This window comes from Globicephala melas, chromosome 11 (assembly GCF_963455315.2).
Source record: "Globicephala melas chromosome 11, mGloMel1.2, whole genome shotgun sequence".
NCBI classification, from domain to species: domain Eukaryota; kingdom Metazoa; phylum Chordata; class Mammalia; order Artiodactyla; family Delphinidae; genus Globicephala; species Globicephala melas.
Window position 1 is genome coordinate 7899480 of NC_083324.2, and position 288358 is coordinate 8187837.

Genomic DNA, 288358 nt, shown 5'->3' on the forward strand with positions numbered 1-288358 from the left:
ACGATCACTCCAGAATCCTGAAATCAACTTTGAGTCATTAAAGCAACGATGCAAAGGACAGCATCTCTGACCCACGAAGGAACAAAGAAAGGACACATTTTAGCTGCCTGATGGCTTTGCCATCTGCCCCAAAGCAGTCCATTGCTGGACTGCCCACTTCTGGGCATATCTGTTTAGGACTCTGCGAGGGACGAGCTATCCAACCCACATAGCCTTAAGGAAAGAGAATTTACTTGCTCACATAGCTGGGAACTCCAGGCTAGGACGGGCTCCAAGCCGGATGGTCTGAGAGTGGCGTGGTCTCCCGGCCGCAGTCCCCTCTTCTCAGGCTGGCTCTACTCAGCTCTGCCTGTTAACTTTATGCTCACAGGGCTCTCCGATATCTTGCGATTGCCCGATGGCTGCGGCAGCTCCCCCTGCCTGCACCTCCTCAGCTTCAACACAAGGAAAGTCTTAAGTTTGATTCACCTCGGTCAGAATTACGCTGCAGGTCATCCCTGAAGCAGCCAGAGGGTCTAAACAACCCCTGGTGTCAAGGGTGGTGTCAACCCCACCCACACCTTCTCTCAGGAATGAATAGTTGCCCAAAGGAGATCCTGGGGGCTGTCCTTGTGCTGTAGACCATGATAAATACTAAATGGTCACTGAGTTGTAGAGTGGTTAGTTACGCAGCAATAGCTAACTGATAAGCTAGAAAAATGCTCATGCAGATATACTCCAGCTTTGCACTTATCCCTGGACTCCAGGTCAACTTAACAATAATAAAACTAATATTCATCAAGCACATGCTGGGTGTTCTTCCAAGAACACAGTGCTGAGTACTTCACATACTTCACCTCAATGAAACCTTAAGACCATCCACAGGGGTAAATTCTGTTAGCATCCCTATTTGCCACATGAGGAAGGTGATGTGCAGGGGTTTTAAGCCCAGGATTCCATACCTGCTCTGGTCCCCTCCTATGACCCCTGTCCCCATCTCTAGGTAAGTGCTTTGTCTTCCCACAGCACCCATTGCCTAAGAGGAGTACAGCCAAACTCGTGGGTGTGAATGACTGCAAGGCCAGACTGCCTGGGTTTGAACCCTGGCCTCCCCTCCTTACCAGCAGAGAAGGCTCAGGAAAATTCTCTACAGTTCTGCCCCTCAGTTCTGTCACCTCTAAAGCAGGGATAGTAATAGTACCTGCCTCAGACGCTTGTCATGAGAAGTAGATAAGCTAGTACATAGAACATGCTTGGGACAGTGCCTGGCGCAGAGAAAACCCTCAATAAATGTAGCTGCTATAATGATGATCTTGCCTTCTGGAGAGCCCTAATTCGAGTGCCCCAGTCCCAAAGCCAGATTTGTTGTTTTCCCCAATGGGCCTTGGGGCCTTTGTGTCAATCAGCTAGCTCACCGCCTGCCTCTGTCCCAGAACCCCAAATGGGAACATACAGGTATATAAATACATCTGTATTGAGCATCTACTGTGTGCCAGGCACTGTTCTAAGCAACTTACATGGACTGTCTCATTCTCTTCCAACAGACAGACTATAATGTATGAACCATTACTGAGCTCCATCAGGTTCAGAGAAGTAAAGTAACTTTCTGAAGATCACACAGTTGATAAGTGGTAAACTTGAATACCTGTGGAAGAGGTCAACTCAAAACATAGGTGGCTGGCTTCCCCCCTGCCCCCCATCCCTGCCCTCATATTAATTTCTTTGTTTTCAACGTGCCCGGCCTAGGTCTCCATTCCACTGATGGCAAACATACAGACACCCGTGACTGCTCAGACCCACCAAGACTCCTGGTGACAGCTCCTTCCTGGCCCCCAGATATACAGACGCTACTTAGACAAAGTGGATGCAGGAGGGCAGGGGTAGGGCTGAATTTGACTCTTTGTCCCCTATAGGCCCAACACAGGCACTTTAGTGAAAGGTCGATTAAATGCAAGGACGGGATTTAAAAAAAAATGCATAAGGAATGCGTGGGGTGATTGCTCTTCGGCATTTCTTCCTCAAAGCTTGGGCTCACGTCCAGCCCGATACTCTACTGCCATCATGTGGCTGTTTGTAAAATGGCAGGTGGGATCTGTGGTCTCCAATTTTTACTGTGAAAAATTTCAAACTTCGAGAATACAGAGGATAGTGTAACCTATTATGTCTATCATTTAGATTTAACAATTATTTAAATTTTTCCAAGTTTGTTTTATACTTTTAAAATTTCAAATAAATCACCATCATGATATTTTACCCTGAGATACATCAGCATCATCTCTAAACATGACATTTTTCTACCTAATGACAGTCGCATGTTTACAACTAATCAAATTAACAATAATTTCTCAGTATAATTTAATACCTAATTCATATTCAAATTTTAACGATTGTTCCCCAAAACGTCTTTTAAAGTTTGGTTTGCTCAAATCAGGAGCCCAACAAGGGCATAGTGGGGCTACATCTCAAGTCTTTTTTATTTTAAAACAAAACTAACCTCTGGGCATGACTTGGGAAGAACTCTGGCTTGCTTTCTGGTAGAATGCCCCGTGGTCTGGATTTCTTTGATTGCTTCCATGAGCTGTCAGTTTCCTGTGGCTGCCCTCCATGCATGTTTGTGAGGTAATAGAAAATATGTTCACTAGTCTCTGCCCCAGTTCCTGGCACAGCGCCCCTAAAGCCCTTGTAAATTCCTAAGTGATAAGATCACTAGCGGCACCTTTTTGTTCTAACGAGAGGACTCTGGTGGGCTCCTGGATGACTCCGGGATGGGGTCTGGTCACCAGAAAAGCCAAGCCATCATTAGAAGCTTGGAATTTTCAGCCCGCCCCAGCCTTCTCCAGAGAGGGGAGAGGGGCTGAAAATGAGGTTCATAATTGATCATGCCTACTTGAGGGAGCTTCCATAAACTCCCAAAGTAGGGGGTTCAGAGACCTTCCAGGGGGACAAACGCACCCACGCTGGGAGGGTGATGCACCCCAACTCCACCGGGACAGAAGGTCCTGTGCCCGGCATGCTCCCAGACCCCACCCTGTGTGTCTCTTCAGCTGACGGTTCATCTGAGTCCTTTGTCATAGCCTTTAATGAACTGGTAAGTGTGTTTCCCTGAGTTCTGTGAGCCACTTTAGCAAATTAATCGAACTCAAGGAGGGGTCATTAGAACCTCTGATCTACAGCTGTTGCTCAGAAGCCAGGCGATAACATGAGTTTCTGATTGGCATTTGAATGGGGTCGGGGAGGCAGGCCTGTGAGACTGAGCCCTTGACCTGCGGGGTCTGACACCATCTCTAGGTAGACAGTGTCAGAACTGAGTTCAGTTGTAGGACAGCCAGCTGGGTCGCAGAGAATTGCTTGTTGTGGGGAAACACCATGCATTTGGGGACCAGAAGTGTGCCAAGTGTCACATGTGGCTAGCGATGGAGACTCACGGGAAGAGAGACGCATTAGGGAGCGTTCCCTGCACAGAAGAACTGAGTTTATCTGATTCAGTCTCGTAACCTGGGAACTGGATCTAAATGTTTGATTAGGTTCAGTTTCACCATTTCAGGCAGGAATGCTTCCTGGAGGGTGAGTACTCCACATCATGTCACATCAGGGGCTGTGTGCTGTTTGGTGCCCCCTTTCAGGATTGATGAGATGGGTTAGTGGGTTCAGGTGGGTTCACCCTCAGCCTCCCACCATGGCCTGATCATTTGGAACCTAAGTATCCTGTCCCTCAAGAACCTCCCACCCAATGGTCTTACAATGACTTTCTAATTTCATTCTATATTTATCAGCTAAAATTCTCGTCAACAGGGGCTAGTATTTCCCTAAAATACAGTTCATTCTGGAGAAGAATAAATGCTTAATTCTTCCTCCTTATCTATCAACCTTCAGAGTAAGAAGCCAATACAATCTCAACCTCCAATGGTAGCAAATGAGGGCTTTCTTTTCTTCTGCTGAGACGCATTATAAATTCCTGGATTTTCAAATATTCATTGCATTCCAATCCGTTGCAATCCATATTCTTTCCGTGGCTTAAGTCTGCAGGGTTAGCTTCAGGATGGCTCCATTAGTTTTGGGCAACTCCCTCATTTGGGCACAGTATGATTTTCCAGGCTCCTCTTCCACCTACTCTGCCCCAGACCTAAAATCAGCCATGTCTCCAAGGAGCCCTGATTTCTCTTCATGGGGACAGTATTTAGGGACCCCAATCTGTGCACTAGTAAGTGGTGGGGCTGAGATTTGAACTCAGGCAGTCTGACTTCAGAGCTGGTGCTGTTAACCTCTCTGACGTCTGGTTAACAACAGGTATTAGTAATAATTATAACTATTACTGCTACTGCTATAACTGGCCACTCACTACGTGTCAGATACCTTGGTAGGTGCTTCCCAAGATTTAAAAAACAAAGTTATTCTAACAACCCTCTGAGATAGGCATTGTTACTCTTATCCTAGAAAAGAGGAAACTGAGGCTCTGAAAGGTCAGTGACTCATCCAAGGTCACCGGGTCAGCGGAAGAGCATAGATGCAAACTGAAGTCTGTGTGACTCTAAACCCTCCAAGAGCTCCCCGTGGGGGTTATAGAAACATAATAACCCTGGCATCTGACACACGACACTTGCTTGTTAGGTGCCAGGTGCTGCTCTAGGCACTTAAATTACAATAACTTATTTAATTCTCACAACATCCCTATAAAGCAAATACTACTATTGTCACCCCATTTTACAGATGAGAAAACTGAGGCACAGAGAGGTTAAATACTTGGTCCAAGTTAACATGGATTAAAACCCAAACTCTTTTCTCAAGTCCTGGAACTCTCCACAGCCCCGGTCTTTACATGGCTGCCTCTAGCTTATCAGTTGTATCCTAGCACAGATGTCATCTTCTCAGAGAGAGCTTCCCAGATCAGCCCGTTTATAGCGTCTCCCCACTCTCTACCACACCATCCTCTCTTGTTTTCACATCACTTCCCATTTTATTAAATGCGCTTATCTACTCCTTCTCTTACATTCTCCCTTGTTTCTGTCCTGGCCCCATCCTCTGCCGAGGTGTCAGCTCCTGAGAGCAGGGACCACGACTCTTGTTCACCTCTGAATTCCAGCACCTGGAAGAGGTGGGTACCGGCTCAATAAACATTTGTTAGAATTGAGGGAGGAAAAGAGGGAGGGAGAGAGGGAAGAAAGAAGGGATAAAGCCTCCTTCAATATTCCCCTCCCATGCCTAGAATAAGGCTGGGTCCTGGAGGAAGAATGGAGGACAAAGAGGAGTGTGATTACGAGAAACCCCGGCAAGGAACTTGGGGGCCTGGGACCCCTCAAGGTACAGCCAGACCAGGCCCCACACTCAGCTGGGAGAATGTTCTCCTGATTAGGGTTGTCAGATTTGGCAAATAAAATACAAGATGCTCAGTTAAATTTGAATTTCAGATACACAGTGAATAAATCTTTAGTTTAAGTATGACATGTGCAATATGTAGGATATACGTATATTAAAAAACTGTTTGCTCTTGATCTGAAATTCAAATTTGCTGGACATCCTGTATTTTATCTGGCCACCCTATCCCAGATCCTCTCTTTGCGCTAGTGCAACAAGAGATTCTCCTGAGCACTGGCTTTTTCTGTACGGAACGTTTTGTTTTTACTCCCGAATAAGGAAGTGCAATCTCTTTATTGATCTAACAGAAGGAGAATGTCTGTGGAACCAGCAGCTTGTTAGAGGAGATTGGCTCCTGCGGGTGGATAAATACTGTGGGGAGGGCAAGGCAGATGCTTTGTCCTGAGCTCAAAGTGGCTTTCAGAACCTGCTTGTGCCCTTGTGTGGACTTTCCTTCCCTGGCCCAGAGGTGGGCTTGAGTGGGTGCTATTGGAGAGGGCAGGAAGGGAACTGCTTGGCCAGGGAGGGGATTTATGGGTATGTGGGCTTATTCCAGAGATTCGCTCATTCATTCAGTCCCACCAAGCAGCTGGTGGCAGGAAGTCAGAGATGAATGGTCCTGGGTGCTGCCCTGGAGGCTCTCCAGAGACGGGGAGATGGGTTTGGACCCCAAGGCCAACGAGTGATGCCTGCTTCCAAACCTGTCTTCATAGTTGAATAGGAAGCGTGCATTTCTTTCCCTGTCTTGTCTCTCTCTCCCCTTCCTTCCCCATTCCTTTTCTCTTTTCTCATCTCCTCTCTATCCTTTTCTCACCTCCCCAGAGCTTTGCCACCTTAAACCTTGTAGCCAACTAGTACCATAAAAGAACAATTACTGGTGCACTCAGGCTTGGGATCTGGTCTTGGTCTCATTTCCTTTGTCTTCCCAAGCCTACCCCATCTCCTTGCATCCAGGACTAGGCAATGCATCCAGCACAGCCTGGATCCAATACATCCAGCGTAGCCTGGAGTTCATTTACATGCCCCTTTCTAATTGGCTGATAGAAACCCACTGCCTCCCCTAACCTGCCACTCCCCACCTTCCTGTTGGAGCCCCACTAGGTCTAGCATCCTGGGATCCTTAGACCTCTGCCCTGCGGCCTTGTCTACTCAGTTATTTCTCCATAAAATGTCAGTGGGTGATCCCTTCTGGTTTGGGGTTAAAAGATCTAGATTCAACGTCGGACTTTGCCACTGACAAGCTGTGTGATGTTGAATGAGTCCTTTTGCCTCTCTGAGACTCAGTTCCTACATCTATAAAATGGGAATAATTCTCATGATGGGGTCCTTATAAGAATATTCTGTAGTGCTTAATATGGACGAAAGCCAGACTGCCCAAGTCAAATCCTTCCTCTTCCACTTACTAGCAGAACGCACTATGCCAGTTATCTATTTATTTCTCTTTCCTCATTTGGTTGGAGTGAGTCTGAAATAAGTCAACATACGTAAAAACATCTAGAACAGTGCTTTGCATACAAAGTGCCTAATAAATGTCAGCTATTGTGATGGATATTAAAGTCCTTTGTCCAAATGCTGTTAATATCATTATTGCCCAATGAGTCTTTGGGCACAGGCTGGGAAAAATCAATTTAATATATCTCTGACTCAGGGGCCAGAGTTCCTTATGAAGATAGCCCAAAGGAGTGAAGCCTTAACCTCTCTGAGCCTCCTTGTCTTCATCTGTAAAATGGCAATAGCAGCCTCACTTCTGCCTACTTCACAGGGACGCTCTGACTGGCCAATGGTAAGCACTTAAAAAAAAAAATTATGAAGGAATGAATACATGGACCACAGCGGGAAGCAGTGGCAAGCTGCAGGGGTCTTCCCTGAGTAACTGACTTGCTGTATGCTGACTTGCTGCCCACGAGACATGATGTGAAGGAGGCCCACATCAGGCAGCCTATCGATGAGTGCTGAGTTGAGCAGACAGACTGAGTGGTGCGATGGTCAACGCTTCACATCTGGGTAACGGGCACTCGTACTCACGTGGTGAGAGTATAAATGTATCGGTACAGCCCTTTTGGAAAATCACATAGTGCTAGCTATCACAGTGTTTAAAGAACACACAAATTCACCTAGCAGTTCCATTTATAGGAAATCATCCCCCAAATATTCTGGCTCAAGTGTGCCAAGATTTATATAGATAGTGTGTTCATTGCAACTGTTTGCAATAATGAAAAACTGGAAACAACCAAAATGGTCCTCAGTATGGGTGTACATAAGTAAATTGTGGTATATCTGTATTATGGACTATGTAGCTATTAAAAGGAACGAAGTAAATCTATATGTATTAACATGGAGAGGTCTCAGGATGCATGTAAATAAACCCACAGGAAACCTCAAGGTGGCAGAGGTATGCATTTAATGTATCAACATTTGTGGGCAAAAAACCCTGTATCTATGTATCTGCACAGGAAATATCTGGAAGGCTACACGCCAAAGTTAAGATGATTAAATTAAATTAACCATCCTATTTGATAAAAGAGCTCCTATTTTAAGGCCAGAGGCCCTATGTGTAGTCTGGTCAGAGAAATTGCGTGACTCAGAGAAACTCTATTCACTTTTTTGAGCCAAAGCTTTCTCTTGTGTAAACGAATAATGATATTTACCGCTCAGTACTGTGATGGGGTGAGATGAAATAATGGATGTGAAAACCCCGGCTCTGAGCAGAGACAGCTCATTATAGCAATCAGGGAGGGCGACCGGAAGGAAGAGGCAGGAGCCCAGACCTTGAAAGGTTTGGCAAGGCCTGGATTTGGTTTGATTTTAGGCTGTCTCTTCCTAACATTCAACAGGTATTCACTTATTAATGGTACAGTAGAAAACCCGCAAGTGGGTTTTTTAACCACACATCTGCGCAAGGAGGCGTAGAGGAAGCCTGGCGCGTGCGCAAAGAGAGCACCTTCGGTTGCGCTTCGGCCACGTCCTACAACTCCCAGCATGCTCCGCACCCGCGTCGGGCGCGTCGCCGACTGCTGACGTAGCTCTGTAGCGCGGGGAATTTCGAGTGGCAGTGGAGCGCTGGAGACCAGTGGGTCGCGGACCCTCCACCTTCTTTAGGGGAGGCCATGGACTCCCTAGTAGAGCCCCGGTGGCCTCCGGGCCTGGCAGTCATGAAGGTGAGTGCTTCGGGGAGGTCGGGGGCGTACGACGTCCGCGGGAGGCCAGCCCCGCCTTGAGGAGGAGAAAGGACGAGGCGCCGGCGCCGAATTGGGCCAGGATACCCGGCTCTGCGTTGCCATTTGCCACCGCGTGGATCTGGGCCTCAGTTTCTTCCTCTCCTGGGAAGTACCGGGGACAGGCCTTGGTCCCTTATGGTGAGCCTAGGTTGGCTGTCGTATGGGACGGGATATTCTGCCGTTCAGTCACAACAATCACAATGATGTGGAAAGAAACACTTACTCTAAACGGTGGAAACGACAGTGATACCTAATCCTTTCTTAGAGCTTACTGCGTGCCAAGCATTATGTAAACTCTCCCAGTACTTCAGTGAAGAATCTCCCACAGTGACACCGGACACGGTTTGGAGTGGAGCTTGCATCAGAAAACATTTATTTAATCACCTAGCAAAGCGGGCAGTCTCCTTTACATTCTCATTCATTTCTTCTAATTACCCTCAAGAAGCCTAGTGCTACTTTGCCCTAATTCCTCCCTAACGTGTCCTAACTCTTGATAGTTGTGCATCCTCTCTTTTAAACAAAGAAATCAGGACTCACGTTTAGCACTAGCCTTTTTTTTTTGCGGCACGCGGGACTCTCACTGTTGTGGCCTCTCCCGTTGCGGAGCACAGGCTCCGGACGCGCAGGCTCAGCAGCCATGGCTCACGGGCCCAGCCGCTCCGCGGCACGTGGGATCATCCCGGACCGGGGCACGAACCCGCGTCCCCTGCATCGGCAGGCGGACTCTCAACCACTGCACCACCAGGGAAGCCCTAGCCTTTCATTTTATTGAAGTCTTTCACTCAAATAACATTGATTTTTGTGGCTACTTTGTTTTTGGCAATGCATTCCTGTTTCCATGGACGGTAGTGGTGAGTCCTGGATTCCTACTATGTTTGGTCAAGAGCAAACACACCATTCTGTACTAGCTAAAATCAGTTGCTTGGTTTTTCTCCTCGTTCTGTGATTATTTCCGTTTGTGACTGAGCAAAATCATGTTCTTCTGTTGCTCAGTTTTGTAAACTACGGATTATGGTATCTGCCCCACTGACTCATAAGGTGACTTTGAGAATTAAGTGAAGGGACTTGGGGGAGGTTAAAGTAAGTATAAGGCCTTGTTCTACCTGCCATCATCAGTGTCATCTACAGGGCTTGGTGACTGAAGATCTCCCCATGTTGAAGAGCTGACATTGTGGAAGGATCTGGGAAAGCCGTGGTTTTGCAGTTGTGGCTTTGGCTCCAGTGTGCAGTGGAGAAGAGCATAGCTTTGAGTTCCAATGGTTCTGGCTTAAATTTAGTCTCTGCCTTCTATTTAACTGTGTGACCTTGATTCAGTTACTTAACCTCTCTGAGCCTGGGTTGCCTCAACTATAAACTGGAGACAGAAATAGTTTATAAGGTTGGTTAAATGAGTTGATGTGTGTGGATAGGGATCCTGTCTGGCTTATTCACTGTGCCTAACACAATGCCTGGCACATGGTGGGTGCTCAAAAATTATTTGCTAATTGATTGAAGGTATCTAGAAGGTAGTAAGCATTAAATCAATATATCTTTATTATTATTATTAATGCTTAACATGTGTTAAGTATTTCTCCCCCTGCTTTTTAGTGGTTGTCATGAAGATTATGAATTGGATAAGGGAAGTGAAAGCTTCCCCTTTCCACTTTCTCTAAGTTGAGGAAATCCCAGGGCATCCACTGGACTGAACATCTGTGCAAGAATGTTATAGCTCATCGGATGCGGTATCACTTCCACAGATCCTGCTCAGCACATCTGTCAGAACCACTCCTCCAGGAGAGGACGGTGATAGAGAAGAAAGCAAATAGACCAGGTGTCAGGGCTTTGGCTTCTGGTCCTGCCTCTGCTCTTGATTGATTTTCAACACAATCCTCTAGCTGTTTGTGTCAGTGGTAGCTTACCATCCAAAGTAATGGAAGATTTGGGCATTTGAATGTTTATTTCCCTGGTTTTACTATAACAAACATTTGTTTTTGACAGATTATAAATGTAGAATGTGTATATAGTAGAAAAAAATTAAAATTTACAGTAAGATAAAGGAGGAAATGAAAGTTACCTAGCATCCTACCATCTAGAGAGAACCGCTGTTTAACATTTTCTCTTATTGTTCTTCAGTTTTTCTCATGTGTGATCATGCACACACATACCCACAATGTGTATATGCATTTAAACTTTGGGATCACCTTGGAGTCAACCTCTCGGATTTGATCCAACGCCTTATAAGCTCTATAGGCTTCATCTAAAAAATTGGCATATAGATGCTATAGACCTCCTAAGATTGTTAAGGAGATTAAACTACATAGTTCTGTTGTTATGTATTATTGTTGTAGGTTTGTTCTCTGATTTTTTTTTTGTTTGCATTAAAACATGAACATTTTTCCATGCATTAATTATTCTTTGAAAGCATGTTTCCTTTAATGGCAACAATATTTCATATGTGAACTATTAGAGACATTAGTCTTTTTGTTTGTTTGCATTTTAAAAATTTAGGTCATACACTCATGGTTCAAAAAGTACGCGAAATAAAAAGTAAAAGTCTTCCTCCAAACTTGTCCCTCATCTGTCCAGTTTCCTGACCCCTTTGACCATTATTTGTTACGTTCTTGTGTTCAGATTTGCATTCAGATTTATATTCTTATTCCCTCCTCCCTTTTTAACAGAAGGTCACAGACAGTGTGTACTGCCTGTACCTTACTTCCTTTTTTCACTTTTCTTGGCAGTCTTTCCGTACCAGTACATGAGAGCACGCTCTCTCTCTCTCTCTCTCTCTCTTTTTCCTCTTAAATATCTGCTCAGTATTCTTTTGAATGAAATAACATTTTAGGGCTTCCCTGGTGGCACAGTGGTTAAGAGTCTGCCTGCCAATGCAGGGGACATGGGTTCGAGCCCTGGTCGGGGAAGATCCCACATGCTGCGGAGCAACTAGGCCCGTGCGCCATAACTACTGAGCTTGCGCTCTAGAGCCCGCACGCCACAGCTACTGAAGACCGCGTGCCACAACTACTGAAGCCTGCGTGCCTAGAGCCTGTGCTCCGCAACAGGAGAGGCCACCGCAATGAGAAGCCCACGCACTGCAACGAAGAGTAGCCCCCGCTCACCACAACTAGAGAAAGCCTGCGTGCAGCAACGAAGACCCAACGCAGCCAAAAATAATAAATAAATAAATAAATTTATAAAAAGAAAAGAAATAACATTTTAAATGATTTAGAAGATTTTAGGTTGCGAGAGAGATCCTTTCCTGTTTGGGTTTCATTCCAGATGGACGCACATCTATCTGACTTTGCAGATTGCCTGCCTCTTCCCCTCCTTCTGCTGTCACTGGCTCCAGCTCTTTCCAGGGCTTCCTCATCTGGCTCCACCCTGTAGTACTGTACAGTACCGAGCAGAAAGCACTGGAGTGACGGCCGGTAGACAGGAAGTTTTGTCCTGGCTTGACTCATGTGCTGTGAGCCTGCTCTGGATACAAGTTTACTCATTTGTGAAGTAAGGGTTTTAACTAGATAATTTCTAGTGTTTCTCTTTAATAGTCTCTAATCTGGTTCTTACCCTGTGTGGTGAATGGCTGCTGGTACCTTTCACCCCCGCAGTGACAGTGGGCCAGGGAATGGGGTCTGAAGAGGAGGAGCCTTGGAGGAGGAACTTGAAATACATGGCAAGTAGAAGAGAACTAGAGTAGCCCTTTTGTGACGGGCTGGCAACATGGAGTGGGATTCTGTACAGTGTCAGCTTTATCTTTCTGAAGTGTTCTCTATAACCTAAGATTTGAATAAGTCATATGGGGGAGGTTTTCTCTCCCCTGCAGTTTATGTGGACTTAGCTTTTGAGTTTGAATATTTGACAAAGAAGTATTATTAAATTATTTTTTTAGGGGATGGAGAAGGAGTTCTGTGGCAGATGTTCCAGTCTTGGTGGCTTTCTGATAGGTGTGTATGTATTTATGCATTTCAGACAATAGATGATTTGCTGCGCTGTGGAATTTGCTTTGAATATTTCAACATTGCAATGATGATTCCTCAGTGTTCACATAACTGTAAGTATGTATTGTTTCTCTGAGTTACAAAAATGTGGTTTTTTATGTAATGTAGTATTATTTTAACACCAGACATAAGTACACATTTATTATTTATTTCTCACCTTTAGCTCCTCTATCTTGAGGTTTTAGCGTGGTCTTTTCCATGACCTCCCTCTTAAATATTGAATATTTTTTACAAGGCTCCTATATTTTCTACCACCTCCCTCTCGGATACTTTTATGCCTTTTGTAACATTCACAGGAATAAAGATTTTGATCGCTATATATTGTTATTTGCCCGGCACTTTTAGATGTTAAATTTCAGATTTTTCATTTTTAGCAGGATGGGAGATAGGTGGTTCAACCAAGTAGTCCTTGGCATAGAATTTTAAAGTTAAAAAATTCCACTGGGAGAATTCTACAACTGAAGAGTATTGCAGACAGTTTTATCACTTAACTTGCTGTGTGATGGTGGGAAGACTCACATATTGAAATGTGCTTGTACTTCTCTTCGTGAGTCTAGTATGTACATAGTTTTTATACTGTGGTTTGACGTATTTAGCGCATGGGGTGCACTTGTCATTGTTCTGGATTTAGCCATCAGTTTATGGATTATGTAGGCTTATGATCGTTCTTATTCTCTATTTTCGAGTTGATTTGCCTTGGAAAGTTAAAAAAAAAGTTAGGCTTAAAAAATGGTTTTAGTGGATAGTAGTAGCTTTGGTGAAAAAAGTTTCCATAGGGAAGACATAATGAGAGGATGGTGGTGGTAGCAACATGGGCATTAGAGATAAACTTAGGCTTGACTCTTAGCTCTCCACTTATTAGGTGGGTGAGATTGCAAACGCTCAACATTTCTTCAGATGTGAAACCCTGGTGAGTAGTTTCTGCCTTAGGAGATGGTTGTGAGAATTAAATGCACAGAGTCCAGTGTCTGGCACGTTTTAGGGCCTTAATAAATCTTAGTTTCCTTCTAGGCTAGATTCATATTAGGAACCAAGATAAGTTTTGGGGATTGTTTCTAAATATGTGTTAAAATCACCTTTATTTAGGTATGATTTATATGTAGTAAAAGGCATTCATTTTAAGTGCGCAGTAAAATGTGCAAGTGTCAACGAGTTTCAACAAATGTTTATACCAGGTAATGACTACAATTAAGACATTAAACATTTCTATCACTTGACAGAGTTCTCCCCATTATCAGTCAGTATGGCCCCAGGGAATTATATGTGGGTCTGTTTCTGGATCCTCTTCTATTTCATTGATTTTTATGTCTATCCTTGTGCCAGTACTACACTGTCTTAATTACGGTAGCCTGCTAGTAAGTCTTCAAGTCAAGTATTGTAACTACGCCAACGTTGTTTTTCTTTATCAAGATTGTTTTGGTTCTTTTAGGATCTTTGCATTTTATATGCATTTCAATATAAATTTTAGAATCAGGTTGTCAGTTTCTACCAAGAAAAGCCTGCTGGGATGTTCCTTGGGATTGCACTAAATCTAGAGATCCATCTGAGGATATATGACTTTTTTTTTTTTGAGATTTATTTATTTTTGATTTATTTTTGGCTGCGTCGGGTTTTAGTTGCAGCACGTGGGATCTTTGTTGAGGCATGCGGGATCTTTCGTTGCAGCATGTGGGCTTCTCTCTAGTTGTGGTGTGCGGGTTTTCTCTCTCTGGTTGTGGCGCACAGGCTTCAGGGCGCATGGGCTCTGTAGTTGTGGGGTGCAGGTTCCAGGACGCATGGGCCCTGTAGTGTGTGGCACTCAGGCTCTAGTTGAGGCGCGCAGACTCAGTAGTTGTGGCACTCGGGCTTAGTTACCCTGCGGCATGCGGGATCTTCATTCCCTGACCAGGGATTGAACTTGCTTCCCCTGCATTGTAAGGCAGATTCTTTACCACTGTACCACCAGCGAAGTCCCTATGACATCTTAACAGTGTTGTCTTCAATGTAAAAATGTTGTCCTAAATTAGAAATAAATCCCAGAAAATAGTCAGGATTATCTTAAAGCAAAAGGACAGCTTTATTGCTTGCAAGGTTTGCAAACAGGGGATATGCAGTCTTTGGCTGTAACCTAAAGTACCTTTGGGTGTAGGGGGTAAAGAGAGAGGGATTTTTAAAAACAAACTGTAGAAGTCACAGTTGGGAGACTTGCAGAGAGGATTGGCTGGCCTCTGCAGCCTGACCACAAGTCCTTGAAGCTTGACTATAGTTTTTGATGATTGGCTTGGTCATCAGAGCTTCTAGTTGGGGACATTTCCAGGTAGGACCTTTAGCAGAATCAGAAGTCATAGTTTTCTGTTCTTGGTTTTAATGAGAACATAGAGTACGTGACTGAATCCGGTCTGTCATGACTGCCTGGCTCCGTTTTATTTTGAGTCCCTGTTAGCCACACTGGGCCCATTTTCTAAGTTCCTTACACAGGGATTCTTCTTATTTTTACTTTTCCTTAGGGGATTTTATTTTTATATGAACGTGGTGTGTTCCTCCGTTCTTTAGCTCTTCTTTATTTCTCTCCACAGTGCTGTTAGTTTTCAGTGCACAGCCCTTGCACATAGAAATAACAGTTATTTTTATTGACTTTTTATCCTGTGATCTTGCTAAATTCACTTTTTAATTCTAGCATCTTTTTTGATGATTCCTTAGGAATTTTTATATACACAATCATGTCATCTGTGAATAAAAACAGTTTTACTTCTTCCTTCCTTAATCTGCGTGCCTCATATTTCTAGTTGTTAGACAGGCTAAGTACCTCTAATAGAATGTTAAAAAGAAGTGGTGTAGGTGAATATCCTTTCTTTATTCCCAGTTTTATGGGGAAAGCTTTCAGTCTTTCAGGCATAATGTTAGCTGTAAGTTTTATCGTATTCTTAATACATTTTCATAAATTTATCAGGTTGAGGCAATTCGTCTATGCTCTGAATTAGCTGAGGTTTTTTTTTTTAATCATGAATGGTTACTGAATTTTGTCAAGTTTGTTTTTTTTGCATGTATAGAGATGCTCATATGATTTAATTCCTTTATTTTAGAATATGATTAATTACACTGATTTGTTTTTAAATGTTACAACAACCTTGAATTCCTTTCAATAAATTTGTCCATTTAATCTAAGCTGTTGAGTTTATCAGCATAGAACTTGAAAAATGCTACTCCCTAGGGACTTCCCTGGCAGTCCAGTGGTTAAGACTCTTCCCTTACACTGCAGGGGGTGCGGGTTTGATCTCTGGTCAGGAAAAGAAGTTCCCACATGTCGTGCTGCAAGGGCCCAGAAAAAACCAAACCAAAACAAAACAACGTACTCCCTACTGTCCTTCTCTTGTCTGGAGGATATGTAGTGATATTCCCTTTTATCCATATGCTAGAAAGGTGTGTTTTCTTTTTTTTTCCTTGATTAATCTAGCTAAAGGTTTATCAATTTTATTGCTGTTTTCAAAGAACCAACTTTTGGTTCATTGTTTTCTGTATTTTATCTTTTCTATTTTATTGATTTACACTTTCAAAATCTTTATTATTTCCTTTCTTTTACTTATATGAGTTTAATTTGCTCTTATATTTCTAACTTTCTAAGGTAGAAGATGAGATCGATATTAGACCTTCTTTTCTAATATAAACGTTTAAAGCTATAAATTTTCCTTTAAGCCCTGCTTTAGCTACATCCCACAAATTTTGATATGTGAGTTTTCATTTTTGTTTAGTTTAAAGTGTATTCTAATGTCCTTTTTGATTTATTTTTTGACCCATGAGTTATTTAGAAGTCTTTAGTTTAATTTCTAAAAATTTGGGAGTTTTCCTGCTATCTTCCTGTTATTAATGTCTAATTTAATTATGTTCTTTTCAAAACTCAAACAATTATGTCCGATTTCAGTTTTTAAATCAAACTGAGACTTGTTTTATGGCCCACAATATGGTCATTCTTGGTTAATGTTTCACATATACTTTAAAAGAATGTCTATTCTAGTTGGGCGGAGTGTTCTATGAATGTCAATTAGATCAACGTGGTTGATACTGCTTTTTAAATCTTCTGTATCTCTGCTGGTTCTCTGTGTATTATTTTATCAGTACTGAGAGAGGAGTGTCGAAATCTCCAAATATAATTGTGGATTTGTCTGATTTTTCTTTTTACTTCTGTAAGTTTGTGCTTTATATATTTTTGAAGCATTTTTATTAGGCACATACACATTTATGATTATTTTGTCTTCCTGATGAATTGGCTGTTTTGTGATTGTGAAATGGCCCTCTTTATCCCTGGTAATGTTCTTTGTTCTAAAGTCTTCTTTTTCTGATATTAATATAGTCACTCCCACTTCTTTAAGATTAGTGTTTTCATGGTTTGTCTTTTTCCATCCTTTTACTTCTCATCTACCTGTGTCTTGATATTTATATTGGACTTTTTTAGACAGTATATATTTTGGGTCTTCCCATTCAATCTAGTCTGAATATACCTATTTTTACTTGGAATATTTAGACATACACTGTATAATATAGTAGCTGCTAGCCTCACGCGGCTACTTATATTGCAGTTAAAATTAATTAAACTTAAATAAAATTAAAACTTTAGATTCCCAGTTCCACTAGCCTCATTTCAAGTGTTGAATAGCACATGTGGCTAGTGGCTGCTATCTTGGATAGTGCAGATATAGAACATTTCCATCATTGCAGAAAGTTAATTATTGGTAAGGCTGGATCTAGATATACTACCTTGCTTTCTGTTTTTTATTTACTCATCTATTTTTTCTTCTCTTCCAGCCTTTTAAAAAAAATTGAACATTTAAAAAATATTAAATCTTTTCCACAGTTGACTTATTAGTGCTACTTCTTTGTTTTATTATTTTAGTGGCTGTTTAAAATAGGCATCTTTAAGTTATTACAGTCTCCCTTTGAACGATATTATACCACTTGACTAGTGTAAAACTGTTACAGCTGTGCACTTCTTCCTTTTTTAAATTGAAATATAGTTGATTTACAATATTATATTAGTTTCAGGTGTACAACATAGTGATTCAATACTTTTATAGATTGTACTACATTTAAAGTTATTAGCAAATATTGGCTATCTTCTCTGTGCTGTACAACAGCGGTCCCCAACCTTTTTGGCACCAGGGACTGGTTTTGTGGAAGACAATTTTTCCATGGACGCGGGGGGTGGGGGATGGTTCAGGTGGTAATGTGAGCGATAGGGAGTGATGGGGAGCAGCAGATGAAGCTTTGCTTGCTCGCCCGCCGCTCACCTCCTGCTCTGCAGTCTGGTTCCCCTGCTTTGGCACCCCTGCTGTACAATATATCCTTGTAGCTTACTTATTTTATAAATACATAGTAGTTTGTACTTCTCAATCCTTCACCCCTATCTTGCCCCTCCCCCATTTCCTTTCCTCTCCCCCATTTCCTTTCCCCACTAGTTCTCTCTATCTGTGAGTCTGTTTCTATTTTGTTATGTTCATTTGTTTCATTTTTTAGGTTCCACATGTGAGAGATAGCATATAGTATTTGTCTTTCTCTGACTTATTTCACTAAGCATAATAACCTCCAGGTACATCCATGTTGTTGCAAATGGCAAAATTTCATTCTTTATTGTGGCTGAGTAATATTCCATTGTATATGTACCACCTGTTCTTTATCCATTCATCGTCTTTAAGTGATAGACACTAAGTTGCTTCCATATCTTGACTGTTGTTAAATAATGCTCCTATGAACATTGGGGTGCATGTATCTTTTCAAATTAGTGTTTTTGGTTTTTTTGAGGTATATACCCAAGAGTGGAATTGCTGGATCATATGGTAGTTCTGTTTTTAGTTTTTTGAGGAGCCTCCACTGTCTTCCATAGAGGTTTCACCAACTTACATTCCCCAGCAGTGTACTAGGGTTCCCTTTTCTCAACATCTTCACCAGCATTTGAAATTTGTGGTCTTTGTGATTCCAGTCATACTGACAGGTGTGAGATGATCTCTCATTGTGGTTTTGATTTGCATTTCTCTGATGGTGAGTGATGTTGAGCATCTTTTCACGTGGCTGTTGGCCATCTATATGTCTTCTTTGGAAAAATGTCTATTCAGGTCCTCTGCCCATTTTTTAATTGGGTTTTTTTTTTTTTTGACACTGAGTTGTATGAGCTGTTTATATATTTTGAATATTAACTCCTATTTGGTCATATCATTTGCAAATATTTCTCCCATTCAGTAGGTTGTCATTTTGTTTTGTTGATGGTTTCTTTTGCTGTGCAAAAGCTTTTACTTTTAATTAGGTTTCATTTGTTTATTTTTGCCTTTATTTCCTTTTTCACAGGAGACAGATCCAAAAAACTATTGCTACGATTTATGTCAAAGAGTGTTCTGCCTGTGTTTTCTTTCAGGAGGTTTATGGTTTCAGTCTTACATTTAGATCTTTTGATTTTCTTTTTGTATATTGTGTGAAAATGTTTTAATTTCATTCTTCTTTTTTCACTAACTGCCTTTATTCTTTTTTTATTTTTTAATAGATCTTTATTGGAGTATAATTGCTTCACAATACTGTGTTAGTTTCTGTTGCACAACAAAGTGAATCACGCATATGCATACACACGTCCCCATATCCCCTCCCTCTTGAGCCTCCCTCCCATCATCCCTATCCCACCCTTCTAGGTCATCGCAAAGCGCCGAGCCGATCTCCCTGTGCTATGCTGCTGCTTCCCACCAGTCAACTGTTTTACATGTGGTAGTGTATATATGTTGATGCTACTCTCACTTCGCCCTAGCTTCGCCCTCCCACCCCATGTCCTCAAGTACGTTTTCTATGTCTACCTCTTTATTCCTGCCTTGCAACTAGGTTCATCAGTACCAATTTTTTTTCTTTTAGATTCCATATATTTATGTGTTAGCATACGGTATTTGTTTTTCTCTTTCTTTTTTTTTGTCTTTCCATGTCTTCATCCATTCTTTTTTTTTTTTTGAATTTTATTTAATTTATTTTTTTATACAGCAGGTTCTTATTGGTTGTTTTTCTCTTTCTGACTTACTTCACTCTGTATGACAGACTCTAGGTCCGTCCACCTCACTACAAATAACTCAATTTTGTTTCCTTTTATGGCTGAGTAATATTCCATTGTATATATGTGCCACGTCTTCTTTATCCATTCATCTGTCGATGGACATTTAGGTTGGTTCCATGTCCTGGCTATTGTAAATAGTGCTGCAGTGAACATTGTGGTGCACGTCTCTTCTTGAATTATGGTTTTCTCAGGGTATATGCCCACTGATGGGATTGCTGGGTCATATGGTACTTCTATTTTTAGTTTTTTAAGGAACCTCCATACTGTTCTCCATAGTGGTTGTATCAATTTACATTCCCACCAGCAGTGCAGCAGGGTTCTCTTTTCATCACACCCTCTCCAGCATTTATTGTTTGTAGATTTTTGATGATGGCCATTCTCACCGGCGTGAGATGATACCTCATTGTAGTTTTGATTTGCATTTCTCTAATAATTAGTGATGTTGGGCCTCTTTTCATGGGCCTCTTGGCCATCTGTATGTCTTCCTTGGTGAAATGTCTGTTTAGGTCTTCCACCCATTTTTTAACTGGATTGTTTGTTTTTTTGATATTGAGCTCCATGAGCTGTTTGTATATTTTGGAGATTAATCTTTTTGTCTGTTTCATTTGCAAATATTTTCTCCCATTCTGAGGGTTGTCTTTTCGTCTTGTTTATGGTTTCCTTTGCTGTGCAAAAAGCTTTTTAGTTTAATTAAGTCTCATTTGTTTATTTTTGTTTTTATTTCCGTTACTCTAGGAGGTGGGTCAAAAAAGATCTTGCTGTGGTTTATGTCAAAGAGTGTTTTTCCTATGTTGTCCTCTAAGAGTTATATAGTGTCTGGTCTTACATTTAAGTCTTTAATCCATTCGGAGTTTATTTTTGTGTATGGTGTTAGGGAGTGTTCTAATTTCGTTCTTTTACATGTAGCTGTCCGGTTTTCCCAGCACCACTTACTGAGGAGGCTGTCTTTTCTCCATTGTTTGTTCTTGCCTCCTTTGTCGTAAATTAGGTGTCTGTATGTGCATGGGTATATCTTTGGGCATTCTATCTTATACCATTGATCTGTATTTCTGTTTTTGTGCTAGTGCTATACTGTCTTGATTACTTGTAGCTTTGTGGTATAGTTTGAAGTGGGGGAGCCTGATTCCTCCAACTCTGTTTTTCTTTCTCAATATTGCTTTGGCTATTTGGGGTCTTTTGTGTTTCCATATGAATTGTAAAATTTTTTGTTCTAATTCTGTGAAGAAATGCCATTGGTGGTTTGATAGGGATTGCATTGAATCTGTAGATTGCTTTGGGTAGTATGGTCATTTTCACAATATTGATTCTTCCAATCCAAGAACATGGTATATTTCTCCATCTGTTTATGTCATCTTTGATTTCTTTCATCAGTGTTTTATAGTTTTCTGAGTACGTGTCTTTCACCTCCTTATTCAGGTTTATTCCTTGTATTTTATTCTTTTTGTTGTAATGGTAAATGGGAGTGTTTCCTTAATTTCTCTTTCTGATTTTTCATTGTTGGTGTGTAGAAGTGCCAGAGATTTCTGTGCATTAATTTTGTATCCTGCAGCCTTACCAAATTCATTGATTAGTTCTAATAGTTGTCTGGTGTCAGCTTTAGGATTTTCTATATATAGTATCATGTCATCTGCAAACAGTGACAGTTTTACTTCTTCTTTTCCTATTTTTATTCCTTTTATTTCTTCTTCTTCTCTGATTGCTGTGGCTAGGACTTCCAAAACTATGTTGAATAAGAGTGGTGGGAGTGGACATCCTTTTCTTGTTCCAGATCTTAGTGGAAATGCTTTCACTTTTTCACATTGAGTATGATGTTTGCTGTGGGTTTGTCATATATGGCCTTTATCATGTTGAGGTAGGTTCCCTCTATGCCCATTTTTTGGAGAGTTTTTATCATAAATGGGTGTTGAATTTTGTCAAAAGCTTTTTCTGCATCTATTGAGATGATCATGTGGTTTTTACCCCTTAATTTGTTAATGTGGTGTATCACATGGATTGATTTGCATATATTGAAGAATCCTTGCATCCCTGGGATAAATCCCACTTGATCATGGTGTATGATCCTTTTAATGTGCTGTTGTATTCTTTTTGCTAGTATTTTGTTGAGGATTTTTGCATCTATGTTCATCAGTGATACTGGTCTATAATTTTCTTTTGTTGTGATATCTTTTTCTGGTTTTGGTATCAGGGTGATGGTGGCTTTATAGAATGAATTAGGGAGTGTTTCTTCCTCTGCAATTTTTTGGAAGAGTTTTAGAAGGATCGATGTTAGCTCTTTTCTGAATGTTTGATAGAATTCGCCTGTGAAGCCATCTGGTCCTGGACTTGTGTTTGTTGGAAGATTTTTAATTATGGTTTCAATTTCATTACTTATGATAGGTCTGTTTATATTTTCTAATTCTTCCTGGTTCAGTCTTGGAAAATTGTGCCTTTCCAATAATTTGTCCATTTCTTCGTGGTTGTCTGTTTTATTGGCATAGAGTTGTTTGTAGTAGTTTCTTATAATCCTTTGTATTTCTGCAGTGTCAGTTATGATTCCTCCTTTTTCATTTCTAATTTTATTGAATTGTGTCCTCTCCCTTTTTTTCTTGATGAGTCTGGCTAAGGGTTTATCAATTTTGTTTATCTTCTCAAAGAACCAGCTTATAGTTTTATTGATCTTTGCTATTGTTTTCTTCATTTCTATTTCATTTATTTCTGCTCTGATCTTTATGATTTCTTTCCTTCTACTGAATTTGGGATATCTTTGTTCTTCTTTCTCTAGTTGTTTTAAGTGTAGGATTAGATTGTTTATTTGAGATTTTTCTTGTTTCTTGAAGTGAGATTGTATTGCTATAAACTTCCCTCTTAGAACTGCTTTCGCTGCGTCCTGTGGGTTTTGGGTTGTCGTGTTCTCATTGTCATTTGTTTCTGTGTATTTTTTAATTTCTTCTTTGATTTCTTCAGTGATCTCTTGGTTCTCTGGTAGCTCACTGTTTAGCCTCCATGTATTTGTGTTTTTACAGCTTTTTTCCTGTAATTGATATCCAGTCTCATCACATTGTGGTCAGAAAAGATACTTGATACAGTTTCAATTTTCTTACATTTTCCGAGGCTTGATTTGTGACCCAGGATGTGATCTATTCTGGAGAATGTTCCATGTGCACCTGAGAAGAAAGTGTATTCTGCCACTTTCAGGTGTAATGTTCTATAAATGTCAATTAGATCTATCTGGCCTGTTGTGTCATTTAAAGCTTGTATTTCCTTACTTATTTTCTGTTTGGATGATCTGTTGTAAGTGGGGTGTTAAAGTCCCCTACTATTATTGTGTTACTCTTGATTTCTCCTTTCATGGTTGTTAGCATTTGCCTTATGTATTTGCCTTATGTATTCAGGTGCTCCTATGTTGGGTGCATAAACATGTATAATTGTTATATTTTCTTTTTGGATTGATCCTTTGATCATTATGTAGTATCCCTCCTTATCTTTTATAACAGTCTTTATTTTAAAGTATATTATCTGATACGAGTATTGCTACTCCAGCTTTCATTTGATTTCCATTTGCATGGAATATCTTTTTCCATCCCTTCACTTTCAGTCTGTTTGTGTCATTAGGTCTGAAGTAGGTCTCTTGTAGACAGCATTTTTACGGGTCTTGTTTTTGTATCCATTCAGCCAGTCTGTCTTTTGGTTGGGACATTTAATCCATTTACATTCAAGGATATTATTGATATTTATGTTCCTATTACCATTTTCTTAATTGTTTTCGGTTTGTTTTTGTTGGTCCTTTTCTTGTGTTTCCCTCTTAGAGAAGTTTCTTTAGCATTTGTTGTAAAGCTGGTTTGGTGGTGCTGAATTCTCTTAGCTTTTGCTTGTCTGAAAAGCTTTTGACTTCTCCATTGAATCTGAATGAGATCCTTGCTGGGTAGAGTAATCTTGGTTGTAGGTTTTTCTCTTTCATCACTTTAAGTATATCCTGCCATTCCCTTCTGACCTGAAGAGTTTCCACTGAAAAATCAGTTGATAACCTAATGGGGATTCTTTTGTGTGTTATTTTTTGCTGTTCCCGTGCTGCTTTTAATATTTTTTTCTTTGAATTTAATTTTTGTTAGTTTGATTAATATTTGTCTTGGTGTGTTTTTCCTAGGGTTTATCCTGTATGGGACTCTCTGTGCTTCTTGGACTTTCCTATGTTAGGGAAGTTTTCAACTATAATCTTTTCAGATATTTTCTCAGACCCTTTCTTTTTCTCTTCTTCTGGGATCTCTATAATTTGAATGTTGGTGCGTTTAGTGTTGTTCCATAGGTCTCTGAGATTGTCTTCAGTTCTTTTCATTCTTTTCTTCTTTATTCTGCTTCTCGGCAGTTATTTCCACCATTGTGTCTTCCAGCTCACTTATTTGTTCTTCTGCCTCGGTTATTCTGTTATTGATTCCTTCTAGTGTATGTTTCATTTCAGTTATTGTGTTGTTCATCTCTGTTTGTTCTTTAGTTCTTCTAGATCTTTCTTAAACGTTTCTTGTATTTTCTCGATCTGTGACTCCATTCTGTTTCCGAGATTCTGCATCATCCTTACTATCATTACTCTAAATTCTTTTTCAGGCACAGTGCCTGTTTCCTCTTCATTTATTTGGTCTTGTAGAGTTTTACCTTGCTCCTTCATCTGTGACATATTTTTTTTGCCGTCTCATTTGTTTTTCTTTAATGAGTGGGATTGTGTTCCTGTTTTACTGGTTGTTTGGCCTGAGGCTTCTAACACTGGGGTTTGTAGGCTGTTGAGTAGAGCTGGGTCTTGGTGCTGAGAGGAGGAACTCTGTGAGACCTCACTCCGATGAATATTCCCTCGGTCTGAGGTTCTCTGTTAGTCCAGTGGTTCGGACTCGGAGCTCCCACTGCAGGAGCTTCGGCCCAACCCCGGACTTGTGAACCAAGATCCTGCAAGCCGCCTGGGGCGCAAAACAAAGCAAACAAACAAAAACAATGATAACAAAGTAAAAAATAAAATTAGACTAGGAAACTAACATATCTGTTAGGAAGAATATAAAAATAAAAATTTAGATGAATCAACAACCAGAATGCACAGTAGTACCATAACAGTGAAAAAGAGGAGGAGGGGGAAAAAAGGGTGCGGGGGAGGCCTTGGCTGTGGAGGGCGGGGTCTAAGCAAGGGTGAGCTTTGGGCAATGGACGGGGCCAATGCCCAGGTCCCACAGGGCTGGAAAAGGCCCTGGGGGCTTTGGGGGCTGGGGCTTAGGCTCAAGGAACAGAAGGGGCCCAGGTGTGCCCCCCACCCCTGGTCTCGGAGGGCAGGGGACCTCACCTGGGAGCCCAGCAGGCTTCCTGGGCTCAAGTGGGCAGGGCAAATGCCCTCCTCTCCTTTCCTCTCCTGTTCCTCTGGTCTGTGAGGGCCCCTCCCACCTGCCTCTCCTGATCTCCCCTGTCTCCCTCCTATGCCCCCAAGGACTCACATGGCCTGGAGGGGGGTTTGGAGGGCAGGGGGTTGGCCTGGGAGCTCAACAGGCTCCCTGGGCCTGAGTGGGTGGGGCAGTCGCCCTCTGCTCCTCTCCCGCTCCTCCTGGAGGGCCCCTTCTGCCTGCCTCTCCTGATCTTCCCTGCCTCAGGGGTGCTGATCCTGTCTGGCCTTCACTTCTCCTCCTCCCTCAGTCCCCCTATGTCCTACCGGTTCACTTTGGGGTTCCTCCCATCTCCTTGGGCATCAGAGTCCCCCACCAGCAGCTGGTGGGTGCCCTAGTTGTGGGGAGATGCTAACTCTGCGTCTTCCCACACCACCATCTTGACTCTGCCTTCTAATTTCATTCTCTTACATGTAACTATCCAGTTTTTCCAGCACCACTTTTTTTGAAGATAATGTATTTTCCCCATTATATATTTTTGCCTTCTTTATCATAGATTAATTGATGATAAGTGTATGGGTTTATTTCTGGTCTCTCTTTTCTGTTCCACTGATCTGTGTGTCTCTTTTTGTGCCAGTACCATGCTGTTTTGATTACTGTAGCATTGTAGTATACTCTGAGGCCAGGTAGTGTGATACATCCAGCTTTGGTCTTTTTTCTTAAGACTGCTTAGGCTACTTGGGGTCTTTTATGATTCCATATAAATTTTAGGATTGTTCATTCTATTTCTGTGAAAATGCCATGGGTATACAACTGTGTGCTTCTGTTCCCCCCCCTTCTGTCATCCTGTTGTTGTCTTTCCTTTTATGATGTGCACATATACTACAGACACAATACATTGTTATTATATTTGCTTTATTTACTTTCTATAAATTTACTTATTTATTTATTTACTTTTGGCTGCGTTGGATCTTCGTTGCTGAGCGCGGGCTTTCTCTAGTTGGAGCGAGTGGGGGCTACTCTTCGTTGCGGTGTGCGGGCTTCTCATTGCGGTGGCTTCTCCTTGTTGCAGAACACAGGCTCTAGATGCGCAGCCTTCAGTAGTTGTGGCACATGGGCCCCGTAGTTGTGGCTTGTGGGCTGTAGAGCTCAGGCTCAGTAGTTGTGGCACACGGGCTTAGTTGCTCTGTGGCATGTGGAATCTTCCCGGATCAGGGCTCAAACCTATGTCCCCTGCATTGGCAGGTGGATTCTTAACCACTGCACTAGCAGGGAAGTCCCTGTATTTGCCTTAGACAGCTCATTATCTTTTAAGACAAATTTAAAAATGAAAAAGTAGTCTTTTATATTTAGGCACATTAATCATTTCTTATACTCTCCTTTGTATACATCAACGTTTTCTTCTTATGTCGTTTATATTTTCTCTGTTGCATTTCTTGTAGCACCAGCATGCTGCTAAAGAATTCTCTCAGCTTTTGTTTCCCTGAAAAAATTATTTCATTGCTTTTTGAAAGGGGTTTTCAGTGGGTATGCAGTTCAAAGTTAAATTTTTCTCCTTTCTGAATGTCATTCTACAGTTTTCTGGCTTGACTAGTTTCAGATGAAACCAGGTGTGTTAGGTTTTTTTTTTTTATAGGTTTCTGTATATAATGTGTCATTTTTCTTCTGGCTGCTTTTCAGATTTTCTCTTTATTAACAGATTTTAGAAATTTGTAATGTGCTTTAGTGTGATTTACTTTGTGTTTGTACTGCTTGTGGTCCATTGAACTGCTTCAGTTTATGGGTTTATATTTGGAAAAAATTTAACACTTTTTCTTTGAGTATTTTTCTGTTTACACACCCACCTCCACACCCGAGCTCCAATTCAGATTACACTTTGTTAGACCTATATTAACTTTATTCCACTACTTTATGTTAATCTATAGACATTGAGGCTCTGTTTTTTTTTTCTTTTCCTTTTTGGTAATCTCTCCCCACCCCCATCCTTTTTGTGCTTAATTTTGGATAATTTATTTTGTTATGATTTCAAGTTTATTGATCTTTTATTCTGCACTGTCTCATCAACTGTTAGTCTCATCCAGTGAAATTTTCATTTTAGATATTGTTTTGTTCCTCTCTAGGAATTTTACTTTTCTAGTATCTTCCATTTCTTTCCTTATTAGGTTCGTGTGTGTGTCTATTTTAATCCTTGAATATATTGAACATATTCTAATAGCTAGTTTAACCTCACTGTCTGCTAATTCATTATCTCTATTGTTTCTAAAACTATCTATTGATTGATTCCATCCCTCCCCCCCACCACATACTTCTGGTTATAGAGCACATTTTCTTTTGCTTCTTTGCATTTCTGGTAATTTTTGATTGGATGCTTTCCATTGTAGTTTTCACATTTTTGAGTGTTTAGATTTTGTTGTATACTTTATTGGAGTGTTGGGTTTTGTTGTGGAAGGCTTCTTTTTTTGTTGTGGAAGGATCAGACTGGTTCTGTCAAGTTTTGTTTCTAAGCTTTGTCATGATGAATCTAGAGTAAACTTTTTTATAGGACTATAGTGGGGGAAGGATGAGAAACACATAACATAAAACCTTCTCCATTAACAAGTTGGTAAGTGTATAGTATAGTATTGTTAACTATATGTGCATTGTTGTACAGCATGTCTTTAGAACTTTTTCATCTTGTATGACTAAAATTCTGTACCCGTTGCACAGCAGCTACCCTTTTCTCCCTCCCCCTGGCCCTGGCAACAACCATTCTATTTTCTGCTTGTATGAGTTCATTTAGATACCGCATATAAATATAATCATGCAGTATTTGTCCTTCTGTGATAGGCTTATTTCACCTAGCTTAATATCCTCGAGGTTCATCCATGTTGTGGCATATGACAGAATTTCCTTCTTTTTTAAGGCTGAATGATATTCCATTTTATGTCTATAGAGAGCATATATTTTTTTAATCTGTTCATCCACTGGTGGACACTTGGGTTGCTCCCTCCTTTTAGCTCTTGTGAATAATGCTGCTATGAACACAGGAGTGCAGATATCTCTTTGAAATTCTGTTTTCAGTTCTTTTTGATCAATACCCAGAAATGGGTTGTTGGATCATATGGTAACTGTATTTTTAATTTTTTGAAATGCCTCCATACTTTTTTCCATAGTGACTGCACCATTTTACATTCCCATCAACAGTGCACAAGGGTTCTGATTTCTCCACGCCATCACCAACGCTTGTTATTTTCTTTTCTTCTTTTTTTTTTTTGATAGTGGCTATCCTAACAGATGATGTCATTATGGTTTTGATTTGCATTTCCTCCATGATTAGTGATGGCGACGATCTTTTCATATACCTGTTTGCCATTTGTATGTCTTTGGAGAAATGCCTTTTCAAGTTCTTTGCCCATTTTTAATCAGATTACATGTTTTTTTGTTATTGAGTTACAGGCGTTTGTTGTATGTTTTGATATTTTTGGATATTAACTCAGGTATATGGTTAGCAAATATTTTCTTATGTTTCATAAGTTGTTCTTTTCTTCTGTTGATTGCAGAAGCTTTTTAGTTTGATGAAGTCCCACTTGTCTATTTTTGCTTTTATTGCCTGTGCTTTTGGTATCATATCCAGGAAATCATTCCTAAGACTAATGTTATGAGGCTTTTTCCCTTTATTTTCTCCAGGCAACTTTATAGTTTCAAGTCTTTATTCTTTTACAGTGGAAATCCAGTTTTCCCAGCACTATTTGTTGAAGAGACTGTCCTTTCCCCATTGTGTACTCCTGGCACCCTTTTCAAGGACCATTTGACTGCATATGTGTGGGTTTATTTCTGCATTCTCTATTCCATTGGTGTACATTCCTGTCTTTATGCTAATACCATATTATTTTGATTACTGTAGATTTGTAATATGTTTTGAAGTCTGGAAATGTGAGACCTCTAGCTTTGCCTTTCACATTATTTTGGCTATTCAAGGTCCTTTGTGGTTCCATATGAATTTTAGAATTGACTTACCTGTTTCTGCAGAAAATACCATTGGTATTTTGATAAGGATTGCATTGAATCTGTGGATTGCTTTTGTTAGTATGAGCATTTTAACAATGTTAATTTATCCAGTCAGTGAACATGGAAGTGTCTTCTGCAGTTTCTTTCAGCAGTGTTTTATAGTTTTCAGTGTACTTGTCTTTTGCCGCCTTGGTTAAGTTTATTCCTAATTATGTTATTCTTTGTGATGCTATTGTAAATGCGATTGTTTTCTTAATATCTTTTCTGGATTGCTAGTTTTAGAAGTGAAACTGACTTGTGCATTTTGATTTCGTATCCATCAACTTCGCTGAATTCATTTATTAGTTCTAACAATTTTTCTTGTGGTATCTTTAGAATTTTCTACATATAAGATTATGTCCTCTGTGAACTGAGATAATTTTACTTCTTCCTTTCTGATTTGGATGTTCTTTATTTTTTTTTAACGTTTAATTGCTCTAGGTAGGACTTCAAGTACTATGTTGAATAGAAGTGGCAAGAGTGGGCATTGTTGCCATGCTTCTGATCTTAATGGAAATCATTGGGTATGATATTAGCTGTGTGCTTTTCATAATGGCTTTTATTATGTTGAGGTAATTTCCTTCTAATTTTGTTGCGTTTTTTTTTTTTATCATGTAAGGGGGTTGAATTTTGTCAGATGCTTTTTCTGCATCTATTGTGAGATGATCATATGATTTTTATCCTGGTTCTGTTAGTGGTGTAGCACATTGATTTTGTGTGTGTGTGTGTGTGTGTGTGTGTGTTTTTGCGGTACGTGGGCCTCTCACTGTTGTGGCCTCTCCCGCTGCGGAGCACAGGCTCCGGACACGCAGGCTCAGTGGCCATGGCTCACGGGCCCAGCCGCTCCGCGGCATGTGGGATCTTCCCGGACCGGAGCACGAACCCGTGTCCCCTGCATCAGCAGGCGGACTCTCAACCACTGCGCCACCAGGGAGGCCCACATTGATTTTTGTATGTCAACCTATCCTTGCATCCCAGGAATGAATCCCACTGGGTCATGGTGATGATGCTTTTAATGTGTGGTTGAATTCAGTTTGCTAATATTTGTTGATGATTTTTCATCAGGGATGTTGGTCTGTAGTTTTCTTGTAATGTCTTTGGTATCAGAATAATGCTTGCCTCATAAAATAAGTTTGGAAGTGTTTCCTTCTCAATTTTTATGAAATGTTTGAGAAAGATTGGTGTTAATTCTTTTAATGTTTGGTAGAATTCTGCGGTGAAGCCATCTGGTTGTAGGCTTTTCTTTGTTGGCAGATTTTTGATTACTGGTTCAGTCTATGCACTAGTTTCAAGTCAGTTCATATTTTCTATTTCTTCATGAATCAGTCTTGGTACGTTCAACTTGTTCGTATATATTGTTCACACTAGTCTCTTTTAACTCTTTCTATTTCTGTGGCGTCAGTTTTAATGTCTCCTCTATCATTTCTGATTTTATTTACTTGAGTCTTCGTTTTTTCTTAGTCTGGTTAAGGGTTTGTCAGTCTTTTCAGGAACCAACTCTTAATTCCATTGATTTTTTTTTTTCCTATTCTCTTTTGTTTATTTCTGCTCTAATCTTTACTATTTCCTTTCTTTCAGTAACTTTGGGCTTAGTTAGTTCTTTCTCTAGTTCCTTGGTATGTAAAGTTAGGTTTTTATTTGAGATTCTTTTTCTTGTTCTTAGTGTAGCCATTTACTTCTATAAACCTCCCTCTCAGTGGTGCTCTTGCTGCATCCCTTAAGTTTTGGTGTGTTGTGATTTCATTTTTTAAAACATTTTCTGATTTCCCTTTTCATTTCTTCTTTGACCTATTGCCTGTTCGGGAGTGTGTTAATTTCCACATATTCGTGAATTTTCCATTTTTTTCTTCTGCTATTGATTTCTAGTTTCATTCTGTTATGGTCAGAAAAGATACTTGATGTGATTATTTTCTGACTCAACATGTAATCTCTCCTGGACAGTGGTCTGTGTGCACTTGAAAAGAATGTGTGCTCTGCTGATGTTCTGTATATGTCTATTAGATGGCTTTGGTTTATTGTATTGTTTAAATCCTCTGTTTCCTTATTGATCTTCTGTCCTATCCATCATTGAAAGTTGAGGCATTGAAACCTTCTACTATTATTGTTTTGCTATGTGTTTCTCTAGTTCTGTTGGTGTTTGCTTTGTGTGTTTGGGTGCTCTTTTATGGTGTCCTATAAGTCTCTTAGGCTTCTTCTTTCTTTTTCCTTTTTGTGCCTATGAATGAATAATTTCAAATGACTTGTCTTTAAGTGCATTGATTCTTCTGCTTGATCAAGTCCACTGCTGAGCTCTTCTGTTAAATTTTTCATTTCGGTTTCAAGTATCCCCTGCTTTTCAAAAGTTTGCTTTATAACACTTCCCTTTTATGAAAGACCTACATTAGGACCAATTTCCATTAACCAAAAGAAATCTGAAGAGGATTTTCACTTTTACAAAAAAAAGGCAAAAGGTGAAAATAGCCTTCAGTATTTTTTTTGAATGAACTGTAATAGAAGTGGTGTGCACCCTGAACAGCGAGAGTGGCACCCCTGGCAACTATACTCAGCATCGCAGCATCAAGCTGCCATAGCTTTGAACTGTCTGTGAGTATCTGTGTTTCATGTTGCTTTATTTTGTGCATCTTCACTTTTTCACTTTATGCCATTTTGGCTTATGAAAGTTTTCACAGGACCAGTCAACTTTCAGATGGTGGGGGAAACCTGTATTATATTCTTCATCTCCAGAATTTCTGTTTGGTTCTCTTTTGTGTTTTATGTCTGTGCTGGTACTTTCGTTTTGTTCATGAATCATTTTCCTTAGTTCATTGAGCATCTTTATGATGGTTATTTAAAATTTTTTGTCAGGTAATTCATACACATCTGTTTTTTTAGGATTAGTTTCTGGAGATTGGCCATGTTTTCCTGTTTCTTTGTATGCCTTGTTACTCTGTTGGGATCCATGCATTTGAAAAAACAGTCACCTTGTACAGGATTTACAGACAAGCTTCCTATAGGGAAAGCCAGATGTTCCTGCACTAACTCACAGCCAGCCCAGCTAGAGATTCTGGGGACCTCTTAAACCTTTTCTGTGGATGGGTCTTCTCTAGACTTATGAGTATAGTTAGAGATGTTTTGCTGGTTTCTTTTTTCATTACTGTGTAATCTTTTGCTGCTTCTTGTATCTGTGGTACTTCAGAGTATTTGGAATTGCAGCAAACTGCCCAGCTTTTTTTGTTCCTAGCGGCCCCCATGCACTAGAGTATGCCAGGTCCCATCAGAAGTCCAAGTCAGGCAAGGTAGAAGCAGTCCCTGGGGCAGCCCCTTGGAAAGCTGAAATACTGGTTGCATCCTTCTCTCTTCTCTTTCTCTCCAAATGAGAAGCCACTGAGTTATATCGGCCTGCATCTGTATTGTGGGTCCTCTGGAGCAGTGTCCCAGCTCTTTTTTGTTCTCGTTAGTCTCCAGGCATTTAGAGTATGACAGGTCCCTTCAGTACTGTGAGTTGGGTGAGATAGACACAAGTCCCTTGGGCAGCCCCCTGGAAAGCTGGAACGTTGGATGCACGTTCTTCCCCAAGAGAAGCTGAGAGGTGGGAATTTCTCCTGCCTGCTCCCAGGGGAGGGGTAATGGTGAATGAGTGACTACTCGTGCAAACCGTCACCTTTGTTCTCAGCCACTCCAACCTGGTCCCCTTTCTTGTCAGTGATTAGATTCAGGCAAGATGGAAACCAGTCCCTGGGGCAGCCACATGAAAAGTCTGAACATTTCATATGTGTTTCAGTCTTCTCTTGCTCCCTCCCCCGGAGTATGGAGTGTCTTTCTGATTATGTGGTGCTGAGCCAGGGGTAGGAACTCTGGCAAGTGAGGGCCACAAGTTTTCTACTGGCTTTGATGTGGCTGGTTTTGTGCTTGCCTTGGGGTATAGGAGCATCTTAACTAGTATCTGGCTTTCTCACAAAGGGAATTGGTTTATGTATTGTTGTTGATTTGTGTTTCCATGGGAAAAGTAGGGTCTGGCTTCCTGTTCTGCCATCTTGCTGACATCACCCACTTTCTATGGCTAATTTATTCATATACTAAGGTATGACATTCTGGGGTGTGTACTCAATGCCCATGCATTTAGTGAGGTTCCTCCAACCTGCCTGCTAGAAATTTCATGAACTCTTGACGCTTTGTTACCTCTCCAGTTATTGTTCTTTCCCTGGAAGTTGATCTTTGTTTGGCCTTATGGATTTTCACGCCCATGTATGTGCAGATTTGCCTACAGTCATAGAATTGAATGGATTTGTATTCATATTTCTGGAGGTCTTTCTGTATGTAGCATCTTTCTTTCTGGTACTCTGCCCTACAAATTCTAGCTACCTGGATTGCCCTGAACTCTGATCTTTGTTTCTTCAACTAGCAAGACTGATGGGCTTTTGGCTTTCCTCCCTGCACGGTGGTCCAAAGTCTGAAAATTTAGAAAGAGTTGTTTTATATTTTCCCTTGGTATTTTAGTTGTTTACAGAAGGAGGGTAATTCTGGATATTGGTTACTTTCTCCTGGACAGAGATGGAAGTCTACTCTATATATTTTAATTATGTCATTTTAGGGAAGAAAGACTTGACTTTTTATGAAATCAGTGAACTCAGCTGAAAAATTAACCTTTACTTCCATTCTTTTTTTTTTTCATGTTTCTTTGTCACATACAGTTGTCACTGATGTCATTCTTTATCTAAGAGGAATTCAGTGGAGAATACTTCCAATAAAGATAATTTATTTTATGAGCACTTATTTTTCATACTCTACCTGTCATGATTCAATAGGCATTCTACTAATCATCAGTTGTCACAGGTTCCCTCAAGACTAAAAGTTGCTCTGGATCTGTAATTGTTTTAATGACACAAAAGCCCCCAGAGTTTAGTAGAAGCCAGACTTAGCTATCGTGTTCTGCTATCATCCTGGATTGACTAGAATTGGTGACCCAGAATCCTAGCCATTTTGCTGTTCCTTTCCTTAAACATTTCAGGATTTGTCATTTTAAATTTAAATTTATTCGGTTTTCCTATGTTAGCTTTTTGGGTGTAGGTAGTGAATACTGCATTTGCATATCTGCTGCTATTAAGGTTTGAGTGGGGTGCAGTGGCAGAATGCAGGACAGTTAAATTGATCGAAATTCATGCTATTAAAGAGGGAGAGGGCCTGGACTTAACTCCAATCCATAAAACACCATTAAGTGAGAATGTTCTCACTAATAGATTCATCTGCTTAAGTGCCAATTTACTTTGCACTTTTTCTGACTTGAAAATGGAAGATGCTCAAAATATTTACTGCTAGGTGAAATCATTGGCTTTTAGGCACTGTTAAATTACTACTATTTTAAAGATGGACCAGCAGTCATTTTTCTTTTTCTTTTGTGGATTTTTGACTCACAAAATTAATTGAGGCTTGTGTTGTAATAAAAAGCAATTTAGGGCTTCGCTGGTAGCACAGTGGTTAAGAATCCACCTGCCAATGCAGGGGACATGGGTTCGAGCCCTGGTCCGGGAAGATCCCACATGCTGTGGAGCAGCTAAGCCCGTGTGCCACAACTACTGAGCCTGCGTGCCTAGAGCCCGTGCTCCACAACTAGAGAAGCCACCTCAATGAGAAGCCCTGCACCGCAATGAAGAGTAGCCCCTGCTCCCCGCAACTAGAGAAAGCCCATGCACGGCAGCAAAGACCCAACACAGCCAAAAAAAAGCAATTTAATTTTACTAAAAAAAAAAAGTGAAATGTGAAATGTTCCGTTTACTGACTTTTTCTAAATTAAGAGGCAATGTAAGATTCTTTTAGGCAAATAGTCAGTGTTATTCTTCTTTATCATTCTTATGAGGCAGCACTGTGAAGCAAGACGGGAGAAAAGAGATAGTTACACATACAGAAGGGACATATAGTTATGCAGAACTGCCCTTATGGAGATGCTGGAGTGCTGGTTGTTAGTTGGAGGGATGTTATTCTCTTATCAGCTAACTGGTCACTTAACACTGGACTTGGAGGCAGAGGCCAGCTTTCTCAGCTTTGAAAGGATCCTTCGAAAGCATCTCCTATACCAGATGTTCCTGCACTAACTCACCAGCCAGCCCAGCTAGAGATTCTGGGGACCTCTTAAACCTTTTCTGTGGATGGAACTGGATTTTCTTTTTTTAATTGGACACTTTAGAATTATTTTTGACATGGTTCATTTTCTCATAAAATCCTTAAGATCACATGCAAAATGGATTGGCTTAAGTTTTAGAAACTTGCTTTTTACTGTCAGGATGCTATGCTCTTCTGATATATGAAAGCCAGCAGATGGCTGCATCCTGTTTGAGATTAGAAATACCTCCTTCCCCAGGCTTGCTTGCCTCTTTGAAACTACCCTTTATTTCACTGTTTTATTCTTCCCTCCCCGACCCTATACACATGGCTCATAGTTGGGCTTTTGGGTGGAAAAACAAACTTCACAGGTGATTTAAATAAAGCCAGCTAGAAATACACGGTTCAAAGTTGTTCAACTGCTCTACTTTGATTGAAATATCATGGTTGCTCACTAGAGAATAAATTATGCTGGTCTGCAGTTCACCAGTACATACTTAGTAGTAGACTGGTAGGTTGAAATTAAGCCAAGGGCTTGATCCACTTTGGACTAGTGTCTGGTTCTCCATGTTTGGAAAGAAAACACGTATAAGATTATGCAGAAGAGAAAGCAGTAGCCTCATTTTACATACTCTGATACAAGTGATCCTATTAATTAAGTACATATTGGTATTACATAGGTATATATAATAAGTGCTTCTTATAAGCAAATTATAAATATTTTAAATAATTAATTAGAAATATGTTAAAAGCTCGGACTCTGGTACGTGCCTTTGCCACCTATTAATTCCATAATCTTGGGCAAGTTGGTTAAGCTGTATACTGCGTTTTCCTTCTTGTAAAATGGGACTAATAGTACCGACCTCAGGGTTGCTGTACGGATTGAAAGTGTTAATACAGCTACCATGCTTAAAACAGTGCACAGTAAGTACACAATGTTATGTTAAATCGAATGAAATTGCCAATATTTGTCCTTTTTTGACTTACCAAAAGTTTCATATGGTTCAATCTAGTACAAAAACATATTAATTAAAAAAAATAATTGTTGTTCAATCAGAATCACATATTATGGACGTGATTTACTGATCAAAATCCATTGGATCGGTATGACTGGGGATAGAGCCTGGCAACTAAACTAAAGCCAACAATAATCTCTGCAGGTGACTCAGATGAGCAGCCAGGTTTGGGAATTCTTGACTTACAGTATCACTCAGGAGACTTTATATACTGTGGAGAGAGTAACATTGATAGTCAAGAGAATGAGTATAGAGAGGAAGTTTGCCTCAGGATGAATCATATTTCAGGTCTCATCTGCATCTGATTTAGGTGATATTTAGATGAGAGTTTGGCCTTCAGACTTTAGAGTTGATGTTGGGATGAATTACGACTTTTGGGATTGGTGGGATGGGGAGAATGTGTTTTGCATGTGAGAAGGACATGGATTTTGGGGGTAAGGGGTGAAATGCTATGGACTGAAGTGTGTTCCCCCCCACCCCAGAATTCATAAGCCCTCAGCCCCAGTTTGATGGTATTTGGAGGTGGTGCCTTTGGGAGATGCCCCTGATAGTGGGATTAGTGCCCTTATAAGAAGAGATGTAGAAAAATTAAAAAAAAAACAAGAGCTGTAGAAAGCTTGTTCTTTCTTCTCTGGCCATAACAGGACACAGTGAGTAGGCAGCTGTTTATAGGCCAGGAAGAGAGTCCTCACCACAAACCTATGATACTGGCACCTTGATCTTGAACTTCTAGCTTCCAGAACTGTGAGAAAAGAAATTCCTGTTGTTTAAGCAACCAGTCTGTGGTATTTTTTATGGCAGGCAGAGCTAAGACACCTAATTCCTCCCTCCAGTCCTTTGTATCACTGCTGTCATTCATTTTACTTACACATAAGCATATGTATATTTACATAAGCATAAATAATCTAATTTGCTGCTATTATTATTTTGAACAAACTATTGTCTGTTACATCAATTAAGAATAAGAAAAAAAGGTTTTAATTTTACCTGTACTTACTCCTTCTGGAATTGCTCTTCTTTTCTGTATGTGGATCCAAGTGTCTGGCTTATATTATTTTTCTTTTCTCTGAAGAACTTCTTTTTTTAACGTTTCTGGCGATGTCAGTCTACTGGGAGCACATTTCCTTAATTATTGTTTGTCTGAGAAAGTCTTTTATTTCTCTTTCACTTTTGAGGGATCATTTTGCAGAATATAAAATTCTAGGTTGGTGGGTTTTTTCTCTCTTGCTTGCATGGTTTCTGAGAAATCAGATTTAATTCTTAACCTTTGCTCATCTGTAAGTAAGGTGTTGTTTCCCCTCTGGCTTTTTCCAAGATTTTTTCTTTATTTTTGATTTTCCACAGTTTGAATGTGATATACCAAGTTGTGGGGTTTTTGGCATGTTTCCTGCTTGGTGTTCTTTTAGCTGCTTGGATCTGTGGTTTGGTGTCTGACAATCTGAGGGAAATTCTCAGTCATTAATGCTTCAAATATTTCTTGCTTTCTTTCTCTTTTTCTTCTGTTTCTGGTATTGTTATTACGTGTATGTTACACCTTTTATAGTTGTCCTGCTAAAAAATGTTCTTGAATATTGTTCTGTGGATTTTTTTTTCCAATCTTTTTTCTTTTTGCTTTATAGCTTTGGAAGATTTTATTGAGATATCCTCAAGTGCAGTGATTTTTTTTCCCTCAGCTGTGTCCTGTCTAGTAATGAGCACATGAAAGACATTTTTCATTTCTTCTACAGTTTCTCATCTCTAGCATTTCTTTTTTTGATTCTTCCTTAGAATTTTCACCTCTCTGTATACATTACCCATTTCTTCTTGCATGTTGTCTACTTTGTCCAGTAGAGCCCTTAGCATCTTAATCATAGTTGTTTTAAGTTTCTGGTCTGATAATTCCAACATTCCTGCCATATCTAACTATGCTAATGATGCCTGCGGTTTCTTCAAACTGTGTTTTTTGCCTTTTAGTATGCCTTATAATTTTTTCCTCATAGTGGGACATGATGTACTGGGTAAAAGCAAGTGTAGTAAATAGGCCTGTAGTAATGCGTCATGAGATTGGTGGGGGCTGGGTAGTGTTCTATATTCCTACAATTAGGTCTGTCTCTTAGTGAGCCTGTGCCCTGGACTGTGAACTTCACAAGTGGTTCTCAATTTTTTACCCCCTTAGGTGGGACAGGATGGCTAGAGGTAGCTGAAGTTGGTTATTTCCCATCCCCCAGGTTAGCTGGGCTCTGGTAATAGCCCAATAGAATAGGCTCCAGTAAAACTGTTTCTCTTGAAGTTAGGCCTTGTTAAGAAGAACAGAGTGCTCTTGTGTATTTCAAAATGATTTACTTTTCCTCCTCTTCCTGCAGAAGAACTCGGGAATTTTTCTCTTACAGTCACTGTGAGAACCTGGTAGAACCCTTGGAGCAAAAACTCACATAACTGTCAGGCCTCCCCTCCCCAGTGTCTGGGTCCCCATTGAGTTTTTAACTCTCAGACTTGTCCACACTGAGCCTCCGGCAATTGGTCAATTACAGTTCAGATTTTCCTACGCCAACAGTGGTTCCAGCAGAACCTCTTTCTCTGGTTCCCATGCAAGTTTCTGCTCTGGTACGTTGTATTTCTTTGTATCCATCCTGTCTGTCTCTTCAGTTTTGGAGGCAGCAGTTTACCTCATAAGGTCACTTCTCTGATGGATCTAGGAAGGATTATTGATTTTTTAGTTTGTTCAGCTTTTTACGGGTTATTAGATGGAGTGATGACTTCCACGCTCCTTACGTGCCAAACTGGAAGTCCTCGTTCATTTTGCTTTGCTTCCCCAAAGAACTTCACTTGTTGCCTGATCTTTCTTTTTCATAATGTGTTTCATTGTTCCTGGGTGCTCTTACTGAGGCTGGCATGACTTGTTCACTTCCAGGATGTCTGTACCGGAAATCCTACTGCCTCCTTCTCCTTAACTAAACTGAATCCTTTAATGAGGCCCCCTCACTAAGGTGAATTTGTGCCAATAGCAAATGGTACCAGTAAGGTACCATTGTATTAGTCACATTTGGGGAGATGATTTTATGCTGCTTTGGGTGTGAAGAATTAGTTCGTGCCAATTTCCACTTAAATTGTTAAGACTTAATACATTGTCCTTAATACACTGAATTGTACTGTAATTGCCTCACGCTTTTTTAATTCCTTGAGGTCAAGAATCTTCCCTCTTTCCTTAGTGTCTGCCACAAAAGTATTTGTAAAGTGTGGGATGAAGGGTATCATTTACAGAGTTAGGATGTAGAAATCCCTAATTTGATCATCCAGGTATATATTATTTCTTAACACATGTATAGATCTTATTTCAAAATTTATATTTTAGAATGTTAGGCAGTGGAGATATCTGACATCCTAGGTCTTACGTATATGTTTCCTTCATTTTACAGATGGAAGATACAGAGAGTGATACATGTTGCTTATAGAGTTGTGATATGCTAGGGACTCATAATTATTATCATTTGATATGTTTCCCTTTTCTAAAAATGCTATTTAATCATATTTGCAAATGTGTAGAGATAGAGTAGAGGTACTAGAATTTTGAGATTATAATGATATACCTTAGATGATGGAAATATTCTAGGGTTTAAGTCAGGTTTTGTTAGAAGTCAGAATCCAATAGTCTTATACAGCTTAAGTAATTTATTATGTTGCATTTGTGTTTTTGCAGACTGTTCTCTTTGTATAAGAAAATTTCTGTCCTATAAAACACAATGTCCAACTTGCTGTGTGGTGAGTTTTTCTTTTCTTTTTTTCCTTTAAACTAAGTGGTGCAGATATTTCTGCTTCATGTATACACAAAAGCCCAGGGAAGATGTATAATTATTGAATTAAGCTATATCAAAGACAATTTCAGAAAGGACTTATAAAATACATATATGGAGAACTGGGCTTTGTTCCACTTTTCATAAAGATTTCTGATAACCTAAATGTATTTTAGGAAGAAAAAACTAATTTTAAGATCAGGACACTTTAAATCTTATGAACTGTGTTTTTATGGCTCCTCACTTTTTATAATTTCTCAACTTGGGTAGAAAATCTGATGGTAGGATCATTTATCTGCAAAAGATTGATGTTTAAGTATTTGTGCAGAAGGCAGATTCAGCTTAACTGGCCCCTTACCTCTTTCCCAAACCAGACCTTCAGGGAAAACACCAAGAAACTTGTTAAAGTTTCTGAAGCATTTTATGTAGTGGAAATAGGTGAAAAGGTATGTAAAAAGGGAAGGTAAACATAAGTAGGAATAAAGAAAGAAGAAAAAGAGATAGTAAGGTCTGATAGAAAGGACACTGGGGCTAATTAAAGGGTTTGGGTTCTAGTTTGGTGCCTCTGGTAGGTGCATCGTGTCAGGATGTCACTGAACTTGTTTGGCTCCCAAGTCTAAGCTCTTTCCAACTAGGGATGCTGCTGTCATCAAGATGGTATCATCACAGAGATAAAGTGTATGCCATTTACGCTAGATAGCTACTGGGTTTATCGTTTTCCTCTTGCAGTCTTGAACACCAATCTTGTTTTAAAAGTCTCTTTGAGCACCTAAGGCTCTCGTGTTATTACTTTAAAAGAGCATCTCTGTTCTGCTTTTCAGGAGACATTTTTGGGAGAGCTGAGTGCTGGCATTTTGAAGAAGGATTCTTGCTCATGTTAGGTTTTATCTTAGTACAGAGTACATATGTTTTTACCAGATGCTTTGGAGAGCTTTTAAACAGACTTCCAGTCAGCAGATAGTGATTCACTGTTTTAAAATTCCGTATTAGTATGAGATGAATGAACTTTATTTTGAGGTTTCCCTGGAAGACTTAGTGGGATGGGGAATCTCAGGAGGATGAGACATACGTTTTCAAAACCAAGATTATGACAAGTTAATTATTGTTTCTGACCTTTTTCTATCTGTTGTTTTTCTTTTCCAGACAGTCACAGAGCCGGACCTGAAAAATAACCGCGTATTAGATGAACTGGTAAAAAGCTTGAATTTTGCACGGTATGATTTTCTTTTGTGACTAATCCCTAACTGCTTTTGCCTTTTATATGTGTCCATCCCTTTACTCTGTGCACTTTTCGGGATTAGGGAATGCAGGGCTGCATATTTGGGGGTAAAAGAAGGGATGCAACAACAGTCATTAATCACATATGGACAATCTAATCATAATAGGATTTTCTTCCTTTACCTAACAGAAAGTCTCCTGTTATGAAAAACAAGAGTTAAAATGTAGATTTGGGCACTTACTTTCGAGTATTTCAGAAATACTTCAGCTTTATCTTTTATTTTCCCTGCCCCAGCATTAGAATCAACCATTTTCCCAAGGAGCCCTGGGTCCTTTTATTGGAGAATGGCATTTAGAAATCAGGATCTGGAGCTGGGTATGCTCATTGTTACTGGGATGTCATTGCTTCTAAACCCTCTCAGTGGACAGAGCTGGGTAGCATATGCATGTGTATGTGTACACACATATATGTATAATAGTTTCTGTGTCATATATTAATCCATTAATTCTTAATCCGATTTGCTCAGCATGTGTAAAATGATGTGTAACATGAAATGTGTGATTGCTGGTGCTTTATAAAGTGTAGCTTTACTTCTTAACTGTCAAATGTATGATGGTGATAGTCAGTGCTCACCCAGAGGGATTTAAAAAGGCATGTTTTATCAGACAATATCTTGAATTATTTTTAGTTTTAATCATGCAAGCCAAGCAGGAATTTTTGGAGTTTTTATTAGGAACATATTGTGTTTAGTTAATGGTTAGGTGGCCACATACTTAAGTACATGAATTCCAAGCTTGTTGGGACATTCTTGGAGGTTCATCACATTACTTCTAAAAATGTAAAGAGATTTCTTCCAGTAGAATTGCACATTTTTTCATTGGTTTGCATACTAAAAATGATCAGATTTAGTACTCTGAACTCGCCTAGTAAGGCATTTTAGAAATCAGCTGGTTGGTTATTTCCCTAGGGAGAGTCATAAGAAGGTGGTATACTTTCCTAGATTAAGACACTCTGAGAATCTCTGGTGCTGATAATTAAAGTGATTGCTTTTCTTATTTTAAAGTCCTTCACCAGTTAGATATTGAAGTTGGTAAGAAAAGATGGAGACATGTATTTAAAAAGGAATTGATCAGCTGTCTGCTTTTCTCTGAGGCAGCAAAATTGTATCTCATGGCTTATTTTTTCCTCAGCTGGTATTGAAAGCATAACAGCCTCCCTGCTAGGAAAAAGGGACTGTTACGAAGAACTGCATCTGTTTGTTGAAGATAAATGATCAGCATCTTTGGGTTCATAGACCCTTTGGTAACTTAAAGGGAGGCCTTGGAATGATTGTGCTCTCTCCTTCTCGCCTCCCTCCCCAAAGAAATAGGCTATTTAAATATTCTTTGTAGTGGGTGTGGCGGGGTAGGAAGCATTCTTTGTAGATTTGGGACAGATTTTATCATTTGTTTCTCCCTCTGTTTGCCTTCTTGGAATTGCTTTATGGGGAACATTTCTTAGACATTTGTCATATCTAAAGTGCTGTGGTACTTCATTTGCAAAATTAGTAGGGTTGAAATTCAACGTAATCGGTTTAATTACTTGTTTGAAATGTGGTTTAGATCAGTGAGGGAGGAAGTTTAATTTTATGAGTAAAATGTAAGTCATTTATATTGTTTATTGATTTTATTTCTTCCTGTGCTTCCCATCTGTCATTACCATTTTATGATATTATGATTTTTAAAAATTTAATATTCTAAACTGAATAACAAAAGAGTATTGGAAATAATTCCAGAGGTCTTCAGGCACGAGGCTGACACGCAGATCTTACATTTTCTTCTAACTTTTGCCCTTTATTTTCAGGAAACAAGTGTTTTGTTTTCTTTTTTCCCTTGACTCTTTTTTTTTTTTTTGCGGTACGCGGGCCTCTCACTGCTGTGGCCTCTCCCGCCACAGAGCAACAGGCTCCGGACGCGCAGGCCCAGCGGCCACGGCCCACGGGTGCAGCCGCTCCGCGGCATGTGGGATCCTCCCGGACCGGGGCACGAACCCGTGTCCCCTGCATCGGCAGGCGGACTCTCAACCACTGTGCCACCAGGGAAGCCCCCCTTGACTCATTTTTATTTAAAATAATGTTCTTAAGAAACTGTTGTATTGGACAAAATTTATTTAGAATATTGTTGTCCAAGTGGAACATCATTCTTTTTTTATTTTAAATGAATTTATTTATTTATTTTTGGCTGCGTTGGGTCTTCGTTGCTGTGTGCGGGCTTTCTCTACTTGCAGTGAGCAGCGGCTACTCTTCGTACGGTGCGCGGGCTTCTTACCATGGTGGCTTCTCTTGTTGCAGAGCATGGGCTCTAGGCGTGCAGTGCGGGCTCTAGAGCACAGTCTCGGTAGTTGTGGCGCATGGGCTTAGTTGCTCTGTGGCATCTTCCCGGACCAGGGCTCAAACCCATGTCCCTGCTTTGGCAGGCGGATTCTTGACCACTGCGCCACCAAGGAAGTCCCTGGAATGTCATTCTTGACCTAAGCAAGAAAATGTTGTTTCTGTATTTTTGCATAGCAGCCAGTCTACATGTATATTATATGTTTTTACAAATTGAGAGTACAGAGCGTTATTTATTGCTTTGCATGTATATTATATTTTTTTAGAAATTGAGAGTATAGAGCATTATTTATTGCTTTGGTTTATCCACCATCAAGGTATGAATTTTTCTCCAGGTACTTTTTCCAAGTTTAAAAATTTAAACAGGGACATCCCTGGTGGCACAGTGGTTAAGAATCCGCCTGCCAGTGCAGGGGACATGGGTTCGAGCCCTGGTCCAGGAAGATCCCACATGCCGCAGGCAGCTAAGTCTGTGTGCCACAACTACTGAGCCTGTGCTCTAGAGCCCGCGAGCCACAACTGCTGAGCCCACGTGCCACAATTACTGAAGCCCGTGTGCCTGGAGTCCGTGTTCCACAACAGGAGGAGCCACTGAAATGAGAAGCCCGTGCACCACAACGAAGAGTAGCCCCCTCTCGCCGCAACTAGAGAAAGCTTGCGTGCAGCAATGAAGACCCAATGCAGCCAATAAATGAATGAATGAATGAATAAATAAATAAATAAATTTAAACAGATGATAATGGATAATTCCCTTAGCATCTCACAAGAGTATGTAGAGTATAATTTCACCTTTCCTTATGGTATAGTTTAAAGCATACTGGGTTTGGGTTCAGGCAGAATTAGGTTGCAGTCTTGACCCTACTAGTTTTGATATGAGTGTGATGAAGATATTAATCCTTTTTGGCTTCTATTCCACATCTGAACAATGGGAATAATATTGTTGACACTTTGAAGAATTGTAAGGATTAGAAATGAAGAGATATATTAAAAGATATATAGCATAGTACTGTATCTGGAACAAAGGAACCTAAGAAAAGATTCCTATCATTACTATCTATATATTTTATCTATTTATATTGTGGTGCCCTGTTATACATATGTGCGTGCCCTAAGGAGCTAATGAGACCTTGTGCTTTGGTGGGCCTCTGCCTGTTTGACCAAATGGTCCTAGACTGCCGTTTGCATGTTCCAGATTAGAAGAGATACTTTCAGGGACATTTACTAGTTGCCAAAGTCCATGGACTTGATTGCATGGATTTTATGACTGCCCATGTCTACCCAGAGGCCTGTTTTCTCTTTTGATTCTTAGCCACATTCTGAAGAGGTAAAGTTATTGTATAGTTAACAAATGGGGAAGATTTTCCTGTATTTTATTGTCACAGTTATTCTGAAAGTCCATAATTCATCCAATTTGAATGTCTGTGAGGAATGCTGTTAGGCGTTATAATGCCAGCTCACTTTAATATACAGGAGTGATGGAAAGTGAAGGAAAAATTAGCAATTCAGACTGAGTATCAATTTTGGAATTAATATTTTCACACAGCTCATTTTTAAGGTATGTGAATTGCCGTAAACAGTCTCATGGTTTTAAATACCAGTTGTACGTTCATGGCTTCCAGATTTATATATCAGCTAGATCTCTCTCCAGGACATCATCGTCACATATCCAACTGCTTATCTCACACCTCTGCTTGGACCCCTTAAAACCAGAACTAAACTGATTCCCTCTGCTGCTCCCCAGGCCCCACTCCCAATCTGCTGCTCCCACAGTCTCGCTCGTGTCAGTAAATGGCAGCTCCCACCTCTGTCCCTCAAGGCCAAAAAACCTTGGGGTCATCCTTGACCCCACTCTTTCACACTTAGTCTGTCATTCCATCAGTAAGTCCCATTGGTTCTATCTCTGCTCTCCTTCCAAAATCTGACAACTTTCCCTCACTATGCCAATCCTGTTCAAGCCAGCATCAGCCCAGATACGGTGATTACTTCTTAGTGGCCTTACCTCTGCTTTTGTCCCCTTACAGTCCTTCTGAGGGCAGCAAGCAAACCGATCCTTGAAAATAAAAAGTAGGTCATACTGCATGTCGCTCAGATGTGGTTTCCTATCTCATTTGGAGCAGAACCCCAAGTCGTCTCAATGGCAGTCCTCTGGGCCCTTCAGAGTAGGCTCCCTGACTTCCTTGCCTGCTTCTCTCCCCCAGGTCAATTAGCTCCAGTCACACTGGCCTTCTCCCTGTTTCTCAAGCATGTTAATCATACTCTGACCTTAGAGACTCTGCTTACTGTTATTTCTAAGTGAAAGTGTTTCCCTAGATGTCCACACAGTTTAATCCTCTACTTTCTTGAGCTGTGTTTTTCATAGGCATCTTCTCAGTGAAGTCTTCTGTGACCATCCTGTAAAGAGTATCAAGCTTATCCTCTCCGAATTCATGGCTTCATCGGCTTCCTTTTTTTCATAGTAATTTTCACATATGTTGTGGGTGTCTATTCTCTCTTCCCTTACTATAGTGTAAACTTCATGAGGACAGAAACTATTTTGTTCTCTATTATATTTCCACTGCTGAGATTAGCAGGCACCTGAAGAAGTTAATGAATTTTAATTTTAGCATGGGGCATAATTTTATTATTGCAGTGGTGCAACTGTCTGCCACATTCTTTATTGGCATGTGTTGAAGTAAGAGATCAAATTGGAAGACTAAAATTTGTCTCAATTGTGAATAAAAGCAAAAAGGAGTTATCTCTAGGGTAGACACTTAGCTGAAAAGGTATACTTGTGTAGCAGCATGGAAGTGATTTATCAGTGATAGTTTTATCCATTAGTTGGAGAGTGTGTCTTTTACTTTGTCATAACGAGATGAAAGCTTTTCTCAGAACCTTCTTTGTACCAAATCCATATCCTAGAAGAAAAAGAGACTTAATGATTGTGGTTCTCTACTTTTACTTTATTTCTCTTTCCTCGCAAAGATGAAGATCCTGAATTTTTTTTTTAACCTTTCTCCCACTGTAGCTTTTATTTATTCACTTTCAAACTTTTTATTGTGGAAAAGTTCAAATATATATAAAAATAGAGAACATGGTGTAATGACCCTCAGGTACACATCACCTTCCTTAAACATTTATCAGCTTATGGACGTTCTTGATCTTCTACACATCTACTCACCCTCTCTCAACCCTGATTATTCATTTAAAAATATTTAATAGTAATGTTGAAAATAGTAGATATGCCTATTAGTCTAAGGACATATTTAAAACAATCAAAGCATTCAGATTATGACTGGCAATTAAATATAATATAAAGCAGGATATCTTGTTGTAAATAGAGTTTTTGTGGATTTCTGTAAAACTGTAAAGCAGAATAAGATATTTACTGCTTTTTTCTTTTTGTATTATTTCCTGCCCAGTGAAGTAACTAACCCCGAGGTGTTATGAGTGTTAATAGAGTAGTTTTATTGACTTCAGGCCAACAGAGAAAGGGAAATTCAGTAAAAAAGTATGTCGTTGTGGTAAGCATTTGGTCTTTTTCTGAATCTTTTGAATTCAAGTGATAGTATATGGATTATATTTTCCCTGTTTCCATATTGATAGACACTTGGGCTGTTTCTGGTTTTTGTCTATTATGAATACTACTGCTGTGAACATTCTGGTACATATCTTTTGGCATGTATTTCTTCTGGCATATATCTAGAAGTGTAGTTGCTCGGGCAGAGACTAGGCATTCATTTATTTGCTGGTATCTTTAAAGCTAGTTTCCAAATGGTTAAAACAATTACATTTCTACCGTGAAGTATGAGAGTTCCAGTTGCTCCATAGCCTCACCAACAGTTGCTATTCCTGGTCTTTCTAGTTGTAGCCTTTCTCATTAGTGTATCAGTGAGATTTTGAAAAATTATTGTTACTATTTTTATTTTTACTATTTCTTGATTTTTTAAAACTGTGGTAAAATTTACATATAATGAAATACATACAGTAAGTTTGAATTTTGATCATTGAATTTTGAAAATCATACATCTGTGTCATTACCATCATAGTCAAGATACGGAACATTTCCATACCATGACTTCTTTATTCTGCTTCTAGTCAGTCCCACCCCCATAGACCATTTGGGTTTCTATCATCATAGATTGTTCTTAAAGTTCATGTAAGTGGAATCATATAGTATACGTTTATTCTTTTCTTTTGCTTCACATAATATTTCTGTTATTTGCCTATGTTATTGCTTGTGTCGGTATTTTCTTTTTTACTGCTGAATAGTATCCATTGTATGAATACGCACAGTGTGCTTATCTATACCTCTGTTGATGAATTTGAATTGTTTCCAGTTTATGGCTAGTATTGTAAAAGCTCCTGTGAACATTTGTGTGCAGTCTTTGTGTAGGCATCTATTTTCATTCTTTGGGTATATATCCAGGAATGGAATTGCAGGCTTATAGGGCAGATGTATATTGAACTTTATAAGGAGTTGGCAAACAGTTTTCCAGTTGGATTGGACCACAGTGAATTTCAGTTGCTCCACATCCTGGTTAATATTTGGTACTGTTAGTCCTTTTATTTGTAAGTATTCTATTGGGTGTGAAATGGTAACTCATGGTGGTTTAATTTACATTTCCTGATGACTAGTGTACCTTTTCATGTGCTTATTGACTCTTCTTTTTATCTTTGGTGAAGTGTCCTGGTTTCTTAGCCAATTTTTAAAAATTGCATTGTTTGTCTTTTTCTTATTGATTAGTGGTTCTTTATGTATTTTGGTCAAATATATTTTCCTTCCTGTCTGTAGCTTGCCTTTTCATTTTCTAAGGGTGTCGTTTGATGAACAGACATTTTAATTTTGAAGTCCAGTCTATTGTCTCTCTCTTTTTCTTTCTTTCTGTCTCTTTCTGTGTCTCTTTCTCTTTTTTATAAAATGATTATAACTTTTTTTTAATCCTGCCTAAGAAATCTTTGCCTACCTCAGGTCATAAAGATTTTTTCATATGTTTTCTTAGAATTGTGGTTTTAGCTTTTATAGGTAGGCCTATGAACCTATTCAAGTTAATTTTTAGGTATGATGGAGGCAAGCGTCAGGATTCATTTTTTTCTCAGCAGATATTCATTTGCTCCAGCCCCATTTATTAAAAAGACTCACTGTATTACCACATCAGTTTTCTTTTGGTTAGTGTTTGCATGGTACATCTTTTCCCACCGTTTTTTCCCCAATCTTCCTGGGTCTTTATATTTAAAGTGTTTTCTTTTAAACAGTATATAGTTGCATCTTATATTTTAATCCAGTCTGATAAGCTTTGTGTTTTAACTGGAGTCTGTATCCATTACATTTAATCGATTACTTGCTCTCTGTTTCTTCTTTGTCCATTTGTTCTTTTTAAAAAATTATTCCTTTCCTGTCCTTTTTTTGACTATTTTATCTCAAGTTTTGGCATTATACTTCTTAGTGTTGCTCTTTTTAGTTTTTACTGAACAAATTGCAAAATACATCCTTAACGTATTATAGTACTAACCATAAATTAGTACTTTTATCATGTCCTGAACAATGCAAGAATTTTATAATATTTTTACATTATCTTAATGTCTCTTTTTTGCTATGTTAGAGTTATTTTACTTCCATGTATGTTATGAATTCCACAAGCCATTGCTAGTGCTTTTTAAAAGTCAATACTCTTGAATTTAACCACATATTTACCTCTTCTCAAGCCTTGCTGACATTTTTTTGTGCTTACTTCTACGATTATTTTCCTTAAGCTGAAGAACAGTTCTTGTAGTAATTCTTGTCTCTTGGTGAGGAATTCTCTTAGCATTTGTTTGCTTAAGAATGTATTTTGCTTTCATTTTGGAAGAATATTTTCAATGGGAATAGAATTCATCTGTGTTTTTTTTCCTGTACTTTTTGAAAACTAAATTTTAAAATAAATTTATTTATTTATTTATTTTTGGCTGCATTGGGTCTTTGTTGCTGCACGCGGGCTTTCTCTAGTTATGGCGAGTGGGGGCTACTCTTTGTTGTGGTGCGCGGGCTTCTCATTGCGGTGGCTTCTCTTGTTGAGGAGCACAGGCTCTCGGCGCACAGGCTTCAGTAGTTGTGGCATGTGGGGTCAGTAGTTGTGGCTTGAGGGCTCTAGAGCGCAAGCTCAGTAGTTGTGGCGCACGGGCTTAGTTGCTCCGCGGCATGTAAGACCTTCCCCGACCAGAGTTCGAACCCGTGTCCCCTGCATTGGCAGGCAGATTCTTAACCACTGTGCTACCAGGGAAGCCCTCCTGTACTTTTAAGATGTCATTCTGTTATCTTCTTGCTTCCATAGGTTTTGTTGACAAGTCAATGATATTTCTTACTGTTATTTCCCTAGAGCCATGGTTCTTAACTGAGACTGATTTTGCTTTCTCTTTACCTCTTCCCCCAGGGAACATGTGGTGATATCTGTTTATGTTTTGGTTGTCCCAACCTGGGGCAGGGGTGTTAATGCTATTGATATTCCTACAAGGCACAGAACAGTCTCTTAGAGCAAAAAATTATTTGACTCACAGTGTCAATAGTGCCAAGGTTGGGGAACTGTGCCTTAGGGGTAGTTTACAAGGTTGTTTGGTTGTTTACAAGATTTCTCTGGTTGTTTGCAAGATTTTCTCCTTATTCTTTCATTTTTCAGCTGTTTGATTATCATGTGCCTAGGTTTCATTTTCTTTGTTTTATCCTTTTTTGGGATGGGTTTTAATTCCCTCTTACAGCACAGAATTTTAAAAATTCATTTGTCTATTATTTTCTTCTTTTTTCTTTATTCATCATGTCTCAATCATATTTCTTTTGAAGTTCTTCTAATGCCACTCGGATCACCTGGATCTGCTTCTAATGACTATTTTATCTCTTGATTAGTAGCTAATTTCTCTGCATGTCTAGTAATTTTTAAATGTTTGTTGAATGTGGATGTAATGTTATAGAGGCTGTGAATTACCTTCCTTTGAAAAATGTTGAATTTTGTTCTGACATGCAGTTAAATTACTAGCTCTTCACTTTCATTCTGTCAAGGTTTGGATTAGTTTTTTGTTAGATTTGGTCTATTTCACTTTTGTTTCTATTTCTAGAGTGTGGTCCTTCCCTGGCCTTTGTAGGGTTTCAGCTGAACGTCTAGGGTCTTTACCAAAATCTCTCAGCTTTGGCTGGGCTCAAACTCTAACAGCTTTCCAGCATTGGCCTTTAGAATCTCAGCTTCCCGGCATCTGCTTCCTGCCGGGCCTCCTATGGCTTCGTCTTATGCTTCTCCAGCCCTGGAGATGATCAGGAATTGATGAGCATTTCTCAGCAGACTTTTAGGGTATTCTGTGGCTCCTCCCTGCCCAGCACCCTGTCCCTCCAGTCCTAGTGATCTTTGCCCAGAGCTCTAATCTCTGTTCCTTCCACCGTGTTGACTATAGTCCATGCTTACAGACAGTTTTATATGTTCTGTTTAGATTTAAAATTATTTATGGCTGGAGAGTAAGTCTCATATGAGCTATTCTTTGTGACCAGAATCTGAAGTCCTCCCATTATCTTTTATAGACAGATGAACTGCTTTTAAAATCAGATTTATTGCTTTGTAGTTTAGTCTAGAAGAAACACTGGTTTTGTTGTCATTGTAGAGTAAGTTCTGTATTTCGTAGAAACAAGTGTTGAGAGCACAGCTTATGTCAGTTAGGTTATTATGTATACAGAAGTTGAGGTCTTAATTAACTGTTATGTTTTCTTTGCTTCAAGGAATCATCTGTTGCAGTTTGCCTTAGAGTCACCACGCATCTCTTCTGCTTCCTCCTCTTCAAAGAACCTTGCTGCCAAAGTGCACACTTCTGTAGCCTTCAGACGTTCATTAAAGCAAGAAAGCAGGCTAATGGAGAACTTCTTGATTAGAGAAGCTGGTGGTTCTGTGTCAGAGTTGCTGATAAAAGAGAATGAAAGCAAATTCAGCCCTCAAAAAGAGCTGAGCTCTTCTGCAAAGACCAGAGGGACACCTTCCGTAGAAAAGTCAGCTCCGGGTTTCTCAGAGGCTAGTGTTCCTGAGACACCCTCTACATCGGCCTTGAAAGAAGTTACTAAAGGTAGGAAATTATTTTCACATGTTTGTTTTCTTACTTAAGAGAAATCTTCTCATCCCACATGACATAATATATAAGCAGCATTTTTGAGGGGGAAGGAATGGGAAAGGGTAGACCCACTTTCATCTTGTAACAGCCTCAGAGATGGATGTAGGCAGTGCTTCCAGATGTGTTCTCTTTCTGCCTCATAGAATAGGAATTCAGGCTGATGGCTGGAAAAGTGAAGCTGTTTTAATTAGTTCGTACTTCACGTATGACATACCTTTCTGCTTTTCAGCTTTTCATTCCCCCCTCATCCTTTATATCAGTTCCAGTTTAACCTTAAAGAGCTCATTTTATCTTAAGATATCAGCACTTGAACACTTCCAAGCTGTTCTGAGTGGCATTTATAGCCTTAGACAGTTTGACCACTCCCTTAGCTGTCTGACCTTATTTCTCACCTCTCCCTCTCAAAATCCTTCTGCCATAGCCAAGCTGATCTCCCCACTATTCCTAGAAAACACTCGGGCATCGGAAGAGTGCAACGTGCAGGCCAGATTTGGCTTGTCACCCGTTTTTGTAAACAAGACTTCACTGGAACACAGCCACGTCCATTTGTTTACCTGTTGTCTATGGCTGCTTTCATGCTACCTGCCATGGTTCATTGGCTGTGACAGAGACCATCTGGCCCCCAAAGCCTAAAATCTTTACTACCTGCCCCTTTGCTAAAAATGTCTGCCAACCCTGTTCCACCTTTCCAGACTCTATCCAGGTCTAACCATTCTTTGGTTATGTTACATAGTAGTGATTTCTCACATTACTAAAGTACTACAGCACTTGTTTTCTGGACTGTTTTGTGTATAGTTGGCTTAACTTTTTGATGACTAGGTCAGCTTGTTTATTCTCTTGTTTCCATGTCTTCTTGCCAGTGGAGTTCAGAGCACCTTTTAGGTAGAAATTCTGTCTTAGATATTTTTGGTACGCCCATACCACACACAGTGCAGGGCTGTTAGTGGTTACTAAACTTAGGTTGAAATTAGTTTATTAGTACTCAAGTGTTTAAATTTCATATGGCTATGTGAATTTTTTACTTACATTTCCTAGGATATCTTATCTTTTTCAATTTTTTTTTTATTAATTGCCACCTCTTATTATATGTTTTTAAGTTGATAACATTTTCCCTGTAGCAGAACCTTTTTTCCAAGCGAAATCTTGCAGTGAACCATAGCATACAAAGTGGATAAAATCGGCCTTGCCCCATTAGAGTGGATTTGGAGGGTCTGGGGATTGTGCTCTCCACGTGAGCTCCCCCTGCATCCCTGCCTGTTAGCCATGGTGGCCTCTAGGCCCTGAGATACCTCCACAGGTCCCTTAACTCCATCAAACAGTTTCAGAATGATTGTGTTTCCACTTTTTAACGCTACACTTGTATAGGCATACCTCAAAGAAATTGCGGGTTTGGTTCCAAACCACTGCAGTAAAGCAAATATCACAATAAAGTGAGTCATGAATTTTTTTGTTTCCCAGTGCATATAAAAGTTATATTTACACTATACTGTAGTCTGTTAAGTGTGCCATAGCATTATGTCTACAAAAACAATATACACACCTTGATTAAAAAATGGTTTATTGGGGCTTCCCTGGTGGCGCAGTGGTTGGGAGTCCGCCTGCCGATGCAGGGGACGCGGGTTCGTGCCCCGGTCCGGGAAGATCCCACATGCCGCGGAGCGGCTGGGCCCGTGGGCCATGGCTGCTGGGCCTGCGCATCCGGAGCCTGTGCTCCGCAACGGGAGAGGCCACAACCGTGAGAGGCCCACATACCACAAAAAAAAAAAAAAAAAGTTTATTGCTTAAAAATGCTGACAGTCTCAATTAATCGTCAACAAAGGAAACAGGAATATAAAATGGAGAAAAGACAGTGTCTTCAGCAAGTGGTGTTGGGAAAGCTAGACAGCCGCATGTAAGTCAATGAAGTTAGAACACACCCTCACACCATACACAAAAATAAATTCAAAATGGCTTAAAGATTTAAATATAAGACATGACACCATGAAACTTTTAGAAGAGAACACAGGCAAAACATTCTCTGACATAAATCATACCAGTGTTTTCTTAGGTTAGTCTCCCAAGGCAATAGAAATAAAAGCAAAAATAGGGGAATTTCCTGGCAGTCCAATTGTTAGGACACAGAGCTTCCACTGCTGAGGGCCTGGGTTCAATCCCTGGTCGGGGAGCTAAGATCCCACAAGCTGCCTGGTGCGGCCCAAAATAAAATGAAAGCAAAAATAAACAAACGGGGCCTAATCAAACCTAAAAGCTTTTGTACAGCAAAGGAAACCATAAACAAAGCAAAAAGACAACCTATGGAATGGGAGAAAATTTTTGCAAATGATGTGACTGACAAGGGCTTAATTTCAAAGTATACGAACAGCTCATGCAGCTCAATAATGAAAAAACAAAACCCAATCAAAAAATGGACAGAAGACCTAAACAGACATTTCTCCAAAGAAGACATACAGATGGCCAACAGGCACATGAAAAGATGCTCAACATTGCCAATTAGTAGTGAAATGCAAATCAAAACTACAATGAGGTACCACCTCACACTGGTCAGATGGCCATCAAAAAGGCTACAAATAACAAATGCTGGAGAGGGTGTGGAGAAGAGGGAACACTGCTACATTGTTGGTAGAAATGTAAATTGGTGCAGCCACTGAGGAAAACAGTATGGAGGTTCCTTTAATAACTCAAAATAGGGTTACCATATGATCCAGCAATCCCACTCCTGGGCATATATCCAGACAAAACTATAATTCGAAAAGATACATGCACCCCTATGTTCATAGCAGCACTATTTACAATAGCCAAGACATTGAAACAGCCTAAATGTTCATTGACAGATGAATGGATAAAGAAGATGTGGTGCATATATACAATGGAATATTACTCCGCAATAAAAAAGAATGAAAGAATACCATTTGCAGCAACAGGTATAGACCTAGAGATTATCATACTAAGCAAAGCAAGTCAGAAAGAGAAAGACAAATACCATATGATATCACTTATATGTGAAATCTAAAATACGACGCGAACATATCTAGGAAACAGAAACCGACTCACAGACTTAGAAAATAAAATTATGTTTACCAAGGGGGAAGGGAGTGGGAGGGGGATAAATTAGGAGTGTGGGATTAGCAGATACAAGCTGCTGTATATAAAATAGGTAAACGACAAGGTCCTACTATATAGCACGGGGAACTATATTCAATATCCTGTAATAAACCATAATGAAAAATATGAAAAAGAATAGATATATGTATTTATATATGTATAAGTGAATCACTTTGTTGTACACAAGAAACTAACACAACATTGCGAATCAACTCTACTTCAGTTAAAAAAAAAATGCTGGGACTTCCCTGGTGGTCCAGTGGTTAGGACTCTGTGCTCTCACTGCCGAGGGTCCGGGTTCAATCCCTGGTCAGGGAACTAAGATCCCACATGCCCCCTAGCTGTACATACCCTCACCTCACCTTCCTCCTGTGGCAGGTATATCTTACTCAGGTGGTTAAGATTGCTTCGGTGCTAAAGATGAATGGGTCCTAAGACGGGAAAACTTAATATTAGTTTTATAGCTTCGTCACGCCTTGTTAGAAAAGAGTTAACTAAAGCATTTTCTAAAAAACAGATTTCCAAACTTCTTCGCAGTCTCTTCCTCTAGGCCCAGGATTCTAATTATGTGACTTTCCACAATGTAGCCCTTACCCAGTAAGCAGTCTATTCTACTCCTGCTGCCCTGAGGTGTCCTTTTTCTCTTCTGCTTTTCCAAGTGCATGTTAAGGTTGGATTCCTTTTTTTATCTTAGTTGCTGAAAGGTGCTGGGTTATATTATTTTTGCTCTTTCCACAAATAAAAAAATCTCTTTCTCTTTTTGAAAAATACAGTGGATTGTCCTGTTTGTGGGGTTCATATTCCAGAAAATCACATTAACAAGCACTTAGACAGCTGTTTATCACGTGAAGAGAAGAAAGAAAGCCTCAGAAGGTAAGAAAGTTAAGCATAACCGTTGAGCTACTTTAGCTTGTTGCCTCCTGTGGTTTATAAAATTTGAGCCAACTCCACTGGCTCTCCTTGTCCATTCTCTCTCCTTGTTCTTTCCTCAACTCCCACCTTGCCAGATATAATTAACTTTATTATATGCTAATAAAATTTGACTTAACAAGAAACCAGTGATTTAGAATTCAGTTGTTTTTAAACTTGTTTTCTTCTCTTAGAATTTTAGAACTACCATAAAGCCCTTGGCCCAAGAAAGCAAGGTTAGACTCTGAATATAGAACACATCAAATCTGTTTTTGGTTCTTAGGAAGCTCAGAAGTTTAAATTTGTAAAATCTAGCTTTTTCAAAAATTCTGAATAGTTAATTACTATATACATATGACATACTATATACACATGACAGTAAAAGGTACAAAAGGCACCTGAAAGTAACACAACATTGTAAATCAACTGTACTCCAGTAAAAATTAAAAAGAAAAAAGGTACAAAATGGTATGTTTTTTTGCCTTTTTAGAAAATATGGAATCACTTATTCATTCAACAAATACTTATTAAGCACATAACCATGTGCCAGGCATTCTGCAAAGCACTGGTGAATCAATGGTGAATGAAAGTCAAATTCTCTGCTCTTAACACCCTTTTGTTCTGGAAGGATGCAACCAGTAGGCTTGCATTTTGAAGGCAGTGGTTTTCTCTGTTACTGCATCTATAGAAGCTTGCAGTTGTATAGTTTGTCTGTGGGGCAGACTCAAAAGGGTGTGTTTGAAATAGAGAAAGAGAGAGAGAGAAAGAGAGAGAGAGAGAGAGAGTGTGTGTCCCAGCCAGCTACCCAGGTGAGATAACTAAGTTGTCAACCCAGTATCTGCACCTAAACTCACACTATTCTGCCTCGCCTTGTACATCAAAATCACAGTAGTTTATTAAACTAGGCCACTGTTATTACACATGTAAGTTGTAAGTTAGGAATCAAATTGTAGTCAAAGTTAATCTGTAGGGTGTTAAAGAATCAGTGATAATGAAGATAATAAGGAAGCAGAAGCTGCAAATTACATGAGTCTGGTGATAAAGGGAAGAGGACAGATGAGATGGTAGTTTGGGGAAGGATTAAGGAGCAAGATCAGGGAACATTTTATTTTTTAAAATAGCAAAATTATATAAGCCTTTAGCCTCCTGCTATCTCCAGGGAGAGAGCAGGTGATATAAAGAACAAGAGATCAAAAGTCCAGTAATGAAGTTATCCTTGACATGCAGAAGGAACCCTTCCTCTGAAACAGGATGGAAGAGGGAGAGAATAGGTGATAATTCCGAGATCTGGAAAGGAGAGGGTGGAAATTGAAGAAATTAATCGTATCCGGGAGGTGGGAATGAACAGAATGATTGGCTCTTACGTTTGGTCTGTTTGGAAGAACTTGGAAGAGTGCCAGAAACCGTGCTGCTAAGACAGGACTATTTTGTTGTTCTTTTGTGAGTAAAGCTAAAATGGTGTCACTAGATTTTATGAGTAAGTCTGGAGTGAATGCAGGTTCCGAGGGACGAACTCTGGCTGTTATAATTTACAAAAGTTAACATATAAAGCACAGTGATGCTTTATTAGTTTACAGCAGGGGGCACCAGTTGCCAGTTCTTACTGTCCTGTTCTTAGCTTGATAGTTAACTTCTTTCCCCGAGCAGGACCTTTTCTTCAAGCGAAAACGCACAGTGAACCATAACATATAAAACAGAGAAAATTGGCCCTGTTCCATTAAAGTGGAGGTGGAGGGCTTGGGGACTGTGCTCCTCTCTCTGACCTCCCTCTGCGTCCCTGCCTCGTATCCACAGTGGCCTTCAGGCCCCAAGATCCCTCCACAGGTCCCTGCGACAGATGCCTGTGCGGTCCTGCGTGCCCAGTACTCACTCCTAGTGGGTACGTTTGTTGACGAGAATAAAATTTAGATTTTTAGGTTGCCTAGTTAGTCGAGATTTGGAATAAAGCTGGATCATCACGAGGATTATTTCTCATAAGCCGTGAGAATCTAATGACCTGCCTTTCTCCTTAGAAATGTTTTTTCCTGAAGAGTGAGTTGGGAATATAGAAGCTGGGCATTTTCTCCTTGAAGAGTAAGGAATCAGCACTGATAATCTTGCTTGGACTGCTCTTTCTCTAGATGCATCCATTGTATTTCTTCTAACACACTTAGCTCTGTCAGTTTATCCAAAGACGTACTCCTCTGTGTGTAATTAAGTTCAAATTCCAGTAGTGGTTCCAAACAGGCTCTGTGGAATACTATAATCCTGCCGATTACTCTGTAGCGCAATTTAGAAGCACTGCATTCACTCCCTCTTTCTCTCTCTCTTAGGGAAAGAGTCACTGTGTAAGTTAGTGTATTGAAGGCTCTGAGAATTCCTTCGTCAAACATAATTGTTGGATTTTGTTTAATCCAGTAATTCCTAAATTTATTTGACCTTAAAACCTTTTTGTCCTTATAACTCATCTTGCAAAGCTAGTGTTTGTGAAGATAAACTTAGGGAGACATTGAACCACCTTTCTCTTTAGTTACATCCTCGTCCTGGGGTCTGGTCACATAAAAGAATTTCTGACATTTAAAAAATTTTCTCCACAACACCCCAACAGGCCACTTCTTTAATTTGGATACAGCCCTTCACCCATTCCGTGTAGATTCATATCAGAGTTGATTCAAAGGATACTCTTCCTTTTGAGGTCCTCAGATTCTTAGGACCCTTAAATGCATTACTGTTTCACCAAATCATGGAAGAAAGGTAAAGTAGCATTTTCATGTTTTGGGAAACGTTTATCAGGCTTCGTATTTTAAAATTCATGACAGAAATGGTTGATTTCTGCTGGTGCTTTTCATTGTAAATGCCAGTGAACAGTAGAGTTTTCCATTAGAAATTCACAGTCGTAAGTTTTATCATCTATCCTAATAAAATTTAAAAAATGTTTTAGGTACAGACTTACTGAATTCCCTCACAGTGTTCTTGTATAAACTCCTACAAAAGGTTTTTCAGCTCTTGCTACCTTCTGTGATTTTATTTAACCATAATCTTATCAGTGTTGTAGAGTCCAATAGGCTGTCTGTCATTATAAGAAGAGTAATTTTCAGAAAAATGTAATCTGTTGAGGGTTTACAGGTCTTTCTGCAGTTATATAGTTATTTCTGGCTTTTAGACCATATTGATATAGCATAAAAGAAATAACCTAGCCAGGGAATGGTACTGTTGGGTAATAGAGAAATGTTTGGTTGTTTTCACTCTGTATTCAACTGTATTCTCTCCCTCTCAGTGTGGCCTCTGGACCATTTGCATTAGATTTCCACGTGAAACCTTGTTAATAGAGATTTTAGGTTTCCACTTAAAGAGCTGAGTCAGAATTGGTGGGTGGTGTGGCCATGCGACTGAGAACTGCATTTCAAATAAGCTCTCCAGGTGGTTCTGAGATGCACTCAAGTTTGAGCAGCATGGCCTTGTGCCAGCTAGTTATATGCAAGTCTTTTGTAAAATCTTGTTTTTCTGGATAAACCTATTGCTTTCAAGTTCCTATTAATTCTTACCTGAAGTTTTGATATTTCATCTAAAAATGATTGCAGTTGTAGTGACTACCTTGAATACATGTTTATTAAGCACCTTATTGCTATAGTGTTGAGCCAGGTGATGTACTTAGAGAACCAGGTATAATCAGATTAAATAGATTAAAATTCACTCTGGGTTCCTGTTTAAATAATCGTCTCAAGTCATTGATACCCTTAGGTAGCTTGACTTCTGCATATTCTATTTAAAGAAATAATGTTTCTTAATTGGTGTTTAGAGGGAGTATAAGAAAGTCATTCGATAGAGCTTTGTCATATTTAAAATCGTAGCTTAGTGCTTATCATTGTATTCGTTATGTAAATACAGTGAAGAGCCAGGTGGGGATTTTGCCAGTACACTTCTTAATGCCTTATATATTTGTTAATATAATTAATTGAAGTTGGAGGAAAAAAAACAGTGCTGTGTTTCTTGCTGTTGTTTTCAGTTGTGTTCTTTTGAAGATGATCCCATAAATACTACCTACCCATCAACTGTCTGAATTCTTTTTCCATTGGTGGAATGAGTTGGGTAAAGCTAACCATCCCAACAAGTCTTCTTTTATTTCATCCAGTGCTTTTGCAAAATGATTGCCTTGGGCCTAAGCGGGCATGTTTGGCTATGCGTCAGAAATGTTTTTAAAGAAGCTATATATGATGATATTCTTAAATCCATAGCCTGACCCGCGGTAGCATTTGTACTCTAATCATCTGAGATAGCTGGTTTTATAGAGATTTGTGTGGAAACCATGGGCAGATTTTAGGAAAAGCATGCTTTAAAGAGGTAGTGAATAAGTTCACGTAAGTATGACCCTAATTTCTCATAGCATTTAGTCCACAAGCCTTCTGTATGAGTCCCAGGTCTGCATCTTTAGGCCAGGCCTCTCTCTGAGACCTAAACTAACTTTGTCTAAGTTTTGACTGCCACCTAGACCCCTCTATCGGAATGTCCCACTGCCACTTTAGGTGCATCACTGTCAGAAAAATACTGTCAACTTTATTTGTAAATTTAATCCTTTTTCTCTTTCCTTTTTTGTCTTAATGGTTCTGCTATTCTCCCAGTCGCCTTGGTATTGAGTCAGAAGGTAAATTACTGTTTTACGTGAAAAGCATTGGATAATTCACAGTAAACCTCAGTGATCTCTTTTCTCCCTTTTCAGCTCTGTTCACAAGAGGAAGCCACTGCCTAAAACTGTATATAACTTGCTCTCAGATAGAGATTTAAAGAAAAAGCTAAAACAGCATGGATTATCTGTTCAAGGAAACAAACAACAGCTCATTAAAAGGCACCAAGAATTTGTACACATGTACAATGCCCAGTGTGATGCTTTGCATCCTAAATCAGGTAAAGTGATTAAACAATGAGTTGTGTTTATCCTCTGGATAAAGCAGTTTTGTGTGGCTTAGTGGTTGTAAAGCACAGAAAAAATTTTTAATACATTTTTGATAATAGGTAAGGTATGCAAATGTACTCCTTCTGAAGGTACCTAGAGTGTCCTGTGATAAGCCAGCCTTTCTCTCAGCCCGTCTCTCCGTCCCCCTTCCCTTCTTAGAGGCAACCACTGCTGCCAGCTTCTCATGAATATGAAGGTTGATCTAGAGACCGTGGCCTATAATCCTAGTTTTGCAACTTTATGACTGGATGACTATGGGCAAATTACTTATTATATCTGACCTCGGTTTTCTCCCCCATAAAGTAAGAGTTATAATACTACCTACTTCATAGTGTTTTTGCGCAGAATAAATGATAAAATGCATGTAAAGTCCTAGCATAGTACCTTAGCAAGTAGTCAGCATTGAATAAATGTTACCATTAGATTATTAAGATTGTTATGCACAAAAATATATCCTTGATCATTATTGTTATAAAAATGTTAATTTTACATACATACTGCTTAATAGTTTGTTCTTTCCATTTAACCACACACAAATTTTGGAGTTCTTTCAGTTATTAGCATATGGATGGAATTACCTAATTAAAAAAAAACTAAAGTATAATATGCAAATAGGAACTTACACAAATTGTAAATATATTGTTCAGTGAATTATCACAAAGCAAAGGGAAAGTGCCTTTGTAACCACTACTCAGATCAGTACCAGCATCACAGAAGCCCCCTCCCAATCACTACTACCTTCATTCTCACAGATGACCACCTTCTTGACTTCTCAAACCATCTATTCATTTGCCTATTTTTGCCTATATTTTATCTTTATATAAATGAAATAATAAGTAGCTTATGCATTCTTCTCAGTCTGATTTCATTTTTTTTACATTATGTTTATAAGGTTTATCCATATTTTTGTGTACAGTTGTGATTTTTAAAAATTTTTTGTTGCTGTAGCGTATTCTATTATATAAATATATTACACTGTCCATTCGGTGGCTGATGGACTTCTGGATTTTTCCTCTCTTTGGCTTTTAAGAATAATGCTGCTGTGAGTAACCTTTTGCAGGTCTCTTGGTGCTTGTAGGCACACGTGTTTGGGGGATGCGTATGCCTATCCCCCAAATTATGTTTTGGCAGATGTTCAGCTTTCGTGGGTACAGGCAGAAACTCAGTGCCAATGTATGCTCTCATCAGGAGGGTACAAGATTCCAGTTTTTCCACATCCTTAACAACATCAATATTGTCAATTTTCCGTTTTGGCCATTCTGGTGGGTCCACAGTAGTGTCTCATTATGGTTTTAATTTTTGTTTCCCTAATGGCTTGTAGTGTTCAGCATATTTTTATATTTTTATTGGCCACCTGGATATTCTCTTTGGTGAAATACCCATTTAAGTCTTGTGCCCGATTTTTCTGTGCTGTGGATCTGTTGTTTCCTGATTTACTTGTGGGGGTACGTGAATTTTTCTGGATGCACATCTTGCTGGGTGTATGTATGTTTCGCCTTTAATTTCATCTTTTCCCTCTCTTAATGGCTTCATTTGAGAGGTAGAAGTTTTAAATTTTATATCCAGTTCATTGCATTTTCCCATTGGTTAGTACTTTTTTGTCTTTGCCTACCGCAAGATCATGTTTTCTTCTAAGAGCATTATTCTTTTTGCTTCTACCTTTCAATCTACAGTTTATCTGGAATTGGTTTTAGCATACGTTGCGAGGTAAGGGGCGAGATTCTTTTGTTGTTTCCATATGGATAGCTGATTGATGTCACACCATTTATTGAAAAGCCATCCTTTACGCATTGAATTGTTGGTGCAGCTTGGTTGAGAATCAGCTAACCGTATATGTGTGGGTCTGGACATTGTTTTGTTCCATTGGGTCATTTATTTATCCTTGTGCCAGTAGTGCACTGTCTTAATTAGTTTATGAGTAATTTGTAATAGATCTTGCTGTCTGGTAATGTAGTTCCTCCAGCTTTGTTGTTTATTGAGATTGTCTATTTATATGTGAATGGGTATACAAATTGTGGTACAGCCATACAGTGGAACACAGCTTAGCAATAAAAATGAACTACTGATAAGTGCAACAACATGGATAAATCTCAAAAGCATTGTGCTAAGTGAAAGAAGCCAGATACAAAAGACAACACACTGTATAATTTTAAAAGTCCATTTATTTAGCATTTTGGAAAAGGCAAAACTATAGGGACATAGAAGAGATCAGTATGTCCCAGGGCCTGAGGGTAAGGGGGAGGGAATTTACTGCAGTGGGGCAGAAGAATTTGTGGGGGTGAAGGAAATGTTCTAGATTTTGGCTGAAATGATGACTAAATGACTATTAATAGGCAACTGGGCTTGTCTCCAATTTTTGGCTATTCTGGATAAAGCTACTATAAACATGGGCTTATAGATTTTTATGTAGCCATGTGCTTTCATTTCTCTGGTATTTTCCTTTTCATTCAGTTAAAATATTTTCTAATTTTTGTTGTGATCTCTTTTACCCATGGGTTATTTGGAAGTGTTTTCAATTTCCAAATATTTGAATATTTCCCAGATATCTTTTTTTAAAATCATTTCTAATTTGATTCCATTGAAGTAGTTCTGTATGATTTCGGACCTTCTACCTTTATTGAGACTTGTTTTATAACTCAGCATTAGGTCTTCCTTGGTGAGTGTTCCTTAAGCACTTGAAAATTTGGGGGTTTTTTGTTCAGTGATCTGTAGTGTTAGTTATGTAAAGTTGCTAGGTAGTATGTTGCAGTATTCTACATCCTTACTTATGCTGTGTTTACTGATTCTATCAGTACTGAGAGGATTATTGACATCTCCAAGGGTATTTGTGGATTTTTAATTTTCCCTTTCAGTGTGCTCTGTTTTCTTTACATTTTGAATCTCGGTAATGAGGTGTATGTGCATTTAGTATTGTTATGTCTTCTTGATGAATTAACCTATTCACTATTATGACATATTTGTTTTAGTCTCTGGTAATATTCCATAAATAATAATCTTATTTCACTTTTTTCTTTAAACATACTGTGTCATTATATTTAAACTGTGTTTTTTGGTAAGCAGTATGTGGTTTGGATTTGCTTTTTAAACTTAATTTGGCAAGATATACCATTAAATTGTAGACTTTAAAACTTTTTCATTTAATCTATTTGGTTGGGTTTAAATCTACCATCTTGCTCTTTATTTTCTCTTTGTCCTGTCCATTCTTTGTTCTTTTCTTGCTTTCTTTTAGATTATTTTTTAGTTCTCTATTCTATCTCCACTGTTGGCTCATTAGCTGTACCTCTGTTTAATTTCTTTTAGCAGTTGTTCTAGAGTTTACCACGTGCATCTTAAACTTATCACAGTCTACCTTCAGATATTATTGTACTACGTGTTTAACATAAGGACCTTACCCTTTCCATCCTTGGTTTTATTGTCATAGATTTTTCTTCAATGTGTTATAAACCTCATAATACTTTGTTACCATTTTTGCTTTAAACTGTCAATTTTCCTTTAAAGAAATTTTAAAAATTGAAAAGGAAAGTCTCTATGTGCCTACACATTCACCATTTATAGTATTCCGTATTTCTTTGCTTAGATCCAGGTTTCCATCTGATGTCATTTTCTTTTGGTCTGAAAATCTTCATTTAATGTTTCTTGTAGTGCACATGTGTTGAGACAAGTTCTTTCTACTTTTATTTGTCTGAAAAAGTCTTAACTTTGCATTCTTTAAAAAAAAACCTTCATTTGGAAATAATCTTGAACTTATGGGAAGGTTGAAACATTATTATAAAGAACACATATGTACGCTTTACACAGATTCACCTGTTAACATTTTCCCCCATTTGGTTTATGAATTACTGTTTCTCTCTCTTTATTAATGTATATGTGTTTGTGTGTGTGTACATCTTTATATACACATATATTTTTCTTAAACTATCTGAGAATAAGGCGTATAATCTTGTCTCCTGAATACTTTATTGTGTATTTCCTAAGAAAAGAGATATTCTCTTTTATTGCTGCAGTACAGTTATCAACTTTAGTAAATTCATCTTTGTTAAATAATTCTTTAATCTATCATCTCTATTCCAGTTTCAGCAGTTGACCCCATAATGGCCTTTATGGATTTTTTTTCCCCCCTCCATTACATGATCCAGTTTTGGATCACATTATTAAATTTAGTTGTAATATCCTCTCAGTCTCTTTCAGTCTGGAACAATTCCTCAGCCTTTCTTTGTCTTCTATGACATTGACAGTGGCATTTTAAAAGAATACAGTCTTTGTTGTTGTTGGGTTTTTTCCCCAAATAGAATATTCCTCATTTTGGCTTTGTCCTATGTTTCCTTATAATTATGTTCAGGTTGTGCATTCGTGGCCAGAATACTATATAAGTGATGTTTTGTCCTTCTCAGAATATCACCTCTAGAGGTATTTGACATCTTTGTGCCCTTCATTTGTGATGGCAGGTTTGATCACCTTGTCGATTTCTTCACTGTGTAGTTTCCTCATTACTCCTAGTAAGCAATCTGTAGAGAGACACTTTCATACCATCTAAATATTCTATACCTCATTAAAATCTCACGCCTGTATTTAGCATTCTTTGGTAATTTTTACCTGAACTAGTTCTTTCTGTGTAGTTGCACATGTTGATTTTCTAATTTTAGCCTTCCTTCCACATTTGCCAGTTGACACCTGCCATGGTTCTGAAAACAGGAGCCTTCCTTTCTTGTATTTAATTTGTCTATTATCAATATGGATTCACAGATTTATAGCTTATTTCCATCCTTAATTATTTTGGTGTTTATGTTTCTAGATTTGGCCAGTGGGAGCTTCTCCATGCTGATCCTTGGTCCTCATGCCATAGTTTCATTATTATCATTATTATTTTTTACCATTTCCTTATTTCTAGCATAACAAGGTAGTGATTCCCTGTCCCAGCCCTGGAATCAGCCATTTCCCTGAGAAGCTTTGGTTCTTTTGGGGGGAAAACAAGATAAGGCTACCAGCTATGCTCGTTGCTACCTGGTACCTTTGCTTCTAGACTCTTCCAGCAGGTGGAGCTCAGGAATATATACACACATATACATATGCATACATGGATATGTGTATACATACACATGCATGTATGCCTGTATACTACATGTATATGTATGCATGTAAATCCACTTATACATATTAGAAATCATGAGAACATACCAATACCTTTACTTTCAATCCAGCCCCACAGAGGTCTTCTTTACCTTTCTCTATTTCATATTTGTATTTCCCTTTTTCGACAGGGAGAATCTTCCCTCTTAGTAGCATCAGCACGTTTACTAATTTGTTCAGTTCTGTAATATATCTAAAATCGTTTCAGAATTGCTTCATCTGTACTACTACACCTTTCTGCAACCAGAGAAAGAATTCCAGATTTTTTTTTAGTTCTCTCTACCCAGTCTTCCCTTTCCCCTCCCCCATCACCTGCACTAAGGGTACATAGTCATTTACTGTGTTCATAAATTTTTTTTTCCCTTTATTGTGGTTATGTTATTTGAAGTAATATAGTGACAGTTCATTTGTTTCACTTTGTTTCCAATTAAAAAAATAAATTTATTTATTTATGTGTTTTTATTTTTGGCTGTGTTGGGTTTTCGTTGCTGCGTGCGGGCTTTCTCTAGTTGTGGTGAGTGGGGGCTACTCTTCGTTACAGTGCACGGGCTTCTCATTGCAGTGGCTTCTCTTGTTGCAGAGCATGGGCTCTAGGCGCACGGGCTTCAGTAGTTGTGGCTCGCGGGCTCAGTTGCTCCGTAGCATGTGAGATCTTTCTGGACCAGGGCTCGAATCCATGTCCCCTGCATTGGCAGGCAGATTCTTAACCACTGTGCCACCAGGGAAGCCCTTTGTTTCCAATTTTTATTGTTGTTATTTAGTTTCCTCTTCTAAGTATGAGAAATTAATAACAGATATATCATGTAAACTGCTTTAAAGAGATATACAGTTGACCCTTGAACAACATGGGTTTGAACTGCAGATTATATGGAGAGTTTTTTCAGTAAATATAGTACCTGTGTTTTAATTTTACAGATCTTTAAATTAACTAAGTGTGGGGGGAAGTTTGTGCGGCAGGCTGGGAGCATCATCAGTGTTTAGCTGGAGTAGGTCTGATATTGTCAGAAAGGTTTCTGATCTCTCCCTTTCACTGACCTTTGCTTAAAATAGATTTTTCTTGAGACTTTTTTTTTCTTTCTTCTGTGAGTGTTGGTGGTTGTGGATCGCAGGCTTCACCAGAGACGAGTCTGGGATACTGTGAAGATAAAAAGAAAATCTGGGGAACGTACCACAGTGTTGTTCCTCAAATTCTGAGGCCCTTAGCCAGTCCATTTTCCTCCTTCCACTTTTCAGAATTCTCTTAACCTTGTCTGTTATATCCAGGGTTTGTAGTTATGCTTTGCAGGTAAGATTATGAGAAATGAGAAGAGACATGAGTCTAGGCCATCTTGTTTGGAAACAGAAGTCCTTGTTCAAGTATGTATTTTTGATTTCTGTTTTAGGTGCAAACACATTAAGATGTTAAGTCTTCTTGGTGACTTGACCGCTTTCTGTAATTTCCCTCTTTGTCCCTGATAACATTCATTGCTCTGGAGTCTCTTGCGCCTCATATTAATATAGCTATTTCAGATTTCTTTTCATTGGTATTTACAGGATACATTGCTTTCCGTTCTTTGTTTTGAACCTATTTTGAATCTATGTCTTTTATTTAAAATGGGTTCTTTGTTGACAGTATATTGTTTGGCTTTTCTTTTTTAATCCAGTCTGCATTCTCTGGCTCTTATTAGTGCCTTTAGACCATTTACATTTGATGTAGTTGGCTTTCGACTTAACATCTTGCTAGTTCTTTTGTTTGTTCTGTCTGCTTTTTGTTCCTTCTATCCTTTTTTTTTTTAAATATCTTGGGTTAATTGAGTATTTAAAAAATTATATTTCGTTTCTACTATTGACTTATAATTGTACCTCTTTTTCAAAATTTTAGTGTTTGCCTTAGGGTTTACAGTATACACCTTTAATTAGTCACAGTCTACCTTCAGATAATAAACTGCTTTGCTTGTAGTATAAGAACCTTATACAACAGTTTACTCCCAGTCCCTAATTCTTTGTGCTGTTGTTGTCATGCTGTTAACACAATGCATTGCTATTGTTTTTCCTTGAAACAGACAATTATCTTTTATAGCAGTTAAAAATAAGAAAAGTATATTTCATATTTTCCTTCATTTTTACCATTTCTAACACTTTGTTTCTTCTTACAGAGATGAATTTCTGGTTTTAAATTTCTTTTGCTTGAAGAAATTCCTTTAACCCTTTTTTTGGTACAGATCTGCTAATAATATATTCTGTCAGTTTTTGTTTGTCTCAGACAGTCTTCATTTCTCTTTCACTTTTGAAAAATATTGCCCTTGATATAGAATTCTGGGTTGGTAGGCTTTTTCCCCAACACTTTAAATTCTTCATTCTGTTGTCTTCTGGATTGAATAGTTTTTGATGAGCAGTATGATGTAATACATGACTTTTATTGGTGTGGTATACCCCTTTTTCTCACTGGCTTCAAGATTTTCTTTGTGTGTCTATGTGTAGGTATATTATTGCGTTTTTGTTTTGTTATTTGTTCTGCTTGATATTCTTCAAGCTGCTTGCATTTGTGGTTTGACATCTTTCATTATATTTAGTAAATTCTGGCCATTAGATCTTCAAATATTTTCTCTTCTTTTTTTCTTCTTCTGGGATTTCTATTACGTGTATGTTAGGGCTTTTGATATTGTCTCACAGCTCTTAGTTGCTCTATTCTGGGTTTTTTGTGGGTTTTTTCCCCCCTTTTTCTCTATTTCTGTTTGGGTAATACCATCGATCCCATTTTTAAGTTCACCTATTCTTTCCTTAGCTGGGTCAAGTTATCTCTGCTAATGTTTTTTTATTTCTAACATTTCTATTTTATTCTTCTTGATGATTTCATCTCTCTCGTGAAATGCCCCATCTGTTCCTGCATGTTGTTCATCTTTTCCACTAGATGTAGCATATTAATCGTAGTTATTTTAAATTCCATGTCTGGTAGTTGTAACATCTGGGCAACTGATACCTGAGTTTGGTTTTGTTATTGTTGTTTGTTTGCCTGCTTGTTCATATATCTTGTAAATTTTGGTTGAAAACCAGACTTAATACATGAGACTCTAAATGCTGAAGTAAATAGTATGAATGACTAAAAAATGGACTTGTCTCCTCTTCTGCTAGGACTTCACTGTGTGTGGTTGATTGGTTTGGATTTTGTTGTTGCTGTGGTTGTCCTCGGTTGACCACCACTTTCATATCGCTTGTGCTTTTTAGGTCGGTGCCTGAGCTACCAGAAGTTTGTTTGTTTGTTTTTAAAATGTACCTGTATCACTCGCACTTAGGTTTTCCCTGTGAACCTGTGCCTTAAGGAGTGTTTCCATGCTCACTTCTCTCCCAGTGGCTGATGACAGTTACCTGTCACTTGGAGTGTCCTGGCTCCGTGGTAGGGAACATGAGGTTGTTCTCTGTTATTCTAGCTTAGCCTCTGTCTTAGGCAGGCCCTTGATTCTGGGTCTCACAGGTGGGTCTCTCTCAGTGATCCTTTGCCTCCCGAGGTGGCAAGGGTCCTCTAGTGGTCTGGGCCCAGGGCAGTTTCTTGACCCCTCTGCCAGAGTAGAGGGTTTTGTTTGTTTACTTTTTCTCTGTTTACCTGTGCTCTGGGGACTTCAGTTTTGCTGACCTTCCCTCAGTGGCTTAATGCTTTTGTTTCCTAGGGTTAAAGATCTGATGGGGCTTCATGTCCTTCCTGCACTGGGGGCTATTCTTTCCCAAGCCTGTATCCGGAGGGATACTTTTTCTAATTTCTCATCCTTCCCCCAGTAGTTCTTGAGAGTATCCAGTAAGGTCTATAGAAAACCTTGGAATAGGTGTGAGTCCCCTTGTGTCTAAGATTCCCAGGATTTTTATATTTTCATGGTGGTTCACCCTTGGCCTTTTGCAATTCATCAAAAAGTTTATCTGAGGGACTTTCCTGGCGGTCCAGTGGTTAAGACTATGTGCTTCCACTGCAGGGAGCGCGGGTTCGATCCCTGGTCTGGGAACTAAGATCTCGCATGCCTTGCTGTGCGGCCAAAAAAAAAAAGTTTATCTGAAATCTTCTTACCCAGCGGTAAGATAATCCTTGTTTTCTTATGTCAACCAGTACTCATGACCCCTCTCTTCTCTAAGGCACATGACTTTCCTTAGATTTCAGGCTAGTTGGTTTCCCTGTGACGTTAGTTCTGTTGGATTCGAGTAAAGTTACAGTTTTATAGGTTATCCAGCCTTTTCTCATTGTTAGGGTGAGAATGACACTATATCCAGCTCTTTACATCACAAACAGAATCAGAAGTCTCTCCGAAAGATTTAAGCCCCTAAATTGCATCTAATCCTAGTACAGTTTCCTTAATACCTTAGAAGAGAGTATGCCAGATGTTCTCTAACTTGAGTGATACTTGGGTTAGTGGATTGGGTAGAATGCAAGTGGTCCCTTTGCTTTCCTGTTATACCATGATTCACAGAGGGAGAGATTGTTTACATTGTTTCTACTGGTCTTATGATATTAGGGAGGCAAGAGGTACCTCTCAGTGCTTGAAAAACAAACTTTGAAATGAGGTAATTGCATTCTTAAATGATCCTCTCGAGGACTGTCAGTTTTGTAAAAAACTTTTTAATAGAGATTATTTATAAGTTCTATAGAATTTCAATTCTTACGGTGAAGAATATGGTGATTTCCCCTGTTTACCTGTTACCTGACTCAAACAGTTGTCAACTCATGCCTAATCGCCTGTTGTCTGTCATTTACATCCCTTCGTGGATTATTTTGAAGCAAATTCTAGATATAGTATCTTTTTATGTATAAATGTGTGTAAGGGATTGTAGTTTTTTCTCCCTATACTATATGTGTATTTTAGTCTTAATATGTTGGCCTAGTAGGCAGAAGGATAGCATTGGCAAATTTCATGCTATTTGCATTCAAAGGTATTTATATATGAGATGGAGTATATTTCAGATCTCTTTGATGTATGTGATTGGTAAATACACCTACTGACAAAAATTCTGGAGTCAAGGCCATCTACCCCCTAGTATTCGTAGACCTTTGTCTTTCCTTGCAAAGTAGACTGTTGTAACATTTTGTACATTGGAGTTTCAGTGGATATCCCCTAAGAATAGAATTCACTCTAACATTAATTTTCATATTCCATTGGAACTCTTGTTTATACCTATATCCTCAAAGGAAAGAGCAAAATGACTTTGCTGTACTCTTCCAGTTATATTTTAAACTGTAATTGCATGTGTAAAAGTTAAGTGTTTTAACTCTGTTATTTTTTTTTAACCCTTTTATTTTGAAATGACTTTAGACTTAACAGAAAAATTACAAAGACAGGACAGGAAGTTCATGTATACCCATCGTCCAGCTTCAGTGTTAAGAGTTCATATAACCAGGGTACATTGAACAACACCATGTAATTAATATTGGCTATATGCCCTTATTTTAACAGCTGCTGAAATAGTTCAAGAAATTGAAAATATGGAGAAGACTAGGATGCGTCTTGAAGCTAGTAAACTCAACGAAAGCGTATGTTGATGGTCTTTTTCAGTATCTCGGTAGAAATGAAGGAAGGAAAAGTCGAATACCCTACAAATTAAAGCAAACCAGTGTTAAATCTGTTCAGTGGGAAATGTACTAGAACACATTTCCATTTAATGTATTATGATTTACTTGCAGCTAATTTTAGCATTTTTATCATATTTAGAAGTCTTCTGGCACAAGATCAATCCAAAGTAGAGTTTATTGATGAATTACAGTTTTATGGAAAAAAGCATGTGCCCATACATAAGGTAACCTTGGTATTGGTCCTTTTTCTGGTGGTTGCATTTAATAAGTTCTTCAACATTTAACCTCTGTGGCCCTTAAGATCTTCATCTGTAAAACTCAGGGGGTTAACTATTATAATCTCTAAGATCCCCTTTTAGCTCTGGCATTCTGCAATTCTATGGTTATACTGATGGTGAAATTAAGTAATTTTAAGAGTTGATGAGGATTGAGCATCTGTTGAGCTTACTGAGGGAATCAGAGACCTAAATTTCTTCACTATTGCCTTCCTCTAGCTTGATGGTCCAAAACTTGAGGAAAGGATACCAAAGAAGAAAATAGCCATTGTGTCCTTTGACACTAGAGGAAGTGTTTTGGGCTCTCCCAAGTAGACTTTTTTTCCTAGACCATCGGTAATGTGTTTGTAAGGAAAGCAACAACCTTAGGGAAGTAAGTTTATAATCAGATAGTAGAAAAAAATGTGATTTTCATTGACTTTACTATTACCTGTGTGCTAACTATAAGACTATAATGAATCGTGTAAGTACATTTCAGATCTTTTAAGTCTAAAATTTTAAAAAGTGAATTAGAAATTTCACACGTGAAGTCTTGTATTATTGCATTTTCTCTGTATACCTTTGTGTAGACTTGGAAAAGTTAGGCTGGAAAAGGTAGAAGACAAACAAGAAGATCTGCCTTGTTAATGATCTGCTAAATGTCTCTTCAGTCTTGTAGTTTTATGTTACCTATTGTAGTAATGAATGTGGAAAATTAAATATTGAAAGTAGGAAGCTTAATTGATTGTTGTCTTAATACTTCATAAATTCTAATGGAATCAGTGTTGCATTTTCTACTGATGAAAAAAAGTAATGAGTAAAATGTATGTTAATTACAATATTCAAGAGAAGTAAACAGGAGTTAATCTTCCTAAGTCTATATAAAACAGACATGAGAGATTATTTTCCTCTATTTTAAACATCTCCATTTGAGATCTTAAAGTTTATAGTACTAATTTCTAATTTTTGTCATTTTTGGTAATTTTTAATTAAGAATTTTTGGATTTTTTAGATAATGGTTTTTACAAAGGACCAAACAGAAAAGGAAATAGATGAAATTCACAGTAACTATCGTAAGTTATGTAATATTTTCTTTGTTTACAAAGAACTTGGGTTACAGTTTTTCATCTTAAGTATTTTTATATTAATGTTTAATACAAACTTTCTTGTTAATATTACTTAAGAGACTGAATTTTGGTTGAGTGTTTACTCAAGATGGTGACCTTTTTTTGTAACTATGTGTGTGGTCTTTGATTTGTGACTAACATTCTACTTTGAGCTTATCACTAAGCACTTTGCAACTATTAATTAGTTGCTCTCAAAGCATCTCTGTGAGAAGAAAATGGGATTAAAATGGAAACATTCCTGACTTGCCATCCTGTCCTCAGGCCAGTGACAGTATTTATGTAAAGAATTTCAGCACTCTGTAGCTTGCATATTTATGCTGAAGATAGTTTTCATTTTATTCATTATTACCAGCTTCCCAAATTTATCGCTTCATTTTCCTTAAATGACCTTTATATGTATCTTTCCCAGTGCTAGCACGTTACTGTTTTGTCAATTAGATAGCTGCTTATTCTTTGGCTGGTTGGTTGGTTTTTAGTTTAAATTTAAATTTAAGTGCCTGGCAAACAGTAGATAGTTAATATTTGCTGAATGAATATTCCACACATGATATGCCTTAGTTGTGCCAAAAGAATTATGTTTTCTTTTTTCACTTAAGCTTTGAAGGGGCAGATACAGCTGTGATCTGTGTGGGGTGGGAGGATGAAGTACACAGGCACTAGATGTAGTTGTGATGGCCCGAGCCTTCTCGGAGTAGGGAAAGGAGGCTGGAGGATTCACGGACCAGAGGCTGAACCACAAAAGTTACAGCGCTGGTGCTCTAAAGATAGACAGATGTGATTGATCCTCTTTGATCAACCTTTGGGAAGCCAAAGTAATTTTTCTTGATACAGGAGCTAGAGAATATCAGATGATCACTGAAGTGGCAAAACTAAGGCCTGTAACAACAAGGAAACCAGAAAATTTGCATGGAACAAAAATAATTTAAATCACTAAAGGATGGTATCTAACAATTACGCTACACTAAAGAAAACGTGGGTTAGATATAGGCAAGAAAATATACAAATATCTATTGCCCACCATTTAAATATCTTTAAAAACTTTAATTTTACTAAATAGGTCAACATGTTAAATTAATTCACTTAGCTCTAAAATAAACCTTGGTATATACTTTGTTTTTTTAAACCTTTTGGGCACTTGCTAAAGCTCAAGCACTTATTATTAACATTATAGTGTAGTTACAGTTTGATTTAGTATCAGGATCTAAATATACCATTGATGGTTCTTCTGTTTTTTAAACCTTTTTATTAATGTTTTAATGTACGTGGGTTTTTAATTTTTTTAATTTACTTTTTGGCTGTGTGGGGTCTTTGTTGCTGAACGCAGGCTTTCTCTGGTTGAGGAGAGCAGGGGCTACTCTTCGTTGCGGTGCACGGCCTTCTCATTTTGGTGGCTTCTCTTGTTGTGGAGCACAGGCTGTAGGCACGTGGGCTTCAGTAGTTGTGGCGCATGGGCTCAGTAGTTGTGGCTCGCGGGCTCTAGAGTGCAGGCTCAGTAGTTGTGGTGCACGGGCTTAGTTGCTCCGTGGCTTGTGGGATCTTCCCGGACCAGGGCTCGAACCCGTGTCTCCTGCATTGGCAGGCGGATTCTCAACCACTGCGCCACCAGGGAAGCCCATGTATGTGGTTTTTAAGCACATTTCTCTAAGGCTTATTAAAAACTCTGACTCCTCGCCACCTCCTTGTCTCCATCTTCATTTCCTAGAATTAACAACTGTCAAATCTTTTGGCTTTTGTTTTAGTAATTACCTTCATGTTTATAAAAGATTATTCTTTCTGCTATTTCTTGAAGTGTTTCAGTTTTCCATGTTAACAATTGATCGAAGTCCTAATTTGAAAAATGAAAATTTAGCTCTTTTGTACATCCTGACTCTTACCTTCTCCTCCCTCCCAATTTCTGAATATTGTCATAATTTTTTATAAGGTCAGTATTAGTTAGAGACATTGTATACAGTTTGAACCAGGCAACATACAATACTATGGTTATGAAGTGTGTCAGAGTATGCCACCACCCAAGAATATGCCACCATGACATGTTGCTTTGAGCAGAAGGCAATTGAGAAGCAGCAGAAAGGAAAGCTCTCTGCCTTCCGCCATTTGCCTAAGTGTAGGACACAATTACAAAGGTGTCTGTCCCTCCTCCCGTCTCTATCCCTAGAAGTAAGTTAGTCTTCCTGTTGACAGAGAAGGCTCTGACTTAAATCAGCATAGCAGACTTCACTCTTGTTTACTGTGTTTTTCCTGGCCATCTCCCCATAACTGGCCTCCCACACACCTTTCTTTTTTTTTTTTTTAATCTAGCTGAAGATGGTATTTAAGCCAGTGTTCTAAGTCACCTCCAAGTGGCTTAGAGTTACTTATTTTTCTCTGGGTATCTTCCATATATACATGAGGTATACATGTTAAAAAACATCTGTTTGTTTTTCTCATGTAAATTTGTCTTTTGTTATAAAGCCCCAGCTAAGAACTAAGAAGGTTAGAAGGGAGATTATTTTTCTTCCCTTACAGTTGTAATTCCTTTTAGGAAAACATTGTTTTCCCTATAATTAGTAATTTTATTTGCTTAGTTTTCTATTTATCTGATATTAATTTATCTGTAAACCTTCCATGAGAAATGTCAGTGACTTTCTGTTTACATTGAAACTCATAGATTGTTTATCAACTCACTATTTTCTCCAGAACCTCTTACCTGAAGCAGCCCCCAGCCCTTTTCCAGGCACTGTGACTGTGCTTTGGGCCTCCTTCATACCTACCCGGGAATTTCCTTTCACCAGCCTTCTGGGTATTCTCTCCTCCCTCCTGTGTCAGTTCACCTATTTCAGGATCCAAATCTGCCTCTTCTTTTTCCTTGTTTTGGTGGAATACATTTTTCCAGGCAAGTCTCTTGGGGAAAAAAAGGGTATATGGAGGAATACTTTTTGAGTCCATACATAGCTGGAAATATTACTTTTACTATTGATTTATTATTTGGCTTAGATAAATTGTCCACATAGCTAGTAAAAAGCAGGACTGGAAATTAAACCCACATTCATCCCATGCTCAATTTGAAGCCCTTTGCACTGTAGCGTGCTTTGAATCTGAGTGAATAGCTTGTATGTTGAGAACTTCTTTTGAGTGGGGGTGGGGGTGCGTTAAGCTTTACTTTCAGGTTATCTTGCTTAAAAAAAAGCTTAATTTTATGAATGAGTTACTTCGGTAGTTTTGTGATGATATATCTTTCTTATTTTCTTTAGCAGTCTTTTGGATAGATTTATCTTCACGAGTCCCTCTTTTAGAAGAGGAGAGAAACAGTGAAATCAATTTGAGGCTTAGTTGCAGATCTGTAAAGTGTATTTGATACAGAGTTGAATCAAATGAGTTTATTGAGTTACCTGCGGGTTTCAGGTTGCAAATGCTTTTGGTAGGTCTTCTTAATTAAGACTGAATTGCTCCAGTAAGAGGCAGAATCTTAGCCTGAAGGAAGTTACTCTACTTGCCTAACTGCCATGACAGACATATTTTGGGGATCTTCACGCTCTTCACCTTGGTAAAATATAGTTTTATACGCTGCCAAGAAAAAAAAGGCAAACCTCCAGTGAACACCCCGGGATTACCTCCTGTAACTTTTCCTGAGAGCACCAGCTTAGTCCTGTTAAGTAGGCAAGGCATTTTAGCTTAATATGTTCCTTTGTTTTTTTAATTTGGTTGTTCACTAATTCAGTAAATGTTTATTGAGCATCTACTATGTGCTAGCTGTTCTTCTAGGTAGTGAGTATAGAGCAGTGAGCAAGATACATAAATTTCTCATCATGGAGCTTATATTCTAATAGCAGACAGATAAATAACAGTAAATCAGCAGATGATTATAACAATTTTAGGTGGCAGATGCTATAAAGAAAATAAAGCAGGGTAATTTATAGAAATTATGGGGGCATTAGATAATGTAGTCAAGAAAAGGTTTTTCTTGAGGAGTTGACATTTGAGATGAGTCATAAGTAAAAGAAAAAATCGAAATGGGCTTCGCTGGTGGCACAGTGGTTGAGAATCTGCCTGCCAATGCAGGGGACACGGGTTTGAGCCCTGGTCTCGGAAGATCCCACATGCCACGGAGCAGCTAGGCCCGTGAGCCACAACTACTGAGCCTGCGCATCTGGAGCTTGTGCTCTGCAACAGGAGAGGCTGCGACAGTGAGAGGCCCACGCACCGCGATGAAGAGTGGCCCCTGCTTGCCGCAATCAGAGAAAGCCCTCATGCAGAAACGAAGACCCAACACAGCCAAAAAATAAAATTAAGTAAATAAAAAATGACGTAAAATTACAAAAAAACAAAACAAAACAATATTGCTAGCGGAACTTCCCTGGTGGTGCAGTGGTTAAGACTCCGTGCTCCTAATGCAGGGGGCTTCGGTTTGATCCCCGGTCAGGCGCAGACAAAAAAAAAAAAAAATTGAAATGAGAATAAAGGCAGCCATTCACAGAGCCGGAGGAAGAGTATTGCAGGCAGAGGGAACGTCAGGGGCAGAGGTGCTGAGGTAGACACAGCGTCGGCGGGTGTGAGTGGAGTGTAGTGAGCGAAGCGGAAGAGTGGTGTACAGGGAGGCAGGGCCAGGTCCCGGAAGGAAAGACCTTGTAAGAGTGTACTGGGCTTTATTCTTCCTGCAGTAGGAAGTCATTGGAGAGTTTAGAAAGACAAGTAATATGATTTTATTTATGTCTAAAAAGATGGCATCTGCTGAATACGGAATAAATTGTAAGGTGGCAAGAAATAGTAAGAAAACTAACCGAAAGGTTCTTCACTCAGGCAATATTTATGGATCACCCAGACAGTATTCTAGGTATTGGGAATATAACATTAAAGAAACAGACCAAGTCTCTGCCCACATGGAGCTTACACTGTATTGGGAATAGTCAGACAGTAAACAAACGAGTAAGATGTGTCAGATAGTGATACATGCTAGGAAGAGACTTAAGGTAGGGATAGAAAGTGATGGAGCTGCTTGACCAGAAGGGCTCCTTTAAGAAGGGTAATGTGATGTTTGAGAAGAGACCTGAATGAAGTGAGGCCATTTCAGTAAATTAGGTCAGGATGTGGCATTTCTAGAGTGGTAGCAGAAGTAAAATACACAATTCAAGGTAAACTTTCAAAGTAGAACCAATAGTACTTGCTGATGAATTTAATATAGGGGGTGAATAAAAGAGGAATCAAGAATGACCTCTGCATTTTTGGTTCAAGCACCTGGAGAAGTGATGATGCCATTTACTGAGATGGAGACCAGGGTGAGGATTGTGGATGGGGAAATGGAATCAAAATTCCTATTTTGTCTGTGTTAAGTTTTGGGTTTTAGTGGATATCCAAGTGGAAAAGAGAATTAGGCATGAATGGATGAATCTATCTAACTAAAAAGACATGTGCTTTAAAATTGTATACTTAGATACAATTAGCTGGGAGAAGAGGTCTGTGGGGAACAGAGCCTAAGGCTAAGCCCTGGGGCACCCCAACGTTTAGAGCAACAGTTCTCAGTTCTCTAAGCCTCTGTACACTCTTAAAACTTGTCTAGGGCACCAAAGAGCTTTCATTTGTGTGGGTTATAGTTGTTGATATGTATCATATTACAGATTAAAGCTTGGGGGACTTCTGCTTCTGGCCAAGACAGAATAACTGGGACCTGATAACAACCCCCCCGCCCCCCCCCCCAAAAACAACAAACAACCACTGTAAATGGACAAAACATATGAAATAGTTTTCAAGACGTTAGACATTAGGTAACAAAGGACAGGAATCTCTGAGAGATGGAAAAATTTATTATACGAGCCCTATGATAGAGTTTCTAGGCTCCGTGTCGGGCAGGGAGATCCTAGGCAGAGCTTGGGGGGCTCTGAGTTAAGGAGAAAGAAAGACCAGAGAAACTGAAGGAGCTGAAGTTTGCAAGACAGAGTGCGGAGAAGAGAAAGTTGCACTGAAGAGAGAACCCCGGGGGTCTGCAGAAGGTCACCTTGTGAGTTCATTCAGTGCACAAAGTCTGTTCACAAAGCCCTCTGGAAGATCACCAATATTTGGAAACTAAATAATACACTTCCAAATAACACATGGGTCTAAGAAAAATTAAAACCGAGAAATTTCAAAAATATTTATTAACTTATTTAAAAACAACAATAAGTTCATTATAGTAACATAAATCATAAATGGCATATTTTGGTAAAAAGATAACTTTCCCAGCACAGAAAAATCAAAGTAAATGGAGATTTCTACTCCTAGCCCAGATGGAATAACAGACTGTATTTACTTTTCTCCCTTAAAAGCTAGAAAACCAGATGAAATATATAAATCAGTAGATTTTCAGATATTGGAAAAAGGTAGCACAGGACTGTTTCCCCTGAGAGAAAGAAAACAAATAAGATGGTGAGCTCTACAGGTCCAGCAGCTTGCAGGCAGCTTTAAGGTCCCAGGTGGGGAAACCTCAAAATAATCACTAAATAGGTACAACAATATAAAATTAACAATATCCTATTGAAATTACCAGGAATCCAAAGAAGCAAAAAAATAACATCCTAGAAAAGAGAAAAATCAATTAATAGAACCAGACCCAGCAATGACAGAGACGATGAAACTAGTAGATAAAACTGTTTAAACAACATTTACAAATATGTTCTTTAGAAGAAGGAAGAATGAGGGAGGGTCATGCTGAGTTGAGAAATGGACAGTATTAAAAAAAGACCAAAAAGGGAGTTCCCTGGCAGTCCAGTGGTTAGGAGTCCTCGCTTTCACTGACCCGGGTTTGATCCCTGGTTGGGGAACTAGATCCCAGAAGGCGCACAGTGTGGCCAAAAAACGAAAACAAAAACAAAAAAAACAAATGGAATTCCTTAGATGACATACATACTTGAATTGAAAAATATTCTGGCTGAGGTAAATGCAGATTAGGGAATGAATTGAACTGAATGAAAGGACATCATAGCGATGTGTGTTGCAGCTAACGCAATGCTTAGAAGGGAATGTGTAGCATTAAAAGCTTATATTAGAAAAGAGAAGAGGTTTTAAATTTGTTATCTGTGCTTTCATCTTAAGAAACTAGGGAAAGAAGGGCAAATTCCATCCTAAGTAAGCAGATGGAGAGTAACAGTGAAGAGCAGAAATCAGTGAAATTGAAGACAGAAAAATAACAGAAAATCTATGAAACCACAAGCTGTTTGTAAAGGTCAACAAAATTGGGAACCCTCTAGCAAGCCTGATTAGGACAAAAAGAGAGAAAGCACAAATTGCCAATATCAGGAATAAAAGAGGGAGAATTACTAAGTATCCTATTGATATTAAAAGCACAATAAGGGAATATTATGAATAACTTCATGCCAGTCAGTGTGGAAACATACATGAAATGGACAAGTTTCTTGAAAGACACAAATTACCAAACCTTACTCAAGAAGAAATAGATAAGGTTGAATAGCCCTATATCTAGTAAATGAATTGAATTTGCATCCCCAGGAAGAAAACTCCAGATCCAGTTGGCATCGCTGGTGTGAATTCTATGAAACACATAAGGAAGGAAATAATACCAATTCTACAAAATTTTTTCTAAAAAATTGAAAAGGAAGGAATACTTCCTACCTCATTTTATGAAGCTAAAGTTTCCATGAAAGTTAAAACCAGACAAGGGTAGTATAATAAAAAGTTCTGACCAATATTCCTCATGAACATAGATGCAAAAATTCTTAACAATATTTTAGTAAATCAAATCCAGCACAACATAAAAAGGATAATGCATTATAACCAAGTGGAATTTATCCTAAGAATGCAAGATTGGTTTAATGTTAGAAAATTAATCAATATAATTCTGTGTATTAACAGAGTGGGAAAAAAACCACTATAATTTTATAGGTAGATGCAGAATAAGTATATGTCAAAGTTGAACACCCATTAGTAATAAAAACTCTCACTAAATGAGAATTTTTTAAATTCTTTAATTTAAAATTTTTTAAATTCTTTAATTTAAAAATTTAAATTTTTTAAATTAAATCTGGTATAGCAGGGATCCCCAACCCCTGGGCTGTGGACCGGTACCAGTCCACGGCCTGTTAGGAACCAGGCCACACATCAGGAGGTGAGCGGCGGGCGAGCGAGTGAAGCTTCATCTGCCGCTCCCCGTTGCTCCCGTTACCACCTGAACCATCCTCCAACCCCGGTCTGTGGAAAACTTGTCTTCCATGAAATCAGTCCCTGGTGCAAAAAGGTTGGGGACCGCTCTGGTATAGGATATCTGAAAAACCTACAACTAACATCATATTTAATGGTAAAATATTGAATGCTTCTCTTCTGACTAGGAACAGGGTAGAGAAGTCTATTCTTACCACTTTTGTTCAGCATTGTACCGTGGGTCCTTGCCAGTGTGATAAGGCAAGAAAGAGAAGTAATACTCAGATTTGAAAGGAAGAAATAAGACTTTTTGTTCACAGTTGACATGATCATCTTTCACAAGTAGTATGAATCGTAAAAGAAAAAGAAAAAAGTGATAAATTATATTTCATTAAAACAAAAGCTTTTACACTTCAGAAGACAAATATGAAGGGACTTCCCTGGCGGTCTGGTTGTTAAGACTCCATGTTTCCACTGCAGGGGGCGTGGGTTCGATTCCTGATAGGGAAACTAAGATCCCACATGCTGCATGGTGCGGCAAAAAAAAAAAAAAAAAAAAAGAGAAAAACGAAAATGAAAAAGCAAGTCACAGATTGTGAGAAAATATTGTAAAATTTATATTTGACAAAGTGCTAGTATCTGTATTATATAAAGAACTCTTAAAATTCAGTAAGTCCTAGGATGTATTTTTTAAAAGCGCAGATATTTAAACATCTTCAGAGAAGGAGATACTCAAATACCAAATAACCACATGAAAAGATATGGTTATTTTAATGGCAAAAAAGAAAAAAGAAAGAAAGAAAGGGTAATCCCAAGTGTTGGCCAGGATGTAGAGCTAATGGAACTCTTATACATTGCTGGTGAGAATGCAATATGATACAGCCACTTAGATAAACAGTTTAGTAGTCTGTTATAAATGGAAACATAAACCTACCTACCAGTAATTCTACTCCTAGCTATTTACCCAGCAGAAGTGAAAGCATATGTCCACATCTAGATTTTTATTTTTTTATTTTTTTATAAATTTATTTATTTTATTTTATTTATTTTTGGCTGCGTTGGGTCTTTGTTGCTGCGTGCGGGCTTTCTCTAGTTGCGGTGAGCGGGGGCTGCTCTTCATTGCAGTGTGTGGGCTTCTCACTGCGGTGGCTTCTCGTTGCGGAGCATGGGCTCCAGGCACATGGGCTTCGGTAGTTGTGGCATGCGGGCTCAGTAGTTGTGGTGCACGGGCTTAGTTGCTCCGCAGCATATGGAATCTTCCTGGACCAGGGCTCAAACCCATGACCCCTGCATTGGCAGGCGGATTCTTAACCACTGAGCTCCTAGGGAAGTCCCAATAGTTTACTTCTTTTTAGAGCTGAATGACACTCCACTCTCTGGATGTACCACAGTTTATTATCCATTAACCTAACAAAGGACTTCTTGGTTGTTTCCTCTTTCCATTTTTAATGCACTCTGGCACTTTTTATTCTATTCATTTTTTTTGCGGTACGCGGGCCTCTCACTGCCGTGGCCTCTCCCGTTGCGGAGCACAGGCTCCGGACGTGCAGGCTCAGCAGCCATGGCTCACGGGCCCAGCCGCTCCGTGGCATGTGGGATCTTCCCGGACCGGGGCACGAACCCGTGTCCCCTGCATCAGCAGGCGGACTCTCAACCACTGCACCACCAGGGAAGCCCCATCCTATTCTTATTATTGTTTTAAGAAAAAAATGCTGGTCTGGATCTACTAAGTTGTTTTCACAACCCACACTCTGTTTCAAAAGCACGGTCCCGTCCTAGGCTTATTTGTATGCAGTGGGAAAGATTCACAAGAGAGGGGGAATAGATGATAGAGTAAAGGATAATTGCACATACTGTATCACTGTATTACAGGATGTATCACATACTGTAAGAAGGCCTTAGTGATGGCATCCAGAGCATAAATTAGCAGTTGGCCCTTAATTGCAGCAAGGATCACCGTTTCATGCTAACTGCCAGGAAGATACATCATGTGTGCACAGATGAAGTAGTGGTAGTTGGAAGACGACAGAGTTCCTGTTAGAACTTTTCTGTAGTTTCAAAGTAGTGTGAGCCCAACTGAGAAGGGAGTGTTGGAGGTTTGGAGAAAGTATGAAGTCGACATTTTGGAGAATTGTAAAGGAAAGTTTACTTGAGAAATGTAGAAAAGTTGTACGATAGTGCCGAGTGCTTGTTTGAGACTTACGGTCATGAATTTAAAGTGAGGCTAGTCAGTTCAGGTTAAATGAATGAATCCTGAGTGAATGTTAGCCTTTAGTGTTAATCTGTTCTTCATCCGTGTTTGCTGCGTGGGTGTCATAGGTAGTTCCGGAAAAAAAGACGTGAGATTTTACTTTGGGAGACACTGACTTCAGACTCACTCTGTGACTTAAAGTAAATGAGTATGTATCTCAGTGACATCACTTTAGAGGCTAGAGTCTGTCCCACTCTCGGGATCCTGGTTTTGGTGCACCCCTGGGTTCACGGGCAGACCCAGAGATACTCTGGCTGTAAACGCTGCTCTAAAAAAAGAGCAGGTGAGGTGGTGAGGGCATGAAGGGCTTGACTTGGCACTAGAAAAGATGATGGTATTTCAACTTGGTGAGGCAGAAAGGGTGGTATGATTCAAGTATTAAAAATCTTGAAGAGTATGCCTTGGTTCAATGTGGGCTTATTCGTCAGCTCCTACCATTGTCTGAACCACTTAAAACTTTTAAGAGGTAAATTCAGGGCATTGAGCCAGCAGAACTGAGACTTTAAACTCTAAAGTTCTCCTTGCCAAATGGCAGAACTCCTAAAATGAGGTGGAGAAATGCGTGGGAACAATTTTATTAGTGATAATCTCTTGGCATTGTTCATTTTTTGAGGGGTTATTGGACTTCTTGGGCCAAAGCCAAAGCTGTGGTTGCCATTTACTTTTTGCTTTCCAGCCTAGCTGTAGGGGTAATTAGATTTAAAAAGAAAATCTCTTCTAAACCTGGGATTTTATTACTTTAGAAGATAAAGTCATTAAGCCTCCTTAGCTGTTATGAGATGACTTTAGCAAGTTTCCTGAGTCATTCTAAATCCACAATCCATAAGTACACAACGGAGGAGCCTTACTAGCAGGAGAAGCCTTACTAGCAGAATGGCCCAGGCTGATCTGCTTAAATTATGTCGACCCCATAGTGCTGTGTTACCCTTGCCTAACACAAACTACATAAGGATGGCAGTGGTGGTAGCCCATTGATTCTGGGGAGCTGAACAAGTACAAAGTAATTGTTCTCAAATGTATAGAGTTAAATAGGACTTAAAAGAAATCACCTAGCTTGTATTCTACATGAGATCTCACCTATTTCTGAAGAGCTAATTTTTTCTAGTAATCTTTACGGGAAGCTTATATTTTGCTGAAATTTTAACCAGTCTCTTATTTAAAATTTACCAGACACTTTGCAACCCAACACATTAGTTTCACTGGGAGTTTTCATACACATACCATGCACATAAATATGTTGGAATTAGGAGCATTCTGTCCCTAATGTCCAAAGAACAGTCACATGTATAGATCAGGAATATTGAAATGAATATGCAAATGGAGGGAAAACTGGCTTTTTCCAGAGGGGGACGGAAGTCAATCGAACCTTCACCAGACAGGATTCTGCTTGTCTATAGACAAGAATTGTTTTCCATTGTGCTCGGTTATCTACAATTTACAGAACTGTAACCTAGCTCAAGGGCAGTGGATGACTGGAATCCTGGAAGGGTGGCTCTAGAAAATGCATAGTTTTCAGCCGAAGCACAAATTTTCCCCTAAACCCAGTTATTCATGGGAATAACTACAGGGAATATGATGGTTACTGGAGGAAAACAGTCTCAAAACTTTGTGTTAACTACTTGCAGTATGAATCTTTCTAAAATGTATTTTTATAGGATCTACAACATCATTTTGGACCATGACTTAAGTGTTTAAGGTTGCTAGATAAGTAAGTACAGCCTCAGCTGTTTGAACCATGGTTCAGAGTCACAAATAGATGTGTTCAAGTCCATGGTCGAATGACGAACAGCCACTCTTTATTGAGTAAATTAATGTACACTAATAATGGTGACCTGGAGGTCAGGCTTAAATTATCTTCAGAGGTGTTAAAGTAGTAGTAAATTAAGATTGGTTAATTATAATATCCTAAGATAAGGTAGATTGGTGGTGGTGGGGATCTTAGATTATTAAAGGGATTCTGATAGGAAACAGGCAAGAAATGTGAAGGAAAAAGGGGAAATTAAAGTAGATATCCTATGTTTTTATCCAACTTTCCTAGAAGCTTCTGCTTTTATACTCAGTTAGTGTTCTTCCTCTTAGTACTCGGTTGTGTCTGGAAAGTTAGAATGGTGTCTTTTGGTTATATTTAAGAAAACAGCATCTTTCATGCTCTTATCAAAAAGCCTTTTTAGGGCTTCCCTGGTGGTGCAGTTGTTGAGAGTCTGCCTGCCGATGCAGGGGACACGGGTTCGTGCCCCGGTCCAGGAAGATCCCACATGCCGCGGAGCGGCTAGGCCCGTGAGCCATGACTGCTGAGTCTGCGTGTCTGGAGCCTGTTCTCCACAACGGGAGAGGCCACAACAGTGAGAGGCCCGCGTACGGCAAAAAGAAAAGCCTTTTTAAAAGAGTGGGATATGGGAAGAAACTACAGTTGCGAACTAGGAATATCATGTTTCAAGTTTGTATCTGAGGAAGGGGGAAGATATAAAAGAATGCTTCCTCAGCTCCCCAGGCCTTTTAAATTCGTTGTAAGTGTGTCCAAAGGGTGCTGTTCTTGAGCAAGCTTGTGTTATTCTTGGTGTTCAGTCCATTGGTTGTAGACATGTAACTTTTATAGTCCTTGATTTACTGAGAAGATCTTTTGAATTTCAGGTATAAAACATCAGAATGAATTTCAGCGTCTGGTGGATCAAGCCAAAAAAGGATATAAGAAAACTGTTGGAATGTCCAAAAAAAAAGTAAAAGAAGAAGATGAATCTACAGAAAAGCTATTATCTGTATGCGTGGGTAAGAGACTTTAACTAAAAACAGAAGTATATGGAATTTTTAAATTTTTAATATCAAATTAAAAAAACAAAGGAATTTACTTTGGACTTAATTGGTATTTGAAATGGGCAAAAAAGTATTTTTAGACATATAGCAGTTGTTGGATGTAAACTAGGTTTATTACTCTGGGAAGAATGATCGTGGAGATGTCCTGAAGACACAGTTTCTAAAATCTGTCTTCCTTTCTATTAATGAGAAATCAGAAGTTTTTTAGTTGTTTAAGCTTGAGGTATAGGATTTATTGCTGCAGATCCTTAGGTATTCTACAAAGAGAATAAATTATTTTTATTATAGGTCGCTGGTAATAACTTTGGATGGAATGTTCTGCTAAAATATCTAAGGCTAGTACACAGCACATTCCAATTTCAACCCATTTTAAAATTTGAGATTGATATTATATTTGTGTTGCCAGGACTTTGGGCCAGTGAACAAAAAAACAATCATAATGGAGGAAAGTGCACAAGAAAATTCTTTATTATTTTGTCTTTATTGTGATAAAAATAAGCAAAACATATTTATCATTTTAACCATTCATAAATGTACAATTCAGTGGCATTAAGTACATTCACGGTGTTGTGTCACCATCACCACTATTACACCCAAAACTTTTTCATCATTTCCAGTGAAAACTCTGTACCCATTAAATAATAACTCTTCCACTTTCCCCACCATTTCTTGGTAATCTCTGGTCTACTTTCTGTGTCTATGAATTTGCTTATTCTAGGTACCTCATATAAGTGGAATCATATATTATTTGTCCTTCTTTGTCAGCTTATTTCATTAAGCATAATGTTTTCAAGGTCCCCATGTTGTAGCATATATCAAAATTTCATTATTTTTTATGGATGAATTCCATTGTATCTATATACCACATTTTGTTTATCCATTCTTCTGTAATGGGTTATTTTCACCGTTTGGCAGTTGTGAATAATGCTGCTGTGTGCATTGGTGTTCATGTATCTGTTCAAGTCTCTGCTTTCCATTCTTTTGGATATGTACCTAGCAATGGAATTTCTGGTTCACATAGTAATTCTTTGTTTACCTTTTCAGAAACCACCAAACTATTTTCCATAGTGGCTGCACCATTTTACATTCCCACCAGCAATGCTTGAGGATTCCAATTTCTCTATATGTGTGTCAACACTCGTTATTTTCCTTTTTTTTTTTTTTTTTACTGTAGCCACCTTGGTAGATGTCAATTTGTATCTCATTGTGGTTTTTTGATTTGTATTTTTCTAATGACTAATGATGTTGAGCATCTTTTTATATGGTTAGTGGCCATTTGTTTTTCTTCTTTGGAGAAATGTCTGTTCAAGTCTTTTGCCCATTTTTTAATTGGCTTGTTTATTTTTTTGTTGTTGAGTTTTAAGAGTTCTTTAAAAATTTTGAATATTAATCCATTATATATATGGTTTGCAAATATTTTTCAGCTTTTTTCTGGGTTGTCTTTTTGTTTTCAGGATAGTATCTTTTGATGCATAGAGTGCTTTATTTTGATGAAGACCAGTTTATCAATTTTTTCTTTTGTTGCTTGTGCTTTTGCTGTTATAGCCATGAAGTTGTTGCAAAATCAGTGTCATGAAGATTTTCCTATGTGTTTTCTCCGAAGAGTTTTATAGTTTTAGCTCTTAAGTTTAGGTCTGTGGTCCACTTTGAGTTAATTTTTGTATATGGTGTAAGTAACGGTCCATCTTCATCTTTTTGCATGTAGATAATGCAGTTTTCTGAGCACCATTTGTTAAAAAGAGCACCATTTGTCCTTTCTCTGTTGAATGCTTTTGACATCCTTGTTGAAAATCAATTGACCATGTATGTGAGGGTTTATTTCTGTACTCTGTGTTCTATTTAATTGGTCTGTATGTCTATCCTTATGCCAGTGCTATACTGTTTTAATTACCATAGCTTTGTAACAAATTTAAGAGTTGGAGTCCTCCAACTCTTGGGGTATGAGTCCTCCAACTATATTCTTCCTTTTCAAGGTTGTTTAGGCCATTTGGTTCCCTTGAGAGTCCATGTGAATGTTACGATGGATTTTTCTATTTCTGCAAAAAGTGCCATTGGGATTGCATTGATTAGTTGCTTTGGTTAGTTGACATCTTAACAATATTAAGTCTTCTGTTCCATGAACACAGGATGTCTGTCATTCATTTTTGTCTTTTTAAAAATTACTTTCAACAATGTTTTGTAGTTTTCAGCATGCAAGTCTTTCACCTCCTTGGTTAGATTTATTTCTAAGTGTTTTATTCTTTTTTTTTTTTTTTTTTTTTTTGCGTTACGCGGACCTCTCACTGTTGTGGCCTCTCCCGTTGCAGAGCACAGGCTCCGGACGCACAGGCCCAGCGGCCATGGCTCACGGGCCCAGCCGCTCCGCGGCATGTGGGATCTTCCCAGACCGGGGCACGAACCCACGTCCCCTGCATCGGCAGGCAGACTCTTAACCACAGCGCCACCAGGGAAGCCCTAAGTGTTTTATTCTTTCAGTGCTATAACATTCTTTATTTTTGTCCTCAGTTCTTTTGGTGTCATGTAGTAGGTTACTGCCTGAGTATAAGTATATACTTTATGGTCTTTGTGAACAAGTTAAATTTGTTCATGCAGTTGTTAAAGGACGTTGTCAGAGAGTAGTTGAGGTCCTGAGAAAATCTGGCTTAATATCTCGGATTAAGAGAATATTTTCGTTTATTGGCTGAATCTCTTTTGAAAATGATTGATTGCTTGTAGTCAGGGGTGGTGTATTCTTTGTGTATGTGCACATGAGTATTGCTCTGTCTGGGGTTCAGCGATGAGTGCTGCTGGTAGATAGCTGCGCATGAACGCGTGTGTCTGGGAGGGGTGTGGAGTGTGAGAGAGAGGCAGACAGACTGGCACAGACTGAAAGGTTGAGCTTTTTATTTTTTTGCGGTACGCGGGCCTCTCACTGTTGTGGCCTCTCCCGTTGCGGGGCACAGGCTCCGGACGCGCAGGCTCAGCGGCCATGGCTCACAGGGCCAGCCGCTCCGTGGCATGTGGGATCTTCCCGGACTGGGGCACGAACCCGTGTCCCCTGCATCGGCAGGCAGACTCTCAACCATTGCGCCACCAGGGAAGCCCAGGTTGGGCTTTTTATAGCATCATACAACCAGTGTAACTTTTGCTCTTTAGAGTAAACTTGCTCATTAAAGTGCCAATATAAGTGAACAAGGTATGTGTCCTGTTAAGTAAAACCTTCATCTGTTTTTGTTACTTTACGTTTCTTTAGGGAGATTTAATGTCGGGGCCTCATGTTTTCGGCTTTATTTGGAGTTCCGTCCTGAGATCCATGGGCAGATATGAAGGATAACTGACTTCCATTGCCCCCAGTTGTTGAATGATATTTGTCTGCAAGAGGGAATTTATCCTGTAGAAGCTTATATAAGAGGGGAAGAAGTAAGAGAAGAATATAAATCAGGTGCAAAAATAAAAGGTAGTTTTATGTTGGATTCCTGCTCCGTGGTTTGCCGGCTTGATTGCATTCTCCCAGCCAGCTGAGTGATAGAGTTGCCTGGGTTCACCGGGTTTACTGGGTGATTGATTCCTCTCAACTGGTCCTAGGTGTCTGTTTACAAGAGAATATCCTAGAGATCCTGGATGGTCCTTTTAGTTGACTGCATGTTTCCCTTTCCCAGGTGAACATTAGAGGGTACAGTTTTGTTTTGGTAATGAGCAGGCTTAGCGAAAGCCAGACAACATCAGGAGCTTATTTTTAGAAATTGTACTCTTGTGTGATGTAGGCTGTTCACGAGGGTAACAAAAACTTATAATTGTTTCTGGAACAATCTTGACCATATGGAGTTGGAAAGGTTTTTGTTTGTTTGTTTGAAGAATCTTATTCTTTTTCCATAAACTTTATCTTTATAACAAAACCTTGACAGTTCTCATTGGTGTCCTTTGTTAAAGGTCACTTGTCTCCACAAGTGCATGAGTGATATGTGAAAGCTCTTCTTCTCTGTGAGCAAACCCATGAAAGGGGGCTCTATCCCAGTAGCACGTGTCAGGCATGTCAAGAACTCACTCGGTCCCTGAATCTTAAAGCCAGCACAAGTGAAGTCCCAGCAGAGCCCTGAAACACATCGTGAGGGAGGGGCCTGGACACTGAAGAATCCTGCACAGAGATGATTTTCTGCACTCATATTCACAGATATTTGGTCACATCTGCATGTCATCTTCCTGCATACACTGTGTCTGCATCCCCCCAGCTTTCCTGGGCCTTTATCTTTATCTGCAGTAAGAGACCTCGGAAAGTGAGAATATGATAAGGGATGTGTAAAAATGTGACATGTGTTGGATCAAACGGATATATTGGTTATGTCTTATTAGTTTTTCTCTTCCCCAGTGAATATTAGATTCTATGTAACAGATTTAGAAAAATGTCCAGATGGATTCACTACCATTCAGCAGTCAGTGACAAATATTGTGCTTCTCTTATTAATTGAATCTTTAATCCTTTTTTGTCATGTTTCTTATGTTTATCACTCTTCTCTGATCTGTGAAATATTCAGGAATTCTTTAGTAATACTGTAAATAAAAGCCTCATTAGAATTATAAGGTTCTCCCTGCTCCTGGTTTTAAAGAACATTTTATTTTTGAATTAATTAATCTGGAAATACATTGGGTGGACAGTATAACCAGATAGCACCAGTGTAGTGCTAATTCTTACTCTCTGGCTGTCACTAGAGTTTTGGAATCAGTGTTCCATAAACTCCTATTTTACCAAATAGGAATATTAAATGTTGTGGAAATAATAAATACACAGAGGTTGTAAATTTGAAGGTACTCTTAAATGTTTCTTTTTTTTCTTTCTTTCTTTCATTTCTTTTTTCCTTTTTAGGACAGGAAGATAATAAAATGAAATTCTCAGATATACCCTCGGTAACAAACCACTTCCCTCAGTCAAAGCTGGACTCCCCAGGGAAACTAGAGCCTGACAGACCAGATGATTCTTCCAGCTGTACTGATATTCAAGAGGAAGCTCTTTCTTCACCAGAGTCAGAGTCATGCAATAGGTAAGAAACTTGCAGTAGTTGATTATTTTAAATTTCTGTTTTCTGTGCATGCTAAGAGACCAGCACAAGTAGCCAGAAAATAGCTTTGAGGCCTGGTGCCATTCCTCATCTCCTTCCACTGTCTCCTGCGCTTTGTAGGGTTCACAGAGGGATCAGGGCAGGATGTGGGGCGTAAGTGCAGCAGTCACTGGGGACTTTGTCTTCTGCTCTGTAGGCTTTTTTTTTTAAAAAATTTTTTAAAATTTTTACTGGAGTATAGTTGATTTACAGTATTGTGTTAGTTTCTGCTGTACAGCAAAGTGAATCTGTTACACATATATACACTCTTTTTTTAGATTCTTTTCCCATATAGGCCATTATGAGTATTGGGTAGAGTTCTTTGTGCTATACAGTAGGTCCTTATTAGTTATCTATTTTATATATAGTAGTGTGTGTATGTCAATCCCAGTCTTCCAACTTTATCCCTTCCCCCTCCCCCTTATCCCGTGGTAACCATAAGTTTATATTCTGCATCTGTAACTCTTTTTCTCTTTTGTAGATAAGTTCGTTTGTACCCTTTTCTTAGATTCCACATATAAGCAATATCATACGGTATTTGTCTTTGTCTGTCTGACTTAGTTCACTCAGTATGACAATGCCTTGGTCCATCCATGTTGCTGCAAATGTAGCCTTTATATAGATATTTTTCCTAGAGTTAGAAAAGAGAGCCTGACTGGCAGTGAAATTTTTATCAAAAGAATGAGTGAAGGAGATAAACACAGCTATACTAGAAAGTAGAGGTGGCCAGAAAGACAAAAGAAAGAAAAATTTAATTGAGCAAATAGAATGGATGGGGAACCTTTTACAATGAGAGATTTGGAGGTGAGTCATTTTTCCAAAATTTTTAAAAGACAATTTAAGAAGATGATGTGTTTTTGAAAGATGACATAGTGTTGTGTTATAGTTACCATTTTGTGTTCTCACCATTCACTTTATATGATAAATGCTACCCATGTTTCTACCTCATCTTTATAACTTTTTTTAGTAGATGCAGCATTCTGTTGGGTTTCTGTACCATAATTGGCCAAACTTTTAAATTTCTATTGTATTTCTACATCTTCCCCAGTGTTTTTTATACTTACACACCTAAAGCTGTGGTAGAGCTCTCCCTATAGGAAGTCTTTTGTTTCTAATGAATTACTCCCTTAACTTTAGCATCATTTTGACCTTGGTAGGCGGTGTTGTTGCCTTCTGAATGAATTGTACCCATTTTAAATGCTAACAGCAACATGTTATTGAATCTTTGGTATTTGTTCATTTAAAAATTGTTCACAGTACTCTAGAATGATAGATTATGTCTAGTCTAAAATATCAAATTAAGAAGAAATTTTTTTATGAGAAGAATATACCCAAGGACCCTCTGCTTTCCTAGGGTTCCTGGAAAACAGCTTCAGGTTATTCAGAATCAAGTATTAGGAAGGGAAAATCTTCTCATTTTGCCCCGAACATTTTCAAGATCAGATCGGGATCAGTTTTTTCCCGAGTTGGGTAAAGGCAGAACATACGGTAGCCTGAGTTTCTGCAAGACTGTGGCTCTGCTGCACAGTTACTCTGGATCAGGCCATTCCTGTAAGTTCATTGGGTAGTGTTTGTTTTTAAACACAAAACTTATCAGAGTACAGGGTAGAAACGGAGGAGAAACAGAGTTCAGGGAAATAAGAGTGAGTTTTTAAGCATAGTCACGAGATGCCCGAATGTTCTGGAATGCCAGGATGAAATGGGACATTTTAATAAATTTGGAGTGGAGGGTGGAATGGAGGAAAATGAAAGGGGAGACACATGGCAGCCAGATGTATTTTTATCTTGTGGTGAGAGTGTGCAAAACAGGATGAGTTTGTTGGAGGTGTTGGCCTCAGACAGACTTACAGGCATCACTGAACTGTGAGAGGGTTATTAAACCATTGAATTTCTTTTAAAGTAGGCTCTTATATGCTTCCACACTTTAATTAGTTATGCATGTATATATGTCTACACACACACACACACACACACACACACACACACACACACACACACACACACACACACACCCAATACACCCATGACCAGTGGAACTACCTGCTAATTGTGAATTTTTAACAGCTTTATTGAGATATAATTTACATACCATACAATTCACTCATTTAAGTGACAATTCAATGGTTTTTACTGTGTTGCCAAAGTTGTGCCACCATCACCACAATTTTAGAGCATTTTCATCACCCCGAAAAGAAACCTCATCCCCATGAGCAGTCACTCCACAGTTCCTCCCAACTCTGCTAGCTCCTGGCAACTACTGATCTACTCTGTCTCTATTGATTTGCCTGTTTTGGACATCTCATATAAACAGGATCATACAATATGTGGTCTTTTGTAACTGGCTTCTTTTACTTAGTATACTGTCTGCAAGGTTTATCCATTTTGTATCATGTTTCAGTACTATATTCCTTTTTCTTTCTAAATTATATTCCATTGTATAGATATGCATTTTATTTATTCATTTATTAGGTGATGGACGTTTGGGTTGTTTCTAATTGTAGTTTTGACAAGGACAAAAATCACTGACTTTGTTTGCACACTTTGGAAGCTTAGCTTTAGAGACCGAATCTGAGGATTTGCGTGGCTTGCCTTGAGAAATCGGTCAGTGTCTGGTACTCATATCTCAAGTATAAAGAAGTGTTGCACACATTGTAAATATTAAATATGTTAAACTTTAAAATTTTAATTTAATTAAGTACGCTTTTATACCCTCCTTTTAATTTGCCCTGTCATTTTGTCAGTCTAAGGTTTTTTACATTTAAAATGTTGAGTCTGTTCCTTATATAAAACCTAGAAACTCAGGCTAAAGGGAGAGTGGGAGTACAGTGGTATTTGCTTTGATACCAGGGCGGACCACTGGGCAGCCGATTCCCGAGTGGACTGTGGAGGAGGAAGTGTGCAGGGGGAGCAGCCGTGGTGCAGCAGGAAAGTACAGGCTTACGTTTGAGTGGCTTTGGGTCAGGATCTGCTGGGTGATTTGGGAGTCAATCTTTTGAAGTCCGTTTCCATAGCTATGAAGAGCATGTATAAATATCTTTTGTCTCAGATCTGTTGGGAAGATGAAATGAGGTAATAGATGTGAGGGTGTTTGATAAATATATGATTATTATTCTGGTTTTATAAAGACCAAATCAATTGAATTTTCTTCAGTAATACTTTAAAACTTGGGTCTCTAGGACTGGATATTTCAGAAATGCTTTCATAGTCCTCTATTCCTTCATTCTAATTCTTAGAGTAAATCCCACAATTTTTTTTTTTCCTACTTCCGTTCTGAACTTTAGAAAGTTGTGAGCCTGGGCTAATTAGTTCCATTGAAAATTCATTTAATTCAGCCTCAGCTGGGTGCTCACCACCTAATTTACTCCTTATTGCATTTCCTACCCAGTTGCCTGTGTCTGTTTCCTCACTTTGAATGAACACCTTGTCTCCCAGTTCACCAAGGCAGCTAATCTGACCTGTCTCCAGATCTTCCTTTCCATTTCAAGGTTTCTTGTAATTTCTGACCACTTCTTTCCTGTTAATTGTAAGAGAAAGATATATTTCTTAATACATTTCTAAAGACATATTCTTTCTTAAGATGAATTCATCCACCTCCTCTGAGACTTTGCTCCATCACTCATGTCTTAAGTTTGCTCTCAGATGACGCTTTTTCGTAGCCCTTCCTCCGATCTCTTCTCTTATTCTTCCCACTATGCAGGAAGTAATTTTGACTTCCTCTGTGAATTTCTGTAGCAGCGTCTCTGAATTCCATAGCAGTTTGTCTAAATCAAATCTTGCCTTGTATTATAGTTATTTGACTATCCTTGTCCTTCCTATTATTACTCATCAAAGTCCTTAAGAATTGAGTCTGTCACTCATTTAAAAAAATATCTCCTGCCTTGGGTCACTGCACGACCATTATTAACTGAAGGATTTTTTGATTCTAAGGTGTACATTTTCTGTTTTACATTTTAATGTCTGAAATTGTGATAGGTACAGTGATCAATGGTGTTTTACAGTTGCTGCCAGCCAGGTGGTAGTTGTGATATACTTGCCAGTGTGTGAGTTTCAGTTGAGTTACATGTATTGTTAACATTACATTGGTTTGTCATTTAAAATGTCTTCAACAAAATAACGAGAAAAAAGTTGTGTACGAAGAAAGTAACAAAATACAGCAGGGTGAAAGTTTGATGTTAGCGAGGTAGTGTTCACTGTTGGATGAATGACTGTATTTCTGTATTTTCTTGCAAAACAGTCAAATGATTTACAAGACCTAAAGATGCCCACAAGTGTCTGAAGACTTGTTATGTTTTGTTAGTGAACTATGTGCAAAGGATTGCTTGTTTGTTACATGATCTACTGAAGGCAGGAGAAATGGTCACATCCCTTGGAATAGATGGGAAAAATTTCAAAGTAATAACAGTGAGCCTGACTGATTCATCTGTTGCAAAGACTATTGTTTGGGTGTCAAGTATCGATTTGTCAGACATTTCTTGCTGTCTTTGAACAGAAGCTGCTCATCTTCCAGTCACAGGTTATGTGATTGAGAAAAACAAAATTATGAGTTTAGTTTGCAGAATGGGTGTCAGTGCCTTAAATGAAATGCCTGGAGACAATTGTCAGGTAATTTGGAGAAATGCTTTATCTCCAGTGCTTTTGGTGGTACGGAGGATGACTTTGTGAGGGAAAAAACAGACATCGTAGACGTTGAGTCAAAACACAATGAAGAGGGCTTCCCTGGTGGCACAGTGGTTGAGAGTCTGCCTGCCAATGCAGGGGACGCGGGTTCGTGCCCTGGTCCAGGAAGATCCCACATGCCGCGGAGCGGCTGGGCCCGTGAGCCATGGCTGCTGAGCCTGCGCGTCCAGAGCCTGTGCTCCGCAATGGGAGAGGCCACAACAGTGAGAGGCCCGCGTACCGCAAAAAAAACAAAACAATAACAAAAAAAACACGATGAGTGTAGGGCTCCGAATCTGAATACGTTTTAGGAATACTTTAACCAACTTATTTCAGTTTTTTAAAAAATATATGTACAACAATGGTATAAGATAAAAACCTATGTCTACATATGTTTAAAAGAACTGTGGATATGTAAACATTAAAAATAATGGTTCCTCTTACCATTAATGTTGTCTTAGATTTTTGAAATGTAGTATCTGAATATGAATAAGTTCCCTAACTCACTTTAAGCATAATTTTACCACCTAGTTGGAAACTAATAAAGTCGGTCATAACACTCATAAAGTTGGTGGTAACCTGGCAGAAGGCTGTCACAGAGTATAGTGATCCATTGGTTAATGCCAGTGCGATTTAGTGACTCTAAAATCTAAATGGTCAAGAGAGATATGCAGTTGATTAGGATAATTAACACCTTAGAAATCAGGACAAGAATTCAGAGTGAAAAGGGACCCATCACAACCAAATGCCTTTAGTGGAATCAAAGCATTTCAGAGATTAGTGGTCTTTATTTGTCTGGTCCAACATTTATTTTCCATAATTCAGACATCACATGGAAGGGCGATGAGACATGACACTCAGTGACTTTGTTCAGATCTTTTCCAACCCTAACATTCTGTAATCCTGTTATTTTTGACAAGTTAATAGTTGATAAATTATCTGTGTTCTTTTACTGCTTGACCATTGCAGACCATGAATCAACCTTCTAGAATTATTCTTATTCCTTGTATATTTAAGTGTTCATTTTTTACGAAAATTTTCTCACTTTTTCTTTTTATGATAGTTTTATTGCTTTCACTGTAAAGCCCTAGATTTTCAAAACAACTTTTAATTTAGATGTTATGCATGCTTATTGTGAAAAATAGAAAATTTAGGTAAACAAAAAGTAAGAGTCTAGTAAAATTTTATCAGCCAGAAAGAACTGTTAACACTTTCATATGTACATTCTTCTAAAGACAGCAGTATGGGTACGTGGATACTTAGAGGAACATTTTTAATACAGAAGCATCATACTATTTTGTAAATTTTTATGCTTTTTTTTTCTCTTTTAAAGAGACAAGTCATGCTGTTTTAGGTCTAATGTGAGTGAAAATAAATTGTGAGTTGTTTTTTTAATTCATGTAGTCATGCTGTAATACAGATTATAGATCTTATTGAATTACACTATTGGTTTTCGTTGTGTTAGAGCAGTATTTAAATTTATGTAATATGCCAGATTGACAACTAAGAATAATCTTACTTTAAGATCCAATAGGTGTATCTAATCCAAATAATTACTAGGATGAAATTGTTTGTTGCTAATTTGTTTCTTAACTCGTAAATAAGTACCTCTTTTAGAGTTTTAATTATTAATGTTATATTGATTCTTTCTTGCCAATTTGAAGACAGATGATAAAAAAATTGATAAGAATTTTAGATTTTTGTACACCCCCTAGATGACTTCCGGGAGTTCAAGAGACTTGTCCAAATTTCTGTAAATTCACTTATTGTTCTTCTTAAGAAGAGAGGGCTTTTGTTCCCTGAGTTTTGGCAAGCAGAAAAAACTCCATTTTTATTGAGTGCTAAGTTATAAGAAAAGATGCTTTTGATTATGACCCTAGCGAGGAAGCTTTAATCTTCATGTAGAGATGAATAGTGGTCATGCTGTTCTTTGGAAGAACCTTTAGATCATTATTTAAAAAAAAATTTATGCACTTTAATTCTAGGCAATATAAGTTAAAAAGAAACTTTTTATGTAACTGGAAAAAATTGAGTAATGTCATAGATTAGGTAATATTATATCCGTATTCAATTTCCTGATTTTGAAAATTTTATTATGGTTGTGTAAGTGAATGTACTTGTTCTTAAGAAATGCACGCTGAAGGGTTAAAGGGACATGATGGCTGAAACTCTCAGTGCTTAAAAAAATAACGTGTATGTGTGTGAGTGTACACACACAGAGAGAAAGAGTGAGAAAGCAAATGTGGCAAAATGTTAGCAATTGGAAAATCTGGGTGAAGGGTCTAAGAGTCATTTTTTTTGTAAGTGTGAAATTGTTAAAATTAAAAAAAATTATTGGAAAGGGTCATTTTCCATAATCAGAGAAGCTTATTTATACCAGAAGATTTTCTAAAGGAAAGATTTATAGTTACGATTTATTGGCTAAAAAAAGTGGTAGCCAGGGATCTACATGGGATGCTGAGTATTGCTTTCAGTCTCTGAAACCATATTTATTTCAGTCAGTCTGTTGAGGACTGACCCAACATGGTTACCTCAGCTTTGGTGTGTTAGAGAGTGTGGGCTAATGAAGCAGGGACCTTGATTTCAGTAGGAATGAAGAGTATCACATAGACCACCTAATTTCACTGCTTGGTAACCTGTAACCTGCTTGAACCTTCTTGCAGATGCCAAGTGCTGGTCATAAAAGAACCTGGGTCAGATAAGGTGTGCATGAGTACATTTTAACTTTTCACACTTCCTGGCCAAAACCATTACCTCTTTTTTGATGCTAGGTCAGTAGCAGCATCAGTGTAGGAATTACAATACAGACAGGCACAGAACACCGGAAACTTTGACAAAGAGGCGTATTAACTGTGGGCCGTGCATTTCATATATTTTGGTATAACTTTTCCTCACTTTTCAGTCATTTTTCCAAGAGCTATCTGTCCAAACTTCTTAAGAGCAAGAGAGCAAAAAACAAAAATATGTGAAGAAATCTTGATTACAATTTGTTGGAAAATTTAAGGAGTAGTTAAATTTCAGCTTTTCTTAAATTCTGAGTCAATTGGAGAATGATGGGGAAATTGTAAGAGAAAAAGTGCCATTGTGACACTCATCTGAGGAATGTAGGGTACTGGCACCATCAGCCTGTTGATGAGACCACGCTGAGTTTATTGCTTGTTGAAGGGAATGGGAAACACTACCTCTATCATCAAAGTGGCCTCTCAGCCAGAGGGGCAAAGCTGACTTGTGTGTTGAGATGACGATTTTGGTTTAGTCAGTTCTTTCAGTGCGGGTCTTGGTTAGGATTGGGTAAACCTGATAGTTCAGAATTGGTGAGTACAGCAAGATGAGGATTCCTGAGGAGAGGAGCTCAAAGAGTCCTTGGGGGTATGTCCCTTGATGCTTGCTATTGAAAAGCTAATGGGTTTTGTAGGAGGCTTTTGGACTCAACAGTATGTGAGTGCTAGGAGTGTTCAGTGTTATATCACTTAGTCCACAGGCAAGCCCATTTTAGAGAAGTGGAAATGAAAGGTCTAAGGGGTCACATAAGCAGCTTAGGGTTGTACACATGGTAGATGGCAGTACCAGGACTTGAGCCGAGGTCTAGTTGATGTCAGAGCCCAAGTTTTCCTGACTGATAATGCTTATGGCCAAGCCGGCTCGCTCTTCACATTCTTGAAAGAGTGTAAACATGCAGTGCTTGAAATGTTTGGGCTTCCTGAGAAGCAGACCCTGAGACAAGGATTTGAGTGGAAGTGGTTAATTTAGAAGGTGAAAGAACCACACCGTAGGGAGTGGGGAAGTGCGACAGGAAAGGGAAGATAGCATTTAAGGGGCGTATTATCAAACCAGACGTCCCTGTGAGCGACGGGGGTTTATCCCTCCTGGGAACTGGGAGCTGGTTTAAAACACACACCTGAGTTGTCCCACCCAAGGCAAGGGGCAGGGGTATGTCGTTTGGTTGGGGGCTGCTCCCTGCTGCTTCTAGCCTTTCATGCTGGCGACAGAGCTGGCTCCAGCACGTCAGGCAAAGGCGCTTACGTTTGGAGATCAAGTACGTCAGGGGATGAGGGCAAGGGGATAGGGGCAGGGCACCAGTGGGATCTGCCCAGGCCGTGATTCCAACTGAAGACAGGAAACTGGTTTGCTTTTCTGTAGACTCTATTAATGCAAATGGGGTACTGTAGACTTCTGTCTGTATCTCGGGCCCAAGAGAAGGCAGGAGCGGGGGTGGGGGGAGTCCCAGAGCTCATTGCCCCTCTGTGCCCCTGTTTGCCAAGCTCACTTGCCCGTCGCTGCCAGGAAGGGGAGACGTAAGGGTATTTGGGGGCTGTTGAATAAGTGGTAGACGAGCAGATGCCAGGGAGAGAAAGGGACAGATAATCTCGAAAGCTCTGAGACAAATGGGTCCACAAACTGCTGGAGGAAAATGTGTTTGTTGATGAGAAACAATTTACTTTTTCCTCTTGTGTGATAGATAATGAACTGAAGTACGAAGTAATCTTTTTTTATCAAACTGAAGTTCACCAACATACTAAATAAAAATCTCTGGGTCTTAGGCAGGAAAATCACAAGCACGGAACTGGGAGTTCTTTGATTGTCGGGAATATTTCCTCGTTATCCTGGTTTGTTTCTCCTCGGCGGCAGTTAGAGCACTGTTAGTGGGCCTTGTGGTGTCTGTGGATGTCCTCTCCGCTTCGGACCTGACTCTCCAGGGTGTGGCAGAAGAAGCCAGCTGGTCTTTCTGGGGAAAGTCTTTAGAAGTACCGCATTAAAAGGTGACAATATTGTGTGCCTTTGAATCCTCCTTGGACAAAAAGGAGGGAGAAAGCTAACCTTTTATTTGGCACATTTCATAGCAATTATTTTTAACTGTTTTTTACACAGAATTGCTTCTTCATGATTAAGAATTAGAAGGTATTTTGAAGTACACTTCTCTGTACCCTGATTTGCGCTGATGTGTGAACCTTAAATATTTCTCTAATATGTATTTGCTGGAGTTTTTCCCTGACTTATTTCAGAAGATTTTGTCTAATTCTGCTCGTCCGTAGCTTAGCGTTTTCATCTGTAGCTTAGCGTAATATTTTTTTTCTTCATGTTACTTGTGTGTCTTTGTCTTAAGTGGATGGCAAATGGGAGTCAGGTTTCTGACTGTTGGAGGGGAGACTACAGACAAATAAGGCTAAAACTATCCATGTGGTAGTGGATTAGAATTGGAGACCTTAAAATGAACTCATGTTTAGCTTAATATAGAGTCAGATGGATACATACAGAAATATTTATAGATCTGTGTGTGTAAGTGAGCTAGTTATTTTACACATGGGTTTCCTTTTTCTGTGAGCTGCCAGGGCCCAGAAGCAAGGGCAGCACAGCTGCAAGGAGCACACCTAGTGCCCTGATCTTGGTATTTAATAACATTTTCCAGAAGAAGGAACCAGTGCTTCTTGGAGAAATGGCTGAATCCAGGGCTGGGGCAGGAAGCAGGGAAATGCTAGAAAAAGAGACAGAAAAGGGGGGAAGGAAGGTGAGAGGAAAGGAAAGGGAAAAGAAGGGGAGAAGAAGAGAAAACAAAAACCTGACAGACATACCTCAGCCAAGAGATCCAGGTGAGCATCAACAGCAGTGTTCTGTTGATGGCGTGTGTGCTCCTGGTGTGATGCCCTGGAAATGACACATTCCCTCTGTGGTCTTCCTCCTCCAAACTCAGTAACCTCAGTCAGACTGCGTGAAAAACATCAGACAAACTCCAGTTGAGGGTCATTCTGCAAAATGACCTGACCAGCATGCCTCAAAACTGTCAAGGTCATCAAAAACAAGGAAAGTCTGAGAAACCAACACTGTCTGGAGGCAGCTAAGGAGATACGACTACTAAATGTAATGTGGTGTCCTGAATGGGACACTGGAACCAAAAAAGGACATTAAGTAAAGACTAAAGAAATACAAGTCAAATATGAACCTTAGTAATAATAACGTATTAATATTGCTTCATTGGTTGTAACTAATGTATCAGACCTAATGTAGGATGTTAACAATAGAAGAAACTGGGTGTGGGGCATATGGGAACTTTCTGTACTATCTTTGCAACTTCTCTGTAAATATAAAACTATTCTAAAATTAAAGGTTTTTTTTAAGTACATTACAACATCAAAATAAGGAGACATAGTGGCATGAAAATATTCAAAGAATGTATTGAATACTGGAAAACCAAAGTCATCGAAACATTTTCTTCAGTGGTAAATTGCACAGTTTCTAGGTTGTAGTAAGTTTAGTTATTGAATTCTTTTTTTCTTTCATTTAATAGTACGTATTACATTTAGTCATATAAATTAATAAAGCCCTGTGTAGTACATTCCATAAGGTGCATTATTCTGTACTATGTTAAAATTTAATCCATAAATGAAGCGTGTAGGAAGAATTCTGTTTTCCTCTCGGTTGTCTTACTTGTTTTATCAGTTTTCCTTTCTTGTGCTAATGATTTTACTTTATAGACTGATTCCACCTCAGAGGATGTAGCTAACCCGGCCTTTACGTTTCATCAAAAGAGAAAACATGCACCGTTTACGATAGGCCTCATCGTCTTCAGTTACCATGTTTTCATTAGTGAATATATACTTGTAAAAGTGGTTTGAGTAGTGATCCTCCCAGAACAATGTGAAAGTACAGATAGTTTTTGTCTTTTCTCGCGTTCTCATCGGCAAAGGGTATTTGCTGTTAAATAATGAGGTTTTCTTCTAATCTCACATACTTCATGTCGGCACCTTTTAGGGATTTTTTTTTTTAATGCATTTTCACTGGGTAATCTGATGGGCTTCTTTATAGTAGCTTTTTTTGTTTTTGCTTTATAATAAATTCATGATTTTTCAGCATTCTGAGTCAACCCTAGGTGGTAGATATTTTTCTTTGTTTTCACCAAATTCATGAACTGCCATGATATAAAGACCCTCTGTAAAATTACTTTGCGCCCTTCAATTTTCTGTATCAGGAGAGAGTTTTACAATTCCATAGTGGTTGCTAACTTGCATATCTAAAATGCTTGTTGAAATTGGCAGTCCCTTCTAGGTTCCACACTTGTCACATGATACCTTCATTGTCATAGCTTGTAGCAGTGTCTGATTGTCACCGGAGGTTTTGGTACGATGACTGTAGTTGTGAGAGTTTGGGTTGGCATGACGCGGTAATACTTGCTATTTGCATAAGGTTGAAGTTTTTAAAAATGTGTTTCCCTTTTTAGTTTTTCAGACATTTTGTAAACCATATAGGAATTCTTGTTTCAGTGTGCTTCTTTGTATATTTGGCTTGATTCATAAAACAGATATAATCTTGACTGGTTCAGAGTTTAATTCTTCATTTAAAAAAAAAAAAAAGAGTAGGCGAGAACGTATTTTTCAGAATGCTTGGAGCAGAGTAAGTATGAGACCTTGAAGGAACTACCAGTTCCTTCTAAATGTTAGAGGATCAACAGTTATTTTGGATCAGCACTCCCAGACCCCCAAACATAGGCAGGCAGTTAAGAGCTTTCTCTCGTTTAACACAAATTGTCAGAATCAGGATCCTTTAGTCTTGTTCTGGTGAATGAAATTGGATGAACTAGAAATGATATGTAACTTGCACATCGTGCTGTTGGAATTTTGTATTTTCAGTGAATTGTTCAAGTTTATCATTTGTTATAGTCAACTTGAAAGTTAAAGTCAGAGCTTTTTTCCTGCCTTCTCAATTTATATTTCTCACTGAAGAAAATGTTTCGATGACTTTGCTTTTAAATCAGAAGAACACATGTTTTGAGGTCTCCTTGGAGACCTTCAGCACCTGGGAAGAAGGCACGTTAGGATAGAATACAAACATTTTCAATTTCAAAGGTACCTTGAGAAATCACTGAATGTAGTAGCTTCATATCACAGGTAAGGAAATGGAGGCCTAGAGAGGTGATGTGACTTTTCTCAAATCATTCACCAAATAGAATTGGAGCCAGTAATTCTCAGCCCAGATTTTGCTCCGTTATAACATGAATTGCGTCAGAATTTTTATCTTGGGTGCCATTGATTCCTTTGTGAGTAGAACAGCATTTTAATTGAGTTATTTAAAATGTCAGTTAGACATAGAATGACCATATGTTCTGGTGTCTCTGAGATCGGCTGGTTCCCACTTATTCTCTTGACATCATTATTAGTAGTACCCTGTATCAGTCCCCCCAGTGTCTGGGTTTAGATGGTAGATTATATGGTTGTCCTGTCAGAGGGACATGCCGTGTTTATTTTCACGTCTTCTTTGTTCTCTTAGTCCCACACAAATAGTCACATTCTGGAACATGGGTACATATTAAATTGCTGATTTTGCTTACTCCTATTGATTTTACCACGTAAGTAGTACCCATTGTTCTTGTATCTTAGAGAGGTTCAAGCATTAAAGTATGATGGGCCTCAAATGCAGAGGCTTGTTATTTTTTAGGTAATTCTGCAGAAGTCACTTGGGGAAGCCTGGAAGGTGCTTTCCTGTGCTGCCCCTGCCCTAGTAAGCACATTTTGTTGGAGCCTTTTGCATCTTGCTACTGGAGTATGGGTAATAGTGCAGATCAAAAATTAAAAAATATGTGTCAACATTAAAATTTGGAGTCAATATAGTTTTGGAGGGATAATTCTCATACACTAGATCATTTGGTCTAAGGCCTCATTTTTGTGGGAACTGAGTCACAAGGCAGTTCAGTGTCCACTGCCTAAAACCCGGCAGTATAAGGCAGTTTTAAAATTCTCCTCCTCCTTGAACAGATTGTAAGACTGGAGTTTTATGGCCTGAACCTTGACTTGATACTGGGTTTCTGTGGTTTGATGGTTGGTATTGGCCAGGCATCCCACATTTGTACAGTTGAACATGCGTCCTCAGCATGGACAGCTGGGCAGATGATATAGAAGTGGGCCTGGCTGTGCAGAAGACATGCTGCTCCCATCAAGAGCTTCATACCCTCCCTCTTGTTGTCAAGGGAACTTGTATTCGAATGAAAGCTTCTTCAGTGGTAGAGGAAATTTTCACCTTGAGATGCTGCTTGTCTTGTAATTCCTTTCTCCTTATGGGGCTGAATATTGTAACCTGTTACTGTGATCTCGTTGTCTTCTAGTATTGGGGTTTTTTTGTGTTGGTCATTTATGCTGCTACTAGTTGAGTCAGAACAAAATGAAGCATCGTGATTTTGTCCCCCTGCCCACTTAACTTGAGATTTTGATTCAGTATCTAGTTGTAGCGGTGAAAATTTTGCTAATTAAAAAAATTTGTCCCTTACATTAGACTCTCAGAGTTAATGTCTTCTTTTTTTTCTTTTTTTCCCTTAAATTTATAAGTTAAACATAAGCACAAATGTTTGATTGTACCTCGAAATTGAGTTTTTTCCAGAGGGCCAAGAGGATTCCAGTGTTCGGAATTAACCTAATGTCCTTTTGTCTCTTCCTTGAAAAAAAATACACAGTACTTTTCTTCACTTTTTATAAGACTTTAGAGTGATTGACCTAAAAGGTATGATTCTCTCTTGAATACAATATTTCCTAACCCTTTCCTTGCCACCTAAAAAAATGATAGCATTTGTGTGTCAGACACTTCCATCAAAGAGATGATTGATGCTGGTGCTGCCATGGGCTTAAAAATTGTTTTGGCTATTCTGGGTCCTTTTGCATCTCTATATAAACTTTAAAATTAACTTGTCAGTTGCTAAAAAAGAAAGAAAAGGTCTACTGGAATTTTGGATGAGATAAAATTCAATCTATAGATTAATTTGGGGACCAACTGACTTATCAGTATTGATCTGGTAACAGTATGGTCTGGTTTATATGGTTTAAAAGGATGACTCCAGGTGCTGTGAAGAGTGAATGGGGGGTTAGAGGTGAAGCGAGTGGCAGCAGGGAGACCAGTTAGGCTTTGGTCCAGTCCGTCCGAGGGGTCATGGTAGAGCAGATTAGGACCATCATGGTAAAGACGGAAATGGGTGGGATTGGGGATATATTTTGGAGGTAGGATAGACAGCATGTGCAGGTGGTTTGGACGTGGTAGGACAGGAAAAGCTCAGCCTGTGGATGAATTTTGGCTTTAACAACTGGGTGCATGGTTGTACTTGCTAAGTAAGATGGGGAAATCTGAGAGAGGCAGTAGAAAGCTTGGCCAAGGGTTGGGGGTGGGTCGTGTTGGTAATCAGGGGTTTTGTTTGGGGCCTGTGAGATGACCAAGTAGAGATATCAGACAAGGAGGCGGCAGTAAGGAGAGAGATCAGGGCCCGAGATACACTTAAAGGCATAGTGTTGGCTCTGAGCCTATAGTGCAAATGTGCAGAAGAAGAAAAAGGCACCTAGGACTGAACCCTCTCTCACTCGAACATTGAGAAAGTAGAAGCATTTAGAAAAGACTGAGCAAACGAGATCCAGGAAGAATAAGACCAGTGGTGGATGAAGAAAACTAAGACATTGTGATACCATGGAAGCTGACAGAAGAAAACAGATGAGAAGTCAAATGAGACAAGACTTGTTTGACTAGGGAGCAGGGACTGTGGACTTGGGCAACATGAAGATTTTAGCAGGTGTGGCTTCGAGTGAAGGGGTTCCCTGGAAGACTGACCGGTGTGCACTGAGGGGAAGCCTTAGGGGACGAAGGAGAGAGCAACTCCCACCAGCTCTCAGGAACTTCTGCTGTGAAGGGTGGCGGAGGTTAGGACTGTACGTGGAGGAACACGGGATTGCGGGAGGGCTTTGATGGGAATATGCGGTCGAGAAGGGGACACTGATGAGGGGTGGGGAGCCAGCTGCGTGAGTGAAGTCCGGAGGAGGCAGCGAGGTGGGAGCAGGTGGAAGGGTCGGCCTTTGTTAGGAGAGGGGTTGACTGACCTATAGAAGCAGCAAGGAAGTCAGGACCTAGGCACAGTTGCAGGGGCAGCAAGTTCCTGCCGGTTTTCTTGTTTTTAAATTTTTGACTGCGCTGCGTGGCTTGCGGGATCTCAGTTCCCCAACCAGAGGTTGAACCTGGGCCTTGGCACTGAAAGCCCAGAATCCTAAGCACTAGGCCACCAGGGAACTCCCCTGCTTTTATCTTCTTAACGTAGTTAAGGCAGTTTCATCAGCTGAGATTGGGGTGGGCTGGTGGGTAGGCAGTTTGAGGTGTGAGCCTTTGAGAATGGGAAACAGAACATGCCAGGAAAGTTTTGTAGGATCACCTGATAGTGAGGATTGCCCATACAGTAGATGCTTGCTTTGGAATTCTTTGTCGTCAACTAAGAAAAAACTTCGAATGTGTTTAACTTTCAGATATAACTTAGAAATGTTGTTGACTATGAAAGAAGACATGCTAATACATTTTCTTATCATGTAGAGAGGTTTAATAGAACCTTTTTTTAAAACATTCCAGATTTGATATTCTTTTTGAACACCTAGAGACTGAGAAGGAAAGGACCCACAAACTCAAAAGAAAAATGGGCAAAAGCCTTGAACAGACGGTTTGCCCAGAGAGAAATGCAAATTTCATCTATTTCTCACCCGTGAGGTTGGCAAGCATCTTAACATTTGCTAATAGACTCTGCAGTAAGGGTATGAGGAAACACACACTCTCATTTATTACTGGTTGGAGTGCTACATAATACAGTCCCTAAGGAGAGGAAGCTGGTGAGACCAACCAAAAGTACTGTTTGGCCTTTTACCCAGTATTCTCATGAATTTGTCCTATAAGTACACCTGCACCCGTACAAATGACTATACTTGGAGTTACTCATCGAGTCATTGTTTATCATAACAGAAGGTTGGAAACTACTTTGAGTATTCATCCTTGGGGGCTGGTTGATTAAACTCTGGTACATCCACACAATGAGATGCTATGTGATTGTTCAAAAAGGAAAATCTCTACATGCTGACGGGGAGAGATTTCCAGGATACGTTTGCAAGTGAAAAGACCAAAATTCAGAACAGCATAGATAGCATTCTGCTTCTTTTCTAAAAGGGGAGGAAATGAGTATACTTTTATTTGTTTGGTTTTGCATAAAGAAACATCAGAAGAATAAACAACAAACTAATAAGTGATTATGTGCTGGAGTCAGGGGAACGGATTGCCTGCGGACAGAGGAGGAAGTGAGACCTCTCAGTGTCCATCTTCTCTTGTCATTTTGATTTTCAACCATGTAAAGATATGAATTTACTTTAGCCAAAAAAAGAGTAGGTACTTTACAATAAAGTTTTGGAAATCGTCATCATCTTCGTCAGTGTCATATTATATAAATTGGTTCGTGAAGGTTCGTGATGCAGCAGTAAGGTATGACAGATATAGTAACGGGGTTTTGTAATTTAGGGGCACTGGAATTATTAAGAAAATTGCTGAATAGGTGTTTATGTTTCTGGTCTAATTAAGAGAAAACAGTATCTAAAGAAAACCTTGTCAAAGTAACTGAACCTAAGGTGTAAGTATCTTACTGTAATTCAATGATAGCTTTGTTATTTTTTAAAATCTTTTTAATTGTTTTTGGAAGGTTAACACATTACATTTGGTTTTTAACTGTTAAGAATGTGTCATTGAATGAATTTGGTTTTTAACTGTTAAGAATGTGTCATTGAATGAATTTTAAGTTGCTACAAAATCTTTTTCTACTAATATACCTTACTGTTTTGTATTTTATTACAGACTGTTTTTTTTTTTTTTTTTTCTGGGAACATTTCTGGACTTCAGAATACCCCTGAAAGCTAAATGGTTCATCTTGTTTCAGATGGAGAATTTTGATTGTTGAAAAGCTTGTAGAGAAAATGTGGGAACGTGGAGTCGTGTTCCCATATCTTTTGCATTTTCAAAAGAGCTTAAACGGGGTGGTACCTGGGATCTACAGTCCTTTGGATGAATGGGGCATTGTATCTTCCCCTTATCTTCCCCTAAGATGCTATGACATCGAGTCCTTGAAATTTATATGCGTCCATCAGATCCCTGTACCTAGCCTTCCATCTTTGTTCATCTTTGTTCATCAGCTCAGCCATGGCTTTGCGCCTCTAGCAGGGTGCCTGGCACATGGTAGATTATTGAATTAATTTCCCTGGGCTTCAGTTTCCTCGTTGATAAAATAGGATGATAGTGTCTGTGCCCTGCCAGCCTCTCTGGGTGCTTCTAAAAGCAAATGAGGTGATCATGTATTGTGAATTCTTTGTAAATTGAACATTTCAGCTCTTAGTAAGGATTTTCCACATATTACTTGATAATAAGTTCGTTCTGTTATTATATTCTTCTTATATCTGAGTCTGGAGCTTTCTTCATTTTATCTTTTTCTAGATCTAGTGGAGAGCATGAAAACATCCCTCTTTCCCTTTAGTTTCTCTGAGGTTTTATCTACCTGTCAATTGGGGATAAAACCTAGGGTTCTTATATGAATTAAAGCTAGTGTATATAAACTAGTCATCACAGTGATTTGTAGAAGTAACTGCTAACAAAATGGTAATTTTTTGTTTTGTCATTGAGTGATTTTTTTTTCAACCTAGGATGTTTACTATTCTAATGTTATTGTGAGCCACCTGCTAAAATACTTGGCACATAAGTTGTTGCTCACCCTATAGAACAGAGTATTTGAAACAGGGGTCTGAGGAAGGATTCATGGAGCTGGCAGCATTTATTTAAGTACCGTTGTCTGGTGGGCTTATATGCTGTCCATCAGTCTTCCAGTGATCAGCCCTTAAAGAGGTATTTTTTTAAGTTGGATATACTCAACCATGCTCAAATTAATGCCACAATTATGAGGGGAGATTTGGGGGTGGGGTGGGGATTGGTGGAGAGTAACTAGTAGATAATAGAAAAAATCCACTTGTAAGTAATCTTTAATCCGCAGGATTTTTATAGCAGATGTTTGCATTTTACCTACCCCACAGTACCCTGTGTACCTGCCATGCTGGATAAATAAAAAGTTCTGATGAATTTGCACCCTGGTGTCATAGAAACCAAAGATTAAAGATTGAAACAGCACATAGTGATCTGGTCTCCTAGGGCAAAGTGAAGCATGGTGCTGAGGCAGTTATTTGGGTAATTCAGACCCACATCTGGTTTATGAAAATGGATGCAGCGTTTATTGAACACTTACTGTGTGCCAAGCTCTATGCTAAACATTCTGTGTATTATATTGGTTAATCTTTAAAATATTCCTTTGAACTATATGTCTTATTATCCTGACTTTACAGGTGAGGATATTGAGACTTGGAAAGATTAAGTAGCTTGCCCAGGGTACACTAAATGACAGAAACAAGACTGAAACCTTGACTTTGTCCAGCACTAAAACCTGTGACTTTTTTCCTCTGGGTAGTACGAGCAGTCATCCCTTTGCCAGAAGAACTTGGTATGTCACTTTTCAGCTTTGGTGGTAAAATCTTGACCGGTAGAAATAGAAGGCTGCAAGAGAAATAAGCAAAGAAAGTGTTTTCCTTCACCTGATAAGATGTTGTGCCACTACTTTTGATCAGAGAATGACAAGAGTAAAATATTATAGGAGGACCAACTAGGACAAAGAACAGCCAGCAGCCAGCAAACAAAGAAGAAAGCAGTTGAGCTTACACTTCGGAAAGTTTGAGCTGAAAATGAAGTCTACATGGTATGAAAAATTGAGTGTGGGTGTTCCAAATAGAGCTACTAGACTCTTCCTGTACAGGGGCTGGGAATTCCATAGAATTGAAGATTCATATTTTTTTGCCTATAAACCTTTATCTCATGTATTTAATTTGTATAATAATATCCACTCTAGCCTGGTCTGGATGGTGACATCAGACAGCAGGATTTGAACACCCTCCCACAGGGAGCTCTGACGTTCAAGTTCCAGACTCCACATTCATCTGGCTTCTTAAATCATGGTCTCCCGGAGTGTTTCAAACCCAAATTGTAGGGAATCTGAAGTTTACTCTGAAAAAATTTCTTGTCTGAGAATTAAAAGCTACAGCTGTGCCGGCTTGTGCGTGCCCTGACTCTGGGTATACTGGAGGGAGTAATTTATTTTCTCCTGTGGAGGATTGTTTAGATGTCTTGAAAGTGTGTGAAAGGAATTTTTGATCTCCAAGGCATATTAAAATGATTAAGATTTCAAAAATACTAATTACTGCTCTACACAAGGAAGAGATCTGAGAGTGATAATTTTAGTAACACTGCCTGTTTTGCCCAGTAGTCTCTTTGTAAAATCCTATTTGTGAAACAGTATGTTTAATTTCAGGAATGTGGCTTTTGAGTAGAATATAGTAAGTACATTACCTTAAAAAGGAATGGACATTTCTGTCTGCTATTTTAATTGTATTAGTCAGCATCAACTCACAGTTTCTTAGTGGGGACTAGAATTGGAGCAGCAGACATAGCAAAATATGCTGAAACTTCATTTTAGGTAAACGTCAAGCCTCGCAAACTTTCTATCATTCAGTTTAGTGATCTGGTTATCATCAGGTTAGTGACTGAGCTGGAGTAGAAGGAAAGGTGATGAGAATTGAGGAAATCGAGGCACTGTGCGTCGTGCTAGTTGGTAGTATTGAAGTTGCAGACGAAGAGGAGATTGCAGACCACTTCTGAGATGTGTCTTGTAAACCTCCTGTACCATCTGTTTTCAGTGAAGTAGTGTAGCAAAAACCTCTTAGGTTTGTTTCCTTAATGCTCCGCAAGTATTTTCCTTCAACAAATCGGTGATTTGTACTGATCATTTGAAAGCCCGGAGGTTAATTGATCACAGACTAATAGGTTATTTGACAGGCTTGGCCGTCCTGCTTACTTAGCTGGAGGAATAGGGATGCTTTGTAACCTTCCTGCTGAAAAAAAATTGTATGTGTGTGTTGGAGGGTGTCAGCAAGAAGCCGACTTTACTGTTTCTCTAGTGATGTGATACCTGCCAGGACCTAGAGCTATATGACTGCCCCTTTCTCCCATTCCCCTAGCTCATGGGTTCTCAGTAGAAGCGATTTCACCCCCCAAGGCGGGGGGAATTGCTGGGGGGGGGGCTAGATGGTTAAAAAGAAAATCTTACTCCGCGTGTAAAGCATGTATACACACACATAGTATGTAAACAGATATACATTATGTTTGTGGTATTAAAATTTCATGGAGGGGCAATTAGGGAAAAAAAAAAGCTCTGAAAAGACTTCTTAGGTGTGGGGAGTGGGGGCAGTCATGGAAAAAGGTTGAGAGACACTGCCCTAGCTCCGTTCAGGTAGGGAAGAGTGGGTGATGGTATCAGTATCACTTGGCGTAGAGAGAAGGAAATGAAAATCTCCCATAAACAGCTTCAGTTTTCTTGATAAAGTTGGTGTAGTTACCACCAAAGTAAGGATTAACAAAGGTTGGGATCTTGTGAACGGAAAGGTTTAGACCTCTTCTGTGGGAATAAGGGTGGCAGTGTATGCTAGCCCTCCCTGGCGAGTGGCCAGGTCGGTCTGTCTCTTAGGAAAATAGTGAAGTTGGTGAAATCTGCCTTGTGTCTCCTTGAGGGTCTTCTGCTTTTTCCTTTCCTCTCCTAATGAACACTATATTTAGCTAGCTGTTTAATGGGAAAGCTTATAATAGGCTTGTATATACTAAGGTGAAAATGACTGATGATAAATTAATGTGTTATTATTTTCAGGGACACTTGCATTTGAGCAGGGGGCCATCCTCAGTGTAAGAGTAGTAGATGCTTAGGTACCCTGACAGGTTAGGTCAATGGTTCCTGTCCCAGGGACCTGAAAGAATGATTGCAGCTGGTCTGCAAAAGCATATGCATATCAAGAATTATCCCTGGACATAATCGAGAGTGTCTCACAGGAGTATGTACTACTATTTTTAAAATGTATATATGTGCTTCTCTAATGGATAAAATATAAATTAACAGTATTACTAAATTTATAATACTTCACTGTTGTTACATGTTTTCTCGATCCACAAATACGAGGAGTCTTGCTTCTACCCTTTGAGGAACCTCATCCTGAATTGTGCTCACTGTATTGGAGGGTCACTACATTGCAATGCGAATGGAGCGCTTCCACATAGGCCATTGTACACACAAGCTACGGTCAGGGGCGCCCTGCGTGTAGCTCCTTGAGGGGCTTGGGAGTTGGGGAAATCCCTTGAGTAAAATGTTTGGTACAGAACTATGTTTATTGACTGTTGCCCCTTATTTTTGTTGTTCAGGCACTGTAGGCAAACACTGCTTCAAAGTAGTTTTTCAGAAGTGGTTGAGAATGATTCACTGACACTTTAAATCTTCATAATTTTTAAACTTTTGTTATCTCTTAGAATATCACTGGAAATGAGATTGGCACTAACATTTCCAAACCTGTTGTCTCTTGCCTGAGAGAGAGTTAGTCCTTTGTTTGAGCCTTCTTTATCCTGGGGGTTGTGACGACTATTTGAGTTGTCCCATACACTGCCCATGACATTCTGTGTCTTATGTGTCTTGGATGTCTAAAGAAATGCTTTTTTTCCTAATATATATATATATATATATATATATATACACACACACATAAGGAATTTAGTTGGGTAAGAACAAGATGCTAAAAGCCTTAAAACATTTTTCTTTTAAAGAAGTAATACCTGTCCTCTCTATCCTTATTTACTCTGCTCCCCTGCCTCCCGCCCTGCCCTGTACAGATAGGCTAAAGATTATGTAGCACTTTAAGCTAAGTTGCATTATAACAAATTACAGCATTAGCACAGTTCAAATTAATTACATTTTACTTTATTTGGTTACAAAGGGACTAACACACACTTAGGAACTTAATATCTCTTGTGAATTTCATTACTAAACTGCAGTTTTTAAAACATGATTTGATCTTTGGTTGCCATAAATTGAAATTGAAAAGGCTCACGATTATATTCCATTTGAATCCAGGTTTTTTTACTGAGGCGTTTATTTAAGCTTTAGGGATATTTTTTTCTTTATTATTGCTGATTAAGTTTTTTTTACAGCTTCATTGAAATTGATGTATAATAAACTGCAAATATTTAAAGCACACGATTTGATGACTTTTGTCACGTGTACTGTGAAGTTGTCAGCACAGTCGAGGTGATGACCTATCCATCACACCTATCCATCACCAAAGTTTCCTTGGGCCACTCTGTAGTCCCTCCTTGCCCACCCCCTGCCCCCTGCAGGTAACCACTGGTCTGCTGGTTTGCTTTCTGTCACTAGAGATTAGCTTGCATTTTCTAGAATTTTATATGAATGGAACCACAGTCTTTTTATTGTCTGGTAATATTGATGTACATGTCCTTTTAGTTCCAGTTCAGACATCATAAGAGATCTTCTAGAAGAAGAGGAAGCCTGGGAAGCATCGCATAAGTGAGTTCTCATAATCACGAAATAAGCATGTACTTTGACCTGATAAATTATAATTCTATACAGTTGATTTTCAAACCAAAGAATATTTGTGCTTACTGACTTAAGCAAGTAATAATTCACAAAAATCAAGGTAAAGATTTCCAGTTCACTACTTGTTTCTATATATTTCTGCTTAGAAATGGAATCTTAGTGTAATAACTCCAGTTACTTGTCAGAAGTTGTTTTTCTAAAGATAAATTTTTCCAATGGGCAATTAATAGTCAGGAATTAACAGTCGGGCCTTAAGCACTGGCTTAGACTCTTTAGAAAACTTTTCACCCTTCCCTGAATGTTGCCAGTCATAAGACTGTAGTACAACTGGGCAGATTTGTTCCACTAAGATTTCATGAAGCTCACATACCACAAGTGGGCCCTCAAGACTGCCTAGCACTTTTGCTGTTTCTGTGATTATTTCTTTGTTTTGTTCTTCACAAGGATTACTTGAACCCTTCTCAATTCTTTTCAGTGGCTCCAGCCTCGCTGAAGACCTTTTCTCTTCCTTTGTAGAGAAAATAGAAGCCATTGTATGGGAATCCTCATCTTTCCAACACCAAATGTATAAATCTGCCTGTGTTTGTACATATTTTATCCCTCCTTTTATAATTTCTTCATTTTATAATAAAGGGCTGCCTCTTTATTATAGAGTCTAGTTTCTCCTACCTCATTCCTACCCTCTTGTCAGGAATGTTACGCGTTCTCTCTTCTCTCATTTAGGCATCTCTCCCTCCCTCTCCCTCTCTCTCTCTCTCTCTCTCTCTCTCTCTCTCTCTCTCTCTCTCTCGTTAGGTTTTCAGCGAGCCCGAATCTCTCCCATCTTGAAACCAGCTGACTGACCACCACCTCACTCAGTCTCATCCTGAAGCTGCTCTCGTGTCTCTCCTTCCTTTCTCAGTAGGTGGCCTCTACTTGCAGTTTCATTCTTCCTCTCCCACTGACTCATCAGCATCCTCAGCCAGGCCCATCCTTCTTCTGAAATAGCCTTCATTGAAGTCATCGAAGACCTCAATGTGGCTAAGTCCAAAGGACAACTTTTTAGACTTCATCTCCTTTGACTTCTTAGCAGCATCTGATGTTCTTGACATTTTCACCTTTCTGAAAGCCTCTCTGAGGCTGAAAGAGGGAAATCTCCATCCAAGGTCACTTAGCAATAAGTGATAAGTGATGGAGCTGAGATTTTAATCTATGTCAAAATTCAGCTCTATGGACCATTAAGCCAAATTGTCTTTCCCAAGAATGAGGTTTCCTGTGCTGACATTTTGTAGTATTATAGCTGAATCACTGGGAGAATGGAAAAGTGTGGTGTATCCAGGGAAAGCATTATGAGTAGGTTTATCAGGCCAATGAGATATTTGGTGGCTCAAACAGTAGCGTTTTATGAAAGTTTGAGATTGTGGCTGCATTAGTCTCACCTAAGCATTATTGAACTTTGAATTCTATGAGAGGAGGCCACTCATTAGCTAACTACTTCCTCTTGTACCAGGAATCCCCCTGGTTATGCTAAACTAAACCCTGACGTTAATGGCTATGATAAGCTGTAGCCCAAAATTCCTGAGTCCAAGCCAATTCTTGGCAATGATGACCTCTTAAAGTCATTATTATAAGAAATCACTTAGAAAACAAATCCCATCGCTTGATCCTCACAGATAATAAATGTTAAAGCTGGAAGGATGTAAGTGCTCATCTAGTCCAGTCCCTTCATTTTATAGAGAAGGAGCCTGAGCTCCAGAGAGGTAAGTTGATGAGGTTGAGGTCCACAGCTAGTTAGTGGCCTGCTGGGGTAAGAATTCAGGCTTCCTGGTTTCAGCCACGTGTAGAGCAGTTTAAACCAGCTTATGCCACAGTGTAGCTTTAGAAGCAGAATCAGGAAAAGGCTGCACAGCTTTACTTTTCAACAAAATGTGGTAGTTCTACAAATACCCATCTTAAGCTTACAGGCATTTTGTGGTACCACAAGTGGCATATTTGAGATATTAGTCCTAGAACATACTATTTCAGCCCCAACACGTTCTCCTAATTCCATAAGTGATTGAGAGGTTCTATTAGCAACACAATGCCCCCATATAAAGCAGTATTTTCATAAGCAGCAAAAAAACCCAAAACAAAACCCAATACAAAACGCTGTTTTCTGCAGCCTGGTCTTGGGTTCTTATATCTGTGAATATTGGTTCATCTTACCATTTTGAGCTACAGGATATATTTACGTTGAACAGAATGAAAATAGGAAGAAAAATGGTCCAGGTCAATCATTTCATGTTTCCAGATTTCATCTTCCTTATCCATAAAATGTGGGGAATGTCTCCTCGGAGGGTCTGAGTCCCTTCTCTCCTGACCTGCGCCTCTTCCATTGTCCCCTCCCTCAGTGAATGATGGTATCACCGTCTGGCCCACTGTTCCAGCCAGAAACCTAAGAATCATCTTCAACTTCTCATTGTCCCTTGCCTCTCAGCTGCAGCGATTGCGAGGTCCTATAGATAAGTGGTCCTCAGACTTAAATTTACATCAAGATCACTTGGAGGACTTGTTAAAACACGGATTATTGGGCTCCACTCAATCCTGAGATCAGGATTCAGGAGATTTGGGCTGGGGCTCAGGAGTTTACATTTCAGCACGCTCCCCGGTGTTGCTGACGCTGCTTCTGGGGCCCCGCGTTGAGTAGCGGGGCTGTGGACGACCCCTGAACTGCCTCTGTTGGCCCCTCTGTGCCACGGCCTGCGCAGGCCCTTCGCTCTTCTCTCTGGCTTCCTACCACAGCCATCCAGCTGCCTCTCTGCCTCTAGTCAGTACGCTTAATTCTGCCCGTGAGACCTAAAATACTCTGTGTTCTCTCTGTGGTAAAGTCCTGCAGGGACTCACCAGCATCCAAGGCTCTTCCATCCATGGCCCCAGCCTACCTGCTGGCTCCTGGACTGTCCTTCCTCCCCTCCCCGCCCCGCCTTGTTGCAGCCTGGCTGAACTACTCACATTGGCTTCAAAGTCATGCTGCCTTGTACCTGCTGTTGCTTCCGCCTGAGTTGCCTTTTCCCCTTTCTTCGGACGGGAGTTGTCGTTCTTTCCTTCCCAGCAGCCCCTGGCTGCTCGCCTGCTCCCGCAGCAGTGGGCGCTTACCACCCGACGCGCTTTCTAGAGCAGATGTTCATTATATCCCACGCCCCGCACGGTGTTGGGGGGACCCATGGTGGGCACTCAGTAGGCGTATGAGGGATTGAATATGTCAGTCAGTATTCATTGGATCTGAACACACTCCCTGGTGGATTCTAGCTGTTAGTGATGCGGCTTACGTGGCTTCAAGAACCTGTGAATGGATGAGATTGCCACTTACAAATCTTTTTTAATCCTTTATCTCTTAGTGCCTTAAAAATCTTTTTTTAGGAAATAGCTTTTTCTAGTGTTATAAAATCAGAAAAGGAAGAATCATTTTCTCTGTTGATAATCTGCATTTCATCCTAACCCCATGAGAAGTCATTTGCAGTGTGCTAATGAGCGCGTCGCATTTTCTAAGGGAGGACTAGTAATAATTTGACTGTCTTTCTTTGGAGGAGTGAACTTTATTAACTATTACTTATTAATAACTATTATTAATGTATGCACATCTTAAGTGTACAGCTTGATGAATTTTTACAACTGAATACCCCTGAGGTTAGGGTTACTTTGGTGGCCCCGGTGAATCACGCACCTCCAGTATCCACACTCCTGAGGCCCACGTTGATTCTGGGTTTGGCCATGTGATGTGAGAAGAAGTTTGGTAAGTGTTTGCACAGTGGGGCTTGTCCTTTCCAAACACTCACTTTTAGGATGATGCTTCTTGGACCCAGTCCCTCTGCTGTGAGAAGCCCACCCCGGGCATGGAGAGAGGACAGCTGGAGGAGAACGGAGGTCCAACCCTCCCTCCAGCCGAGCTCCCAGTCAACAGCCAGCTCCAGCTTGCCACCCTGCGAGTGAGCCTTCCTCACAGTGGATCCTCCAGACCCAGTTAAGCTGTCTATTCTGAGCCCTGCCCAGATCTAGAATCATGACCAAATAAGGGATTGTGCTATTTCATGAGAATGTAGCAGTAGATAACCAAAACAAATTGAACAGAAAGTTTCTGTTTAGTTTTTAATTGCCATGTAACAAATCACCCGGAAATTTAGGAGCTTAAGCCACAGCCACTTCATTTGCTTATGATTCTTCAGTCTGGGCTGGCCTCAGGCTGCTGGTGGTTATTTATGTGGCATGTAGCCAACTGGCAGGGCGGCTGGAGGTGATGTTCTGCTGAGGTGTCTGGACTTCTCTGTCTTTCCATGTAGTCTGGGAGCCTGTTCTTCTCCATGTGGTTTCTCCGCATGGTCTCTCCATGTGGTCTTTCCAGTAGGATAGCTGGGATTTTGTATATGGAGGCTCAGGGCCCCTGTGCCAGTTATCAGTTTACTGCCTCAGCTCCAAATTCATCCTTTTTGCCTGCTCTGTGAAAACTGAATTGGGCCCTTTAAATAGTTTTCCTTTGCCGGCTCTCCTGATGTTAAGTTTTATCAGTAGAGGGCACTGGAGAGACATTGCAGGAAGAAGGGGTTTTGCCTCTTGGTTGCAGGCCTTCCCCAGTGCCTGGTCCTACAGTGTACCCTGGCCAGCAGCTCATTGCTCTGACTCAGTTAGCCACAGCCATGCCCTCTCCACGCAGCTGTCTGGATCTGTCTGGGGAGAGGGCTGTTCCTGGGGTGCTGCATCTCAACCCTGAGTAGCAGCTGTTCCTTATTTCTACTCTTTCTATAATATATTCTTCAGGATTCTCTTTCCTTCTTACTAGCCAACCCCTCATTACTCCAGTCCTCTGTTACAGTTAGTAATTCTTTATACTAAACTTTTCTGTTCAAGTTATCATGGTCCTGATTGGACCCAGACTGATACAGCTCCCAAGAGGTGCAAATACAAAAATCTCTTAGCCTTCTTAAGACTTAGTCCTGAAACTTGTGCTGTTTCACTTCGGCCACATCCTGTTGGTTAAAGTAAGTTACAAGGCTAGCCCCAGACGCTAGGGAAGGGGATTGCACAAAGGCAGGAGGTGTGGATCATGGGGGGCCACCAAGGTCACCACCCAGATGTGGATGTGGAACATTCCTGGCATTCTAAGAGCCTTCTCATGCCTCCTCCCAGAGGTAAGCACGGTTCTGGCTTCCATCACCATGGGTTAATTTTGCCTGGTTTTAAATTGCTTATAAATGGAATCGTATAGTGTGCACTCTTGGAGACAACATTACAGGTGTGAGATTTTTCCATGGTTGCATATCACGGTAGTTTGTTATTTTTCACTGCTTTATCTAGAGCGGTGGCTTTCAAAGTGTGGTTTCCTGACCAGCAGCATTTGTATCACCTGGGAATATATTAGAAAGGGAAATTCTTGAGCCCCACACCAGACCTTCTGAATGAGAAACTCTGGGGATGGGGACCATCAACCTGTGTTTTAAGAAGCCCTTAGGTGATCCTGCTGTAGGCCAAAGTTTGAGAACCTCTGCTCTGTAATATTCCACTGTATGAATAAGTCACCATTTATTTACCCATACTACTTTTGCTAGATATATTTTTTCGAGTTTTTGGCTGTCATGAATAAGGATGTCAGGAACGTAACGGTTAAATGTCCTTTGGTGCATGTGCTTTTGTTTCTTTTGAGTATATACTGCGGAGTGGTATAACTGGGTGTTAGGATGTGCATGTATCCAGTAGCTTCTCCCAGACATTTTTCCGAAGTGCTCACGCCAGTTTAAACTCCCATCCACAGTGGGCGGTCCAGAAGTTCCATTTCCTCATCAATGATGGGCATTCTTAGTTTTTTCATTTTAGTCATTCTCCTTGATAGGGTCTAGTGGCGTCTCATTGTGATTTAAATTTGCATTCCTCTGATAACTATGTTATTAAAAATAGTATTCTTTTGTTGTTTGTTTACTATTTTCTAATTGCTTGTTGCTAATATATGAAGCAAATTAAAGTTTTACATTAACCCTATATTCACGAGTTTTGATAAATTTACTTAATAATTCTGATATCCTATAGGGTTGGGTTTTTTTTTCAACATCTATAACCATGTCATCTCAATATAATACCTTTTCTAAAGTCTTTGTTAATGCTTAATTGAACAGTTTAGGACTGCTATTTAGATGTTAACTAGAAGTGGTAATAAGGGTATCCTCTTCTTATTCCCAATCTTAGTGGGAAAGCATTCAGTATTTTTACCTTATATTCCTAGTTTTTAACATAAATGGATGATGAATATTTTCAAGTGTTTTATGTTTTATATTGAATATATTGAGAAGAGTATGTGATTTTTCTCCTTTATTTTGTTAATGTGGTGAATTACATTGATCTTTTGCATGTTAAATCAAGATTGCATTCTTGAAATAAACCTAATTTGTTGATGGTGTATTAACTCTTTTGTATGTTGCTAGACTTGGTTTCTTAATATTTTGTTTAAGATGTTTTGTTGTTATGTTGAGAAACTGGCCTGTAACTTGCCTTCCATGTAATACTTGTCCGTTTTTGGTCCTTCTTCAAGCTTATGCACTAGTATTCCGGACGGGCCCTTTGCCCCATACAGTGCTTAAAAAATTTAAAGTACTTACAGCAGGGAAACAACCAATATAGTGTTTCCAAAAAAAAAAAAAACCAAAAACAAAAGAAGAAGAATCAGAAACCTCTTCCCTCTTTAAATGGCCCTTATTCTGCCCAGGTAAATCATCCTGGTAATAGTGTATAGTGGAAGCAGGCTGGTCATAGGTGGCCACATCTCCCAGGTATGGCTTCTGTGTTCAGTAGATTCAGGGCTTCCTGATGCCTCTCACCATGGTCCGCCACAGGAGTATCCCCAATTGGCTAACAGCATTCAGTTGGCAAAGTTTGCTCAAAAATCCATTGATTATACCTTCCAGAGGCTAAGAATTTAAAAGCCTGTTGTGTTTGGGCCATGTTATTAAGTGTCATCATTCTAGTAAATAAGTGTGTTACATGCTTGGAAAAAAATCTTGAGGTGGTTTATCCTATTAGGATTCCTGCATCTTTGAGGATGAGGTATTTTAGAGAATTACTCTGGGAGAACCTTGAGATCCTTGCTTGCTAGGGACTCTGCTTCAAGCCCATGCTTATGGTAGAGGCTGCTTCTTCCACTAACACTATAGCCATGTTTGTTGCCAGCTATTGTGAAGGCAAATCAAAGAGGGGAAATATGGGAGAAACACATTACTTAAAATTTTAGAAGGAAATTAAAAACAAGGTAAGAGAGCAAAGAAACAGTAATTTTATAGAAGTTAAATATAAGGGGGAACATCCCATTAAAAAAAACAAACCCAGAAGCCAAATAAATAAATGGCAATAAAATATTAAAATGAGAAATTTGGGACTTCCCTGGTGGCGCAGTGGTTAAGAATCCGCTTGCCGATGCAGGGGACACGGGTTCAAGCCCTCGTCCGGGAAGATCCTACATGCTGCGGAGCAACTAAGCCCGCGAGCCACAACTACTGAGCCCACGCGCCTAGAGCCCGTGCTCTGCAACAAAGAGGAGCCACTGCAATGAGAAGCCCGCGTACCGCAACGAAGAGTAGCCCCTGCTCGCTGCAACTAGAGAAAGCCCGTGTGCAGCAACGAAGACCCAACGCAGCCAAAAATAAGTAAATAAATAAATTTATTTATTTAGGGAAAAAAAAGATGAGAAATTTGCCTTGTGAAAGTTTAGAGATATTAAGACCATGAGTTAAAAGCTGGGGGAAAAAAATTAAAAAGATAAAGGAGAAAACATTCAGGAGAGTTGTGAAATAAGGACGTCTGGAAATTCTCTGCGTAAAAGCAATGACAAAATTGACAAAACTTGGCAGAATCAACTTTTTCAAAACTGAAAATTAACCAAAGACAGCAACAATCCAAGGAGCATTTCTTCAAGAAAAATATCTGAATTTTAGTTAGAACAGTGAGCTTTGTGGTGATTTGACTTCCCCTGTTCCCATCCCCCTCTCTCTAGCCCGGCAGTGGCCTTGGGAGCCAGTAGTGTGCTGTCGTGATGAGGACCAGCAGCCTGGCAACCCGCAGAAAGGGCAGAATGGAGTTGGAGCGCCTTCACAGCCTCATTCCCAGAGAATTATTATTTGATCTGTCTGGTGGTTTCCTGGAGGACTCCCACTTGCAAGACTGTCTACCTGACTTGGAGCTCACCCAGTGCGAAAAGCCTCTTTTTCCCCTGAGGTGTTTGTTTAAAACAATTAGAGACAATTGATTAACTTCATAGCCATGTGAGGTAGATAACAGTTGGGGCAAACAATATGTTAAGCAAAAAGCTTAAAGGAAAGGCTGGAAAATAAGATTTCCATCGGGGCTTTGACCAGCTCTGATGTATTCCTGTGGCTCTGGAAGGTCACACGCATGCTTAGGGCTCTGTGTGTGCGCAGGAGAGACCTGAGAGGGTCCTAATCTCTCACCTTGAGCTGACTATGAGGCTCCATGCAAGCTGAAAGGAGAGGCTAAGGCGGAGTTGTCCCCCAAGTGCTGAATGCATGCCCCAAGACACAGAGTCCCTTGGCAAAGACTGATTGTGACAAGGGCTTCTGTGTTATATTGGTTCCAGGCGATTAGGGAAAGTTCTGTCTAATCATTAGCTGACCACTAAGCTCATGTAGCAGACACGTCAGTGGTCTCACACAGCAAAGAATGTATATCTACAGGAGCTCAGAAAGTCACTTAACAAACAGCAGCAGACACCAACATGAACAGACGCTGAGGAAGGAGGAAAATCTAATTCCCATAGTTGCCACAGTATATTGGTAAAAATGTCCAGTTTTCAACAAAATATTAGACATAAACAAAGAAACAAGAAACTGTGGCCTATACACACCGGGGCAGGGGAGAAGCAACCAATGAAATCAGCTGTTTTGACTCTGATCAAAGGACTAAAGGGATGTATAAGAACAGTGTCTCACCAAATAGAGGATACCAATAAAGAAATAGAAATTATTTATTTATTTATTTATTTTGTGGTACGTGGGCCTCTCACTGCTGTGGCCTCTCCTGTTGCGGAGCACAGGCTCCGGACGCGCAGGCTCAGCAACCATGGCTCACGGGCCCAGCCGCCCCGCGGCATATGGGATCCTCCCAGACCGGGACACAAACCCATGTCCCCTGCAGCAGCCGGCAGACTCTCAACCACTGCGCCACCAGGGAAGCCCAGAAATTATTTTTTAAAAATAGAAATTCTGGAGTTGAAAAACAAAATAGCTGAAATGAAAATTTCACTAAGAGGCTCAACAACAGATTTGAGCAGGTGTAAGGAAGACTCAATATTGAGATTACAGTTATCCCTCAGAATCCATGAGGGTTGGTTCCAGGACCCTGCCCCCCACTGCTGCAGTTACCAAAATCCATAGATACTCAAGTCCCATATATAAAATGGTGTAATATTTGCATTTAACCTATGCACATCTTCCCATATACTTCATTTATTTTAATTTTTATTTATTTATTTATTTTTGGCTGCATTGGGTCTTTGTTGCTGCGCACAGGCTTTCTCTGGTTGCGATGAGCGGGGGCTACTCTTCGTTGCAGTGCTTCTCATTGCAGTGGCTTCTCTTCTTGTGGGGCACGGGCTCTAGGCGTGCAGGCTTCAGTAGTTGTGGCACACAGGCTCAATACTTGAGGCTCGTGGGCTTTAGAGTGCAGGGTCAGTAGTTGTGGCACATGGGCTTAGTTGCTCCATGGCATGTGGGATCTTCCCAGACCAGGGCTCAAACCTGTGTCCCCTGCATTGGCAGGCAGATTCTTAACCACTGCGCCACCAGGGAAGCCCCTCCCATATACTTTAAATCATCTCTTATTATTCTCTACATCACTTTCTAGTTTATGAGTGCCTTCCCATGCGTTTTCATTTAATCCTCCAAATAGCCTTCTACTCCACTGACAAACCTGGGAAATCAGGCAGAGCCTGACCCCTGCCACTCCCCATCCCCTGCTTTACCCCTGTGCCCCATGTGGGCCCTCTTCAGTGTCCTGCCCTCTGTCAGTGTCTCAAGGAGCGCTGCCGAGGCTCCGGTGTCGGGGGCCCGCAGCACCAGGCTGTGCTGCAAAATCCAGAAAATGTCAGCTTTCGTCTTCCCACCTGCTTGTGCGGCAGCCACCCCTTTCCCCAGTGCTCTGCCCGAAGTGAAAGGATGCGTGTGGCTCATCTCTCTTGGGAGGGGATTTTGTTTCCTTGGTTCCCTTACAACCTCAGCTGTCTGACAGGATCATGATAAGTTATGATTTTGTTCGTCTCTCTGGCTTCACCTTGTTGTTAGGATGGAAGCACATCTTCTGCAGCTTTCTGCCTCTGGAGCAGAAGCGTAAAGCTGCTCGATTCTGATTCAGAAGAAAGGAGTTCAGTTCCTAACTCTGTCACTTATGATCTGTGATCTTTGCTAAGTCACCTGTTTTCTCAGTTGTGCAGTGGAAATAATAAAAGTCATAATAATTATCATAGCAGACTTGTCAGTGGAGTAGAAGGCTATTTGGAGGATCACATAAAAACACACGGGAAGGGGCTTGTAAACTAGAAGCTGCTGTGGGATAATAGTGATCATCATTTTCTAAGCTGCCATTTTGTTTCTTCCATTTTCAGATATGATCTTCAAGACACAGAAATAAGTCCCAGACAGAATCGTCGCATGAGGTCCGCTGAAAGTGCTGAGCTCGAGCCAAGAAATAAGCGGAACAGGAATTAGTGTGGGTTTGTTGACTTTCCCAGTGCAGTCATCAGAAGATGGTACTTTTGTTGCCATGGTGATTTCATATTCATAATTGCCCAAGTGAAGATGTTACATTCTAAATATTATGTTTAACTGATTTTTATTCTTTTCTGCCTTTCTAGGAAAAAAAAAAAACCTTAGAAAGCATCCTCACTTGGTCAGTTACCTCCTGCCCCTAAAACATCTCTCTCTAAAAATACTGGCATCCACACATTCACCAGCTTTGCAGAGGACAGAGACTTTTTGGCAAAAGGGTTTTGTTTGATTTTGTTTCTAAATTTCAGAATGTCCTTAAGCCATTCTCCTCTTCCATGGAGAAGCCAACTTCAAAAAAGGATCCTTTAACCCCTCTACCACAAGGAGTGGTTGAGGCATTCAGAGCCACTGTGTTTCTGGAAAGGTAGAATGTCCTAACTCAAGTCCTCCGTGAGCGTGAGCACACGAGGCCTGGAGGCTGATGCGCATGTTACAGCTGTTTCAGGATGGTTGTTGCCCGAGTTTCATGTGGTTGTTAGTTAGACCTGTGTCTTACACTTTACTTGGAGTACGATGTTAGTACTGTAACCTAAAGGCACAAAACAGTAACTTTGAAACATTAGGCATATTCTTCAGAAACGGCGCTTACAAATGATTCTTTCGTCTTTTTTTCACTTGGGTAAATCAAATCTTTAACACTTTGAATCCCAGCTATTAAATGGAAAGAATGCAATAAATGAATTTTGTCACTGAGTAGACTCTATATCAATTTAAAATAAAGTCCTTGAAACAATCTCCTGTGAATGGTTGAGTACAAGCTACAAATCATTGGAAAGGGTTGATCAGAAATTGTTCTCTCAAACAGAAATATAGATCAATGGAACAGGATAGAAAGCCCAGAGATAAACCCACGCACCTATGGACACCTTATCTTTGATAAAGGAGGCAGTAATGTACAGTGGAGAAAGGACAGCCTCTTCAATAAGTGGTGCTGGGAAAACTGGACAGGTACATGTAAAAGTATGAGATTAGATCACTCCCTAACACCATACACAAAAATAAGCTCAAAATGGATTAAAGACCTAAATGTAAGGCCAGACACTATCAAACTCTTAGAGGAAAACATAGGCAGAACACTCTATGACATAAATCACAGCAAGATCCTTTTTGACCCACCTCCTAGAGAAATGGAAATAAAAACAAAAATAAACAAATGGGACCTAATGAAACTTCAAAGCTTTTGCACAACAAAGGAAACCATAAACAAGACCAAAAGACAGCCCTCAGAATGGGAGAAAATATTTGCAAATAAAACAACTGACAAAGGATTGATCTCCAAAATATACAAGCAGCTCATGCAGCTCAATAACAAAAAAACAACCCAATCCAAAAATGGGCAGAAGACCTAAATAGACATTTCTCCAAAGAAGACATACAGATTGCCAACAAACACATGAAAGAATGCTCAACATCATTAGTCATTAGAGAAATGCAAATCAAAACTACAATGAGATATCATCTCACACCAGTCAGAATGGCCATCATCAAAAAATCTAGAAACAATAAATGCTGGAGAGGGTGTGGAGAAAAGGGAACACTCTTGCACTGCTGGTGGGAATGTGAATTGGTACAGCCACTATGGAGAACAGTATGGAGGTTCCTTAAAAAACTACAAATAACACTACCATATGACCCAGCAATCCCCACTACTGGGCATATACCCTGAGAAAACCATAATTCAAAGAGTCATGTACCAAAATGTTCATTGCAGCTCTATTTACAATAGCCAGGAGCTGGAAACAACCTAAGTGTCCATTATTGGATGAATGGATGAAGAAGATGTGGCACATATATACAATGGAATATTACTCAGCCATAAAAAGAAACGAAATTGAGCTATTTGTAATGAGGTGGATGGACCTAGAGTCTGTCATACAGCGTGAAGTAAGAAAGAGAAAGACAAATACCGTATGCTAACACATATATATGGAATTTAAGAAAAAAAAATGTCATGAAGAACCTAGGGGTAAGAAAGGAATAAAGACACAGACCTACTAGAGAATGGACTTAAGGATATGGGGAGGGGGAAGGGTAAGCTGTGACAAAGTGAGAGAGAGGCATGGACATATGTACACTACCAAACGTAAAATAGATAGCTAGTGGGAAGCAGCCGCATAGCACAGGGAGATCAGCTCGGTGCTTTGTGACCACCTAGAGGGGTGGGATAGGGAGGGTGGGAGGGAGGGAGACGCAAGAGGGAAGAGATATGGGGATATTTGTATATGTATAACTGATTCACTTTGTTATAAAGCAGAAACTAGTACACCATTGTAAAGCAATTATACTCCAATAAAGATGTAAAAAATAAAAATAAAAAAAATAAAGCAGAAACTAACACACCATTGTAAAGCAATTATACTCCAGTAAAGATGTAAAAAAAAAAAAACTTGTTCTCTCTGTGCAAAATGTCCCCCAGTTCCCAGTTCCTTCCAGTGTTCCTAATGCCTGTGTTTGGCATTTCAGAGCCAGTCCCCTGCCACCGGTGCCAGCAACTCTGGGGCTGCCTGTGTCCTGGTGACAGCAGGGCTACTTCACCAGAGTCCAGGAAGACCCTGGTGTTGGTTTGGGGGTGGAGGGCCTGATCCTGCCCTGGGCCAAGTGTCCCAGCACCTCAGGGTAGCCATCCCTGCTCCCTCTGAGCTCCTGGAAGGAGGAGGTGGCTGGAACCCTGCTGTGTAAAACAGCACCTAGAATTCGGAAGGAGTACCCGGGCAGGTGCTCTCCCAGTGGCTCCCAGATGGCCTGGCATTTCTCGATTTCTTCTTTGCTTACCGAAGAGGCAAGGCTTTTGCCTGGGAAGGATTCTGGGCAGCCATGCAGGTAGGTGGGGCAGCCTGCTCCAGCTTCAAGAAGTTGTTAGAATGCCACCCCTCTCGTGTGCCACCTTTGCAACTCTTGCAGGCGCCATGGGCTCCCCTCTCTGGTCCCAGCATGTTGGAGGCAACACCCCACCCCCGCCTCCATCCCGTGATGCCCCACTCCCACCCTCTCCCAGTCAGCCATGGGTCAGGCTGGGGCAGACATGCTCCACTGTATTTGGGGGGGTGGAAGCAGGCGTCCTTCCCTGTAATCTTGGCTTGGCAGCCAGCACGGCTCACCCTCCAGACCACTGACCTGTGGGAAAGAAGAGGCGTGCAGTTGCCTCGCCCAGCCTCTGGGAATCCTGCTTTGTGGCTGAACTGACGTGGCTCCTGCTCTGTGAGGGCCTGCCAGCAAGTTCCTTGGAGGCACTGTGCTGAGGAGAATCTGAAGCTGCCACCTACCTTCCTGAGGGCTCAGGTGGTGAGTTACTAACTAATATCTAGGCTTCTGAGACTTGTAATGGAGGGAACAGGAGGGATGGAGAGGTTGAAAGGGGAGGAAACATCAACTGGGTCTCATCCATGGCTTCGTGTAGGTTCATGTAGGACTCAGAACAAATTCCTGGGAATCCTACCCCTTGGAGACCACACCAACTTTGCTTGCTTGTTTCTTTAAGAGCTTCATTGAGATATAGTTCACTTAACATACAATTCACCCATTTAAAGCTTACAATTATATTTAGAGACCATCACCATAATCAATTTTAGAACACTTTTGTTGCCTATGGTCCCCTTATTCGTCACCCCCAACTCTCCCATCCTTCCCAGCCCTAGGCAACAACTAAGCTACTTTCTGTTTCTATATTTCCTTATTCTGTATGTTTCATATCAATGAAATCATACAATACATGGTCTTTGGGGTCTGACTTCTTTCACTCAGCCTAAAGTATTCAAGGTCATACATGTAGCATTTATCAGTCCTTCATTTCTTTTTATTGCTGAATAGTATTTCAGTGTATGGGATATACCACATTTTGTTTATCCATTCATCAGCTGATGGATATTTGGGTTGTTTCAGTTTATTTTCACTATTGTTAATGGTGTGCCTGTAAGCAGTTGTGTACAAGTTTTTGTGTGAACATGTTTTTATTTGTCTTGGGTATATACCTACGAATGGCATTTCTGAATCATATGGTAACTCTGTGCTTAATATTTTATATTTAACTGCCAAACTCTTTTCCAAAGTGGCTGCACAATTTGCCCACTAGCACGCTATTAGTCTTCCAATTTCTCCATGTCCTTGCCAACACTTGCAATTATCTGTCTTTCTTATTATGGCCATGCTAGTGGGTGTGAAGTGGTATCTCATTGTGTTTTTGATTTGCATTTTCTCAATAGCTAATGATGTTGAGCATCTTTTCATGTGCTTTTTGGCCATTTCTATGTCTTCTCTGGAAAAATGTCTATTCAGATTTTTTGCCCATTTTAAAATTGGGTTTTTATAAAATTATTGCATTGTAAGAGTTAATTGTATAGTTTTTAAAATTTCAGCTTCTGATTGTATATTGATAGGTTAGAGAGATAGAAATGATTTTTGCATATTAATCGTGTATCGAGCAATTTTGCTTAACTCATACGTTTGGTAGCTTTTTTGTAGATTCCATTCGATTTTCTCTAATAGAGAATCATGTAAACATGTAATCATGTAAAGACTTTTGTATTTCTTCCTTTCCAATATGGATGTCTTTTATTCTGGATATAAATTCTCTACCAGGTAAATGCTTTGAATCACGTTGGGAATATTTGCTTCTACTCCTAGTTTGCTGAGAATTTTTTAAAAATCAGAAATGGTTATTGAATATTGTCAAATGCTTTTTCTGTATTTATTGAGATGATCATATGGTTTTTCTTTTTTAGTTTATTAATATTGTGAATTACACAGTTTGGTTTTTTTATTTTTTAAAATTTATTTATTCATTACTTACTTTGACTGCGTTGGGTCTTCATTGCTGACCCACTGCGTTGGGTCATATTGCGTGTGGGCTTTTTCTAGTTGCGGCAAGCTGGAGCTACTCTTCATTGCAGTGCGCGGGCTTCTCATTGTGGTGGCTTCTCTTGTTGCAGAGCACAGTCTCTAGGGGCATGGGCTTCAGTAGTTGTGGCATGGGGGCTCAGTAGTTGTGGCTCGCAGGCTCTAGAGCGCAGTCTCAGTAGTTGTGGCACATGGGCTTAGTTGCTCCGCGGCATGTGGTATCTTCCTGGCCAGTGATCGAACCCGTGTCCCCTGCATTGGCAGACGGATTCTTAACCACTGTGCCACGGGGAAGTCCCACAGATTGATTTTTAAATGTTAAAACAAAAGTGGGAGAGACCCCACTTGGTTATGATGTGTTACCTTTTTACATATTGTTGGATTTAATTTACCAAAATTTTGTTTAGAATTTTTTGCATCTATATTTAGGAGGGATATTGGTCTGTAGTTTTCATTACTTTTTTTTTTAATTTATTTATTTATTTGGTTGTGCTGGGTTCTAGTTGCGGCAGGCGGGTTCCTCAGTTATGGCGTGAGAACTCCTAGTTGCGGCATGCATGTGGGATCCAGCTCCCCGACCAAGGGCCGAACCCGGGCCCCCCGCACTGGGAGCATGGAGTCCCATCCACTGCGCCACCAGGGAAGTCCCTTCATTACTTTTTATGTCTTTATCTGGTTTTGGTATTAGGATAATGCTGGCCTCATGGAATGAGCTGGGAAGTATTTTCTCCTTCAGTTTTCTGGAAAAGTTTGTGTAGAACTGGTTTTATTTATTCCTAAGGTGTTTACCAGTGAAGCGATATGAGCCTGGAATTTTCTTTGTGGGTAGGTTTTTAACAATATATTTCATTTCTTAATGTATGCAGGCCTATTCACGTTATCTGTTTCTTCTTCAGTAAACTTTAGTAGTTTGTGTCTTTCAAGGAATCCATCCATTTCATTTAAATTGACAGATTTACAGACAGAAGTTGCTTATAATTTTCCCTTTTGTGTACAAATTTTTGTGAGAACCTCTTTGACCTTTCTCATTTCTGTTATTGGTAGTTGGTGTTTTCTTTCTTTCTTTTTTTTTCCCCCATCAGACTGTTTAGAAGTTTATTAATTTTATTGGTCTCAGGCAAACAGCTCTTGGTTTCATTGAATTTCTCTAATGTTTCATTCTTTTCTATTTGATTGATTGCCACTCTATCTTTTATTTCCTTTCTGTTGCCTACTTTGGATTTAATTGTTCTTTTTATATTTTCTTAAGGTAGAGGCTTAGGTCATTGATTTGAGTCCTTTCTTCTTTTCTAAGATATGCATTTAATGCTACAAAATTTCCCCAAAGTACAGCTTTAACTGCATTCCACAAATTTTTATGTTCTGTTTTAATTTTCATTCAGTTCAAAATACTTTCTAATTTCCCTTTTGATTTCTTATTTGATACATGAGTTACATATAAATATGTTACTTTCCAAATATTTGATAATTTTTCGTAGAGCTTTATTTTATTGATTTCTAATTTAATTCTTTAACTTTTATGACTTGAACCCTTTTACATGTATTGAGACTTTTTTTAATGCCCTAGAAGATGGTCTATCTTGGTAAATGTTCAATATGCACTTGAAAAGAATATGTGTTCAGGACTTCCCTGGTGGTGCAGTGGTTAAGAATCCGCCTGCCAATGCAGGAGACATGGGTTCAATCCTTGGTCCGGGAAGATCCCACATGCTGCGGAGCAACTTAAGCCCGTGCACCACAACTACTGAGCCTGCACTCTAGAGCCCGCGAGCCACAACTACTAGGGCCTGTGTGCCACAACTACTGCAGCCCACACACCTAGAGCCCGTGCTCCACAACAAGAGAAGCCACCGCAATGAGAAGCCTGTGCACCGCAACAAAGAGTAGCCCCTGCTCGCCACAACCAGAGAAAGCCTGTGCGCAGCAGCGAAGACCCAACACAGCCAAAAATAAATTTAAAAAGAAAAGTAATGCTTTAAAAAGAAGAATGTGTGTTCTACTGTTGTTGGGTGGAGTGTTTGATAAATGTCAATTATATCGAGTTGTTTGACAGTGTTGCTCAAGGCTACTCTGTCCTTGCTGATTTTCTGTCTGCTTGTTCTGTCAGGTTTTGAGAGAGTTACTGGAATTTCTGAATGTAATTGTGGATTTGTCAGTTTCTCCTTATAGTTTTTCATTTTTGCTTCATGTATTTTTTTTTTGCGGTATGCGGGCCTCTCACTGTTGTGGCCTCTCCCATTGCGGAGCACAGGCTCCGGACGTGCAGGCTCAGCGGCCATGGCTCACGGGCCCAGCCGCTCCGCGGCATGTGGGATCCTCCTGGACTGGGGCACGAACCCGTGTCCCCTGCATCGGCAGGTGGACTCTCAAACACTGCGCCACCAGGGAAGCCCTGCTTCATGTATTTTGAACCTCTGTTAATAGGGGCATAACCATTTAGGATTGTTATGTCCTCTTGATGAATTCACCTCTTTTTCTTCATAAGGTAGACCTTCTTTATCTGTAGTAATATTCTTTGCTCTTAAATCTACCTTGTCTGGTATTAGAACACCCCATCCAGCTTTCTTTTTGGCTAGTGCATTTTTCCATCCTTTACGTTTTTTAAATTCTATTTTATTTTTTATTTATTTTTACTGCTTTAATTAAAGTATAGTTGATTTATATTTTTATATTTATTTTTTATATTCATATTTTTATAGATTATACTACATTTAAAGTTATTATAAAATATTCGCTATATTCCCTATGTTGTACGATATATCCTTGTAGCTTTTTTGTTTTGTGTTTTAATTTTTTTTGTTTAATTAATTTATTTTTTGGCTGTGTTGGGTCTTCGTGGCTGCACATGGGCTTTTCTCTAGTTGCGGTGAGCGGGGGCTACTCTTCGTTGCAGTGCATGGGCTTCTCATTGCGGTGGCTTCTCTTGTTGCAGAGCACGGGCTCTAGGCGCATGGGCTTCAGTAGTTGTGGCTCCTGGGCTCAGTAGTTGTGGCTCGCGGGCTCTAGAGCACAGGCTCAGTAGTTGTGGTGCACAGGCTTAGTTGCTCTGCAGCATGTGGGACCTTCCTGGACCAGGGCTCAAACCCGTGTCCCCTGCATTGGCAGGTGGATTCTTAAGCACTGCACTACCAGGGAAGTCCCTATTTTATATATAGTAGTTTATACCTCTTAATCTCCTGCCCCTGTCTTGCCCTTCCTCCCTTCCCTCTCCTCACTGGTAAACACCAGTTTGTTCTCTGTATCTTTGAGTCTGTTTGGTTTTTTGTTTGTTTGTTTGTTTTGTTTCTGGCCACACCATGCAGCTTGTGGGATTTTAGTTTCCCAACCAGGGATCGAACCCAGGCCCTCAGGAGTGAGAGCACAGAGCTCTAACTAACCACTGGACCACCAGGGAATTCCCGAGTCTGTTTCTGTTTGTGCCTTTATATTTAAAGTACATTTCTTGTAGACAGCATATATAGTTGGTGTTGTTTTCTTATCCAGTCTGACAGTTGCAATTTCTGCCTTTTAATTGGTGTGTTTAAAACCTTTATATTTAATGTGATTGTTGGTGTGGTCATGTATAAGTCTGTCATTGTGCTGTTGTTTTCTGTTTTGTCCCATCTGTTCTTTATTCCTTTTTTTCCTCTTTTTCTTCTTTATTTGGATTATTATTTATTCTGTTTTATCTCTTTTGGTGATTTATTAGCTATAGCTCCTTATTTTGTTATTTTAGTGGTTGAATTAGGGCTTATGGTAGTCATTTTTATCACAGCCTACTTTCAAGTATTATACTACTTCAGGTGTAATATAAGAATCTTCTGATGCTTCCATTTATCCACCCCCCCACCTTTATATTATTGCTGTTGTACAATTTACTTTTACATACGTTATAAACACCGTACTACATTGTTATTGTTGTTTAGACTGTAAATTATCTTTTAAAGGGATTTATATAATAAGCAAAAAATCATGTCTGTTAATCTATGTAGTTACCATTTTTCATGCTCATTATTCCTTTGTATATATCCACATTTCTATCTAGTATCATTTTCCTTCCACTTGAAGGACTTTCTTTAACATTTCTTCTGCTGGTGATAATTTTGTTCAGCTTTTGTATGTCTTCATTTCATCTTCGATTTTGAAAGAAATGTTAGTTAAGTATAGAATTGTGAGCTGACATTTTTTTTTTCTTGTCACTTGATTTGTTTCCTGTGAGAAAGTTTCTGTCATCCTTGTCATTGTTCTTTCTGTTTGTAACATGTCTTTCTTCTCTGGCTGTTTTTAAGATTTTCTCTTTTTTATTAGATTTGAACAATTTAATAATAATAATATGCATTGGTGATGTTTTCCTCATGTTTCTTGGGGTTTATTGAGGTCTTTGGATCTGTGGGTTTATCCTTTTCGTCAAATGTGGAAAATTTTGACGATTATTTTCTTCTGTCCTCCCCTCTCATTCCTCTCCTTTGAGGATTCGTTCCAGTTACATTTATATTAGGCCATTAAGTTGTCCCATAGTTCACTGATGCTCTTTTCATTTTTTAAAATTCTGTTTTTCATTTTGTATACCTTCTGTTGCTACACTTCAAGTGATTTCATCTTTTCTGAAATGTCTGATCTGCCTTTAATCACCTCCACTGTACTCTTCATCTCAAACACTGTAGTTTTCATCTCTAGAAGTCTGATTTGGATCTTTTTACATCTTCAATGTCTCTACTTAGTTAATTATCTCGACACATGGAATTCTGATAGAATAACTGTTTTAATGTCCTGTCTGCTAATTCTAATATATGCGTTAGTCCTGGGTCACTTTTAATCAATTGCTTGACTCCCACATCATGGGTTGTGTTTTCCTGATTCTTTGCCTGCTTGGTAATTTTTTATTGGATGCCAGACATTGTGAATCATACCTTGTTGGATGCTGAATGTTTCTATTGCAAATAATTTGGATCATTGTTCTGGGACACAGTTGAGTTATGTGGAAACAATTTGATTCTTTTGGTTCTTGCTTTTAAGATATTTTTGGTGGGCTCAGAAAAGGCTCAGTCTAGGGCTAATTTTTTCCTCCTTTTGAGGCAAGACCTTCCTGACGACTCAACTGAATGCCCTGTGAATTGTGGCTTTTCCAGTCTGGCTGGTGACAATAGGCTGTGGCCAGCTGTATGTGAATGCTAGGCACGGATGCCGCGAATCCTTCCCAATGGTTCTTTGCCAGCCTCTAGTAGTTTCCTCACACGTGCTAATTAATATTCCCCTAAAGACTTAGGGCAGACCCTCTGCGGGTCTCCAGGGTTTGCTCTCTGCAGAAATCTCCTCTCCGTGTTTTTGTCTAGCTGGTCTCCCTGGATTCCCAGCTCCATCTACTCAACTCAGGGACCTCATCAAGCTCCACCGGGGTCTCCCTTCCCTGCACCCCCTGGAAACTCTCCCAAGGCACTTACTTGGGGTAGCTGAAGGACTCACGCACCTGGTGGTTTCCCATCTCTCAGGGATCACTGTCCTTTATCACCCAATGGCAACCTTCTTGAAAATTGCTATTTTACAAACTTTTTTTTGCATGTGCCCTATGTTTTCAAAATGTTTAAAAAATTTTTTTGTTCAAGTGACAGAGTAAATCTGATCCCTGTTACTCCTCTTTGGCTGGAAGTGAAAGTTGCCCAAATTGCCTTGTAAGTAACAATTGCCTTGTTACTTAAATTGTAAAATAATAAAAATAATCTCAAGATCATCCATAGAGAAATAGTTAAATAAATGTGGTACGTGCATTACATGCATTAAAATGTATTTTAAAGCTGTTAGACGTTTTGGAAGATATTTATAGATGTAACTTGGTAATGTAACAAGTAAAGAGATTGCAAATCCATATCTATAGTAAATTCCAATGCTTCAACATATGTCAATATGTATTCTTCATGTATTATGTGTATGCATAGAGAAAATAAAATACCCCAACATATGATTTCTGAATTTGGGTATTTTGGCTGAATATCAATTTTCTTCTTGTTTTCTACATTTTCTAAATTGTCTCTAGAATGCATTCTTTGAGACTCCTATATGTGTGTATGTGTCTGTATGTACGTATATTATATGTTTGTGTGTGTGTACATGCACACAGGCACACACATGTTGTGGGGTGGGTAAGGAAGAAATACAGAGGCTTGATGACAGGAGGCAGAGGAGACTTGGGCCATAAGCCAGGCTCTGCCACAACTCGCCTGTGTGATTCAGGGCAAATCATTTTCCTTCTCTGGCCTTAGTCTTCTCAGCAGCAAAATGATCTTCAGACCCCCCTCCTGCTAGAACATTCCGGGAGCCAGTGACTGACTGAAAGTGCACATGGCCTTGCTTGTTCTGTCCTTTTTATTTCTCCTCCCATGGCTTCCTGAAGAGCTGGATAAAGCCTCTCTGTGAGTCCAGATGGGTGCACTGTTCTGTGCTGGTCTGTTTTTCTAGGTCGAGGAGGCCTGGAGTAGGGAATTGCAGGGAGCTGATAATTTTGAAGGAACATCGCCCTCGTCTGCTTCCTGCCAGTCTGAAGTGAGCAGCGAGCAGTGGGTTGTGCAGCGGCCAAGGCATCACCCACGGTAGGAGCTGGAGCGGGTGTGGATTCCTGCCCCCTCCCCCGCCCCCTGCCACCCCTGGCCAGCTGGTGGCATCTCCTTGCTCACTTCCGGGCAGCTGTTCTCAGCTTCCCTGGGGAACCTCCCTGTCCCTGCCAGATGTGAAAGCACAGCTTGTTCCTGTTGCTCAGCTCTTCCAGCTTCTGTCTCTAAGTAGCCAGGGTGTTAGCCCTGAAAAGTAGAGGATGGCAGCAGGGATTGGCAAGGGAAGTCCCATCAGAGGGGCGATGGCCGCCAGAGCCAGGGGATGGGAATTTGGGCGCGCCATCTTAGGGTTCTGTCCACCACAAACCGTCTCTACCTCTCGGCACTGTGAGTTAAACAAAACATGGAAGTGCCCAGCACAGCACCTGCCATGTTGTTCGGCTTTCATATATATCCGTTAGATCCCCTTCTCTGACTTGTTCATGATTACTTGAGGGCACAGGATCCACCTTGATGTTTTTCTTTATCTCCAGCACCTGGACATGTGTCCTTCTGCAAGAGGGAAGGAGGACTACATCAGAGAGCAGGTTTGGGGGAGGGGTTGGGGCTTTGGGAGGCGCCACGGAGCAGGGTGGGGCCAGGCTCAGATATGAAGGGGCAGAGGGTGTCTGTGAGCATCGAGGACAGGCTGTGCCTCCGTAACCTCTCTCAGGTCGCAGGCCACTCCCAGCCTGTGGCTGCCGCTGCCAGCAAGGGGGCTGTTGCTGCTCGCCCCGCATGAGCATCTGTAGAGGACGGTGGAAGAGCTGCTCCAGGGCAAGGGGAGGAGGGGAGGCCCTGGGTGCCTGCCCAGTACCTGGGGACCTCCCTGGTGTCCTCTCATCGCGCGCTTTCCCCAGTGGGACAGACCTGCAAATGCAATTTAGAAATCCCGGTTGATGTGCCTCCTGGAATTCAGGGCTCCAGGTGTGAATACTCCAGCAAGAGGGAGCCAGGCACTAGGGCAGAGGCAGGAGAAAACGGGTGGGGCTGGTGTGAGGAAATGGGGTGCCTGGATGAGCAGGTGCAAGGGGGTTCTGTACTCATGCCTTTGCTCGTCATGCCCTTCCCCTCGAAGCCCAGTTGCAGCCCCAGCTGCCCCATGAGGCTTTCCCCCATTACCTTATATGAGAGCAGTCAGCTACTCCTTTCTCCTTGTTCATGGGCAGTAGGTTTCAGTAAAGAAGTGGACCAGGAGTCAGGATACCTGGGTCCCACTTTGTCAACTAACGTGCTTTATGAACATGGGCATGTTAGTTACCTCCTCTGGGAATCAGGTTTTCCTACCCTTTAAACGAGGAGGCTGGAGTACACACTCTGAGGTTCCTGTCAGCTTTCCATTCAGAGTTGCTTCAATTCCAAAGCCCTATTTTATTTTATTTTTGTATTTTGCTCTTGACCCTTCTCCTATTGGCTCTGTGTGGCCACCAGTGCTTCCACATGGACTAAAACACAGCTGGAGTCCATACCATAATCGTTTGCTGAATGAACACCACGCCTAGGCCCACTGGTTCCATTTTTAGGAGTGTGCCCCGAATTCCTAAGCAGACCGTGAGCTTCCGGAATTTAGGTATTGGGGTGTCCCCCTTTCAGAACCCAGACTTGGCTGAGAAAGGACCCAGAGGCGTACTTGGGGGATGGGGGGAGTTCCCATACGCTAACATCAAGACAAGAATAACGCTGTAAATTAACTATACTTCACTTTAAAAAAAAAGATTAAAAAGTTTAAAAATTAAAAAAAAGAGAATAGACTGACTCAGGTCATAGTTCCTCGCCGTACGGTAGCTACACTTCCCCCACCAGCCATACACCCAAGCCCACGCTTCCCAACTGAATTCAGCCAATCAGCAACACCTTCACTTCAGAGGCTCGTAGCAGCCAATCAGCAACAGCTTCACTCCGGCGCGCACGCTGCTCACGTCAGGGTTCGGAATCGGCGGAGGTCACGCTTTTGGAGCAGTGTTTTCTCAGCTAAAAAGGAACCGCTCCCTAAACGCGGGTACTTCTGAGAGTCTGCATCCCCTGAACTCTGCGCTCCTCTAGACCAGCTCTGGTTTGTCCAGTGTGTGTCTCCCCAGTGGCTCTCCCTTGCCTAGCAAGCAGTTGGGCCTCTGGTAGGAGGTGACGAGGGGTGGCCTTTTCCTGGGACGGGTTACGGTCCGACTTGGGACGCGCGGCTTGCGCGCTGGCAGCTACCAGCTCGGCCCCCTCACTGTAGTAACTCCGTGCCTAGGAGAGTCCCTGGCCCATAGGTGCTCGACGAATAGCCCTTGAATTGTTTAATGGTGGGGGGGGCGGGGCGCCTCCGACTCGTGCTGGGGCTGAGGCAGGGGATAAGGCCCCAGAGTGGGAAACAGCCAGTGGGAAGGGAGAAGTGCTTTCTCCCTGAGAGAGCAGCTTGCGCTGGAGGTCAGGGAGCTGGGCCAGGACGTGAGAAGGCTCTGAGCATTCGGGCAGCGGTGAGTAGAGCCTGCGTTCTTAGCCCCTGGAATGTGCCCGTTCTCCTTGCCCATCTCTGCCCATCACACAAAGCCTTTAAGGGCTTGTCCTGTCTGCACAGAAGAGGGCTCGGTGAGGGTACGGAAGACAAGCCAGTCAAACCTGTTGGCCGGAAGGGACCTCGACGTTGGCTGATAGAATCAGAGGCCCCAAGATGTTCTGATACCTGAAACGCTGGGCTGATGCCGCAGTATCACACTGGAAGAGGTCAGCAGACACTCGCTTCACCTTTCTGGGCTTCCTGTCCGCCCCTGTAAAGTGAGGAGACTGGTCTAAGAAAACACAGATGCCCGCACCCTGTGCCCTGATTTAATTGGTCACTGATTGGGCCTGTGAGATGGTAGGGTTTTTTTTTTTTTTCAGTTTTTACTTTTTATTTAGCAACTCAGATTGAGACCAAGTAACCCTCCCAATAGGTTTAGGTTTTGAGGGATTGTAATAAAGAGAAGACGTGGAACACCAGTAACGGTTAAGGTCTTGAGAAAAGGAGAGAATGTGCGCGAGACAGCAGGGGACAGAAAGGGTGGCCCTTGAGGCACCAGGTATCCGCGACTCAATGTTGCAAGTGTGTGCGACCCTGACTGGGGGCAGAGGTGGGACCAGGAAGCACCAAGGCCTCTCTTTAGCCCAGTGGACATCGACCAGAACTTTCTACAGAAGAACTTGTGCTTTTAGGCCGCGGCTATTTTCTTGAGACACCACCGAGAACTCAGCTGTCACCCGGGGTCGTTTACAGGCCCCCAGGACTGAACATTTATCGCTGCCGGGATAGGTAACTCCATCCTGAGACAGGTGGGTGCTCTCGCGTCCACTCCTGGAGGCCTGGAGAGTCAGACGAGAGGGAAAGAGAGACGGGCTTCCGCTTTCCTGAGCTACGGGAAGAGCGCGAGGTGGCGGGACGAGGGCGGTGCTCAGTTCTTCAGCCGGGACGCTTCGCACAGGTACGCAGCCAGCGTCTCGGTGCCTTTAGCGTAGTTGCGCCTGTTGAGCTCTTCATTCTGGGAGTGGGCTCCGTCATCTGCTGACCCCACAGGCAACAGGATGTCATTCTTCCCAGTGGAGTTAGAACCATGGAGCTAAGTCGGTATCTGAGAGCAGTTTCAGCTGTGACATTCTGTGACCTCTGTACTCACCTTGGTGTGGTTGGTACAGGAAGGGGGCACAGCATGTGGGAAAACAGCTTAGGGTTTAATGCTTTTAGTGGTAATAGGAGTCGTGGCTCCCACTTACTGAGCTCATGTTCCATGCTGGGTTCTTTGAATGCGTTCTCTTTTAATCAGATTGTCCCAACAACCCTATGAGGTCAGTATCATGATGGACATTTTAGAGATGAGGGAACTGAAGCTCAGAGAGGTGATTTGACCTGCTCGAGGTCGCACAGCAGACCGATCAGTGGCTGACCTGGGTTTTGAATGTACCTCTGAACTGACTTCAAAGCTGATGCTCTTTCCAAACTGGGAAGTTTGGAATAGTTGCTTGGACAATTAATGCATCCATGGGTTCCTTTAACATAACTGGGGAAGGGAAAGTCCCCGTCTTTTCTGCTTTGGCTACACACCATCACTAGAGTATCGGGCTCTGCTCTCTTATTTTTGGATAACACCGGCCAGCTAGAGTTCTTTGGGATGAGTGAGGCCCCCCAGGCAGCTGAGAGGATTGCCCCTGTCGTGTGGAGAACCATGCAGGAGTTTTGGGCCTTAGCTTCAGAATCAGGGATGGGAGATAGGAGCTCTGTCTTCTGTTGCATCACGGGCTGTTGTGTGCAAGAAGGGAGAGGAATTCTGAAGCAGAGGGTCTGGCAGTCCTGAGCACTGGCAGGGCAACACTCATCACATAGGAATGACCAGTAACCAACCTGGTTTGAACTTAGTTTATAAGATGAAGTCTTTGCTAAGGAATTAGCACATCTCCTGCATGCTCTGTGTGTTTCTGAGACAGTTGCTTTGGGGTGACCCTGTCCCTCTCTGGGCTGGAGGCTGGGGGAGAAGCTTCAGGGGACCCTCAGTGTGGCCCAGGTGCCTCCATCTGCTGCTCTGTAACATCTCAAGGATGCAGACCCCGTCCACCTGTGCTGGAACCCAGCAGGCAGGTGCAGGGCACAACCTCCTGCCTCGCTTCCCAGTAACTTCGTTTCTAACTAGGAGTGTAGGCATAGGCCTTGAGGAGCAGGATGTGGACGCACTAGGTGGGCACTTGGATCTCAGCTCCTTGGTGCAAAGCTCTGGTGGATTCAGGTGGACAAACGCAGAGCCCGAGCTGGAGAGCTGGGCACTGTGGGCACCAAGACGTGAACTGGACGTAGTGTCTGTCCCCGGGAAGCTCAAAGTCTAGTTTGGGGAAGACAGAAGCCGCTTAGCTGACTAATATAGGAGGTGGATGGTGGTGAGTATGAGGACGATGATGTGGGACCCAGGAGAGGAAGGAGTTCTGATTGAGGCAGGAGTTCCCAGACAGCTCCACAGAAGCCGTGACGCTCTCCAGGTAAGACCTGTCGAGGAGGAGAATTTCTGATGCGTGGCTAGACTGGAAAACAGGCCCATGGAAAGGAGACGGTGGGAGAGGTCAGGGAGGTGTGTTTGTGCTGTAGGGGACGGGGGCAGTGTCAAGAGCATGGGTACCTGGGTGTAGCTGTGCCTTGGTTCATACCCAGGACGTCCCCTTCCCCCTTTCCAGTGGAATTCCGCCTCCATCTGGTGCGTCCACCCTTTACGTGGCCCTGTCCTTCGTGACGGCGGCTCCCCTCGCCGGTCATTGGTTTGGGCTCGAGCACTTGGTGCAGTTGTGGTCACGGAGGTGTGAGAGGCGTGTGGCAGGGGCTTCTGGGAGAGGCTTCCTCACTGTCAGAAGGAGACACACAGGAATGGAAGGTCATCTTTTCTTCTTCTGGATGTTACTGTGTTTGCGTGTCATGCTGCACTGGGGACCACTGTCTTGCTACCAGGAAGGGAGTGAGTCTGAGAGCAAAGCCCAGGCTGAAGGTAGTGGGACCGGAAGATGGAGAGAATCCTCCTCATCCTTGAAGGTGTTGTTGGGCAGCTGCGTTTGCTCACCCAGCTCTGGACTCCTTGTGTTAAATAATGTTTGTCTTCAGCGTTGGCATTTTGAGATGGGGCTGTCTGTTACATGCAGCTGACAGCATCCTTCCAGAAACAAAGGACACTGAGGGGCGCCATACGTCCAGGGCTTTCCCGAGTGTGGTTGTCCCTCCTGAGAACGGATTATTGTTTCCAGTGTGAGCTAACCATCTTCTGCCACTCCAGCCTTTCCTGAGCCTGGGTCCACGCGGGGGCAACTAATTGGGGACCCCTCCATTTTAGACAAATCCCTTTATATTCTAAGACCAGCTGAACTTAATATATATGTAAAAATCTGCTGCACATCATCCTGGGGTCTCGCCACAGAGAGTTGCCCAAGTGAGAATCAACACCTATAGGCAAAGTGCCTGCCCTCGACCCTTGAGATTCTGGGTTGGTTTTTGAAACCCTTGTTTGTCTCTCCTGCTGGGTAGCACGCAGGCCCCAGACCTGGTTGCTCCGGAGGATCAGCACCTGTCTGTTCCAGTTCCCTCTGGTGTTTTCAAGAGCGAATTCTGGGTGGACCGAGTAGTCTATATTTAATGTCCAGCTGCCCACGCAGAACATACATACCCTTCACACGTAGTATAAGTTCATTAAGCTTTTTTTTTAAAAAAAAAAAAACCAACATGCTCTGGTGTAGGAACAAAACACAAACTTAATTTTGTTTAGAGAGATGCCCATATGCTCAGAATCTCGCCTTGAGAAATCATTCCCTCCAATGCAGCATGTGGCTCTCAGGGTCTCTCTGAGCCTGACCTAGGCTAGAATATCCACCTGCTCTGCTTGATTCCTATATCTCCATCAGAGCTACGTTCAACTGATAGGCTGTTTTTTGTTTTATTAATTATTCATGTTATTACAGTTATTAACATTTTCTAACATTACAAGATGTTTGGGAAATTGAAAAATGAAGTCAGTCTCAATCCCTCCATCTAACGTGCCTCTGAATTAATTTCATTGTGGCATGTGATTTCCAGTATTATCCACATACAGACACATTTGTGTGCTGCACACCTCGTACACGTACGTTTTTGTCTCCTGGTTTTTTCATCTTATTAAATTATGAGACATGACCATGCTGCCCCATCGTTTTTAATAATTATTTTAATGGTTGCATGATAGGAACAGCTGCATGATAGGAACAGCAAGCAGTGGAATAATTTAACTTCATAACAGACACTGGTGGTGGTTTACAGAACCGTTTTCCTTTCCTCCTCCTCTTCCTCTTCTTTAGCTTCTTTGTGTATCCCCCGCTCCCCCACCTCCCTGCTTCCTGGAAGGAGGATTCAGGAATCAGTGAGTCCATCCCCACCTTCAGGGACAAATCCAGATTCGTCAAAGTCAACCGTAGTGTTCCCATATCTCTTACCAGAGATTGGTTTAGGTCCCTGCATGTGTTGCTATTCTTTGAAGGGACATGAGGGGCTGTCTCTGCGGAGCTTCTAGGAAAAGCTTTCATGCTCCTAAAATGAAGCAACAGGAAGAGATGTCCATTCCACTGGATGTCATTTTATCTGTAGGTGATGCCTGCAAATGTAGCAGGAAACATATCCCATATCCCAGTTCAATCAACCTTTGCCTCCCGTTGGTAAACGTTCAAGCCTATTTTAGGGTGTAGTCCAGAAGCCTATTCTGTTACTAGGGCCTGTATATTGTTAGAGCCTATAGTTACCTATGATCAGGAACCTATTGTTAGGCATTTGGAGTGTTCAGACCTGGAGTGTTTCCTGGGCAGCCGATTTCTCACCTCACCTAATGTCTTCCCCAAACTCTGGGGCACTTCTGAGAGTCTTATGGTGAATGTTCTGCTCGTCACTGGTGTGGAGGGTTGGGGACTAAACCAGGTCAGCCAAGTTCTCTCCTTTTCTGTTGTCCCAAGCGAGTCAAGGCACAGACAGCCGACAGAGCCAGTTTGATCTGATCACTGGGGACAGTCTGACAAGTGTGACTCAGAGCTGGAGATAGGGCAGGAGGCAGCAGGATGCCCGGCTCTTAAAGATGTCCTAGACATAGAGGGAACCTACCTCAACATAATAAAAGCCATATACAAGAAACCCACAGCAAACATCAGTCTCAGTGGTGAAAAACTGAAAGCATTTCCTCTAAGATCAGGAATAAGACAAGGATGTCCACTCTCGCCACTATTATTCAACATAGTTTTGGAAGTACTAGCCACGGCAGTCAGAGAAGAAAAAGAAATAAAAGGAATACAGATTGGAAAAGAAGATGTAAAACGGTCACTGCAGATGACCTGATACTATACATAGATAATCCTAAAGATACCACCAGAAAACTGCTAGAGCTCATAAATGAATTTGGTAAAGTTGCAGGATACAAAATTAATGCACAGAAATCTCTTGCATTCCTCTACACTAACAACGAAAGATCAGAAAGAGAAATTAAGGAAACAATCCCATTCACCATTGCAACAAAAAGAATAAAATACCTAGGGATAAACCTACCTAAGGAGGTAAAAGACCTGTACTCAGAAAATTATGAGACACTGATGAAAGAAATCAAAGATGACATAAACAGATGGAGAGATATACCATGTTCTTGGATTGGAAGAATCAATATTATGAAAACGACTCTACTACCCAAAGCAATCTACAGATTCAGTGCAATCCCTATCAAATTACCAATGGCATTTTTTACAGAACTAGAACAAAAAATCTTAAAATTTGTATGGAGACACAGAAGACCCCAAATAGCCAAAGCAGTCTTGAGGGATAAAAACAGAGCTGGAGGAGTCAGACTCCCTGACTTCAGACTATACTACAAAGCTACAGTAATCAAGATAATATGGTACTGGCACCAAAACAGAAATATAGGTCAATGGAACACGATAGAAAGCCCAGAGATAAACCCACACACCTGTGGTCAACTAATCTATGACAAAGGAGGCAAGGATATACAATGAAGAAAAGACAGTCTCTTCAATAAGTGGCACTGGGGGGCTTCCCTGGTGGCGCAGTGGTTGAGATTCTGCCTGCCGATGCAGGGGACACGGGTTCATGCCCCGGTCTGGGAAGATCCCACATGCTGCAGAGTGGCTGGGCCCGTGAGCCAGGGTCGCTGGGCCTGCGCGTCTGGAGCCTGTGCTCCGCAGCGCAAGAAGCCACAGTGGTGAGAAGCCCGCGTACTGCAAAAATAAATAAATAAGTGGCACTGGCAAAATTGGACAGCTGCATTTAAAAGAATGAAATTAGAACCCTCTCTAACACCATGCACAAAAATAAACTCAAAATGGATTAAGGATGTAAATGTAAGACTGGACACTTAAAACTCTTAGAGGAAAACATACGAAAAACACTCTTTAACATAAATCACAGCAAGATGTTTTTTGACCCGCCTCCTAGAATAATGTAAATTAAAAAAATAAACAAATGGGACCTAATGAAACTTAAAAGCTTTTGCACAGCAAAGGAAACTATAAACAAGATGAAAAGACAACCCTCAGAATGGGAGAAAATATTTGCAAACGAATCAATGGACAAAGGCTTAATCTCCAAAATATATAAACAGCCTATGCGGCTGAATATTAAAAAAAAAAAAAACCCACTCAAAAAATGGGAAGACTTAAATAGACATTTCTCCGAAGAAGACATACAGATGGCCAAGAGGCACATGAAAACCCGCTCAACATCACTAATCATTAGAGAAATGCAAATCAAAACTACAATGAGGTATCACCTCACACCGGTTAGAATGGGCATCATCAGAAAATCTACGAACAACAAATGTTGGAGAGGGTGTGGAGAAAAGGGAACCATCTTGCACTGTTGGTGGGAATGTCAATTGATACAACTACTATGGAGAACAGTATGGAGGTTCCTTAAAAAACTAAAAATAGAATTACCATATGATGCAGCAATCCCACTACTGGACATATACCCAGAGAAAACCATAATTCAGAAAGACACATGCACCCCAGTGTTCATTGCAGCACTATTTACAATAGCCAGGTCATGGAAGCAACCTAAATGCCCATCAACAGACGAATGAATAAAGAAGATGGGGTACATATATACAATGGAATATTACTCAGCCATAAAAAGGATCGAAATTGGGTCATTTGTAGAGATGTGGATGGACCTAGGGACTGTCATACAGAGTGAAGTAAGTCAGAAAGAACAGCTGTCATATATTAAGGCATATATGTGGAATCTAGAAAAATGGTACAGATGAACAGGTTTGCAAGGCAGAAATAGAGACACAGATGTAGAGACCAGATGTATGGACACCAAGGGGGGAATGCAGGGCGGGGGAGTGTTGGTGGTGGGATGAATTGGGAGATTGGGATTGACATATATACACTAATATATATAAAGTAGATAACTAATAAATACTTGCTGTATAAAAAAGTAAATAAAAGATTAAAAAAAAAAAAGATGCCCTAGAAAGCACTTCAGCCTTCAGGGCCAAGAGCCCATGGGAGATAGTCCTCTTGGGTCTTCTCAAATGAAGACTCCTCGCTGGAGACCGAGGTCTGCAGACTTGGACTCCTGTCTTCCTCTAGTGGACTGAACCTTCGGACGTGCTCCATTTAGAGTTGTTGGATTATTAATTGACATATATGAAATGGAGTGAAACAGTGGCGATTTCTGGGCCACATACTGTGTGTTAGGCTCTAGAAGTAAAGACCTAAGTAAGTTTATGTCTTCTTAACAAGCATACCATCTAATGGAGAAAATTGGGAAGTATTGCTTATTATCACTACTACCCAGGATCCATATATTTGAAGTTCAAGTAAGAGTTTTCTTAGCACATGATATATGGTCCCTCCATTGCCGCCATGGCGGGGAAGCAAGTGTTACAGGCTGGCAGACCTCTGTGGGCCTGGACCTCATCTGCAAGGCCGTGTGGGCATGTCGTCCTTGACATTTTTCATGACCAGTCTTCGGGCAGTTTGAGCTGAGAAGTGATGCCATCTCGTTTCTCATTCCCACAGCCTCATATCTGGATTGACAGGAGCAGGAAAGGATGAGGATGTAGGAATCTGGAGTATCTGGAGAGAGGTCTTGGGCCCTTCTCCTTGGACTGCAGGCACAGGTAACACCAAACAGAAGCTTCCCCCTGGATGGTGCCTTGGCATCAGCTCCTCCCTTTCCCTCCAGCTGGAAGACACACACTCAGTCTTGATAAAGAAGGTGTAAAGATTTACTTGTTTAGCTAAACAAGATAGCTAGGGTTGTTTCAAACATTAAAAACAGAAACAAAACAAAAAACGCAACATCCTTTCTTTTAATGGAAACTTACCTGGAGCTGCATATGTGAAACAGGTTATCAGGGAATGCTCTTGGTGGATATTTTGAGAGTGGGGGGTCCTTCCCATCCAACCCCACTGTTTCCATGGAGACCCTTCAAGTCCTTGGTGGAAGCCATAGTGCTCTGCAGAAAAGTTTGAAGCCATAGATTAGACCCACTCCAGCTAGACGCACTCCAATGTCGCTGGGGTGAATTGAGTTCTCTTGAGATTCCCAGCCCTAAGGAATCTTCCTGGCCAGCCACCTGGTTGATACCTGGAGTTCCATCTCTTGGGGCCTTTGGGGGTTTTGGTCTTTCCAGAATGTCCCATAGAAATGCACGTGTTCTCGGGAAGGGTACAACAAGCCCAGGACCCATTCCCAGTCACATTCACTCATTCATTCATTTATTCAGCTAATGTCTGTTGAGCACGTACTAAGTGTTGCGTCCTGTTCTCCATACCAGGGGTACGGTTCTGAGCAAACAGACAAAAAGCCCTGCCCTCTTGCAGCCTGTGTTGCACTGGGGGCTGGAGGGGCAGGTAGCTGGCAGCCAGGCTAGAGGTTTAGGGGACAGTGCCGGGGGCAGACTGCCCAGAACAGAAGATAATCTTGCTGTCCTTGCCTCTGAGCTGCCGGCCCTGCTCGGCCGGAGCTGAATGACGTGCTGCGTCAAACCAGCTTGGCGGGGCTTCTCTGCTGCCCATGGAGGCAGTTGGTTTGCGCGCACCCTCATGAGGTCTTGGGGTCTGGTGGTGACGCTGGGTGGTGGCAAGGAGAGGCCACTGAGCGCTTAACTTGGATCTAACTCAGGGCTTCTCAAACTTTGCTGCACGTTTGGACACCTCGGGAGCTGTGAAAACGTGGCTCCCGGGCCGCACTCCCGGGCTATCTAACCAGATTTTTAAAAAATAATAACAGCTGCTGCTTCTTTTAAAAAATTCATTTATTTTTTTGTCTGTGTTGGGTCTTCGTTGCTGCGCGCAGGCTTTCTCTAGTTGCGGCGAGCGGGGGCTCCTCTTCGTTGCGGTGCACGGGCTTCTCATCGCGGTGACTTCTCTTGTTGCGGAGCATGGGCTCTAGGCGCGTAGGCTTCGGTAGTGGTGGCTCGTGGGGTCAGTAGTTGTGGCTCGCGGGCTCTAGAGTGCAGGTTCAGTAGTTGTAGCACATGGGCTTAGTTGCTCCATGGCATGTGGGATCTTCCCAGACCAGGGCTCGAACCTGTGTGCCCTGCGCTGGCAGGCGGATTCTTAACCACTGTGCCACCAGGGAAGTCCCTCTAACCAGATTCTGAGGTGTGGGTCTCCAGCCTCAGGAGTGTAAAAACTCCTTGGGTAGGTATAATGTCCAGCCATGTGAGAGAACCACTGAACTCACTTATATTATAGTCTCTGTAAGATTTTTCTTGCTGAAAGGTATCCTGGGCTTTAAATGCATCTAGACAGTGTTCTCTACCTTTGGACAGTATCAGACTCACCTGGGGAACTTGGTTAAACACACACAGTCTCTCCTATACCCATGTGTTGGGGGCCTGTATGCTCTTATCAGCTCCGCAGGGGATTCTGAGACGCACCAGCGTTGAACTGCTGGGTCAGAGGATGCGCGGGAGGAGAGGCAGGCTGAGTGAGCAGAGCAGCTCACGAGTCTGTGCCTCCTTGGGCCCCCAGCCAGGAAGAAAACAAGTATTCGTGTGTAGGGTTGGTGACTTTGCAGCTCTGACGCCTGCAGCACTGCACTGGAACTTGGCACTCTGTAGCTAGCATTGGCCCAGTTTGACAGATGGGCAACTGAGGCACAAAGATAGGATGCAACTTGCCCAAGGCCACGTGAGATTCAAACTGCAGACAGGCCTGACTCCAGATCCTGGGGCTGGGACCGAGTCATGATTTTCTTCTGTGACCCACAGTCTGTTTCAGGGAGCACCAGAGAGGCCCATGTGTCTCAGCTCTCATCATCTCTTAGAAGTGGCGGTAAGAGTCCAGGCTGGAGACTCCTTTGCTCACAAGAAACCACTCCCGGTTCACGCTCTCCTGTTCACTCTGCTCTTGCTGTCCTGCGGGGAGGCTTGCAGGCCCCTCGTTTCTCCTAGAACCCTGGAATTAGCCCTGATTGTACATCTAAGGAGCAGAATTTTTGGGGCCACGATGCAGTTGGGTAAAATTAGACCTATCTTCAAACTGCACGCATTTACCCTTTCCGGTATCTTCGCAACTGCAAAAATCATACGTTGACTCTACGGATCGAATATTTGCCTTTAGTTCAAAATTTTACATGATCCAAGTGCTTTCGGCAAGCATCTGTGAAAATCTAGACTAAAAAATGGCGTGAAAGAGTGGGAGGTTGTTTTTTTGTTTTTGTTTTTTGCGGTACGCGGGCCTCTCACCGTTGTGGCCTCTCCCAGCGCGGAGCACAGGCTCCGGGCGCGCAGGCTCAGCGGCCATGGCTCACGGGCCCAGCCACTCTGTGGCGTGTGGGATCTTCCCGGACCGGGGCGGGGCATGAACCCGTGTCCCCTGCATCGGCAGGCAGACTCTCAACCACTGCGGCACCAGAGAAGCCCAAGGGAGGTTGTTCTTTTTAAGGAATGCATTTTCTTCTGAGCCTGTCAGCAAAGTAAAAGTGTGTTTATTAGATTTTGAACACACGTGTTTTCCGAGCCACACGTGCTGTGTGCAGCAAGTGCAGCCCTGTTTGGTGCCTGACCATGTAAGTGTCTAAGGAAGAGACTTCATTCCTGCTCCTTGACAAACGTGAGATAGCTTTCAAGAAAACGCACGCAGAGGCAATGAAGATTATGAACGGCTTTGGCAGCTGCCGTCCTGCGTTAGTAATTTTGTAATACAGTCATGCTCCTCTTCATTCATATGTGATGGAAAGCCTTGTGGCCCAGAGGGAAGAACAGGACAGCATTTATGGAATTGTTTTTAAGGTTTCTGAATGCTGGCAGTGCTTTGCCCGCATTCAGGGTTGCATTCCTCTTTCCCTCAGCGACCTTGCTGGGCATGGGAAGCTTGCCTTTGAGATATAACTGCTCCTTCGGAAGCCTGCGGAGACCTGTACGCAACCAGCACGGCGTTGCCTAAAGGGAGCAGCACGAGCAGCGAGCCTTGTTTGGAATCGGCTGCGTTTCCTCAGGGCGCTGGGGGGACGCGATGCGCCCCTGGGGAAAGGCCCCTCCAGTCGTCTCTGGGGATGAGGATGTGCTATGGCTGCAGCGTCCAGCATTTGTTCCAAGCTTTACAGTTTGCAAACCGTTTCTAAACCCAGGATCTCCTGATGATCCTTGAAGGAGGCAGGACACGGCTCTGGTTAGGTCCTGTTTACCAATGGGGAAGAGAACCTTGCAGGGGTTAAATGATATATTTAGTCTCTTCTGGCCTCCTGTCCACAGTCACCCATTCTCTCCCTCCCTCCCTCCCGCCCCCAAACGCCTCCTTGTCCCCTGGGCCCCCAGGCCCCTGCCCTGCATTGTGTTATCAAAGGCCCTGGTGCTCTGCCTGCCGCCCACTGGTAGCCGCGCTGCACCTAGCCTAGCAGGGAGCTGCCGCGAGTTCGGGCCTCAGCCAGTTTTGTTTTGAGGGGAGCAAAGCCGCGCAGATGTCTCTCCAACCCCGTGAGGAAGGGGTCAACGGATCACTCTGTGTTCCTTTAGATGATGTCACGCTTTTGCAAAGTCTGGGTCTCCAGTGTTTGCAGGGATGGGAGTCCCGGCGACAAGCAGTGTGGACAGAATGGAAGGTGGCACTGTCCAGTCACATCGTGAGGTGTGAGGAGTTGCCCACCAGGCACCCCAGTCCCACCAGGAAGTAATTGTGGTCCTTTAAGAATGGGATGGAAAGATTACTTTCTGTGCATGTTGTCGTAGCTGTTGCCAGTACATAGACACTCAGGAAGTGTCTTGGACCTGACTCCATGGTGAATGGGGCTGGCGGGCATCTCTAGCGGCCCAGGGGCATCGTGAACAAACCCTGGTGCCACGAGGGTCTCGTGAACCTGGAATTTTTGGAAGCCTGTGGGGAAGCTGAAGGTGTAGCTCCTCTTTTCCCAGGGGACTCGGAGAGTTTGAAAAGCTTTTCGACCCAAGGCTGGGTGGGTTTCCCTGCTCCAACAAGATGCAGAGGAGACAACTCCAGGCAGTCTTCCCAGCCCTCCTGAGTCACACTGGGGGGCAGTCCCTGATGTGCAGGTTGGCCTAAGTCACTAAAATAATTAGTTGCCCAGGAGTGGGTGGAGAGCGACATGGGTGTTCATCATCTCGTGTCCGGGGGATACGCCGATGATCTCAGACAGTGTGTCGCCAGTGGAGGGCTCAGAGCATCAGCCTGTGTTCACTCCTTTTCCTTAGGATTTTAGTCAGTGTCTTTCATACACCTTTCCCCCCGACCCAAGGAGCAACATGGGCAGCCTGGAATAGTGGGGCTGGAGTGTGGGTGTTTGCTGAGCCCTCGGTGACCCACAGCTGAGCTTCTTCCGGCTCCCCAGACCGCCACGCCACGCCAGCCCTGCCCCTGCCTCCCTCCCGGGTAGGTCCTACGCTGGGACATCGAGGGGTTGGAGGCGGCAGGTGCTGCCTGGTGTTAAGAGCTGTGAAAGGCAGAATCAGGACCAAGGGAGAGCTTCCTTTTCCTTAACCCATTGCCATCCTCTTTAAAATGGAGTGGAAAATTCCTATTCCTTGCAGGGCTGCCAAGAGGGTCAAAACACCATAAAGTACCCTGGAAATGTACTGGTTTGTTGGTATCTGACATGTCTACCACAGGTGTCACATTTTGAGAAAAATCCAGGTGTTTGGATCTTAAGAAATGATTTTGTTATCACACATCTTGGACAGGAGGACAGGTTCCTGAGATTTAGGTTGGAGTGATCCTGACAAGTACCTAACAAGATGCCATCCCATTCTTCTTATATAAAATATATGTTATGTATGTATGGTCTTAGTTGAGGTTTTTGATCCTATCTATCGGTGTCTCACTTGTGGATCCTGGGAGAGAAAATCTGTTTGGCCAAGTTTGGATCAGGTGTACCCGACAATCAGAGGGACATGGTTACAGGTACCAGATGCTGTTTATGTTTGTCTGGACCCTGCTCCTTTAAGCTGGATCATAAAAGCCAGTTGTGAGCACCTGCCCACCAGTCTTCTTGTTCCAGACCTTTCTTGCTTGTTTCTGACTAGTTTCCACTTTCCTCTGGTTCCTGTAATTCCCTCTTGCATTTATTACCTTGCTCTTGTACTTTCCCGTTTGGTGTTTTTCTTCTGAAATTGATGCATCTCAACTCTTCCAGAAGGACTTTGGCTTGGATATACCTTCCAATGCACAGCAACAGCCAACAGTGGATTAGCTGAGATTTAGTTCTTCTGGGTTGAGTGGAGACTTGGGGTGCAGTAGCTATCCTGGCTGACTCCTTGGACTCAACTTGCAGCCCTGGTCCACGACTCCACTTTGCAAAGCGAGAGTTAGGCAATTTCTTTGTCTCTTTCTCTGTCTAGACCAGGGGTCCCCAACCCCCAGGCCACAGACCAGTACCGGTTAGGAACTGGGCCACACAGCAGGAGGTGAGCAGAGGGCAAGCGAGCAAAGCTTCACCTGTATTTACAGCCGCTCCCCATCGCTTGCATCACCGCCTGAGCACTGCCTCCTGTCAGATCAGCGGCGGTGTTAGTCTCGTGGGAACACGAACCCTATTGTGAACTGCACATGCGGGGGATCTAGGTTGTGTGCTCTTTATGAGAATCTAATGCCTGATCTGAGGTGCAGCTGAGGGGGTGCTAGTGCTAGGGAGTGGCTGCAGATACAGGTTATCATTAGCAGAGAGGTTTGACTGCACAGAGACCAAAATAAATCAGTTGCTTGCAGACTCATATCAAAACCCAATCAGTGAGTGGCAAGTGAAAACAAGTTCAAGGCTCCCAGTGATTCTGCATTATGGTGAGATGTATAATTATTTCATTATGTATTAAAATGTAATAATAATAGAAATAAAGTGCAAAATAAATGTAATACGCCTGAATCATCCTGAAACCATCCCCCCACCCCCTGCCCCAGTCCGTGGAAAAATTGTCTTCCATGAAACCACTCCCTGGTGCCAAAAAGGTTGGGGACTGCTGGTCTACACCACAATCCTCTTGAGGGCAGGTACTGTGTTTCCAGATGTTATTTGTCATTTTGTCCCTACAGAATCAAGGGAATTGAGTGGGATGTACAATCAAGAGAGAATAGGGCTTCCCTGGTGGCGCAGTGGTTGAGAGTCTGCCTGCCGATGCAGGGGACGCGGGTTCGTGCCCCAGTCCAGGAAGATCCCACATGCCGCGGAGCGGCTGGGCCCGTGAGCCATGGCCGCTGAGCCTGCGCCTCTGGAGCCTGTGCTCCGCAATGGGAGAGGCCACAAGAGTGAGAGGCCTGCGTACCACAAAAAAAAAAAAAAAAAAAAAGAGAGAGAATAGATTTGGACTGGACCCTTGTAATGGACTGTGATGTTTTATGGCTACCGGCATCCCAAACTGTTTCTTACTTGGGGACATCCTTCATTGATGGTAGTCACAGTCCTGTCTCCTCAGAGCACCAAGGGGACCAAACATTCCTTTTCCTCAGCCCCTGGCCTCTCGGGCATGTGTGACCTAGGCTTGGCCAACCAGATGCCCCCACCTTGAACTTTGAACCTTGAGGGAGTTGCACAAAAACAGTGGTCACATGAGAAGTAATTCTTGCAGGGGGAGTGGACAAATTAAGGTCATGGCTGGTCTCTAGTGGCAGCTGTGCCAGAGGAAGTGATCTAACCCAGCTACTCCAGTGGCCTGACCTGGGCTGTGTCTTGGCCACCGGGCCCCTCCTGGTTTCTGCCTATTTTTTGAGCTTACTTCTCCATTTTTGTGACAGATTCAGAGAATGGCACAATATCTTATCAATAAATTCCTAGTTTTGCTTCAGTGAATCAGAGTACATTTTTGTGTTTTTGGTTTTGTAACTGAAAACCTAATTAATGCAGCCTGTGAATAATAATAAACAGTGGCTTCCATCCACCAGGTACATGCCAGGTGCCAGGCGGCTACTAAGTGCTTCGTATAGATGACATTTAATCTTTACAACAATCTTGGGGGATTTGTTATTTTTCTCATTTTGCATATTAGACTCAGAGAGGCTTCTGTGAATACTGCTGTGAATCCTCTTGTGTATATCTTCCTGACGTTCCCGCGCACACATTGCTTATACGTGTAGGAATGGAATTGTGGGGTCATCAAGTCCAGATGTGTTCATCTTCATTAGCTAATGCTCATCTGTTTTATAAAACGTGCTTACACATTTACACTCCCACCAGCACTTGTATGAGATTCCGGTTTCAGCATGTGAGTGGATCTCGGCCATCATTTGATATTGTGTCTTTTTTTTTTTTTAACATCTTTATTGGAGTATAATTGCTTTGCAGTGGTGTGTTAGTTTCTGCTGTATAACAAAGTGAATCAGCTATACGTATACATATATCCCCATATCCCCTCCCTCTTGTGTCTCTCTCCCACCCTCCCTATCCCACCCCTCTAGGTGGTCACAAAGCACCGAGCTGATCTCCCTGTGCTGTGCGGCTGCTTCCCTGGTATTGTGTCCTTTTAATATTAGTCCTTCTGTCAGGTGTCCAGTGGTATATTGTTATAGCTTTTTTTTTTAATTAATTTTTGTTGGAATATAGTTGATTTTCATTGTTGTGTTTCTGCTGTACAGCAAAGTGAATCAGTTATAGATATACCCACTCTTTTTAAGATTCTTTTCCCCTTATAGGTCATTACAGAATATTAAGTAGAGTTCCTTGTGTTGTACCATAGGTTTCTTATTAGTTATCTATTTTATATACAGTAGTGTATATATGTCAATCCCAATCTCCCAGTTTATCCCTCCCCCCTTTTCCTTGGTGACCATAAGTTTGTTTTCTATATCTGTGGCTCTATTTCGGTTTTGTAGATAAGTTCATTTGTATCGTTTTTTTAGATTCCACATATAAGCAGTATCATACGATATTTGTCTTTCTCTGACTTACTTCACTCAGTGTGACAATCTCTAGGTTTTATTATAGCTTAATTTGCGTTTCCGTCAGGCCCAATGAGGTTGAGCACCTTTTTAAAATAATTTTTTTTATGTGGACCAGTTTTAAAGTCGTTATTGAATTTGTAACAATATTGCTTATGTTTTATGTTTTGGTTTTGGGGCTGCAAGGCATGTGGGGTCTTAGCTCCCCGGCCAGGCATTGAACCTGCACCTCCTGCATTGGAAGGTGAAGTCCTAACCACTGAACCGCCAAGGAAGTCCCCAGAGGGCTTTTTAATTTTATTTACTTACTTATTTATAAAATTTATTTATTTTTGGCTGTCTTGGGTCTTCGTTGCTGCACGTGGGCTTTCTCTAGTTACGGTGAGCGGGGGCTACTCTTCGTTGTGGAGCACGGGCTCTAGGCACGTGGGCTCCAGTAGTTGTGGCTTGCAGGCTCTAGAGTGCAGGCTCAGGAGTTGTGGTGCTTGGGCTTAGTTGCTCTGAGGCATGTGGGATCTTCCCAGACCAGGGCTCGAACCCATGTCCCCTGCATTGGCAGGCAGATTCCCAACCACTGTGCCACCAGGAAAGTCCCCTAAAAATAATTTTTATTTTTTAATAATATTGAGCAGGTAGTCCAGAGAATTTCCATATACTACCTCTGCCCCTCAGACTTACACACACATACACAAGAGTTTCCCCTGTTATTAACATCTTGCATTAGTGTGGTATTTTGTTGTAACTAATGCAATAATATTAATATATTATTATTAACGCAAGTCCACAGTTTATATTAAGGTTCTCTCTCTGTGTTGTATAATTCTCTGGGTTTTGGCAAATGCATCATGTCACGTGTCCACCGTAACGGTATCGTTGAAGATAGTTTTACTGCCCTAAAAACTCTGTGCACTATCCACTCGTGTCTCCCTACTTCCCCTGTACCTCTGACAACCACTGATCTTTTCACTGTCTATAGTTTTGCCTTTTCCAGAATGTCATATAGTTGGAATCACACAATATGTAGACTTTTTAGACTGGCTTCTTCCACTTACCACTGTATTGAAGGTCTCTCCATGTCCTTTTGCAACTTAGTAGCTAATTTCTTTTTATCACTGAATAATATTCCATTGTTTGGATTAATATTCAGAACATCCAGTTTGTTTATCCATTCACATATCGAAGAACATCTCGGTTGCTTCCACATTTTGGCAGTTGTTTGTAAAGCTGCTGTAAACATCCACGTGCAGGTTTTTGTGTGCACATAAGTTTTCCGTACAATTGGTTAAATACCAAGGAGCACGATTGCTGGATTGTATAGTAAGAGTTTTGTTTAGTTTTATAAGAAACTACCAAACTGTCTTCCAAAGTGGCCATTTTTCATTCCACCAGCAATGAGTGAGACTTCCTGTTGCTTCACATCCTCGTCAGCATTTAATATTGTCAGTTTTTGGATCTTAGCCATTCTAATATGTGGGTAGTGGTATCTCATTTTCGTTTGCAGTTCTGTAATGACATATAAATTTGAACACCTTTTCATATGTGTATTTGCCCTCTATATGTCTTCACAGATGAAGTGGGTATGCACAACTTTGCCTATTTTTATTTATTTATTTTTGGTTGCGTTGGGTCTTCGTTGCTGTGCATGGGCTTTCTCTAGTTGCGGTGTGCAGGGGCTACTCTTCACTGCGGTGAAGAGCCTGTGCGCAGGCTTCACATTGCAGTGCTTCTCGTTGCGGAGCACGGGCTCTAGGCTTGCGGGCTTCGGTAGTTGTGGCTCTCAGGCTGTAGAGCGCAGGCTCAGTAGTTGTGGCGCACGGACTCAGTTGCTCTATGGCGTGTGGGATCTTCCCAGACCAGGGCTCGAACCTGTGTCCCCTGCATTGGCAGGTGGATTCTTAACCACTGTCCCACCAGGGAAGTCCACTTTTATCTATTTTAGACCCAGTAACCTTAATAAATTATCTTAGTAATTCTAATAGTTTATCTGAGGGTTCATACCATCTGTAAATAATGATAGTGTTGTTTTCTCCTTTACACGCCATACAGTTTTATTGTTTGAATCTTCTTGTACTGCATAGGACTTCCAGTAACGTGTAGACTGGAAGAGGTATTAATAGACATCCTTAACTTGCTCCTGATTTTGACGGGAATGTTCTCAATATTTCAGCGTTAGTTATGGTGTCCTCTTTAGGTTCTTACAGGAGCCCTTTATCAGGTTAAGGAAGTTCTCTTCTATTCCTAGGTTGTTAAAGTGTCTTTGTTTTTAACATGAAAGGATGAATTTTATCAAATGTTCTTACTACGGTAATTGAGGTTACCATAGGAATTTCCTTCCTATCGCATTTGAAATGGCCTCATTTCTAATTGCTAAATTCATGCCCATTTTACAAGGCCTCCCCAAACCTCCCTAACAGTTTTCCACTCTGTGTCGTAAGGAATCCCATCTCCTCGCTTTTCACGTGACAATTGGCCTCTTTGAGGATGGCAGCCATAGGTTATTCACCTCTATATGGCTAATGCCCAGCATGCTGGCACATAGTAAGTGCTAACAAAATGTTGACCAAGTTACGGAATGAAACTTTATTAAAGCCTTGAAGGTTTTCGAATTTATAGTCTCTTGTCTCCAGGTATTTGTTCCCCTTCTAGCCTGCATGCTTTCAAGTATACGGTGCACATCTGATTATTCCCTTTGTCCCTCTGGCTCCCAGCCCAGAGCCTGATTCAGAGCACTCGTCACTGACTGAATGAATTCTTGCTCTCCTTGGGACGCTGTGTCACTAGAACGCTTCAGTCAGACTTCCAGGAGTAGCTGATCCTTCTTCACAGTCCCCCTTTGCAGAGAGAGGTTTGCTTCCCTCCCACCCTCAGGGAACCAGGCCAGGCCTGATGGCTGAGGGCAAAGGAATTTTCTCCTTTCCTTCAGATTAATTTTTAAAAAGTTATTTTGCAACAGTCTGGACTTAATTGGCCAGGAATGAAGGCTGGGGAAAGCGAACCATAAAGCGCATGCCTTCCCTCTAGTAGAAACTGAAGCAAGGAAGGGCAGCAGTGTCAGAGTACTGGCCGCTGATAGGTCTTTACTCAGTGCCAGGCTGGGCCCTGTGGAGGTGAGCAGGACATGTAGGCCACTGTCTGGAGCCTTGAATTTATTTTTCACCATGGAAACAGGAAACTCACATTTGGTAAGTTAAACAGCACCTCCAGGCCATCTGTCCACTCATTCATGCACGTATCCATCCATCCATTCATTCATTCACTTAGTATTGCAGAGCCCCTACTGTGTGGCAGGCATTGTGCTAAGTAAGCACTAGTGGATTCAGGGATGAAGAGATGCCTGCAAACCAAGGAAGGTCATAAGGTTGGAAAGCAGTTGGTGCATGTTAGGAGGGTGTCCAGGGCTCAGAAGCCTGGAGAGCCAAGTGAGAAAGAGTCCGTCGAAGACTCCAGAATGTTAGGAGTTGGGGATGTGGCAGACGGTACTGAGAACAGATCAGTTGCAGATGAGAAAACCTAGATTCTAGACTTAGCTCTGCCACCAGCTTGCTCCGAGTTGTTTCTCCTCTCTGCATCTCAGTTCTCTCACTTATAAATCAAGGAAGCTGGTCTAGCTCTCTGCCAGCACTGGTCATTCAGGATTCCAAGCACCAGCCTCTTTTCTTTGTTCTCTAGTGTGTGTGCGTTTGCCGCAGACCATCTCAGCCATGCTCGCCGTCTGACTGCATCCTGCCAAGTTTTATCCGAAGGAAGCAGAATTAGAGGATAAGACAGAACAAGACAAAAATAAGCATCCTATGTGTCCTCAAAGAAATAAGAAAGGCTGTTGGAACATGAAGCAGGGACAGGCAGTGACGAAGAAGATGCCAGACAAGGAAAACCTAATCATTGAAATAACAGACTCAATACGTAGGTTGACAACAGAAAAGGAAAAGCTGAAGAATAATATATCAGTTAGCTTCTGCTCTGTAACAAACCATTGCCAAACGTAGTAGCTTAAAACAGAAGTCATTTATTACTGCTTATGATTCTGGGCAGAACTGGGCAGTTCTGTTGATCTGGGTCAGACTCAGTTGACCTCAGCTGAACTTGCTCAGCTCAGGCATCTGTGGTCAGCTGCAGGGTCAGCTGGTGGCTAGCGGGTTTAAGATTGTCTCACTCATTGTCTGACAGTTGTCTGGCTGTCAGCTGGGACACAGTGGCTGACTAGGCCATGTCTCTTATTGTCTAGTAGGCTCACCTGGGCTTGTTCACATGGTGATGTCAAGATTCTAAGAGAGAGAGGATGCAAATGGTCAAAGTATGTCACAATGCCAGGCCGTCAAGGATGAGGAAACAGACTATCTGCTGGTGAGAGGAGCTGCAAAGTAACACTGCAAAGGGCACAGACAAAGGAAGAAATGTAGGGTTGTGGCCATGTTTTCATTCTACCAAAGTGCATCCTTTGACCATCCATCCTCTGAACGTTGTTCACGTTCCTCTCACCTGAAAAATATTACCACTCACGTCCCAGAACCCTAACAACTCCTCATTGAACTGACATCCAGCTTGAAGTCCAGGATCCCATGATCTTTATCAGGTTTCAGTGAATAAATGCCACGAATATGGCTCCTCTTCATTTGGAGACCCATGAACCAAGAAGATGACTTATGTGATGTGCACATACCTAACATGCATTGGTGAGACAGGCAAAGGGTCAACGTAATGGCTGTGCTTGTCCAGAAGGGGGAAGAACAGGGAGCACATAGCAGGCACTGGTCATGGCAGTGGCGAAATCCAGCTGGGCTCACGTTCACAGGTCTCCCTGCTTGAGAGCGGGAGATATTCCTTGGTTAGGTCTACCTCCTGGGAGTGGCTCCTGAGTCTGTTTTTCTCTCTGGCTCTGGGGTCTACACTCTGGGACCTGCATTTCCAAGAAACGACTTGCATTTGCAGCTCGGTAACTTCCTCAGTCTGCTTCCTGTCTTTGAAAATTGGGGACCTAGAGGCCCTTTTGCAGTTTAAACAATTTCAAATCCAAGTTCCTTTAAATCCAGGCTGGCAGCACGTTCCCATGTTCAGCTCCCTTAAAAACCACATGGGCTTACTATGAATATGATTTGAGTTCGTTCCGTTTGAAAAAAGTCACACCCACAGCTGTTCGTGAGATATGACCCTCCTTTAGATTTATTCACAGCTACTTTGGGCCTATCAGGCGGCCATGGGACAGTGTCCTTAAAGTTCCTAGGAGCCCTTCTGTCTAAATGAAAGAGTCTCCTAGGAGGCAACAGTTTAATTCTCTCAGAGGGTTAAAAAGGGTCTTTCAGTCACATGTGCACATTTGTAATGAAAGTTGCACAAAGCTTCCACTGGCTTGAAGACCTCCCGCCTGGACATTGATAGTTCCTCTGGTCATGGTGTCCAAAGCAGGCTCCTTCTGTGGACTGGCAAGGTAGCCTAGAAAGTGTGCTCAGAGGGGCACCAGGAAGATTCCATTCTTAGACCCAAAAATCTTTTTTCTTTCTCCCATGCCTGCATTTCTTCCATAGAGACTCATTGCTTGGGGTTAAGCATTAACCGGCCAAGAGGATCTGCCATGTATGGTCATTGTCATGGGTAACGTGCACTAATTACCTAGCTCAGGGCCTGGCCTTTAGACAGTGCTGAGCACGTCCTCGTCCCCTCCTCCCGGTGCACTCTTGCTTTCCCTACGGATCCGGATTTACAGTTTATATTACACCACAGGAGGGAACATGGTAAGGCCCTGTCACCTCAGTGTAAGTGAATTTGTTGGTCGGTTCCTGGCACAAATATTTATTGAGCACCTACTATGTACCAGGCACTGTTCTAGGCACTGGAACCATAGTCATAAGTCAGCCATTGTTGCTGCTTTTTTGGGGTGTATAATCCAGTGGGGCAGATGGAAAGTCAACAGTCTGTCAAATGATGACAGATTGTGGGGACCCCGTGATGGAAACAAGGTGAGGGGGCTGAGATGGGGCCGCTGGGGAGCCCTGCTGTCTGGTGAGAGCAGAGAGCAGGGAGGAGGGATGTGGAGGCTGGAAAAAGGGAGGCTGAGGACAGCCCAGGGCCTCCTCCGCAGTCCTGTCCAATGACTGCAGAAAGGACACTTTAGTTCAAATAAACAAATCTAGAGAAATATGATCTGTCATAGCCAACTCGGTACCGTTAGTCATGATTCCCTCAAGGATCAGAGCAGTGGGCTCAGGTGTCCGGAGCCCTGGGCTCTAATGCCAGCATAGCCCCCAACCCGCTGAGTGTCCTTGGCAAGTCCCTCCCCACTCCGGGGCTCCTGGATCCTGGAGTCCATGCCGAGGGGTGGAACTCAGTGCTTTCTGACCACCCTTGGTCATGAAATGACCAACACTTTCCATGGGAGTTTAACAGCCCCAGCAAGGCAGATGGCCGATTGCCGCTCAGTTCCCGACTGTCAGAGTTCCCCCTGCTCTGCCCAGTTGTGCAGTTGCCCTGCCTCACTTCACTGGCTTCCAGCTCCGGGCCATCTTTTCTTTTAAGTGTTTAGTCATAGACCGGATGGTTGGCAAATCACAGTACCCGGGGCGCGGTGACGATATGGCCTGGATATCCTTCCAGAAAGCCATCGCTTACTCTTTGTTCAACCCAAATGCTTGAGGGTTGCCTGCCATGTTCTGTGCTTTTAAAACTTCCCGTCTCCAAGAATCAGAGCAGATAATAATAATCAACATCACAGCAAGGGCCACCATTTATTGAGTACCTCCTGTGCCCTCAGTGATTGGGACCATTGCATTTCATCCTCCCATTAGGCCTGCGAAGTGGGCACCGTGGCCACAATTTCATGGATGAGGGACCTGAAGCTCAGAAAGATGAAGCCAGCTCGCGGTGGGGGTGTGATCCTGAGCCACAGACATGTGGCTCTGGGAGACCCGTCCCTGCCACTGTGCTGCCCTGCAGTCCTCTTTGCCGGCTGCAGGGGAGAGCAGCAGGCGGGCCAGGGAAGGGTGGGATCTGTCTCCACCAAAGACCCTGCTTGTCTGCATCTCCCCCGTGGCCAGGCTCTGCCAGCAAAGGGTTGTGCCTATTTAGAAGTGAGTCGCTTGAGCTCACCCAGCAAAACCTCTGGGCACAGCCTCGCCTAGCCGTAGCTCTGGCCACAGTCTTGAAGCCCAGGCCTCCTTTCCATCGCCCTGAAGTCGCAGAGGAAATATCAGCCCTGCTCGTCCCACATCTGCCTAGAAGTGGTGACAGAAGTCATTCTTCCGCCTGGGCCGCTTCCCTTGTCGACAGCGCCGGACACACAGACCCAGCTGGGCATAGATGGCCTGTGGCAAAGGGAGGCTGGAAGCGGGAGATACCATCGCAGGTCCTGTTAGAAAGAACCATCCCAGGGGCAGGGATGCTGGGCCAGGCCGTGGGCCCTGTCTCCGATGTTGCATAACTCAAGCAACACAATTTTATTCCTCCCTGTGTCCAGGGCTTCAGTCCTCACGTCATGGGACACACCTCCGAGGTGTGGCTCTTTCCGGCCGAAGCGATTTGTCATCAAGAGGTTTCAGTTACACGTCCTGACATTGGAGGCGGTGGAGGGGCAGCGTGGGCTGTGGCGGGCTTTGCCCTCCCAGCAGCGTAACGGTGTCCTCAAGACCCTGACCTTTTCCATCTCTCCACTCTGTTACCCAGTGTCAGCTTCATCCAAGGCCGGTTCTGCTCTTGGTCGGAGGCCAGCTGCCGGCAGCAGGGGCTGCGCCTGTGCAGAGGGGCTGCGCCCGTGCAGAGGGGCTGCTTTCCAAGGCTCTCGCCTGTGAGGGAGAAGCCTCTTCCCCAGGAATCCTCCAGGAAACCTTTCCTTGAAAGTCACTGGCCGGAGGGGAATAGGATCCTCATCGAGGGGTTTGATGAATCCCCTCTTGCCTGAGTCATTCGTGGGTGGTGCTGAGGACAGTGGAGAGCTGAGCAAATTCAGGTTTTATGAGGATGGAGGAGAATGGTTGCCTAGGAGGCACCAAAAGGGTCCGCCTGCTTGGGGCGCCGGGAGGCCCCAGGGAGCACCAGGACACCAGCTGCGTTTGTGGCTGATTCTTAAAAAACGCGTTACGTGCTAGCAGCATGGCTGAAGTAGAAACCAGGGCTGCAGAAGGGGCGAAGAGAGAGCCGTCCACGCTTCTCAAATGTCCTGTTACTGTTGGCCCTGCCCTTCCTTCTCCCCACAGAGGTTTTGAGGAATTCCGAGACTCAGATTGTTAGAGCTGATACCTGGGTGAGGACTCTGAGATCCAGAGGGTGGAGTTCTTCCTCTCGGAGGAGCTGGGGCAGATGCCAGCCTCTGAAGGCTCCACCCACCAGCCTCAAGTACCCCAATCAGAGGCCACCGCTCTCTTCTCCAGGGTCCGCGCTCTGGTGCTAAGACGATGATCAGAGTTGTCAACGATAATATACCATTTTACAGTCTTAGGAAGTTCTTTTCACATTCATTATTTTATCAATGCCCAAAGCCATCAGGTAAGTATGAAAAACTCTATGAAAAACTGAGAAATCCATCGAGAGCTGCTGGGCACTTGCCAGGTGGCCCTTTCAGAAAGGGGGACAAGCTTCCCAGAAGAGCAGAGAAGGGGCCCCGACACACATGACTTCCCAGTTTTGCACTGGGCGACTCCGGACCATCTGAAGAGCAGAGTGTTTTGATACTACAGCTGAGGACACATTTCTTGACCTTAAGGAATAAGCTCTCAAGCTTTCAGCTTTTAAAAAACAACATCAAGTGATGTGTACAGCAGACATCACCCCATCACTGAGGTCTGCCCTATCCTTTCCTGAGGCTCAGACCATCCATCTCTGAGCCTCCGCTGGGGCCTGACCATTCCTCGCCCAAATCCCTCACCTCAGCCTGGTGCTCACACAGACTCTTCCCCTACCTCTGCCCAGAGATTGAAACTCGCTTGCCTGTCCTTCATCCCAGCCCTGATCTGTCTCTCACCCACTTCTGAGCCTTAGCCCACCCTTAACTGCATCCTTTACCCAAACTCACCATTGTGGACCCCATCCCATCCCTCACCCCATTCCCGAAACTACCTCCAGCCCCGATAACCAGCAAACCACCCAAACCCAAATACCAAACATCACCCGACTTTGGCCCCCCTGCATCCTTCACTTTGTTCTTGAGCCCCGGGGCTAGGAGCGAAGGTGCTTATTGGACGCATCCCTGGGAAATTTCATGAATGCTCAGCAGTCAGTGGGTTCTTTTTTAGGCTAACAAAACAAGTGTGGCTATCACTTTGTCTGCAGAGTCAAACTGGCTGCTTCCAATGGCACTGCCCACACCGAGGCCAGGCCCGAGAGGACACTGGGCAGAAGACAACCCCCAGCAGTGCCATTTGTACCCAGATCAGGTGGAGGGAGTTGAGTTTTGCAGTCAGTAAGCTGAGCAGCCACATGAGTGCTGCACACAGAGCCTGAGAAAAGTGCGGTAATTACTTGACGTAATGACATGGTGATGAGGCACCTCTGACACAGGACAGGCGGGCGCAAACCACCCGTCTTTTCAAGCCAACAAGCAAGCTTCATTTTTCAGATTGCTAGTGTTCATTAGAGCTCTGGGTTTTCTATCATTCCAATTGTTCACTGGTTTGTCTTCTCTGTGCCTTGCTGAGTGATTGACTTTCCAAAGCACCGTGGTTCCTGGGAGGCTGAGACGAGCTCTAGAAACGCCCGGTGTGCTGTCATTATCCCTGGCAGTGCCATTGGGTGGGCCAGCCTCTCTCATCTCAACCTGCCGGCAATAACCCGAGCCATCTTTCTTTGGGAAAATGTCAGCTTGATTAGAGGTGGCTTCCACAGTGGATTGGGGGCGGGGTGGTGGTGGGGAAACAAATAGCTTCAGTACTATTTTTTAATGAGAATTTTTTTTTTTGCTTCAGACCCAAGTTAGGTTTTTAACTTGCAGAAATGCCCAAGAACTTTCAGCCAGTATTGTAGTTAGACCAAAGCTCGATTTTGATTGACACACAAAACACCCCCTCCTGTTGTTGAAGTGCTGCATACTTTCCAAAGTCATCATTCTATCCGTCTTTTTCACAGTATCCCTGCGTGGAAGGCGTTATTATTGGCATTTCACAGATGAGGAAATGGAGGCTCGGAGTGGGGCGTGTCGTTTGTCAAGATGGTGGAGCTTTTCTGAACCCCCATCTCCTGAGCCCTGACTAGCACTCTTGCCAGCGTGGTATTGACAGCTCAGGGAGGGCGGCTGAGGCCCGGAAGGCTGGGTGATGTGTCAGGTGTGACTGCCCTGGGAGAGGGGATGTGGGTAAGCCCAGGACACCATCTGTGAAACACGGACATGATTGCAAACCTGGAAATTCCATTTCTTTAGCTGTTCGCAAATATCTACAGACTTTATGTGATGTTAACTGAATATCCAGATGTTTGACTGACTTATTTTTTCCTCGGGGTCATTGTTAGTATTTGGTCTTTTGTAACAGAGAGCCGGGTGCTTGATATCTGTATCTCCTTTGATCCTTGAAACAACACTGAGATGTGGATGTGCTGGTCCCCGCTTTACTGATAAGAAGTTAAATAACTTGCCTGAGGTCCCCAACTTCAGGGCAGAGCTGAGGTTTGAACCAAGGTCTGGATTCCTCTTATCTACTGCAGTTCCCTCTTCTCTATAAGCCTGAAAAAATGGAATTCTAGTCTGAGCTTTGTCTCTTCTGAGTTCTCTGTCCTTGGACGGGTTAACAAAATTCAGTGAACGTTTATTGAGTGAAACTTTGTCCAGGCCATGGGCTAAAGGGAAGTGGGCAGGGCACGTAATGCAAAGACATAAAAAAAAAAAAAAAAAAAAAATCAGGGTCTCTGTCCTGAGTTTTAACATTGATGAATGAATAACTTCCCTTCTCTAGTGGATGAGAATGCATCCATAAATGAGTGAGTTAGGCTGGGTTTTCTGGAAGGGTCCTTCCAGAGTTCATATACCATGGCTTCCGTGATACTGATGGTCTAGAGTCACAAGAGGGTGGTGCCCAAATCTCCTGGAGGTCCATCTGGGCTTTCACAGCGTCACAGGTGATCAATCCCACACTTCAGAAAGCTTCCCCGACTCTCACCATCCATGAAAGGTTCTTTATCTTCTCTAAGCACTGTCTTTTGTACAGCTATCTGATTTAATCCGTGCACCAACAATTTGAGCTCAGCGTTATTCTTTTTTGTTTTGTTTTGTTTTTTGTGGTACGCGGGCCTTTCACTGTTGCGGCCTCTCCAGCTGCGGAGCACAGGCTCCGGACGCGCAGGCTCAGTGGCCGTGGCTCACGGGCTCAGCCGCTCCGCGGCATGTGGGATCTTCCCGGACCAGGGCACAAACCCGCGTCCTCTGCATCGACAGGCGGACTCTCAACCACTGCGCCACCAGGGAAGCCCTCAGCGTTATTCTTATCACCACTTTAAAAATGAAAAAACAGGCTCGGTGATTTTTGTCGCTTGCACAGTGTCATAGAACTAGCATGAGGCAAGGCTGGGACTTCACATGGAAGAGTCAATGCAACAACTGCTGCCTCCTAACATAGACCATGGGAGTAGCTCAGGCTCTGGGCAAAGCTGGCTTGAACTGAGACCCAGGGCTCTGAAAACACCATCCAAAGATGGTCAAGGTGGGGTCGCAAGTCGTCTGCTTCCCCACAGACCATTTGGCATTTGTCACACTAGATTTTTTTCATTCTCCTTGGGACCTTGTCTGTGAGTCAGTCCTTGGTGTATGGTAAGACAAACTACAGGAAATGGAGCCAGCCAGGTGATCTTTTGGAACCTCTGAGACACCTGTTCTGTGACACAAGGGTACTCAGTTTCCCTGCAGCCCGTCTGTCTTGGGATGGGAGATGAGTGGAGCCTTTGGCCCCATCTGCAGAAGACAGATGTCCTCACCACTCAGATGATGTCACTTGCATTTCCTGACCCGTTACAACCTCTTGCTCCTGACAGGTGGTCATCATACCTCATCATGGGCTACCTTTCTCCCCTGGCAAAAGAACGAGGTTGAGGCAGGGCTCTTCATTCGCCAGCTAAAGAGCGTTAAAGTGGTATCTTTGCGTTGAATAAAACAAAACAAAACAAAACAGAACACCTGGGGGGACCAAATAAGAGTCAATTCGTTAAACAGTGAGTTATTGAAAAAGTAGAATTAGTAGAATATATCACACTACTGGATGGTAACCAGTTCTAGCTGGTCATTTTTTTTTTCTAATTAAAAAAACTTTTTTATGCAGCTGCTTCCCACTAGCTATCTATTTTACATTTGGTAGTGTATATATGTCCATGCCACTCTCTCACTTTGTCCCAGCTTACCCTTCCCCCTCCCCATATCCTCAAGTCCATTCTCTAGTAGGTCTGTGTCTTTATTCCCGTCTTACCCCTAGGTTCTTCATGATCTTTTTTTTTTCTCTTAGATTCCATATATATGTGTTAGCATATGGTATTTGTTTTTCTCTTTCTGACTTATTTCACTCTGTATGACAGACTCTAGGTCCATCCACCTCACTACAAATAACTCAATTTTGTTTCTTTTTATGGCTGAGTAATATTCCACTGTATATATGTGCCACATCTTCTTTATCCATTCATCTGTCGATGGACACTTAGGTTGCTTCCATGTCCTGGCTATTGTAAATAGAGCTGCAATGAACATATTGGTACATGACTCTTTTTGAATTATGGTTTTCTCAGGGTATATGCCCAGTAGCAGGATTGCTGGGTCGTATGGTAGTTTGTCTCTATGAATTTGCCTGTTCTGAACATTTCATGTAAATGGAATGATACAATATATGGTCTTTTGTGACTGGCTTCTTTCACTTAGTGCATGTATTTCTTTTAAGTTTCATACATGTTGTGGCATGTATCGTTCATTTTTATGGCTGAATAATATTCTGTTGTATGGATGCAAGGCATTTTACTTACCCATTCATCAGCTGATGGACATTTGGGTTTCCACTTTTTGCCTGTTATGAATAATACTGCTGTGAACATGCATGTACAAGTTTTTGTGTGGACATGTTTTCACTTGCCTTCGATGGGGGTTGCTGACTCATATACTAAGTCTATTAAGTCTGTGTTTTTTTTTTTTATTGAACTGTAGTTGATTTACAATACTGTGTTAGTTTCAGGTGTATAGCAAAGTGATTCGGTTTCATATATATATATATATGTACACACACGTACATATATGTGTGTATATATATATTCTTTTTCGGATTCTTTTCCATTGTAAGTTATTACAAAATAGTGAATAGAGTTCCCTGTACTATACAGTAGGTCTTTTGTTGTTTATCCCTTTTATATATAGTAGTGTGTATCTGTTAATCCCAAGCTCCTAGTTTATCCCTTCCCCCCTTCTTCCCCTTTGGTAACCATAAGTTTGTGTTCTGTGTCTATGAGTCTGTTTCTGTTTAGTAAATAAGTTAATTTGTATTATCTTTTAGATTTCGCATATTAAAATACATAGACCGCTTCACGAATTTACGTGTTATCCTTGCGCAGGGGCCATGCTAGTTTTCTCTGTGTCGTTGCAGTTGTAGTATATGTGCTGCCGGAATGAGCACTATTAAGTCTGTGTTTTATCTTTTAAGGAACTACCAGACTATTTTCAAAAGTGACTGGGTTGTTTTACAGTCTGATTATCAGTGTGTGAGGTTCAGATTTCTGCACATTCCGGTTATTATCTGTCTTTTTTACTATAGCCATGCTAGTGGGTATGAAATTGTGTCTAGTTGTGGTTTTGATTTGGTGGCTAATGATGTTAAGCATCTTTTCATGTGCTTGTTGGCCATTTGGATATCTTCTTTGTGGAAATTTCCATTCATATATTTTGCTCATTTAAAAAATTGTTTTATTATTGAGTTTTAATACTTTTAAAATTTTTAATAAATTTTTTATTTTTGGCTCCTTTGGGTCTTAGTTGCTGTGTGTGGACTTTCTCTAGTTGCAGCGATCGGGGGCTACTCTTTGTTGTGGTGTTTGGGCTTCTCATTGCTGTGGCTTCGCTTGTTGCGGAGCATGGGCCCTAGAGTGCAGGCTCAGTAATTGTGGCACACGGGCTTAGTTGCTCTGCGGCATGTGGGATCTTCCCCGACCAGGAATCGAACCCGTGTCCCCTGCATTAGCAGGCAGATTCCTAACTACTGTGCCACCAGGGAAGTGCCTATAATTAAAAAAAATTCTGGACACAAGTCCCCTATCAGAGAGATGATTTGCAAACATATTCTGTGGGTTATCTTTTCACTTTCTTGATAGAACCTTCAATCTATAGCTAGTCAGTAGTAAGCACAGGTGACAACTTTGACTTGCAGTTGATGTCTGAAGTGGGTGGGTGGGCCAGTCTTCATAGGACTGAACCATTAACATGTGGGATCTGAAACTAACCATTAACATGTGGGATCTGAAACTATCTCTGGATATAGTGTCAGAATTGAGTTGAATTGTAGAACACCAAGTTGGAGTCTGGAAATTGCTTGACGGTGTGTGGGAACCCCCACATGCACTGGAATTGGTGACCATAACCTTTAATGCCTTAATCAGTTTGGAAAGTTTATGGCCATTTTATTCTTCACATATTTCTTCTACTCTGGTCTATCCTATTCTATTCTAATCTCTCTTCTCCTTCTGGATTCCAGTTGTATGTGTTAGACATTCTTATATTCTCCCTCAGATCCCCTTTTCTCTATTCTGTCTTTTTATGTATTTCAATTTGTATACTTTCCTTTTTGTTTCAATTTGTATACTTTCTACTAACCTGTATTCAGGTTCACTGATTATTTCTTGGGCTGTATCCAATACCTTGTTAAGTCCATGTAATGAAGTCTTCATTTCTAATTTTGTATTATTCATCTCTAGCACATCCATTTGATTCTTTTTTGTTTCCATGTCTCTCCTTAAATTTCCCATTCATTCACATATACTATCCATCTTTTCCATTACATATTTTAGCATCTTTATCATAGCTATTTCAATATTCTTGTTTGATCTTTCCAACATCTGGGCCATCTTTAGGTCTGCTTCTATTGACCATTTCCTCTGTTGACCATAGATCACATTTCTTGCTTTTTCATATGACTTGTTATCTTCGGTTGCATGCTAAACATTTTATATTAAAGAACATAGAAAGAAAAACACTGTTCTGTCAGGCTGCTAGAGCAGGGGCTGACTTGGTTGGATCTGAAACTGAGCAGTGTTTGGACTTTGTTATAGCCTTCCTTTCATTCATTTCACCATTGACTTCACATTACTTGAAGGCAGAATCAGTACTTTCCCTTCAGCATGGATTAAATCATTGGCCATATAATTGAACTCAATTTCTACCTCCCTCACTTCGCTGAGGTCATGCTGGCCCAGAGTTCCAACTGTCTAATCATGTGGTTTGTCTTTTGGGCAACCAGCTCCCATCCTGAAGCTCTCTGGAGGTCCACCATAAGTCACCTCATTAGCAAAACAAAGAGTTCTGTCACTCAGGAAATTCAAAGAATTTTTGAAGCTCTGTGCCAGGAATCAGGGACAAAGACCAGATGTGTTCTCCATTATACTATAGACTTTCCCTCAGCTCTCCTGCCCATCCCTCACCTTCTGAGGGAATCTTGCACTTGGAGAGAGGTCTCAGCCTGATGTACTGCAGCATGGATTTCTCTCTTCTCTCCTTCTCTGCCCCCATACATTGAAGGTTCACAGGGTAAGAGGTGGTGAGTGGGTACAGACCCAGGCTGTGGGTGTTACTCTTCAGGATTCTCGTCAGTCATGGCAGCCCAAACACTGCTGTTAAAAGTCTGCTTGGGGTGGACCTTCAAGATGGCAGAGGGGGGCTTCCCTGGTGGTGCAGTGGTTGGGAGTCTGCCTGCCGATGCAGGGGACACGGGTTGTGCCCCGGTCCGGGAGGATCCCACATGCTGCGGAGCGGCTGGGCCCGTGGGCCATGGCTGCTGGGCCTGCGCGTCCGGAGCCTGTGCTCCGCAACAGGAGGGACCGCAACAGTGAGAGGCCTACGTACTGCCAAAAAAAAAAAAAAAAAAAAAAGATGGCAGAGGAGTCAGACGTGGAGATCACATTCCTCCCCACAAATACATCAAAAATACTTCTACATCTGGAACATCTCCTATAGAACACCTACCAAATGCTGGTAGAAGAGCTCAGACTTCCCCAAAGGCGAGAAAATCCCCACGTACCTGGCCATGTGGCTGACAGTGTCTTGGTGCTCTGGCCTGGTGTCAGGCCTGAGCCTCGGAGGTGGGAGAGCAGAGTTCAGGACAATAGACCATCAGAGACCTCCCTGGCCCACATAGTATCAGTTGGCAAGAGCGCTCCCAGAGATCTCTGTCTCAACACTAACACCCAGATCGACCCAACAGCCAGCAAGCTCCAGTGCTGGATGCCCCATGCCAAACAACTAGAATGACGGGAACACAACCCACCCATTAGCATAGAGGCTGCCTTAAAACCATAATTAGTTCACAGACACCCCAAAACACACCACTGGACGCAGCCCTGCCCACCAGAAAGACAAAATCCAGCCCCACCCACCAGAGCACAGGCCCCAGTCCCCTGCATCAGGAAGCCTACACAAGCCACTGAAACAGCCTTACCCACAGGGAGCAGACACCAAAAACAGTGGGAACAACGAACCTGCAGGCTGCAAAAAGGACACCCCAAACACAGTAAGTTAAGCAAAATGAGAAGACAGAGAAATACGCAGCAGGTGAAGGAGCAAGGTAAAAACCCACCAGACCTAACAAATGAAGAGGAAATAGGCAGTCTACCTTAAAAAGAATTCAGAGTAATGTTAATAAAGATGATCCCAGATCTTGGAAATACAATGGAGAAAATACAAGAAATGTTTAACAAGGACCTAGAAGAACTAAAGACCTAACAAACAATGACGAACAACACAGTAAATGGAATTTTAAAATCTCTAGAAGGAATCAATAGCAGAATAACTGAGGCAGAAGAACGGATAAGTGACCTGGAAGATAAAATAGTGGAAATAACTACTGCAGAGCAGAATAAAGAAAAAAGAATGAAAAGAATTGAGGACAGTCTCAGAGACCTCTGGGACAACATTAAATGCACCAACATTCGACTTATAGGGGTCCCAGAAGAGGAAGAGCAAAAGAAAGGGTCTGAGAAGATATTTGAAGAGATTGTAGTTGAAAACTTCCCTAATATGGGAAAGGAAGTAGTCAATCAAGTCCAGGAAGTGCAGAGAGTCCCATACAGGATAAATCCAAGGAGAAACACGCCAAGACACATATTAATCAAACTGTCAAAAAATAAATAGAAAGAAAAACCATTAAAAGCAGCAAGGGAAAAGCAACAAATAACATACAAGGGAATCCCCATAAGGTTAACAGCTGACCTTTCAGCAGAAACTGCAAGCCAGAAGGGAGTGGCAGGACATATTTAAAGTGATGAAAAGGAAAAACCTACAACCAAGATTACTCTAGCCAGCAAGGATCTCATTCAGATTCCATGGAGAAATTAAAATCTTTACAGACAGGCAAAAGTTAAGAGAATGCAGCACCACCAAACCAGCTTTACAACAAATGCTAAAGGAACTTCTCTAGGCAGGAAACACAAGAGAAGGAAAAGACTTACAATAACAAACCCAAAACAATTAAGAAAATGGTAATAGGAGCATGCATATCGATAACTACCTTAAACATAAATGGATTAGATGCTCCAACCAAAAGACATAGACTGGCTGAGTGGATACATAAACAAGACCTGTATATATGCTGTCTACAAGAGACCCACTTCAGACCTAGGGACACATACAGACTGAAAGTGAGGGGACAGAAAAAGATATTCCATGCAAATGGAAATCAAAAGAAAGCTGGAGTAGCAATTCTCATATCAGACAAAATAGACTTTAAAGACTATTACAAGAGCCAAAGAAGGACACTACATAATGATCAAGGGATCAATCCAAGAAGAAGATATAACAATTGGAAATATTTATGCACCCAACATAGGAGCACCTCAATACATAAGACAAATGCTAACAGCCATAAAGGGGGAAATCGACAGTAACACAATCATAGCAGGGGACTTTAACACCCCACTTTCACCGATAGATCATCCAAAATGAAAATAAATAAGGAAACGCCATCTTTAAATGATACACTAAAAAAGATGGACTTAATTGATATTTATAGGACATTCCATCCAAAAACAACAGAATACACTTTCTTCTCAAGTGCTCATGGAACATCCTTCAGGATAGATCATATCTTGGGTCACAAATCAAGCCTTGCTAAATTTAAGAAAATTCTTATCGTATCAAGTATCTTTTCTGACCACAATGCTATGAGACTAGATATCAATTGTAGGAAAAAATCTGTAAAAAATACAAACACATGGAGGCTAAACAATACACTACTAAATAACCAAGAGATCACTGAATAAATCAAAGAGGAAATCAAAAGATACCTAGAAACAAATAACAATGAAAACACGACGACCCAAAACCTATGGGATGCAGCAAAAGGAGTTTTAAGAGGGAAGTTTATAGCAATGCAGTCCTTCCTCAAGAAACAAGAAACGTCTCAAATAAACAACCTAACCTTACACCTAAGGCAATTAGAGAAAGAAGAACAAAAAAACCCCAAAGTTAGCAGAAGGAAAGAAATCATAAAGGTCAGATCAGAAGTAAATGAAAAAGAAATGAAGGAAACAGTAGCAAAGATCAATAAAACTAAAACCTGGTTCTTTGAGATGATAAACAAAATTCATACCATTAGCCAGACTCATCAAGAAGAAAAGGGAGAATACTCATATCAATAGAATTAGAAATGAAAAAGGAGAAGTAACAACTGATGCTGTGGAAATACAAAGGATCATGAGAGATTATTACAAGCAACTCTATGCCAATAAAATGGACAGCCTGGAAGAAATGGACAAATTCTTAGAAAAGCATAACCTTGTGAGACTGAACCAGGAAGAAATAGAAAATATAAACAGACCAATCACAAGCACTGAAATTGAGACTGTGATTTAAAAATCTTCCAACAAACAAAAGCACAGCACCAGATGGCTTCACAGGTTAATTCTATCAAACATTTAGAGAAGAGCTAACACCTATACTTTCAAACTGTTCCAAAATATAGCAGAGGGAGGAACACTCCCAAACTCATTCTACGAGCCCACCATCACCCTGATACCAAAACCAGACAAGGATGTCACAAAGAAAGAAAACTACAGTCCAATATCACTGATGAACATAGTTGCAAAAATCCTCAACAAAATACTAGCAAACTGAATTGAACAGCACATTAAAAGGATCATACACCATGATCAAGTGGGGATTATACCAGGAACGCAAGGATTCTTCAGTACAGGCAAATGAATCAATGTGATACACCATATTAACAAATTGAAGGAGAAAAAACATATGATCATCTCAATAGATGCAGAAAAAGCTTTCAACAAAATTCAACACCCATTAATGATAAAAACCCTCCAGAAAGTAGGTATAGAGGGAACTTAACATAATAAAGGCCATATATGACAAACCCACAGCAAACATCGTTCTCAGTGGTGAAAAGCTGAAACCATTTCCTCTAACATCAGGAACGAGACAAGGTTGTCCACTCTCACCAGTATTATTCAACATAGTTTTGGAAGTTTTAGCCACAGCAGTCAGAAGAAAAAGAAATAAAAGGAATCCAAATCAGAAAAGAAGATGTAGAGCTGTCACTGTTTGCTGATGACATGATAGTATACATAGAGAATCCTAAAGATGCTACCAGAACACTACTAGAGCTAATCATTGAATCTGGTAAAGTAGCAGAATACAAAATTAATGCACAGAAATCTCTTGCATTCCTCTATACTAATGATGAAAAATCTCAAAGAGAAATTAAGGAAACACTTCCATTTACCACTGCAACAAAAAGAGTAAAATACCTAGGAATAAACCTACCTAAGGACACAAAAGACCTGTATGCAGAAAACTATAAGACACTGATGAAAGAAATTAAAGATGATACAAACAGATGGAGAGATATACCATGTTCTTGGATTGGAAAAATCAGCATTGTGAAAATGACTCTACTACCCAAAGCAATCTACAGATTCAATGCAATCCTTATCAAACTACCACTGGCATTTTTCACAGAACTAGAACAAAAAATTTCACAATTTGTATGGAAACGCGAAAGACCCCGAATAACCAAAGTGATCTTGAGAAAGAAAAACAGAGCTGGAGGAATCAGGCTCCCTGACTTCAGACTATACTACAAAGCTATAGTAATCAAGACAGTATGGTACTGGCACAAAAACAGAAATATAGATCAATGGAACAGGATAGAAAGCCCAGAGGTAAACCCATGCACATATGGTCACCTTATCTTTGATAAAGGAGGCAAGAATATACAATGGAGAAAAGAGAGCCTCTTCAATAAGTGGTGCTGGGAAAACTGGATAGCTACATGTAAAAGAATGAAATTAGAACACTCCCTAACACCATACACAAAAATAAGCTCAAAATGGATTAAAGGCCTAAATGTAAGGCCAGACACTATCAAACTCTTAGAGAAAAACATAGGCAGAACACTCTATGACATAAATCACAGCAAGACCCTTTTTGACCCACCTCCTAGAGAAATGGAAATAAAAACAAAAATAAATGGGACCTAATGAAACTTAAAAGCTTTTGCACAACAAAGGAAACCATAAACAAGACGAAGAGACAACCCTCAGAATGGGAGAAAATATTTGCAAATGAAGCAACTGACAAAGGATTAATCTCCAAAATTTACAAGCAGCTCATGCAGCTCAATATCAAAAAAACAAACAACCCAATCCAAAAATGGGCAAAAGACCTAAATAGACATTTCTCCAAAGAAGATATACTGCCAACAAACACATGAAAGAATGCTCAACATCATTAGTCATTAGAGAAATGCAAATCAAAGGTACAATGAGGTATCACCTCACACCAGTCAGAATGGCCATCATCAAAAAAATCTACAAACAATAAATGCTGGAGAGGGTGTGAAGAAAAGGGAACCCTCTTGCACTGTTGGTGGAAATGTAAATTGATACGGCCACTATGGAGAACAGTATGGAGGTTCCTTAAAAAACTAAAAATAGAGCTACCGTTTGACCCAGCAATCCCACTACTGGGCATATACCCTGAGAAAACCATAATTCAAGAAGAGTCATGTACCAAAATGTTCATTGCAGCTCTATTTACAATAGCCAGGACATGGAAGCAACCTAAGTGTCCATCAACAGATGAATGGATAAAGAAGATGTGACACATATATACAATGGAATATTATGCAGCCATAAAAGGAAACAAAATTGAGTTATTTATAGTGAGGCGGATGGACCTAGAGTCTGTCACACAGTGAAGTAAGTCAGAAAGAGAAAAACAAATACCGTATGCTAACACATATATATGGAATCTAAAAATTAAAAAAAAGGTCATGAAGAACCTAGGGGCAAGACCGGAATAAAGACACAGACCAACTAGAGAATGGACTTGAGGATATGGGGAGGGGGAAGGGTAAGCTGGGACAAAGTGAGAGAGTGGCATGGACATATATACACTACCAAACGTAAAACAGATAGCTAGTGGGAAGCAGCCGCATAGCACAGGGAGATCAGCTCGGTGCTTTGTGACCACCTAGAGGGGTGGGATAGGGAGGGTGGGAGGGAGGGAGATGCAAGAGGGAAGAGATGTGGGGACATATGTATATGTGTAACTGATTCACTTTGTTGTAAAGCAGAAACCAACACACCCATTGTAAAGCAATTATACTCCAATAAAGTTGTTAAAAAAAAAATGAAGGGACATCCCCCAGAATGGGAGAAAACAGTTACAAATTGTATATTTGATAAGGGACTTGTATCCAGAATATATAATGAATTCTTAAAATCCAATAATAAAAAGACAACCCAATTTAAAAAATTGGCAGAGAGTAAATAGACATTTCTTCAGAGAAGATACACAAATGGCCAGTGAGCACATGAAAGGATGCTCTCAGTAGCATTAGACATCAGGAAAGTGCAAATGGAAACCACACTGAGATACTACTTCACATCCAGTAGGATGGCTGGAATCCAACAAGAGCGATGTTACCAGTGTTCTCAAGGATGTGGAGAAACTGGAACCCTCATGCTGTATTAGTGGGGATGTAAAACTCAAAAGGTTCAAGAGAGTTATCATATGCCCCAGCAATTTCACTCCTAGGTATATGCCCGAGAAAACTGAAAATACATGTCTATACAAAACCTGTGCCAGGCGTACCTTAGAGGTATTGTGGGTTCAATTCCAGACCAGCACAATAAAGTGAATATTGCAATAAAGCGAGTCCCGAATTTTTTGGTTTCCTAGAGTGCATATAAAAGTTATGTTTTAACCTCTTGAACAATGGAGGGGTTAGGGGTGCCGACCCCCTGTGCACTCGAAAATCTGTCGTTCAGGGCTCAGCTCTACATACCTTAGTTAAAAATGATTGCTAAGAAATGCTAGCCGTCATCTCAGCCTTTAGTGAGCTACCATTTTTTTGATGGTGGAGGGTCTTGCCTTGATGTGATGGCTGCTTGATCAGTGCGGTGGTTGCTCAAGGGTGGGGTGGCTCTGGAAATTTCTTAAGATAAGACGACAGTGAAGTTTGCCACATTCAGGAACTCTTCCTTCCGTGAACGATTTCTCCGCAGCATGCAGTGCTGTTTGGTAGCATTTTACCCACAGCAGAACCTCTTTCAAAATTGGAGCCAGTGCTTTCAGACCCTGCCGCTGCTTTAGCCACTAAGTTGATGTACTCTAAACCCTTCGTTGTCATTTCAGCAGTCTTCACAGCATTTTCACCAGGAATAGACTCCATGTCAAGAAACCACTTTATTTGCTCATGTGTTAGAAGCAGCTCCTCGTCTGTTCAGGTTTTGTCATGCGATTGCAGCAGTTCAGCCACATCTTCAGGCCCCGCTTCTAATTGTACTCCTCTTGCGGTTTCCATCTGCAGCTCCTTCCTCCAGTGAAGGCTGAAACCCCTTCAAGTCATCCATGAGGGAATCAGCGTCTTCCAAACTCCTGTTAGTGTTGGTATTTCTACCTCTTCTCATGAATCAGGAATGTTCTTAATGGCGTCTAGAATGGTGAATCCTCTCCAGAAGGTTGTCTGTTTGCTTTGCCCAGATCCTTCAGAGGAATTAGGTTAGGGAAGCTCTGGGGAGCCAGGCTTTGCTTTGAGGTTCAGTCCCCCTGCCTGGAGCCTCATTTGGATGCCGTGGTGGCCGTCCCCTCTCTAGATGCCCTGGGTAGCTGGTGGGGGGGCCTCCCAATGCCCAGCTGTCTCTAGACCAGACAGGACCCCTGGGCGCTGCAAAGCCCACCTGGGAGGACAAACCAAAGGTCAGGCTGGAGGAGAAAATGAACGGAGCTCTCACGCTACTCCCATCCCTGGTGGGTGGCTTGGCAGGGAGGGCAGCTCCCCTTCTGTTTGAATTGACCAGGCCACTTAATCATCTTTTCATTGAGTCTGAACTTCAAGAAGCTTTTCAGGTGCAAGAAAGCTGGTCGAAGCCTGGGGCAGCTCTCTACCTGTGGGTAGGGTGGGTGTCCACCTGCTTCTTCTCTCCATTCTGAAAGTTAGTTAATTTAGATTAGAATTAGGGTTTAGGCTAGGTCTAATTCAGGGTGAAGTTAATTAATTTAGGTGAAACATTCTCCCCCAAAGGCGACCCGGTGTAGAAGCATGTGACCTGGGTTTGGAACTCGCCCCCGATGGATTTCAGCCACTCCCTCCCACGCCTGCTCCAGGGAGGGGTATTTTGCAACCGGAGCTGGCATCAGAAGCCCCTCTTTAAATGCATATCCCTCAGGTAGGGGAGATGCATGAAATCTCTAATCCATCGTAGAAATAAGTGAATCTGAGTGTTTCTTCGTAGAATCCCAGATATTTGGGGACAGGAGGGTAAGACAGGGCTCCCTTGATGTCCACTTGTCCCTGGACCTCACAATGTCCCTCCACAAACATTTAATAGACACTGTTGAACATTGCTCTTGTGCCAGCTGCTTTGTATACACAGTCTCTCTTTTTTTTTTTTTTTAACTGAGGTACAGTTGGCACACAGCACTGTTGCAGGTGTACAGGATAATGATTTCACTTAACATTCAGCACAGTCTTATCCTTACAGCATCCATTCGAGGAAGGTCACTTAGTCGTATTGTTACAGTTGAGGAGGCTTCCCTGTTCCCCCTCGTGACCAGGCGGGCACATTGTCAGTCCCAGGATCTGCACGTTTGAGACAGCCATTGGTCCATCAGCCAACTCATTGATCACGTGTCTTGTGCACGCACAGCATACTAGGCACAGGGACCCAGTGGTGACCACGACCAGACCTGGCATTACCCAGAAACCCACGCAAATGTACACGCAGTCACACCCGTGGAAGGTGCTAAGGAGGAGGGGTCTGCAGGACGCGTGGTCCTGATGGAGTCAGGAAGCTGTGGCGGGTTTGCTGGGGTAAGAGGCATGAGCAGGAGGTCGCTTGGCCACGGTGTGTGGGCAGTGGCTGAGGCTCAGGGGACCGGAAAGAGGGTGGTATGAAACGAGGTTGGTGTGGGCAGCAGGGCCTGGACCACTCGGGCGCCCTGGGCTGCCTTAAAGCCTTTGGTCTTTACCCCTGGGGGCAAGGGGAGACATTGAACTATTTGCAACAGAGGATGACATCATCACAAGTGTCATTTTAAAAGGCAACTAGCTGCTGTATGGAGTGCAGGTGGGAGGGGACAAGGGGGTTGCCGTGTCCGGAGTGTGTGTGGCTGGCAGTTTGGAGTGGAGCAGTGTTGTGGAGATGGGGGAGGGGGAGACAGCTTCACAAGATACCTAGGGAGGAAGTCAGATAGTCCTTGGGATGGAGGGAACCGTGCGAAGGGTGGTGGGCGGGCGGGTGGGCTTCATGGGCCCACGGCCCCTCCGTTAGCTCAGGCTTCTGTCACTTTCTTAGTCAACTTTGAACAAGGGGCTCTGCATTGTCACTTGGCACCTGGCCTTGCAAATTAGGTGCCTAGACCTGCCCTGGGGCTGGAACTGGGGCTCTAAGCCCCCTCCCCCCACCTGTAGGTGGTCCAGAAGCAGCTCTTCTGGCACAGGTGGTGCGGGCCCTGGACCTGGAGGGCTCACTGCCCCGAGCCATGAAGCTGCAAACAGGCCAGAGCTGCAGCCATAGGGGCCTGGCCCTGCAAGGAAGCAGCAGCAGCCGGGGCCAGTCCTGACCCCGTTCTGGAGCTCACTTTTATTCTCTAAGAAGCAGGGGGATGGCGAGACACGATTTCTGGAGTCCTTTTTGGCCCAACATTTAATGTCTTTATGATCCTCCTGCGTCTTTGTTCCGAGTTCCTGCGGCCTCTCCATAGGCTGTGCCGGCCCTCAGGACTGCTGGGACGTGTATGTAGACGCTGGCCTGGAGGGGCTCCACAGGGCCCTTGCTTGTCCTCTCTGTCACTCCTCTGTCACGCTGTGCCTGACTTCCCACCGTTAGAGAAAAATGTACCGAGATGTAAAAAACAAACAACACCAAGAACAGAAAACCACTTCTGGGAGCAGTGATACTTGTGGCCGCTTTCTGCTGAAATCTCTGTGCTGTGATCTTCACTGGAGGGGCGGGAGGAGAGAGAGGACAGACCCCCGGTGACAGTTTGGCCCAGAGCTGGGCGGCGCAGGTCCCCAGGGTGGGCCAGAAGCGCCCGGCTTGCCAGGGACCGTTTTGCTGGCCAGGAGGACATCTGAGCCTCTGTTTCTGCAAGCTGCATGCGTCTCCACTGGCCCTGCGGCCTGCAGAGGTTTCTGTTCTCATTTCTCAGTGGTTTGCTCAGTACTTCGCGTCTTGTTTAGGATGTGTGGTTTCTTTAGGACCAACACCCTTGGCTCCTAATCTGGGACCTTGGGCTATAATGTTGGGGTGTGATGGATGTGGGGGGCACGTGGGGAAAACGCTCACTAACGTGGTTTTCGTGCCCTAGGCCTCTGGTTCACTCAGACCAGGGTACGGTGAAGGGAACCTGGAGCTCTGTGGCTTGGGGTGCAGAGGACAAATTCCAGCTCAGTCCTCTGGGCGTGGCCACTGGCTCCTGACCTGTGGTCCCCAGACTCCTGGGCGTCCTTGTAGGCAGCGGCCACATCCTAGCTCCTGTTTCTTGGATGCTCACCAGGCACCATTTCCCCTCTTCTTTCATTGCAGCTTCCTGAACGCCTCACTGACGTGGTGGGATTGTGTTTTTTCCCCAAGTGGCACAGCAGTACTTTTAGTCACACATGCCTCCAGCACCTCACCGCTCCCTGCAAAGGACAAAGTCTGTACTCCTCCTCCTGAGCCTGGGTGGGGCTTCGTGACTGCTTTGTGGGGCAGAATGTGGCAGAGGGACGCGCTGCGACTTCTGAGACTAAGCTACAAACGGCGCTGTGCCTTCTTCTTGGGTCTCTGTCTGTCTCTGTCTCTGGCTCACTGTCTCTCTGTGTCTCTGGCTTATTGTCTGTCTCTACTCTTTCTTGTGGTGCTTGCCCTTGGAACCCAGCCACCATGTGGTGAGGCAGCCTGGGAACCCACGCACAGGCCTTCTGACCCACAGCTAGGATCCTGGCCAGCATCGGATGCTCTGCGGGCAGACAAGCCTTCACAAGCCACAGGGTGATGATTCCAGCCCCCAGCCTTTGTGTTGATGTTGAACAGAGCAGAGACGAGCTGTCGCTGCCAAGTCCCGTCCAAGTCACTGTTTCACAAGCAAAGGGCACATCCACTCTCTAGCACCCTGGTCCGTAGCTCCAGAACACACAGTTTTCAGAAAATGGGTGACAGACCAGAAGGGAGTCAGAGATCTGGTCTGATACCAGTTAGTGGGGCAGTCTTAGGCAAATCACTTAATGTCATGAGCCTCAGTTTCTCCATCTGTGAAGTGGGCAAGGTATGGGATTTGATAGTTGGAGCAGCGGGACAGTCCTAGCAGGGGAAGGGGCTGAGCAAGGGCGTAGAGGTGGAATGCACGGGAGGAGGGGGTGTTGGGAGACCTGCACGGCCCCGGGAGCTATGCCTGGTCCAGGGAGCAGGGCGGTGTCGGTGGAGGGAAGGCCGACAGGATGGACCAGGGACTCGGAAGGGGCCGCGGGGTGGGATTTGAAGCAGCCTGTTAAGAACTAGGAGTTTGGTGTCTGTGCCGTATTGGAGAGGTGGCTTGGTCAGCGGGGCACGTACTCAGCACCCCGAGCCTGGCGTCCTGGTCTCAGCTCGGCTTCTGATTCGTTGGGTGACATTGAACAATGCCACCTTCCTTGTTCCACACCTCAGAGTCATCCTGTGTGAAATGAACGTACATGTGTGTCTGTGTTCCTCATGTCCTAAGGCTGTAGAATCCTCGGGGTCCTGCCCTCGCGTCAGGTATCCTGGGTCAGCTCTGGGAGGCTGCTCCTTCAGGAGGAGCTCCTGCACTCGGCTCGCCCCAAACACAGGCTGCGGGGACCTTGGCCGTCCCGCCCTGGTTTGCTGCATCCGTCTCGTGAGGACATGTTGCTGGAGAGTGGCCTTTCTAGGATGCTGTTGATGAAGTGTCACCAGCACCTTACAGGTGGGGGGAAGGTGCTGCGTGCTTGACATTGTGAGGGGCTCCTCTGCCTTTCCACTGGCTGCCCAGCCCCACTCAAGCCCGAGCTGACTGCGGACGCTGGGGAGCTCACCAGCATGTGAGCTGGGGGGCCCTTTCCATGTGCAGGCAGGGCAGAGAGTGGAGGCCGGAGGTGCTTCCATTGGTCTGTGATGAGGCTTTTGGAAATAGAGTCTCTCTTTTCACATTGCAAAGATAATCCCTATGTACTATGAGAATCAGAACATACAGGTAGTAAAACTAGTCAAACCACCCCTATGTGTTTGTCATGTACTGCGGGGACAGTTCTCCTCTTCCCTTCCCTCTTCCTTCCCTTCGTCCTCCTTCTCCCCCCCGTCCTCCCCCTCCTCACGTGGGCACGTGCGCGCGCGCCCACACACACACACACGCGACCATTCCCTGTCAGTTAGCACAGATCCATTCTGTCGTTTTTCCCCTCCACGTGGTTTTTCACTGGATGCACATCCAACAGTCTTACTCCACTCATCCCTCGTGACCGTTACCAGCAACGCTTGGTTAGCATCTGTGTACCTATCTCTTGGCATTTTTACAGGATTGTTTCCAGGTTACCTCACTAGAAGCGTTCGCTGCTGTGCCCAAAGGTAGCCATGTTTTTAAGGCTTTTGATACCTCTTGTCCAGGTTCCTTCCAAGGAGGCTCTTCCAGAACACAGTCGTGGCAGCGATGTTTGAGAGCCTCAGAGCCCATGAGGCACCCTTCTCTTTCACTTTCACCAGCCTGAGAGGTGAAAAGTGACGTTTCAGTTGTTGAAGCCTCCCTCTCCTGGCCGAGTGCGTTAGTGTCTCCCTCACCGTCCGTACTCCGTCCTTCTGCTAGTGTTTACCGAGTACCTAGCGCGTGCCCGAGCCGTCGGTGGCACTGAGCACGCTCCATCACACGGTCTGTTTGTGCTCGCAGCCCCGCTGTGTGTGTTTTGCTCACTAGACCTAGAGGATGATAGACAGGGAGAGCTGTGAGGGATCTCAGAGATTGTCCAGTACCCTCATTTTTAGGGGAAGAACCCAAGGCCAGGGAGTGTGGGGACTTGCCCTTGGCCACACAGGGCTGTGCATTCCTGATGGAATTGTAACTCAGGATCCCAGTCCTTCTGCTTGTCTTGATTTTTCCTCCAGTGCAGGGTCACTGGTTGGTGGAGTTCACCTCCCGACTCAGTGCTGCCATCCAGGGTCACCCTGCCGGGCACACAGTAGGTGCTTAGAAAACTATTTACTGAATGAATGTTTGTGCACAAGAGAGCACAGAGTGCGCTCTGTCACGGTGTGCTCAACATCCCAGGAGGAAAGTCAGACTTCCATAAAGAAATGCCCCCCTTTTTGTTTTTTGAATGGAAAAGGAAAATGAGAGGGCTGTTGGAATTGGTGGAGACGGAGAGACAGGGCTGCCTGGGGCTTGGGACAGGTTTGCGGTCGGAGCTGTCAGGTCACTGGAATTTCCCTCAGGTTCTCTCCTTCCACCAGAGATGGACTGATCGAAGCGGGGCAGGGGGCGGTAATGCAGACAGGAGAAGAGCTTTGCTTCCTTCGTGTGCCCTGTGTGAATCTGGATTGACTCTCCAGTGATTCCAGGGGACTGTCTCAAGTCACCTCTTTTACCTCCGTGCGGTTCATACCCAACCCCCTTGCCAACCCCTTGCCTAATCATGGGTCACATGTCTCCCTCAGGTAAAACACTCAGGCCGCCAGGCACTCTGGTCACCACAGCGACCAAGCTGGGGGGCTAGTGCCTGCCCCTGGCTAGATCTGCCTCAGGCATTAACGCCAGCCACGCTGGCCTTCTTTAACCAGCTGTGAGGCCTTGGGCAAGCCCCTCCCCCTCTCTGAACCTCAGTTTCCTCCTCTGTAGAATAGACATCATGAGAATCCCAGGCATTCTGTGTGCTGTGAAGAGAACACCCGGGTTTAAGTGACTCTTGGCTCCTCTAGGCCCTACTTTTCCAAAAGAAGCCACACATTCCAAAGCCCCTTATTCTCAATAAACCTTTTCTTCTGCCCAAGAACAGCCTACTTAAAAAAAAAAGAACACCCTGCTTTCATTCCAAGCTCCGTTCCTTCCGAAGAAGGCCTTTTCTCTCTGGTCATGCCTTAACCTAGGCCACTGGTGTCTGCAAGTGGGGAATGCATGTCTTGACAGTAGTTCCCTAATAGGGGTTGTGTTGTCACATCCACGGTCAGTGGACATGTTTGTGGAATTGGAAGCATCACGCTTTATCTCTGCCATCACTCCCTCTTGGGAAGAATAGGGAACATGTCTGAATAGCACACTTTGTCACAAAGAGCCCTCTTTCAGCCAGATTTCCCCAGAGAGATTGTTCCGGGGAAACAAAGGACTGACTGACCCTAGTGGTTAATTTGCTGAGGGGTGTTCTTGGGTAATCCAGCATTGTTCTCTCAGCACATTGTTATTGACAGGTATGTGCAATAGGAAAGATAATGGTAAATATATAAAGGACTGTGGTGTGCGGGACTTATTCTAGGCACTTAACACAGCACCGGGGAGACTGGACATGTTCACATTACAGGTGAAGTCTGTAGTCAGGCACCAGCGTTTCTGAAAATGGGGATTTCTCAGTGGGCTGAGGTGGTCAGGGAGGGCTTCTCTGAGGAGGTAAAGATCTCAAATTCTCATCACACCAGTTGGGGTTCAAAGGAGTTACTTTCCTTGCCTGGCACAGTTTCTCTCTCTCTGTCTCACACACACACACACACACACACACACACACACACACACAGTTGGTCTTACTGAATTGAAAAGACACAAGAGTTTGATCTGGAAGATGAATAAGATGGAGGTTTATTGGATGAGAAAATATATTTTCATAGGATGGTCCTGGGGTGAGAATTGTCAATGTGAGGAAACAGCTTCAGATGTACAGGATTTGACGGTTTGCAAAGCACTCCTCACGTCAATGAAGTCTTATTTCCTCACAGCCCCATGAGGTCAGCACCCAGGGAAAGTGAGTCTCAGAGGCTCCGTGACTTGGCCACAGAGGTAAGTAGGTGGTAAAACCCAGACTCTAGCATTTACTGCTCAAGTTCACAGCGCTTTCCAAGATGAAAACATGCCTTCCTCTCTCCACGGAACAGGGGAATGAAACATATGTTGAGAAGCGGCCTAAAACGATGCGGGCCGGAGGAAGTACGTGAGAGTTGTAAGCTGCCGCCCTGGCCCGGCCTCGTGAACCTCCCAGGCCATCCCACATGCCCTGATGTTCCTGCATCTGGACAGCATCGGTAAATGTAAGGACACCAGGGAGCAAGCTTGCTGGCAGCAAGGCTATTGCTAGGATGTGTCCTCTGTCTTCATGTCTGAGTGTGTCTCTGACGCTGTCCTGTGCTAGAAGCCCCAGTGGAGACTGAGAGGTCATTGGGGCGGGGGGGGGGGGGCGGTAAGGGGTGGACTAAATGCGTTTATGGCTCATTTCTACCCGGACTAAAGAGCAGGGCCACCTGGGCTTGGTTGGACCCATCTCTAAATAAATGTACCAGAGCTGGAAAATTCCAAAGATGCTAGAACTCAACATCCAGTTCCTGGAGGTAGGTGTGGGTATTGGACAGGTCATCCTCTGGGCGGGAAGATTCCTTAGGTGGCCTGGTCCACTCAAGAGTGACACTGCCCATGGGGATTTTTATTTCTTCTCTCCTTCCCTCTGTCTCTCCTTCCCTCTGTCCTTTCCTCCTGCCTTCCCTCCCCTCCATCCTTCTAGAGTTCAGTGGTCCAGGAAATCTGCTCCCTGAAGGCAGCTCTCTTCCAGGAGAAAGAGGGGCAGGCTGGCCTCTGGATGCCATGTTTTCTACCCTGAATTTACCCGTCAGGAGTGCTTAGGAAAAACCCCTCCTCATCCCACATGGAGCGGGGCAGATGTGTTTTACTCGGTAGAATTAAACTGTTGGATGGCACAGATCATCAAATTCCAGAAAACCAGAGGGATGAGATCTCAGAGATAAGCTATATTGACCAGCCCCCTCATTTTACAGATGGGGAAACTGAGGCAGAGTGAGATGGTCAGGATCACTTAATCCTCACCTGAGTGGTCTGTAATTTTAACCTGTAATTTACGTGACACTACTATTATTAATACTATTAAAAGCAAGACATCTGGACCAAAATGGAGTCACTTATGCTAAGCCTCAAGTCACCAAACTGGGATTTAACTTAAATATAGTTTTGGCTGTCCCAGAGATGGAATTTTAAACCAGTCAAGCAGGAATCACCTGATCAGCTCGAGTTAGGTAATCCGCTTGCTTGACCCCTGCCATCCTCTGTAGGCAAAGTAACCTTGCAATAACCAGTCTGCTCTTGGCCTAGCATAACTTCCTTGTTTCCACTCCCTTCTGCCTATAAAAGTCTGTCATTTTGTACAGCTCCTCAGAGCTCCTTTATATGCGCTAGATTGGATGCTGCCTAACTCACGAATCATTGAATAAAGCCACTAAAATCTTTAACATTTATTCAGTTGAGTTTTGTTTTTAAACAATATTATGACACAACTCTCTAGGGCAAGAAGAAGACAACTTTTGTCTCTCACCGCTTCACGATGGTGCTGAAATTCCCAGGCCTATCCTGGAATGCTCTCTCACCTAGAACCCTGGGCCCAGGATGGCAGCCGTGGTCTCTTCCCAGGATGTCTTGACAGAGAGCTGTAATTGTGGAAACCTGTCCTTGGCTAACTCTATTCTAGCCACAAGATTAAAAGAGCGGTAAGAGGAATGTCAGGAGGAGATGTGCATTTAATAATTTTTAAAGAGCCTTGTCCACTTCTGAATCCTCACTTTGTTTTCCTGCCTTAATTCTTGGTCATTGTAAATTACTTCAAAAAATGATTTTAGAATAGAAGAAGAGCTAGGAGTCAGAGAAGACGTCTTTAACATTTCATATTCCTTTGACACTTTTTAGGATTTTAATTTTGAAGCATGGCAAAGAGGCAGAAATGGCTTTGGGCCATAGACGAGCAGAATCACTTTAAAATGAAGATAGTTTTTTTTTGGCTTGAGATCTTCCCCTAAAACTAACTGAAGAATGAACACCTCTCCCAGTGCTAATTGGAACAGAAAGTATTTCTAATTCCGATGAATGAAAATAGGAACAAAAGTATTCCAAAGCAAGGACATAACTTGAATTCAGAGCTGAATCCATTACATCAAGCTCCGGGGAAGGGGTCGGTGGGGAGGCCCTGAAGTTGACCTGATGATTGGGAAATACCAGTTAAATGCTTTTGTAACTTCATCACTGTCAACAGGAAGACACTGCTATCCAAGTCTCTCAGGAGCTTCTAAACCAAGAAAGGAAGAAACCAAGCGGATTATTTATGAGCTCCTTCCCTCTTGCTGCTTGAAGCCGCTGTGAAATTAGCCTGTTTGTTACCGCGCCGGGGCAAGGCTGGGCGAGTTTACACCGCTCGGCGGGGTCGGCAAAGCCGGCCTCCCGCGTCTCCTAGCGGACCTGTGGGGTGGTGCAGCCCGTGCCACCCGCTGCAGGAAAGCGGGCCACCGGCCGGCAGCGCCGCACCCTGACGCCGTCTGCGCGCACAGCCTCGGCAGCGCTCTTTGCTCGCCTCCAGTCCCTATCCAGCGACCAGTCAGGCTGCGGGCGAGGGGATTCCAGCCCAGGCTCCAGAGTCCGAGCCCTCAGCATCCTATCAGACTGGGTACCGGCAGCAGCCACCTCAACCTGGGCCGGGAGCGCAAGCGGCTTTGGAGCTGTCAGCGGCGGTGCAGCTTCCCCAGGGAGCGAACTTTAGGTTCGCCTAACGACTCGGTGCAGGTAGCTGGGTCCTGCGCACGGGTGGACGGGATGGCTGGGGCTGGTGGGGCCCCTGGGACGCGGGTGGAGGTGGTGGGGTGCTTTGCGATTCTGGTTCCTGGAGGCGCCGCCTCCCTCGGCTGTCGGGGGCCAAGACACGTGTCGAGTTCCCGAACTTTCCAGGATGCTGGGCTGGGGAGGAAACCCGCGAGAGGTGTCTAGCCAGAGCGGTACTGGGAACAGCGTTTGGGCGTCCTGGGTAGTATTGAGCCAGGAGTGCCTCCAGGATGGACCACTGGACTGGGTTCCAAAGAAGCAGCTGTTGTGGAAGTTCAGGGGTGGATGGCTAGGCATTTTAGAAACGGGGGGTTGGAGGGGGCTGGTCTTGAGCTGGGTTTCCCAGGCAGGTGGCTATTTGGGGGGTCTCCGGCGGGAGCAACTGGAGTAGGGTTTACTAGGAGAGGTGGCTGTGCTGTGGGTTCTGGGGTGTGGATAGCTAGTTGGGGGGATCCCTAGGGGAGGTGGCTGGCTTATAAGTCCCAGTCCCGGAGGAAACTGATTTTAACCCTCCGTCTCCGTCTCCTTCATTGGAAGCGACTTTCTCAAGGAACTGCGGGTCCGGCATTCCCGCTCATTTCGTGTCTCAGAGGGAGGTACCTGAAACGGGGATTTCTGGGGCGGCGGCTGAGCAACCCCAGGGCCGGCGGTTGTGACCCTAGTCCTAGATGATTTGGGGTTCCTGGGAAGGGGACAGCTGAGCCGCACAGGCGTCGGCAGAGAAGCGTGCGTTTTCTCACGGCCCTCGGGGTTTGTTTCAGAGGCCGATCCGTCAGATCGCTCCGCGGAGTCTCAGGGAGTGGAACCCAGGAGCCCCCAGGCACGCCCGGGTTGCGCGTCTGGCCCCGCCCCGCGCGCCACGCCTTAAAGGGCTCGAAGGCCTGGGGCGCACGGCGGCGGCCACCGTCATGGAGGGTGCGCTTGCCGCCAACTGGAGCGCCGAGGCGGTCAACGGGAGCGCGGCGCCCCCGGGGGCCGAGGGCAACCTCACCGCTGGGCCGCCACAGCGCAACGAGGCCCTGGCGCGGGTGGAGGTGGCCGTGCTGTGCCTCATCCTCTTCCTGGCGCTGAGCGGCAACGCGTGCGTGCTGCTGGCGCTGCGCACCACGCGCCGCAAGCACTCGCGCCTCTTCTTCTTCATGAAGCACCTGAGTATAGCCGACCTGGTGGTGGCGGTGTTCCAGGTGCTGCCGCAGCTGCTGTGGGACATCACCTTCCGCTTCTACGGACCCGACCTGCTATGCCGCCTCGTCAAGTACCTGCAGGTGGTGGGCATGTTCGCCTCCACCTACCTCCTGCTGCTTATGTCGCTCGACCGCTGCCTGGCCATCTGCCAGCCGCTGCGCGTGCTGCGCCGCCGCACCGACCGTCTGGCCGTGCTCGCCACATGGCTGGGCTGCCTGGTGGCCAGCGCGCCGCAGGTGCACATCTTCTCGCTGCGCGAGGTGGCCGATGGCGTCTTCGACTGCTGGGCCGTCTTCATCCAGCCCTGGGGGCCCAAGGCCTACATCACGTGGATCACGCTCGCCGTCTACATCGTGCCCGTCCTCGTGCTTGCCGCCTGCTACGGCCTCATCACCTTCAAGATCTGGCAGAACTTGCGGCTCAAGACGGCGGCGGCGGCGGCCGAGGCGGCCGCGGGACCCGAGGGCGCGGCGGCGGACTGCGCGGGGCGCGGGGCTTTGGCCCGCGTCAGCAGCGTCAAGCTCATCTCCAAGGCCAAGATCCGCACAGTCAAAATGACCTTCATCATCGTGCTGGCCTTCATCGTGTGCTGGACGCCATTCTTTTTCGTGCAGATGTGGAGCGTCTGGGACGCCGAGGCGCCCAAGGAAGGTAGCGCTGGCGGGAAAGCGGGAGGAGGGCGCGCGGCGGGGCGGGGCCGTGGTCTTGCTGCATCTGAACGTCCAGGGGCCGTTCTGTTCTGGGGGCCTCATGGGGGGATTTGAGTCATGGCCCCGTCATCCGCTGGCCTAGTGATTTGGGGCGTAACTTCCCTGAGCCTTGACTTCCCTTTCCGTAAAATAGCAAAAATGAAAAAAGTACTAGCTCTCCCCAGCAGCAGGGGAATGAAATGAGGAGATGCACGGAAAATCCCTAGCACAGTCTTTGGGCTACATATTTGGTTCACTGTTATGGACCAGGAAACTGAGGTTCCAGTGACTGGCCTTTTCCACCTGCTTAGCGAAGTGGGGGAGCCGAGTTTCCAACCCAGGCCCAAGCTCAAGCTCCTGCCACGTAAAGTTCACTTTACGTTGAGCTGCCACTTTAAGTTCAAGTCAACCTGAGCCCGAGGTCTGGTTTGGATCAGAGCAGCGGGAGGTGGGCGATTGGATTCCTCCCCAGCAAGTGCTGAGAAGCTGCGGGGCGGGGCGCCGTCAGGGTGCGGAGACTAGTCCTGAGCCCGTCGCCCAGTGGAGACGGCGAGCTGTGCCGCGCGGAGGTGAGTACCGCGGGGACGGCGGTCAGGTGCGGGGCCGGCGGTGTTCAGGAGCAGAGATGGCGCTTCTCCTGGGTGGGGGGCGGGGACGGGCAGGGAAGGGAAAGGGGACGCAGACTTTCCCATTTGACTGGGGAGGCTGGGGGATTTCGGGAGGCGGTGAACGCCCTCTCCAGATTGAAGGACTGGGAGGTCAGGGCTGAGGGTGGCCGGGAGACCGGGAGGAGAGGGTAGAATGGAAGGCTCTGTGGGGAGGGATCTTGGGGGAGCAGAGCGCCTCGGGTCCGACTTGTAGCCATCGCTTTGCGGCTGGGACCCCCAGGCAGCTCCCGCCTTCAGCCTTCACCACGGACAATTCAGGTAGCTCATTAGCAAAGAATAGGAGGGATCAGTGGTGGTGAATGACTTAGACCTTTTGGTTTGAGGGTAAGCACGTAACACTGCGCTGGGATGCCCGCGGCTCAAATGCTTGTAAGGAAAGACCCGAGGGGTTTGCTTTCACCTCTTCTGTCCTTGAGATAGCGCAAATGTCCCGTTTCTGGATAGAATCACTACTGCTAACAGTAGTCTCCAACATAGCCACTCCGTGGAAGCTGAAATCTTCCTTCATGCAGTTGGATAACTTTGCTTTGCTCTCTTCCCCAGACCTCAGACTCCGTGCTTGCCCCAGCCATCCCAGTTAGCCCAGTGTTTGCTTTAGTGGCCAGAGCAGTTATCATTCAGCATTTATTGAGCACCTGGGGTATGCCCGGCTGGGTGGTTTGCAGGTGAGGATTGCTGTGAAGACTCAGCAAAGCCAGCCTGGCTTCGTGGTGCAGCCCCTGGGAACACCTTGCAGAAGGGGTTCGGCGGTCCAAAGAGGGGAAGGCACTGGCTCCAGATCACACAGCAGATGGGAGGCAGACTAGAACTGGGGTTTCTGCCCCCACCTCATCCCCCCAGCACCAGGCTTCTTTTGAAGGGCACGTGACTAGGGAGTTGGGTTGGGCAAAAGCCAGGAGTGGGTGTTTCTAGACAAGGCATCAGGCCACACCTGTTTCCTGGGTGGGATCTGAAGAGCTACTTGACCCAGGTCTTGAGGAGCTCAGACACCAGCCTTTAAGGAAATGAGACCCTTAGAGCAGCTATTGGGGAGACTTGGCATCTAGGCCTCCCTGCAGCCTTTACTCACTGAAGGGTCTTCTCTCTCCTCGAGTTCGTCCATTCTGCAGATAGTCTGCTCCTCTCTTTGCTGTCCCCTCGCCTCTCCTGTTCATTTTCTCCCTGGTAACTTTTCTCCTCCCTCCCCTCTCCCTTCCCCCATGACTTCCATGACTGCACCTGTGCTTCTCCTCACTTTCCTCCCTAGAGAATGAGTATGTGGTCAACGCAGATCATGGTTACTCAGTAAAGTTTAGATCTTTTCTACACTTGAAAAGCTTATCGAACAATTCATTTTCCTGTCTTAAAAACAAGATACAGGAAGAGAGAGCAAGAGGGAGTTCCCAGCTAAAGTGGGGCCAGAGGCATTTTGGGTACATGTGGCCACCTGAGGATTTCTGGGGGGGTGGTTGGGGGGTGGGAGGGGAGACGTGCAGCAGAGACGGGCTTCTACTCGGGCTCCAGGAGCCTCAGGTCCTGTTTCTCTTTGCTCCTTTCCTGGTTCAGGGGAAAGGGTGGTGGCACATGAAACACCCAGGTCTTCCGGGTCCCCCTTGGCATTCTGCCTTGGCTGCTCTGAGAAGAGCACAAACGCAGACGGCAGGAGAGTCCTGATGCCGCTGCTGCCAGCACTCCCTCCCCGAGTGCTGTCAGGAGCGGGCTCCCGGCTCACCGACCACAGAGGACTTGGGCACCTGCTGCTGGCCTGGTCAGGTCGCGCCTCGGCCTCAGGGCTGCAGGGTCCGGGGATGTGGGCTGAGCCAGAAGCACGCCTTGTGCCCACTTGGCCTTAACCTGGATAATCACGAGTAGCAGGCTGGGATCAGAACAATTGCGTTTACAGTCACTTCGGAGACGTGACTCAGTCTCGAGGCTCTGGGCACGTAGTAAGGAAGGAACAAGACAGGGACATTCGAGCTACTTGAGCTTTTGATCAGCAAAGTGGAATTGATGCACAGCCCTCACTTTCCTGTCCAGGAGGAAGGGAATTTACCAGAACACAAACTCTCTAGATCAGGGCCCCTGGCTCTGCTCATCTCCTGGCGAGTGGAAATCCAGGGAGCCCTTGTGAACAGCGAGACATTCTTCCCAGCAGCCCGGGGGCAGGCAGCCTCAGGGACGCAGGAGTGGGGCCCCGTTCCTGCTGTCAGCTTCATCACGAAAGCCTCTGGGCCAGCGAGCAGCTCCTTAACCCCTGACCATGGGTCGGGGCCAACAGGGCGGCTGGAGAAGTCACACGTGTCTTGGCAGCTGGCCTCGTGGCCACCACAGGACTCCAGGTCCCTCCTTCCTTAGGGTTCCCTCCCCCCAGATTCCCTCGAAATCCAGCGCGCTTTTCCCATCTCTCCCCTTGTACACCTTCAGTCACACCAAGTGCTGCCTTTGTGGGTTTAGAGCTCACCTTGTTCCAAAAATAATTTGAGGGGGGGCCCAAAGATTCGGGTACCACAGCAAGATAAAATGGATGTGAGGAAGCTGGGAAGAACGGGGGAAAAGGTTAGAGAAATGGTAATACAGTAATAGCAATTATGAAGTCTCCGTCCGGGGCAGGGGGTGAGCTGCACGTGGGGCTTCCTTTCGTAAGAACCAAAGCAAAGAGGAGAACTCTCAATTTCAGTATTTGCATTGTTCAGAGAGAAAAGTAGGGAGAGGAGAAAAAAGCAAGGGGAGGGTTGTGGTAATGTAATGAGCCCCCCTCCCCCCACCCCGTTTCAGAGCAGCCACATGCTGGTAGGGCCCTGCTTTGGTGTGACTGGTCACGCTGCAGAAGGAGGGCTGGGACCAGACACCCCTGGCAGGTTTGGACAAGCCCCGGATGGAACTTTCAGGATCGAATTGCACAGCCAAAGACTTGGCACCAGCCTTTTCCCTTGAACTCCGTGGAACTTGCTTTGCTGCTGGTCCCAAGGAGTGGTTCTCAGGGAGGAGATGAAGATGGATGATGGATCCACTTGGAGACCGTGGGCGGGCGCTGTAGGTTCCCAGGTCCCCGTGCAGGGAAGGAGCAGGTGTTGGAGCCACGTGACTGGCCTGTGTTTGGAGCCCGCCCTCCCACTTTCTCCTGTGTGTCCTCGAGCAGGTGGTCTCCCTTCTCTGAGCTTCAGCTTCTTCCTCCTCACTTACAATGAGGATAGCAAGTCTATTCGTGGGGCTGATATGAGGATGACATGGTGTGGCCCGTGGCACCTGGGGGAGCCACCTGGTCAATGTCATTCTTCTCTCCTCCCCCCATTCTAGTTGTTAAATGTTTTGTTTGCCTTCGTGGGATTGACTTTGAGAATCTCGGCAGGGATTTGAGCTGGAGGAGCTAGACGTTTCTCTCTTGAGAGCCTGGGTGGAGGGGCCTGGGGTGGCAGCAGAGTCTGCTGGACGGTAGGCGGGGTGTCCGGGGAGGTTTGGTATGTGGAGAAGCTCGTGAAAGCCGGAGAGCTGGACTGTGAGCCTTGTCACAGCGGGGGCACCACCTGTCCTGTTCACTGGTGTGTGCCCAGTGCCCAGCACAGGGCGGGCCACCTGTCCGAGCTCAAGCGGCGCTTGCTGAACACATGTGTAGGGCATGGGAAGAGGAAGGTGCCCGTCACGGGGCTGGGCTGGGTGCACAGAGCTGGACTCAAGAGAAGTGACAGCTCTCTAGGCGGCGCTCTGGCCGTAGGGTTGGCTACTTGGTGAAGAAGTGAGCGCCCCAGCACTGGGAGCAATCAAGCTTCTGCCTGGGAGGGTACCAGGAGGAAGATGGAAATGCACAGGAGGCCTAGTTTTAAGTGTTTCCCCCGTCTGTGAAACGAGCTTGCCAGCACCTCCCGGTTTTTGTGGAACTGTGGCCCCTCCAGTGTGGCTGCCCGCCCACCCTGCCTTTCCAAGGACACTGTGCCCGAGGTGTGGGTGGACCACATACCTTGGAGGGGCCTGCTGGTCAGGCAACCCGATGATAGGGCGGAGAGCAGAGCCCAAGTCCACTGTGTGGGCTGCTTTGTGCATAACTCCAGGGGGTTCCATTTAAGGAACCTGAGAATGAGAATGGTCTGTGAGAATGGTATTCCTAGGAGCTGTGCAGTGCACAACCTAAACAATTGGACAAGGCAGCTTCATCCAGTTCTGACTCTCGTAAAGCTTTCCCTGTTGCCCCCACCTGAGGGTCTCCTTCCTCCTCCAGTGCGTTCATTCTATAAGCAGTGATTCAGCGCCTCCCAAGGGTCCTGTCCACACAACCTCTGCCTCAATTTGTCCTCCTATGAGGAGAGTTGGCAAGGACCCCTCCCCAGTCCCTCCCCTGCCCTCCTGTGGCTAGCAGCTGGCACATGCATAGATGTGGGACAGTGAGGCCAAGGTTGGTCTCTGGGAGGGACGCCCCCAGCTTCTGCCGGGATGGTTCTGTCCCCGGGTGTGGCCAGATGGAGCAGCAGCCGTCCCCCTGGGTGGCTGACTGGAACTGTCTGGGACTGTTTGCTGGGGTTAAGAATAGGGTTTAGGTTGTGGGCCAGGTGGAGGGTGCTGGTGGCACAGGGCCTGGCATGTAGTAAGTGCTCAATCAATGCTTTAAAAATAGAGAAATTTCAAGATGTTTCAGCGTCCTGAGGTCAGTGCGTGCAGCTGAGGGAATGCAGGTTGTCGTGAGCTCAGGAGCACATTTTCACTGAGGGGCTGCAGTCTTTGTTGAGTGATGGCAAGCCCGGGGATGCTGGGAACAACGGCATTGTTAAGAGGTCAAGAGAAGTTAAGGCCTTGCCTGGAGGAGACAGTAGGAGGCAAGGTGGGGAGGGTCTAGCTCTGGGTTTGGAAACCCAAGGGGACCCTTGCATGAGGGACGGGCGGGAAGGAGGTGTGACGGTCTTTCGTGGTCCCAGCCCCTGATTCCTGGTTCCGGTGATCCTGATTCCTGGCCACTGAGAGGCACCCTCTGCCAGCACCTTCCTCCTTACTCTACTGGGAGCTGGCGCCTCCCACCCTTTGCCAGATGCTGCAGTACCACGGGCCTGTGCCCTCCACGGCCCATGCCTCACGCTCTAATGGTCACTCCTACTCATTTCTCTTTCTTTCTCTTTCTCTCTGCCTGACCTTGATATCTGACTGTGAACTTAATTTCCCAGAGGGAATTGCATTTGAGTCCAGTCATCTTGTTAGGGGCCCATCTCCCATTGTCAGGCAGGGAAATTGTCTTTTTGCTTTTCCAACATGCTAGTGTCGGTGGCTGATTTATCAGGACTTCCTGTCTGCTGATTTCATGCCCACTTCAACTTAGTCCCTTATTGAACATTTCCCATTTTCCAGTTTCTGCTAGCAGCTAAGGACAGAGCCACAAATGAGACACAGTCCCCAACCACAGATTATTAACATGAATAATGACAGTATGAAGGGGTGATACTGTGAGAGAGGTATTCGTTTATCAAGTACTGTGAGTGCCCCCAGGAGGTATTTATTGATTCAGTCTCCCTGGGAAAAAATCAGGAGGATTTCAGAGAGGAAGCAACATTTGCAAAAGGTTTTGAAGGGTGAGTAGGAGCTGGCTGTGCAGAGAAGCAGATGCACATTCCCTGATGAGATCATTGAACAGTTACTTTATTTTCTTTCCCTGTATTGGAGGAATACTTGTCATGCTTCAGTGTGCACACAGATCACGTGGGGGAACGTGGTAAAGCGCAGATTCTGATTCATTAGGTCTGGGTGAGGCCCATGAGTCTGTATTTTTAACAATTTCCCAGGTGATGCCTGTGCAGGGCCCCTGCAGCTGGCCTGTTGACTGCACATTGAGTAATGAGGCTTTACTGTATCATCTCTGTGACCAAAACATGTGGCTTGCCTTTACACGTGTGGCCCAAGTTGGCGGCAGGGCCCTGTCATTCTCTGAAGGGTAGAGAAGGGCTGGTTGTTCACAGGAAGCCCCAGCTCTTCTGCTTCTAGGATGTGGTTATTCCTCAGGTCTTGCCCGGTGGGCCCCACATATCCCCAGATTTGAGCAGTGACATCACAGACCATTTAAAGCTCTGTAGCCCACAAATTTAGCTCTTCTTCCTGATCTTACACATGGTGAGATCACACATCTGTGACTTCTACAATTCCAGTGTGGTAAAATGGTGGTCTTTTCAAAGAAGGTGCCCTGGAGTACATGTTAGTATTCAATCCTTATGTAAGTGCACATTCAAAAAACATTTGTAAAAAAGCCTTCTGTACACCACAACTCCCAAATTCTCATGTAGCTCCTAAAGGAATAGGGATTTAGATTCCTTGTGAGGGAGACCTGATTCAGGATCTGGGCGGCGGGGCGGAGACCTTGAACCAAGTGACTGGTTTCTGGAGTGAGAGCCTCTTAGGAGAGTGGATGAGCTTGATTCAGATGAGAGGTGTCAGCTGAGCCACCGGTCTTTGAATTGTATGTGACACGTGTTCGTTGCCTCAGGAACGGCGCAGCCGGAGAGGCCATGGCCAGGTGCCCCGTCAGCTGTTCTGGGCTAATTTGAGCCCAGGGTGACGCGATGGTGACGGGCGGGGGCAGTGCCGGGAAATCCGAACAGGGGACTTCTTGGGGCTTGAGTAAAGCCGGACTGGTGGGTGGGTGACTGCTGGGGGCACCCTGTCCTCGCATGGCCCTCGGCTGTCCACCTCCTCCGTGAGTGAGGGCGCCAGGTGGAAGTTCAGCGTGGTGTCTGTGTCCCGGGGGTACAGTGCCCAGGAGGGGACGTTTGCCATTGGCGCGTGGCCATTCCCGCTCAGGCCTCTGCTTGGCATGTAGGAGCCCCCGCTTGAAGATCACCCTTAGTCCCCAGCCCTGGGCCCCCCCCTCCCCGAGTGCTGCAGCTCCCTGTTGACTGGAGGGCCTGTCTGTGCTTCTCTCTTTCCCACCTGAGTTTGTAAATCCCCTGAGGGCATGTCCCCAGGGCCAACTCGGTGGCTGGCACTGAGTGGAACATCAATCTCCTCATTTCCACCCCCCACCCCCTGCCCCATGCCCTAAGCCCTGGCCAGGCAGGTATGAGGGCCGATCCCTGGCCCGGCGCCTCCCACTCGACCTTCCTTCTCTGCCAGGACCAGAGAGAGCTTTTTGCAGGCCCTCAGGGCTCAGTCCTGGGGGACAAGTGTTCCTTTTACCGAGTGGAGTGGAAGAGACGGATGAGAACCAGCTCTCCCGGTGGAGACCCTGAAATCCTGCTCTTGCACGTGGTTGCAGCCCCCGTCCCTTTTGGGTTTTTCCAAAACGGACTATCTAGAGTTCCTCTGGGGTCATGTAATCCAGTCCCAGGGCTCCAGGTTTTCATTTTGTTTTGTTTCGTTCTTTTTAATTTTGAAGTCGGGGAGAAGAGGGTAAAGGACAGTTTCTTGAATCAACGTTAGATTAGGCGTCCCCAACCTTGGGTGATAAAAAGTTATACACAGTTGATCATATTTCATATCTGTAAGTAATAATACGATAACCTGAACAAACACTTTGCCGTTTACAAAGCCCTTTCACACTTTTTTTTTTTTTCGATTTTCTCCAAGTCCTTGAGGGTGTCACCTCCATTTCACAGATGAGGATATTAAAGCTCAGACAGTAGATGTGGCTCAGAGAAATGAGTGGGTGGGAGGGGGGTTCACACCCCACAGGTTTGCGTCCGGATCCTCTGTGAGGGGCTCCCCGATGGCCAGACCCCCCCAGGAGGTGCTGGCTGCTGACCACACCTCTCTTGGATGAGTCTGTCGATTCTGGTTTCCAGGGCCGCCTTTTATCCACACTGACGTCACCGTCGCTCTGCTTTATGGAAAATGTGGCTGGGGCCATTGTTGCCAGGAGCTCGGTAGCTCTTCAGAGCAGCTGGCACGCAGGCACGGGGCGGACCTTGGTGCCCTGGTGTGCAGCAGGCACTGGACGTGGGCTGCCCGGGACAGGGTGTTACCCTCTGGCCCCAGGTGCAAGGTGGCCGAGCCAGGGTTTGTGGGAGGTCTGGGTACTTAAAAGTAAAGGCATCACCCACTTCTGCTTCTGGTGGCGTGGGGAGAAGTGAGCTCAGCTTACCCTGTGGGTCTGCCCCTCCCCTTTTTGAGCCCTTTTCTTCTGCTTTTTAACATCTTCTCCTACAGGCATTTAGGTCAAGGATTGGCTCACTTTTTCTGTAAAAGGCCAAACAGTAAATATTTGAGGCTCGCAAGGATATAAGGTCTCTGTAACAGCTACTCAGCTTTGCCCTTGTAGTGCGAAAGCTGGCATTGACGATATATGAATGAATGGATGTGGCTGTGTTTCAGTAAAGCTTCATTTACAAAACAAGCAGCAGGTGGGGTTTGGCCCATGGGCTGTTTGCTGGCCCCTCGTCCAGACCAGGAGACATTTCTGCCAGGAAGGATGGTGATCTGATAGGAGGCAATGGGTTTCCCCTCCCGGATTTTAAAAGACCATTACAGGGGCTTCCCTGGTGGCGCAGTGGTTGAGAGTCTGCCTGCCGATGCAGGGGACACGGGTTCATGCCCTGGTCCAGGAAGATCCCACATGCCGCGGGGCGGCTGGGCCCATAAGCCATGGCCGCTGAGCCTGCGCGTACGGAGGCTGCGCTCCGCAATGGGAGAGGCCACAACAGTGAGAGGCCCTCGTATCATATCACACAAAAAAAAAAAGAAAGACCATTACGGGACTTCCCTGGTGGCACAGCAGTTAAGAATCCGCCTGCCAATGCAGGGGACACAGGCCCGATCCCTGGTCTGGGAAGATCCCACATGCCACGAAACAACTAAGCCCGTGCACCACAAGTACTGAGCCTGTGCTCTAGAGCCTGCAACCCACAACTACTGAAGCCCGTGCGCCTAGAGCCCGTGCTCTGCAACGAGAAGCCACTGCAAGGAGAAGCCCCACGCACTGCAACGAAGAGTAGCCCCCGCTCGCCATGACTAGAGAAAGCCCGCGTGCAGCAACAAAGACCCAACGCAGCCCAAAATAAATGAATAAAATAAATTTATTAAAAAAAATAATATAAAAGACCATTACTGGGGAGTGGGCAGTGCTTAGCCTCCGAGGGGGCCTACATCTGTTTTAGGAAAAGAAAGTTGCTCTCTGACTCTGTCCTTCAAATCATATGAGGGCAGTTGCCCAGTCAGCCCATGTCTGCTTTGGGAGTGAGGGGATTTGCTCACTGGAGTCAAGCTGACTAGTATGAATGCTGACCTAGCTTTAAAAGGCATCCAGCTTCATTACTTTCAGGTGGGAACACAGGGGGACTTGTGTGTCCCTGGGGAAGGCTCTTTCCTTCTCCGAGCTTCACTTTCCTCATGTATAAAATGGAGATGAGACCGCTTTGAAAACTCCTCTGTGCAAGCTTGAGCCGTGATTCCCATGGTTGACATTGCTGCCTTGTCATATGCCCCCTTGGAAGCAGCATCATGAAATGCCAAGGACGACGCTTTCCATGCTTTGTTCTGTTCCTCTCCTTCTTCAATTCCAGGAAGCCTTTCTAGCCACTGCAAAGGGCGATGTTATAGCCTAAAGAAGATGAAGTAAGTGCAGGAAGTAGATGAGGGGCAGTTAGTCCTTGTGCTCAGAAACCGTCAATGGCTCCCCAGTGCCTGTAGATTTAGGTTCGTGCTCCGCCTGGATTCAAGGTCCTCCTCCTCAGCCTTGCTCTTTCCAGTTTCCTCTCCTGTGAACCCACCCCCGCCCCCAACTCTGGCAGCCCCTGAATGCTGTTGGACAGTCTCACCTTTGTACCTTTATTTCTGCAACATCCTTCCTTTGAAATGTCCTCCATAGCCTGTGTTTTATTCCCAAATAGCTTGAAATTCCCCTGTTGGGAACCCATGTCTTTGGTTGGTTAGGATATTGCCACATTTTTAAAAAGTCCAAATGTGCCCTTAGCATTTGGCAACTTGATACGAGCAGGTTCAGCTTAGAGGGTCCTCCTTCCCCGAGAGCCAGGCCAGGCCGGTCATTCGTGTCTGTGGCCACCAGGTGGGGATAGAGGTGCTGGCCGTGGTCCCAACTCCTCCCATCCAGGCTGGCCACTTGGAGGTGGGAAAACTCGGGTGGGGCTGCTCAGGAATTCATTAACTGTTTACTTTTCTGTGGTTACTGTTTCTGTAGGTTGTTTATCAAAAATAGGATAAATAAGGTAAAAGATCCAAATGTCCAGAGTGAGGCGAGTAACTTACATGAATAGCTAAGATAATGCCTTGTAATTGTTCAGCGAGGTAGAACATGCTGCCTTTCTGTTCAAGTGAGAACTGCATCCCCGACACGTCCTTCTACCCATTTCACAGCTCTGTACGCCTGTGTTCTTCCCTTGTGTCTGGCACTTTACTTCTCAATGCCTTTAAAAAAAATTTTTTTTAAATCTTTTTGCCGTGCCGTGCAGCATGTGGGATCTTATCCCCCGACCGGGGCTCGAATCCGCGCCCCCTGCGCTGGAAGCACGGAGTCTTAACCACTGGACCACAATGGAAGTCCCTCGATGCCTTTTTAAATTTTGACTTTTATGTGTTTATTTTGTCTCTTTTATTTTATATGTTTAATTACAATTTTGAGATATTTTTAGACTTTGTGATATTTCACCAGGTTTCTAAACTTAAATTCATCCTTTTTTACACATGGAAATCAAATACTTTTTTCCATTCTCTTTCATAGAATTCAACAGTACTGGCTTCCCCCCACCCCACCCTTCACTTATCTTTACTATTTTAGTCTAAGGATTAGGTTTACTTTCTAATCCTTTGCTTTCTAAACATTTTCGTTTGCAGGACTTGTGGACTTTGCATGTTTTAGCTTTCTTTTGTTCCAGCAGGTGCACCAGGTAATTAGAGCAGATGATGTTCTCAAACTTGGGTGTGCGTCAGAATCCCCTGGAGGACTGTTTATAGCAGATCGTTGAGCCTCACCCCCAGGAGTCTGATCCACTAGATCTAGGGTGGGGCCTCAGAATTTACACTTCTGTCAAGTTCCCAGGTGAGCTGGGGACCCCACTTTGAGAACCACTGAATTCCTCTTAAACAGTCACCCTCCCCCTTTGGTGCTTGGAGACGTGGCTGACAGACATCTCTGTGCTCTGTCTGCGTCCACAGTGGTGTCTAGATCTTGCAACTCCAGTTGGCCTGTGAGAAATTCTTTCCTGGATTGAGCTCTTGAATTCTGGAGTTCTTCCTTGAAAACTTGTTGCAGAAAATATCGGACTAGTGGATTTTCCAAGCCTTCTTGCAGTTACCGTTACTCGTAAGGGTGTGGCCGTGAACAGCATTCTTGGGAACACCGTTTTCCGTGTGGGTTTCTGGGGGGGGGGTGCCTGTGTCCTCCTCTGCCGCTGGGAGTGTGTACATTTGTCAGATTAAGACCATTGAAGGAAACCCAGGCTCCCCACCCCACCCCCTATTTGGAGGTACTTAGGATTAGGAATTTTTCTTCCTCCCTGAAGCTTAAATTTGTGACAAGCAATGTCTTGAAGTTGATTTCTGATCATTAATTTTACCTGAAATTCAGTAAATCCTCAGTGTAATAGCTTCTGCACAGTGCCTCACATAATTTTAGTGTCCCCTTCTCCTGCACAGGTCTTATTTGTCGGCTGAAGCAGTGCTCTTAGGCGTATCTTCACAGAAACACTTTCAGTGTTCTCAGCTGTGAAGGCAGCACACGCCTTCTTGTCACTGCGCCTTTGCCTGTGACGTTCCTTCTGCCCGAAGCGCCCTTCCTCCCTTCTCTGCCTGGGAACCTCCTAAGCATCCTTCAGGTAGCAGGTGCTCTTTCACCCTCGCAGTGTTCCCGGGAGATCTGGGGACTCTTGTTACCCCATTTAAAGGTTAGGCAACAGCAGTTTCTTGGGGAGTTAAAGTATTTGTTGCTGGCGGGGCTAGAATACAAACTAGGTCTGGCAGCTTCTGCCTCTGAGCTCTTGGATACTCTGAGTGGGAGGCAGTCGATACTCGCGGGGTGAGTGATGAATGGACGGGCAGGCGGCCGTGCCGATGGAAGCCCGTGGTGGGTAACCTTCGCTTGGGAGAAGGGACAGGGAATGTTCCAGGGCTGGGCTAAGCTGGGGGAGGCGTGGGGGGTAGGCTGAGTGCACGCCCAGAGCATGGATATGGAAGGCAGGCAGACTTGGTCTCTTTAGTCCTCCGTCTCGTGACTGGCCTGTGGCCTCTGTTCTCAGGAGGCGATGCTCCATGCCCCAGCAGTGATGCCCTGTTCTCCTTTCTCCCCCCCGCCCCACCTGCAGCCTCGGCTTTCATCATCGCCATGCTGCTGGCCAGCCTCAACAGCTGCTGCAACCCCTGGATCTACATGCTCTTCACGGGCCACCTCTTCCACGAACTCGTGCAGCGCTTCCTCTGCTGCTCGTCTAGCTGCCTGAAGGGCCGCCGGCCCAGGGAGACAAGCGTCAGCAAAAAGAGCAACTCGTCGACCTTCGTCCTGAGCCCGGACAGCTCCAGCCAGAGGGGCTGCTCGCAGCCATCCACGGTGTGACCGGTGGGGCCAGGACCACCCCTCTTGGCTTGGATTGTACAACAGGGACAGTCTGGCCATTGGTGGTCGTGTACGTGTGTGTATAAGGTACCTTTCAGTTTGTGCCCCTCCGCACCTTGTGGGGGCTCGAGCGGGGTAGGGAAGTGGTCTCCGTGGGGGAAGGTGATAGGGTGACTCAGCCATCAGCCGAGCCCCGGATCTACCCTGGGCTCCCACGGGTACTCCTGCTGCCCTGACCCCACTGTTTCATCTGGCTGCTGGATGGGTTGTGGGTTTGTTTTGTTTTGTTTCCCCTGGACCTGTAATTTCACTCCAGTATCTTTTTGCTCCTTTATCCTGGGGTCTTGTGAAAGGTAGTAAGTATAGGATTGGTGACCAGATGTGTGCGGAAGCCTAGTGTTCTGAGCTTGGGATGAGAAATGGGACCTTGGTGGTGATGGTGCTGATATCCTCCTGGCCTCAGAGTGCTTCTGCCTTTGAGTGGACTGGTGCTAGCGTCCTTGAGCACCAGCTTGTCAGATGGTGGCCCTAGAGCAGGAGATTCTCTTAGGAGACTGTCTGGCACAGGCAGCCAATTAAAACTTGGGTTAAAAATGTTTAAGAGGAAAAAAATGTTTAAGAAGCTAATACTTTAGAAGCAGTTGGGAAAGAAAAGGAAATAAAAGACATCCAGATTGGAAAAGAAGTAAAACTCCTTACAGATGATGTGATTTTGTATATAGAAAATTCTAAGGAATTCATGCACACACATGCACACACAAACGCATTGGAACTAATACATGAATTCAAGGTTGTGGAATACAAGGTCAGTACAAAAATCAAGTGTATTTCTTTACATGGGCAATGAACAGTATGAAAATGAAATTAAGAAATAATTTCATTTATAATAGTATCAGAAAGAAAAGGAATAAATTTAATGAAAGAAGTGCAGGACTTACATCCTGAAAACTACAAAATATTGTTGAAAGGAATAGAAGACTTAAATAAATGGAAAGACATCCTGTGTTCATGGCTCAGAGACTTAAATATTGTTAAGATAACAGTACTCTCTCCAAGTTGATCTCATAGATTCAGTGTAATCCCTATCAAAATCCTAGCTGGCTTCTTTGCACAAATTGCTAAGATGATCCTAAAATTCACACGGAAATTGCACAAATAATAGAATAGCCAAATAAACCTTGAAAAACAGGGACAGAGTTGATGGATTCACCCTTCCTGGTTCAAAACTTATTACAAAGCTACAGTAATCAAAAGAATGTGATATAGACAAAAAGACAGATATATAGAGCAATTAATGGAATAGAGAGTTCAGATATAAACCCTTATGTTTATGGCCAAAAGATTTTTGACAAGTGTGACAAGAGAATTAAATTGGGGAGATTGTCTTTTCGATAAATGGCGCCTGGACAGCTGGATATCCACATGTAAAAGAATGCGGTTGGACCTCTACCTCATACTATATACAAAAATTAACTCAAAATGCATCAACCTAAATGTAAGAGCTAAAACTATAAAAGTCTTAGAAGACAACATAGGGCTAAATATTTGTGACCTTGGGTTAGGCCATGGTTTCTTAGATAATGACACCCAAAACAGAAGTCAAAGGAAGAATAGATAAATTGGACCTCATCAAAATGGGGCACAAAACTTTTGCATTTCATAGGGCACTATCGAGAAAGTGATGACAGCTCATGGAATGGAAGAAAATATTTGGAAGCCATATACTTGTATCTAGAATACATCAAGAACTCTTACGATTTAAGAATGAAAAGCCAAATAACCCAGTTTAAAAAATGGGCAACATATTTGAACAAACAAGTGAATAGACGTATTTTCGTATCTCTCCAAAGAAGAGATATAAGTGGCCCATAAGCACGTGAGAAGGTGCTCAGTATTATTACTCACGAGGGAAATGCAAATCAAAACCACAGGGAAGTAGCACTGCACACCCACTAAGACGGCTCTAATCATGGGCAATGATAGGTGCTGGCGAGGACGGAGAGAAACTGGAGCTCTCCTCCATCGCTCGTGGGAAGGTACAATGGTGCGGCCAATTTGGAAAACAGTTTGGCAGCTCCTGAAAAAGGTAAACATAGAATTACCACGTGAGCCAGAAATGCCACTCCTAGGTATTTACTCAAGAGAAACGGAAGCATATATACACACAAAAACTTGTCCACAAATGTTTATAGCAGTATAATTCATAATAGCCAAAAATGGAAATAACCCAAATACCTACCAACTGATGAATGGATAAATAAACGTAGTATATCTATGCAATGGCACATTGTTGAACTATGGAAAGAAAGGAAGTACTGACACAGGCTCCAGCATGGAGGAACCTTGAAAACATCATGCTAAGTGAAAGAAGCCTTGCGAAAAGCCACATACTCCATGATTCCATTTATATGAAATGCCCGGAATAGGCAAAATTACCAAGACAAATTATACAACAGTGGTTGCCAGGGGCTGGAGGCTGGGCTGGGTGGGGCGTGAGCGCCATATGGGCTTTCTTTGTGGTGATGAACATTTTCTTTGGTTAGTGATGTGCACGATTTTGAGAATATGCTAAAAGCCACTGAATTAAATACTTAAAATAATGTTGACGAGCTGAATGCAGAGGCAACCAGCTTGAAGGATGCATTTCTTGGAATCTCTTACCTCCCAGAACTTTTGTTTCTCACTGACTCACCATTTCAGAAGAATCCATGGTTTTCTTACTCAGTTTTCCTGCGAGAGATGGTGTTTCCGGTTTCAGCAAAAGTACCAGCAGTGATAATACCCGGTAAACGTGTCGTCAGATGTCCTCTCAGCCTTGAGGTACAACATGACCGTGTCCGGGAAACACCTTTAGTCGTTAAATACAGGCCGTTATAGATCAGAGGTTTTCCGACTGGGACTGGCCAGCTCAGTGGCACGCTGGGGCACTTTTTTTATTTGCACATATATATTTTTGGACTCACTGTGACACAGCAAGAGCACTTCCCAAAGCCCCAGATCTCCACACACACTTTCCTCTTCTCCCTCCACACTGCATTGTACACACACGTGCACATACGCACACAGTAGAACGAGCCAGCAGGGTCTGGATGTTCAGGGAGAAGAGAGGTGTGCACTGAAATGCCAGTGTTCGAAACCCCAGCATTTAGGATAAGATCTTCAGTATAACTGGAGACTGAGCACGATGTCATCTTTGAACCCAGAGGCAGTGCAGTGTTGCTGTGATGGGCGCTTAGTGTCAACACCAGCCAGTCCTGGCTCTTTGGGAAGCTAACAGGGTGCTGGTTTGGGGTTCCGTGCCCACATCCAGGACACTGGGCACCCTGGGTGCGAGTGCAGCAGTGGTGGGGTCTGTTGGCATTTGAGCCTCTCTGCTCACCAGCCAGAGACGCCCCATTCTCTGCTGTTCCCCGGAAAGTTGCCATTCTAGCAGCCGCCAGAGGCCACTGGGGATCAAGGAGACAGCCACTCAATAGATTTTTCTGACCACGGGCACAACCTTGCTGAGAACCCAGGAGTTGCAAGGTTCTTGGGCACCAGAACCAATTGGGACACCTTCCTCATTCTTCTCCCGTGAAAGCTCTGGTTGGGACCTTGGCTCTCATTATGGCACAGGAGTCTTTTGTAGCCAGTCAGTGACATTTGATTCCAGCAGCGCCGCTGGCTACACGCCCGTCCACTCCCAGTCTCGTCCTGGAGAGTATTTTCACAATCGCTTGCTCCTTCCCCAACCGAAGTCTGGAAGAAGGAGAGTAGGGGTCCAGGACGCTGCCTGGGGCTTGGTCGTTCCTGTCCTCCTCTGGACCCCACTCCTAAGGTCCTCCAGCCACCTTTGCCCACCGTTTCAGGCCTGTTTACAAACCTAACACATGCCTGGAGGTGCCAGTAAATTGGAGCGTGCAGATTTTCTTCCGGAATGTTTCATCGTTCTGATGTTGAAAAGTGAAATGCAAACAGTTGAGGACTCAGAGCCTTACTTCTTTAGGCCCTGAAAAAACGTCTGTCACACCATTTGGTCTCCCTTGGGGGGTGGGTCTATGGGTTATGACTGCAGGAAGCTGCCTTTTAAGAAGATCCTGGTTTCAAAGTGCTCGACCTTTTGTGTTTAATTGCGATGAAATGCCCCTAAATGCAGAATGTGAATTCCTCGATTTCGTTCTAGTTGGTGACTTTCTGTGGCACCTGCTCTCTGTGCTCGTTGGTGAATGATGTGCCCGATAATGAGATGCCTGCTTCATTGGCTGCTTTATAGAAGGTGCACTTAATAAACGTATTTTTTTCCATAGATTGCTTTGCCTTCTTTCTTTAACCTGAGAACAGTGACCACATCTGGTGGCTTACAGACTTGAATATCTTTGCCGGCTTCCCTTGAATCGCCATAAATCTGTCTGATTATGACACAGGTGCATCTGAGCTGTGGCAGGTAGGGGGTGGGGGCAGGAGGGGACCTGGTCCCAACCTCTTGGGTCACAGGTACTCTGACTTATCAGAGTTCTGTCGGAAGATGCGCTAAGAGCCAGGAACAAACCTCTTGTACGGTGTAGCCACACCCACCGTGTGCCACTGTCTAACTCCAGACGTAATGGGCTAGATTGTCACCTTGAAGGGACCCTAAGGCATATTTCTTCCGGTGGGATATGGGGGCCACCTGCAGAATCACAAGTGGTTTTGTGTTTGTTCCTGGGCTCCACTACTGAATCACAACCTGCATCTTAAACAAGAGTCCCTGATGAGCCGGACGTCGCGTATGAGAGAGAGCAGAATGCCACCCCCTCCTCTGGCCCGTTTTCATCACGCCCCCAGCGTGCTGTCCTGCCAGCTACTTCTTGGGGCCGGGGGTCCCCAGAAGGAACAACACCTCAGACATACATGCATCTGGATGTGTGTCCTTTCTCCAGACCCATGAGCTTCACGGGGGATGGAGCGCCTGCCGTAGCCTGGCCCTTAGAGAAGGAGAGCCAGCTTGAAAAATAGGCATCAGGGTCAAGTCAGGTCACAGCAAATGCGGCGATGGTCAAAAGTCTGCGTAGGGCTTCCCTGGTGGCGCAGTGGTTGAGAGTCTGCCTGCCGATGCAGGGGACACGGGTTCGTGCCCCGGTCCGGGAACATCCCACGTGCCGCGGAGCGGCTGCGCCCGTGAGCCATGGCCACTGAGCCTGCACGTCCGGAGCCTGTGCTCCGCAACGGGAGAGGCCACAACAGTGAGAGGCCCGCGTACCGCAAACAAAACAAAACAAAACAAAACAAAAGTCTAAGTAACCCAAGATTCCAAGTCTGAAACGGATGGCCTAACAATGTGAGAGACGTTTGATGGGGAGGCCCTTTGCAAGGGAGTAAGCGACGTTGGCTTATACCTGTTAGCGGGAGGAGCCTGGGCTCTGCATCCACTTGAGAACATGAAGAGCCCCAGGTAGAGCAGAGAGCAGTGGGCTGGAACCACAGCACGAATGTGGCTAGCTGTGTACCTTTTGGCAAGTCTGCTGACCTCTCTGGGCGGTGACTTCCTTGTTTGCAAAAAGTAAGGGATGATGATGAAGTGTTCAGGAGGAAAATATACCAATATCTGCAGCTTATTTAAAAATGCCTAAAGAAAGGTGAGATTGGTGGATGATAGATGGATGGCGATGCAACAAAGGAGGAGCAGGGAACTGAATCGTAGAGCCTAGATGGCGGGTAGATAGGTGTTCACGGCAAACCTTTTCAACATTCCTCGGTGTTTGAAAATGTCATACGAAGATACTCGAAAAAACGAAAATGGGTAAAAAGAGCTAAAATGGACATTAGAGATCATTTCATGCAGGATTAAACTGAGGCCAGAGAAGGCAACTAGGTGGAGAGGCAGAACCAAGGCTGCCTGTGCCCTGTCTCTGGTTCATGTGCCGTTCCCTCTACCTCATTGCCCCAGGACCCTTGGGCGCATGGCCGGCTGCCAGTGAGGTGATGCCTCTGAAAACAGGCCAAGTGTTTTGGAACCTGAATTTTATGAGACTTAAATGGGTGTTGCATGAAAAAAAAAAGGGTTATATAGGGTTGGGGGCTATTGGCCTAAACAGCTTTCTTTTCTGCGAGACTTGTCAGAGCCTTTAATGTACTAATGTCTATTGAAAAATCTCTAAGAGAAATATGGAGCATTTTCCAAACAAATTTAAGCGCAAAAGCCACCCCCCTCCTTTTTCTGAGGACTTAGTTCTGGAAACACCCTTGGGAAAAGCATCCCTAAAGAATGTAAGATTTCTGGGGGTTTTGTTGTTGTTTCGTTGCTGCTGAGTGTAGGTGGGCAGGAGGTGGGACATATCCTTTCCATTGCCGTTTATTTCCATTTTACTTCCATGGTGAGTCCACATATGCTTGAATAGGGCCTTATGCCATCACCACATCTGCGGGGCTGAGGGTGTACATGCCAAGAGGCAGTGCCAGGGGCTCAGTGTCTGAGCCAAAGGGGCGCTTTGAACCCAGGCCCTGCCCTCAGTGGTGCCCAGGGAGTATCACCTTCCCCTTCTAACCCAGCGGCCATTTTCTTCTGTGGGTGACCACTGGCTGGCCCAGGGGCAACAGAAATCAACGGGAAATAATCTCCCAAGGAACAGATACCCCGCAAACAAGAATTCCCAGAGAAACCAAAATCTGGTTCTTGCATTTGGCCAAGAGAAGGGCCGACCAGCTTGCCCCTCCTGCTTCTCAGGGCAGAGAAATATATTTCTGGAGCTGGTCAGGACACGCACCCACCTTATGGACACATGCAAAACACAGCATTTCCCAGATGCAGCCGGAAACCCTTTATTGGAGCCACCCTGCTAACGCCAGCAGTCACTGGTGGTTTCCTGGGGGGGAGGGGGTGTGTCCAGGTGGGAGCTGAGGGCTGGATTGCGCCGTTACAGTACAAGTGAATGCAAAGATTTGCGGTAGCTGCCTCTTAGCCAATGATCTTCCTGGCACCCGGTCATTGGGGGTGTTGTGGTGGGGCAGGGGGCGGAGGGAAGGCCACTGCGCTTCCGTGGCGGACTGTCTTTTCTCTCCGGCTTCCCTACTCTGTGTGCTCCCGTCTTGGGGGGAAGCAGCGGTCCCCAGGGAGAAAGAGCTTGCCGGCAGCCCCGCAGAGCCTGATGGTGGGGCCAGCCCAGCGGGGCTCCCCTGCCCCACCACCCCTGCTGCCCACCCAGCCTCATACTTCTTTCCGCAGCATCACCTTGATGTTGCTGCAGACCTGGCCCAGGGCAGCGAAGAGCGGGTTGCAGAAGGTGCGGATGCAGAGCGAGTAGATGTGGCTGATGCACTGGATCTCGATCAGGTAGCTCTTGATGCAGGGCACCACCGCCCAGATGTGGCAGAAGGAGATGCAGGCGAACAGGAAGCCCCAGAGCAGGGCCAGCGGGACCCCCAGCAGTGTGGACAGCAGGCGGTAGCACCAGTACTTGGAGACGGTGAAGGTGGTGTAGCTCACCTTCCACACGCCATCAAAACTGTAGGTGCCCACGGGCTCCGCGATCACGTCTTCGAAATCCACCTGCAGGGGTGGGAGGGGGAACCCTCAAGTCACAGCAGCCACCCACTTCTCAAGCGTCAGAACCCCCTGGGGGGCTTGTTAATAAACCAGGTGGTTGGGCCCCCCCTGGGATTCTGACCCCGGTGAGTCCAGGGTGGGGCCTGAGAGCCTGCATTTCTGACAAGTCCCAGGTGATGCCGGTGCTGTCCCAGAGCAGAGAGGAACAAGAGCCGGTCCACTTCTCTCTCTCATGGATGGATCAGAGGCCCCCAGGAGTTGAGTAACTTACTAAAAGAAACTAAGTTAGAGGCAGGCCACGAGCCGTGGCTCTGAAATTCTATTATTTTGTGATCCTAGGGAATTGGACAGTCATCCTAAAAAAATGTACCGGGTGCCTGCCGATAGGATGATGAACAGGCGAAGGTTCCTGCCCTCCTGGAGCTTACGGCAGGCAGTTACACCACAGTGACCAGTGCTCCGGTAAGGGAAGGACAGGCCGTGTGCACCCACAGGGTGACATTTAACTTAGCCTGGGTGTCAGGCTTCCTGGAGGAGGTGACATCTAGCTAAGCTGATACCTAGAGGTAGCCAGGGGGAGGAAGGAGTTGTGGGCTGGAAAAGAGCGTTTGGGGCACCAGCTGCTGCGACCCAGTGGGATAGACAGTGTGTGCTCCTGGGGAGATGTAGGTGCTTCTGGAAGGCCAAGCGCAGGCCCAGGCCGGAGGGAGGCTGGAGAGGCCAGGCGGAGCAAGCATGGGGGCTTGAGGGCAATGAGAGCCACTCGGCTTTTGCACAGGGTGTGGCTCGGCTGGATCTGAGCCTTTTTTCAGTTGAGGTCTAATTGACATCTAACATTATATTCATTTCAGGTGTTCAACATAATTTGATTTTGTATATGTTGGGAAATGATCACTGCACTGAGTGTAGTTAACGTGTGTCGCCACACACAGTGACGTATTTGTGTGTGTGATGAGACCTTTTATGACTACTCTCTTGGCACCTTTTAAATAGACGCTGCGTACAGTGTTGTTAACTGTAGTCACCATGCTCTACTTTACATCCCCAGGACTTACTTATCTTATAACTGGAAGTTTGCACCCGTTGAGCCCCTTCACCCATTCCACCACCCCTCTCCCCGCCTCTGGAAACCACCCGCCTGTCCTCTGCATCTCTGATCTGAGTTCTGAGTGCCTCATTCTGGCTGCCGCAGCTGTGAGGATGCACGTGGGGGGCGAGTTGGGAGCCGTCGCCGAATCCCGCCCGGTTTGGGGTCATGGAGGTGTTTAGAGGGAGGTGCAGCGGCCTGAGAGCTGTGTTAGGATCCAGCACGTGGTGAGGTGAGGGCCGCGGCGTCCTGGCTGGTGGAGGCATCTGGTGTCTGAGCGCAGCACCCGTGGAGGACACAGGCTTTGCTCTCCCCACGCTGGTCCTGCAGCGACCTCAGACCTTCCTCTGCCGCTGCCCACCCCATCCCTCCTTTGCAGCTGCGAGGAACGTGGGCATTCAGAGAATCCTGCTCACGCATCCCACTGAAATGGTGACTGAGGCCCCATTTGGGAAGACGGAAGAAATACAAAAGATTGCTTTCAGCCAAGTCACTTAACTTTTCGCTAATCCCTGCTGTGCATTAAGCACCGTCATAGCTACTTTCTCATATGTGATTTCATTTAGTGGCACTGAGCCTTAGCTGTCTTGTCTGTAACATGGGGGCAGCGTGTTCCTGGGCTGTTTTCATAGTAGTTGGTTGAATGAATGCATGAATGGATCAGACTAATTGGCGGGGGGAGTGGGGACCAGTGATGCCAGAGCTCAAACTTCAACTCCCAAGTGAACCGTTTTCCTACTTTTTGAGGGGAAGGGGATCCCCTCTATGCCTAAAGTTATTATTAAAATTACTTTTTCTTATAACGTAGCCACATTGCAGAAAATTAAGGGAATAGCAAAAACAAAACACAAGCATCTCCCATTTGTATTTCTCTAGTACTAAAATTATTATTGCTTTGGTGTTTTTCTTTCCAGTGTGACTCTTTTGGTGGGGGGGAGTGGACATGACCATGTTGTATGTCCAGTGTTGAGGCCTGTTTTTCTCGTGTGGCTGGATTCTGAGCTCCTGTGCCAGGCCTCAGATCCCTGGGTCCCCCCGGAGACAGCTGAGGATGCAGCCCCACCCTGGGGATGGTACGTTGTTGTGGAGCCAAGTTCACGGGGTGAGATTTCAGGCTGCAGGCGATGTTCAAAAGCTGACTTGGGTGGGCAGAGGTCCTTCCGGGACTCGCTCATACATCTCAACCTCCAGCTTTCTCTCTGCAGGGGTTTAGCAGGGGTCACATAACCTCTCAGATGGCCCCTGGATGGAAGGGAAGGGCTGGAAGGAGGAATATGAATATGGTCCTCATCTCCTTGGAAAGGGTGGCACTGCTTCCTGGAGGGCTTCTTGGAGGTGGAGGTGGTGTCTGGCTGGGAGTTTGGGGGGCTGGGGGTTTGGAGGCAAGAGATGCAGGAGTAGTGTGCTGGATGTTTGTAAAAGAAGGCCCAAGTTGCTTGGGGAACGTCCCATGGCTTTGGAGAGTGGATGGAAAGGGCTGGCACCTTTCTACATCTGGTCTATATGGGCAGAAATCCAGAGTTGCTGTTGCTTGCAGATCCAAGAAGCTGGGGACTGTAGGCCCTGGGGGACCATTCCAACGTTGACCTGGTACATGCACCATGATTGTGGAGATTCAGTCAAACCCCCAGGGCCTGGATCCTGCTGACTGAGGTGTTCTGACCTCTGAAGCCCGCCCCTCCCCTCTCATGGCCGTGCCTGGCCTGTGCCTGATGCCTCCTAGCCCCCGGGCTGGGCTCTGGATCCTGGTGTGGCCCCAGGAACTTGGGTAGCTGAGGGAGGCCTTTGGGTGGAGGCGTGCTCCCCGCCTTTATCCAGCAGGCACTCCCTACTTCCTCCTCTCTCCCATTCAGCGCCTGGGGCCGCTACTGCCCCTCCTGTGACTGTTCCTTAGGACCGTGTCTCCCCACTCACAGATGACCCAGCCCTGCCTCCTCACGTCCAGCTGGGCAGACAGGTGCATCTGGGCGTCCTGATTCTAATCTAAGCTCTTCACGCGGCCCCAGCCAGGGTCAGACCCCGAGGCAGATGCTGGCTCTCAGGGAGGGTACTGTCCCCTCTGAGGTCTGGTCCTTGTTGGCCAGAGAGACCTGCCCCAGGGCAGGGCCGCCAGCCCCTTCTTCGCAGCCGTCCGCTCTGCTCCAAGCAGGCAGCAATTCCCCTGCCCCTCGGCAGCCCAGCCTGCTTTGTTCACTTATTCGTCCATTCAACACGTTTGATGATTTGTGTCTGGCCTCTAAGAGGCGACAAAGTGGAAAAGAGCCCTTGACTGAAGTCGCAGTGCTGAGATTTGAGTCCAGCTCTGCCTCTTATTGGCTCTGTGACCTTCAGCAAGTGTCTTAGCTTTCATATGCCTCGTTTTCCTAGATTGATTTCATTAGGTTTATTGGAGGATTGAATAAGATACGACATGTAATACTCAGAACATGGCCTGGCACAGAATCCCTGATCACTGATTGTTAGCTGCTGGTGGCCGTTACAGAGCGCTTTCTTCAACAGGAAGCTAGGGTCCCAAAGGTGGGTTTGCACACCAGCGCAGCTGCTGATCTGATGAGTGACCTTGGCGGATAACCTCTTTGAGCTTCATTTCCTCAACTGTAAAATGTGTTTGCTACTTCTTACAACTCTGTTACGAAGAACAGAAGTAATTTCTTTTCCATCCATCCATTTCCCACCATCTGTTCATTTACCCATCCATCTATCTGTCCATTCTCCCATCCATACACCCACCTATCCATCCATCCATGGATCCGTCAGTCTATCCATATGCATCCATCCGTTCATATCCATCTACCTATTTATCAGCCTGTCCATCCATCCATCCATCCATCCATCCATCCATCCATCCACCAATTCGTATCCATCCATCCATCCATCCAAACAACTATTTATTAAGCACCCACCTTGTGCTAGGCACACCTCCTCTTGGGCAATGATTAGTACATGGTAGCTGCCCAGTGACAGTAATCGTTTGTTCAATTGCTCTGAAGTTCCTATGAAAATATATCTCAGAAAAGCTGCTGACACCCAGATCGTAAATACGACCGTTCTCCAACCTACCTGGTCATAAATGTGTGTGTGCATGCGTACTCAGCCTGCGCAGGTAAGATGGATGGGGTCCTCTTTTCCCTCCTTTTCTGCTATGGTAATAATCCTGCCCCCAAGGATCTCTCTGCCTGTTAATGATTTTTTTTTTTTTTTTTTTTGCACAAGGTAGAAGCTGTTGTTGCTGGCATTTGAATTATTTCAAGTAAATGCCTTAGGCACTGTGCACAGGGCAACAGCTCCGTTGTCTGTGAATGCAAAAATATGCTCTCAGAGGGACAGGTAGTCCTGGGAGGAGGAGGCCGTTCCTAATCAGGACTGAGCACTGAGACCGCTCTCTGGTCACCGCACTAGTTTGGGGAGATATTTATAAGGCCGGCTCAGGCAGCCCTGGGCAGACGCGCCAGTGTATCAGAGGCGCACGGTGACTTCATTTCTTAATTCGTTTCTGGAAGTGGAGGGGAGATGGCTGCTGGCAGGGGGGGCTCGGGCCGTGGGCGGAGCCTCAGGAGGCGGGGCTGGCTGTGGGAAGGGGAGAAAGGGGCTGCTCGTAAGGTTGGTGTCCCCTTCTCTGGCATATTTATTTTTGGAACAGCAAGAGAGCCAGTTGATTCATCGGAACCGGCCAGCGCCGCTCCCGCCGTCCCCAACAGGGCGGGGAAGGTGCAGGACAGCAGAGCTGGGGCGGCGGTTGAGGGGGAGGCCAGACGCCACACCCACTTCAAAAATGCCTCCCCCGCATTCCTGCGTGACTCAGTCCTTGGGCATCCAGGGCCCTGCGCAGTTCAGACAGGCGCTCTGTGGGTGGGGGGAACGGCTCTCGGCAGGGGGACAGATATCTGGGACCAGTTTCCACTTGTTCAGCGTATCACTGTGTGATTTGAGACCTGGTACTTGCCCTCTCTGGGCCTGTGTTTTTGTTTGTTTTCAGTTTTTTGTTTGTTTGTTTTAACTCTTCCGAGAGGATTGGACCAACATCCCTAGTGACACGGAGTTAGTTTCGGAGTCAAGACCCAAAGGAGTGGCTTAGCTTTGTTGGGTCTTGGTTTTCTCACCTATTACCTTGCTATTTAAAGAGTGGTCCACAGTCACTGCCCCCTTCCCAACAAGGCAAGTACAGAAGTTGAGAGTAGGCATTTGGAAATAGTCACAGTGATGTGAGCCAATAATTTTATGTCTGTTGATTCTACTAATAATAAAAATTGGAGCTTACATTGTCAATGCCTATTTTTCCGTTCATCTCTCTAGTAGTTAATTTTTATTGACTTTTACGATTTGTGTACAACAGATTGGAATAATAATAATAAAACTGACCTTTCACCCAGATAGCCTGAGAAGCACTGGCCTGTAAAGTTAAAGCTTTAGCTGCAGAATAGCTGAGAAACGGCAAAGCTCTGCTTCACGTGTTATAATTGGCAATAACGTGAAAAAATGCTCAACATCACTAATTATCAGAGAAATGCAAATCAAAAGCACAATGACGTATCACCTCACACCAGTCAAAATGGCCATCATCAAAAAGTCTACGAACAATAAATGCTGAAGAGGGTGTGGAGAAAAGGGAACCCTCCTACCCTGCTGGTGGGAATGTGAATTGGTAACAGCCGCTATGGAGAACAGTATGGTAGTCCCTTAAAAACTAAAAATAGTGCTACCTTATGATCCAGCAGTCCCACTCCTGGGCATATATCTGGAGAAAACCATAATTTGAAAAGATACATGTACCCCAGTGTTCACCGAAGCACTGTTTACAATAGCCAGGACGTGGAAGCAACGTAAATGCCGATCAACAGAGGAATGGATGAAGAAGATATGGTACCTGTATACTGATACAATGGTATATCACTCAGCCATAGAAAAGAACAAAACGATGCCATCTGCAGCAACATGGATGGACCTAGAGATTGTCATACTGAGGGAAGTAAGTCAGACCCAGAAAGACAAATACCATATGATATCGCTTATATGTGGAATGTAAAAAAATGGCACAAATGAACCTATTTACAAAACAGAACTAGAGTCACAGATGTAGAAAACAATCTTATGGTTACCAAGGGGGAAAGGGGGCAAGGGATAAATTGGGAGGTTGGGATTGACACATACACACTACTATATATAAAATAGCTGACTGATAAGGACCTCCTGTATAGCACAGGGAACTCTACTCAATACTCTGCAATGACCTATATGGGAAAAGAATCTAAAAAAGAGTGGATACATGTATATGTATAACTGATTCACTTTGCTGTACACCGGAAACGAACACAACATTGTAAATCAACTGTACTCCAAAAAAATTAATTAAAAAATAGAATTCTATACAATCTGGGATAACCATAGTAACGCCCACAATTTGGCCCTTGTAGGTGTCTGTTTCTGGCCATGTGTCTTACATCCAGAATTTCTCCCAGCCTGAAAGGGACGAGCAGGGGTGGAGCCCACGCTGGCCTGACATCAAAGCCTGAGCCTGAATTTCTCCTGCTGTCTCCTTGATCAGGGTCATCGCAGGACCGGGTACCTCAGCAGGAGGTGAGGCAAGAATGCAACACAGACTGGTTCTGAGGGCAGGAAGAGGGGGTCCAGGGCATCCTACAGGGGGTGCCTGGGGCACCTGGCCTGGAGGTAGGGACACTTGGGTTCATATAAAGGAAATGTGAAGAGACCAAGATAACAGAGGGTGACCGGGGTGGGGGGTATGTGAAGAGAAGGGATCCACCAGAGGAGCCCTCATCAGATCTCAGAGCCCTGTCCTTGCCCATCTCTTCCCTCCCCTCCCTGCCCCCTTAGTCTCTGCCTTCGGGAAGGCTGGTGCGGTGGACTGGAGAGTAGTAGGAATGGCCCTGGGTTGACCTGTAGGTTAGCTGTGCACCAGCTTCTGGGGGGAATTTAGCTAGTCTCCAAAGATGACCCCAGATGGGTCATGCCTCTCAGCACACAGTCTCAGACCATAGGGAGTCTGGGCTTGCCCTGTGACTCGCTTTAACCACCAGAATGCTGTAGAGGAGATGCTGCTGCAGCTGCATGAGAGGCCGCCAGTGAGACCAGCAGAGCTGCCCAACTGAGGCTGCTCAGCCCACAGAACTGAGGGAGCCTCAAAGGCTTGGTGCTTTAAGCATGGAGTTTTAGGGTGATTTGTCACACAGCAGTGGAAAACTGGTACGCTGTGTCTTTAGGGGAAACTGGTGACAACTCTGGACTACAGGTTTATCTTCTATAGGACAAGGGGAACTTGTTTGTACTTTAAAGTACAAAGCATTCACTGGCCCTGCCTCATAAAATTTCTGGTGGCAGGGCCCAGAAATCTGCATTTTCACAAGCTCCCCAAGAAAGTGGATGTTTTTAAAAACTCTAGTTGATACACGGGGTGCCTACAACACTGTGTTGTAAATACCTCAGTGTGAGTTAATCCAGGGTATAGCCCTTCTTAGAGGTACTTGCCGGGGTACTTTCCAAAATGAAGGAATTGCCAGTGTGGAATGCCTGGCAGGTCATGACCTTTCCTAATTCAGCCTCAACCTGCCCTTTCTGCCTCCTCTCCCACAACTTCCCTTTCAGATGCTCCTAGTCCCATTTTTCGCCTGCAGACAGCGTAGCAAAGAGGTTTTGCCTGTGGGCCAACTCAGCCTAGCTGATGGTCCATGGCTTCCTGGAAACGTGCTGTGATCCATTAGTAATGTCTGCCACGGACATAGGCAGGGGAGTGGCAATACCCGTTCCTCACGTTTTCTGACTCTGCCCATCATTCCCCTCTACGTTGTGGCCTTTGCTTATTTTGTTCCCTCTTCTTGGAAAGCCTGATGCCCCCTTTCCACATTTTACATTTTTCTTATTATTTATGCACCTTGGATACCACCTCTCCATGAAGCTGGTGCCTGATTTTCCCAAGTGATGGAAAGTGATGTCTTCCTCCTTCCCGTGACCCTTCATCTGGCACTGATTTAAGGCATTTATCACCTCCTCCTGTGCATTCTCATTGTTTTTAGTCTCATCTTCTCTGTCTGTTGGAATTCTTGGATTCTTGGAATCTGTTGGATTCTTCTCAAGAGGAAGCACCAGGTCAGTTTCACAGGGTGTCCAGATGGGCCCACGGTGGGAGCAGAGTTTGGAGACCTTGGGGGAAGGAGGGTTACTGGGTCCTCTGGGTGTTTGTTAGCCTAAGCTGAGAGGCAGAAGGTGCTGTCTGTGTGCTTTTCTGAAGGGGGAGGGTCTTGTGGCAGATGTGGGTTGGAGGTAGGTGGGAACTAGTGTGATGGGCTGGGGTCAGGTGTCTCCCTCGGCCCTGGTTGAAGGGCTGGCCCTGAGTGCCTGAGGGGAGTGGTTGAAACCAGAAGCTGAAGGACCTGCCTGCCGAGGGGTTCATATGTCCCTGCTCTAGGGCCCGGCTGCCTAAGTGTGAGTTGGGGAGGGGGAGGAGTGTCGATGAGAAAGCCCTGAGACCTCTCACAAATAACTGGTGGACTGTGGGGTGGGACTGGGGGCCTGCAGGAATGCACGAGGCAGGGGCTGACGGCTTTGCAATCTGGGTCTGAATGAATGGTGTCCTCACTGACCAGCTGGAGTGCCAGGGACCGCTGGCCTCCTTTCCCGCCCCCCGAGAGCCTAGCATGGGCCCTACACGCAGTGGGTCTCATTGCTCATTGCCACGTCCTCTGCGACAGCACAGTGCCTGGAACGGAGCAGGCGCTCGGGAATGACTCGTGGAATCGATGTTCCATGAATGGTGGTGATGGTGGGGGTGAGGGGAATGAGGCGAGCCTCTCCTCTGCCCAGGCCCAGCCTGGAGCTGGGAGACTACAGTCAAGACTGCTAGGCTGTGCGGAGCTCTCCCTCAGCTGTTGGCACTCACTTTCCAGCCTGGGTTCAAGGGTAGCACGAGGCCTTGCTCAGGGAAGTTTGGGAAAGTTTTGACTCTAGAAATCCAGAGGGAGCACCTCCTTCTGCTGAGGGTCAAATCCAAGGGCCCGGTGGGTGCATCTCCTGCTCTTCACCCTTGTCTTTTCTGTGTGAAACCTCAGCAGCTGGCGGTGGAGGGGACGGGTCTCCCTTTTCTCCACCCGGCCTCTGTCTACACTAGGGACTCAGGCCCAGAGAGGGAAAGGGATTTGCCCAGGGTCACACAGCAAGCTAGAGTCAGGGCTGGGACTAGACTTGGGTCTCTGTAGCCTGTCTTATTCTACCGTCTTACGGCGTCATCCTCACACACGTGGAGCCTGTTCACACATGTGACACCACCCCGACGGGAGCCTTTCCAGCCTTCATCTTGGCCTGACCTTGTTTCTCTTTCTCTCCATCTCTGTCCCCCTCACACCCTCGGTCCCTTGTCCTCCCCCTCACCCCCCGGTCCTTTCCCTGGTCGATGAAAGACATCCAGGTGACCCAAAGGCCAGCCTGTTCAGATGGACGTCTCTCTTTCAGCCACGCTGTCTCCCATTTCTTCCTTTTCTTCATTCTTTCACATCCCATTACACCAACCTGAAGTCTTCTTGAACCTGTCTGTGGTATTTATCTGGTTCAGTTTTAGAATCCCTGTTCTAAATTTCAAAACGTTTTCATCTCTCACTCATTAAAAATGAAAGAAAAAGTCAAATAAGTTCCCAAACCAGGGGATGTCCAGTAAATACACCAAATAATCATCTCCTCTCGACAAGAACATTTGTGGGCCTCCTGCTTCACCTTGGAGGCATGGTTTTCTGGGGCTCAGGGCCTCCGGGAGAGGGTAGCTCCCAGCGCCCTGGGAGGCTGCGTAAGCAGCTGCGTCCGTGTGGCCGCCCCCATCCCTGCCTTGGATTATAATCTGGGCCTCGAGCCTGGAGCCAGCTCCCTCCTGGCTCACTGGGACCCGAGAGCCCCTCTCCACTTGTCACCTGCTGCGGGATCCTTCAGAAAACACATGCTCCCTAAGGGTCCTCTTTTGCATTCCCGCAGCCGCCAGGGCCCACCAGAGGGGAGCCTGAGTGTCAACGCCGGCCCTGGCTTAGCTCTCTTGTCCTCCAGGCTCCTAATCAGCTCACATTTGCACACCCTTGCTGTGTGCCAGGGACTCTCGTAGGCACTTTCAAACCTCTTATCTCATGCAATCCTCTCGGTCTATTTCTATTGCACAGCGCTGCTCTGAGATCCATTTACCCTGGGGGAATAAATTGTGCTCATTTTACAGGGGGGCCAGTGTCATTGCTTTTAAGTAGAGGAGTCTGGATTTCAAACCACATCTGTTAGTGTCAAGTCTGGGACCGTTGCGTCTAGATCACACTGCACAAACCACGACAAATACTGTTTGACGTGCGTATGGTGCTTTTCAGTTCGGAACGTTCATTCCCTAATTTTGCCGCACTTCCCCAACTGTGCTGTGCTGGCCCTCTCTGCACCACAGATGATATTTATAAATACAATAATAGCATAATATGAGCTGTTACAGGGAAATGCCCTGAGTGAGGTAAGGGCACAGAGGAAGGAGCTCCTGGTTGCTTGGAGGAGTTGGGGAAGGCCTCCTGGGCAGGTGACATTTCAATCAGGTCTCGAAGGCTGAGTGGGCATCCACCACGTGGAGGAGAGGAGGCTGGCTGCTGGCAATGACACAGGAGGCATGGGAGCTGGAGGTGGAAGGGGAAGGTGGGGGCCAGATGTGCTGGGGTTCGAATGCCATGGGGGGAAGTTAGACTCATGCAGCACGGGAGGTGTCCCACTGAAGGTGACCACGCAGGGCTGTCCTTTAGAACAAGCCCTTAACCCCGCTGTCTAATCCAGTGGCCTTGAGCTATGTACGAGCACTTGACCTGTGGCTAGTGCAACTGAAGGATTCTAAATTGTGTTTAATTTTAATTAAAATGTAAAAACTGATAGTTAATTCTGTGACTGGGAAACTTGTAAGAATGTCTGGCACAGTTTGGGTTTGTGAATCAGTTTTCGACTGTTCATTATATGAACTCTAAAGACAGAAGGGTTTCTCATAAAAACTTTGGAGTCTGAACTGAGATGCATCCCACGTCTCAGATACACACTAGATTTTGAAGATGAAGGAAGATTATACAATTGTTCACCAATAATTGTTTTGTAGTGATTACACGTTGAAATGATACTATTTTGGACATACTGGCTTAAATGAGAAATATCTTGAAAATTAATTTTACCTGTTCGTTTTTCCTTTTTAAAGTCATGGCTGCTAGAAAACTTAAAATGACATAGGGTGATTGTATAATGGGTCGCATTATATTTCTACTGGACACCACTGGTCTGTGGTTCTGATGTATGCAGAGCACCCGGGAGGCCCCCGCACCTGCCCTTTTAAAGGCCCTTCCAGTGACTTTGATGCTGGTTGGTGGGTACCCTTCTCCCAGGAATTCTGCTGTAGTAAGATCCCTGTGGCTACCGGGTGGAGGCTGGACTGAGGGGTGGCCCTGGAGGCAGCCGGGCTGCTGATGGCATCGGGTGAGGAAAGAGGCCTGACTCAGGCCTGGCCGCGAAGGAGACTCCCTGAAGGCAGGGTAACCCTCATACAGGGGTCCCGGTGCCCTCTGAGTGGCCTCTGGCCTGGCCTGGATGCTGCACGTGCCAGGAGCAGGCATGAGTGCTGGGTACAGCCCCCCAGCCTGGGGCAGTGGGGGCCCCTGCAAGGGGCCAGCAGCCCTGCTGGAAACCGCCCTCTGGGGATTAACCCCACACCCACTGTGGAGACCGCAAAATGCCCCTGGCATGGAAAGGGCCCAACTTGGCCGCCTCGTCTGTCCCCAGCCGAGGACCAAGAGCACACGGGAAGAGCTACAGAGTTGTAAAGTTTCCTTTGCGACTCGCCTGCCCCGCCCCGGTCGATGGTCTTGTATGTGCAGCTGATTCTTTGCTCTTGTTGACACTAAAGGCTCTTTGGGGGTACAAGCTGGTTTGCGGGATGGGGGTGGGTGGGTGGGATTTGGAGAAGACAGAGGAACAGGTCTCTTTTCAGGGAAGCCGATCGCGCGGGAGCAGAGCCTGCCCCTTCCAGCACCCAACCTGACACCCTCCAGGCGGGGGGCGCCGGGGCAGGCCCTCGAGCCTACCTTCACTATGTCCTCGTTAATGTTCTTGGGGTCCCGGTTCACCAGGTCGATCTCCTTGAAGTGAATGTCCTTGACGATCTGGGCCTCCAGGTCTGTGTGCTCCTCGGCCATCATCGTGGAGCTGGGTGACCTGCGAGAGGAGATCGGAGCCGTGTGGCCAGCGGGGCTGAAAAGACCCAGGGCAGGGACAACAGTGTCCCCAGACTTGTGCCGCTGGTGGCTAAATAGGCCCCACCCAGCGTGCCGGCTGACAGCTGTCCCGCATAACTTCAGCCTGCTGCTGGCTGAAGGCTCCGGTGGCAGGCCTCCAAGCTAAAATTAAGACTGGAGCCCTGCAGGAAGGCCCAGCGCTCCTTAAAGGGGGCTGCACGGGCGCTGGGCCTCATGCGCGAGCCAAGGGCCTGGTGTCTCCTGGTGCCCCCGCGGTTGGCTGCTGCTGTGGGACCCTGGTATTTGTGTTTGGGCTCCTGTGGGAAGGAGGTGGGCTCAGCCCCCAGCTCAACCTCTTGCTGGGTGTGTGAGCTTGGGCACACCTCGCCTCTCCGGGCCATCATGTCCCCACCTGTAAAATGGGGCCATGATAATAACGATCGGGGCTCTGCCTACCCTCGTGGAAAGGAGGAGGTGAGCTCGTGGGAGAAAATGCTTCAGAACAGAAATGCTCTCTGGTGGGGATTCTCGTTGGAGCAGTTGGTACCTGCCCTGCTGTTTGATGGCCTGAAGCAGGGCTGAGGTTTTCCCACTTCTAGGCTTTTCCCCGGAGGGGTTGATGGACTGTGGTGTGGGGTAGGTCTGGGGCTGAGACCGGACGCAGACCACCCTCCTCTGCCTTTTGATACCACGTGGAGGGGACCTGGAGTCCACGTTTCTGCCACCCTTCACCCTGTCCCCAGGGACAGCTTAGTGACAGCTTCCCAGATATCCATGGGCCCCAGACATAGCACGGGCATCGGTGGGGTTGCCCTCTCTTAGGTATCTGCTTAGTTTCCCTGCGTCCTCTTCCAGGTCAGCCATCACCCAAGGCCCCCGCCACATGAAGGGTGACGACTCTGAGTCTCCAGGGTCTGTGCATCCATTCATCACTGACAGACTCATCTCTTTAGGATTTGCCAACAGCTAGGGATAAACAGACCCATCAGGTTAGGTCCCTCCCTGCCTGGGGGAGCCCACAGCCTAGGGGGACAGAATGATCAGAAAATAAGGAATTGTAATACTGTGTGGCAAGTGCTGCATCAGAGTTATGTTACAAAGAACTTGCCTGAGAAGTCCGTAGGAGGCAATGACTTACTCTGAGGACATCAGGGAAGGCTTCCTGGAGGAGGTAGCTTTAGAGTAAGGTGTTGAAAGACAAGCAGGAGTTCACCACATGGAACATTTCAGGTGTCAGAGGACTGGTAGGAGCCAGAATGCTAAGAATTGTGTAGTGACTCAAGCACATGCTGTCTGGGGGTGAGGCAGGGGATAAGTCTTGACTCTGGCCTGGGTGTGAAGGATCTCAAATGTCATACTAAAGAGTATAGATTTTATCTAGAAGTGCTGGGAAGCCATTGAAGACTTCAAAACAGCAGAGGGTCTTCAGTAGATTTGCATGTGAGGAAGCTGATTGGAGCTGATTCGATTGGAGCTGTGTGAGGTTTGAGGCAGGAAGACTAATCGAAAAGCTGGAGGTGATAAAGGCTCTTTCAGTAACTATACTTGGCTACTCATAATAAAGATGTGAAATAGTAGTGGCTTGTCCAAGTTAGGGGCTTTTTTTTTCTCTCTCTCACATAACACAAATAGGTAGTTCAGAACTATGGTGGTGGCTGCATGACGTCATCAGGCACCAGCCCTCCGTCTTTCTGTTCTGCTATTCTCCTACCAGAGATCTTGGGGATTTTTTGGAATCATTTCCAAAAAGGGCAGTGTGATTTCAGGATGCATTATTAGAGATATATCGTCTAGAATAATGGAGGTGACCAAGCTACCAAACTCTGCACTGGTCAGACTACACTTGGAGCCTTGTTTGGGGCCTTGGGAAACTAGATGGTATCTAGAGAGAGTGAGTAAGATGGTGTAAGAGCTTGAAAGATGTCTTAATGAGAAACAGAACAATTTTGGATTGGAGAAGAGAAGGCTCAGCAGGGAGAAACAGATGAACTTTACTTAAGTCCCTGAAGACCTAAGGAATGAGATTTGTTCTGGGTGGTCCCAAGGACGGGTACATAAGTGGCACACTGCCGCACTCTGGCTTCATTCAACCCAGTGCCTGGCTCGTTGTAGGCTCTCTTGATAGTGATAGCTGGGAGGGTTACTCTTAAGGAAGAACTGACTCTCAGCTGATAGGCTGCTCCAGAAAGGGCTGAGCTTCGCGAGGTCAGACTTGTTAAGTCAGAGAGTGAAAGGGAGTCAAGGATTGGAAAAGTAGAGAGCTGGGCAGACTTCGGGGCCGGCTAGTAAACACTTAGGCAGGACTGGCTACAGAATTTACAGGATCCGGTGAAAAACAAAAATGCAGCGCCCCTCGTTAAAAAGAGATTCCCAATTTCAAGGTGGTGGCAGCGGAACATTAAACCGAGCTCGTGGCATCTTCGAAGCTGGGATCCTGTGGGTTGCGTTTCCAGGAAGTTGACCCGGGTTTCAGGCTCTGTGGGTCATACAGTCTCTGTCACACTGATTCAACTCTGCAATGCGAAGCCTGGAAGCAGCCACAGACAGTACGTAAATCAAGGAGCATGTTTGTGTGAAACTTTATTTATAAAAATAAGCCGCCCTGTTCCTTTGCAAGGGTAGTTACCAAAATAAGGGAGACTGGCCCCTGCCGTTGCTCAGGTGATGCCCACCTGGCTTCCAGGTGAGAGAAAAGAGATGAACCTTTGCCGGCCTCAAGGACCAGCAGTGACAGCGCTGTTCAGAAACCACTCTGGAGCGGCTCTGGGGGAGGGTTTGCGTGCACGTGGTGGGAACAGCAGTCACCGTTTTCTTTCGGACCCAGAGCAGGCCCTGATACCCTAGAGCAGCCGGAGCTTCGGCCTTGGGCCTTGTGGCTTCATTAATAGAGAGGCCTGCTGTCCAGAGGGGATTCTGCAGGCAGGGATTTCTGCATCTGCCTTGGAGCTGTGTGGTGGCTGGTCCAGAGCCCCTCTGATGTTCCATTGACTGGATGCCCTGAAGATGTTTCCATCTGGAACATCACGAGGGGCTAAGATGAGAGAGAGAGACCCTCTGCTCGCCCCATCTCTGCTTTGTCTCCTATAGGATCAGGTCTCTGCTCCGGAAAGAATCCACCCCACCGTAATTTCCACCTGAGCTTGGGAAGCGAGCTGCATGGCAAGCTCTGGTGATTCAGAGAATGCCCCCACCTCATGGACAGCGTTTAAAACCGGGCCAGCTCAGCTCCTCTGTATCTAGGGGAGCTTTCCTGGGGCCATTTCTTCGTTCAACACGGAGCGACTTGGTGCTGGGGTGGCTGTGCCCAGTGGATGGTGACCGCAGATGAGTGACCCGCTATCTCAGCAAACGCTTACTGGGTGTGTTGGCTCATGGCCAGTGCTGAGGACGCAGCGGGGAAGAGCCCAGGAGCCGGAGCCGACTGCACAGTTCCCGTGAGAGGTAGACACGAAAAGCCAGTGACCAATGCAGGGTCCGGCCTAAAGCGGCACGTGGCAGCAGGTGGTGGGTCCTGGAGGCTGTGGGGGGTGGGGATCCCCGTGGTCCCCGCCTGGAGGAGTTTGCTGCCTGGTAGGGGATGCGGGAGGCCCCGCAGCACTGCAGACCCCGCGGAGTGTGATGAACTTGCAGGGAACTGTGGGTGGACACTCTACCTGAGCATCCGGCCTCTGCTCCTGGGCCATTGCTGTGGGGTCAGCAGAGCCGCTGGAGGAAGTGAGGACGGCTTGTTTTTGCCGGGAAGGAATCATTGCCCTCCTGCCCCGGGTTTTTTTTAAAGCAGGGCAGCTTTTAGGAGTAATATTGTGTATGGGTTGAGCTGTGCCCCCCCGAAAGATGTGGAAGGCATCACCCCCAGTACCTGTGAATGTGACCTTATTTAGAAATAGTCTTTGCAGATGATCAGGTTAAGATAAGCCCATTAGGGTGGGCCCCCATCCTGAAGGACTGTGTCCTCATACAAAGGAAATATGGGCACAGGAACAGATGTGCACACAGGGAGGATGTGATGTGAAGCTACGAGTTATGTTGCTACAAGCCAAGGACCTAGCAGAAGCTGGGAGAGTGGCCTGGAACAGATCCTCCCCTGTGCCCTCAGCGGGAATGTGGCCTTGCAGGCACATTGATCTCAGACTCGTAGAGCCCAGAACTGTGAGACAATAAACTTCTGCTGTGTAAGCCATTCTGTTTGTGGTACTTTGCTGCGGCAGCCCTAGGCAACTAGTGGGGTGGAAGGACCCGAACCTTTAACTGTATTACTTTCTTTTTGCTGCTATAACAAATGACCACAACTTATTTTAAAATAACACAGAAATTTCTCTCTTACCGTTCTGGGGGTCAGAATTCCTAACATCAAGGGGTCAGCTGGCCAATATCCCTTTTGGAGGCCATAGGGGAGAATGTCCTTTTTTTTGCCTTTTCTAGCTTCTAGAAGCCCCACGTGTTCCTTGATTTTGAGCCCCTGCATCCCTTCAACCTTGGCTCCAAATCAGAGCCTGTGTGCCAGGCCCTCTCCTCCCCTCTGTGCTGCCCCCACCCAGTGCCCCCCTCCAACCCCACACTTCTGGTCTCCTGGAACGCTTTTCTTCTCACCTGTTAGCGTATGAGCACCTAGATCCCTCTGGAGCCCTCAGCATCTGGCTCTATGGGCATTCTGGGCCCCCCAGCCCAGGGCAGTCTTTCCAGACAGCAGAGGCTCAGCTGGCCCCGAGCTGAGCAGAACCTACCAGTCAGCCAAAATGCATCTAGCTCCCAGACTCTGCTTCCCTGCCTCTTTTTTATATGAGACTCTGCTGCCGTCCCTCTTTTTTTATATGCATGTTAATATTTGCAGATGAAAAGCAGATTTGGGACTCTACAGAGGAGGGACTTTCCAACAGCCAGAGCTCTCTGGGGATAGAGTAGGGTGGTGTACCAAGACAGCTCATCCAGAGATGGCAGAATCCTGTAGATCTTAAGATCCTGGGCTTCTGAGTCAAGTTGATCTGAGAGGATCTACCAGTTGTATGAGTCTGAGCCTTAGTTTTCTCCCCTAGAACATAGGAATGGTGATAATAGGATGAAACGAGGACAACACCAGGGTCCCAGACTTAAATGCCCTCAAGAGAAGTGAGCAAAGCAGGCCAGGTGGAAAAAACGCAGGGCTTTGGTGGACATCTCTCTTTTGATAAGACCTGGGGACAAGAAACACACCCTTTTCTTTTTTAGCTGTAGGGAAACTAATGGGGCAAACATTAATGATTACCCAAGGGAAGCTCAGCTTCAGTGTGGGGTTTGATAGGGGGTGGTGGGGGCTGTGAAAAGTGGAGCTCACGGGCCCCATTGCCTCACAGAGGAGGCGGGTGTTCAAGCTTGAGGATGGAGCTGAATGGCTCAGGCTAAGTGAGGAGGGGCTGAGTGGACGCGGTCTGGGGCTATAGTCCTCCTGGGCTGTGAAGAATCAATGCCCAGACCACACCCAGACCGGTTATGTCAGTATCTCTAGGTTAGAACCTGGCACCAGTCATTTTTTAGAACTCTTCTCTCAGTGATTCCCAGTTTTATTTTATTTTTTAACATACGTTTAATCTTTATTTTATTATTTAAAATTTTTATACAATTTTTAAAGGTTACTTTCCATTTACAGTTATTACAAAATATTGGCTCTATTCCCCATGTACAATATATCCTCAAGCCTCTCTTATACCGAGTAGTTTGTGCCTCTCAGTCCCCCACTTCATATTGCCCCTCCCCGCTCCCCACTCGTAACCACTAGTTTGTTCTCTATATCTGTGAGTCTGCTTCTTTTTTGTTATATTCACTAGTTTGTTGTATGTTTTAGGTTCCACAAACAAGTGATATCATACAGTATTTGTCTTTCTCTGTCTGACTTATTTCACTTAGCATAGTGCCCTCCAAGTCTATCCATGTTGCTGCAAATGACAAAAGTTTGTTCTTTTTTATGGCTGAGTAGTATTCCATTGTATGTGTGTGTGTGTGTGTGTGTGTGTGTGTGTGTGTGTGTGTATATATATATATATATATATCTCACATCTTCTTCATCCATTCATCTGTTGATGGACACTTAGGTGGCTTCCATACCTTGGCTGTTGTAAATAGTGCTGTTATGAACACTGAGGTCAGTGGTTCCCAGTTTCAGAACCAGCAGTCTGGCAGTGGGGAGGGAGAGGACACGGCCATGGGGCCCCCTGGTGACTGGGGCCAGGGAGAGAGACTGGGGGAGAGAAGGGGTCTGTGGTGGGGATTTGGGGGTGAGTGCTGTCGGCTGTGTGATTTCCCCTGTGACCCCTCACTGTCTTTATAAAGCCTCACATGTCCCAACGTGCCTGTTATCGTGGGCTTGGGAGGAAGTGGCCGAGTTCAGTATTAAAATGATGTGGGCTAAAACGGCTCTTGCAGATAAGAAGGGCAGCTGCCTGAGGACGAAAGGCCAGTATTCTTGTGAAATTCCTTAGCTGTGGCTGGTCTTTTACGGGAAACAGTATAAACTTTTTCAAAACTCAGACACAATGTATGTTTACAGTGAGAAAGGATCTTGATAGATTGGAAATTAGGAAGACAGGCTTCAGGAGTTACGGAGCAAGTGGCCGGTGTCAGCATTAGAAGCGCAGGGTTAGTTGCTGAGGATCCAACGTGAAATAAAATGTCCCATCCGCTATGAGCTTGGTAAACTCTGGCTTAAAATTTAACCTTGACTGGCTCAAAGGAGACAGAGATAATAGGCTGTTTGGGAAATGACTGTCAGAAGTTTAATGGAGTGTTAAAAAAAAAATGGCCTTGATCACCCCTGGAAAAAACATTTGGGGACATTTAATAGGATCATTAAACTGGGGCAGCCGAGGAGATGGATTCATTAGGTTGCATTTATCTGATGAACTTGGCACTTCTGCCAGGTAAATAAAAGCCGTTCTTACTGGAATAGAACTTTTGAGGTTAGAGCCTGGCCTGACTGTGTTCAGGTAGACAAGGGCTTTGTTTCGCTCAGTCATGTGAGGATGGCCCTATAGTATTTCATTTTCATGTGCTCTGGCGCTGGCATGGGCTTGTAAGGAGAACTTTTAGGCAACATGCATATTCCATCCACAGTTTGTGTACCGTAGCATAGGCAGAGCTAGTCTAATTCGGGAAAATGGGACGTCCTTTCGATAGACCTCAGTGTTATCCCATTTAGTGGACCAGGCAAAGAGTGGTTCATTTGGTTGGTTCCCTGGAGTCAACGAAGCTGGGGAAGAAGGTGGTGGCTGGGATGTGGGAAAGGGGCACACAGCACAGCGTGACGCTGTGATTTATAATAACAAATACGTATGTGGCCTTTGTCCCCCTTCTTGGCATAATCCCACAGCCCGGCCTCCCTGGAGGGGAGGGAGCCAGACATTGAGCGGTGGTCAGTGGCCAGTGATGATCAGTCATGCCTATGTAATGATGCCTCCATAAAAACCCGAAGAGTGGAGCTGGGAGAGCTTCCGGGTTGTTGAACGCGGGGAGGTCCCAGGAGAGAGGTGCCCCAGAGAAGGCATGGAAGCACCCACGTGCCCCCTTTCCCCCATGCCTTGCCCTGTGCATCTCTTCCATCTGGCTGTTCCTGAGTTCTCTCTCTCTATAATAAACCCAAAACCTGGTAATCTAGTAAGTAAATGTTTCTTTGAGTTCTGTGAGCCGCTCTAGCCAACTAACCAAACGCGAGGATGGGGTCGTGGGGACCTCCGGTCTATAGCCAGTTGATCAGAAGCCCAGTCGAATTGTCGGACACCCAGCTGGGGTTGCAGAACTGCTTGGTGTTGGGGGCAAAACACACACTGGAGGGAGGGACTGGGCATCTTGCCCTGGAGCGGTGCTGAGGAGAAAGCGGCTCTGGAGGTGGGGCAGGAGACCCAGGGAGATGGGGGGAGAGAGCTTGCAAACTCAGAGAGGAGGATGGAGCCAGAGAGGGAGAGAAGTGTGGAGGGGAAGCAGTGGCCTGGTACGCATGCACGTACGCTGCCCGGGACGGGTGTGTTGGGGATGGTCGGGGGGGGGGGTGGATTTATCTAAAGGGGTTGGAACAGGACAATCTTTCTTTTAATCAAGTCAGGTTACCTGGAGTTGTGGAGCCTACAGGACTTTCAAGGTTTCTGAACGTAGATTCTAAGGAATTAACTGAGAAATTGATTCATGGGAAATGAATAGGAACTGGGAATAAGTTGTTGTTTTGAATTTAACTGTTTGGAGCATAGCGCCTGGCACCCAGCAGGAGCTGTATAGATATTTGTTGAGCGAATAAATGGAAGTAGTACCACACAGATTCATGTCTGGGGAGAGAAGAAGAGCAGAAATGCTCAGCCAGAAAATTCTGCGAATGAATTTTCACAGATGATAGAAAAAAATACTTTGTTAAAAATGTTCATGTGATGTACACAGGTCTAGGACCCTGGCATCTCTGGGCTGGCTTTCCATGGACAGAAGGGGAGGATTGTGAACGAGGGTCCAGCTCCAGTCAAGCTGAATGTCTGCTCCACCAGGAGGGAAGCAGCTGACAGCAAATCAAGGCTTTACGTAGTTCTGGAAGCTGTTAGGAGTGGCTGTTGTTATGCGCACAGAATGACTCATGTCACAGCTGAGTCAAGATATCTGAGCAGCTTTCAACTGGATTCCGAGTAGTTTTGAATTGACATTTAATACCAAGCACAGGAAATCTTGAGATGTGTGTTTTTGAGAAGAGGAGATATAAATTGGGCTGTATAAATTCAGGTTCATCCTGGCTCTGCTACATACCCAGAGTGACTTCAGGCAAGTTACTTAATCTCACCATGTCTCAGTTGGCTCCTCTGTAAAATGGGGTAATTGTGTTTTCTAACCCCTAGGATTAAGCGAGTGAACATATGAATTAAGGCATGGAAAAGCACCGTAGTGCCTGGTACATGGAGAGAGCTTGATATATTAGTTATTGTTACTGCTAATCAATAGTAGTAATGCTTTTCCAAATGGAGGGAGGGGTAACATTTGTTAGTTCTCATTGGATCTCCATCATAACTCAGAAGGTGGGAGCTACTGAGGTTCAGAGAGGTGCAGTAATGTGCCCGAGGTCACACAGCTGCTGAGTGGTGGTGCTGATTTGAACTCGGTGATGTCAAAGCTTTCCCTCTAGTTACAGGGTGCTTTGAAAGAGAATAGGATAACCTATGATTTGCAATTGAAGATGAGCTTTTGGTGGAGAGTGGGGAGCCGCCTCTGCAGAGATGCTACACATGGATTCTGGGACTATTTCTGCAAGTGGGTTGGAGGGTCCTGGCTTGGAGTGTGACATAGGAGATCCTGGGTCTGATTGTGTGAGCTCCTTCTAGACCTTCACCCTCTTGTGGGTGGGGAGATCATGGGGCTTGCCTTGGGGCTGCAGCCAGGAGGGGAGGTGCTGGGGAGATGTCTTGATGGGTGGGGCTGACACCAACATGGTCAGCAGCATGGGAGGCTGCACACTGTGTCTGAGCTCTGTGTGTATCAAACTCTGGGGAGGGAGACTCTGGTGGGTGAGCCTGGGGCTGGGGAGAGATATGGGATAGAACAGCAGCAGTGGCCAGTGGGTGTCTGGAGTTAAACTTTAAACAACCATAACAACAACCAGCCCTGCAGAGCCCGGGTGTTGGTTGATGGTAACATTTTTGGGGACATAGGTCAGATTTCCTCAGGTGAGTCCCAGAAATTTGGGGATGGAGGTAGGTGGGCTGGCATCCAGCAATACCAGGCAATATCAGAGACACCTGGGGGATGTTAGTGGCTCCTTTCACTGAGGAAGCGCCCAGGTGATGCCCATGCCCCTTCTAGTGCTGTATATAGCTGTCCCTCTGGGTGGACAAATGGCAGATCCCTAACCTATGCTTTCTCTGCAGAATGCTTGGTAGGGGCCTCTGCCCTGGTCTCACCAGCTGCACTCCTTGCCTTGCCTTTGGTCCCGCCCCGGCGTACACCCCTTGGGGTGTGCACTTTGCACTTTGGAGGCAGCCCTCCAGAGTCCCCTGGGTACCTGGGGACATGCAGGCATCCTGGGTGCCTTCGCTTGGGCTGCCGTAACACAATGCCATAGACTGGGTGGTTTAATGACAGACATTTATTTCTCATAGTTATGGAGACTGGAAGTCCAAGATCAAGGTGCTGGCTGTTTTGGTTTCAGGTGAGGGCTCTCTTCCTGGCTTGCAGACAGCCGCCTTCTTCCTGTGTCCTTATATAGAGAAGTGAGAGAGTGAGCTCTCTGGTGTCTCCTCTTAAAAGGACACTGGTCCTCTTAGAGCAGGGCCCCACCCTTATGACCTCATTTAACCTTTATTGCATCCTTACTTGAAATAGTCACATTGGGGGTTAGAATTTCAACATATGAATTTGAGGGTGGGGGACACAACTCAGTCCAGAGCCCTGGGCCCACCAGGCATGCAGGCTGTTCTTGCTTTGCTATTGTAGGGTATTTCTGCCAGCTGACACCTTAGGCTTCTCTGAGGGGCCAGCACCAGGCCTGTCCTTGCATACCCCCCAAAGTTCTGGGACCTCCCCTCAGGTGCCACGAAGAACTCCATTAATGCTCAGGGTGGCCTTTGAGATTCTGCTGCTCAGCAGAGATCATCCAGGGAGGGGTTGTCTATGCTCATCCTGCTAGCCTTCCTGAGCATACCCAAATGGTTCTCCCAGGCTCCCCCCACTGGGCTTGGAAAGGATCCCATGGTACCTGCACCTGCAGCAAATTCCTTTCAGAAATCGCCACCCTTCCCTTCCATAGGTAGTGGCAGGTGATGGGTTTGACAATTAAATATCCTATTTGACCGCTTTTGAAACAAACACTTACGTAGTCCTCAGTAAATACCAGAAGTTGTTCTAGGTGCTTTACACATATTATCTTGTTTAATTCTTAGAAGGAATCTTGTTAGAAATGATAATTAGCCTCATTTTACAGAGGAGGCAGTGGAGGCACAGAGAAGTTAGGTAACCTGCCAGAAGTCACACAGCTTGTACGTGTCAGAGCTAGTGTTTGAATCCCAGCAGCCGGGCTCTAGAGTCACGACCTCTAACCGCTGTTCTCCATGGCCTCTCAGAGACTAGGATGTAGGTGTTAGCGCTTCTCTCATGAGTGAGGAAAATGAGGCTCAAAAGGGGAAATGACTTAGCTGAGTTTTCACAACCCATAGGTGGCAGAGCCCAGATTCTAACCTGGGGCTCGTGACTCCAAGCCTAGAGCTCTTCCCTCGGGGTTATAGGTTGGCTTCTGAATTCCTTTAAGCACAATGAGACATACAGGACTACTCTCAAACTGACTGCAAACGCGCTTTCTTTCACAGTGGAGGCCTCTGCGATGTCTTGGGTGGGCTTCCAGAAGAACCCAACCCAATCCGCCACCACCCCCTTGGAGTTCATCCTACACGCACTTCTCTGGAGCGCTTGTCAGAGTGAGCATTTTCTTTTCTTTTTCTTTTTTTTTACATTTTGATTTTATATTGGAGTATAGTCGATTAACGATGTTGTGTTAGTTTCAGGGGTAGAGCAAAGTGATTCAGTTATACATCTACATGTATCCATTCGTTTTCAGATTCTTTTCCCATATAGGTTATCAGAGTGTTGAGTAGAGTTCCCTGTGCTATACAGTAGGTCCTGGTTGGTTATCTGTTTTAAATATAGTAGTGTGTATATGTTAATCCCAAACTCCCAATTTGTCTCTCACCCACCCTTTCCACTGATACACTCCTCCATCCTCCGGCTTAACACGTGGCATGAGTCAGGAGCCCATGGACTGCCCTGGAGCACGCTGGCTGCTCTGATAGGTGCCCTGATCATAATAACAGGGTCGGCCTGCTGACACCTGGAATGTAAATCCCAAGTCACCAGGTTGCTTCTCACCGCCCTCCCGCCCCAGTCTGCTGACCATTTTACCTGAAAATGAGACTGGCTGGTTGCCAATTAACACCCACTAAAGCATTAGCTCATGACTGTCTAAAGGTTTTATATCGCCCGGCATCTGCCTGAAACTCTGTGAATATTTGTTGAGCTAACGGGTGAGTCAACTTTCCAAGGACATTTTAGCAGAGTATTCTGGAAGATGCCAGAGGCTTCCGTGAAGGCATTAGGTAGGATCTTGGGTTTCACACCAGCCGCTGTGATTCAGGGTGATCGCCCGGTTTCTGCATCCTCATGTCGCCATGCCCAGGCTCCTCCCCCACCTTGGAGGGGGCAGCCACTGAATGAGACCATTGCATTCATATCACATTCATAAATGCACGACAGGAATCTCATGCCGGCGCATGATAGAGGCCACAATAGGCCAGCCCCATCATGAATTCAGCAGATTTATATGTCAGCTGGCTCTGCCCACAGGAGCTTTGTCCTCTGATACCACAGCCTCGGATGTTGAAAGCCCTTCCCCTAATTTCCAGGTGGCTGGAATCCAGACAGCCAGCCTGTCCATCTGGCTGTCTTTGGCCGTGTGTCTCACCCCTATTCCCACACGACACTCAGTCACTCACCCCCTCAATTTCCGTACCCTCCAACGCAGTAAACCACTAACACTGAGCATGCGTGGTTCCTGTGGCTTTATTGGAAGTTGGTGGTGGAGTTGCAAGCAAGGTTACGTCTCAGACCCGCAGCCTCCCTCCCATCTTCTTTTCTCATTTCACTTCCCTCGTGGGAGCAGAAGGATGCGTTTTTCTCCTTGGTTTTTATGGAGACCGTTTCTCCTCTGCTGCCCCAAATACACCTCTAATCTCAAGCCCATATCGAGACTTCCAGACCAGTGGTTCTCCAGGTGTGGTCTGTGGACCCGCAGCATGAGCATCCCTTGGAAGCTTGTCAGACATGCGAGTTCTTGGGCTTCACCCCAGACCAGCATGGGCCCAGTGATCCGTATTCAGATGCCTTCCACGTGATCCTGACACAAGCTCAAGTTCAGGAACCTCTGGACAACCAGTGTTCTTTCTCGTGGGAGGTTTCTGGTGAAGCAAAATTTCTTCTTGCTATGAAGGTTTCAAGGGCAGCTGAGCTTCTGCCAGTAACCTCCCTATTTAGCCAACAGAACGTGGGCTTTGGAGTCCTCAGGCCTGGGTTCTGCCATCTGTGCCACTGACAAGCTGTGAAACCCTGGAAAGGGTGGTTCACCTCTCTGAGCCTCAGTTTCTAACTCAAATGATATCCTCCGATTGTACCTCCTCCCAGGGGATTCTTGTGAGTCTTGGGGGAGATCAGAACTTCAGAGCTGCTTTATAAACTGGAAACTCAGGGAATGTGGGTCACCTCGTGACTTCCAGGCTTCCTCCCTGCTGGGGGCTCTGGTGGTTTCTCTTTCTTTTGAACCAACCTCTGGGTGCTGAAAGCCTGAGTCCCTTATTGACCAGAACAGTGTAGGGAGAGGGAAGCAGGGCGTGTTGGGAAACTGGGCTTGAAGACAGAAGCACGTGGGGTGTGAGCGGTGCTGGCCAGAGGCCTCCCTCCTTATTTGGGGGAGGGGGAGGGGGAGGGGGAGGGGTAGGCAGAGAGAGGCTGCTGAAATTCCTAGATGAGGAAACTGGCACTGAAAATCAGCCACTCCCCACGACCCTACTGAGTTAAGAGCACTTTTCATTATTCTGAACCTATTTTATTTTTGTATCCCTAGAAATAGAAATTTTCCATAATTGTAACCCTACCTCTATACAGTTGACCCTTGAATAACACGGGGGTCAGGGGAGCCAACCCTCTGCACAGTTGAAAATCTGAGTATAATTTATACCCTCAGTCTATGCAATTCCTCTGTATAGGATTCAACCAACCTCGGATCATATTTGCTATTGAAAAAAAATCTGTGTAAAAGTGGACTCACACCATTCAAACCATGTTGCTTAAGGGTCAAATGTATATCTTTCTTTTTGCACACTAGGTATATTAAAAGTATTTTCTAAGTTGTTACACAAGCCTCGCAATTGTCATCTTAAATGGCTCCAGAATATTCCATTAGGTGAACACGTTGTTATTTGTTGTCCTATTTCCATACTGTGGACGTTTCGATTGCTTTTAAACTTCTCGTTGTTGTACTAGCGTCTTTGGACCTTACACTTTTGGATTCTTTTAGCAAAAACTCCATGGAGTGTGATCATTCGGTCACAAGGTATCAATAATTTTCTGTCTCAAGATATGTTTCCAAATTACTTTCCAAAATACTCTGCCACTAGCAATATTTGAACTTAGCAGTTTTCCTGCAACCTTGCCATCATTGGGCTTTACTGTTATTCTTTATTTTTGCTAATTTAATAGATGTCATGTGACACATCATAGTTTGTACTTACATTTCTTTGGTAACTGGTGATGCAGTTACCAAACAACTTTTTCTATGGTATTTTATTATTTCTGTTCTTTCCTTGGGAAATTTCCTCCTCATGCCTTCTTCCCATTCATCTTCACATTTTAATGATTTGTGTCGGCTGTTTATGTAGATATTAACTCTCTGATAGGTCTGTCTGTTTATTGATGGTTCACATTTACCCCCCGGCTCGACCTATAATCATGTACCTCTGTGTACCTCTAACTTAGGATGCTTGGTAAATTCATGGTGTTGCCAGAGACTTGGAATACTGCAGGTTTAATTTGCAGTGAAATGAATTGGCTTAAGGTTCAGTCTAGGCAAGAATGGGTTTCTGGGTGCCTGATGACTCAGGGTGGGTGCCACCTGTGCAGCTGGGCTTTCTGTCTCCCTTGCCCTGTTTTCCCCTTTGCCTCTCAGCTCTTCTAACTCTTTAGCTGAAGAGGAGCCAAACAAGCACAGCCTCAAGTTGACAGTGAGCTTCGCTGCCACCATCGGTCACTGCCAAAGAAATGACCCTGGGGACCCGATCCCCTTCACCACCTGTTGGGACACTTCCATGCCTCCCCGAGGCGTCCTTCCTGGTTCCCAGGGCCCCAGGCAAGGCCGGCTCTGTTTACTCACCATTATCTGTTTGGTCAAGGAACGTGGGGAGTCAGGCAAACAACAGCCCTTAGCGGGTAGCTTTCAGAATGATCACTCTCTGGCTTGTGCCTCTTGGCAATTCATCAGTTCCTTCTTCCACGGCAGGCTCCGGATGCGCAGGCTCAGCGGCCATGGCTCACGGGCCCAGCTGCTCCGCGGCATGTGGGATCCTCCCGGACAGGGGCACGAACCCCTGTCCGCTGCATCGGCAGGTGGACTCTGAACCACTGCGCCACCAGGGAAGCCCCCTCCTTCCTTCTTTGAGCTTGTGCTGGAGCAGAAGGAGCACTGCACTTGGAGTCTGTAGCCTGGCTGCGACTCCTACCCGTGTTTACTGGCTGTGCATCCTGAGAGGGCCACTGACGACTTCTCTGGTCCCCTGCCCCTCATCTCAGGAGTGTGGATGATAGCAGAGTCCTCAGGTGCTCCCGCTGAAAGGATGTCCCGTGTACTATCCCACTGAAGTCACACAGTCACCCTAGGAAGCTGCTTTCTCTGTCTGATCCCCAGTTTACAGTGGAGGTGACTCGGCCTCAGAGAGGTTAAGAAAAGCAATCTGAACGGGAGTGTAGTGCAAACTGGCTGAATGTCAGCTCCGCCTTACATCTTGCATAATGACTTTTACATCAGTATTTTCAGAGCGATTCATAGAGCATAGACATTCTAGTCGTTGACTGAATTGAAAAGGAGTCATGTTGACTGGTGAGGCTGGTGTGGGTCTGCGATGCTTAGGGAGACCATTTCACTTGATGGTTTACGTGTTTGCTTCCTCTACGGCATGTTGAAATCATCCAGGGAGTTGACGAGCACATTCTTTGTAGAATGCCTTGGGCCCCGGTGTCAGGTGGGGACCCCGTCTCTTGTCGTGGAGGTGATATTAACTTGGAACCCCACCTCCATCATTCCCTGTGGAAGCCTAAACTCCTCAGTCTTAGTGAGTTCCCAGGAGGGATTCCTTCTTACGGTGACTTTCAGTTCTGAGCTCCTACTTTAATGTATAGGTCATCCTGCTTTCTCTATTTTGCACTTCATGTGCCTGGAAGTAAAACTTCTTACATTTCTCTCCCAATCAAAATCCCGTGCATGCGTGGCAGTTTGGGAATGTGGTAGGCGTTCCCCTGTGAAGATGTGGAAGGAGTGAGGAGAGGGGAGGGCTTGGATTCCTGTATCCTGACTTTGAAGTGGGTGGTGGGCATCTCTGCACGAGCCCCTGGGCGGCCCCCTGCAGCACTGTACAGAGCGTGTCCTACATTTCTAGAGCCCCACTTTCAGCCATCTCATCTCCATTTCTCTTTCCCCTTCTTCCTTGTCTGCACGTTTGTGGGTAATTCCAAGGAATGGTGTTTGGTTCTCCCTTTCTTCTACCCTCGTGGCCTCATGTGACTCCTCTTCTCCCCAAATGTCTCATCGGGGTGTTTTCCCAAATAAAGTTAGGTCTTCATTAAGAAGGTACAATCTTCACCTCCCTTTAGCTGGACAGTGTCAGTTAAACTGCCCAAGTCCTCAGGCCCCTGGCCTTCATCATGCTTACAAAGTCTTTGAAGTAAAGAGAGTTTGGGTCTGAATCTCATCTTTGTCACCCAGTCACCTGGTGGGGAAGTCCCTTCACCTCTTTGGACCTCAGTTTTCATATCCAGTCCTCAGTTGACCCGTCGTAACGGAGAGGGGATGGTATTCATGGGCAGCCCTCATTAGTGTTAAAGCAAAAGTAACTCCACTGGGGTCCATTGGGTTGAACATAAACTAAGTTAAAATCACATTGCAACGTTGATAAAGATTACAACTCTCAGAAGAGATGCGTAAGTGCAAAAGTAATATATTTTATCATAAAAGTGCCTGGCAAAAATGATAACTCCAGGCTTCCTATTTGATCGAGGAAATGGCTAGTGTGTATTTTGTAGTTTTTCTTTTGGTCTGTTCTAGAACAAAGCTTCTCTCACGTCCGTTTGTCACTGTGCTAACTTTCCGGCTAATCCACAGGCTGGCTGGGTGACTAAGTGCCGTGTGGAATGTGATCTTGCTTTCCGGAGCCAGCAGGTTCCAGTCCTCTCCCCACCATTGTGCGGTGGACACACGGCAGTAACAGCTTCTAACGCTCTCTCACATCTTAACAAATTCAACCATTGAGATGGCCCACGAGACAGGCAGGACAGGGATGAAAATCTTCACTTGACAGCTGAATGGGGGTTAGAGGGTTAAGAAATTCCTCCAAATCAGGCTGTGGGTGAAGCCCATGTCTGGGGGCAGAGCCAGGGTTTGTGGCTGGCTCAGCGTGGCCGAGACATGTTCAGACTCTGCGGAAGTTCTGACCCCCAGACCACAGGGTCATCTGGTTGGGATGTCATCTCTCTCTTCCACATGCTTCTCCCTTTCGGGCTGCCCCAGGCCATTTGCACCTCCCACAGGACCCTGAGTGTGGGGAGAGGGTGAGGGTGCCTTAGCCAGTGGTTGGGGACCTAGGGGTCGGCCCCTGGTCTTCTGTCTGTCATGCTGATGGTTGTCTCCTCAGGCTGGCAGTGAGATCCTGCTCAGACTTGTGCTAAGTGAACTTGTGCTCTGCATTGAGCTTGCCGGTGGCCCTCACCCCTTTCCACATTCCTTTCTGCCCTGTCTCCCTCCAGATGATGCTTCTAATATCCCTGGACCCAAGATTGCTGTGGTGTTTGAAGCTCTTGGCTGCTTTTAATAGCTTTTCCATTTCTTTCCTCACTTTCAGCGCCACTTCTTGTTACTGTCGGCTGCCTCTAGTGTCTGCCCCCTCTCAAGCCACTGTTTCTAATCCTCTGGATCTGGGCTATCAGATAACTAACCTTGTTAAAATTCTGTCTCGAGTATGAGTCGTGGCGGTGAGTGCGGCTTTGGTGCACATGCTCGGTGACGGCAATGGCGTTGACTTTGCCAAGGCCCTTTTGGCTCTTTTCTATATTCTGAGTCATATTCTGAAAGGTGAAATTCCCAGATTAAGTGACACTTCACCATAGGGGGTAAGTGTAAAAGTGTGGCTCCAAGGGGGGGTAGGAACGGCAGCTGAGATGGGCCCTTGCAGGGCTGCCCGTGTGCCTGGCGGCCTGGTGCGCGGGGACTGGGCGGCCCTGGAGGCCCATGCTGGCTCCCTGGCTTCCCCGCAGCACTGGGCCCGGGTGATTCCCTCTTTCACACCCACCGGCAAGTAAATACCTTCACTCCATGGAGAACCTCTTCAGGCCATGAACTGAGTCCTGACACTTGGTGGTGGGTTATTCAGAAGCAGTAACCACTGTCTCCAAGGTCATAGGTCATGGATGGCGTTGAAAGGGGACCAAAATGATGAATCCCAGAATTGGAGACTTGAAACGGGAGATAGTCCAATCATCCGATGCGCACACACGTTTAAAAATAAATCCAAATTTATATCTTCTGAAAAATCATCACCTTTATAAGGGCAAAAAGTCAGACATAAATTAAGGGACACATATATTTATAATGGAAAACCGTACAACATGGTAATATTTAGAGAATTTCTAATGATGTGGGAAACTGCTGATGGTCAACTGAAAAAGCAAGTGAAAAATTGTTAATATAGGGTGATCTCAAATGTAAAATATTATTTGCATAGATGAAGGACAGGAAAGGTGTGCTCAGTAATTATAACTTTGATGACTACAGGAGCCTGTGGTTAATAGAAACTAGTGGCTTGGGACTTCCCTGGTTGTCCAGGGGTTAAGACTCCACGCTGCCACTGCAGGGGCCATGGGTTTGATCCCTGGTGGGGGAACTAAGATCCTGCATGCCGTGTGGCGAGGCCAAAAAAACCCCGAAACTAGTGGCTCAGAGCAGGTGTAACACAATAGGGAGTGGTGGGGACTGAGGCGAATTGTGTAGAACATGTCCTCTGGAAAAGAGGCTCCTAGCCGACGATTGCTAGCTCTTCAGATTTTTAAAAAGAAGCTGGAAATGGTGGTATTTATGTGAAATCCTTTAATTTTTCAATGTTAGCAACTAATTTACACTTTTTAAAATACTGTTTTGGCCAAATGAAAATGTTGGTCGTTTGGCTTTGGCCTTTGATCCACCAACCTGCCACTTTTGAAGTCACCAAAATGCCAACACCTGCTCTCTCTGAGGAGCACGCTTATTGGAAATTTAATTTTTCTTTATCAGAGCTTTGGTGATTTTCCAATTTTGTAAATCAATACATAGTATTTCTAAAATTAAAGAAAAATATCACTGACCCTTGGTTCAGGGGGTTGGGATGTGTGTGTGTGGGCGCACGTGAGTACCTAAGAATTCTGGGCACCTCCCAGAACCTTCCCAAGCTTCAGTTTCCTCACATGTATAATGAGGAGAGCAGTTTCTGCTCTGCTAACCTTCCAAGACTGAGACTCAAAAGAGGTGTCAAATTGAGAAAGCCCTGCAAATAATCAGGCGTGTAGGGGATGCGATGCAGTAGGTGCTCAGAAAAGATTTGTCACATGAATGTAGGGGGAAGGGAAGGAGGGGGTCTGGTAAACTCTGCGAAGTCTTGGGAAGCACGTGGCCTGAGGAGTCAAACGTGTGTGTTCGACATAGCTTGGCTCTGCCACAAACTAGCGGTGACACCTTGTTAAATAGTCGTCATTATATCTATTAACTGCGTGCTAACACTCTTTGTTGGGCAATTTCTATGCATTGTACCTTTCTGAGCCTCATTTCTCATTAAAAAAGGGGGATAATCATAGTCCTTACTTCAGAGTGTCCTTGTGAGGATTAATTCAGATAATCCAAGTAGCAGGTGGAAGACAGAACTCAATACACAGCAGTTCCCTTTTAGTCCTGGGCTGGGTTTCACCATTGGGAGGATCTATGTAATTTCACCTGTTCCCACTAATTCAAGGAGACGGAATGGATGAGTACGAGTGCGATAGATTACTTATTCAAAATACGTAATTTCCCCTAATATTTATTCAAAATTTGTATTTTTGTCCTGTCTCGGTTTCTTAAAGAAAAGAAGCTCATTCCTCTCACTGGGGTGGTTTAGAAATGGGAAGTGGCATCCAGTCCGTATTCTGTCTTTGGAGAATTGCTCCAGGTGTCCCCTGAGAAAAGCCCAGCGCCACCCGCCACTTTCTACAGCCGCTGCTTAGCCCCTGCGGAAGCTTTGCAGTGCAGTAGTATCTGCTTGCTTTTCTAGCAGAACTGGGTGGGTGAGCACTTTCACATATATGAGCTTGTCAGATCACCACAATATCTCTAAATGCCAACTCCATACGTATCCATCTACCTATTTCTGTCTATCTATCCATTGAATTTCAGTAAATAGTTTGTGTAATTTATCATTTTAAGATGGAGGCTTTTTAAAATGCCACTCTCTAGTGTAGGTACTTTACCTACATTAGCTCTTTAACCCTCACAGCAACCACGTTAGGTGGATAATATTATTAGCCCCCTTTTTAGATATGAGGACAATAGGCTCAGCAAGTAAGTGGGAAGATTGAGATTCAGTGCCAGGACTGATTGGTGCCAGATAAAGCTAATTTTGTGTGTGCGTGTGTGGTTGCTGCAATAGAGTATCAAAAACAGTTATTTTGATGACATCCTCTCAGGAGTTAGAATCCCCCCTACTTCGACCTCAAAAGAAATCAGAATAAGGGCGCACGGATCTGCCTTTAGGTTCCATTAAACAGCGGGACGGGAACGCAGGCTGCGGCTCTCTGTGTACAGGGAGACTGATAGGAATTGGTCCCAAGGATAGCTGGATTCCTGGAAGCGCTCTGCCCCCCACAGGTCACCACCGACACCACTCTTCACCCCCAAAGTGCAGCCAGCCCTCTCCTCATTGTTACCTCCCTCCCTTCTTCTCTTGGGGGTGCTGCCTGCGGACTACGGCAGGAAATGCCCCTTTTCCCTAAATTTCTAAGGCTTGTATCAACTACGGATCCATGTTTATCGCAAAGAATGGGATATAATTTCTTCGGGTTGGATTATGTCTAAGAATACTGAGCAATGTCACCGTATAGCCCTCTTGACTTGAAAACCATTTGAGTCAAATACAGTGTGGCAGGACCAAGTTATTGATACAGTCACAGCTTCCCCGCCGCCTCGAAGGATCCTTTGCTGCTTGCTTTGGACTCTGGTGATGGAGCTCATGCCACTGAGTGGACCGGGGCATTTGCAGGAGCCAGAAATTGGCTCCTTTGGGAAGAGAAGGGAATAGCCATGGAAGACTGGCATAAATTAAGTGGTTTATTGGGCTGGGGAGGGGGCAATGGTGGTGAGATGAGTAAACAGGGAAGGAAATCACCACAGGTTAGAAACTTGGAGGTGAGCATACGGTGGAGAGATAGAGGGAAGGTTTTTGAACAGGGACTGTAAGAGCTCCCGAAATAAATCAGGGTGAAGAGGGGTTCCCTTGTGCTTTGATGGACATCCTACAACAGAAAGTCCATTTGGAGCTTTTTAAAGAGATTTCTGTAAAGGTTAAATTAGTAAGTATTAACCTGTTCATAACAAACCCTTTTTTTTTTTTTTTTGGCTGCACCATGCTTGCAGGATCATAGTTCCCTGACCAGGGATTGAACCCAAGGCCCCTGGCAGTGAAAGCGCCAGGTCCTAAACACTGCACCACCAGGGAGTTCCTCAGCAACCCACTTCTAAAAACAAATAAAAAGCAAAGGGAAAACCTCAATAAATGTATATATGGATATACATTATATATATGCGTGTGTGTGTGTGTGTGTGTGTGTATGTGTATATTCTTATGAGCAAAAGTCACCATAAAGTTAATAGCAAACTGGTTACTTCAAGGGGTGGGCTAGGTGGGGAGGGGAGGGCAAAGTTTTTCTTTCTACCTCTTACTTGGTTCGACTTGTTACAATACCATGTTCTACTTTTTTCTTCTTTTAAAAATTTTTAATGGTGAAATAATTGTAGAGTTACGGGAGAGTTGCAACGAGAGTTCTGATACACCCACCACTCAGCCTCCCCCGATGTTAACATGGCACATTTATGAAAACTAAGAATACTAGTGCAAGGCTCCTGAGGAGAATACAGACGTGACTCAGATTCCCCCCGTTTTCTCACTAACGTCCTTGTTCTGACCCAGGACCCCCCATCCAGGATTCCACACCACATCTGCTTCTCACCTCTCCTTGGTGTCCAGTGGGTGACCGTTTCTCAGTCTTTACTGGTCTTTTACGACCTTAACAGTGTTGAAGGGTACTGGTCAGGTATTTTGTAGAATATCCCTCAATTTGGGTTTGATGTTTTCTCATGATGAGATAGATGGCGGTGATGGATTTAGGGGGAGAATGCCACATTGCTGAGCTGCCTTTCTCAGCGCCTAGTATTGGGGTATGTGATACGGGTGTGTTTATTCCTGCTGAAGGTCACCTTGTTACGTGGTGTCTGCCACTCCTCCACTGCAGAGTAGCTATGTCTCGTTTAATAAACAATAAATAGTTGGGGGGGGGATTCTTTGAGGTTATCAAATATCCTGTTCCTTCTTCACCTTTCACCCTCTAATCTCAGTATTCATTGGTATACCTTGCAGCCCTTACAGCTGTAGTGCTCTGATGGTGGTCTTGAATTTCCCCCATTCCTTCTCCATTTGTTAATTGGAATTCTTCTGTAAGGAAGAGTCATAACTCCTCTCCCATTTATTTATTTATTCAGTCTTTTTTAATGAGTTTGGTCTCGTGGACATTTTTAATTAATTAATTAATTGGGTTATAATAAAATATTACTTCATTTATTGCCCCAGTCGTTCCAGCTTTGGCTAGTGGGAGCTCTTTCAGGTTGGCTCTTACGCCCTCTTGACGTGATATATTATTTTTATAATTTAAACACTACAACAAAGTACAAATAATTAAAATTGCTTTTCATCCACTTTGTTATGCTGAACTGCTGTTTCATTCGAAAGGGAGAGCATGCTGAGACCAGCCATGAGGCATCTCAGCTTTATTTGAGTTACCCAGACAAGCCTTTAACGGGGGAAGGATTTTTTTCTTTCTGTTTTTTTTTTATACGGCACAATTCTCTTCAGCGTGTGAGGCTGCACTGTACTAGAATATAGAATCAGGAGTCTACCTAGCTTATGAACATCTGAAATAGGTTTTTTTTTTTAAATGTAAACAGAGAATGACAAGAACTTAATGTTGTTGAAGAGGATCATGAAAACCATGAATCCTGAGTGTTGCCAAAACTTCATTTGGAGAGAAAATTATGACTAAATTCCAGAGTATTGTTGTGTCTGATTTTATAGTCAAAGGCTGAAAAGAGGGCTTTGCTGAGAAAATCAAATTTCAGGTTAATTCATCATCAATAAAGGGAAACTGTGCTCGTTGCTTGCTTACACATGCAGTTCTGTGGTCCTTAGCCCTGGAGACAGCCCCTTAAATTGATGCTCTCTCTGAAGCATTGTCAGAATTCTTTGAGGTAATGAGCTTAGCTAAAAAAAATAAATAAAATTGGGCGCCTGCTGATGCTCTTTCAGCAGTGCTAGGTTCAAGACCAGCATTTGGGACAAAAATCCAAGGGAAGAGTCGTATTTTAGGATGTCTAAACCCAGCCAAGCATGGGAGTGGAAAACTCTGTGAGGGCAGCTCCTTCTGGCTGTCCAGGTAGCCAGTTGGTAAAAGAGAATGTGTTAGAGCATCAGGTCATCACTTACCTTTCTGTGTGAAGATTTGAGTTCTGATCCCAGAACACTGAGGTTCGTTTATTGCCAAAGGGAAATTAACCTGGTTGGAATGAATGGTCACAGTCGCTCTGTTTTTGGAATAACCAGGGAAATGTCTTCAAACTTCCCAAAGTGTTCACTTGCCACATAGCTTGGTAGAGCGGACACTCTCAGTGCTTCGCCTGGGGCCCCGGGTCTCTTTTAGGGGTTCACAACATTCACGGGTTCACAGCTTCTGCATGCTTCCTTCTTTCGCTCACACCTGCTGTTTTCCTCCAGAACTACCCTCGGGCTGCTGGGGCCCTCTGCCCGCAGGCACAGAGCAGAAGTGCCTCCTAGGGATTTATAGCCCCTGGGGTGGCCGTAGGGGCTGGGTGACTGCAGGGCTGGGTATAAAAGTCCAGCTCTCTCATTGTGGGAGGTGGCCAGGGGGACAAATTCTGAAGTGTAATATCTTCTAGAGGTCCCTAAGGGACCAGGCCAAGGTCAGGTCCTGCTTGAATAGCCCCTTTTCCTGTCCTGATTTCCTCACCCCATGACAGCTTCTCCTTAATAAACCCCTTGGCCCTGCCTCCTCACCGAGGGTCTGCTTCTTGGGAGCCCCACCTTAGATACTTGGCGTACTTGAAGCTCTGAATACTTTGCTCTGTGAAACTTTAGGAAATAAACATCCACCTCATTTCTTAGTATTTCGTATGTCAAGAAATTATAGCCAAAATTTGTCTGCAGGTATATTGGTGGTAAAATTTTCTTCTTAGTGTTTAAATTTGGTGACGTTCTTGCTTTTAAGGAAAAAGAAAACATTTCATGGAATGTGTCTGCAGGGTGAATTCAGTTTATACAGTTGTCCCTTGATATCTACAAGGCATTTGTTCCAGGATCCCTGGCCGATACCAAAATCTACCGATGCTCAAGTCCCTTATATAAAATGGCATAGTATTTGCATATAACCTATGCACATCCTCCCATAAATCATCTTTTAAATCGTCTCTAGATTAGTTATAATACCGAATGCAACTTAAAATGCTACAATTTAGTTGCCAGTGTGTGACATATTCAAGTTTTGCTTTTTGGAACTTTCTGGAAATAAAAAAAAATTTTTTGATCCGTGGTTGTTTTGCAGATATGAAGGACCAACTCTACACTTCTTTTCTGATACTGTGGCTGAAGAGCACATTCGAAACTCTATAAGGAGCCCCATTCTCAAAAGCATTCAGTCTTTACCAGGTCTCCCAGAGGTGTTATTAGAACTCAGGCTTGACACTTAGTGGCCAAGACAACGTACATCAAATTGACTTTAAAGATTTTGTGTGGTGGGGGAAATTTTCTCTCTCATTTTCTGGAAACAAGTCAGCAATTGGTGTATATTGTTTCCCATTTTTGTCAACATAAAAAATGGCATGCAACAGCCTGGATGCTGAAAAGGATCTTGGTGAAGTCTTAGTTGCCACTTTTGACCCAAGAGAGAAAAGCTGGAGCAGGCAAGCAGATTGATAGCATGTGAATAAAATAAAGACTCTGTTTCCCTTGCAGGGAAAAATAGTTTTGATCTAAAATTGCCATAGCCTTGTTTTGTTTTTAGTAATGATATTTAATCTGTTTAGAGATTTCAAGTGCCATTAAAGGAACCAGGTGGTTTTGGGTTTGTTTTTTGGGGGGTTGTGTAATGGAAAGGGCATATGGATTGGAAGCTGAGAGGGCTCCGGTAGGGATCTCTGTGATCTTGCCCTACTCTGACATGCTTTGATAGTAAGATTCTTTTTTTGTTTTCTTAGCTAAGATTTGTCTCTAAGTCAGAGTGGCTTTTCCCTTAACTGGGGAATGTTGTGAAAGCCGCATTGAACTTCGATTTCAGGCCAAGGCTTGAAGGATGGAAACTGCAGAGTGAAAACCCTCCTGTGTGAACAGACGGTGCTGACGGACACAGCATCTCTGGCAGTTCTGGATCCTTAGGATGGGGAATTGATAGACGACCGTGGTCCTTGTTAGCAGAACACCCTCCCCCCCGCTTCCTCCCCCTCCCTTGCTTCTCCTTTCTTCTCCCCCCCTTCACCCCCTTTCCTTCATCTTCATCATCTTCCCTCCCCTCCAATGCCTTTTTCTTGTTCATCTTTCCTTCTTTCTTCTTTTTTTCCTCTTCCTGTTGTGGCAACTGAAATGCACCCAAACTGAAGTGCTTGCAGTCAGCGTCTCACCTTTTTGACAATAAATGGTCCAGAGCGTTGACACAGAAGAATTCCCGCAGTTGAACATGGAGCAGAAAATCCGAGGAGTGGGGAGAGGACTGGTGGAGGTGTCTTTCTTGAGAAATGTTTCAGAGTTGGATGGATGTTGATCTTGATAACCTGTCTAGGTTGTCTTCTGGATGACTTAATTTGCTCTTCTGTGAAATGGGAGCGATGATCTTGGCTCCTTCCTGCAGGTTAGAGACATTGTGAGAGTCTGTGGCCAACTGGGGGGCAACCTGGGATGGAGGCCACAGCATGGGGAGGAGCTGGGACAAATGGGCTATAGTCCAGCTCTGCTGTTTTTTAGGTGTGTCATCCTTAATGTGCAAATTGCTTCTGAAGATCTCAGTTTCCTCATCCATGAAATGGGAATGTTTGGTTTCTCAAAATGGAATGCATTAACCCCATTCAGAACTGTTTCCCCCCTTCCCCATGCTCCTGCCCCTGGCACTTGGCGCTTTTGGCTCTATGTTGTTTTAAAAGCAGGGCTGACCATAGCATCTGGCAAAAAGTAGGTGCTCAGAAATATTGTTTAATGAATGAGTGGTTGGATGAATGAATACTTATAATCAGGGCCCCCAAGTATGGCTGTGCTATCCACAACTGCAGGGGGAGGGGGACCCTTAGTTCATGAAGACCGTGATGGGAATCGTGCCCCTGGAATTGTGCAACATGGCGGCCTGCTCCGGATGGACAAGCATTCCATGACCCAAAATTGCCGAGAAAAATGTGAGGCTCTTAGAAGATGTAACATGCCTCACGCCCCTCTGCCTAGGTTCATTTTTCAGGAGCTGCAAAGCAACCCACATGGGCTCTCCATCTCTCTCACCTTATAGAAATGCAGACCTGGGAGTGCTTTCTGGGGTAGCAGTTTTTTTTTGTTTTTTTTTTGCGGTACGCGGGCCTCTCACTGTTGTGGCGTCTCCCGTGGCGGAGCACAGGCTCTGGACGCGCAGGCTCAGCGGCCATGGCTCACAGGCCCAGCCGCTCCGCGGTATGTGGGATCTTCCCGGACCGGGGCACGAACCCGTGTCCCCTGCATTGGCAGGCGGACTCTCAACCACTGCGCCACCAGGGAAGCCCCGCTCACTTTCTAATCAAGGAAAATATTGATACGCAGGCAGAAAGCAAATCCCTCCTTTGCCACGTGCGTTTAGAAGAAAACGAAATGTTCTTAGAAGATGCATAATTATTAAGAATTTTTACGAGTTCATCTGTGTGCCTTTTACAGTTACGTCGTGTTATCTCCAGCGGTACTCCTTGGGAAACCCTTGTTAAGGCGAGGGCATCCCTGTGACTTTGCATTGAGCCTCTAATCAGTTCAGAGTCATAGCGCCCCCTGGTGGACATCACTGCTCTAATTGACCGCGGAATTCTTGGACTTGACCGAATTGGAAATGGCCCTTGCGGCCACACTGCTGTGGTTTTCCTGCTCCATCCCCACCTTCGTAATTTTCTCTGCATTTTATGTTGTTTTGTGTTTGTTTCTCATAAATTACCGATGAAGCTATCAGAGAGCAAAGAATGGGAGCAGGGGGACAGAAGTTTGGACCCAGAGTTATGCGTTTTGGTTGCAGGCGCTTTCTCCGACTCAGCACGTGGCATTGCTATTCTGCAGACCGCTGCTCCTCTGTATGTCAAAAGTGCGGGGAGCAGTGCTTCCCATGGCTCCTTGTAGCAGTGTAATGGTGTGGCCCTGCCGGGAGGCCTGGGTTTACATCTGAGCTTAGAACTTGAGTTCAAGTTATTTCACCTCCATGAGCTTTAACTTTCTGATCTGTCAAATGATGATCATGGCCGTCCCTGGGGTCCTTGGGAAATGTCAGATAGGAGATGCACTGCAAAGCCCCGGCTCAGGGCCTGGCATGTTCGTTAGCATACTGTGTTTGCGCTAGTGGCTGTTTTCTTTCATGCCATTATGATCTTCCAATGATTTGGTCCATAGCTTGGCTGCTGAAGGGAGCAAATCAATTTCTGAATGAGAATAGGAATAGTAGCACAGTACTTATTTTGTGTTGGAAGATTCCAACATGATTTATTCATTTCTGTTTTCCAGTGGGTAGTAATTTGTCCCAAGCAATGGAGCCTGGATCCATCTGTCCTCGTGGACGCCACATGGGTGTTGTCACATGTTGTCACATCACGTCCCATCTGCGAGTGAAGATGCGGATGGAGACCAGATTCAGTGATGTTGGAAATTACATCCACCTGAGTGCCGGTCAGAGCCTGGGGAAGAGGGTCGGTGGGCAATCACGTTCTTTACCTTTCACATCACAGCTGTGATTCTGCTTCCCATTCCAGAGCAGAGCCAGGCAGTCTGGTCCCTGTGCCCTGCCTTCTCCTCCTTCTGCTTTTCTGGGCTTCTTTCCTTCTTTCTGTTTTGCTGAGACATATAGTACTTACTATGTGCTGGCCTAAGTACTTCACAGGAATGAAGTCATTTCATCCTTCTAACCACCCAGTGAACTAGTTCCTATTATTGTACCCCTCTTACAGATGGGAAAGATGAGGCCCAGAAGGGAATTCTGGGACTTGCATAGGCACCAGCTGGTAAGAGGCAGGACTGGACCCAGCCTGCTCTCGTGCTTCTCCCTGATCCTGCCTCTCTTCCCCACCCCCATGCATGCCTGAGGGTCCCGTGGGTTTGGGGGAACCAGTAAGCTTCCTTATTACCCACCAACTCCTTCCCAGTTTCTCTTGGTAATATCACTGCGAGTCCTGGCGTCCACTGGAAGGGATCCCTAGAAAGGACCAGGTCAGGGCTCTGACGAATACTCAGCTCTGATGTTTGCTCTCAGGAAGGCAGAGTGAGACCAAGGGCAGGCGTATCACAGTCAGTGGGTACGTCTCAGGTTCTGTTGGGGGATGATTCTCCAATGGACCCCATGTCTGGTGCTTCCCTGTCTGTTCTTTATTCTGGACCACCTTTACCAGGATGTTTGTATAGCAGACATCCTTGCGAGAAGAGAGAGAGTCTTCCTCTGGAACAGAGAGCTTACTGCCCACTATAAAATATTTGGGTTCCCTTAGCTCAGCGTTGTTCTCCTATAATGTAACCCACCACGTGTACAGGAGTTACATGGTTCTCTTTATGTGGTCCTGTGGGAATTGGGGCTCAGGAAACTGGGGCAAAAAGGCTTATTGTCCAGCTACCGCTGCTGCTGTGAGTGATACAGTTCTTTGTCTCTCATCCAGGAGTCTCCTGTCTTTTGCCAGCATCCGTGAAACTGGCAGGCTAACTTGTGAGCTGGCAAGTAGGGCAAATCTCAGGCCTTTCACAGTTCTTGAGAGATTCTAGGCTCATGACTTAGAGGAGGCAAAGATTCAGGGTTTTACAGACAAATCAGCTGCAGCCCCTGCCCTTACAGGGGATGGAGGGAAAAAGACCCCTGAGAGAATAATACAAGCACTGAAAGATGGACGCTTTGTGAGTAGGAAAGGAAAAGACTTTCAGAGGATACAGCCTGTGAGTGTGGCTTGAAGAAGGCAGAGGATTTGATGGGCTTGGAAGCTGGGCAAGGGCGTTCCAGGCAGAGGGGACAGAGTGAGCAAAGGGATGGAGGTGTGAAGGCCAAGGTGGGTTCAGGGGACAGCCATCAGGGATGCTCGGCCGGCTGGGCTGGACAGCTTCCTCTGCCCTTCTGGAGTCAGCCTCTGCCCTTCTCCACCCTGCTGTGTGCCTTGGGAGGCAAGCCAGTTCCCTTGCTCTAGCTGGGTTGGCCGATGTGAGCTTCCGGTGGGAGATCAGGAGGTGAAAGGAGAGTGAGGTTGGTACGGATCTTCTTGGCATAAGTCACTGTTCTTCTCCTGGGGCCTCTGTCCACCTGTCTGCTCCTGGATTTCTCTAGACTCTCCTCGTCTTCACCCTTTCAGGCCTAGCGGGTGGTAACTGCTCCATGACAACTAGCCAGGTGACCACACCGACCACGTGGTTCCCCCATCTGCCCCCGTGTGGTTAACTGTCCCCATGAGAACACACACTTCTCCTATGATCTTACTCAAGTGAGCCTGTCTTCCCTGCTGGGACGTGACTGATATAGTGGCTGACAGGGATGAGGACTTCTGGTCATACCCTGGAGGGACTGTCGTGAGGCCTGCCCGAGAATGGTCTCCTAGTCTCACCTAGTCAATCTCCATTCTTCCTGTAAAGTCCACTCAGGTAACCCATCCCTGGAAAGTCTCCCAGGACCCCTGTGCTTCCCCTTCCGTGGCCTTGATAGGCTGCATTTCCCTTACCTCCTTACCCCCACTCTCCCCTCTGACTGTAGGTGTCTAGTTGATTTCCGTTTCTCTCACACTGCACACAATAGATATTTGTTGAGTGAATGGATAAATGTATGGCTGGATGATGCATGGACAGAGGGGTGAATATAAAGCCCTATGCCATTGAAGTTTTGGGGACAGGGGAGTGATGGGAACAGAAGCACAGATGCAACCTCTGCCTTACAACAGCTCCCAGTCCACCTGGGAATACAGGACTTGGACATGTGACATCTCTAACCCCCAAAGACCACCTCTGTAGAAGTGCCCAGTACACACACAGCAGCTATGATAGGCGGTCAGACAGGAAGAGGCTCACCCTGCTCTGGGCTGGGAGAAATCAGAGAAGGCTGCCTGGAGGAGGTGGGGCTGGAGCTGGGCAGCGAAGGATTGTGTCTTAGCTCAGCCTGCTATGACAGAATACCACAGACTGGGTGGCTTAAACAACTAACATTTATTTCTCACAGTTCTGGAAGCTGGGAAGTCCAAGATCAAGGCACCGGCCGATCTGGTGTCTGGTGAGGCCCTCTTCCTAGCTGTGTCCTCACTAGGAATAGGATACTGTCTGCTGTCTCCTAATGGGACGCTGATCCCATCAGGGGGGCTCCGCCTTCATGACCTAATCATTTTCCGAAGGCTCCACCTCCTATCACTATCACATTGGGGCTTCAGATTTCAACATATGAATTGGGGGGGAACACAAATGCTGCTAAGTAGGACGGGCCAGACTTCATGGGGCCTTGAAGGCCACACTAAGGAGTTTGGAATTTATCTCGAAGGCGCCAGAAAGCCTTTGAAAATGTCTCAGTGGAGTTTCTTACTTAAAACACAGAAAACCAATGCAAGTCAGGCTGAAGGAAGGAGCATAGATTTCCAAGTCAGGCAGACCTGAATCCAGCCTCGCTGATTATTCACTGTGTGACCTTCCACAAGTTGCTTCACCTCTCTGAGCCTCCTTTTTCTTTTCTAGAAAATGGGGCTTGTAATAGGTACCCCCCAGGGCTGCCGTGAAAGGATGATGGAATGAAAGCAACATTCCTATTGTAGTGCTTTGTGTGTAGAAATTGCTGGAAGATGATGAAGATGATGATTCCTGCTGCTACCTTTTTGTGTTTCATTTTGTTTGGGGAACATGGCTTTGAAGGTCATGTGCATTGTCTGTAGTGGTTTTGGCTGCTGTGATTGTGGGTAACAGAAGGAGGAATCATGCAGCCATAGAGCTTTCTTTTCCTTTTTTTTTCTGGCCTGAAAGAATGAGCTAGTGGGCTGTTATTACCGTTCTCTGGGGGCTTGTTTATACAGCCTGAAATAGTCTGGCATTTGCCTTTCCAGCAGGCAGGCTGCCAGGCCGTCAGGCCAGAGAGTGTGTAACCACCCAGTCTAACAAAGCAAAACTATTTTTACCTTGGGGGGTCCAAGAATGCATCACACAGGCCTCGAGCCAGCCCCACCCAGCCTGGCAGCCCGAGACAGTCGCCAGCGCAGGCTGGCTGGTCTCCTGTAGGCGTCAGTGGGAAGCAAACCACTGGGCCCCTTGGGGACCAGTTTCCCTGGCAGGGAGGCCAGGTGTCCCAGAAGGTCCCAGAGTGGCCCACCCCAACCTTCTCTCAGCCGGAACTAGGAGACCAGGATTCTCACTCAGAGGGTTTCTGAAGGCATCAGGCAAGAAGCAATAGGCTTTAGTTTCATCCCCTAATCTAATATGAATAAAAGCAATACTACTGCAAATAGCAACGTCTTCCACTTAGATTCTTCTGGGTCTCAGGCACTGTGCCGACTGCTTTACACGCGGCATGTCTTATCTTGTAATATCATAGAGGTATCCTGTCATACTTCTATGAGGAATAGCCCCATTTTTCAGATGTGGAAACCAAGGCTCAGAGAGATTAAGTCACTTGCCCAGGGTTAATCAGCTAGGAAGCTGTTTGGCCCCAGGCGGCCGGCTGCATGCCGGGTGCCCCTCTTGCCTCCCTCACTGCCGGTCCACACTTCAGGGGACGAGGATGGGAAGGAGCCGGGGAGCTGGCCTTTGTCCTGGTCTTCCCTTGACCCAGACCTCACGTTAGTGGCTCCTTCGTGCCTGGGAGTTTTTACAGAGAAACTAATGCTTGTGCTCCTGGCCGCGGAGGGCCGTGAAAGCAGGGTGGATGGACAGAGATTTAGCTAGTGCCGGCAGCATGTTGATGTTGGCCCAGAACCCCTGCACACGCGAGGGTGAGCAAGTCACCATGCCTGAATCTCCAATGAGCTCGAGTTGTGGGAGGGGTGGCCTGGGGTCAGAAACCTGCAGAGCTGAATCCTCTGGGTTACCCTAGAGAAGTCTTGCCTTTCTTTCTCCCTCCCTCTTCTCTTTTTCCCTTCCTCATAACCTTTTCTCTCTCCCTCTCTCTCTTTCCCTCTGTTTTTCTTTTCTTCCCTCCCTCTTTCCCTTCCCCTTGCTCCCTCCCTTCTTGACCCACCTCCAGGTAGGATGTAGCTGGATGGTCTGCCAGCATACAGACATCTGTAGCAGCCTGGTCTTTGGAGTCTTCCCTTGTTCCCTCGTCCTCCCCATCCATCTAATTCTTCTCATCCTTCAGTGCCCAGCTTCAGCCCCTCCTCCTCCAGGCAGCCTCCTCTGATTTCATCCCTACCCAGAGCAGTATGGGGTCCCTCCCATCTGATCTCCTGTCACATCCACTGTCTGTAAGTATAGAGCACCTCAGTGAAAGTGGCCTCTCAGTGTTAAGAGACATTTCAAGTGTCCATGCCATGTCTTCCCAACTTGATTAAAGGCTGCTTGAGGGTAGAAGCTGAATCTTGTGCTTCTTTATGTCACATGTCACTTTATATCACTCCCCTGCCCTCCAACTTTCAGTGATTTCTTACTGCACCAGAGTCAAGTATTCATCTGTCCACCCACCCATCCAACCATCATCCATCCACCCACCCACCCATCCACCCACCCACCCATCCATGCATTTATCCATCCACCCATCCACCCATCATCCACCCATCTACCCACCCATCCATCCACCCATCCATGCATCTACCCACCCATCCATCCATCCATCCATCCACCACCCACCCACCCATCCACCCACCTAGCTGTCCACCCATCTATCCATCCATCCATCTACCCACCCATCCACCCATCCATCCATCTATCCATCTGTCCACCCATGTAGCCCACTCACCACCCACTCATCCACCCATCTATCCATGCACCCATTCAATAAATACTTACTGAGTGCAGTGTTAGAGATGTGGGGAGACATTAGCCTGTACCAAAGGATCTTGGTAATGAGGGAAGCAATTGTAAAACAGGATGGTGGGGCTTCCCTGGTGGCGCAGTGGTTAAGAATCCGCCTGCCAATGCAGGGGACATGGGTTCGAGCCCTGGTCCGGAAAGATCCCACATGCCGCGGAGCAGCTAAGCCCGTGAGCCACAACTACTGAGCCTGCGTGCCTAGAGCCCGTGCTCCGCAACAAGAGAAGGCACTGCAACGAGAAGCCTGCGCAACGCGATGAAGAGTAGACCCCGCTCCCCGCAACTAGAGAAAGCCTACGCAGCAATGAAGACCCAACACAGCCAAAAATAATAAGTAAATTTATAAAAAGATAAAACAGGATGGTAAATCCTAAGAATGAGAAGGTTGTGAGAGTCAGAGAAACCCATATTCGAGTCATACTCTGCCACTTCCCACCGGCAGGACTTGATCAAGTCAGTTCTCTCCCTGTGCCTCAGTTTCCTCATCTCTAAAATGGGGATAATGGTAGTTCCCACCTCACTAGGGTGTAGTGAGGACTCAGTGAGCTGATGCATGTGAGGCACCTGGCCCCCACTCCTTTCTATCACATTCGTTCCTCACAGGCAGGGACATGGTGGGGGCGTGATCACTGTCTGTGGAGAAGCTGTTTCTCCATCCCTGAGTCCCAGGCAGTGGCTGCCTGTGGCTGGTCCAGGGGAGCTGGGAGCCTGGGAGTTGAAATGATCCATCCACAAGCAGGCTTTTTGCCAGAATGGTCCCAAAGACCCTCTGCATCAAACTTCAGCTTGATCAGTCTTTTTTATTTCTCTCCTACCTCTGGTCTGTAGAATACATTTTTAGGGAGAGAGGGAGCAGTTTCTGGAGGTCCCCTTTGCCTGGACTAGCTAAGCCTTACCTCACAAGCAGAGAAACTGAAGCCCAGAGCAGGAGGACAGAACCTGCTGGGGTCACGTTTAAAGTTCAGATCCAAGCTCTGGCTCATCTACTTGCTTTTGCTCTTGCAAGGAGGTGGAGGATGGCAAGGTCACCATGGGGCCGGCTCTTTGCATCCCCTGATTCCCCGTATTTTCCACAGGAGACTCCCTACCACCTTGGTCTGCGTGCACCATTCCACAGCTCCCGGAACCAGTTCGTTTTCCTTGGAAGCTTTGGAATGGTGTCTTCCCAGTGAATGGAGGGAAGATGCCTTCTCTCTTGAGCAGCAGAGCCCTGCTGCCTGAACAGAGGGGCCCTGGGACTCAGGACAGGGATGGTGGCAGTGAGTTCCAAAAGTTTTCCCAGGTGTTGTTGGAATAAATACTAACTAACATTTGTCCTGGGCCGGACCTTTTGTTCCCTTTCCCATTACACTCGTTGATGGGAAATGAGCTGTAGGAGATGAGAAGGGGTGAGGGTGTGTGTTGCCAGAGATGTGAGCTTCTCAGTTCTGAGTCTGAATATGAAGCCTTCTGAGTTGTGTGCTTGGTTTGAGATTTGCACTAATCCAGTCTTTCTCTCTCTCTCTCTTAAAGTCTTATTCCCTTGACCATTGCTGAAATGGGCCATAAATTATTATTAAAATAAGAAACAAAAACCAACAACCCTGTTTTTATAGTGGCACAGGCTTATGTTTAGTTAGAAAAATATCCCTTGGAAATTCAATTTCTCCTACTCCACAGTGGTGCGAGGCGAAGGAAAAACAGTGGAGAAATCTGAAAAATCCCCAATGTCCTGACCTTGCAAAGGAACACAGTGAACTTTCAGAATCTCCATCTATGTCTGTTTGTCTCCTCAACCCCTACCATTAACCAGAGATCCAAGTCTTTTGCTTTAGATCCTGTCAGGCATTAAGTCGGACAAACGCAAAATGGTTAAGAGGCTGTACTGTTTGGCTGCCTGATTTGCTTTTAATAAAGGAACAGCAGTGTTTTCTCTCTGCGCTGTCAGCTCTAGTGTCAGTCAGGAAACTGGCCTGAGGCATGTTTGGGATTCCAAGAAGTTGTGTGCATAAATAATTCCAAGTGAATATTTTCAATGAAATGAAGTCCACGGAGACTGTGTGGACTCCATGGGGCAGGCATGGGAGGTTAGGGAAGTGTGCTGCGAGCCCTGCCTCTGCCGTTCCCTCACTGTGACCTTGGGGACACCACTCACTGTGACCTTGGACAGACTACTCGCTCAGTGTGACCTTGGAGAGGTCACCCACAGTGAACCTGGGGGGGTCACCCACTGAAACATTGAGGTGTTCACGTTTTCCCCGAGTCCCGGCATCTGTGTGTGAAATGAGGTAGTTACAACAGTTCTATTTCTAATCATTTAACATGTGGAAACACGCCAATGCAGGCATATGTATAAGGATTTTTAAAAAATCACAATGCTTTTCATAATTGCAAAAAATAGGAAACACGGCTTCCCTGGAGGCGCAGTGGTTGAGAGTCCGCCTGCCCATGCAGGGGACACGAGTTTGTGCCCCGGTCCGGGAAGATCCCACATGCCGCAGAGCGGCTGGGCCTGTGAGCCATGGCCGCTGAGCCTGCGCGTCTGGAACCTGTGCTCCGCAACGGGAGAGGCCACAACAGTGAGAGGCCTGCGTACCGCAAAAAAAAAAAAAAAAAAAAGAAATAGGAAACAGTTTGGGAGTCCATCAAGAGGAGAATGGTTGAATACATCACAGTACATCCCTACAACGGGATGCAATGAAATGTTAAAAATGGATGGGGCTGAGATACCAGGGATAATTCTTACAAGTGTAATGTTGTGTAAAAGAAACCAGACACGGACTTCCCTGGTGGTCCAGTGGTTGAGAATCTGCTTTCCAGTGCAGGGGACACGGGTTCTATCCCTGGTCGGGGAACTAAGATCCCACATGCCGCGGGATAACTAAGCTCGGGTGTTCTAGCGCAACACAGCTAGAGAGAAGCCTCTGCACTGCAACGGAGATACCGAGCGCCACAACTAAGACCGGATGCAGCCAAATAAATAATTAATTAAAAAAAAGCCAGACGCAAAAGAGGCCCAGATCCGTTCATGGAAGCACCAGCCATGCTCATGTGATGGTATTCGGAGGTGGGGCCTTGAGGAGGTGATTAGTATTCAATGAGGTCATGAGGTTAGAGCTCCCATGATGGGATTAGTGCCCTTGAAAGATGAGACCAGAGAGCTTGCCCCCCTTCTCTCTCCACCATGTGAATATACAGCGGAGATGTCTGCACACCAGGGAGAGAGTCCTCACCAGAGCCCACCATGCTGGCACCCGCATCTCGGACTGCCAGCCTCCAGAACTGTGGGAGATAAATGTCTGTTGTGTAAGCCACCAGGCTAGTGTGACGGCAGCCTGAGATGACTAACGCTAAGTCCCTGTCGTATAAATTCAAGTGTGTAAAGTTCAATAACAGGCCAACTGAGCTTTGGTGTTACAAGTCAGGGGAGTGGTTACCAAAAAGAGGCACGAGAGGGCTTTGGGATCTGGTCACATTCTGTCCTTGAACGGACGGTTGGTCACATGGGTGCCTTTACTTTGTGAAAATTCACTGAGGTGTGTTTTAAATTTGTGCATTATTATGGCGCATGTTCTATTTCAATAAAACAGCAAGAAAAAAACCTGCCCAACTAAAAATGATTAACAATAAAAGCAAAAGACTCATGAACAATATTTCAGTCATTTCTCTGTTATTGGTATCAAGCCCGGTGCCTGGACTTAACCCTGGTAAGTGTACATAAATGTAAAATTTGCTACAACAGTAAAAAAGTGAACAGTGTAAAACTATGTGTGCTGACCCAGAAGGAGATCCATGATATATTTTGTTTTTAATAAAAGATGCTGAGCAATATTTATAGTATCTCATTTAGTAAAAATATAATAAAAGCTCTAAGGTCACGTACATTTATATGCAGATCTATATATAAATTATATATGGACATTGGAGGTAGGGACCATTAATTTTTTCTTTGTTTTTCTTCCAGTTTTGTTGAGATATAATTGACATACAGCAGTGTTTAAGGTGCACAGAATAATGATTTGACTTACTTACACCGTGAAATGATTATTATAATAAGCATAGTGAACATACATCATCTCATACAAATACAGAATTAAAGAAAAAAAATTTTTTTGATGAGAACTCATGGGATTCTTAACACTCTCTTAACAGCTTTCATATTTAACATACAGCAGTGGTAATTGTATTTATCATGTTGTACATTACATCCCTAGTACTTATCACTGGGAGTTCGTATCTTTTGATCACCTTCATCCAGTTCCCCCTCCGCCCTTCCCCTGCCTGTGATAGCCACAAATCTGATCTCTTTCTCTATGAGTTTGCTTGTTTGTTTTTCAGGTATAGTTGACTTACAACACTATGTTAGCTCCTGTTACACAACATAGTGATTTTTTTCTTATACATTTCAAAATGATCACCACCATAAGTCTAGTTAGGATATTGCAAAGACATTACTTAGTAATTGACTATGTTCCCCTCACTGTACATCTCATACCATCACTCGTGTGACTCATTTATTTTGCAGCCGGAAGTTTGTACCTCTTAATCTTCCTCGCCTATTTCAACTACCTCTCCTCTGGCAACCACCTGTTTGTTCTCTGTATCTATAACTGTTTCTGTTTTGTTATGTTTGCTCATTTCTTTTGTTTTTTAGATTCTACATATAAGTGAAAGAATACATACAGTATTTGTCTTTCTCTGTCTGACGTATTTCACTTAGTGTAATACCCTCTAGGTCCATCCATGTTGCCACAAATGGCAAGATTTTATTCTCTTTTATGGCTAATATTCCATTGTATATGTTTACCACATCTTCTTTATCCATTCATCTATCAGTGGACACTTAGGTTGCTTCCATATGTTAGCTATTGTATATAGTGCTGACATGAACGTAGAGTGCATATATCTTTTCTAATTAATATTTTCATTTTCTTTGGATAAATGCCCAGGAATGGAATTGCTGGAGCATATGGTGGTTCTATTTTTAATATTTTGAGCAATCTCCGTACCATTTTCCACAGCGGCTGCACCTATTTCCATTCCTACCGACAGTGCACAAGGGTTTCTTTTTCCCCACATCCTCGCCAATGCTTGTTATTTATTGTCTTTTTAATAATGGCCATTCTGACAGGTGTGAAGTGATATCTCTTTGTGGTTTTGGTTTGCTTTTCCCTGATGATTAGTGGTGTTGAGCATTTTTTCATGTGTGGGGCGGGTCTATTAATTTTTAACTTTTAATCTTTTGTAGGTTTGATTTTTTCCCACAGCATCAGGGTATTTCCTTTATAGATAGATAGATAGATACATAGATAGATAGATAGATAGATAGATAGATAGGGAAGGTAAATAAAAGGGGCAAATAAGTGAGAAGTTTGGAGCAGATGATATCTGAAGTCCCCCCTTCCTGCTCTGGGGTCTGTGATTAAGGCTGAACCCCTCCAGGGGTCCAGGTTTTGAATTGTTTGGCCCTAAATCTCCACTTGTGGTTCTCAAGTTAGACCCACAAATGTGTTCAGCCTTGTCCATTCCTGTGGCTGTTGTCCTGAATTTTCTTTGTGGATTCTTTCTCTAAGTCAGGTTTGATGTTTGGAAGCAAGGCGCCATGGGCGAGCCTCAGGATGGCCATTCTGGAAGTGATACCCAGTTTGGCACCCCCCACACACACCCTCAGGGAGATGTCCCGGGGTGTCAGGGAGGCAGTCACATGCTCATATCCATAAAGAATGGCCCTGTGGAGACACAGAGGATAGAACAGTTGGTTCTGCCCACGGAAATCAGGGTGACTTCCTGGAGGAGGGGGCATCTGAGATGGTCCTTGGAGGATGAGCAGGTGTTTGACAGGCAGAGAGTGGAGGAGGAGAACGTTAGGAATGGAAGGATCTGCATGCACAAAGTCTTGGTGTTGTGACTGACTTGGCTGCTGGGGGCATGTAGGAGTGTAGCGTGCCCGAGAGCTCAGGGCGTGAGTGGGTCAGGGCAAAGTGTGAGGGATAAAGCTGGGAAAGCTCCTGGGAGCCAGATTGAAACTTTGGACTCTATTCTGCGGGTGATATGGAGCCATAGAAGATTTGAAGCCGGAAACTTATTCAGAGTGAAGTGTGGCAGAAAGGAACTTCCAATCCTTCCCCCTCTTTCCCCCCTTTCTCCCATCCTTCCTTTCGGGGAGAGGGACTCCCATCAATAGGAGAAAAAGACAGAGTCTTGGTAGATGTTACAAGTGTGGAGCTTATGCTATGGAATGCGGCCGCTACTAGTGACACAAAGGTTTGCAGGCCTTGTGGTGGTTTTATTTGGAGGAATCTAGAGCCGGTGAAGCCATTTACATTCCAGATCCAGAAGGTTGCCGAGCCCTTCCCAGAGCACCTGAGACCGCCGGGTGTCAGGAAGGCAGTGGTGCAGGGCTGGGGAGGAGACCAGGGAGAAGGGGCTGAGGTGGGCTGGTTGGGTGACTCAGCAGGAAAAGGGAAGAGTCTTGTGTCGCATTCTCCAGACCCTAAACTACTCAGGGTCGTCTGATCACTCGGTTTCCCTTCCAGGATCTGGCGGTGGACCGGTTACCTCCACCCTTGGGGTCACCGCGGAGCACACGCGCATGGTTTAGACGGGCTCCTGGGCTGGCGCTGCAGGGCAGGTGAGCGGGGGCCCAGGCCCCAGGGAGGAGGGGTGGTGACGGCCAGGATGAGGAAGGTGCGGCCGAGATGGGGCAGGAGAGATGGGCAGGAGGCGTCGGGGGCGAAGAGAGGCAGGAGATGAGGAAAGCTAGAGGTTTCCAGTGTGTGTGGCTGGGGGGTGGGCGTGGGGTGGGGGGCATGGTGGAGCAATGGGGCCAGAAGAGGCCGAGGAGGGAGGGACTGGCCTGGGGAGGAAGGCAATTAGATTAGAGTCGTGGCCGCACGTCTGCCTTCCTCAGGACTGTGTCTCCAGCTGACGTAAGATGGGAGCCCAACATCAGGGGGTGGAGGAGAAATCATTTCTGCCACTTCCGGCTTTGCGGGAGGCAGCTGGATGTGTCTGCTGTTACTTAATGGCTCCAGCACCTGCCAAGGTCTCTGCGAGGGTCGGAGCTTGTTACTGATGATGAGTGAAAGGTACCTACCTGATTCCAGCGCCTCACCCTGCTCCCAGCTCCCCGCGTGGCCCGCAGAAGCCACTTCGTGTCTGGGGGACCGCAGGGCGAATTGCGAGGCGTATTTGTCGTGGGAGAAATCCTGGTCGCTGGCTTGCTTCTCCCTGCCACGTGACCCTGGGCAAGTCCCTTCCCTTCTCTTGGTCTCAGTTTTCCCACGTGTACAGTGGGGAGGTAGGACCAGAGGATTTCTGAGATGCCAACACGTGTTCACTCCCAACAATGACGACCACCGCCCCCCCCCCCCCCCCAGCTGTTACCCAGGGCTGTGCAGGGAGGTGCAGGCGGGACCTGGAGCCTTGACGGTGGAAGCCCCTTCTGTGGTCACACAGGCTGGGGGAGGAGCTGTCCTGAGGCCTGGGAAGCTGGCGGTGCCTCACAGGGCAAATTGAATTTGTGTTTGAAAATGTAAGTGACCAAATAGATTGGCCTTTAAAAATTCCAAATTGGTCGTGGAGACAGATGGATTGGATAGGTGGGAAGGAAGGAGGAAGGGAGGGAACTGCTGGCAGCAGCAGCCTTGTGCTATGAGATTAGATTCTGGGACTTCTGCTGGGAACACACCACTCTGTCCTCCTTGTCTGCCAGGAGGCAGGGGTGAAAACCTCCCCCAGGTTCTAGCCCAGAGAGCATATGGCAACCGGGCCGCAGAAGCCGGTTCTGGCTGGTGGAATATGAAGCACCCAGGTGGCGTATCTGCTTGGACCTGCTAAAGAGCTCCGTGAGAAATGTCCTTTGGAGTTGTAGCCATGGGATGGCTCTCGAGCTGTCACCCGTCTGTGTTCCGACCCCGTGGGGACAGAGCTTTCCTCATTCCCAGCTTCTGGGGAAACATCCTTAGTTGCGCATTGAAGCCTCAGGGTCACAGTGAATTTCCTCCTGCTGTCCTCGTAACGAGGCACTGTGAGACCAGGGTCCTCTGTTTTTCAAAGTGTCATAGTCTAGAAAGTCATACAAACTGATATTTTAAAATTACTAGTCGTCTTTCCTTTCCTTGTCTTGCTATTGCTCCATAGATGAAACAGACTCATCTGAGAAATCTTCTCAGAGCCCAGAACAATGGGATGATGAAGTTACTGCGTAATAATATTGACTGTGTATTCATTCATTCATTCCTTTATTTATTCATTCATTCGTGGAGCACCTGGTATTCGCCAGGCTCTGTTCAGCGTGCTAAGCATGCAGCAGGGAGCAAAACAGACAAAAATCTGTCCTCATGGATCCTATATCCTGATTATAGGGTGGTGAGACAGATGTTAAAACAGTAAGATAGTTAAAGTGCTGGATAGTAATAGGTGCTGTGAAGAAACACAAAAGCAGGAAGTAGGACTGGGGAGCTGCAGAGTTGGTGAGGGTGGCGTCAGGGTGTCCAGTTTTTTTTTTTTAATAAACTTATTTATTTATGGCTGCAATGGGCCTTCATTGCTGCGCGTGGGCTTTCTCAGGCTGTGGTGAGCAGGGGCTACTCTTCATTGCGGTGCGTGAGCTTCTCGTTGCGGTGGCTTCTCTTGTTGTGGGGCACGGGCTCTAGGCTCGTGGGCTTCAGTAGTTGTGGCTCGCAGGCTCATTAGTTGTGGCGCACGGGCTTAGTTGCTCCGAGGCATGTGGGATCTTCCCAGACCAGGGCTCGAACCCATGTCCCCTGCCTTGGCAGGCGGGTTCTTAACTGCTGTGCCACCAGGGAAGCCCCAAGGGGTGTCCAATTTTAAGTAGCAGGCCAGGGATGGCCTCATTGGGAAAGTGACATTTGAGCCAAGGCCTAAAAGAGGTGACGGAGCGAGTTGTGGGATCTGGAATTCCAGCCAGAGGGCACAGCCAGTGCAAAGGCCCTGAGGTGGGACTGTGCTTGGTGTGGCTTTGGAGCAAGGAGGAGACTGAACAGTGGGGACCAGGGCAGGGACGATGGAGGGGTGCAGGGTGCCCCTCACCGGCCACGGCAAGGGCTCGGCTTTCAGGACCTGTGAGATGGCAGCCAGAGGCGTGTTGAACAGAGGAGGGCCGTCACGTGACTTGCAGGTATAGAAGGATGCGTCTGAGGGCTGTGTCTAGCAGAGGCTCGGAGAGGTGCAGGGAGGCAAGCAGCAGCAGCAGGACCCCGGGAGGAGGGGGAGGGCGCAGTGTACACAGTGGGAGCAAGTGGCCACACTGTGACGCGACCCAGACAGTAGATGTGACGTGCTGCGTGGGGAGCAGAGGGGAGTTGCAGGCGGGGAGTGGGGGGGACAGAGGTCAGAAGTTCAGCTGGAGAGTCTGTTACATTGAGCGGACATGTCCCATCTGGAGAGGGGCCTGGAGCTCAGAGGAGGGTGCAAGGTTGGAAGTCGGTTGTGGTCAGGGAGCGACATGAGGTCACCCAGGAGTGAGTGCTGACGGACACAAGGTGAGTCCAGGCCCCCAGAGTTAGAGACGGGTGGGGGAGGGGGTCAGGGGGTGGTGGTGTGCGGATGGAGGGCGGTGCTCTGGGGATCCCATAGGTCCTGGGAGGGAGCAAAGGCGGCAGGCCCGTGGGGGCGGGGGATTGGAGCTGCAGGGCAGTCACAGCGAAGGCCTCAGCTGATTCCCTCAGGGGCCGCGGTCGGGGGGCCCTCAGAGTTGCCCCGATTTCGGGGCAAGCCGGCCTTGCATGGACCGGTCCTTGGACCTGGGCCCCTCCGGAGGGTGGGGCATGCCCTGGGGCCGGGCAGCTCCCTTCTGCCCAGGGCCATTCCAGAAGGGCCCCCTCTGGGCATTGAGCGGGGATGCCCCCGGGCTGGGGAGTAAGTCCTGAGGGACCTGGGGTTGCGGCGCAGCGACCCCCACCCCCCATCCACTGGGGGACGTGGCCAGGGCCTTGTAAGACAGTGGCACGCCAGGGTCTGTTAAAAGAGTTGGCGAGTTTGGGGTTCCCTGGAGAGTCAAGGTTGATGGAACCCAGCAGGTGTGATGCGTCCGACTTCCGGGTTAGGTTTTCCTTTGTGTTCCATAGTTTCTGCAGCTGAATTTTGTAAAGTGAGACAGCCCGGTTCTAGAGACTTGAAGGAGGGGTCTCACTTAAGTCAAGATGGTAAGGGATGGTGAGCAGAGACCCGGAGGACGTGGAAGGGAGAACCCAGGGGCATCCGGCCAAGGTGCCGAGGGGCAGCACACACAGCGAGGATTAGTGCGTCGTGGGTGATCCTCGGGAACCTGCAGGAAGACCAGGGAGGGACACTTGTTGAAGTACGGCTCTTCTGTTGTCAGGGAGACAGAGGTTCAGGTTATCATCACTCCGTGAGAAAAGGGAAGGTGGAAGAGTGACCTTCTGAAGGCCAGGGAATTGACAGCCTCAGAGTTTCACTTTCTTCCATGAAAACTTTCCTCTGTAGTTTACTTGTTTGGTTGATGGGGTAGCCAGGCTTACAAGGATGGAGCCATTTTCTAGCCAGGTCAGTGAAAACCACATCATTCTCTCTTCCCCCAGATGCTAACAATGACAGGTAGTAATGCGTGGAATTGTTGGTAGTCTACATGAGGGCCTTGGTGCCAACAGATCTTGTTCAAATCCTGCCTCTGCCATACTTGAGCTGTGTGACCTTGGGTAAGTCACTCACCCTCTCTGAGCCCTTGCTTCTTCACCTATAAAGAGAACAATATCTACCTAACATGTTTCTGTAAGGGTTTAGGTGGGAAGACACCTATGAAAGCATCTCCCTTCATCCTTGGCATTTGGGAGGCTTCAGAAGATCTCAGTCCCTTTTCTGTCCCTGCAGCTGGGAGCTCGTGATTTGACCCTGAAGGGATGTGCCAATTTCCCTGGCTCCCAGGGAGAGGAGGGTGCTCGGGTGCAGTGTTCCAGGAACCTCCCACGTGGGCAAATTTCTTATTTGTGTCAAGACCATTCTCTTCCCCTCCATCCTCAATTCCTGCCATGGGCACCACTGGTCTCCATCCACCCAGCCTGCCGATAAGCCAGGAACAATGTTATCGCAGCTGCCAGGCCCTGTGGGGTAGAGTTCCTTTGTTGGGCAGTCTTGGCTCCCTCGGGGGTTCTGGGCGGATTCAGGTTTATTTACATGGGCTGTTGAGAGGGTCTGGGGCAGGGCCTGGCTCCTAGTAGATGCTCAGGGAGTATTCACTGGATGGACAAGTGAGTGAGTGATGAGAGCTCTGTAGATGGTGGGGCAAGACCCACATCTGGAAAGAGTGAGACTGGATTTGGAACCAGTGCTCACATGTAGCTGTGTGGCAGGGGGACAATGTAGCACCAGGAGTTAGGAGGCTCCGGCCTGGCTCCTTACTGTGTGATCCTGGGCAGGTCACGTCACATCTCTGAGCCTTTTAAAAATATCTGTCAAGTGGAGGTAATAATAATTTGTAAACTGTAAAGTACTGTATAAACAGAAAGCAAGTGTTGGTGAGGATGTGGAGAAATTGGAACCCTTGTGCACTGTTGGTGGGAATGTTACAGTTGCTGTGGAAAATCACATGGCAGTTCCTTAAAGCATTAAGCATAGTATTACCGTACAATCCAGCAATTCCACTGCTTGGTATATACCCAAAAGAATTGAAAGTGGGGTCTTGAAGAGATATTTGTCCACCCATGGTCCTAACAGCATGATTTGCTGTAGCCAAAAGGTGGAAGCAGCCCAATTGTCCATGGAAGGGTGATATACACATACAGAGGAATATTATTGTAGTGTAAACATACAAAGGAATACTGTTCAGCCTTAAAAAGGAAGGAAATTCTAATACATGCTACAGTATAGGTGAACCTTAAAGACCCTATATGAGGGGCTTCCCTGGTGGTGCAGTGGTTAAGAATCCACCTGCCAACGCAGGGGACATGGGTTTGAGCCCTGGTCCGGGAAGATCCCCCATGCCGCGGAGCAACTAAGCCCGTGCGCCACAACTAATGAGCCCGCATGCTGCAACTACTGAAGCCCCCGCGCCTCAGCCCATGCTCCGCAACGAGAGAAGCCACCACAGTGAGAAGGCCGCGCGCCACCATGAAGAGTAGCCCCTGCTCGCCGCAACTAGAGAAAGCACATGCGCTGCAACGAAGACCCAATGCAGCCAAATATAAATAAATAAATAAATTTTAATAAAAAGACCCTACGTGATAAGTGAAATAAGCCCGTCCCCAAATGACAAATACTGTACAATTCCACTTCTGTGAGATACCTATAGTAGTCAGATTCATAGAGATGGAAAGCTGAATGGTAATTACCAGGCCCTGTGGGGAACAGGGATTGGGGAGTTACTGCTTAATGGGTACAAAGTTCCAGCTGGGGATGAAGAAAAAATTCTGTGGCTGGATGGTGGTGACGGTTGTACAATGTGAATGTACTTCATACCACTGAACTTGTACACTTAAAAATGGTTCAGATGGGGGCTTCCCTGGTGGCGCAGTGGTTGGGAGTCCACCTGCCGATGCGGGGGGCGCGGGTTCGTGCCTCGGTCCGGGAAGATCCCACGTGCCGCGGGGCGGCTGGTCCCGTGAGCCATGGCCGCTGAGCCTGCGCGTCCGGAGGCTGTGCTCCGCAGCGGGAGAGGCCGCAGCGGTGGGAGGCCCGCGTACCGCAAAAAAAAAAAAAAAGTTCAGATGGTAAATTTTATGTTACGTGCACAATAAAAAAGTTAAAGTGCTGTATAACCACCACCACCTTCATGAAAACAATTTGCTTTGACTGGAATTGAGCCTTTCTGTTTATCTACGTGTAGAATGGCTGAATCCTGAGTAATTTGAATTTCTGGGTGAATTCTTGATGCCATCAACTCACCATGTGGTTATGGCGGCTCTCTGGGCTCAGAAGAGGAGAGGAGACATGAAATAGATAGGGCTTCTGCATTTGAATGTCCTAGGATGCCTCAGGTTGAGGCTGCCACCAAATGAGAGAACATCTGAAAACGCTCCGTGATTCTAAAAAGCTTCACCTGTTCTCACTGTGGTGCTTGCTGTTACCCCTGTAAGATCTGTGCCTTTTTAAAAAAAAGTAATTAATTAATTTTTGGGGCTGTGTTGGGTCTTTGTTGCAGTGTGCAGGCTTCTCATTGCCGTGGCTTCTCTTGTTGTGGAGCACGGGCTCTAGGAGCGCGGGCTTCAGTAGTTGCGGCGCACGGGTTTCGTTGCTCCGTGGCATGTGGGATCCTCCCGGACCAGGGCTCAAATCCGTGTCCCCTGCATTAGCAGGCGGATTCTTAACCACAGCGCCACCAGGGGAGTCCCAAGATTTGTGCCCTTGAGGGAGGAAATTGAAAACCTGGGGGTTGATAGAAGAATGATCTCACTAAAGAACTTAACCCAATATTATGTCTTCATCTTGAGGCCAAGAAACTGCCTCCCATCAAAAGGAAAAATATCTTAGACAGGTAGATGGTGGGTAGCCTCATTAATCTGCTACTGGTTGTATCTTGAAATGACACTCGTAAGAAGGAAGTTAAGATGCTGAATTCTGCTGTTGCTTAAGTCAGCGGTTTTTAAAGTGTAGACCACCTGAGTTGGAATCATCAAGAGATCTTATAAAAGGAGACACAGTCCAGGCTTCCACCTCAGGATTTCTGGGGACAGAGCCTGGGAATGTGTAATATTGACAAGCCCCTTGGTGATTCCTGTTGGTTGACTGAGAAGCGAGAGCCTGGGACCAGCCCCAGCAGATTAATTGGGAAGCCAGGGACAAACACCACGTTGGGTGGCTGCCATGTTGATGGGAGAAAAACCAGCCACGGCCTCCGGGGGTCTGAGGTGTAGTCACAGGGGGAGGCAAGCAGGGGCCAGTGCTTGTCAGAAGCGGCCTCCTCTGATACAAAGCGATCAACTGCCCAGACTGGCTGAGGGGCAAGGGTCCCCCACAAGGAGGTCTGATGTTTAAGTAAGTTCACCCAGTACTCATCCGACAGTTGAGGTGTTACGAGTGCCTAGTGGGCGGTGCATTTTCTGCCACTACTGTGCCAATGTGTGTATCCCATGCAATACCTGATCCTCGATGTTCCAGAACATCTTGTCTGCTCCTCTGCTGCCGCCTTTGGGCCTCTGAATTTTAAGTACCTGGTTATGAATTTGTCTCCCACTTAATACCAGGAGTTCCTCAAGGGCAGGAATTACCTGGTTTACCTCTCAGTGCTGGGCACACAGTAAGCACTTCCTGAACTGTTGAAGGAGCATCTGGTGAACTTCCTGGTGACTTAAACATGAGACCTACTTGCCAGAAACCTCTGTCTCTCATCCAGACTGGTCTGATGATTTCTTTCATCTTAGAGGATGCAGCCTCTGCTCTTTTTGCTAGAGTCTGGAGATGATAGAAGTATGGTGTGTAGGGAAGGCACGTTTATATTCAGAGTGTCTGTTTCAGAAGAACAAAGCACCACCTCTTCCCTGATGGAAGCTGTTCAGTGTAATCAACCTGCCACCAGGTAACTGGTTGGTCACCATATTGGGACTCCGTGTTGGTCTCTGCTCCTGGCTGACTGGGCGCTCAGCAGTAGCCAGGCCAGCCTTGGTGATTGGAAGCCCATGTTGCTGAGCCCACGCATGACCTGCATCCCTTCCACTGTGACCCACTAGGCAATGGCAGAAGTGGCTGCAGAGGGAGCCTGACTGGTCCCCATGGGATGGGTCACACCTCAACTTTAAAGGATGATTGAAATCCTCCTCTGCTGAAGTTACCCTTTGATGAGCATTAACATGAGATACAAATGTTTTTGTATTCTTTGCCCATTCAGAGAAATCTATCAATATACCAGTTTCCCAGACCTCCTTGTCATCAGTGTTCCAGTGATATTCCTTCCAAAGTTCCTGGCCATCCAGCAGAACCATTTTCCATAGCCTATAAATTGGTGTAGACTCTTTTTTTTTTAAATTGGGGTATAGTTGTTTTACAGCGTTGTGTGTGTTTCTACTGTACAGCGAAGTGAAGTAGAGTTCCCTGTGCTATACAACAGGGGTATAGACTGTTATCTGTGGCCATTTCTTCCTTCAGGCAAAATGCACAACCAGGTGCACTGTTCAGAATTTTCCCCACCAGGAGGATTTCCTTCCACTGTCCTCTGGGGATGCTCCAGAAAGGGACTATAGTGCTGCAGCAACCACCTTTGAATCTTGAACCCAGTTTACATCGATTCTGAAGTCATAAACCGTTGGGTTCTACTACTGCCCACTTGGTTTGATCGGCAAGCTTCTGCTTTAATATTCTTTGGAGAGGCTCAACCCAGTGGAAGGATCTGTCACTAGACAGATCTTCTCTCTGAGAAGTTGAAATGGTCCCCCATCCTGGATCGGCTCCCAGCATGCCTGCTCGTAGGATGAGTGTCCTGAGACTCACCTCCTCATGACAGCCCTGTAAATACTTGCAGGCACTGGCTGAGCCCTGCCTCTAGGAATGTCTCTCAGCATCGTATTCAGCTGTAGCCAGGCACTGTGATTTCTGGTTTCTCTTCTAAAGCCCTATACTGCCCTAACATGATTCCCACAGCCATGAGGTACGCTCAGGACTCAGGGACCAAACTATGAGATCAAATAGCCTTTATTTCCAAGAACAAACGAGATTCTCAGACAGCAGTAAATGGATAGAGTTAGCTCTTCGACAGTTATGTTCATTCAACAAATGTCTCATGAGTATTTAACCGTGTGTAAGACCTGAAGAGTGTGATGATGGATCATATCCATGGACTACCGTGGACCGGTTCAGGAAGAAGAGCTCGAAGCGCCCCCTTCTTGATACCAATAGCACAGATACAGAATGACTGTAAAGTGTCCAGAACGCATCTGATGCTTCTCCTTCCCTCCCCGAAGCCCCTCTGATACTAGCAGGAAGTGGGAACCAGTGTTAGCTTCATGCTGGCCTGGAGCCTAGAATGAATGATGCGCGTTTCTCCTGACATCTGAATACTAGGTGGTGATGGTTACATTGTTTGGCCCGAGCCGCTCACGCGTGCCATTGTAGTTGCAGACAGCATTCCTGTCTTGATGCCTAAGCAAGATTAGAAAGGTCTAGCAGTTGGTTTGTTCACTTTCCATGTATTTTAAGAGATATTTATGATCCCATTACTATGTGATCTAACTAGTGTGCAGCAAGGGACTTTCACTGCCTTTGATCAACACTCCCCGGTTCCTAAGATACAACTCATGGTTGTCTGCCTTTTTGCAGCCTCAAGGCTTCCGGACCCCTTAGTGCTCAGCTCTGTTTAACATTCTGTGCTTCTATTTGCCATTTAATAATTTCCTACGATTCTTTCTTTCAAATGCTGAGGAGGGTTTTGGGCATGCATATATTGTTTCTTAAAAAGTACTCAACATGTAATAGTGGTATATTGTTTTAGTTAAGCCACAGGTAGTTTCTGTCTATCCATGTATGTGTCTATGTATTTATCTATCATCTACCATGTTTAGGCTCAACTGTACATACACACAGACACAGACGTAGACATAGACACACACACATATTATGTTTAGAGTAAAATACACACCCAGGCATACACATCCATGGTAATCTTGTTACCCTGGGGACAGTTCTACAAGGGCTTCAAATCATTGCTTAATGTCTAAAGGTATTAAAGGCTGTATTAGGATCTCTGTCTTTGTCATGAACATGCAGTAATGAAACTTATATAACTCTCCAGTTTAAGGAATTTAGTGCTCCGATCAACCGTAAAAACCTATTTGTGGGCGTTGAAGCATCTGACTGTATTTAAGAAGCGTTTGTTAAATTATCACTACTGCTTTCACGGTTGTCACCAGCATTCTGTTGAGGGCGGGTGGTAAATGAGGAGGGTTAGCGCAGCAGAGGGAGACCGAGGGCGCTTTGTGGCCGCCTCGGAGCCCTCTCTGTGCCCAGTGTGACCACTGAAGCCAGGCCATGGACACATCAGTCACAGCACTCCCCAGGTGAAGGCGACAGCCAGTCTTCACTGTGGGCGTCGTGACACATCCCATGGGCATCGCTGGGCTGGGCAGGCAGGGCATAGGGCACATGCTTTGCCCTACGGAGCGAGGCTGTCCTGGCTAGAGAACTCCAGGCCCGGCTGTGAACGTCACTGCCAAGGATGCGGTGCAGGTGGTACCAGCTCAGGGCCCTCTGCCTCCACCAGCAGGTGACCCAGGTCCAGGTGCTCATGGTTTAGACTCCTCTAGAGGAGAGGGGTGATCTTGCGTCGTCTTGCAAGGGTCGGGGTTGCAGGTGTTTCGAGCCCTGATGCAGGAGGCTCAGGAAGAGGCCTTTAGAAACCCACAGATGTCTCCCAGAGAGCTGGGCTGGTGTGGTGACATCAGCGGCCCACGCAGCCTGGGTTGGGAGCCGGCTCTGCCCATGCTGTGCTGAGCAGCTTGGGAGCATCACCTCTTCATGCCGGCCTGGACTCTCCCCCAGCGAGCCCGGGAGGTTGACACTCACGACTTGAGAGCTCCCACCTGCCTCTCCCCTTGCTGTTGGGGAGGTAACCTCCCTGCGGTTATTGCATTTTACATCGTTCTCTGCCCCCTCCCCCACCCCGCCTGCCCAGCGCTCCGGAACCTGCCTCCCTATAGACAAGCCACGTGGCACAGGGGTCAAGAGCTCTGACCTGAGAGCCAAGCAAACGAGAGTCTGAATCCCAGCTCAGGAAGATGGGTTCCATGAAAGTGCCCATCTCTCAGGGCTGCGTGAGGATGCAGGCGATCAGGGGCGCCAGCCGAGCCCGGCAAGTAGAGGGTCTTGTGAGGAGGAGCCCCAAGAACCCGTAGACGGGGGCCAGAGCAGCCGCTCTGATGGCCTTGGGGCTTCCCCACAGATGTTTCCCTCTGTTGTATTCAGATCAGGTAACAATGGGCCCGCTGTTCTGGGCGGGGCCTGGGGTGGTCCCCTCAGATCCCAGCAGCCTGAGCCCACTGGGAGGGCAGACGCTTCCCTGGCTGGACGTCTCGACGATGGACAGGGATCTCAGTGACGGTGACAGTAAGTACAGCCTGTCAGGGCGAGGGGCGCCCACCTCCGTGGGTGGCTGAGCTGAAATCTCCCTGCTGCCCTCAGCGCTGTCTTGGTTCTGCGTCTGTGCTGCTAGGGCATCCCTTCCTTCCTTCCTTCCTTCCTTCCACACATAAAGCCCGTTTGCAGCCTTCCATTAGGTGCCTCGGGGCAGTGGAGAAGGAAGGTAGAAAACCAAGGTGAGGACTTTCCTCCCTAACCACGAAACACTGTCCAAATCTTAGATTCTCTATCCTTCCTTTCTCCGATTGATAGTCACCCCTCCCCTGCCCAAGCCAAATGTGAGCCTGGATATCAGGATTCTTATTTCAGTCAGAGTTGCATCAGTTCTTAGATGAGGTTAATTTTTTTTTTTCTTTTTTTTGCGGTACGCGGGCCTCTCACTGTTGTGGCCTCTCCCGTTGCGGAGCACAGGCTCCGGACGCGCAGGCTCAGCGGCCATGGCTCACGGGCCCAGCCGCTCTGCAGCACGTGGGGTCTTCCCGGACCGGGGCATGATCCCGCGTCCCCTGCCTCGGCAGGCGGACTCTCAACCACTGCGCCACCAGGGAAGCCCAGATGAGGTTAATTTTAAAGCAATGTCAGTGAAAGGTCTTTACGCACGATCTCCCTCTAGCAAAAAGCTCACTTGTTCATTACTGCTCAGGAAACATAGTCCAGGTGACCCCATCTTGTCATTAGTGGGACAGAAATACAATGGAATCTAAGAACTAATTAAAGAGATGAAGAAGGAAGTGGTATTTTAAGAAGAAATGTGCTGTGTTTTAAAACAAGAAAGTTGGAGAGTGAGTTTGGAATGGACAACGTGGTGAGTATCAGGTTGGGAATTGGCAGGCTAGGGTTCAAGTCCTAGCCCTGCTGTGAGTTGGCTCTGTGATCTTGGTCAAGTCACTTAACCTCTCTGAGCTTCAGTTTCCCCATCTGTAAAAGGAGATTGGTCAGGAGTTCTTAATTTGAGGACCATGAAGGTGAAGGCAAAATACTGTATGTGGGCTTTGTGGGGGGGGAGGGGGAGGGGAAGGCATCCACAGCTTTCACTTGAATCCCAGAGAGGCCCGTGACACTAGTGCATTTTCAGAGTTACCGAGCTTGGTGACTTTGAAGGTCCTTTGCAGGCCCAGCACTCTTTCCTGCCCTTAATGTTGGGGTGTCAGAGCTTTAAGCCTCAGAGCTGCAGTGGGATATGAAATGAACCCATGCTAATCTGAGAGAGCTCAGTTTAAATTTTGTTGGAGTCCTTTTTCATATTGAAGTGAGAGACTGTACCTAGATATTTTAGCATGTATTTGAGGAGGACCGACTCTGATCTCTGATATATTGGAAATTGTGGATCCATAGTCTTATTCTGATAAGCTTCTACTAACAGTAGAATGCAGTCTTCCCTCTTAAAAAATACTGCTCATTAGCATTCTTTCAGTTCATTCTTGGAGTTTGTTGTAGTAGACATGGGCTATGTCAGATCTGGATTCAAATCCAAGCTCTGCCTCCTAATTGCTGGGTGACTTCACCTAAGTCACTTGACCTCTCTGAGCTTTATTTCCCCCAATAAAAATAGAGATGGTGTCATCTTGCAGAACTGGTAAAAGATTAATTGGATGTAAAGTGCCTAATATATCACTCAGCCCAGCGTAGGCATGGAGTAAATGTTGACTCTAGAGAATTATCAGATTATGTCCCCGAGAGCTTTAAAATTAAACTGCTATTAATGGAAAATATTACCACCGTGGTGTTTCTGTTTTGGCATCAAGCTTTTTGGTAAGCAAGGTAAGAGGAAGGTGAACTCTTTTTAGTTCCCTTAAAATTCTAAAAACTCTGATTCTGCCGTAGGGTCACCCTATGGGCTGGTTTCCAACATAATCAAACCTCAGGCCGGCATTTAGGGTCTACTGCAAGGTGTGAGATTGTCCAGAGAGTTTTTAGAAACAAGATTGATGAAATCTGAAACTAGGTAAAGTTTTCTCCTGGTTTCAGAAAGGGAGCCTGCTATGGGACTTCTGTAATTTATTTATTTTTAAAGCTTTTTCTTTCTTTTTTTTAAAAATAAATTTATTTATTGTTTATTTTTGACAGCGTTGGGTCTTCGTTGCTGTGTGCAGGCTTTCTCTAGTTGCAGTGTGCAGGGGCTACTCTTCATTGTGGTGCGCGGGCTTCTCACTGCGGTGGCTTCTGTTGCAGAGATCGGGCTCTAGGCTCACAGGCTTCTGTAGTTGTGGCATACGGGCTTCAGTAGTTGTGGCACAAAGGGTCGGTAGTTGTGGCTCACGGGCTCTAGAGCACAGGCTCAGTAGTTGTGTTGTACGGGCTTAGTTGCTCCCTGGCATGTGGGATCTTCGCGGACCAGGGCTTGAACCCGTGTCCCCTGCATTGGCAGGTGGATTCTTAACCACTGAGCCACCAGGGAAGCCCGACTTCTGTAATTTAAACGTCCCTTCTTAGGTGAGAGATGGTTGTCCACTTTAGCCAGTTGAGTTACCCTTCCCAGTCACTAAAGTGTTGTCCCCTTAGTTGTTGAGTCTACAATGTGGGGAAGCTTCAGAGAAAGAATATCTTCCTCCAGTGACATAATTTGGTACCGAAGTAGGCATGGATAGGGACATTCTGGGTGTTGCATCCACTTGCAAGTCACTTTCAGTACCACCTCTGTCGGATTTCAGTGCGTCAACAATGATTAATCAGGGGCAGGAGACGTGCACTCCTTTGATCACCTGAAATCAAGGGAATGGCATTTTAAAAAGAGAAAGATAGGGCTTCCCTGGTGGCGCAGCGGCTGAGAATCCGCCTGCCGATGCAGGGGATGTGGGTTCGCGCCCCGGTCCGGGAAGATCCCACATGCCACGGAGCGGCTGGGCCCGTGAGCCATGGCCGCTGAGCCTGCGCGTCCGGAGCCTGTGCTCCGCAATGGGAGAGGCCACAGCAGTGAGAGGCCCGCGTACCGCAAAAAAAAAAAAAAGAGAAAGATAAGGGGGTTATCCATGAATTGTGCCTTTCTCCACCAGAAAAATTCCTTCCTATACAAAAGAAAAATAGCTGGCGTCTGGTGAGCAGAAACACGACCTGGGTGGCACTTTGCAAAGCTCTCTCGGCAACCACTCGACGTGTGTGCCTGGAGCACTGGGGTATTCACCCGAGTAGAAAGGCCTTGGGGCTTGGAGTCAGGCTCTGAGTTCTAAGTACTGTTTCTGTCTCTGCTATGAGCCTGTGAGCTTTTGCTGTCTCAAATCACATCTCTGAGCCTCATCTCGTCCTTCTACTAAATGGGGAAAATAGTGGTTGTCATGAGGTGCAAGAGAGATCATGGAGCGTCTCTCACCGAGGCAGTACGTGAATTAGGGGGCAGTGGTCCAGCTGGTCGGCCACCCTGGAACTCAGCCCAACACCATGGAAACGGTGACGCGGCTGGTGGCCCCCATCGGAGCACCCCACGCTGGGCGCCACACAATGTCCCGTGACGTCCGCATTCCTGTTGTGCCCGCTGAGATCTGCCCAGGAAATGACGTGTCTGCCCGTGCTTCAGCCTGGAGGCCTTTATTTTCGTCCACAACATAATGGGGAGTTTAATTTAGCTCTGATGAGTTGCCAGAGGTCATTGTGGCTCCCAGTTGATGGATGGAGCTCTGAGCGCCCCACCTCTCATTCTTCCCGTCTTCCTGCACTGTTGTTGGGTTTCCAGCAGGACAGAGCAGCCACGTGGCGTCTCCTCGTCCAGGGGAGCACTGATGCCCCAGCGGAGACAAGACTTCCGGGCAGGCGGGGGCCCTCCCAGGGGAGGGGGCTGTGATGGCCTTGCCTTTCTTTCCACGCTTGACATTTTCACTCTTGTGCGCTGGCTTAAAGGAGCACCGGGAAAGAGGAAGACCCGCCCTCCTGGGTCCAAGGCACTGACCGAACATTTATTCCATGCCAGGCTCGGGGCTGAGAGCTGTATCCACATTGTCTCGTTAGGTGGGCCCTAATACCACCCGCTCTCTTTCCCAGCTGGAGGAGTTGAGCGCTGGGAGGATGAGTGTCCGGCACAGTGCCATGTGTTACCTGGCTCAGACGGCAGCATATCGGAGCCCGGGTTCCTCAACACAATGCCCAGGGATTCTGAGTGCAGCCACCCCCATCCCCACCCTGGCTACAGTCCAACCCTGCCCCTCACCTTTAATTCTTTTAACTACGCTCACAGACACTGCATGGACCCTGCCCCAGGCAGGTTCAAATTCCAGCCGCCACCTTCCGGATCCCCCTCAGAGTGCCCCCGCACAGGTGGGTGTCAGGTCAGGGTGGGCAAAATACGCCTCACGGACCAAAGCAGACCCACCGCCCGTTTTGTAGTTGAATTGGAACGAGCCACACTATTCAGTTGTCTGTTGTCTATAGCTGCTTTCAGGGCACTACGGCCAAGGTGAGTAACTAAGACAGACTGTACAGCCCATAGTCTGAACTGTTTACCACCTGGCTATTTGTAGAAAATGTTTGCTGATCCCTGGGTCCCTGGTGGCTGGAGTAGCAGAGAATGCTAATAAACTTATTAGAAGCGAAACAATATTGAGAACCAAGGTTCGAAGAATAATTCCGGGGGAAATCTCATCCTGGGGATTTCAGGACACATTGGCAGGCGTTGCCGCTTTGGGATGACGTCACTTGACATCGCACTCACGTGCGTCCCAGGCCTCTCACCTGCTTCTTGGCAGAATCATTTGCTTACAAAGATAAGCTTTCCTGCTAAGCAAGGTACTCTCTATATCCACAAACGTTCTTCTATTTCAGCTTCCTTTGGAAGTTTCCTGCAAGGAGACAGAACCTTAGAGACGCATATGTAGTGCTTATTATCAGAGGACAAGTGCACCCCTCATGGGGGAGGGGTGGTAGAGCAGGGTTGTTAATTTGTTTCAATGACACCGCCTCCTCCCTCACTGTTCTCGGCCATGAATGCCAGAATCTCAGGCTTCTTCACCGTCCAACGTCTTGTCTCTGCTTCCAGATAACCTAAGCTGTTCCGGTTTTGAACAAGATCTGCTTATTCTTCTGGCCTCTGCTTTTATTAAACTCTAAAGAACAGGACATAATATCTTTATTTTTTGTAGTGATAAAGAGCTGTAGGTTTTAGAGAGCTGCAGAAAAGAGGAGGATCTCGGAGATGAGGTCGATCAGCTGGAAGTCTGACCCAAGTGGCCTTCAGTGACTTAAGGCAGAGAGAATCCCCTTCCACTGACCGTTTATCAGCTCGCCCTTTAAAGTCAACTTCCTGTGGTCAACTGGCCACTAGAAAGACACAGTTGAGGGATCCTTGTCCCCCAGCCTGGGGACTTCACGGAACAGGTTTGACAGGTGGCCCACTGGGCTGGAAGTGGAGCAAGGAGCCTCTGGCCTGCTCTAACTCCAGCGCTGTGCACCCTAGGAGTACTGGAGTAACCTCTCTGAGGCTCAGACTCCTCGTGTCAAGTGGAGCTAGACGCCCTGTCTTCCACACCTCTAGGTGGGATGGTGGGGTGAGGCATCAGGTGTGGGAGGTGCTTCGTGAGTAGTCCTGAGTTTCCAGGAGCCAGTTCTAGTATTATGCTTTCCTACTTGGAGTCTCAGTCCCTATGTATAGATGTCACAGCCTGACAGATCAAGATGAGGTTTTAAAAACAGTTATATAATCAGTGCTTCTTCCATAGGGTTTGCCTTGTAAAAAGTACTTGGAAAAGAACACCAGCTTTGGAGAGAGAAGAACCTTGGTTTGAATCCAACTCTATCACTCACCGGCTGGGCGATCTTGCGCGAGTCACACTGGTAGAATGTGGTTGTGCTGGTGTGTCAATTTGGGTCATCCAAGAAGCAGACACCAAGATGGCCTGAGACATGCCAGACGTCCCTTGGAGACCTGTGAAGGGAAAGGGGGAGAAGGGGCAGGCGTAGTCAGGGACCGTCTTTGGACCACAGTGTAGGTCAGACACCTGTGAGAGGAGAGGGGGCAGCAGGGGAGCCTGAGACCCTGGTGTGGCTGCAAGAAAGTCTTGTGTGGGTCTGTGGAGAGTCTCAGAGTAAAGACTGCCTGATGGAGGAAGCTGCATGACCTACCGTCCCACATCCCAGTGCCTTAAAACAACAACCACTTTAATATAGTTCATGCTTTTGTGGGTCAGAAATTTCAACAGGGCTCAGGTGGGTGCTCCGTGTTGTAACTGATTAGGGTCTGTGTTGGTTCAAGCTTCTGTAACAAAGACACCATAGACTGGGTTGGCTTAAACAACAAGCATTTATTTCTTACAGTTCTGGAGGCTGGGAAGTCCAAGGTCAAGGCATCAGCAGACCCAGCATCTGGTGAGGGCCCACTTCTGGCTTGTAGACAGCCGCCTTCTCACTGGGTGCTCACATAGTAGAGAGAGCGAGAGAGCCCTAGCCTCTTTCTCTTCTTATAAGGACCTTGATCCCATCATGGGCTCCATCCGTAAGACCTCATTTAAACCTAATCCCCTCCCAAGGGCTTCCCTGGTGGTGCAGGGGTTAAGAATCCGCCTGCCATTGCAGGGGACACGGGTTCGAGCCCTGATCCGGGAAGATCCCATATGCCGCGGAGCAACTAAGCCCGTGCATCACAACTACTGAGCCTGCACTCTAGAGCCCGCGAGCCACAACCACTGAGCCTGTGTGCCACAACTACTGAAGCCCACGCACCTAGAGCCCGTGCCCCGCAACAAGAGGAGCTGCCGCAATGAGAAGCCCGCGCACCGCAACAAAGAGTAGCCCCTGCTCGCCGCAACTAGAGAAAGCCCAAGTGCAGCAATGAAGACCCAACACAGCCAGAAACAAACAAATAAATAAATAAATATTTTTTTAATGTGTTAAAAAAAAACACCCCAAAACCCAGCTCTACTGGGGCTGTGGGTTTCAACATATGAATTTGGGGGGATGCAGACATGCAGTCCATGAAAGGGTCCCTCAGTGTATTCAGCAGACAGCTGCTCTGGACTGGAGGGTCCAAGATGGCTTTGCTCATGTTCCTGGTGGCTTGGCAGGGTGGCTGGAAGGCCAGGCTCCACTGGGCCCCTCCCCACGTAGTCTCAGGGCATTTGCTCGTGGCCTCTCCAGCGGGATAGTCTAATGTCTTACCTGGCAGCTCAGGCATCAAGAGGGACGGCTTCAGGAGGCCAGAAGTAGGAGCTGCAGTCTCTTCTTTGCTTGCTGTGTTCCCTTGGTGAAGCGGTCACAAGCCTGCCCAGGTTCAAGGGGAGGAAACGGAGACCTGTCTGTTGATGAGAGGAGCAGCAGAGAAGTGTGCCCATCTGTTATTCAGTGTCTGTCTCCTAGGGCTGGGGAATATGATACCGTTTATACCGCACCTGTCCCGCTGACTGGCACAGAGTAGGTGCCCAGCAGATAGGAGCTGCCCTTCCGAATGTTTGTCTCATCATTATTATTACCGCTGCTACTGTCATACCCCCAACCCCATTGCTGGCCGCCCTACACATATGTTGTGTGTCGTGAGGGGGCTGGAGTGAGACTGACTGAAACCGTGAGCCTCTCTACGACGCACCTGCCCTCACCCGTCAGGTAGCTGACAGGAGTCGCCTTCCACCCCCTCCTCCCCGAGGCTCAGCACTGCCCGTTCTTCCCCAGGTGTGATGGACCTCAGCTTCGAGGCCGAGAGTCCTCTGGCGCCCCCGGCTGAACTCCTGGAGAGGCTGCCCAGCTGTGACTGCCTTCTTCAAGGGGACAGTGAGTCTGTGTCCCTGGGGGCTTGGGTCCCGCAGCTTCTTCCTGGGGCTTATGCTGTTGTGCGGGCATCTCTGGAACAGGCCGGGCTGGGAGAGCTCCCCTGTCCCCTGGGGGCCCTGGGAAGCCCCTTGTCGCCATCGGGAGGGAACGGGAGGATGGGGCGTAGGCCCTGTGTCCATGGACATCCTGTGACCACGTCCATCTCCACTTACGACCAGGATGCTGCCGGTCTTGGAACCCAGGATGCCAGATATTCTTCCCACCTTCGGAGGCCCCGGGGAGGCCCCGGGAACAAAGGTGCTGGTCTTCGTTTCTGGAACACAGGTGAGCCCTGGCAGCCCCCACAGAGCCATTGCGCGGGGTCACGCGAGATGATCCTCAGGTCACCTTTGTCCCCCGACAGCCCTCCTCAGGGGCCACAGATTTCAACCCAGACAGTGCATCAGGACTCCAGACCCAGTGGATCAGAGTCTCCAGGGATGGAGCCTGGGAGTGTGTATTTTTCCAAGCTCTTCAGGTTGTTTGGCTACCAAGCCAGGGTTGAAAACTCTAGTCTAGATCAGGGGTTGCAAACTACGGCCCCCGGGCCAGATCCAGCTCACTGCCTCTTTTTGCCTATCAGGTTTTATTGGCACACGGCCATGTGTTTTTGTTTCCTTACTGTCTGTGGCTGCTTTTACACCGTGACAGAGGAGCTGAGTGGTGACACAGAGGCCACGTGGCCCACAAAGCCTAAAGTATTTCCTATCTCGCCCTTTACCGAAAGTCCGCTTGCTTGGAGGACTCGGGGCAGAGCTCCGGCTGTCCGGCCAGCTTTGGGCGGAGAGGAGGAGGAGCCGTGCCCATGCTGGGTCCAGAGTGGCCGTGTCCTGCCGTCGAGGGTGCCTTCCTGGCGCTTCTGGCCCCGCTGCTGCCTGGACCCCCTCCCTTCTCCTCCCTGGCCGCCCTCCCTGCGTGCCTGCAGACGCCCCTTCTTCCGTGGAGTCGTCCCGGCCACTGCTGCGCCCACGCCCTCCATCTGCTGGGCACTGTCTGTGGGCACACGGGCCCCTCTGTGCGCTGGGCCGGGGGTGTCGGCGACACAGCGTGCGTTGGTGAGGGCTTACATTTGGAGGCAGCCTGCCGTGGAGAAGAATGTGAAGATGGGGGGCAGGGCGGAGGAAGGGGCCTCAGCTCATGGCATTGGCGGGAGGGCTTTGCCGAGGAGGGACAGGGCAGTTGGGCCTCAGGGGAGTCTTCCAGGAGGAGGAGAGGTGTCCCGAGAGGGGGCCGAGAAGGGGTCCTTCCTAGTCTGCCCTCCCAGCCTGCACCACTGCCGTCCAGCGGGCTCACGGCGGGTCTCTGTGGGCGCCACTGTCAGAAGGTTCTCGGCTGGGGTCTTCCCCTGAGCGTTACTCACAACTCCTCTGGCTGAAGTCAAGGTCCCAGAGGGCAGGAACCTTGTCTAGTCCTAACTCTGCCTCCTCCTAGCTGTGTGACATCTTCTCTGGGCCTCAGTTTTCCTTATCTGTAAAGTGGCATAATTCATCTTTCAGTTTTTTGTTTCTGTTTTTTCATTTGAGTTCTAAGACCCCATCAGCCCTTCTCCGCAGCTCCAGACCTCAGCTAAAGTGGTTCTGCTGTCCTCTAGAAGGACCTGCCACTTTCCCACTGGGCATCTGTTCACACAGTTCCTGATGCCGGAGATGCGCTCACCAGCTGGGTGCCCGAGGGCTCTACCACTGCTGTGGACACGGCTGGGGGACCCCTGTCTCCGGGCCTTAGTTTCCATCGGCACCGTGAGGGGGCTGGCTGGCCTGGGTGAGCCCGCAGGCTCTCCCTGACCACCGCGCCTCTGCTCGGTCCCCACCAGAGTCCCCGTGGTGACAGAGGAGGTGGCCCGGGAAGCCCTCCTCAGCTTCGTGGACTCCAAGTGCTGCTACGGCAGTGCGGCCGCCGGTGACCTCGTCATCCTGGAGCTGAAGCAGCAGGTCCTGCGCAGGGTGAGGGCTGGCCGGAGGGCGCCTGGCGAGGCCGGGGAGAAAGGAGTCTTGGGGAACAGTGCGTGTGAATAGCGGTGACATTGTAGTGAGTTATAATACGAGGAATCACGGTTGTCAATCACCAGAGAACAGCTCGAATGCCCTAGGCGTCATGGACAGCACATTACCTATGTGTCTCACCGAATCCTCATAGCTACCCTTCATGGTAGGTATCATCGTCACCAGTTAGGAGGAATTGGACATTTAGAGAGGTGGAGTTACTTGCCCCCAAACACGCAGCTAGAAGTGACCGAGCTGGGATTCAAACACAGGTTTGCGGGCACCGAAGCCCTGTTTTTAAAGACACAACTTACCTGCTTCCTGGAGGGGTGGCCTGGAACGGGCCGTCTCCTCCCCTGATCCCAGCTCCCTCTGCCTCCCCCAAGTTTCATCTGTGCCAGGGGTATTTATTCATCACCCCCAAGCCGGAGGCCCCAGGGAGGTCCTGTGCTTGGTACCAAGACCACACAAGGTGACCCCACCTGTGTCACCTTCTGCCTTGACAGGGACAAGTTGAAGTTCACATTTCCTAGTGTCACTGGCATAGCCGTCCCCTGGAGGGCACACAGTTGCAGAAATCAGCCTCGCAGGGAGTGGTCAGAGCAGGGATTTGAGGTACGAGGTCTCTGTGTAGCTGTGTGACCTTGGGAAAGTCACCTGACCTCTCTGAGCATCCCTTTCCTCACATGGAAAAGGAGGAGCCAGGCGATGTCCGAGATCCCGTGGATGAGGATCAAGAAGGAGGATCTCGACCTCAGGCAGATACATTCCCCCAGGGGTGCTCGGAGTGGCTGATTCCAGCAGCCTCCATCTGTCAGAGGGCAATTTTTGCTTCAGAACTTGCCTCATAGACCGTTTGTGTGTATAAAGAAATTATACACATTATCCTGAAGGTGCCCAGTGGTGTGTCTGTCAGGGGAGGTTTCCTGGGGCTGAACGACCCCCGGCAGATATGTCCCAGGGCATCTGCGACACGAGTCCTCGCTGCTGCCAGCCTGTTCTGAGCAGCCCTCGGGCGCTGGCCGTGCTTGGGAACTTCTGTTCTCCCTGCTGAGCCCAGGGGTGGGGAGCTTCATCCTTTCTCATGAGGCTCTGTCTTCTAAGGGCACGAGTGTGAACACACTATTTTTCCGTTGTAGTATCGACTAGAAACCTTCAGTGAATCCAGGATAAGTGAATGGACTTTTCAGCCCTTTACCAGTAAGTGAGTTGTCTGAAATCAGTTTAATTCGGAGTGAATATGGCCGGGATTGGTGGAGAATGTCAGGACTTGGCTTAGCCGCCAACCCCGAGGAAGATGCTCTGCTGCTCGGAGCCTCAGTTTCCCATCCCCCATAAAAAGAGAGGGTGGCCTTTCCTCCTGGAGACCTTCCAGGGCTGACGTTAGCAGACGCTTCCTGTCCAGGAAGTGGCTTGCAGGAGGTCCTGCAAAAGTCTAGTGTTTGCGTTTGGCCACAGGCTGGTGCTGCCACACGGGGCCAGACTGCAAAGGCAGCCAGTGTGCTCGGGCATCTACCTGCCTCCTGGGCCACCCCCAGCGCCTCCCCGAGTCTCTAGATGCCCGCCCCATTCAGTGTGCTGTGTCACCTCTGCTGGACCCCCTAGAGGCTTAAGGCTCTCTTTCTGGGAAGCTCTGTGCCCTATCTGTTTTCTGGTTCATCCTTCGAGACTTAGCTCAAGGGTCCCCTCTTTTATGAAGCCTTTGAGGATTTCTTCCCTGCTGTCCCCTCCCCAGCAGAATGAGTCAGTCTTCTGAGTTTTTCAGAACGCCTTATGCAGCTCTTGTCCAAAGCACTTCCCATGTCATATTCTGTTGTATTGTGATGGAGGAGGAGAAAGAAGATGGTGCGGATGGTGACAGTAGTGAAGACAATCCTGGTTTATTGATCCCTCGGCATGTACCAGCCCTGGGCTAAGCTTTGGTACGCCTTCTGCTGTTCAGTTTTACTACCGTCCTCCATGGTAGGTGCCACCGTTATCCCTGGTTAGAGAGGAGAGGATTGCAGGGCAGAGAGGTATATATAGGTGGAGGAGCTGGTGTCGAGTTCCGCAGCCAGGAAGTACAAGAAGCAGGAGGCAGCCGGGTCTGTTCAACTCCGACGCTTGGCTGCCTAGCCACAGGCTCTAAGGGGACCCTTACCTACCAGTCCCTCGGCCCCAGGTTCTAGCTTAACGCCTGCACCAGGTGAAGGCTCTATACTATTTGGTGAATAAATGAAGGCTGGTCCTTGCAGCCATTTGCTGCTCTTTGAACAGCCCCTTTCTCTGTCAGACCACTCCGTGGATGGGCCACAAAGAGGGACCTCCCCCAGGCTTTGGGACATCAAGGTCCAGGTTCCCCCGATGTTTCAGGAAGATACCAGGAAGTTCCAAGTCCCTCACTCATCATTGGTCAAGGTAATGTGTTCACTGGAGTCTCTGCCCTTCTCTCGGAGCTGGTTTTCCGGGCACCGTAGTTTCTTCAGACTTTATCCTTTGAAAAAGGAAACCCAAAATCCAGGCTGGTGGTTTATTCCTTGCCCATCAAGTAAGCAGAATTCTAGGAAAACCCAGCGTATGGGATGTAGTCCCCTACGAAATTCCGTGCAAATTAGGGAGCGTTCACATAGCAACAGGATGGTACGAAATTGTCACCAGATTTAAATAGCGAGCATTCACATTCCTAGACCATCTGAGGGTTTTTGTCTTTTTTATTTTTTTGACCTGTTGGGAAACAGCTGAATGAAACATATAAAATAAAATTAAAGCATCACTGGGATTTTTTTTTTATGGAAGTCATTAGGGGAGTAGAATTTGACATCCACGCTGTTTTACAGAAATATAATCAGGACAGGTAGTGAGGGTAACCTAATGTGTTACAAAACCACAGCTGAGATGTTTTATGTTATGTGCTCATCTAATTAACTGCCTTGTTTTCACTTTAGAACTTGATTCAAGCGTGTCATTTTACCCTCTGAGTTTTCATAGCATCATAAGACGAAGAGGACTTTGAGAGATCAAGAAAGTGTTTCATTCTGTTCTCCAGGGTGGAAAAGCTGTTTTGATTCAGCCATTGAATTCCAGTAGCTCGCTCGCTGCCTTTTGCAAAAACACCCTCTGTTTTTTTATGGCTTCTATTCCCAAAGACCACTTTAGCCACCTAATGGGCAAAGGATACTGGCTTTTGTGGTTTCGCCTGGGAGTGTGAGTTAGGACATGGGAGTCGGAGACCTGGTCTCCCCGTCTTAGCATCCAGGGCCGACTGGGCTGAGGCTCCGGGGAGATGGTAATGTGATCTCCTTGGCTTGGTGTTCAAGGCCCTTTGGAAGCCTAGTCACAAATGGTCGTCTTCCCACCATGGCCTGAATTGTTATACCTCGACCTGGGATGCTGACATCATGGGGGTGGGGTTGGTGAAATCAGGAGCTGCTGGTACTTGGAAAACCAGACCAAGGAGAGCGTTCACTCTCAGGAATGCCACAAATGCCACGGGCATGGGCGCTACAAGTGCAGCAGCTGCCACGGGGCCGGCACGGTGAGTCACATGTGGCCGTTGGTGAGTATGTGATGTGGAACAGGGCCACGTGGGGATGGAGGGCTGGGCTGGCAGCCTGGGGCTCCCTGCGCCAACAGTGGGCCCTCCGACAAGTCATCCTCCCTCTCCGGGCCTCCATCTTCCTACCTGTAAAATGGGAATGTTGGAGTGGGTGGTCTCTATTGACCTTATTTCCCTTTGATGGTTTATGATTTTCATTCTTCTCTCCTTTTCTGCTCCACCTACAAACATTTATTGAGTACCTGCTGGGTGCAGGAGGACTGAGACCTGGGGTCCTTCTCACAGGGACCCTCTGTCCGAGGGGCAGACTGGCAAGTGACCAGCACTTGTAGTGCAGGGGCCAGTGCCGGCCGAGAAGTGAAGTTCAGGGCCTTTGAGGGACACAATAGACTCGGCCTTGGATTAGCTTCCTGGGGCTGCCGTAATAAATGACCACAAACTGGGTGGCTTAAAGCAACAAATTTATCCCCTAAGAGTTCTGGAGGCTGGATGTCCAATACCAAGGTGTCGGCAGGGTTAAGAGCCATCTCATGCCTTCCTCCTGGCTTCTGGCAGCGGCTGGCAGTCCTTGGCTTATAGCTGCCTCACCCCCATCGCTGCCTCCGTGTTGCTTCCTGGCTTCTCCGTGTGTGTCTCTGTCTCCTCACGGGCTTCCCATAGGGACACGAGTCATTGGATGTAGGGCCCACCCTTCTGCAGTATGACCTCACCTTTACTAATTACATCTGCAAAGATGAATTCCAAATAAGGTCACATTCTGAGGTTCTGGAAGATGTAAATCCGGGCGGGGACGACCACGTGTACTATTCAGCCCCGCGCGGGCCCCTAAGCGCCAGCCAGGCCCTCGTGGCCTCAGCGTTCTTTGCAGGATCCTCTAGGCTACTAGCCTTCCCGGCAGTAAGTCCACGCCCCTCACGTGTTCTCAGCTCTCCCCACCTCCCCGTGTGTGCCTAACCCC

The 288358-nt window shown here is 45.0% G+C and overlaps 4 protein-coding genes and 1 non-coding gene across 9 annotated transcripts in view; 3 read left to right on the forward strand and 2 right to left on the reverse strand.

The window, feature by feature from the left end:
• The first annotated feature begins 8359 nt into the window (after nt 1-8359).
• RAD18 (RAD18 E3 ubiquitin protein ligase) lies at nt 8360-126512 on the forward strand. Of its 5 annotated transcripts, XM_060307520.1 has the most exons (14): nt 8360-8489; nt 12495-12576; nt 39701-39762; nt 40938-41008; nt 51093-51430; nt 55351-55450; nt 60183-60367; nt 70955-71031; nt 72337-72397; nt 85437-85571; nt 90457-90631; nt 113529-113591; nt 124231-124374; nt 124480-126512. In XM_060307520.1, the coding sequence occupies exons 1-13, from the start codon at nt 8439-8441 to the stop codon at nt 124331-124333; spliced, it is 1503 nt and encodes a 500-aa protein (XP_060163503.1). In that variant the 5' UTR covers nt 8360-8438; the 3' UTR covers nt 124334-124374; nt 124480-126512. The 5 variants fall into 5 exon arrangements, with proteins under 5 accessions (XP_060163503.1, XP_060163504.1, XP_030696528.1 ...); XM_060307521.1 differs by lacking the exon at nt 12495-12576 and adding an exon at nt 12415-12469 and having other exon boundaries at nt 124231-126512; XM_030840668.2 differs by having other exon boundaries at nt 124231-126512.
• A 41560-nt stretch (nt 126513-168072) lies between these two features.
• On the reverse strand, nt 168073-168179 carry LOC115844137 (U6 spliceosomal RNA). The gene has a single exon (XR_004036000.1). It is a non-coding gene; the product is annotated as a U6 spliceosomal RNA (small nuclear RNA).
• Nucleotides 168180-188952: 20773 nt separating this feature from the next.
• OXTR (oxytocin receptor) lies at nt 188953-203031 on the forward strand. Its single transcript, XM_030840817.2, has 2 exons — nt 188953-189880; nt 202784-203031. Exons 1-2 carry the CDS (start codon nt 188953-188955, stop codon nt 203029-203031), a joined length of 1176 nt encoding a protein of 391 aa, XP_030696677.1.
• Nucleotides 203032-210193: 7162 nt separating this feature from the next.
• On the reverse strand, nt 210194-222808 carry CAV3 (caveolin 3). The gene is made up of 2 exons (XM_030840815.2): nt 222695-222808; nt 210194-210535 (listed from the first exon to the last, which is right to left on the reverse strand). Exons 1-2 carry the CDS (start codon nt 222806-222808, stop codon nt 210194-210196), a joined length of 456 nt encoding a protein of 151 aa, XP_030696675.1.
• Nucleotides 222809-274100: 51292 nt separating this feature from the next.
• The window catches only part of SSUH2 (ssu-2 homolog), a 23634-nt gene continuing 9376 nt past the window's right edge, over nt 274101-288358 (forward strand). Inside the window, exons 1-7 of the mRNA XM_060308882.1 lie at nt 274101-274128; nt 281746-281844; nt 282087-282168; nt 283697-283826; nt 285005-285065; nt 286138-286262; nt 287317-287379. Coding sequence (XP_060164865.1) covers nt 274101-274128; nt 281746-281844; nt 282087-282168; nt 283697-283826; nt 285005-285065; nt 286138-286262; nt 287317-287379 — 588 coding nt within the window. The remainder of the gene's footprint in view (nt 274129-281745; nt 281845-282086; nt 282169-283696; nt 283827-285004; nt 285066-286137; nt 286263-287316; nt 287380-288358) is intronic.

What these genes read in the sequence shown, in the direction of transcription:
- RAD18 (XM_030840668.2), top strand. Translation starts at nt 8,439, where the DNA reads ATGGACTCCCTAGTAGAGCCCCGGTGGCCTCCGGGCCTGGCAGTCATG. An exon ending in CTAGTAAACTCAACGAAAGC is followed by an intron (nt 71,032 to 72,336) that starts GTATGTTGATGG and finishes TGGATTTTTTAG; the next exon opens with ATAATGGTTTTTACAAAGGA. An exon ending in GCCTGGGAAGCATCGCATAA is followed by an intron (nt 113,592 to 124,230) that starts GTGAGTTCTCAT and finishes TTCCATTTTCAG; the next exon opens with ATATGATCTTCAAGACACAG.
- OXTR (XM_030840817.2), top strand. Translation starts at nt 188,953, where the DNA reads ATGGAGGGTGCGCTTGCCGCCAACTGGAGCGCCGAGGCGGTCAACGGG. An exon ending in CGCCGAGGCGCCCAAGGAAG is followed by an intron (nt 189,881 to 202,783) that starts GTAGCGCTGGCG and finishes CCCCACCTGCAG; the next exon opens with CCTCGGCTTTCATCATCGCC.
- CAV3 (XM_030840815.2), bottom strand. Translation starts at nt 222,808, where the DNA reads ATGATGGCCGAGGAGCACACAGACCTGGAGGCCCAGATCGTCAAGGAC. An exon ending in TTAACGAGGACATAGTGAAG is followed by an intron (nt 210,536 to 222,694) that starts GTAGGCTCGAGG and finishes CCACCCCTGCAG; the next exon opens with GTGGATTTCGAAGACGTGAT.